Below are 228,623 nucleotides of genomic sequence, written 5' to 3' on the forward strand. Positions count from 1 at the left end.
TAGTTTTTTTTTATAAAACATAAACATGGATGCATTATGTATGTGTACAATGTTAAAACTTAACCTTTTTAGTGCCATATGACGTAGATTCTACGTCCTAGGTACCAAGGGACCAAAGTGCCATAGAACGTAGAATCTACGTCCTACAGCACTAACGGGTTTACAAGCGCTGCGCTCGCTTTTAAAGCGGCGCAGCGCTTGTAAAGCCTGCACAACCCCCTAGGCAACGAGCAAATGAAGACATACTCACCGATCCGGTCCCCCAGCGCCGCCGATCCGGTCCCTCAGCCAATGACAGCAGTGGACACGTATTGATGACGTGTCCACTGCTGTCCCTTTAATTGTCGCCGCCCCCGCGTCGCCTCTTCACTCCTGCTGCCACGTGAGACTGATGGAGCCCCCCTGCTGCCTTCCTGCTGCCTTCCTGCTGGATTGGTCGCCCTGATCGCCTGCCTGCATTGTGTAAGCTGAACTACAACTCTCTAACCACTGTTTATTTTGCTTATTTCTATCTCAACTGTCTAAAATTTTTTTTTTTTTTTTTCCATTTCTTCTTCTTCTATCTTTTTCATTATTACACTTTTACACACATACACACTTATTTACAACTTTCCCAAGCACACACAGACACTTACACACACACTTACATTTTTTTTTTTTTTTTTTTCTTTCTTTTCTTTCTTTCTTTGCTTTCTTTGGCAGTCTTTTTTTTTTTACTAAAACTTTATTTCTGATCTTGCTCTATAATTATCTGATTTATTTGGTTGCATTTTAGTGTTTTTTTTGCATTTTCATAATTGATTTCTGTTTTTGAATTATTCTATTGCACTGTAACTTTTTTATTGCTATTGGGTGCTGAATTTGCAGTGACGTTGGTGGATCCAGGGCTCTGACCACCGATTTCATTGCAATAATTGTTCTTCTGTTGGTTTGAGTGGTTTTTATTTGAATTTACTGATTTTATGGTGTTTTATCTTTGCATTGTTCTTTATTGTGTATTTAGTGCCCCAAAAAGGTTGCTTTTGCAGTGACATTGGTGGATCCAGGGCTCTGACCACCGATTTCATTGCAATTATTGTTCTTTGATTGCTTTTAGTGGTTTTATTCCATTTTAACTTCATTTGATTTCAGTTGTTCTAGAAAGGTCCAGAGGTGCTAAGATTGTTCTGGTAGTTTCTATTGCCAAGGGTTAGGCTGATGCCACACATGGCGTAGGGCTGATTTTTTCAGCAAGTGGAAAAACGCTTGCCGAAAATTCAGCCCTACGCCTGCTACTTGTGCCTGCACCCGAATGAATGGAATACGCTCGGGTGCAGGCACATGTAGCCGATATACGCATGAAAACGCGAGACTTTGCATTCTCACGCGTTTTCATGCGTATATCGGCTACATGTGCCTGCACCCGAGCGTATTCCATTCATTCGGGTGCAGGCAAAAAAAAAGGGGTGCATAGAGTGCAGCCCCAATATTATGCATTTTCAGGTTTGGCGGCCATGTACTTATGTGCACCCATACATATGGGGTATCGTTTTATTCAGGGGAACTTGCAGATTGATGGTTAGTAAGTTTTTGGTAGTTGCCATGGAGATTTTGGGGAGAAATCTAGGTTTGTATCTGGTTTTTCCTTGATTTCTGACCAAAGCGCTGACTTCTGCAAGGGACTGCGGCCACAATTTTCCATGTAGAAAGAGAAGAGTGGTGTCTTTGAATAGCTGAAGCTGTGCACTTTTCATAAATATATAGTTTGCGGGGGTTATTTCACTGGTAGGGGGGTGTTTAGACTAAATAACTGCAGGTAGAGCACAGACCCCCCTTATGCATTGCCCCTGTTTGGGGGCATTTGGTGGCCACGTCTTTATGTGCACCCATACATTTGGGGTATCGTTTTATTCAGGGGAACTTGCAAATTGAGGTTTAGTAAGTTTTTGGTAGTTGCCATGGAGATTTTGGGGATAAATCTAGGTTTTTTATCTGGTTTTTCCTTGATTTCTGACCAAAATCTTGGTTTGTATCTGGTTTTTCCTTGATTTCTGACCAAAGCGCTGACTTCTGCAAGGGACTGCGGCCACAATTTTCCATGTAGAAAGATATATAGTTTGTGGGGGTTATTTCACAGGTAGGGGGGGTTAACACTGAAAAACTGCAGGAAGTGCACATAGAGCGCAGCCGCCACATTTTTAGCTGTAATTGCCCTTGTGCATTGCCCCTGCTTTGGAGTGTTTGGTGCCCATGTCTTTATGTGCACCCATACATATGGGGCATCATTTTATTCAGGAGAAGTTTGTCTTTCAAATTTGCCTTTGTTAGTAAATTTTTATGAGATTTTTTTTTTGTCAAATCCACATTTGATCATGCGTCCAAGTTTACGTTTTAGGAAAAAAAAAAAAATGTCATAAAAAGTTCCAAATTTCACAATGCACTGACAAAAGGTATTTGGCTTTTGAGTGAAAACTACTTTGCACCTAGAAACCTGAAGGTCTGTAGTTTCTAAAGATACCAAACATGAGGGGATATTTTAGATTTACATATAAGTTATGCTGCATCAACTGTTACAAGCGCTTTTCCGCTTTGTTCTGGTGTGATATTGTACTAAGTATTGCTTTAGTTTGGGGGTTACTTCTGGACAGGAACTGTGGGGTACCACCACATATTTGGTATCGTTGGACTTGGGAGTATCAGGGCTTTTACAAACAATAAAAAAAAGTGTGTAAAATTAACTTTTCTATGGAAAAAAACCTCAAAATATACAGAAATTTTTCATAATTTTTTTTTTTTTTTACATATTTCACCGAAAATACACATCATATCTCCAGAAAAGTTATAAAATTTGGTATGTATGTCGAAGCCCAATTAGTGACGAAAAAAACTATATATAATTTCCCTAGTTTCATGGAGGTTTTCCTACCAAAAAACATTGTTAAAGTGAATGAGTACAAAATGCTTAAAAAACGTCTGGCACTGGGGGGAACCGAAATGACGAATTCGGCTGGCACTTAAAGGGTTAAAAGAGACTAAAACAACTATTATACTTTATGATCACCATTACAACTGACAAAAATAGCAACTTGTATTTGTAAAAGTTAAAATTTAAAGAACATGTGAACTGTAATTAGCTCCCCTCAATGAAATACATCGCTACGTTTTTCCCCAGGCCAGTGCTTCTGTAAGGAGCAAACCGCACCAGCTGTGCAGTGCAAGCATTTTACTTACCTTACTTCCAGTGTCCCAGGCATCCCTTGCAGAAATTCCTGTTCGGGCATGCTCAGTAGAACAAAACTAGTTTACTTTAGAATGCAGATTGAAGATTGCAAAAAGAACAAAGAGCTAAGGTAAGGAGATACCAGTGCAGCAGTTAGGTAGTTTTTCCATGGGCAGGTGCAGTTACTGGTCCTTTAAAGGATACTGTTGACACAAAAGCACATTTTTTTTGCCAGTAAACAATGTATATTATATACAGTAATGGAATTCTAGGCACAGTAATTTACATCTCTTCCAGAAACCGTATTATTGCTATTTCCTTTTGTGACATGCTGACTGCCTGTACACACAATTTTGGGGGAATTAGCAATGGTAGGCAGGCAGGCATGCAGAGGATCTGGAGCATAGAGACAGGGACACCATGTCTTCAGGCAAAACACAGGTTTATTTGGGTGAATTCTTCCCAACATACAGCTTAAAGGCACACAGTTCATCAACGTACAGTTCATGGATGTGATATGTCCCTTCTTCAGGGCTCTCACCTTCCAGGGTTAGTTCCACACTCTGGAACAATCAGGCTTCACATTGAGCCTTGCTGAGTCCTCTCAGCACTCAACCATCTGGTCGCTACTCCCACTGCTCCATCGCAGTGGCAGGTGGCACCCCCAGCTCCTCTGGGAGTTCCTAACACAGGCAGCCCTCCTGCTCTGAGAGTGACCTTCACACAGACAAGGATCAACCTTCAAGTCTCTCAGAAACTGATCTCCTGCTGCACACCCAGGCTCACCTTAAATGCTTCAGGGGTTCCTTAATTGGCTCTAGCATTCCCTAATTGGCTCGAGCATTCCCTAGCCATACTTCAGGGTCCTAGCCTCTCCTGCCCTGTAGATTTAAAGGAGACAGTACCTCAGCCTGGGTGTTATATATCTGCCATCCAACAGCCAAGTCTCACTGAGACAAGCCTTTTTGTCACATACCTCCCCCCTCTGTTCGAGCCCGTGGGTTCGGACACTAATTACAACCATACAGTAGGACCTTGATAATGCACCTGCATTACCTTGCAGCTGGTCTGCTCGGTGTTCCACCGTAAAGTTGAAGTTCTGCAAGGAAAGAAACCACCATGTCCTCCTTGCATTCTTCACACTTTGTATCTACCAGTTTTCTAATTGTTTTGCTTCTGCATGCTCTAGCCTAGAGTAGACCATGAAATGAGACCGCAGGTTTAAAGTTGGTCATCCTGCCTGTCTTTCAAATGTTAGAACAAGGCTCTTCTGAAGTAAACAGTACACTTACTGCTGGGACCTATTATCCAGAATGTTTGGGACCTGGGGTTTTCTGGATAAGGGGTCCATCATTTGGAGCTCGATACTTTGGACCAGATTCACAAAAGTACGAATCCAAATCACGAAATCCGATAGTTTCTGATGTTTGCAAAAGTCACAAAAATTCCGTTCATTTGAATACGAAGATTTCGTACTTACAATCCGAAATTTTTGTATTGAAACGATTGTTATGAAATTTTCATACTCGAACGATCGTAAACGGCAGGAAAACCTTTCTGACTTTGAACCTTCAGTGCATGATTTTGGAATATGATTTTGCAGAAAATACGCAAAATATTTTTCTGCGATTTTGCAGTAAATACGCAAAAAATGTATTTGGACCTGTTGTACTTTCATGAATGTGCCCCCTAATGTCTACTACATTAAAAAGACCCAATAGGATTATTTTGCCTCCAATAAGGATTGGATGATCAAGAATGGGTTTTATTATTTCAGAGAAAAATTTAAATATGTTTTAAAATGGAGCCTTTTTAAACTTAAATGCCCAAGGAATATAGAAAGGCTCTCTCAAAATGTTCTAAAAGCTTGTTGCATCCATCACAGCTGCTTCTAGCATAAGTTGGCATTTGCTTGCTGTGCCATTGTTGACTGACATGTATACAGACTGGCAAAGTTACAGCAAAGAGCAGGAATCAAATTACTGTAGGTCACTAGGGAAATTCAAGTGGTGGAGTGGGTGAGACAGGAAACTAAGCTACACAAGGACCTTGATTGAGGTTAAACACACTCAGCAGCAGAAGCTTCCATTTAAACCATCCCGCAAGTGAGCAGTGTGTAGTTTTTTGTTCCAGACTAGGATGTGCCAAATACATTTTTTTTTGTAATACAGTATTTAGGTTTTATTGGTTTTTAACAGTTTTACATTAACACAATACAATACGGGTCAGCATACAGATAAATTGTCTGGTGTGTGCTGTACAGTAACCTTATATGTCCTGATTCAGAATGAGTGGATATCTTCTCAAGGATGCCTCCCCTTGCTAAAGCCACAACACAAGTTTTACTCAGGCTGGATATTAGGTTACTTGTCACATTATGGAGTTAAATGTGCAAATTAGTTTGAAACTTGTTTTGGTTTGGAGGATAGTAACAATTTCCCTGTCTGAACAACATGTGTTGTGCTAACATGTTGCAAACTGTTCCTGGTTGCCAGGGACAGTACCTGGTAATAATTCTATGTTCTTTGTTTTTAATATTGACCAAGTGGCCAGAACAGTTTAAGGGTATATTCAGTCCCGCAGAAGCTGCAAAAAGCTACCCACAGGACAAGTTGCCTGTAAAAGGAGTGTATCTTCAAGAGCCAAACTTCTAACGCTAACAAGTGCACCAACCTATACACATTTTGAAAAAGTAAGTGGGAAGGATCGAAAAGTAAGGAGGATCAAAAAGGAGCAGCAGCCACACTGTGTGGTGGTGGTGGCGGCATCATATTTCCTATATGTAATTAAGGGCACGAAGTTTGCCCAGGTGCTATAACTAATAGCAACCAATAAGATGTGACCAGGTGACCAGTAAATGATTCCTTCTGATTTCTATGGGTTACAGCACCAGGGAAAAGTGATTTTAAAGGAGAAGGAAAGGCTAATAAAGAGTTAATCTCAAGCTATAGGCATACCTTCAGTACTCTCAATAGTGCCCTTAAGTCTCCCCATATTTCTCCAGTTCAGATAATCAGAAGCCTCATAAGGAAAAAAAAAACGCCGAGTTCAGTAAAGAAAATTCCCATAATGCCTCACTCCTGCACCAAGACACCTGTACGTGCTCAGTGTGTAAGACTATGAGGAAGCTTCCTGCTGATTGGCTCAGATCACACATTCCTAAGGGGGGGGGGTGAGCAGGAGAGGAGAGAGATGCGTGTCTCTGGCACAGGAAAACAAAGAGAAGCCAAATCCTGTTTCTTTTGACAGAGAACTCGGTTTCTGTGAGTGCTTATGGCAGTATTTACATAGACCTTTCTGATAAAGCTTACTTAGTTTTTACCTTTCCTTCTCCTTTAATACATACCCTCAAATATGCACTTTCTACTTATTTCAGATATTCTGTTAAATTGCTTGACCCCTGCCATACTGACTACCCTTGGGGGGGGGTCTAAAAAGTTTTTATAAAACTTGATGACAGGGTACATGGCCCATCACTTGGGTACTGGTTGTAATGAATTGCACTCTTTTTTTGATATAGGATGATCTTTTCCCCATTTGCATTTAATATGTGAAAGTTTTTTTTTTTCCCCTTGAAGTCAGTTTTAAGTAGCATGATCTCCCAATTCCAACATTTCAATAGAAGAAGTCAAAGGTTTCTCTGCTGACTGAAGAACACCAGTGAAGAGCATGCCTTGTATGATGTGAGCATGTTTGGCCTAAATGGGCGCCTTTTTAGTAAGGTCTAGTATGTTAAATGCTAGTGTCTGGTAGGACTTTCTAGCCTACAGCAGGAAGTAAGCCTTTTATCATAAAAGCTCCTAAAATGTCTCTCTATAGCCTTCAGAATAACATACTATTCTCCCTGCACTCATCCTATGCAGGGTTTGGACCACAAGCTGCTTAACTTCAGCTCTCTCAACTACTTCCTAGTTTAGCGTGAATTTCCGCCTCCTTTCTTTGCAGAGTTCTCCTACTCTCTCTAACTGTGAAGATGTACTGCACATGCCTGGCAGATTTCCAACATGTTGCTCACAACCCTTTTTGATATTGCTCCCAGTGACCTCAAAGTAGTAGACGGAGCTGTCTTTGCAGTTGTGAAGAAAAAACAGTTTGGCAACTAATATCGCAAACCACTTTCCCCCATATGTAATAAAAGGCACAAATGTTTGCTTTTAAACAGGTGACCAGTAAATGCTGCCTGCTGATTGATAGCTATGAGTTACTGCTCCTGGGCAAACATAGTGACTTTTATTACATAACCCCTTTAATGTAGCAAATGTATGAACCGGCACCTCCCAGCCAAAAATCATTTACATGCCAATCGGGCAGGCTTGATCTCTTCGTCAGATCAAGGGCTGCATCAGCTCATTGATGGAATCAGTGTTCCAATGGCTCTTATTCCAGTAATATCAGGAAATATTTTATGCGTTTGGCAATGAGCAAATCTTATGGCATATGGCCACTATAAGTTTACATCAGTTCATTTCTGGATTTAGATCCTTTTTAACACCGATAACTAACGCTGGCACACACATGGCGATTTTCGATCTTTCATGCAACCATCATTCCAACCCTTCATATGAATCGTCAGATATGGAGGTAGAAACAATAGGATTTCACCTCTTCTTTGCTCAGGCGCCTTCAATGGCGCTCGATCAAAATCTTTTAACCTGCCCAATCGGCAAGTTGACCGATATTAGCAGCCTTCTGCGATAATTGGTCACCTCGGCGAGTTGCAATACACACACCGAATATCGTAAGAAACGAGGTTTCGTGCGATATTATCAGTGCGTGTATGGCCAGTTTAATTCTAGTGAGGGTTTTTGAGGATGTGCTATGGGCATACAACTATGCAAAGATAGGTAACACGAGACAACAAGATACAGTATTGCAACTGGTTAATTTTTATTTGAAACCTTTTGGGGGTGGAAGAACAAGAAAGGCTTAAAGCAAAATAAACAGTGATATCAAAAAACGTACCCACAAGTCCAGAGTGGTCAGTGTACATTGTTGGCACTATAACGTTAAATGAACAAACAAAAAAAAGACCACACAAAAAAAAACAAACAAGTAGACAAGTATCATTATTGCACATCACAACTTCAGATATAAAGGTGCACATTAGTATGTATGACATTAGATTAGAACAAGAGAGTAGCAGGCTGCAATATTTGCATTAGGAGAGTCTTAATTTGACTGAAGATAATAACCCACAGTTCTAGTGAGGACATATCCTTTTAGAATATGAAATTATCCACACAAACCTCTTTATACTACAGGTATGGCATCTATTAACCAGAAAGGTCTGAAAACCAGACCAAACCATTTCCTACATTTTATTGATATTTAAAAGTAAGTATTTTAAGTGTGTAAGTGCTTATCAGCAAAACTGTATGCATGGTAAAAATTCTCTCATCTGGGCACCCATGCATTCCAGATCTCAGATCCCATACCTGTATCTAATAATCTGCAATTATAATGCTACAGGGGACGTATCATATGGAGTTGCAATGTTTTGTGATATTCACACTACTTGGTAAAGAAAAAAAAATGTTTGCCTACTTTATGGCCAGCACCATGGTTTTTGCTTACCTGCTCACCGTTGCAGGGGTTAAAGGGATATTGTTGTCAGAATTAAAATTAAAAAAAAAATGATTTCTTCAAACAAAAGAAGCATTACTTTATGGCAGGGATTCTAGATAAACACGCAGGGACACAGTCACTGTCCCCCCAAAAAAGTATGATGAATTGCTTATTAACATTTTTAATTAATGCTTGAAACCCCTATGGCTTAGCTAAGGCAACATATGCATTGAAAGATTTCATATTTAAATATATAAAATCTACAATATTATAAAAGAAATACAGAACACTATTAAAGCTTGTGTACAAAATTAAGTGGTGTTAAATAAGGGGGCTAATTATGTCATGGCAACTTCATCCAGCTATGGGGCGAAAAGCAAGGCATTATTTGTAATGCTGTATGTTTTGTAAATAGAAATTTAGTGATATATGTTACCATATATGTAAGAATATGCATTACAGATGATACATCCCCTTTAATAGTTAATATCTCCTTGTTGGCACCACATTTGGTAGAACTTGGGCACTGGAACCTTCACTACTATGATAACATAGCTTTGAATATATTTGCAGTAATGATCAGTAACCATCCATAATGTAAAAAAAAAAAGTTTAAACAATTTTTGAACTTCCAGAAATGTTTTTAAGTTTAGAGAGTGTTTATGCAGCTTTTTACATAACCCCATTTTAAACGGGTGTATATGAAATTCACATGCTCTTTTGTGTGTGTTTCTTTAGGGCTCTGGCACACGGGGAGATTAGTCGCCCGCGTCAAATCTCCCCGGATTGCCATCCCACCGGTGAAAATGTAAGTCCCCGGTGGGATGGTAGTTCGGGGAGATTAGTCGCCCGTGACGAGGGAGATTTGTCGCAGGCGACTAATCTTCCCGTGTGCCAGAGCCCTTAGGGTGACACTGACTACTGTAATCAGTTTTTGGAGTACTCAACTTGGGGATGGAAGGGGCTAAGACTTCTAGCCAGAATAAGAACATATACAGGCCAACAAAACTGGTGCTCAACCTGTGATTCCCACCTCCTTTAGGGAACAAACTGTCACACTGTCAAAACTAGACAAATTTTGCCTAAAATATGTTTTTAAAAAAACATGCTCAGTGTGCTCTGGTTGCTTAGTATTCCTCAGAAATCCTCAAATCTATAACAGAAAATGAAGTTAGATCTATCATAGGATCTGATGCTAAAGATGATAATACAGAATGAACTGGTTGATATGATGCCAGGTTATAGAAATCTGAATTAAATATTAATCAGCCACATACTGTGTATATAGGGCTATGACCTTGGGCTGGCACAAAAGAGCAAAACATAAGGTTCGACATTTTTAACAGATTCTTTGTTCTGCCTTAGTTTTCCTTTAACCTTTAAAAATAGCACAGAAAAACTAATGAACAATAAACATATATTATAAAGAGGCTTGTTATGCTATAGAATAGCAAAGCCAGCACACCCTTTTTCTGACTATAGACCCCCCTTCACTTGTATCATCCCCCTTACAGTCAAAAGAAGTTGTAATTCAATAACTGTTAAGGAATGCTTGGATGTGTAATTTATATAATGCTTTGGGGGGGGGGGGGATCCTGCTTGCTAATCATTCCTAACAATACTGCTAAGGGGGTATAATCCCCAGGTGTCTTAGGGGTGTAAGTTGAGATCCCCGGGCCCCCCTGCCACCCACACCCATGGACCCCAGATATCTTGTTTCAAAGAGAAGCTTCAGAAACGCAGAAAGGATTTAACTATTCCATGAAAGCCCCACAAGACATTTTCTAAAAAGAAATGAAACTTGTATTATCTATATAGCAACACAGCATTGGCAGAAGTAGACCGCAGAAAAAGAGCACGTGCATCAGCAATAACAAAGTAACCCTCTCATCCGCTTCAGTTTGGGGGTTACAAACATGATGAAGAATGAATTGTTATTACAGAAAATAGTGCATCAGACATAAATTAAAAAAAATACTATTAATTGTAACAAAAAACATTTTGAGACCTTTATGACCATTGCATTCTCTAGGACTGTATATATAAATATATGGTAACAGCATTTATTAAGTCCTGCAATTAGCACCATAATTTTAAATCACGCAAATGCGCACGCATGCACGCACGCACACACACACACCATAAAACTATGCGTTTGTCAACAGAAACACGTACATACCAAACAGTTAAGTCTTGCAGGGCAAAGAATGTCTTATGCATGTACACACTGTGTTTTTCTAAAGCTTTGTGTGCGTATTTACAATTCAACTTTGTGTCGCTTGTACACTCAATGCATTCATCAAAGACAGGAAGATTTAACACCATCACCCAAAGGGCTTGTCTGCATCACTATATAAGAACTTGATAAGGTGAAGGCCTAGGAAAACCATACAGAATCCAAACAAATATATTCTCACCGATCTTTCCGAAAGAGTGGGTGACATTTCAGATGCGGTCACCTAGAATTATCATAAAGCATAACCTAGGTTATCATAAAGCACACAATATAAAAAGACACATTATTCTTATTTTCATCTATATTAGGAGACTCCTCTGTTTCATACAAACATGACACTATGGGGCTGATTTACTAACCCACGAATCCGACCCGAATTGGAAAAGTTCCGACTTGAAAACGAACATTTTGCGACTTTTTCGTATGTTTTGCGATTTTTTCGGATTCTGTACGAATTTTTCGTTACCAATACGATTTTTGCGTAAAAACGCGAGTTTTTCGTATCCATTACGAAAGTTGCGTAAAAAGTTGCGCATTTTTCGTAGCGTTAAAACTTACGCGAAAAGTTGCGCATTTTTCGTAGCGTTAAAACTTAACGCTACGAAAAATGCGCAACTTTTCGCGTAAGTTTTAACGCTACGCAAAATGCGCAACTTTTTACGCAACTTTCGTAATGGATAGGAAAACTCGCGTTTTTACGCAAAAATCATATTGGATCCGAAAAATTCGTAAAGAATCCGAAAAAATCGCAAAACATACGAAAAAATCGCAAAGTACCGATCATTACGAAAAAAACGCAATCGGACTCCATTCGACCCGTTCGTGGGTAAGTAAATCAGCCCCTATATGTAGATACAAATAATTCAAGATCGCAACTCTTCCAACCTGTAACAGCATACAGGCAATACACTATGGCATTTACTATTTACAAGCCTTGAGTAATAGGAAAAAGCAGCCCTTTATTTGCCATATAAAAAATTGAGAAGCACTGGTTTTTCATCCCTTCTAGACAAAGGAATGTCTGTATAACTACACATTCAAACATATTCCTGTCTCAGCACAGCAGATGGAAGGAAAAAAGCAACTGTCTGTAGTTCATTAAGATGAAATAGGTAAGAAAGGTAACAGGCATAAAAACCCATTAAGGACTATTAATTGTCCTGATTTGCTATTAAGACTAACAGTTTACATTTTTAATAAAACGGGATAATGTGCAGAACAGAGGACATGTAAAACAAAGACTTCCATTGCAGCTTTAGAACCCTTTATAGGGATGGCTGAGTGATGGCACTGTATGACTTCATGTAGACACAAACATTTTAACCTCAGTACTGAAAGAGGAGCCTGCACCTCTGACAGTAAATTGGTTAAATCATAGTACCTGCTTCAACAGGGAAGTCAAACCAATAGCCTTACAACTGGGAAAATACAACACCCAGAATCCTTAGCTATGCATGTTGTAGTTTAGCAGCAGAAGGGCTGAAGATCTAACATCTCAGTGCTAATAAGAGCTTTACTGTACATTTGATGATTTTGTTTCACTAAACATATCTATTACAGCAACATATTTCCTGTAATGCACTTTTAGATCTTTTTGCCACATGTTTTTTTTTTTTTGGATATATAGCTTTTCACTCGCAATACTTTTTTCACATTTTTTGAATCACTCTCTATAATTTTTTTAATGTTAGCCTTAATGTTAGAAAACCTGCAAAGCCTACTGAATGTTCTTTTCATGCCCACTCCCAGTAATCTCTGCAAATGTGTAACATATTCAGATTTCTCATTTTTCATAGAGATTCCCCATTGTATTTGCTGTAGCATCATGCTTTCTCGCTGACTAGAAATCGACGATTGTGGATGACCGACTGTTTCTTCACACTGCATGAAGGCTGACTTCAGTCTGTAGGAACATGTGTCATGTTTGTAGGATAGGTTCCATCTTGTTGTTCCTACTGCAGCAACCAGCTCAGAAAGCTTTGGACATCCTTTCATGCAGAAATATATCATACATGATTTGCTTGTGTCTTCATCAAAGGGCAGTAAGACCAAAATTACATCGAGAATATGCCATTCCTGCTACGTCCTGCCATGTGTCTGAGATTGGGTCATATTTTTGAACATAATTTAGATAAGATGACCCTGAGTGACCCCCAACTACATAGAGGTAGTTATCGACAACAGCGGCACCAACTCCTGTTGAGATGAAGGGGGAGTTTTTAATCAAAATACCATATTTTACATAAGATAAAAGCAGTGTGATCTGCACACTATAAGTAAATATTGTGTGCTCTGGTCGGGTAATGAAATTTAATAATAGAAACGGTTTAGGGATTTCCTTCCTGTGAGCTTTTAAAAGCCCCATCCTATTGATCCCCTAAAAGTTAAAGGAACAGTAACACCAAAAAATGAAAGTGTATAAAAGTAACTAAAATATAATGTGCTGCTGCCCTGCACTGGTAAAAGTTGTATGTTTACTTCAGAAAGTCTACTATAATTTATATAAATAAGCTGCTCTGTAGCCATGGGGGCAGCCATTCAAAGGAGAAAAGGCACAGGCACATAGCAGATAACAGATAAAACACTATTGTATTCTACAGAACTTATCTGTTATCTGCTATGTAACCTGTGCCTTTCCTCCTTTTTTCCAGCTTGAATGGCTGCCCCCATGGCTACACAGCAGCCTATTATATAAATTATATAGTAGTGTTACTGTAGCAAATACACCAATTTTACCAGTGCAGGGCAACAGTGCATTATATTTTTATTACTTTAAAGCTTTTATTTTTTGGTGTTACTGTTCCTTTAAGAGTAAATTATGCTTCCTAAAACTTCTGTTTGGTTTTACTTACACTGCATAATACCCCCTTCCCATCACCATTCACAAACACTGCATAATACAGGTATGGGACCTGTTATCCAGACAGCTTCTGACCTGCAGTTTTCTGGATATGGAGTTTTTCAGTACTTTGGATCTCCATAACTTAAGTCTACTAAAAAAAATGATTTAAACATTAAATGAACCAAACAGAATTGTTTTTCCTCCAACAAGGATTAATTATATTTTAGTTGGGATCAAGTACAAGGTACTGCTTTATTATCACAGAGAAAAGGCAAATCATCTTTAAAAAATTTAAATATTTCATTCAAATTGGGTCTATGGAAGATGGCCCAAATGTAATCCAGAGCTTTCTGGATAACAGGTTTTTGGATAACCATTCACAAACGGTTAACCCTATTTGTGCCACATGTGCCCACACTGTATGGTCTATGTTTTCAGTCAGCTCTTTATGATGCATTTTTATGTACGTTACCATATTGCACAGATCAAAAAGTTGACTGCTGGCACAGAAACGGGTTAACAATACAATTTGTCATTCATTACGTAGATATCTAATAAGTATTTTGTATAATGAAAAGGAAAGGGGGTAAAAGCTCCGCTGCAACCTATTTTATCACATTAAAATGTCCTAGAAAAAAAGGATAAAATGTGTTGAACATATGTTATACAAGTTACCTTGTAAGCTAACCTTGGTAACTAGAAAGAAATGAAATAAAAAACATTTCAACAGCAGTCACTAACTAAAAATGGCAAAATGATACATATCATATATACATATTAAATAATGATATATGTAAAGCAAACAGATACTGAAATATCACTAACAATCTGTTATAGCTATGCAGCAGTTGGAATGGAAGGCCTATATAGGCCCCAAGAGATTCATTGTTTCATCATGCTATCCAATTTTAGACTAATTTCCCACTGCCAGGAGACCAATTTAATGTAAGAAGTTAGTAACTGATGGTTACAAAGCTATTACACCAAGAAGTAAATACGACATGGATTGTGAGAGCCATCTGGGAAGACATGAAAAATGCAAAACAAAACACAAGTGCACAATACATAAAATAATAAAGTGCCCACTGGTGTTATCATTATTCCACAACTTTACTTGTTTCTTACCTGTTCTGGGTTCCTTCATGGGCCTACAAACAGTCCACTGATTTTGATGGGGATCATATCTTTCGATGCTTGACAGATGAGCTACCCCATTGTGCCCTCCAACTACAAAAATAAAGCCCAGCATAACACTGACTCCAAAATTGATTCTCTTATCTTCCATTGAGGCAACCATCTCCCAGGAGTCTCTACTGGGATCATAGCGCTCCACACTATACAAAAAAAAAGTAAATTTTTTTTTTTTTTGTAAAGGACTTGGCATACTTAAGAAGTTGAGGACAATGTGCAGTGAATAATTAAAGGTTACTGGGCGTCACAGTGTTTTTGTTTCCCTTATACCTCATATACCTTGAAAACGCACATAAGTCAGAATACCATTGAGCCGTAATACTCCCAACCATGATGCCCTAATACTCCCAACCATGATGCAAGCGCAATCGAGGATCACCTGTGACCTCCCCCATCTGTCCCCACTACTTAATACCTGCATTGAGCAGACACGTGACCACAGGGGCTTGATCTGATGCTATATAAATGGTGCTCTAAGGGTTTTACATGTACATGCAAGTCTTTGTGATACATGAATGTGTTACAAGGATTTGTGTCTGCAAGCAGTAAAACAAAAAAAAAAAAAAAATCAATCTGCAGTTTGGGGAAAAAACAATAAGCCCAATAGTATAATTTAATTAATCTGGCAATGTTAAAGCATAAATTAAAAAAAAAAAAAAGTGTTGTTTTAAATTCCCTTTAAAAACTTGTAATTACAATTTCCCATACCAGCTGCTTATTTTTAGTGCCTATCTGAAAAGAAAGCCCATGTTGTTACTACCTAGAGACTTTTAGCGCTTCATAGCATCATTATGCTAATAAACATGGCACTGTAACCCAATATACTTATCAGCAGACATATGGCATACCTGTTCATGTGGGCTGGACCATAGCCACCAATTGCGTATATCATGCCATCCAATACAGCACCAGCAAAGCAACTTCTTGTTTTAATCATTGGTGCCACAGGATGCCATTCCTTGGCTTTTGGTATGTACTTTTCCACTGACTGCAAACACGACTGTCCATCATAACCACCCAAGGCATACATTTCACCTGCTAAAACCACTGCTCCAAGGGTACTTCTACACTCAATCATTCTTTCAATTGATGTCCATTTATTTGTGACAGGATCCCAGCATTCCACAGAGTTCTCATGCTTTCTGTAATTGATTCCTTGCCGCATATGAGTTGCAATCCCTCCCACAACATACACTTTCTGATCCAGGGTGCACAGTCCAAACTCGTATCGTGGGGATCCTAGAGGGGCCAACCCTATCCATGAATCATCCTGAGGAAAATACATCTCCATACTGAAAAAAAATAAAATAAAATATGAATTAGAAAAAAATCAAAGCTGATAATGTGGCTGTGCAAATCTTTTTATCAATGTATGTAAATGTCTAACTGCATTGATTAAATAGTTGTGGACCCAAAACCTTGCAATAAGAATAAAGGCAGCCTATGGTTCTGCAAAAAAAATGTTATGTAAAATATGCGTACAAATAACTTCCTTTTTTAAGAACCGTCTACTAAGGAACAGCTAATAAAGTGGATACTGCCATTCCTTATAGCATAATTAGGTGTTTTCTTCAGACAAAACCAAGCAGTGGGATAAGCCAGATGTTACACTGTAGATGTTATTTTCGATGCATTAGAACTTTAAATGGACAGTATACACCTGAAAGCACCTTTGTTAAAAATCTTGATGAAATGTATGCTGAATAAGGGTTTGTGTGTGTGTGTATGCTGTTTGCAGATTTAAATGTATCTGATTATCTATCAGAGGAAAAATGGCCACCGGGTGAAAGCTGCTATTTGCTTTAGGAAAATTTGATGGTGCTGGCAAACGGAGGGGATATATGCAGTACAAATTATGCCATTTGGGTGGGGGAGACATGCCCAACTGATATAGATTGTAGGTTAATGTAGGCTTTACATGTCCTTTAAGATATTTTATTGTTTTACCTGTATTAGCAAAACACCAGACCTCTGACATTAAAGGTGAAGTCCACCTTTAAATTAACTTTAAGCATGAGGTAGAGCAGTGATCCCCAACACTGGTTTGTCAGAAACAAAATAGTTAGATCATGCTTTATGGCAGATATTTTAGATATATGTGGAAGGAACACTATGGCAAATCTGGTCAAAATACTATTGAGGGCTGAAATTGTGATTGGACTACCAGAAGGTTGAGTGTCAAAAAAACCTGGTCAAACTGGTCTAATAGGCTGAAAGATTATTGGACTGCAAGATAAAAAAACTCTGTACTGAAGGAAATAAACCTAGACTGTGCACTGTAAAGAATGATAGCATAACAAAAACTGTGGACACCTAGGGCCAGATTCACTAAGGTACAAATCCGAATCATGAAATCCGATCATTTCTTATGATCGCAAATGTCACGAAAATTCTTTTTTTTTTTTTTAATACGAAAATTTTGTACTTAAGATACGAAATTTTCGTATTGAAACGTATTGAAATTTGCGTCGCGAAAACCTTTCTGACTTATAACCTTCAGTTATGATTTTGGAAGCCTCCCATAGGTCTCAATGGCCAAGGAAAGTTGCAATACCGAAGCTTGAATGAATCCGAACCTTTCGACAAATACGATTTTGTCCCGCAAATTGATGCAAAGTACGGAAAGTCACTCAAATAAACAAAAAAAAAAATCGAAAAAACACGCACTGTTCGAAAACTTTCAATTTTTTTGTATTCGGACTCAATCGTACTTGATGAATGTGCCCCAAAAGGTGCCATTTATGAAGACCCTGGACATAAGCGCAAGAGTAATAAGGGGCACAAGATTTGCTATTTTGTACCAGTCTGTTTACCATAGCAACCTATTACATACTTACTTTCATTTTCTAACTATTAGTAGTCTGTTTAACTCTATTTCCGGATTGGTTGCTGCTGTCAACTGCACTGCTGTAATTTAACACCCATGTTTGTAAATCAGCCCTACATTGTCAAGACAGATGAGAAAGTTGAAAAGCAAAATGATAAACAAAATAGAATTTGAAAGTTACTAAAACTAAAAGTGTACGAATGGTAAATGAAGTTAACAGACAATTTGAAAAACGTAAAAAAAAAGTATAAACAGGTCTGTCAATTACCAAAGTAATCGACAGGAATGAAAATTCATACTGTGGGGTATAATTATTAACATTGGAGATAAAGATCACTGGTGATGTTGCCTATAGCAACCAATCAGATTATTGCTTTTGCTTTCTAACTTGTAGGTGAAGGTAAAAATCGAATTGCTGATTGGTCGCTATGGGCAACATTAATGGCGATCTTTGACTCCAGTGTTAATAAATACACCCCATTGTGTGAATTCAACCTTGTGTCAGTAGGAAATAATAATGCTTAAAGGAACAGTAACTCCAAAAAATGAAAGTGTTTTAAAGCAATTAAAATATAATTTACTGTTGCCCTGCACTGGTACAGCTGGGGTGTTTGCTACAGAAACCCTACTATAGTTTATATAAGTAAGCTGCTGTGTAGCCATGGGGCAGCCATTCAAGCTGGAAAAAAGGAGAAAAGGCACAGGTTATATAGCAGATAACAGATAAGAAACCATTGTATTCTACAGTGTTCATCTGTTATCTGCTATGTGACTTGTGACTTTTCTCCTTTTGAATGGCTGCCCCCATGGCTACACACCAGTGTTTTTATATAAACTATAGTAGGGTTTCTGAATCAAACACACAACTTTTACCAGTGTAGAGTAGCCCTACATTATAGTTTAATTTCTTTAATATATTTTCATTTTTTGGTGTTACTGTTCCTTTAAACCATGAGGTTAATCATACAAACATATACTCAGGCATACTTAGGACCCTCACCTTTCCAGGCATGCAAACAGTCCTGCTTTCCCTCCCACGGCACAAAGTACTTTGGGAGCACACCGAGGCTGTGTTTTTAGCACCGTCTGATGGGAGAGTCTGTGTTCAGGCATAAAATGGTATTTCAGAGCTTCATTCAGCAAATGTTTACATGTGTGGTCATCGCGTATAAGATGATTTGCTTCGTATAACCTGGTAAGAAATTTGACACTCAGAAGCGGCAATCGGACACAGTGCAATAACTGAGCCAAATACTTTTGCCTCTCCTGCACATCATACTTTATCCATGATTCGAGTGCATAAAAGACAGTCTCTTCGTTAACGACATTCAAACAGTCATTGGAAACTATTTCATGTAGCTCTGAATTGGACAGTTCAAAGAATTCTTCTGTCTGGCAAACATCCTCAAAGTTCTGGCAAATATACTTGTTAGCAGCCAGATAGAGTTCATGGCAACCATAAGTCTCAGCAAAACGAGAAATCCCTATACAATTGCCCACATCGAGCTGGCTCTCCAGGAATGCACAGCATTCCTTCAGCACCAGTTTGATCTGGAGTAGGTTTGCTGCTGGAAGAAGAGATTCCACTGTCTCTTGGGAGATGAAAACAGTCCCTGTGTAAGCATATTCAATAATGGCCTGAAGTGCTGCTTCATCAACACTCTGAAATTCCACTTGTGAGTTCTCTTTCTCAGAAAGGTTTCCGGTAAACATGGCTTTGAAGTATGGGCTGATGCTGGCAAGCACCACTTTGTGTGCGTGGATCTTGACATCGCCGACCTGGAGGACAATGTCGCAGAGCTCGTGGTGCTGGCGGAGGAGATTTAAGCCCTGCAGAAGTTGCTCCGAATGAAGATGGGTTAAATTGGCAAGCATGTAGGATTGGGAGGACTGGTCCATCTGCATACTGCCCAACAGCCCCGCTTTCCGCGGGACACTCCCGATTTGCCTGACACAGCCCGCAGTCCCGGACCGCTACGCGTCCCGCAAAGGTGTTAATCGCAAGCGCCGTGCCTCCTGTCTCACACAAATTCCCGATACCTCAAGTCTCATCACGCGAGACTGTGGCGTCACGACTGTAGCGCAGTGACTGTATGCGCAGTGACGCATCACGTAGCCGCCTTGTGGGAGTGACGCGCAGAGACGGCGTAACACAGCGTGACACAATTGGAAGCTGCTAGTAAGTGGCGGTAGGTCTGCTCCTAATGTGCTTTTCCTCTTCTCACATCTCCTATTTTTGTTAAAGAACAAAAAAAAAAGTAACAAAAAAAAAACTTTTCTTTCCTGTTGTTTGCCTGACTGCCTTGCTCTCCGCCACGTCAGCTCCCAATATTTTGTTTAGAATTCATTTATATTTTCTACTCAGAGCTCTGACTGCCAGGCAATTTGAAAAACACATTTTGTGGTTGCTCAGTGTCTGCTGCCTTCAGGGCCTCTTCTCTTAAGTTGACGAAAAAGAAAAATCTTTTTGCACACCGGGGCTGGGTAAAATTAGGACTTTGACACATTGAGCTACTTGTATCCAGCTACTTACAGTGGCAATAACAGGCCTGAAAATACCCTGCCGTACACAATACTGTGAGTTGTCTATGCTAGGACAGGTAGAGACAGTTATCAGAATTGTCTATTTTGCAGCTGTCACAAGTAGCTGAAGGTGCCAGTGGTTTACAGTGGCTTGCAAAAGTATTCGTTTATGCACACCCCACTTTGCAGTTGTTTACTTGTAAAAAATGTTTGGAATCATGTATGATTTTCATTCCACTTCTCACGTGTACCCCACTTTGTATTGGTCTTTCACGTGGAATTCCAATAAAATTGATTCATGTTTGTGGCTGTAATGTGACAAAATGTGGAAAAGTTCAAGGGGGCCGAATACTTTTGCAAGCCACTGTATGTAAACAAAGGTCACGTTTTTCACACAATGGCTAATTTAGGAGAAGGCAATGGGTGAAATTCACCAAAAGTAATCATGGGTTTTTATCAACCCTTGGCATCAAAGGGTCCCAGTATTTTTGTGCATTCAAGTGGCAGAGGTTTCTCAATTCAGCAACAGAACAGTTCAGAGGAGACGATGGGTAATATCGACTAAAAGTAATCTTTTACTCTAATTTTCTTCTGGTTTTAACTCTGATGTGTGCAGGTTCCATGTTGGTTCTCGCAGCATAAATTTACCTGGCCGCAAAAGAGCATTCATGAGGACTGGTGTTTCCCTGTTTCATGGAAGAGTTAGACACCCACAGTTACCCACAAGCAGACTTTCTGTTATTTCAAGTTATGGTCCATTGTTTTATGTGAACACTAAGACAATATTTTTTGCAAACATATAGGCTACTTTAGAAGACTTTAATAGATACCCACAGTAATCTTTAGTTTTTAGCATTTTTTTAAAGGTGTTGCTGGAGGCAACCAAAATAAAAAGTGTTTTTGAAAATTAGAGTAAGGTGAAATTAAGTAATTAAGGCTCCTTTGGGCATGTAGAGATGGATAGTTGACCCTGGGTTTAGCTGCTAATGGCTGTCCATTAATATGATACACATCCTTGAACTCTGGCCTTGGGGGCAACACACCTTCCTCAGAAGAATGATGGGAATAAAGTTTCTGTAAAGAAAAAAAAGTTTATTAAAACTTTGAACAAAGGGCCCAACACCCTTCAAGCAAATGAATGAAATTAAATACCTCCCAAGCCCACTTTTGCCAGGACAACCCTAATTTTTGGCCACTAGCCATTTGTCCCAGATAGGTAGCCCCTTAAAAGTACTATTTTCTTTCTGGCCCATTGCACTTTAGTGAGATGAGACCGCAACGTCAGTCCCCATACTATATAAAATATGGCTGCATGGAGAGAAGGGGAAACGTGGATTGCAGTGCAATGCTTTAGAAGCCACTGCTCTGTCATGAAATGCTTTGGGGGCTCACAAGTGTGTCTGTTGTTCAGTTATGTTAAAGAGATATGTTTTTCTTAACTGGGCTTGGTGTTTTTAGGGTGTGACTACATAGTTGCATGGCTAAAATGTTTTCTGCTACAGCATACACAGCATTTAATCATGTCGCTCTTTCAGTTTTTCAGATGTTAGGAGTTATTTTAATATACCGAGCTACTCATTGGCCTGGATCTCTGATTACCAACAAAAACATTGGGGAAAAAAAACACAGATAACATAGACATTATTCCTCTAATATACAGTTTTACAATACTATAGTCACAGTTCTCAAACAGAGCGGTTCCATTAATGGTTGCATCTGGAAATCACACATTGGGGCACATTCATCAAAGTACGATTGCTTAAAATCGTTTTCATACTGTGCATATTTTTTTGCTACTTTTTTGTTAATTTGCACAACTTTTTCGTGACAATTTGCGCAACAAAATCGTATTTGTCGCAACAAGTACGAAAGTTTCGGATTCATTAAAGCTTCGTTATTGTGACTTTCCTTGGGCCAGGTTGGAGCTGCAGAGTGTCATTGAGTCCTATGGGAGGCTTCCAAAAACATGCACAGAAGGATCAAAGTCAGAAAGGTTTTCCCGCTGTTTACGATACGAAAATTTTGTGACTTTCGGATTGGCAATACAATATTATCGTGACTATTACGATTTTTTCGTAAGAATCTTTGTGACATTTCCGATCATTTCGAAATTATCATATCTAATCCGAATTCTACCCATTTCGGGATTCAAACTTGTACTTTGATTAATATGCCCCATCGCGTTTCATTTTGGAATCCACAAGATATGTGCATACGTTGGCCCTCTGAATTTGTGGCAGCGGCACGTGTGTATAGCAAAATGTACCATTCATGTGTATATTAACACATACTCAAATTACATTAGGTGCCTCTAGTATAAATAAATCTAAAGCAACTGGACTTGTTAAAGGAAAAGTAACACTAAAATTTTTTAAGTGAAAAAGCTATTCTACCCTGCACCAATTACTGCCCTATCCTGCAAACCCCTTAGTATTTTGAATGCTTTAAAAGAAAATACCTGTTAAAACTTGGCTTCCTGTTAATTGAACTAAGGCGATACGGCGAAGCAAGGAGCAGCAATTACTATGCCACGATCGATTGATCGAGTCTAGCCTTCCTTCTGTATTGGAAGGAGTCAGGCTAGACTCGATCGATCGTCGCATAGTTGTTGCCTGCTCCTTCCTTCGCCGTATCTCCTTAGTTCAATTGACAGGAAGCCAAGTTTTAACAGGTATTTTCGTTTAAAGCATTAAAAATACTAAGGGGTTTGCAGGATAGGGCAGTTATTGGTGCAGGGTAGAATAGCTTTTTCACTTAAAAAATGTTAGTGTTACTTTTCCTTTAAGTAATCATTGAAGACATTTTACTACTTATCCGAGCAGCTTCTTCAGTTCAACTGACTGGTATCGGAAGTCCTCAGCATATGTACTCTTCCACTTATCCAGTCACAATTGCACTTTGTAACTCTTCAGAGAGGTGACATCTCAAACTCACAGAGGTGTGAATGCTGTGGAGTTACTTTGAAAGGATTACCAAAGTATCATGCAACTCATCGATACAGGTGTTACTTGTTAGAGTTGCATGAATGGATGTGTGAAGAGTATACCAGTCAGTTGAACTGAAGAAGCTGCTCAGATGAGTAGTGAAATGATTACTTAACAAGTCCAGTTGCTTTAGACTTATTTATACTAGACCATTTGGTGCCTTTTGACCAAAACAAGTATGGCTGCTGCACATTTAGGAAACAGTAGGATAAAGTTCTGCGGCACTTGCCTGCTGTCAGTTGTAGAGCAAATCAAGTTACTAATAAAGTTTTATTTGCAGGATTAAAAAAAAAAATAAAGTAACATGACTGCAGCCAGTGAACCTGCACGAGAATGGAGTAATGAACAGCTGCACAGTGATGATCTGCCCAAGAAAGACATCATAAAATTCCTACAGGATAATGGCTCGGACTCGGTATATCCCTAGTTTGTCTTGATTAAACAGCTCCTCTGTTAGCCTCATCTTAGAATAGTGTATGAAGATCCTGTGTGTATAAATTATAAACAACATGCACATTTAACCTGCTTGTCTATGTCCCAACCTAGGGAACAATGGAAATGTGTGAGATGTATTGTACTGAATTAATAGTAGACACTAATATACTAAGCTGTATTTAAGTAAATCCTGGTGTGATCAGGAATAACCTCACTAAATAGAACATTCATAGTTGCTTTGAGAATCAGTATTTTTTTGGGTAATTGTCCTGAATATTCATGGTTATTTTTGTATGCCCTCCAAGACCCCAAGGCAAAAAGCTTGTTTTGGAGAGAAGAGCAAGGCCATAATAACAAAGCAAATTTGAAAGAAAGCATATATAATAGTGTGTTCTAGGATGAAGACTGTACTTAATAATTAGTGCTCTACCCTGACGGTGGTACAGCTCAATCAGGGCTTCATGATTAAAGTTATGTGGTATTTATATTACTCCAAGGAACTGCATTCCTTCTTTTTCTAAAATAATAGTGATAATATAATGCTGTAGGGGATGAAGCCACATTATTCTGTAGCTCCTAAACCCAGGGGTAGGAAAAAAAATAGACTTCCACTAACCTAACTGTTTGTAGGAAACACCCCTTATATGATTTTTTCCAATAGAAAATCAAATTTAGTTAATTATTTAAAAGCAATGTACTGGTGTTCTGCCATGATAACAGATACATTGCTTAGACTTCACACTACATAGTTGTAGTACTGCTCTTAGCTATTGACAGGGCTCAAAATTAATTCATGGGTCTCTACAATGACAGGATAAAAACCTCTTTCCTATTAAATTTGACTGTTGTGCACAAGGAATTTTTGCCTTGCAGATGTTGGACAGACAAATGTCTTTAAAATTAAAATGATCTTTACTTTTGGCTGGAACTGACACTTTAAAGACAAGAAAAAAAATGTTTTAAAATATTCCAGCTTAACAAAGCAAAGGATCTGCCATTTCCATGGGTGCTGTATTTAAAGGTTATTGCAGATAAAATCACTGATGACGTTTCCTGAATAAATGCCTTATGGCCATTAATTAATGGAAGCAAGCTCAGCACCAGCTTTTAAAGCTAAATGGTGACATGCACAGGTAGATTTGGTTGGGATGTTTGGCCGATTTCTAACACTGAGTACAACATGGCACCTGTGTACTCCGTTTCAGCAGATCATAACTAGCTTTCTCAATCACTTGGATACCTTCCTGAATGTGAACTAAACAGTGGCTCAGAGGGTTACAATTCTGCTTTGCAGCACTGGGTCCTGAGTTCAGTACCACCCAGGGCAGTATCTGCAAGGAGTTTGTATATTCTCCCCATGATTGTGTAGGTGCCCTGTATTGTAAACTCATCCAGGGCAGGGACTAATAAATAATCTGTAAAGCACTGCAGAAATGTGAAGGTGCTTTCTAAATAACAGGAAATAAATAAAGATAAGTTCTAGCCCATCCTTACCCACCCAAGCTCCTTCCTTGCAGCATCTATTCTGTTCAAAAGTTTCCCTGTGAGCCGACCTGCCAAAAATCTGCAGAGTTGCACAGGGGAGTTCAAAGGCACCATTTTCTCCTGTCTTTAGATCCTCTTCTGCTAGTTGTCAAAACAGATCTTGCAGGAGCATGTAAAGTTGAATATACATCCTAAATCATCTTTGACTGTGCATGCTCTGCAAAATCTATGTTGGGCAAACTGACCGACAAGGATGAAGATTGCCCCTTTGAACTGAGCTGCATAACTTTTCAGTTTTATGGGCAGGCCAGCACACAGGTAATTATTTAAACAGAGCAGATGTTGCTTGGAGGGGGCCATAAGATGGGGTAGGGTTTAGTTTAACTGTTTTTATGGCCCAGCTGCTATTTGCCTGTGTGGTCCAGATCTAATGCTTAAATTCCTTACTGTACTCACTAAAAGGTTTATTAAAGACATTTGATTTTTGCCCATTCAGTTACCAAGTACAGGTATGGGATCCGTTATCCGGAAATCCATTACCAGGAAAGCTCTAAATTACTAAGTCTTTAGTAGACTTAAGGTATAGAGATCCAAATTACTGAACAACCCCTTATCAGGAATACCCTTGGTTCCGAGCATTTTGGATAAAGGGTCCTATACCTATATTTGGTATTTGTTTCCTTACTATAATTTGCACACCTCTTTCCTTTTTTACTGTTTACTTTATTTAGGTGATTTAGTACTAAAAACATATGAGCAGTAAAATTATTACTTTATATATACATGCATGTTTTGTCAATGCTAATTTTAAGCCATTTATAGTTTCTTGCAGAATATAAATTACTTGGAAATGTTAAGAATGTAGCTAAAACTGCTAAAAAAGAGCAACTGGCCACTGCCTACAATAAGCTTTTTGAGACCAAGGTGAGTAAGGAATTTTTAAAATTAATCTAAACATTTAAAGGTATTCTGACTCCTTTTGTAATAAATAAATTACTGCTCTGACTGATTCTGCTTCATAAAAGGGCTACATCTCAAATCTCTGGGAATTCTACCTACAGTCCAGGTATTAGGGTGCATAAATAGCAGAGCAGACCTCTGTTAACTGAAAACCAGTGTTATTTTTAAATTTTGCACTGTTTAGAGCAAGAAATAACACAAACCATAGATACTTTTTATTTAAAGATGAGGCAAAAAGTATGTTATGTTGCTTTATAAATACAATTGTGTTTTGTTTGCTGGTGTTATGCACAAGTTTTAGTAGGTATTATTAATTTTGTTACTTTGCCATTTTTACTGATGTCATGCTTTGATTTTACCCTTTCAGCGCTTTAAAGGGAGTGATAGTGTTGAGACGGTGACAAAAGATGTAAAAGATGTGAAGATAAATGATGGAAAACCCAAAGAAACTAAGCTGGAAGAGACAGTTGATGAGGTATGTTGTGGTATATTTATTAGAGCATGTGTTCAAGAACATTTGTTGATATGTTAATCTTCTATGGCTTATAGAGACTTACTGTTATGCTAAGATTTTCATCAGTTTTGTAAGACAAAGGTTAGGACTTAAGTCATACATGTATCAAAAATGTAAGCATTATTCCACATGACAAACCCTTCAGAGGAAAATAAATGACTAGTTTTTAAGCACTTGGAAAGTAGCTTTTTTTTTTTTTTTTTGTATATACAAAAATGAAATGTTGGCAATAAATCTGTACTAGGATTGTTCGTTGTAGTTGCATTCATGTACAGGTACCAGAGGTATCTTGTCTTTGCACACATATCACACATATCTGTCCGTATACTTGCTGTGTTGGTTGATTATTGTACTTTGTTTTTGTTTTCCAGGGCCCACCAAAATACACAAAGAATATCCTAAAGAAGGGAGACAAGACTAATTTCCCAAAGAAAGGAGACACGGTACACTGCTGGTATATGGGAACATTGGAGGATGGAACTGTGTTTGACTCTAACATCCAGACTAGTAAGGATCTTGCATTTGCTCTGCCTGCATAGTGTATCTTAAAACTGCCTTTCAATATACCACTGTGTTAATATAAAGATGCGCTATAACTGTACATTTTGGCTGCTACTTAGTCTTTTCTTTTGACAGGTGCAAAGAAGAAAAAAGCTGCCAAACCCTTAAGTTTTAAAGTTGGTGTTGGGAAAGTCATAAGGGGGGTAAGTTGATAAAAAAAGGAGAAAACTGCTCATCCTAACTGCGGATTCTGTGGCTTCTTCCCATTGTTCCTCAGTTATAGTGGGGATAGATTGATGCCATCTAGCGAAAATTAAGATAAACTATTAGACAAACATCTGTCTTAAGTTTATTTTTATGGGTATAAAAGTATGCTTTCTACTTTGCAGTGGGATGAAGCTCTCCTCACTATGAGCAAAGGCGAGAAGGCCAAACTGGAAATTGAGCCAGAATGGGCCTATGGGAGAAAAGGCCTGCCAGATGCCAAGTATCCTTTATAATTTTTATGTCTCCATTCTTCAAATACCTCAATGGGGTTGATGTGCATTTTGGCAGGCAGGCACTTGTTATATTATTATTCCTCAGGGCGGGCAACCTCACAGTAAGGCAAATCTCTAACCTTATGGTCATGGTTGGATTGTATGTTCCATAAAAATTGCACCAGTTTATGTTAATTTCTTATAGGGCACCACATCACATGTTTTAATCCATTAAGTATCCAATGTAGCTCTCTGGGCTGGCCCATGCACAGTATAGTACTTTAATGAAGTTTACTAAGCTGTGCATATGCCTGCCCAGGACAGCACAACATGGGAATGAAGCATGGCAGTGTGTTAGAAGAAAGTTCCCCTCAGGCTGGTGTGTTTTTTTTTCAATAGAACATGTGAACCAGCACAGACCACAAGGTTTGCAGCACCTCCAACTGTTTAAACTTTTAGTTCTCCTTTAAGCAGAAATAATAGTATACTTTTTCTTAAACTAAGTAGCCTACCAACTATTCTTAATAAGCAAGTTCATCATTACTTGTCAGACTTTTTTTCTTAGAAAATAAGTAAACCTTCATTATTTTTTGTTCATGCATCTGGAGGCCTTTTTAATCAAGGACATCCCTGCAGTTTTCTTACTAGGCTAGAATATTATATTTCACTTTATTAACCGTTAGGTTTTCATCTAAGTGTGTGCAGATGCTTCCGTTTTCTTGATGTTATTATTGTATGGTTATACTTATACCTCATATAAAGATTATCAATATTTTCCTTAATTTAACAACACAGAATCCCACCAAACGCTAAATTGTTTTTCGAAGTGGAGCTGGTGGACATCGATTGAGAAATTAGACAGACAAAAACTTTTATTAGAATTGTTTCCAGCATCTGTAAATTGTAAATAAAATTCACTCTAACATGTAAAAAAGATATCTTGTGGTTAATGAAAGATCTAAATTTTTTATGTTTCGGGGAACAGGCCAGATGGGGAGGGCAGGCAGTGTATAAACAAATCAAGCAAATAGGCAATGGTCAGGATGGGGAATAACCTGATGGAACAAGGTATAGTTGCCATGTCTCAATAAAGGTAATATTAATTAAGCTGATGCAGGCCTGAATGCATTTTTTGTAAATTGCCAGCTACAGTAGAGGCAGGTAATGGTACAATTAGCATCTGAGTGTAACATGGACATTTATATATGTGATCAGACTGCACAATACACAGGTTATATGCCAGGGCTTGAACATCATTGATCCTTCTTCCCTCTCTGCTTGCACTGAGCAAGCCACCCTAATGCTGAGCTTGGTGCAGCTGTTTGGAGACATTGGTTCTTCAGCCTATTGGGTCAAAACAATAAATGTATTACGGCCCAGGATACTCTCAACAGGGCAAGATTATTAATCAAATAACCCATTTAAAAAGCAAGCACCTTTAACCTTTTCACTGCCAGACAATTTGGTACCTCTGGTACTTTTATTGCCAGACAGTTTTTGAACATTTTGTGCCCTTTCAGTTTAGTGGCCTTAATAGGGTGACATATAGTTTACCTAGAATTTTTGGTTTTATATGTGATAAAAGCTGCAAAGTGTTCTGACCCTGAAACCCATATATTTTTTGGAAAGAACACATTCTGACGATTTCAAAATGGGCGAATATATCTTTCTACTCGAAACTATCACAACGCAAAGCTTTGCTAAAGTTACTGGTTTCAATGAATTTTCTAAAAATTGCCTCAGAGGTTCCATTTTACAGCATGTTCTCTTCTACAAATCTTTATGCATCAAGGTCAAACATCCTAAAAATGAAAGGCAGGGGACTTCTAAGCTGTTTGACGCCCAACGTGTGTAGGTTTACCTAGTTATGTGGAATGGAGAGCCCCTAAAATAAAAATTGTGCGTATGAAATTTCATGGTTCAACAATTTGGTTGTTGCAAAATAAGCATCCTACGTGCATTTATTGTTCCATAAGAGCTCCTAAGAATAAGAAGACCCTTAAAAACCATATATTTTTGGAAAGTACACATTCCAGTGAATCCAAAATGGGTAAAGATGCCTTTTTTTTACTCAAAACTACCAAACTGCAAAGCTTTGCAGCAGTTTTTTTGCTTTATGAAAAATGCCTAAAAATATTGATTTCTTATATACAAAGTGAAAACACCCTAAATATGAACACCAAGGGTCTTAATAACAGTTGATGCCTAATACAGTCATGGCCAAAATTGTTGGCACCCCAGAAATTTTTCCAGAAAGTATTTCTCACAGAAAAGTATTGCAGTAACATGTTTTGCTATACACATGTTTATTCCCTTTGTGTGTATTGGAACAGAACAGAAAAGGGATGAAAAAAAGCAAATTGGAGATAATGTCACACAAAACTCCAAAAATGGAATTTTTCTGTGAGAAATACTTGATTTTCTGGAAAAATTTCTGCGGTGCCAACAATTTTGGCCATGACTGTATGCATAGATTTAGTATGTGGAATGAAAATTGTGTGTATGAATATAAAATTGTGTGAAAATTGTGTATATGAATTTTCTCGGCTGCCAATTCACCTATGAACAAAGCCCCTATCTGTGTACTAAGACCCTCTGAAAAGCAATGGTCAAACATTGGTTAACCCCATGCCTCATGGAAGAAAAGGTAATAAAACTCATGAAAAAAAATCCTCCCTCATACCCTTCACATGTTTTACCCCTCCCCTTAAACCGTGTTCCAGAAAGCCTAGGTTATGGGGCACTGTCACACGGGCAGAGAAAAGTTGATGCACAGGCCTGTTGAAAAAACATTGGTCAAAGCACATTTGTCTTTCAAAACTACTAAGTTTATTTAAAGGGGAAGAAAATATGAACCTCATTAATGCGGAATTGAGGGAGCTATGGAGAACCATTGCAGGCAAGGTAATGACCTATGCTGAGTTAAGGAGCTATTTAGGAGAGAAGCCAGGTGGATCCCTCATCTGGAAACATTAAGGGTGAAGACACACAGAGCTACTAGTAGTAGCTACTCGTCACGGCTACTAAAATAGACAATGCTGATTACTTAATGATAATAGTCTTTACGTGTTTTAGCAGAGGCAATTCTCTACAGCAGGGTATTTTCTGGTGTTTAGTAGCCGTAACAAGTTGCTGCTACTAAGTAGCCCTGTGTGTCTTCACCGTAACACTTAACGGTGCGGAATAGGGAATACGATCTACAGGCCATTCTTCAAGTGAGTTCAGCTTTTAATGGTGATTTTATCCATTTTTAATATTTTACAGATCACCCAATTTTTTCCTTTGGACTTGTTGAGAGTATAAAGTGCAATTGTTTGTATAACAAGATTTTATGTAAGTATTCAGTGTTAAGATACATTGTTATATGGGATAAAATTTCTCTTATGTTGCATTGTTGCATGTGATTATACTTTGTGACTGAGAGATGGCGCTGTCACATAGTCTATAAAAAGAAAGTGTAATTAATGTGTCGGTGATCTTGAAAAAAGGCTGGTTGGGGCCTGAAATGTTGCTTGTACAATCCAGGATTTGGCCATGATGGAATAATGGTCTTCTATTATTCAAAGAAAAACTCTTTTTTGGTGCTGCTCAATACAGATTTGACGAATATTGTAACACGTGATTAATAAAAAAAAACTTGCACCAGACGAAAGAAAACATTTTTAGTGAAGTAGTGTGCTGTTTTGTTTTATTTGAACGACCTATGCTAATATCAGACCTGATATAATGACACCAGTGGAGAAATAACAGCCCATTCCAGTAGTAAGTCTAATGCGACCCTCCTGTCACTACTATAGCCCAAAAAAAATCACATTTTTTAAATAAAAACCACCTGTAACAGCAGCAGCAGGCAGTTACAAATCAAAGAAATGACAAGGAGCACTAGTGGTTTCAAGGATTTTACTACCATTTTAAACACACCATCTTAATCCAGATTATTAAACTGGAGAAAGTATATATAGACATGCAACATAACTGGTAAGGGGATACATTTTAACTGGTTTAAATTTTAAACCAATATGTGGGGACAGTCCCAATTTTCAGGGCACAGCCCACTGTCTTGGATTTCTTGCCCTGACCCTACAAACGGGGCTTCTGGAACTACATTACCCAACATTCCATAGAGCTACTAACAGTTCCAGACCAACAGATGAGTTGTATTTTAAGTACCTGCTCTGCTCTTTTTGGGTAAACCAAGAGGCAGGAGGAGAAAGGAGTCGCTGCACTTTGCAGAGGCTGAGTACATATGGGCATTGACTGAACTACAAGGTATTCAATCATTTCTTCCTTCCCCAAACAATTTTAAAACTAAGTGGGTCCGTTCAAGTCTCATTTCTGTTGTGATGCAGAGTCTCATGTTGTTATGCTTCTAAAGTTTTCTAAGGCTAAGAACCCACCGAGTGGTTCAGTTGCCCGCAAAAGATCTCTGATATCGCGGACTCCTATCGTTGCTGGTGGAAATTTTGGAGTGGTTAGTTGCCCACGATAGCAAAGATCTATCACAGTCTGATTCACTCTGTGGGTCCTTAGCCTAACACTCCCTGGTTATCTGGAGCAGGCATGAAGCCTGCCAAGACTTTGCCTAATGACAAAAGAACATTAAAAAACTCATATCAGTCTTTCATTTAACTGCATAGTCTGCCCTGAACAACCAGAGAGAAACAGTATTAACAGTTAATGTGTGATTTGTATGTCAGTATACACTGAACTGAAGCAGAGTTATCTGTACATTGTTCAGGAGAATGGTGCTGAGAATTTCTCCAACTAGGCAAAAAAAAACAACAATTAAACATATGCAGCAGGACAGCGAATAAGAGGCAAAAAGCAGGGCTCCCTCAGGAGCAGAGGGAGAGATAATATATGTATTTGTATATTACAACTATGTAATGCAAAACTCAACTATGTTTGTAACCCCCCCTCTTTTTTCTGTATATCCCTGTTATATACAAAATCAATAAAAAGAAAAACATATATATATATATATATATATATATATATATATATATATATATATAGAAGAATAGATTATAGTATGCAAAGATAAAAAAAAAAAAAACTAGGAAAATATAGAGACTGACTAAGAAGTGTCCTCATACTATGGCCCACTCCCCCCTATGTCCTCCAGCTCCCCCCAGCGTCCTCCAGCTCCCCCCACAGCGTCCTCCCCAGCATCCTCCAGCTCCCCCAGCATCCTCCAACTCTCCCCCACAGCATCCTCCAGCTCCCCCACCATCCTGCAACTCTCCCCCCCAGCATCCTCCAGCTCCCCCCACAGCATCCTCCAGCTCCCCCAGCATCCTCCAAATCTCCACCCCCAGCATCCTTCAACTCCCTCCACAGCGTCATCCCCAGCATCCTCCAACTCTCCACCCCCAGCATTCTTCAACTCCCCCCACAGTGTCCTACCGAGCATCCTCCAGCTCCCCCACCCCCAGCATCCTCCAACTCTCCCCCCCCCCCAGCATCCTCCAGCTCCCCCACCCCCAGCATCCTCCAACTCTCCCCCCAAGGGTCCCCCTGCTCCTTTCTCTGGCTCCCCACTGCATCGTCAGCTTGCGTCCTCAGGCTCCCCGCTGCACCCTCATTCTTAAAAGTTGCGCCCCGTGCATACTGACCTCACACATACGCACGGGGCGCGACCAATGAAATTACCCACTGACCACCAATGAAAGGGCCCGTCATTTTTAAAGGGGGCCCGGGCTAAAAAACTGTATAACGGCCGGGTCCCCTTTAAATCCCCAGGCCCCCCTGATTGCGGCCCTGGGGATTAAGTTGCAGATGAAAAGATCACTAGCCGCCATTGTCCAGAGCAAGCAACGTCCAAGAATCAATTAGCACTTTTCCTCCATTTGATTCTACCGCTCAATAACTAAGCCTCTGTATGGTGGCCACATGGTAGGGTCATGTGATCATGATGTCACAGGGTCCTGTAAGAGAATAGGAACTGGACGCTAACTATAGACAGAAGGCAAGAAGCCTGCAATTAATAAGTTTGCGAGACGAGCTTGTAACGATCCGGGACTGTGGGCTGTGCGAAAGAAAGCCGGGAGTGTCCCGGGAAAAGCGGAACTGTGGGGGGAGTATGAATGATTAATACTCAGGTACTCGGGTAGGCTTAGGTCCTAGTTGCAGACCGATTTGATGTTATGAGTGGGAAACAGAAAACACTTTTCCAGACGTGGGGAAATAACCAACCCCCGGAAACCAGGAAGGCCAAGGAAACTAAGCCTAGAAAAGGTAAAACCAGCGCAGTCGGTCGAGGAAAGCAGTCAGTGCCAAGGGGGGTTCTACACAGACCGCCTGTACCAGTCAGGCAGCAACCTTCGACCTGTCAACAGGAGGTGGAAGATGATGATGATGATGTACTGCTGGTCGCTGTATACGAGGCAGAGAAAACACTTAACCAAAGCGGAATCCTAAATGCTGAAGGTCTCCAGAGCAAAGACAAGCAGAATGCCCACTCAGTACAGGGCAACCACTCAGTACAGGGCAACCACTCAGTACAGGGCAAACTATGGGATGAACTGGGGAAAACATCTTCACCTGCTGTCCTTGGTTTACCTGGAATTGCATGCCAAATACAGGGGAACCAAAGGGGTAACAACACTGCTATCAACAGTGACTGTAGAACTTTTGGAACCTCTAGAAATGTACCTACCACTAATCAGGATATGGAAAGCAAGGATGAGGCAAAAGCCACTGATATTGAAAACCTGCCTGGCTTTGACCTGTCAGCTGGTAGTGTGTGGATCTATCCAACTAATTATCCTATACGAGACTATCAGTTTAACATATCTTACACAGCTTTGCTGCAAAACACCCTTGTATGTCTGCCCACTGGACTGGGTAAAACATTCATAGCTGCTGTGGTGATGTACAACTTCTACCGCTGGTATCCTTCAGGCAAGATTGTCTTTATGGCCCCTACCAAGCCCCTGGTGGCCCAACAGATCGAGGCCTGCTTTAGAGTCATGGGAATTCCACAGGACCATATGGCAGAAATGACAGGTACATGTATTGCATCACATGTTGTTTTTCTTTACAACTGTTTGATATTTGTTGTTCAGTAGAGGGATGTTTTAATTGCCTGTGTACTGGGGTATAAATACATTTTCCACGCACCATGTTCCTTATTCGTTTCTAACTAATTGGAATGTTTTCTTTTCTCTTCAGGAAGTACCCAGGCTCAAAATCGTAAAGACATGTGGGAAAAGCACAGAGTCTTTTTTCTTACTCCCCAGGTCATGGTGAATGATCTTACACGTGGTGCTTGTCCTGCTTCGGAAATAAAATGTCTGGTTATTGATGAAGCACATAAAGCTCTTGGTAACCATGCCTATTGTCAGGTAAATTTGTATTTATACTGGGAGAGAGGATTTTGTGTAAATGTAAGTTATAACTAGTTTAGGGTATACAGGTATGGTGTCCGTTATCTGGAAACCCATTATCCAGAAAGGCCATCTCCCATAGACTCAATTTTAATCAAATAATTCAGATTTTTAAAAGTGTTTCCTTTTTGTAATAACAAATAGTACTTTGTACTCGATCACAACTAAGATATAATTAATCCTTAGTGGAGGAAAAACAATCCTATTTGGTTTATTTAATGTTTAAAAAATATCTTAGTAGACTTAAGGTATGGAGATCCAAATTACGGAAAACCCCAGGTCCCGAGCATACTGGATAACAGGTCCCATACCTGTGTCAGATAAGAAGTAGGTGAGTTGTTCACAAGGATTAAAATATGCCTAAAAATAAAAAGAGACACATGTCTTTTCTGTTGAAAATATTATTTTTATTTAATTTTATTATTCATATTTAATGATTATAGTCGCCTATATGATGGTTTCTTTTTTTTTTTTAATTACTTAAAATTTCCTACTGCTGTTTTTTTTTTTTAATATTATAATTCTAATGGTTTTCTTTTGATACAGGTTGTAAGAGAATTGACCAACTACACAAACCAGTTTCGTATTCTTGCTCTGAGTGCCACACCAGGGGGTGATACTAAGGTGAGCAGTGATCTAGAATAACTTTGCTAAAGACTGTGTTGAACTCCCTCTCTGAAAAGTATGTGTATTTATCTTAAATATTGCACACGGGGGAGAAAATACATGTATTTCCCTCTCTAGCCTACCCACATATATTACATGCAAGCTGCACATCCATATATAAAACTGTAATTTACACAATGTCGCTGTTGAACTTGACTCAATAGACCAACTTAATTGTCAGAAAAATACACTTCTAATGACAGCATGTATGAAGCATTATTAAGGGAACAGCTAATTCAAAAACAGTTTGACAGTAACTGATATATATTTGATAAAGCATAATAATATTACTTGAGATATGCAGAGTGTAGATCACACTCACATTCTCTTATATGCATACTCTTTTACTAACTTGCTCCTACCTTTGCATTCAAATATTTTTACTCTTATATACACCTATAGTCTCTCAGTTTCATAAGTAGTCATATTCATATACTCATGTTCCCGATCAGGCACCTATATTAGCATTCTGACATCTTGTGAGTAATGGTACAGTAAGCAATTTCTATCACATTGTCACCCCACAATTTTCTTCTTACAGTTTATCAGTCTCTTAAGGGTTCAAACGAAGGTTTATTGGTACACGAGAGTCTTTTGGGCAACGAAAGTTTATTGGCACATTACATAGAGAAAGAGAATACTTACCTCTGGAACTACGCCGCATATTGAATCAGACATAGGAGATTGTTTGATTTTTACGCTTGGTGATTTTCTGTCCCTTAGAGTTGCACCGAAACACTTGAGCAACATTGTAGCAAACACTTATATCTCCCTGAAGAGAATTATAACTGTAGCGTTTTTGTTTCTTGCCAGCTTAAGAGTTGTTATAGTAGCTAACAACCTCTGTGATTAGCCCAACTAACAGAGATCTGGTTTTAACTTACCTTCTTACTTTTGTCTCAAGTTTTTAACAAAAAGGTTTTTAAGCGATGAAATAAAGATATAATAATTTTATTGTGGTATACAGGTGTGCCAGAAAAGTGTCCCGTGTGCCTTTCCCTCTTAGGAATTTTCTATGATCATGACGATTATCACACACTGCGCACCCTGAAACTATAGTGCAGGGCCAATTTGTTTTTGTTTGGAGGTCCTATCTAGTGTCAAGCAAAATCCCAGTGATATGCACTTGCTACTTGACAATACGTGGTGAAGATTATTCACTATTCCCTGGAACAACAAAAAGCCATTACCTTTAATATTTCACTTTTAAAGTCACAAATGCAGTCTACCTTTTGCACTTGCTTTTTTTTTTTTCTCCTCAAAATCAAAAATACAGATTTCACATACACCCAATTTCACCATAAAGCGTTTGTCTTACAGTCACACACATGCATATTTACATTGACACACATTCTTACTCACTGCTACTGACTCTAAAGCTGCCCATACACGGGCAGATCCGCTCGCTTAGCGATGTCGCCAAGCGAGCGGATCTTTACCCGATATCCCCACCTACGGGTGGGCGATATCGGGTAACATGTAGGCGAATTCGATCGTTTGGCCCTGGGGCCAAACGATCAAATTCTAACTGCAGCAATGGGGCAGTCGGTTTTGGGACCGCATCAACGCGCCGATGCGGTCCCCGATCCGACTGAATTTTCTAACCTGACCGATCGATATCTGACCAATTTCAGGCCAGATATCGGTCGGCCAGGCCCCTCGTTTCTGCCCCTACACGGGCTGATAAGCTGCCGAGTCGGTCCAAGGGACCGATATCTGCAGCTTCTATCGGCCCGTGTATGGGGGCCTTTACAGTCGCTACACATGCACTTAATCAATTGCAGTCCCTTAATCATTTACAATGACACTGTCAGATATTTGCACAAATACGCCTGCAAAACACTTCAGGTTTAATTTACAAAGCAAGTGCTAAATGCATGATTATTATTCAAGTCTTCATGTTTTTTGCAGAAAATACAGCATTTCCCTATATACATTTAGCGTTATTGTGGGTACTCTCTAGTAGTGCCCAAAACAGCTTGTGCTCAGTCCACTCATTTGTTGTAAATTCTTACCTGCTTTTTATTCACATTCACACTTCTTGTGTGCTATTAAGTTTGGTGTCAGTAATGATATAAGCATCCAGTTCCCTTGTTACAAATTGGTGCCTTTTTGGCTGGTTTAGGCTGATGATAATTCCTGTGTTCCATGGCTTCTATACAGGCAATATCATGCATTTTGTCAGAGCACGTTGAACAGGTCCATTGGGGTTTGTCACAAGCACCTTTGTGAATAGCATCACTAAAGGATATATATGTTATAAATGTTATAGTTCAAATAACCCTTAAAAAACCCAATTTATATAGTGCTGATGTTAAAACATTGTAGAACTTATTTCAAGTGAATTACCACAGTTGGAAGTTAATGGGAGATCATAAGTAAGTTTGTGGCTAGCAAGCTTGAGACAAGGGTGCATTAGGCATCACTGAAACTGCAACCTGAGCTAGAAACACCTTCATCTTTTCAGCATAATGTCAATAGACTAGTTAAGTGCCTCATTAAACCTTTGTTTTTTTCTGCTGGTTACTTTAGTGGAAATAGATGGCCACACAGACAATGTTTTTGCTTAATTATGCATAATAAAATAATATTACATAGATTTTTGATGATGGTTCCACAATTTTTTTTGCATTTATTAGGGGGCTTTTATTTGTATATGCGAATATTATATGCCCTTTATACAAACTGTTACAGTAATATTCTCTATTTATATGCCATTTTAGATGTTATACATAAAAGGTGGATTTTACTTTTTTACGGGCAGTGTGGGTATTCTTTACCATTTTTTCTACTGTTTAGGGAAAAATCTAGGGTTTAGATTCTGCACTTGTGCTTGATGGGATTTTGGACCACTTTTTTGAATATGTGAGCATCACCCCTTTTCTTCTTCCTTTTTTCTCTAGTTATCTGTAACTTATTGCTGATCTAAAAAAAAGCCTGCAGTGTCAATTAAGGCCTTAGCTTGGAGTTTTAGTCCAACAACAGTGACAGCTGTAGAAAGCTGCTATAAGGAACAAGTTTATATTCAATCTTCCTCACTATATATCCCTTAGTAGACTATTTATTATTTGTATTCTAGTCAGTGCAACAGGTGGTGTCCAACTTGTTGATCTCACAAATAGAACTCAGGTCAGAGGATTCTCCTGATATCCAACCCTACAGCCATGAAAGGCAGCTTGAGAAGTTTGTTGTGCCACTTGGTGAGGAACTCGAGTCTGTGCAGAAAACCTACCTACAGGTAAGACCTCTTTTTAGCAGAAATACATGACATCTGCAGTGATCTTTTAATTCTTAAAGGGGAAAGCATTTTATTTTACTTTTCATCTACACAGAGGTTAAAACCCAGTTGAAGTGCTTCTCCATTTGTGTTTTCATTTCCTCCAGTATTTTAATAATGAGCTGGTATCTGGAGTGACAGAGTAGAATCACCTAGCCCAGTGCAGTGCTCACCGATCTTGAATATTTCCTGTGCCAGACAATATCATGTCATATACGTAGGTTATGTATTTTAGTGTATTGATAAGTCTGTATAAGTATGTGTATGTATGTGCACCGGGATTCATTTGGAGGGGTTGAACTTTATCAACTTTGGTCTTTTTTCAACCCAACTTGCTTATGTAATTATGTCCTGTCATTGATTCAGTGTGGAAACAATATCTCTTGATACATCATAATTTTTTTTTTCATAACATTACCCTTATAGCAAGTCAATAAATGGGCCCTGGAGCAGTAAGGTGTGACTAATTTGGCCAAGTACCCTGCATTTATTTGCAGGAATAGGACTCCTTAGTGTTCAGCTGAAGTGAATAAACAGTTAGGGCTAATGACACACAAGGCTTTTTCAGTAGGATCTAACTCAGCTGTCAGAGAAGTGCCAAAAACTTCACTTAAGAAATTTCATTAAAATGAGAGATGACTGACACTACTAGTAACGGCACTTGGCTCAATGCTCAAGTGCGGATATTCAGCTGCTTCCAATTCAGTGAAGTAGTTGTGTAGTTTCAGTATATATCAGACTCCAGAGAAGATGCATTACAGCCACAAGCCTAACATTGTACACTGTAGAACCAAGGCAATTATAAGTATTTTTGAAATTTGGTTACATTTTGATATGCAGACTAGCATTGTATATTCCTTAGAAAAGTCTGTGAACTTGTGTATTGCCAACACCAGCCCTTTCTTTAAGGATGCAACAACTGTCACATTTGCACATTGTGCAATAAATATAAATTAGAAACAAAATCAAGAAAAGATTTTGTAAAGGACTTAAACAAAACTATATTTTTAAATAAGAAAACATGTAAAGAATGTAAATAAACTGTATATTTTATGTATATTTTACATTCACACCTCCAGTTATTACCACTTTTGTGCTACTTTTAAAGTTTAGGCATGTGTTTGTCATGTGTATCCATTGTTATTCCATCTCACATTAAATATTCTAGTTTGGCAGTAAAGATACCTGCCCTTAAGGAAATATGAGTTCTTTGTTTGTTGTAAATGTAGATTATATAGTAACAACTTGATATCCTTGCAGTGACTACACCTGTGGTTTGCTGATCAAGCAGGTCTAACTGTTAAGTATATATGTGTGTTTACTATGCCAAAAATAGGTGCAAGAAAATTATGCCAGAAAATTTATTTATAAACTTTTGCTTAGATTGTAATCCCTATGAAATGTGGTTTCTACTTCCTTCTCAGCTCTATGCATGTGTTCAGTCCTGGGCTTTATTTATATACTATATGTTTTGAAAGGACATTGTGCTCTTCAGAAAAAAAATGTCTGGGCAGTGAGAAAAAATGATTTTTTTTAAAAAAAATTTTTAAATTTTTTTTTTTTTTTAAAGTTCACCTATTTGTTTCCTCACTGTGCTTGCCATAATAGAACAGGTTTTACAGAAACCATTAGAACTTCTGTAAATACACCATGTGGTCCTACTGGCTTCTGTTTTTAATTAGAGTGAGTTAGGTGTGGGAAGGAGAGGAGCAGGGCAGCCACAAACCGTACTGGCCAGCGTATCAGCAAAAATGCACTAGGAAGAACTATAAAGGACAAGGGAACCCTAATTCTGGGGGGTGTTTATATGTTAGGCACCCACCAGTGAATTAAATGAATAATTTTATATTGTACATACATGCATCTAAGTCTGAGAGATGCACGCCTGGGAAAGGTAAGTACAATTTCCGGTGCTGCACTTCATTTTTGCCTAGATTGGTACATTTTTTAACTTAGTATGCTATATAATGTCCTTTTGTTAGCAACTTTTCAGTTACTCTGCATATTTTATTATTTTTCAAATAGTTTTTTAAAATTATTTGGAGACTTCTTCTGCCTCTTTACAGCTTTCAACTGGAGGTCACTGACCCCAGCAGCCAACAGAAACTATTGTCCTGTGAGGCTACAAAATGTGTTAGTAATGTGTTAGTAATTGTCTTTCTATTCAGGCCCTGGTGGAACCAATCTGATTTTCATTATAGGCTGAGTATCTTATAAAGAAGCTAACCTTAGATGTTTTCATAAACCTTTTAAAAGATCATTAGATGTGGTAATTTGTAACCCCTAGCGAACAGTCCGTTCCAAAACTCATATGATTTAATTACAAAATCATTCAAGATATAGAAATTTGCCTTCATGTATGTTTTTTGCTATATGAAGTAAATGAGATGATGTGGTCTTTTAGATAGTATTACCTGAAAATTGCTTTCTATAGAGTGTAGAGGCAACTATATCTCCCAAGGCAGTAACAGTGAGATCTTAAAAATGTAGTGTCACTATAACATTCTTTTGTGGATCACAAGTTAAACAATTATTGTGCAGGTATTCAAGAAAAGTGTCAAAAGCACAGGTCATCGAAATATCTACCATAGTAGAATATTGACTGCCTGTGTTGGTTTTGTGCTAAAGGTAAGTGTGCTCCCACCAGCTCATGCACTAATTGGCATAGTGAATATTAGTTAGATTTAAGCAAAAAACGTTTTAACGAATAAAAATAAGCGTTTTATTAATCCAGGTGATATGATATAGCATGTAGGCCAAATGAGGTATACATGAGTATAATGAGGAAACATCTGCTGTAACCCAGCTCTTGGTATTTTTCTGTGTAAACGATTTCATGATGTCTATAACATGACTACTATCCTTAATGAAACTTGGTAAAACTGAAGGGAGCCTATACCTGCCACTATAGGGTGCCTCAAGGCTGGCCTATTCTCTTTATGTACTTTGGGTAGATAAGGGAAATTGGCAGTCTGTGGAGTTTGTGGGATTACTCCTACTCTTGTCTGCATTATGGATCATTATACTGGGATCAGACTTTCTTTTTAGTAGGGACAAGTCATCCTTATGACATATCTTGGGAGGTATTCTATTATAATTTGATTATTTCTCTCTCTGCTTCATTCTGGAATAAATTAATAGTGAAAGTTCTAAGATGTGTGGAGTATTATTTATACTTGGGCTTTGGTTTAGTTTTCTGTGATTTTATAGATACTCTGTTTTCAGAGTCCCCACTTTCATTTTGTAGAGATTAACAGAGTACAGGCATCTTAAAAAGGCAAACAAGCTATTAGATGCTATTAGACAACATATGTTGTGAGTTGTGGGCGAGGGGAGTCATTATCCATAAGCCTGTTTCAGCAGATAATTCCTACCAAAATTTTTCACATCAACAACAGTTGAAATAAGTTCAACTTATCTATAGGAGAAAAAGAAAGTCTTTTTTTTTTTTTTTTTCCAAAAGAGAATTCAGAATTCAAAAGGGTTCTACTGGACCGATTTAATATAATTTTCTCCTTAGATTGCACATTTGGCTTTTAGCTCCTCATCTCCTGATATGTCTGATATATTTGTCTGATAAGTCTGTCTTGACCATTTATTTTTTTTAAATTGCTTGTCCGCATATTCCTTCAGTGCCCTATTCTCTCTTGTTGTCTGTAAAGAAAAAAGAGGAGGATGAACTGACAGCAGCACTTATATCTTTATCACTCCCACTAGAGTCAAACTCACCACCAAAAAAACTCACTTCTGTAGTTACCTAGATAGAACCATTATTAAATCTTGACCAATTATATTCTCTATTCTCCTCGGAATCCTTTTTATCACTTAAAAACCAATGTTTTTTTCATCTACAGTTTCAATTTCTAGCTTTTCTGCTCTCTTATATATCTCCACATTCAGATGTAGAACTTTGGACATTCTCAATTTCAGATTTTAAATCCAGGTACAGGTATGGGATTTGTTATATGTAAAAATATTATCCAGAGAGCTCCAAATTGCAGGAAGCCCATCTCACACATGTATTTTAATGAAATACTTCAAATTTGCATAAATAGTTTTCTTTTTTTCTCTATAGTAATAAAACAGTACATTGTATGTAATCCTAACCAAGGTATAATTAATCCTTCAAAAAAAAAGAAAATCCTCCAATCCTATTGGGTTTAATTCATGTTTAAATTCTTTTTAGCAGACTTAAGGTATGGAGATCCAAATTAAGGAAAGACCCCATATCTGAAAAACCTCATGTTCTGAGCATTCTGGATAACAGGTGTCATACCTGTATATGAACTCTTCCTCCCCTTTCTTTTATTAATTCCATTTAAAAGTGGAGCTAACACCTGATTCCAAGGGAACATAAAAAATGAATCCTCATTTAATGCATCAGTATAATTCTTTATGCGTTAACCCCAGGAACCATCTCCAAACGGGTATATTTCTCAAAGCTTGATTTCCTACCATGTGTACAGTTCCTTTACTGATAATCTGTCATATCTTTGAAAAAGATCCTTAGAGGTAATTAATTTAGTGGGGCTAACCTGTTTTAAACTCTGTCCAAAGTCTATTGCCATGTGCAGTACCAGACTTAATAAATGGAAAAAGCAAAAAGGTATTTAAAAGTTTTCAAGCTAATTTCAATGAAGCCTATTACCAAAATGGTCAGTACCAGAATCAAAAAGTGAAGTACAAAACTTCCAAAAAAGAATAAAGGAAAAATTAGCAATAAACAATATATTGAAGATAAGGAACTGCAGGCCCTAATCAAAAATTAACAGCGAGAAACACATGACTGGATAAAGTCAGTTCATAAAAGTGAGCATAATTCATCCAATAGATGATTAGCTAAACCTATTAACCAGTATTAATCATCAGTAAATTTCATTTAATTTAGCCCCATAAAGAGACAATACAATAGCAAATGTAGCTATGAGTTTATAATTCTTAATTATAATGTTATAAATATTAAGTGCCATATGTGCCTGTTAAAAAGGTAAACAACGCCATCTAGTGTTTGAACAAGCTAAGTAAGCACACTGCAATACAGAGGGGAAAAGCCCTTGAGAGTAGTGATGTGCGGATCAGGAAGTCTCAACCTGCACCAGACCCTTACCTGTATAATGTTGTTATTGTAGGACCCACACTCAACCCATACCCAAAAATTTCTACCGTGTGCTACTTCTGCATGTGCCTTCGGTTCTAGGACTGGGAAATTTAAGGACCAGAGGAAGAGTGAACTTCCCCAGCCTAACCCGCACCCAACCGTAACCCTCCTGACCTATAGGGTACACCCGCAGGCCAATCACATCACTACTTCATTAATCTTTGCATGCAAAATTTTCAGATAGATACCTTTTAAAGGAGAAGGAAAGGCAAAGTCACTTGGGGGTGCCAAAATGTTAGGCACCCCCAAGTGACTTGACACGCTTACCTTGTACCCCGGGCTGGTGCCCCTGTACAGAGAGAAAAGCACCTGCCCGGGGTACCTGCGATCGCTTCCTTCTTCCTGCTTTGCGAGCGCACGCATGCACAGTAGAGTGAAAAGCCGAACTTTATCAGAGAAGTCGGCTTTTTACTCTACTGCACATGTGCCTATGTGTAAGTCTTAGCGAAATGCAGGCGGAAGGAGGAAGTGCGTCGCTCCAGGTACCCCGGGCTGGTGCTGTTTTCTCCTAACAGGGGCACCAGCCCAGGGTACGAGGTAAGCGATTAAAGTCACTTGGGGGTGCTTAACATTTTAGCACCCCCAAGTGACTTAGCCTTTCCTTCTCCTTTAAGGCGCGCCTACCCCTAAATCCCATGAGCAGCAGCTCATCTCAGAATATGCTTATAGTTTAGGCCTACTTTTTATCAGTGTGGTTTCTGTGTTCCATAGTTCACTCTGCACTGTGTGCTGCACAGCATTTGCAGTACATGTGCTTTCTGAAACATTGAAGTGTGCACCTGATATGAGAAAAGCAGAGAAGCACGTTCCTTGTGTAGGTGGAGATGACTGACCTGATTGGACAGATTTGTTGTAGGAAGTGTGAATAGATGAAGCATTTATTTTGAAGCGCTCAGGTGTGGTATTGATATAACTCTTCAAGTATTATTATGAAAATGATGACAGTTCCCCTTTGAAGTAATTATTAAATCTTATATAATGTGCTATGTGCACAGCAGCCCTTTTGCATTTAAGGTGGCCATACACGTAGCAATTTCGATCTTTCGTGCGACCATCGGTCACATGACAGATCGTTCCCACCCTCCACTGACGTTCAGGGCCGAATCGTCAGATATGAGGTAGATACAATAGGATTTCTTCCTCCTTCTGCCGATTCAGCCCTGAACATAGATTTTGCTCGGGCGCCTTCAGTGGCGCCCGATCAAAATCTTTTAACCTGCCCGATCACCGAGTCGACGGATATCCGCAGCCTTTTGTGATATCGGTCGCCTCGTGGAGCCGCCATACACACACTGAATATCATATGAAACAAGGTTTCGTACAATATCATTGGTGTGTGTATGGCCAGCTTTTATCACTGAGATTTTACTGTGGATATCACCTCTGCAGCTTGATTAGACCTGAAAATAATTTTTCACCTGTGTGATCTTATCAAAGTTTTAGTACCACAATACTGAATATAAACTGCTCTTGCTTTGTACCATAAGAATTCCTTAGGGATGATGTGCACTGGAACTGCGTTAATGGGATATTATTAAATATGAAATTTAAATAATGTTGTGCTAATTCTTCCTTTTAGATTTATTATTTTTCATTAAAGAAAGGGTCCTTCTATAAGGAGAAATTCTTGCAGTCATCTGGTTGCTTATTACCCATATAGACTGACTTTGTAGCCTGGGGTTGCAACTGACCTTTGTACATCATCCCATGATATAAGGTTTCTTAAACTGCTGGGAATTCTGTTACCCTGTTGTATTATGTGATGAATTGCACCCAGCTTAACCAGTTGCAGCTGGGGGCTGTTGGTTATACCTAATATTATTTTTCCATGAGAGACAATTATATCAAACTTCAATTTTCAGACCTGGGAGGCAGATTTATCAAAATTCAAAATTTGTAGTTATTTGAATTTGAAAAAAGTTGAAAACTTGATAAACTCGATTGTGAATTTTTAAATATAAAATACTCAAAACTCAAAAACTATCTCTTAAATATACACGGAAAAAAATAACTCCACCATGACTTCTACATGAACTACATAACCAGCCTTTAGATGACAAGTAGTGATGAGCGAATTGGTAATTGGTAAAATGCAGTTAACGCACAACTTTTTTGACGTGTGCAACTTTTTTTTTTACGTCCTCTCAAAATTTCGTCAATAACGATATGCGGAATTTCCCTGCAAATTCGTGCCTGGCAAACAAATTTAGTCATCGCTAATGACAAACCTTTTTACTTAATAAATATCACAAATGTGATTTTTGGATACTAGAATAAAAATTCATATTTTTTGCCATGAAATGGCAGTTAAAAGTTACATTGAAATGTTTTATTCCTGCCCCTTTGAGGTTTGTTGGAGGGGAGCCAAGTAATATTGGTACACCCTTATACTGAGTGAAGGCTGTATATAGTCATATATTTTCATATAATTTTAACCAGTTTTACATAAAACCTCAAAAAAGCATTGCCAGAACGATAATTTTGTTGCTAATGAAAGGTCATTTTAACTGAAAGAATAGGGACTAAAAAGAGGCAGAGAGCCCAAAGTACCATGCTAGCTTTATAGCTTACAGTATATAGAAAATGTCAAGAATCAGCCTCCCGATCAGAATTCATGACTGCATTTCCTATGCATCAGAAGTGATGACTTCTAGCAGATTCCCAGCAGAACAACAAAGATTTACCTGCACAAAAGAAGTTGTATAATATACATTTTAATTTGTCTGGCCAGATTAGGTATACTTGCAGCAAATGTCTATCGCTGCGTTAGGGAGTAAATATTTCCTTCTATAAGCATGTTTAATCTGTGTCATAAAATATTTTTTATGCGGACAAGCTAAACCTGGGTCACATGGCCAAAGTTGCATTATATATAATAAGCTGGATAATAGTGTGGGATCACCACTTGTAATCATGATACTGCTATTTCTGAAACTGCAGTTTCTAAGGACCCCCTTATGAGGGGCTACAATGTGTCACCTGAGCATTGGGCACTGCAAACAAGTAGAATGAGTATATTTACATGTTTTAGGGCCCTTCTCCGCCATTGGGGTTCTCACTGCTGCACCAGCAGTACCTCTAATGCCTGTGGCTGCATTGTGCTGCTCCAAATGACTGGACTAAAGCCATTTGATTGAAGTGCAGGCACATGCAGCCATGTATGTCTGGGTTAGGGCGTACAGGATTGAGTCTTTAGCTCTGATGTTCTACTTGGACCTTTTTAGGGTGACACATATATACCAACATTCTGGTGTGGTATCTATGAGACTGCACAAAAATAAAAATAAATCTGTGCTTGTGTGTCCAGCATCAATTTGTTGCTGACCCATAATTAAACAGCTAGCCAGAATCCCCCCTCCCTTGAATGTATAGCATGATTTGACCACTAGCACTCTGAGTAGTGTGCAAAATCACATTTATTTGAAGCAGACAGGCTGTAGACATGAAAATATAAATAGCAAATATATTCCAAAAATACAAACCTAACAGTTTAAACTACTCTTTTGTCAATCATCTGCAAAATGACAATAAACTAATATATTTTTAAGCTTTAATCTTATATACAGTGTATCTAAAGCACAAACACCTAAAAATATATGTGCTGTTGAATTTTAGTATTTCACCTGCTTCATTTCTTTACACATCACTAAGACAAAGGTTTCACAATAATGATGCCATTCATTGCAGAAAACTACAGTAGTTATATACTGAAAGGGTTACAGTTTGCCACAGAATGCCCATGGTTTTAATTAATCATCTTTTTCCATTGTTACTTTCTGCTGGACATAGTTGCATTTGGGAGCACCTTTAAGTGTGTTGGAAATGACCTATAGGAAACCCTGAGCAGTACAAGTAACTACTGTAAACATATAATGTGATTTTTTTTTTTAGCAAGGCTGTATTTCTGCCACATTAAAACACTTTTTATAATACAGGTATGGGATCACTTATTTGGAAACCCATTCTCCAGAAAGCTCTACAACTTTGCATACAACTTTGCACATCCATCTTTATTTTTTTCACTGGAGGTGCAGCCTGATCACCATCAGGCAGTAAGTAGCGGGGAGATTGGGTTGCAATGCTGCAGAAAAGCAGCAGGTAGGATGTTATAATAGTGGCTTTGGCAATTATAGGTGTGTGATACCGTTAATTCAAGATTTTATTTTACACATTAGAAAGCCATACTGAAAGGTTCCAGTTTAACCTATTTGTAACTTTTTGGGAGCAGCAGAACTTTGGTTCACTATCTCACCCTTCTAAGCAGACACTGAACTTTGTATTTAGGTATAGTTACATAGTGCTTCAAAAGGCCACACATACAGGAAAGCCATATTGCAGTGATCTGCACAGTTTTTCATATTCTCTTTGTTGTAGGATTTATATTTATTTCTGAAGCAAAGGCTACAAATACCACAAGCTTTTCTTAGTGTGTAGTGATTTTTTTTTCTAAAGTTCTCCAGGTGTGATTGAGAACAAAAAGGATTAAGCCTGTGTTAATTACCAGTTTGAATTTGCCAATTACCAGGATGAATTTAACTCACTCAGGGGTATGTACAATGTGACTAAAGGGTTCATTCTGCATCTTGATACGGTATATAGTAACTGTAGTTGCTTTTGGTGGTTTCAAGGCAGCCATGGTTTGCTAGAAAGAACAGGTATACTTTCTGCCCTTCTTCCTCAAGCAAAGCCTACATTCTTCTGGTTCAAAAAAATTTAATGGAAAAGTATCTGTGGAGATGTACTCAAGTATACTGCTTTGGGAGTTGTAAAAGAAGACAGATTAAATAAAAGTGATGCGTTGGGCTTAGATCAGGGATCCCCAACCTTTCTTACTTGTGAGCCACAATCAAATGTAAAAAGACTTGGAGAGCAACACAGGCATTATAATAGTTCATGGAGGTTCCAAGTAAGGGCTCAGATTGGCAGCCTCTATGCACACTATACGCTTACAGGAGGCTTTATTGGGTAGTAAATCTTGTTTTTATTCAACCAAAACCTGCCCCCAAGTCAGGAATTCAAAAATAGTTACCTGGTTTGGGGGCACAGAGGACAACATCCAAGGGGTTGGGGAGCAACATGTCACCGCTGAGCCTCTGGTTGGGGATCACTGGCTTAGATCATCTGTTCTGGTGCTAACTCATTCAAATTCTTATCTTCTTTTCGTCTTTCTGGTAAGGAAACTGTGTATGCTGGAGTATTTTGCTGTCTTGGGGCCAAATTTGAAGGCACTAAGCATTTTGAGAAACGTGAAAACATTTTGTAGGTATGTAGGCATCGTTCTCATGGTTAAAACTGTATCATATCTAATTAATACTCATGGGACTTTCTAGCAATGCAACATGTAATCTATTATTCATTGTGTATGTAGTACACTCTGTTCCTGAGAGTACAGCAAAGGTTTGACATAAAAGGATGCTAAGCACTATTCCATTTGATTGTCTCTGAGCACATGGCTAATATGCAGTGTGTTTCTATGGGTTGACTGACATTTTGGCTTGTTGCTGACAACAATGAATTTGCTCTGTCTTGTTTGATTTCATGGTCTCTGTAGGAACCAAATTTCATTTTGTCTGTTGGTTGCAGCTGGATTTGTGTATCCTGCCACAATAAATGTGTCTTGTAGACACAGCTCTGGAGATTCCAGGAGCTCCGCCAGTAAATGGATTTCACGCATTATAGATTCTTCATTGGTTGGTCCACCAAAAGACCTGTAGCAAGCAACACAAAATGGGAGAAATAAGCTTAATTGTTAACTTTATTGTCGACAAAATGCACTGTTGCACAGTCAGTGTACCAACTACCCTTAACTGGGAGTAAGGAACATTGGAAAGCTAAACTGTACATTGTAATAAAGGAAGTCAATTAATACATATGATGGCACATATCAGAACTTCCCACTGAAGCAGAGGTATAGCTTTCCAATATATTTAGATGGCTATCCAAGTGAGGTTTTATTTTGTACACATGCTTATTATCGAATAACATCTGTATCTTATTATAAAGCAGAGAAGGTTTGAGGAGCATTTGTCAACACATGTCGGTATCCTCAGTAAAATTCCCGATGGCTTTAGTTTTTCCCCTCTAATTGCATGTAGAAATGCATGTTCTCACTAAGACTAGCTAGTGTTAAAGCAGTTTCTTCCAACTGCATTTCAGTTATGAGGACTTTTCTGTGTGCATGCTGTATTGTGTTCATATTCCCTGTGGATGAATGGCCTTGAACATCAATAGATGTTAAACCAGAATAGCTGAGAATGCCAGCATTTTCCAAATTCCTTAGTCTGCATGAGGTAGTCAGCTGATTTATACTTCTTTGTTGCCTCTATCCTACAGAGATCTGGCCTGCTTAGCCTTCTAATAAACTGCGTGACCATATAAACTGCTTGCCCTTTTATTGCTGAATGTGGTTTCCTTTGATTCTCTGTACTTTCGGTTCTCCCAGCTTAGAGCCTGATGAAAAAGCCAGGGTTGACTGAACGGGCACCAATCCATTATTAAAGTAACAGTTACACAAAGAAACAAATGATTTATACAGTCTGTTTCGTTAAAATACATTAAGGGGCAGATTTATTATGCAGTGTAAACAATGGCGGCAAAATTCACCATAAAAACTGGGTAATTTTTTTTTTTTCTTTACATGTTTCTTCACACGCCAGAATTTACATAAAGAAATTGGCTATATGTATTGTGCCTTCAAATTTGAAATTCAGATTTTCTATTCTTACTGTTTTTATGCATATGTGTAGCACAAACATATTTTTGGAGGCCTTTACAGAGATTATTTATCAGCAGAGGATACTGAATTTAAAACCAAGCAGTTTCAATAAATAATCATACTAGCTAGGCCATTTTGTGAATCTGAGAAGCTTGCATTTGAATTGTTTGCCACAGCAAGGAGAATTTATGGATGCATCTTCTTATGAGCCTAGTCTTTTACACTAGACTTCAAATACATTGATTAGCTTTATAAGTAAGCCACATTGTCATTGGCAGCATAAACGCAAAGCCAATACATGGGCTTAGCATAGTGACAACAAAAATTCATCTAAAACAGGATGGTTTGTTGTGCCTCCCACTCAAACTATAGGACCTCACACATACTCGCTTTTTGCCTTTATCATGTTATTACCGTGCCACTGCTATTATTGCAGTATCACTCTGGCTTTTTATCAGTAGTTATTGGTATAACAGGGACTGTTCAGTGTTTTGTCATTGGAACATTGGAACCAGCACATCTTACTGTATTATGAATGGAAACCACAATATAACCCTGCACTGCAGCTGCCCAAGAAAAAGAGGGAACTCTGTACAGCATTGTTATAGGTTGCTCAATGTAACGATGCTTTATAACTTGCAATTTGAAAATACATTATACATGTATGGAACATGTTCCCTTAGAATGCTCGGGACCTGGGGTTTTCTGGATAAGCAATCTTTCTGCAATTTGCATCTCCATACGTTGAGTCTACTTAAAGGGAAAAGAAAGTCAAAGTCACTTGGGGGTGCCAAAATGTTAGTCACCCCCAAGTGACTTTGACCACCTACCTTTTACCCCGGGCTGGTGCCCCTGTGAGGAGGGAACAGCACCAGCCCGGGGTAGCTGCAGGCGCTTCCTTCCTCTTGTTTCGCTGCGCGCGCATGCGCAGTAGAGAGAAAAGCCGAACTTAAACATTAAAGTCGGCTTTTCACTCTACTGCGCATGCGCCCACCGCTGGCATTCAGGAAGAGGAAGCCAGAACACGGAAGCGCTGCGCTCCAGGTGCCCCGGGCTGGTGCTGTTTTCTCCCAACAGGGGCACCAGCCCGGGGTACGAGGTAAGCGGTTAAAGTCACTTGGGGGTGCCTAACATTTTGGCACCCCCAAGTGACTTTACCTTTCGTTTCCCTTTAAAAATAATTTTAACATTATTTAAACCCAATAGGATTGTTTTGCCTCTAATAAAAATTAATTACATCTTAGTTGGGATCAAGGACAAAATACTATTTTACTATTACAGAGAAAAAGGAAATAATTTTAAAATATCTGAATTATGATGGTCGTCCCATAATCTGGAGCTTTTTGGATAACAGGTTTGATATTAAAACAGAGGTTAAAACAGTTAAAACATAAATTCTCAGTTACAAACAAATATTTTCAAGCTTTCTTTGCCTATAATAACTTGTATCCTCAACTTCAAATGCATTTACTTAAAATTCATAGTAAATAGGATGCTACCTAGTGAAAACCACAGTGGGAGGCCATTCTTCAATTATTATGTCTTGGTCTGTTGGCTGAGGTGGGTGCTCTTGCAGATGGTTTGGGACATAATAAGCCACAGTGACAGAGCGAGTAAGTTCCGACTGAGATTCATCTGTGCGTACCACTGTTAGAATTGGGATAGTCATTCCGAGATACAAACCTAGAAGAAAACATAGCAAATGGGGCTCAGTATCCCAGCATTCCAGCACTGTATTTGTAAAGAAACCTTTATATAAGATTTGTTTTCTTTAAGTAAAATGTGTAATAAAAGTTGATACATTTTCACTTTAAATCTGCTGATGTATTATGCCTTGATATTCTTAACAAAACAAGCAATTTCCCCAAAGATAGTCCTTTTAGAGCTTTGATGCAATAGAAGAACATAACTGGGGTAAATGTGTGTGTGAGTGTGTAGTGTGGTTGTTCATTTAGCAAGCATTGATACAAATACAATACTTATCTGATGTATATAAAACATAGTATAAAATGCAATATAGATACAGCAATTTTTTTTTCTTTTGTTAAAATATATTTAAATGTTTCAGTTCACCTTAAATGGGAAGTTAGCCTTTATTTTCTGTTGCTTTTAAATTAGATTCAGATTTTTTAGTTATGCAAATGTCAAGCTTAGTTTTAACTTCTTTCTGGCACCCTAGAAACCAGTATAGAAATAGAAATGAGACATTTTTGTCTTTGGGTTGCTGGGGTCAGTAATGGTGGTGGCCAGATAGCATTTTTAGTTTCAGACCAGAAAGATGAGGAATATAAAAGAAAATAAGCTGAAACAATAAAAGGTGAAGACCAAATGAAAAGTTGCTTATATTTGACTAACTTCCCTATCAAGTAAATCAAAACAAAAAAATTGCAGTGTATGTGTGTTTATATAGGTGTTTCTTTTGCAAATTGATATCACCTGAAGAATTTTGTTCACAGATGTATCTCATAAGCTTCATGAAGCCCAAGCATATGCTCTGTTCATATTGCTCTTCTTGCATTTTAATACAAGCCCATTTTGCTTGCCCATATTGTCTTTTTTCGTACAGCACTTCACCACACTACGGAGACATGAATAACATTAAAATCCATTATACACAAAATAGGTTGGAAACCAGAATTTGGGCTTCTAGACCCCTTTACTTTTTTGAATCAAGAAATATTACAAAATGTTATTGTTTGTACAAGTATGGGATCTGTTATCCAGAAAGCTTTAACTTACGGGAAGGCCATCTCCCATAGAGTCCATTTTAATCAAATCATTCAAATATTTTAAAATTATTTGCATTTTATCTGTAACAGTGAAGCAGTAGGTTGTACTTGATCTCAACTAAGATATAATTAATCCTTACTGAAAGCAAAACAATACTATTGCATTTAATCAATGTTTAAATGATTTTTAGCAATTTTAAGGTATAAGATCCACATTATGGAAAGTCCACTTATCCAGAAAGCTCCAGGCCCCACGTGTTCTGGATAACAGGTCCCATACCTTTATATTTTTAAGTAAGTATCTGCAATATACACTGCTCAAAAAAATGACATCCTAGATCTGAATGAATGAAATATTCTTATGAAATACTTCGTTCTTTACATAGTTGAATGTGCTGACAACAAAATCACACAAAAATTACCAATGGAAATCAAATTTATCAACCCATGGAGGTCTGGATTTGGAGTCACACTCAAAATTAAAGTGGAAAAAAAAACACTACAGGCTGATCCAACTTTGAGGTAATGTCCTTAAAACAAGTCAAAATGAGGCTCAGTAGTGTGTGTGTGTGGCCTCCACGTGCCTGTATGACCTCCCTACAACGCCTGGGCATGCTCCTGATGAGGTGGTGGGATGATCTCCTGAGGGATCTCCTTCCAGACCTGGACTAAAGCATCCACCAACTCCTGGACAGTCTGTGGTGCAACGTGGTGGTGGATGGAGCGAGACATGATGTCCCAGGTGTACTCAGTTTGATTCAGGTCTGGGGAATGGGTGGGCCAGTCCATAGCATCAATGCCTTCGTCTTGCAGGAACTGCTGACACACTCCAGCCACATGAGGTCTAGAATTGTCTTGCATTAGGAGGAACCCAGGGCCAACCACATCAGCATATGGTCTCACAGGGGGTCTGAGGATCTCATCTCGGTACCTAATGGCAGTCAGGCTACCTCTTGCGAGCACATGGAGGGCTGTGCGGCCCCCCAAAGAAATGCCACCCCACACCATTACTGACCCACCGTGAAAGGTGGATGTTGCAGGCAGCAGAACGTTCTCCACGGCGTCTCCAGACTGTCACGTCATGTGCTCAGTGTAAACCTGCTTTCATCTTTGAAGAGCACAGGGCACCAGTGGCGAATTAGCCAATCTTGGTGTTCTCTGGCAAATGCCAAACATCCTGCACAGACGGGGCTGTAAGCACAACCCCCACCTGTGGACGTCGGGCCTTCATACCACCCTCATGGAGTCTGTTTCTGACCGGTTGAGCAGACACATGCACATTTGTGGCCCGCTGGAGGTCATTTTGCAAGGCTCTGGCAGTGCTTCTCCTGTTCCTCCTTGCACAAAGGCATTGTTGCCTTCCTACAGCCTCCTCGACGTCTCCTGATGTACTGGCCTGTCTCCAGGTAGCGCCTCCATGCTCTGGACACTAAGCTGACAGACACAGCAAACCTTGCCACAGCTTGCACTGATGTGCCATCCTGGATGAGCTGCACTACCTGAGCCATTTGTGTGGGTTGTAGTCTCATGCTACCACTAGAGTGAAAGCACCACCAGCATTCAAAAGTGACCAAAACATCAGCCAGGAAGCATAGGAACTGAGAAGTGGTCTGTGGTCACCACTAATTGCCTATAATTTCCAACTGTTGTCTATTCCATTTGCACAAAATCATGTGAAATTGATTGTCAATCAGTGTTGCTACCTAAGTGGACAGTTTGATTTCACAGAAGTGTGATTGACTTGGAGTTACATTGTGTTGTTTAGGTGTTCCCTTTAGTTTTTTGAGCAGTGTATAGATTATACATTGCCAAAAGTACATTTTTGGGCCAAGGTTATTCTGACACATAAGCAACACTTAGGCTATTCACACCAAATTTTGCCTATTTTTATGCATTACCCCTATTTTATATTATGAAGACCTGTTTTTTGGCATGTGGAATGTGGATGTGTCGCAACAGGCTTACCATAGACTAAGAGGTAGTTAAAATCATAGCAGTCTACTTATGACTTTTCACCATTTCTAGGTTATCTCTTGGAAGGGTTTTATTAAGTATGACCTCTTGTATCTGTTTTAGGAGTACTGGGGGAGATATGGGACTGTTTTGGCATATATCTCCCAGACACAAGTGCACACTACTCTTGACTCCAAGCGGTCCCCCTTCTGCAATTAAGGGAGAGGCCACTCCCATGTATTTCATATGAAAACAAAGTAATGCCAGTGCACAGGATTTTTGCAAGACCGGGACAATCCCCTTTGTTTTGTTTGTCAATCACAGAAAACGCATCTTGTAAAAATCCTGTGTGCCGACAATGCTTTGAGTGTGTTGGCAAGCAGTACATGCCTTAGGGTTATGGCATATGTGGCATCTGACAATCAAAATGAAAGCTTGCCACATCAGATTGCTAACTATTGACATGAATGGGAATTATCCCTTGAAAGCTTTTGTATGGGTGATCAGTATTGCTTCTATTCAGGCCAGTGGGAAGCTTTTTCTGCTGGTGGATTCCATTTTGAGTGAATCTTGATGTAGCCCTTACTGGATTAAAAAGAAAAAAATGTGAAGTTTAAAAAGTCTGTCTTTTCCATTGTAAAGTGATATATCTGCATACTTGGTAATTTAATTGCCACTCAAGAATGTTGGCTTTAAAAAAAACTGCTACTGTAGGCTTTCCAATGCATTAACTATTAAAGCAATTCAGGGGATGCTGTGCAGTTCTTTAAACTGTGCCCCTTTTTTGTACAAATCCCACAGACTGCAGCTTCCTTTTTAGTAGAGGCATCTACTTAATGTGCAAATAGCAGCTGTGCTGGTTTTGTGCTCTAAATGTTTGAAGTGACTAAACTGGTACCCTCCCGGTGACGAAATGGTTGCATTTGCTGTGTGCTGAACTGTACCTTCTGAATAACTCTTGGAGATCCAACAAAAGTCTGTTCATTCTGAAAGGGTTAAAGGTCCAGATGTACTTGCAAACTATCCACAAAAGTTCCTTTCTCTGAGGTGCACACAAAGTGCAATGGCTCTGGGTATAGGTACATCAACAAGCTTTTAAGAGCGTAGGGGCTGATACTGCGTATTATTAGCAGGGCTAGAATCCGCCACATGTGGCAGGAGCCGAAGCATTTTGTGACTAGATACACAACTGACTTGCACCTAGTAAATTGCACAGTAATGATTCTGTGCACCAGAAAAGCAGATGCTAATTTGTATTCAAACTGGAACACTTGCACTTAGCTGGAATTCTGGGGCAATCCTGCATTGTGAGTAAAAACATAGTGATTTGCATCCATTTTAGCACTTTGCGCATTGCTCTTGCATTCATAAATGAGCCTTACCATATTTATGAAAGTCTTGTGATCTGTGATTAGTGCCAAAATGAAATAACAAAAGTTACATTGTTAGAAATCTTCAAAACAGAAATATACTGTAGTTCTTTGTTTGAGAGGGAATTATGGTTTTTGTGTTTATCGCTGCAGCTTAAATTAGTTTAAACGCATTGAAACATAAAGATTGGTAAAAAAAAAATCTAAATAATTTGAAAATATGTACTATATCAAACCTGAATTAAACGGATTTTTCAAGCGTTGGCTGAAATACGCCAGTATTTGCAAAGCAAGCTATTCCTATGTATACACAAAGGCAGCTGCCAGACCTAGCTGAAATACGCGGCGTTTTTTTACTATTTTGCACTATTAGCACCATGGAAACGGGATTTGCTACGTCAACAGTACTAGGCTAAAAAACGCCATACTCAGGGGCTGTGTGGTTTGTGTGGCGTTTTTAGGCTGAGAAAAAACACAGCGTAAAACCGCCACGTGTGGCATCAGCCTTAACCCCAAAAAAACCAAAACATTTTTTTAATACAGGTATGGGATCCATTATCTGGAAACCTGTAATTTAGAAAGTTCATAATTACAGGAAGGCCATCTCCTATAGACTTCAATGTAATATTAAAACATTACCTTGTAATTGATCGCAACTGAGATATAATGAATCCTTATTAGAGGCAAAATAAACTTATTGGGTTTAAGATTTCTTAGTAGACTTAGGGACCCATTCATTAAAGTACGAATCCAAATGACAAAATACAATTCTTTTTCGTTTCAATCCATAAACTTCCGAATTTTTGAAGTCATTACGATTTTGTCACAAAGCACAAAAAATACGATTGTCACACGAATTGCCACAAAGCACGAAAAATACGATTTTGTCAGACAAACTGACATACAAAAATACGATTTTGTTGCACAAATTGTACGAAAAAGTTGCAAAAAATACACACAGTACAAAAACTTCGAAAAAATATAACATTTTTGCATTCGGAAACAATCGTCCTTTGATAAATGTGCCCCTTAATGTTTATGATTTCTTAGTAGGCTTAAGGGTTGGAGAAAACCCTGGTCCCCAGTATTCTGGGTAACAGGTCCCATACCTGTAAAAGATAACATAATTCTAAGCAACACAGCTTAAAAACCATTACAAATTTGTAATGAATGTATATTGCAATCTGTATATATTGCTATTAAAAGCCGTATTTGTCTCCGTTTCTATTCTCTATCCTGGTGTCTGACTTTTGATATAATTTAACACTAGCCAGCTAATTAAGTGATTACCTTTCCTGGCTGGAAGAGACTGGCTTTTGCAACATTGTTTAAAAAGTCATAACCAGAAGTTAAGCAAATACTGCTTTCAATAGCAATTACAAATAACAAAATTACAGTTAACTTTTAAAGAACTACAATTTTGAATTTGTTAAAAAAATATATTGGAAAGTTGCTTAGAATTTTGTTTTCTATTATAAGTCAAATAATAATTTTTTGAGTTGACATGTCCTTTAAGGGCAGTGCAGACTGCCCCTCCACTAACATTCAGATCACCACCTGCTATAAATCTCCTCTACCCTAGGCAACTAATGCAAAAAGCAAAAAGCAAATGCTTTCCCACAGGCTTTAAAGTAAATCGTCACATCTGCAGAACTGAATTTTTTGAAGTTGGCCTGAAATGCTGCGTACGTTTTCCCACTGGAGAGTTACTTTATTGCCAATGGGAAGGCATACACAGCACTTCATTTTCCAAAGTTGCCTAAAGTTTCCAGCACGGGAAACTTTTGCCGATTTCATAAAATGAAGTGGCGTATATGCCTTTCCACCAGCGATTCACTTTATTGCCTGTGTATGTATATCTTTACAAAGCGCTACTTATGTACGTAGTGCTGTACAGTAGAGTGGGAAGGCAGGGGGTTGCCTGCAATATTTAACCGTGGGTGAGTAATCTCCATGTGTGCCATTGCCCTAATAGTTTGCTAGTATTGGAAGACTATTTTGACTTGGGTATTAGATTTACAAGATAAGAGGATTTGTGTTATATCATGATCCTGCTTTAGTCTGTGCTCATGTTATCATGAGTCCTTACCTTTTCTTTGCTACTCAGCACCAAGAAAGGGACCCTCTGTCTCTCTTCTGTGCTGTTGTTCCTCGTTAGCTGCTGTATTGGTTCGGCCATTTCTGAAATAAAAATAACAAATATACATACATATACTCTCAGCATGAGAATCTAGCGTAATTGCACATAGAGAATCATTGCGATGTTATAAAAACTGCTAGGCATGAGCTACAGTATAACAGAGCCAAATGATTACTGAGTTTGCTACTGCTTGATTTCAAATGACAAACTGTGCCATTTTATAAATAATCCACTTACTCTTCAATATCACCCTCTCAGTAATCTGTCTGATACTGAATTTATCTGATTATGTTTAGAGCTTTTCTTATTTCCATAAGACATTATATTAAATGTTAAAATATTTTACAATAGTTCTTATTTAAAATAATGGGTATTATGTTGGTGTGTGCAGTGACTCCTACAAGAATCTACTGTTAGTTTTCAGTCAGTCATTTTTGGAGATAATGGGCCCCGCTGTAATTACATCAGTTAGCATTTAGAAAATATATATTTATTATATATTATATGCATTGCAGATTTTACAGATAAATGTAATTTTCCAAGAGAGAAAAATTGCTTTAGCTCTTTGTAGTAATATTTTTTTTTTTTTTTTTAGAAAATAGATTACACAACCAACAAAGTAATTATTTTGCCTCTAGGCACTGCCAGGGACATCTAAGATTCAAAGCTGCTTATCTCATTGGGATATTTAGGTCATGTTGGCATTAAATGCTACCCAATAACAAACTTGCTTTATTTCTGCTTTAAATTGAGGATTTGAAGTAAAGTATGGGGGCATAGCATACTGCACACATTATGTTCTCTGTAGATACTAATATTAAAGGGGACATATTTGAACGTTACTTGAATTTTTATTTTTTGTATAGCTTTTCAGAAATTGTACAGTGGTATTGCTGTGCTACCATACTGGAGAGTAATTGATCATCAGAATGTCACTTTATTAAGAACCCAGTCTGCATATATAACTTTCTTCCTGCCACAAAAAATGTAAATTACAAAAGTACTCCGAAGGGCACCTTCCTGACCTTCTTGAGGCTATGTCTCATGGGCATCTAGACAACAACTGCCATGAGAAATTAATTACTTAAAACACATTTAGCAGTGACAGACAGACTTCCAATTTGAAATGCTTTTTTTTGGTATTTTTAGAATGCAAGCCAGCCTGTCACTGCTGATTTCTATGACTGTGAAGCAGCGATGGTCAGTAGGGTCATGTACAAATGGCCTTAAGATTTGTGTGATTGTACTCTTTCATAGAGAATGTCTCAGCTAAGGCAAGCAATATGACTGTTCTTGTATATCAGTACAAATAAGCTCAGTGCATTTGACTGCACCTGCCTCTGTCATAAAGCTAATCAAAGCTCTAAGTGACAGACAAGCCAGAAATTACAAATCAAGCCTTTTACATCGAAGGTCCAACTATCCTCATTATATGTATGCAACACACAGATGAAACATTTGTTTGGCCCTGTAATTAACTTGCTAAGAAAAATTTTTGACAGGTAAAGTGTGGGATTAAGCATTTGAAAGCAACATATCTTGTAAAGCTTGGTGTATTAAAACAAATTCTTGCCTGGTGCTAGGGGGTGTATATGGAATTTCTAAAGGAAGGCTAGAATGACTAAACACATTTTAAGCATCATGATGCAACTGTGTTTTCCCACCTTCTGTATTACTCGCTCTTATAACCTCAACCTTTGATATCACAAAGTCAATCACTGAATCAATCATGAATATCAATCAGTCTGTCACTGATAAAGATGAAAATCATCATTATATGCTATTTTTTAGTCTGTTAAAGGAGAATTAATCCCTAAAAATGAATATGGCTAGAAATGCCATTCTAAACTGACTACGCTAGCTAAATGTTTCAGCATCTCTACAGATGCTCAGCCTTAGACTGTTACATTTATATTCTATATATTTAGTATATTGCCTGTCGGTGCTTAAGCTCAGTAAGTGGCAGCAACACAGAGCATGTGCAGGGAATCCTCAGAAAAGAAGATGGGGAGCTAGTGGGGGCACAGATCTTCCTTGCTAAATGGCTGTGGTTGCCTTAGGCTGGTACAGAAGCCCAAAACATAATGTACAACATTTCTAGCTTACTTATTTAGTGAAGCTTTAGTTCTCCTTTAAGAATACAGGCAGTAATTTGTTTCTCTGCGCATTGTACCATTGGTGCCCTTTATAGGAATGTAGTTTTGTATCACTTGGCTGACTCAGAGGCCGCCTTATCCGTACATAACTTCAGTGGAGCAGATTTATGAGTAATTTATGGTTCTAAACTACACCAGCAGAGTTACCCATAGAAAATGAAATGAAAGGTCTGATTGCTTGCTAACTTGTAGATTGTGTAAAGCAGATTATGATTGGTTGCTATTGGCAACTGTACTTCTGCAATTTAACACCCATGAACTCTACTGTCTTGTCAAATTGTGTAGCAACTTGAGATGTAGCTTTTACGCTGGCTCAATACATATATGATGTCTGCACCACACATATACATTGTTTATACCTAGTGCATGAAGTAGCTTTCTACATATGATCCAAAGATATCCGGAACGGAATCCTTCTGTATTATATTAATTTAATATATATATTTTAAGCTAAACTGTGCACAATTTAATCTCTGGTGAGCAATCTACTACATATAATGATGAATAATAATAGGGTAGAAAAAGATAACAGGACTATTTAATACATCCGTTGGTCCACACTGTAACCTAAGGGCAAGGGCACACAAAGCGTATTCTGGTTAATATTCACAGGCAGAGAAAAGCATATGCGCGCTAATCAGTGGTTTCCTGTATCTACACTGAAAAGTATACCTTCCACCTGTGTGTGCCTACATGGAGTGGAATTTGTAGGTTGAGAAACTGCCCAGTGTCCTTTTGCCCTAAGGTGAATGCCACAATACCAGATAAATGGACCATGGCGCTAGGGTATGTGCATGCACACTGAGTGGATTTCAGTGTGTAACTACTCACATATGCAGTTTTGCACCAAATTACACTTTGTGTGTATGCACTTGGGCCAAAAAAATGGCTCTGGGTGCAGGCACGTGAATAAGCATTTTTGAGTGCAGTGGTAGATTCTCGGCCATGCATTTATCCACAGGTCGAGAATTCACACCATGTGGCACTGGTCTAAAGCAGGGACCCCAAAGTAATTTACAGGGCTGTGGAGTCGGAGTTTAGGAGTCGGAGGCAATTTTGGGTACCTGGAGTCGGAGTCGGCAAAAAATGAACCGACTCCTACTAAATTTAAATGGGAATAAAAAAAAAAAAAATAAAGCAAGTTTAAATGTCCCAATTCACAAACAGTCATAATTAATTACTTCTCTGCTATAAGAATAAAGCCCAATGCACGCAGTGCATAAACAAACACGTTGAGTGACCATGAAGCATGCTTTTCATTAACTGTATGCTTCACTATATGGGACGTAACGCCCAGTTAAGGTGCGGCAGCTCCACTGCGTCGTGTTCCTCTGTTACAGGGAACACAATGCCCACTGTGAACCTAGCCTAACTCTCACTCATAACTAATTAAGTAAAAACAAAATTGCAGGACTAGAAATACTTGTATACGTGAAGGGAATGGATAGTCAATAGTTTAAGACTGAAGCTTTAAAACATTTGAAAAACTGCTGTAATTCAGCTCTAATGTTAGCTTAAACTTTAAACATGACTATGAGATTCTAGGGAAATCATTAGGAGTAGGAGTATAGATAGACAATTTTATCAGTTTATTATCAGTTCAGTTGTGTTTTAAGTGCCCCTTCCCCCCTGCCCCTTCCTGGATGTATAAAATACATTAGCATATTAAAAACAGAGGAGTCGGAGTCGTGAAGTCGGAGTCAGAAGTATCAGAAACTGAGGAGTCAGAGTCGGAGAATTTATCTACCGACTCCACAGCCCTGGTAATTTATGTCTCAGACTGCTCATCTGTGATTGCACCAAAGTAGGGTGCACAACCCTTAGCACTTTCACTCTCATACTCTTTTTACGAGATCCTCTTTTAATAGCTTGGTACTTTCCATTAGAAAGTTGAGCTAAACTTTTTATGTGATGTAGCTGTGTCTCTGTTCACAGTTTTTGTATAAATGAATGATTTTTTTTCTCTGCTCTATGTATTGTATATAGGAACATTTGAATTCTTTGAGTGTTGGCTTGAAACTAGCATAACCTGTTGTACAGAATTTGCACAACTTGATTTGCTAGGAGGAGTGTGAATAATATGTAGGCTAAATACCTTCACGTCACATGGGCACAAGGATCAAAGCAGCGTATAATACACTCCCCTCCTCAGATCAGTGTTATCTAGAAAGAGCGTAAGATGTGAACACAATTGACTGATCAAATTGCCCCAACTGTATAGGAATGTGGTATGGACCATGGACAGTAAGCTTCACTGGGGCAGGGACTGATGTGAATATTGTACTATTTTGTAAAGTGATGTGTAAGTGTGTTGGTGATATGCAGGATGACCCAAGACCTGTGTGCTTCCAACCCTTACCCGTCCCGAAGTGGCAAGTTGCTGTTTAATATATACTCATGCTGAAACTTTTCACTCTCCGACATCACTGAAGTAGACATGGCAGGCATGAGTAATACATGCATGTTGACCTCATAGGCAGGGAGGGATGTGCGAAAAGTTTGACCCTTGTCCCGCCCTTGGCATAGATACAGTGATATTAGAATATTCATTTTCAAGTTGAAAGTCCAATATGGAAAATGTGGTGTATTGGTTTCCTTAGCTGCGGGCAGCAATAGAACCCTACCATCTACAGTTATGGCCATTTGATGTGCTTTTGTTCCTGTTTGTGTTGATGTTTCCAGGTTGGCTTTGTCTGAGACTAGTAATATGACCTCTCCTATTCAGGTTTCATTTTGAAAGTGCAGGACTCACCTATGTTCTATATAAGGTGTGAGTTGAATCTGCTATGACTATACTTTTAATTAGAAAAGTGTCCACTTATTTAAATGGTGGAGAGTAATTTACACCCACCTTCTCAGGATACACATGGATAATAATATCAACATTTCTGTCTCTGCTTTCATTGCACTAAATAAGTAGATTATTGTGCTTTTAAAATAACCATGGGTATATAATTAACATTCACCTTATGCCGTTTTTAATACAGCAAATAAAAATCTTTGGATGGATTTGTAAATGTAAAACAGTTTCCTTATCGTTTACTTTACTAATACATATAACAATGACAATATGAATTATTCATTTATTAACTATCATCAGCATTGATAATTCTGCTTTTTCAAAAACCAATTAGAGACTAAAGATATTCAAATTCTGCTGTTTTGCAAGCACTTTGAAACCGTTATGTTTATGTTACAATTCACAAAAAAAAGTATAGCGAAAGGCTGTTAAATAAGTATATTAAAGTTACATGCTTTCATATGAAGTGCCTGAAGTAAGAAATGTGAGGTCTTTTTGTGTATGCTATTTATGCTAGGACCTACTTGACAGCAAATTGGTGATCAAAAATTCTCGTGCATCATGGCCCGTAAAGGGACATTTTTATCTTTATAGACCATTTAAGTTTCTATGAGGCCAATAGTATTTCCTGGACAGTATTTTCAGAAATTTGTGGTACCTTAGAGCTGCTTTTGTAAGTATCACCCAGGACTTTTAGCAGATGAACAAACTGCTTTTGGGATATTTGACATCAGTAAGGCTGCCAGTCTCCTTTCTTTCGGTATGATCTAGTATTTTCCTTCCTGTATCATAAGAAGATAGCAACTCAGCAAGCATTACAACATAAAACGGTAGATATTGAAAAAGCAGATATTTTCATCTTCATCCTTTACACCCTGTATATATACTCCTTAAAGAGAAATAGGAGTTGCTTTGTTCCAGATTGTTCTAAACTATACATGGCATATGTCTCAAGTCTTGTACTATAAAAGGCAATGTTGGCCTGTGTGCATAGCTGCTGAAGTATTTGGGAGTTGCAGTTGCAAGATCTGTTTCTCACTACAATGATCTTCTTTCTCCTACTGAGGTTATTATATGCAATATATTTTGACCCCTGTTCATCATTAGCTTCTTATAAGATCTATACCAAGATTCAGTGTATAATAACAGCCTTTACAGTGCTGCCTTTGCTGGAGCAAAATGACAGCAGGATTGTAATGTCCAGCATCTTGTGTTTGCTGATCACATGCTGGTTACTGCAGGCTATAAATGGGATAGCCCACAAGCATGCTACATGGCATTATATAAACCAGTGCTGTCCAACTGGCGGCCCGCGGCCCCCCCCTCTGTGTGGCCCCCCACCTGTCTGGCTGCTTTGATGGCTTACCTTTGTGTAAACTTTAAATAGTATCAGTACTGAGATTAACTGGCCTCCTGCATGGTTCTCACCTCAGATTCAGGCTGTAATCCTTCTGTATTGTTTAAACATGTAATTCCCTGTGTTTTTCACACCTTTTAGTTTCTGCATTGTTCACCCCCTGCAGTGTTCACACCTCAGTTTTAGGCTGTAATCATCCACATTGTTCACCTGTTCACACCTCAGACATTGTATGTAGTGCCTGGACTATGCTGCCTGTGTATATGGCACACACAGACAGCATAGGGTTGGCAAAGTATGGCACATAGGCAGTATAGGGCAGGGAGGGTATGGAACACACGGGCAGAATAGGGTAGGCATAGTATGGCACATAGGCAGTATAGGGCAGGGAGGGTATGGAACACACAGCATAGGGCAGGCATAGTATGGCACATAGGCAGTATAGGGCAGGGAGGGTATGGAACACACAGCATAGGGCAGGCATAGTATGACACACAGGCAGCATAGGGCAGGCAGAGTATGGCACACACAGGCAGCATAAGGGAGGCAGAGTGCTGCTTGTGTGTGCCATACTCTGCCTGCCCTATGCTGCCTGTGAGAGGTGAACCTGGCAGGGGTTTGTTCTGGGAGTTTGTTAGTATTTGGAAAAAACCATTAAATGGTCCCTAAGGTGTGTAATGATGTTGCTGGGGGTTGCTGTGCTATCCACAGGGGAGGAGAGGGCATATGGATTTAAGGGTGTGTCTTAATATGACATAATATAATTCTTTCATATATGAATAACTGTTGATATCCCCGCAGTGAGGACCAAGCATTTGGGTTTTTGCTGCACTACCACCATTGTGATAAAATGGGTGTGGTTTGAAGTGGGTGTGGTTCAAAAAAGGGGAGTGGCCAAACTGGCTTCCATTAGCGGCCCTCCACCATGTATGCTAGAGAAATTCCGGCCCTCGGCACCGCAGAAGTTGGACAGCACTGATATAAACCAACAGTGTGTCCATCAAATCAGCTCTTATCTTCAGTATTCAGTTCAAAGCAAAGAAGAAATCAAGATTTCTGCATCACATTGAGGGTGAGGGCGTTTAAACAAGTCCCCATGTAATGGCTCAGTGCTTGTATGCAGAATGCCTGTTTATTGTGGTTACATTAAAGCTTGATGCTTCATTTGCTTTTCTTCAGATCGCTGTCATTTTTAGAGAGCTACTGTAGCATGTGGTTATTAGCACTGACATTTGAACATTTTCCCTCTTTTTTTTTTTTTTTTTATCGGCTTGACATATTCCTGGGCATAAATGCTAGAAAGGTGACTCATGTGGCATAATATAGAAGTAGCTATTTTATTAGTTACCATTGCACAGCATTAATTCCTACCCTGAAAAGCCTAGCTTCTCCTAGATTAGGTGGGTATTGATGTCTTTTCATAAAGGGCATGTGTGACGTGCTCTTTTAAAGACAAAAAATGTGAAATTAATTGAGATTCCATATAGTTTCTTCTGCTGTTTTACTATATGTTGTAGTGCTTGCCAAGCCATATTGTTGCACCGTATTTTCTGACATTATTTTTATTTTTTTTTTATTATTATTATTTTTCATGGTTGGGAATCTGAATGTCTTGTGAGCAACTTGTGGTTTTGTATTAATGGCATCTCTGTGCTATAAGCATGGAACTACCTATAACTTAAACAGTTCTGTATTAGAAAATTACCCTAGCCCTTATGGACTGTGAGAGCAGAACTGAGATCTTTTTATTGTAGCACAACCAAAGGATCTAATAATTTTATTTTTGAATTACAGGTATGGAATCCCTTATCTGGAAACCGGTTATCCAGAAAGTTCTGTATTATAGAAATGCCATCTCACATAGTCAATTTTAAGCAAATAATTCATTTTTTTATGGAAAGATCCTCATTTTAAAACCCAGGTCTCAAGCATTCTATATAATAGATCTTATACCTATACCAACTGCTCTAGTGCCTGTTTTTTTAGGAACAGTGCTATCCACAACTGTAACACCTCTTCACTGTACAGTTTGTATCATCAACAGTTCTGCAATATCTTTAGCTTTTTATTATATGAACAGCCCAGCCAACAGCACTACTTAAGGAGCTTTTGCTTGTGGGTTTTCCACACCAACAGGTCTGGTAGCTCTGAGTTGTATTAAGAGATTTAGCTGCAGCTTTATTTTAGAAACAGCAAAGCCAAAGATTCTGCCCCCACTACATAAAAGAAAAAGCATCTCCAGAGCACATAACATACAGGGGTTGATTCACTAAAGGTCGATAATGCTTATCGCGTGCTTTTTTGCATTAAAAAGCATGCGATAATTAAGTCCCGATTCATCAAAGTCATTTTGCATGCGTTAAGACGCATATCGCATGTGCAAAAAAGTTTTGTTGTTGTTTGCTTCATGTTTTTATAAGCCCATTTAGGTAACTTGCAGGCCAATGAAATGTAACTTAATACAGCATATATTTGTGGTGTAGAATGTGTATTGCTACAGCCAGATTCATAATACATGTACTGATATTAGCATGCCTTTAATCCACTCAACAAACCAACCGATATTCAAGGTACAAAGATATAAATTGGGTTTCCCCTTGAGCAAGTCATCCCGTACCCCATGCACAAAATCCTATGTTTTAGCTCTGTGGGAAAGTTAGTGCGCTGTGCTTAAAATATTAATGTATATTGAATAATTGTTGGATTGTTTTTTCTAGAGAAAAAGCACTTGCAAGGGGACAGTTACTCTTAACCAGTACATTAGAGGGGATGATAGAAAGATCTGTAAATGCACCAGAGGCCACCCCTTTGGAGGTGGTTCTTTACAGTACAGACAATGAGGTTGTGGGATGCTCTGCTGGGTGATGTTAGGATGGCAACTAAGTGACTTAGTTGATTTCTTTAACAAGCATAATATCCAAGGCTGTTGTGATACTAAAATCTACCATTAGTGTATTAGTGTGTATATATATATATATATATATATATATTGACTTGGCAAAAAAATGATAAGTTTATTTAAGCAAAGAAATCCTCTTTGCTTAAATAAACTTATCATTTTTTTGCCAAGTCCTGGTGTGTGCAGCTCACTGTCTTGCTTTATATATAATATGTGAGTGTATAGGTAGGTCTGTATAATGTGTAGATATGTGCACTGGGGTTCATTTGGAGCGGTTGAACTTGATGGGTCTTTTTTTAAACCCAACTTAACTATGTAACTATAGATCAGCAGCAAGCAGGCCTTTTGCAGTGCACTCATAATTCCATGTTCCTATGCTAAAATGTATGTAATTGCTCTGCAACTATATTGTTAAATGGATTGATATAGGTTTTAGCCCCTTTTTTTTATAAAGGAAGATGACCACTTGTCTCACAGGTTTATTGATCTGACTAACACTGGAGTTTGTGGGTCACATCCCTGTAGTGTGGCACCTTGTGACCTTGGAACAAAGATTTAATCCCCTGGCATCCCTATAAAATAGTGTAGCCTAAGATGTCAGCTTTGACTGCTGTAAAGCTTCTTTAGCTGCAGCATGGATAGAACTCAATAAATCTCCCTATTATTATAATATTGTGGTTGGGAAACAAACTGAGCTGGTTGCAAAACTGGCTATAAAATGGGGAGATTTTTTTTTAACCTTTGTTTCAAAACAAACAGTAATTGCTTCTTTGTCTTTACACCACATCCATAAATTTCACTTTTTACTTAAATGGAGGGAATTTTTATTTTTTTTGCAGTGACAAATAGAAATTGAATACAATGATGTTACAGTGAGTGTTTAATGTTTATTTTATATCATTGGAAATATCAAACTAAGTTCTGCTTAATAATAACTGGACAATTCAGATTTACAGGTGCTGCTCATTTTGTGCATGGATAAAGGATTTATTTCTTGCATTCTTCAAATCCGCTTATTGCAAAGCTTTAAAAGGGAGCTGCTGTGGCTCAGAGTGTATGCAGGGGTGGGATGTGATCTACGTGGTAACAGTGTACAAGGTCAGCTTCTGTAACAATGCCACTGTGGATGCTGTCAGTGCCTATAGCCTACATGTTATCTGCTCTCTTGTTGCACAATGTGCTTCATAAGAAGCCACAGATGTTAACACTTTGGGTGTCATTCAGTCAGCATTCTAATAGTTATAGAAACCATACCTCTGAAATTAATGTAACACCAATTACACATTAAAACAGTTCTCATATAAAACAGTCTCATATAAATAGAGCAAATGCAAAATATATGTTTCCATTAGTTTGTGGCAGTGGATATTCTCATATTGAACACTGCCATTTTCATTAATAAAGTCTGTCCCTCTCATATACGACACTCACACATAAACAAGGGCACACATACCACATACATACTAGGTAACATCAGCCAGTGAAGGACAGAGCTTTGTCTTTTACTAACATACTTCTTGTTGCCATTAGAATCTGCATTTGTAGCACACTAGATTAAATATGGTTTTGCAAATAAGTAGTTAATGTTTCGCTGACATTATTGTTTGCTCTTGGCTTTTTCTGCACGTGCCCTTGTATTCTATTGATAGGTCATTAGGTTCACTCTGTTATCCTGTAAATCGAAAGAGCAGCTTACCAGCATAATCCATGGAATCCTTGACTGTGCTCTGTTTAAAGAGACACGATGCCAAAGTAAATCTAACACCCATGCTAAAGAGAATCTTCAGATATTTACACAAACTGTCAGAAGTGACATGAAAAACAACTAGAGATTCTTTTTATATGGTTGGTGGGATTTTCTTTACTGGACTTATTTTGTGTACATATTTACAACCTCCTGGAAGGAAGTGAGTTGGTTTGCTTCCCTCAGTCACAAATGTGCTTCTAATTTAGCAAGGTGAAATTATTTTTAAACCTATGTTTTGAAAGAATAACACCTTTATCTGTAAATTATATGTAAAACAAGTGGTATATAGAACATATACCAATACTCAGCGCTCTCGGTGGGATGTCTTGTACAAAATCTTCAGTGCAGTTAAGGTGTTCGAATATGCAGCTTCCTCTTAAACAACCCCTTTGATTGGGTCTCAGAAATGTGTACGGATGCAATGTTGGAAGCATGTAAACCTTTCTAATCTGTTATTGCTCAGACGCCAGATCACCATTACAGTTGTGTTCTAAAGTGTTTTCCTGGTTTAAAGGCATCTGATGAAAAGGCACACAAGTGAATTAATGTTTTTATTTTAATACACAACAAGCAAGAGCCTTAATGCTGATAAGTCAGTGATGCAACTTGTTTAGCAGATGGTCCAGTTAAAGATATTATTGGGCACACCCATGACTGTCACATGGCCGGCTCAGCCTAATACTAAATACTAAATGAATGGCTCATAATTAACATACCCCTTTGACAATTATACTACAGGTACAGTTTAAAGGAAAATCTACCTTATTGTATAGTAGTTGGCAGGGCCCTCTTTACCTCCTAAATTGGTCACTAGTTGTTATTATGCAGTGCTCCGGAATATGTTGTTTTGTAAATACTAATGATTTGCTCCTTTGCCTTTCTATTCCTCTGTATACAACCTGAGCATTATTACATGCCATCTGGTTTTTAGACTTTAAATTTCAGATTCAACAACTGTGGAATGAAAAGAATTATCTAAAAAAAAGACCAATTAGAATTCAGGAAGGTAGGGTGTGGGCTGGAATATATTGCATTGTTATCTTCCAGGCCATATTTGTTTATGATTTTTCATTTTTTCTAAGATCTAACTACCGGTTTGTAGTATACTAGAAAAGATGTGTACTGATAGACATGCTTTGCATATACATTTATGCAGTGCATGTTCATTTTGGCGAAATTACCAAATCAGTAGAGCATTTATAGCTTAATGCTGGTGAACTATACACTTTCTGATAAACTGACCCTTTCAGAAAACTGGAAATTAATGAATAAATCAGTCAATTGGTTAAAAACTTTCTTGACACTCTTGACCAAGTGTGATTAAAATTCAACTAATAAATTGTTTGTTTTTTTTGTAAATATTTGATTTTAATGAATTTCCCTCTTTGTGACTTGCAGGCTTTTTGAGTTCCAAGCTACTGTGTATCCAAAAAAGCCACACAAGAGAAATATGTGTTTGCATCTTTACATTACTTAACCCAAGTCATTTATGTCTTTATCGTCTCCCTGAAACACTCAATGGCACTGTGCTACAATTACAGTTTTGTTATGCTTGTAGTGACTACCCCATTTATTTTCTACAGTGCATGGTATATTATAATATAAAAATGTCTTGAGAAGGGTTAAAAGGGGGAATTCCACTGCTCTTGATGGGTAAAGGACATTCATAAATCACATACAATCTGTCAAGTAGCTTCTATCTATCAAGGTCCCTTATGATTTAAGTAATACAGTAATTATTGCAGTTAATTGTTTGACAGCATCCTATTATTATCTTAAGGAAACATTCTAATGTACATTTAAAGACAATAATTGCTGCTGCCACTTTAATAAATGCTTTCATAAAACCTTGTCTGCCTTCCACGTGTCCCTGGGGACTGATTTCTGGCCAGAGTGACGCATAAACACATTCATGCATTGATATAAAGGAAATCTTTAAATGCTTCTGTAAGTATATCAGCGCTGTAGCGTATTAGTAACCCATCAGATCAATGGGTTGTGAAAGCAAGAAAAAATACAAAGAAATTTTAATAAATTAACATGAAATGCTTAAGCTAAATCCACAAATGTATTATCTCAGTGCACTAATTTTATATACACTCGCTCACGTTATACATATGGACATGTATTATGCACATACGCATGTTTTCAAGACACAAGAACGTAAAAAATGTCACTAAATTTTATTAGAAATGGGTTAAGAGGATAACTGGAGAGTGCTGATTAGTAATGTACCAAATACTTAGTTTTTGGATTTAAGTGACCACTCCACAAAAAATGTGTTCAAATTGGACCCCTAATTTGCATATTTAAATAAACAATTGTCACAAAAAGTTTTTCAGTGTCACATGATTTTACGGTTCAGACTAAGCCTTCATTTGAATCCTGCAGAAAGTGCCCAGATTCATCTGAACCCCACACAGATTGCTGAATTTATTGCATCCCTTGTATTTATTCACTTGTAACAATTAATTGAAGGATACTTAGCAGAAATAATGGGAGCTGGTTTAGTAGTTTCTTACTTTTAGCAGAGACCACAAATGGTTATTACTATCCTAGAAGACAACCTATTGGTCATTTAATGCCTTGGCGTTCTGTTTTGCATATTTAGAAAGTGTACATTAAACTGTGCAGGGTTTTTGTGTAATTCTTTAGACACAGTCAGATGCATATATTAAGAAAGATTTATAATATACACTAATATAAACATGCATCTAAAATGGTTGGTTCCATGCTTTACTTTCCCTTTAATGCCCTGCAGTTTGTTTGAGACAGCCATGACATCAGCAGGCTGACGGAACTTTTTTCTTCCGCAAGTGACAGTTCTCACTGTGTGTTCTGAGTAAACAATACACTCGTTGAGGAAGTACACTTTTAGCTTATAGGCAACTGACAATGATCTAAAAAAAATACAAAAAGTTTCTTACCGTTTGGTACCTCAACTTGATGTCCTCTTCCTATAGTTTGCCAGTAATTAAGCAGGCGGTCTTGTTCTCCATCCTCCATGGGCTCTGCTTCCTCCTCTATACTCCCATTGCTGTTGTATGCAGAGTCTGACCCCAGCTCATCAGTCATGTTATCCAAATCATCCAAAGTTATCATGCCTGCTCCAGCTGGCTCCTGCACCCCTCCGCTCATCCTACATCCTTCACGCTGCATTGCTTAACTAGAACTCAAAGTTTGCCTCCCTTACTGGAATCTAGATCTGTGTCAGGAATGAAGTGCTTCAGCCAAACATCAAACCTCTGCTTTTTAGCACATACTGCCTAGATACTGATCAGAACTGGCAGGGGGAAAATATTCAGCTCCTAAATGAGTAATAATGCCTTAACTATAACTGAATTTCAGTAAAATACTGAAAGAATGTTCTACTGAAATCTTTTGCTGAATCTAGTGTTTAAAATATCAGTCAAACTGTAAACCTGCCAACTTACCCAGAAATCAGATGATAAGAAAATGCAATCTAAGTCTCCAGGGTGCAAAACTAAAGATGCATGAACCCTAACAAGAAGTGGTTTAACAGTGGTTATAGTATTTCTGTCTACCCCCAACTGAGTCCGCCTTTAATATCACTCTGTTTTCTCGGCAGCTGCTTTTAAAAGCTCATGTCGGAGGAGGGAAACCTTGAGGGGGTGGGAGAGGCAAATATACATACAAACACATGCTCTCTTAATCTGGATAGGAGGGTGGAGATGTAGGCAGGGACTGGGGGAGGAGAGCCCTGCAAACTGCTCTTTAACTCCTACAGTACTGCAGGTGTGTGAGGAGAAAACAGAGTGCTCTAGCACATTCCTGTTGGTCCTTCACATGGAAAAGAAATAGACCGTGTGATTTTATTTTCTCCTCTGCACAGCAAGAAGTCACTGAGTTCAGCCAGATCCCTTCTAAGGCTATTCCATCTTACAGAGCACAGTATAGATATTGACTTACAGCAAACTAAATTGCTATATTGGGCAATATTTGTCTATACTTTTATTATGGTAGTACTGTTAAAGTATAACCACTGCTGTATCAGTTTTTTTTTAATTTTATATGTATAGTGCCTAGCATTAAGGCACTACTTGTATACTTTGTATACAAGTCATACACTGGAATCCTGTTATCTGTAATATTTTTATCTTAAAATCGAATAAAATTATTGGATTGAGTCAGAATTTTATTGTCTTGTGTATGGGGCCCTTCAGTGTGCCTGCCTGGCCAATATCTGGCTAAAAGTTGGGAAGATTTCGATTGCTCTTGTTTAAAAATCTTGTTGGGGCAAGGACTGACCTCACCCTGGCAGCCTGCTTTGAATGGTGGTTATATTAGGGAACTATCTACTTGTTTGGAGACCTTTACGTGTATGGGTGACTTTAGTTTTTAAGCAAATTGAAATGCAGCACAACAACATACTTCACTGCAGGTATAAGAGATTTTCACCTTGATGCTCGTCACGTTAATTACTGTTTTTTATTCACGTGATTCTCACACATCATTGGGCATTCTAATCACAAGTTGGTGTGTGCAAAGGGATCTAAAAAAAGACATTTTCCTGTTTCACATGTTAATTAAATAACTGAGAAATGTGATTTAAAAAAAAACTGAATGTGTGCAAATTGTATGTTACCCTTTAAAACTATTGTGAAAGGACAGAGGTGCAAACCAACAAGATTTGTATTGTTACATACATTTCTACTGAGCTGCATCTTATCCTGCAGTGTTCTAAATAAAATTATAAAACTACAAGTGACATACAAACAAACAGATAAGAGGTAGGAAAGGCTTGATTTGTAATGGAATACATTCATATGTGTAAGTGGGTCACAGATAACTTCAGCATTCCTGCAACTTGAACAAATCAGCCTGCTTTATTATTTCAGCTTCTGAATAATTCCAGCTTCCAGCTTTTAGAGCCATCCACTGGCCTTGATGGAAGCTTGTCCAGGAGCTCCGCAGACAACAAAATGATTTTCTACACACAAATATCCATACCATCTGTTGACAGCCTGGTTAGCTGTTGGCATCAGTAAATAGTTAATTCTCCTCTTTAGTGATTTGGTCACCACTGCAAGTAGTGAATTAGTGCTGCTTGCCTCCTGTTGATAGAAACTAGAAGGGATCTGTGGCAATCAACGTTGGACTGGGAACCCAGGGGCCAACAAAAAAAACATAGACAATAGGCCCGCTTTCTAAACAATTTTTCCTCCTTTCCTCAGTCAACCTCTTTATTCACCTAGTTTATTTTATTTACATGCTAGCATCTATTCTACCATCTATTTCTCCTCTTTCTTCCCATTCTGGAATAGGGAATGACCATGAAACAGGCCGAATGGTCAGGAGCAGGAGGGCCCACTTACACCTGGGCCCACTGGGAGTTTTCCTGGAATCCTGGTCCGACACTGGTGGCAATCCAGTGCCATAACCCTCTGAAGATTTTTTTCTTGTATTCATCTGGATCAGTATTTGAGGCTGAAATTCATAAATATATGTATCTTCTCAACTGCTGCAACATTACATTTTATTTTGGTCTAAAATTGAAACAGGGCAATATTGTGAGGTAATGTCAAATTCACAACAGTATAAAATCCCATAGGAAATATGGAGATTGTGCTAACTGTGCTTTTCTAGGGATTCACCAATGTCAACAATATGCTTGACTGAGAATGGCTTTCATTTTACACTTGTTGCTACCTCCTAAAGACTTGTGAGTCAGAATGGATGAAAAAGAATGTGATTTATTCTTTTTGCATTATAAATAAATCCCCTTTTTTAATGTGTAAATTGTTGCATATTTATTTATTTTGCCAGAGAGAATGGGTAGCATATGGGGGTGGGGGGTTATTACTCGTTAAGAAGGGGTAAAAATACATTTTAGTTTTATTAAAAAGCAAAAAATAGAAGAAATCATTATAATAAGACCAGGGGATCTCTAGTTTCTCATAAGCACTGAGCAAGTTGCAAGTAATGTTTGCTTTAAGCCATGCTCTTCAGTGTTTCTACTTGTAATGGTGCCATAAACCTCTTTAGGCTGCATATTAAATGAGAAGGTGGATTTATCTCTAAAACATTTGTGCATTTGTTTCCTTTCACAAAACATGATGGAGGCTTTTTAGCTCCAATCTCTGTAGTTCTGTGTTGTGTGTTCATTCCTGCAATGTAACTTTTTTTCTTAGTAATGAGTATGACCAAACAGTTTACAAATTACAAATGAGATTTTTTGTATGCTGGCTGTATTTTGGATCCCCCAAATTCAGTTTTATTACAATGTATCCGTAAAACGTTTTTGAATGGTTTAAAACTGATGTACTTGTTGTTTTTCAGCATTTCTTAAAAGATTACTAGGAAGGGTCCTTTACTTAGTGGAGAGCTAGGGCTGCCTATTGTTCTGATAGATGCTGAGGCACTCTGAGGCCTTTTGCCCCATTATGTAAGATGGTCTGACTGCTTTCTGCTTTTTTTATGTTCACTTGTGGTAGGGAAGGCCAAGCTCTAAAGATTAACAAGTTGCAGTCATTCCACCAAGCATATCGCCATAAAACGACAGTGCTATACTTATGGGTTTATTGATTAGTTCTTCGAGTTTGTGAATTCGAGATTGTTTATCTTATTTGAATAAACTTGCATTTCAAATGCTTGCTTATTTATACATAAGGAAAATTTGTTTTAATAAAAAAATCCTTGTATTTTCAAGTTATAATAAAACTTGAAAAACTCAAACTTGCCTAGGACAACGCCAACTGATTTCTATATAAACTTTCAAGCTTTTGTTTAGGTGGCAAAGTTTTAAATTTGAGTTTTCCAGTTTTTTGCACTTAATAAATACCAGAAATTTTAGCACTAAACTTGAATTGTGAAAAAAATCAAACTTAAATTCTGGCAAATCTCCCCCTTATTTGCGCTTTTTGAGGTGTTGGGTGCAAGGCAGTATTCCCCTCTGCGCAGGGTCAGTACTCAAGGACAAATGTTTTAGCAGCATTTCAAAATGGTGAATCAAAAGTGAATTTATTCGTGCAAATGGTGGCAATAAATCACTTTTGATTCACCATTTTAAAATGCTGCTAAAACATTTACTCAATCCAATCAGAGAGACATAAGCTTTAGTCAAGAATTTGTGTATATTGTATGCCACCTTAAAACATTTGTTTAGCTCAGATATGGAGGATTGCCCAAACCATTATGTTTCTGCTGCTGCTGACCTTTAGTTTTGAGCTTCACTCACTGCCAGGCAGCTGGGCGGCAGTTGGAATATCCCTAACATAAAGGCTCTTAATGCTATACTTCTGTTGAGTGTGTATGATTTTGAGTACATTGTAAAGGATTTATTTTTATGACTGTTAAAGATTGTGATGGTCTATTCTCTATTATTATCTATAGTTGCATGAAAGGCTTTTATCAATAATTCAGTGGAAAGATTGGCCCTTCTGGGTTTTTTTTTTATTATTATTATTGTATAATTAGGCATTCTCTGGGGTAAGAGAGAAGCCTGGTAACAAATATCAAATTCATTAAAAGGCCATATCGGAGAATTTATGTCTATTATTTTGATCCCCCTCCCCCCCGCCTTCCCCAAGAACACCTGTTTCCATTACTGTGTTGTGCTTAAATCTGCCATAAAGTATCAAATGCAAGTAGATTAGCATTCTTTTAAGTAGGTTATGTTTTCAGGCCCCAATAGATTGAGTTACCCATCCACAGGTGGATGTATCTTGCTGCTTTCATAACTCACCTATTTTTTTGTTGAGTACTGGATCAGGTTTTCCTTGCCTTCTATGTGCTGATTTGATGCTTGTCTCAGTAAAGCACATAATAAAATGAAACTCTGTTCTTGCCAGTGATAAGAATGAAAGACCATGCTTAACTATAAACATGGGACTTTAGTTTTCATATGTGCAATTGTATCAAAGTAAATAAATCAAAAAGCATGTTTATATAATATTTAAAACTCAAGCCTCATTGCATGATGTGTGTGTTTTAAAGCATTAATAATGGCTCATACTTTTGTAGGATGCAGATTATAATAGATTAGAGAAAACAGGTTTACCCAAATTTGTGACCTCTCTATAAATTCCCTACCACAGGGCAGGAACTAAGTGCAGAGCACCATTGCAGCCTACATCTGTCACCTCTATTGGTGAATGACGCATGGGATGGGTGGCCACGTATATGCCTTCTTCCCTATGTTCACCCCCTCATGAATTCAGCACTTCCAAAAGTTGTGCGAGTAGAAGGAACAGGATTTTAGGCCACCAGTACATTTTGGCCCAAAACTGCCATTTACATCCCTGTACCACTGGCCAAGCCCCAAGTTATATCATACTATTCAAGTTCAATATTGAATGCAAATTGCCATGTTTTTTACCCATAAATCAGAGGTTTTATCCCCACAGTTGTGTCCAATGCACAAAAATGTTTTTTTTTATGTAAATTTTGCATCTAAAATTTTCAGTTCAAAATGTACACACGTTCAGGGAAGGGGCTTGGGTGTGCCCCAAGGGCCCTGCAGAGGCCAGGCTGACCCTGGCGGCAGCTTCCAGGTTTACCTCAGTGTCAATTTGTACAGTTGTGCACTATTCATCCAAAGAGGCAGGATGCACGGATTGGCAATATTCACTCCGAGTTGTGTCCATTTTACAGCACCTGCACTAGCGGCTGTATTCCTAAATGATCCCTTTATATTGCACTTTTAATATATCCATTAAGGAAACCCATAGGTTTTTTTATGGTTGCCTTTGGAGCTGCAGGTATGTTATAGTTTTGGAACTAAACCCAAGACTTCTTTGTTAACAGTTTTAAGGCACCCTTAGTTCTCCAGAGCGCACAAATAGACATCTCACATTTTTTAAAATTCTACTACAGTGCCAGATCACAAATTAAAAAAAAATGATCCAGGACTATTAATAAATGCAACCTAAGTGTTAACATTTTTCCTAGTAGTTGTTACCTCACAAAACTAGCCTTAAAGGAGATTCAGAAATGTGTCTGACTTTTTTCAACTCTATTCCACCTAGATTTCAGTCGGTGATTTGGGTTTTTTTTTTTAATTCTGTCTATTCTACCTTCATAGCCTGTTGACAGGCTAAATAATTTTGCCTTTTCCTGTAGAATATCTGTTATATCTGTTTGTCACCACAATTCACATTCATTCTAGCATCACCATACACCTTGGCTATTTTGGCTATTTTATATTCCCATCATTTGGCTATTCCTACTCCACTTTTTAGTTATCTTTATCGCTGCAGAGCTTCTCTGTTATTTATTTTTTTTACACACCCTAGCATTTTTATGTGGTCTCTTAAATTTCATGTGTGCAACCTTAGATTCTTCTTATTCTGAATGTTGAAAGAGTGTAGAGCCTTTTAGGGTTTGGTTTGTTATAGCTGTAATGGTTTAAACATGATAAAATAGTAAATAGATTATACATAGTTGCTGCTTTGCTTCTCCTGCTATTGTTTTTGCTGTTTACAAGGGTAAAAAAGTAGGCATTGGCAGGCCGGTATAATTTCTACAAAGGTGCAATGGATGTATAGATATTGTAGCTGCATCATGTCACTACTTAGTTGTTCAACCATAACAGGTGGGTCTGAATAATTTGCCTGTTTTTTTTTTCTTGCTTTTGTAGGTGCTGGAGACATTTGCTGGACGTCTTCTAAAAAACAATGTGCTGTCAAGGAGAGATATTCCAAATCTAACAAAATATCAGATCATTCTGTCTCGAGATCAGTTCAGGAAGAATCCTCCAGCAAACGTAATTGTAGGTGTTTCCATTTTCCTTTTCTCTGTGTTTTGGTTGAGCAGGTTCTGTGTGTTTATGCTTTGTGCAGACAATAGGTGAAAATACAAGGTCCTGGACACCCTTCTTCCAGTGGGAAGTTCTTGACTATGGGCTAGGCTTAGCTCTTCTCAATTGTTCTAATTGTCCTCTATACCTTTTTATGAAGAAGGTCAAACAAACACTGCATGGGATATGGCACATGCTAATTTGACTATTGAGGGAGATTGAGGTGAGGCCAGTGTTTACCTCATATGACTACATTTAGTTTTGCATAGTTGCTTGCGTATTCTCACCAATACAATGTGCCAGGGAGTATAAAGCCATTCTGTTATTAAAGGTGAACTTAACTGCAGCATAGAAGTAGGAAGGCAGAGGAAACAGAATCTGTACACCCAGGTTTAAACCTTGACACCACCTCCATTTCTACTATATATACTATGTCCATAATAAAATATTTTGCTGCAGTGGCAAAAGAATGCTGCAAACAACGTGCTTCTATCTGTTTTGAAATGTTTACTTCAATTGCCTTTTCTGAGGCATAGAGTAAAGTAATGTAGCATTATATGCTTATGAAGTCTAAAGAGAAATAATTTACTGGTGCAAGCAAGATGTAATCTTCCTTTTACATATATAAATGCAGATATGGAGTGCTCTCTCATTTAGCAAATCTCATTATTTGTCTATTTCAGAGAGGAAATAGGTCATATCATTACTTACAGTGGCCATGCACCAGCCAAAAGTTATCTGAACCATCGAAAAACTGAATGGATGATATGTAATTTGAAAGGCCAAGCACCATTGTTCCATTTGTTTGGTCTTGTGCAAGATCTATGCCAATTTCAGTAAATCTTGCTTTGGTAGTGGAGGTGTAACAAAAAAAAACCAGCAACATTTCAATGCTTTTGTAGCCTAAGGAGTATTCTAATTGCAGTTTAAGAAAGAGGAAAGAACAACTCATTGTTTTGCCACAAACTCTTTTCCCTTGTAGGGAGACAGGCAGCTGTGCTTGCTGGCAAATTGTCTCTGAATCATATCATATAGAAAACCCCTTTTGCAACAGTTTGGTAAATGTGGTATAAGCAGCTGGCTATATAATGCATCATAATATTGCATATGGCACATTGTAGTCATGGTTAAAGATAATCCAAAAAAATTGTAAGTTGTCAGTACCCATTAGGAGTATTCCTATGTTAAAATTTACTAATAAGTGATTTTAGCATCTACAGATATTTAGAACAGACAAAACCAAATGGTTAATTCGTAGCACAATTTTTAACGAACAACTTTCGCTATTCCCTGTTGTGCTGAATTACATTGATCAGAATCTACTAGATGATGGTGAATGCTATCCTCATAATTAATATTGTAGAATACAGAAAGTAGAAATACATGCATATTTGAAATGACTCTTTTCTTAATACGATACATGAATTATAAAGTATTTTTGCCCCCCCCACCCCCTTTCAAAAGGGAGAGAGAGAGATAACATTTAACTTTGTTTTTTATTTACAGCATAATTTCCTGTGTCTTTCTCATAAGAATGATTAAATGCCCGCTTGACATATAAAGTGATAAAACATTTTTATTTAATGTGTATATGTGTCTATTTTAGGGAGCTCAGCAAGGGGTGATAGAAGGAGATTTTGCTCTCTGTATAAGTTTATACCATGGTTACGAACTTCTCTTACAAATGGGAACTCGGTCTTTATACTCCTATCTTCATGGAATTATGGATGGCTCCAAAGGTATGTGCTTTACACAAATCCAAAATTGAGATCTGTAGTTGATATGGTTTAACTGTGGCACAAAAATTGTGTTTAATTTGTAGAATTTATTAAACATGTTAAAGACTTTCACTACAAATGCCCACTTTCTTTCTGATTATAAAATATTGTTCGGTAATGTGTGCTGGACACTGCCAGGTAGCTTAAAGGGGATCTAAAACCATAATCTGATTTGATGTAAACTTATTCAGAGTGGTCCCTTGAGCCATTTTCCATTAATTTTCTATTTAAAATGATTTGTGAGACAAAAAAAGAAATCCTGTTTTAGAGTTCAGCTTTTCTGTGAGTGCTTATGGCTGTATTTACACAGAATTTTCTGATAAAGCTTACTTAGTTTTTACTTTTCCTTCTCCTTTAAATATAGAAAATGAATATGAGTAGCAAAAATGCTTAGATATGCATCCACTTCATGTTTTGGGTTTAATCCCCTTTAAGAGGAATAGCAGTATGCAAAAGGAGGCACGTGGATTAGTTTTTTTTTTGTGTTCTACTCTTACAGATCTCAGGCTGTGTAAGCACATCCTATGAGGTGTGGTGTGGCGCAGTAATCTTTACAACTGACCAGTTGAATCTATTTTGAGAAGTGTTTGGTGCAATATATGTTTCATTATTAGCAATCACATTCTGTAGTGGTGTAGTTGATGTTCTTCAGTACCCAATCATACAATATGCAACTCCCCTCAGCTTAGTTGCTCCAGCTGTGTGTAAATATCACAGTTATATGTCTGCTTATTTTGCATAATTTTGTTCACCACTAAACCTATTTTGTCTCTCAAAGGTATGACCCGTGCACGGAATGAGCTCAGTCGCAATGGAGACTTCATGGAACTCTATCAGCAGCTGGAGAACATGTTTTCTGACCTTAATGTTACAGAAGGAAATGGAAGTCTTCTTTTTAACACAAGTCTAAGTTGGTTACTTTTACAGTATATATTTTAGTACCTAATAGCTTGGATTTCCTCTACTGTCCTGCATTTTACACCTTGGAAACTTTCTTAAAGGAAAAGTAACACCAAAAAATGAAAGAGTATAAAAGTTATTGTAATATAATGCACTGTTGCCCTCCACTGTACAACTGGTGAGTTTGCTAGAGAAACCCTACTTTAGTTTAGTTATATAAACAAAGCTGCTGTATAGCCACAGGGGCAGCCATTCAAGCTGTAAAAAAAGAGAAAAGGCACGGGTTACTTAGCAGATAACAGGTAAACCCCCATTTCATTCTACAGAGCTTATCTGTTAACTTCTATGTACCCTGTGCCTTTTTTCCCTTTATATGGCTGCCCCCAAGACTACACAGCAAGGTATTTATATAAACTATAGTAGCATTTCTGTAGAAAACACACCAGTTTTACCAGTGCAGAGCAACAGTATATTATATTTTAATTACTTTAATAACTTTCAATTTTTGGTGTTACTGTTCCGTTAATACCATCTTCTTTTAGTTAGGATTATTCCTTGGAATGATCAGAACTACAGCTTTCAGATGTAGTGGTATAAATCAAGGATGCTATTACATAGCTTTTCTTTTGTTGTTGTTGCTGGAAGACCACACAGTGGTCTCTCCTGATGTTTTGCAGCCAGTTTGGCTGCCCTCAGCTAGCTTCATGAAGTTGCTCATTGTATAGTTCTGTTGGTTTTGTTGAATGCCACACTATTTATTTAAGAGTACTGCAAAAGATTTTGTTATAGGTACTTAATTTTTTCATTGCCATCATCATCATCATCATCATCATCATCATCATCATCATCATCATCATCATCATCAAGTATGCAAAGTAAATACATTTTTGTTTATATGCAGAATTTTCCTTTTTAAATATATTGTAGGGGTAGAGAAAGCAATGTTAAGCAGCTCCTTAAAGTTGAAATTGTATGGATAAGTGCATTTGGTAACCTGTTCTGTTTGTAGATGTGTTGTTTCTGACAAATGCATCACCAGAGATGACTTGAGCCATTCCTAAAGCAGTTTTTCTTTACCTTAAGATGTCATTAAATTTTGGATTGGTTTCAGTCAGACAGATTGGTTGATGAACCCAGTACTTAACAATAACCATTTAGCTACTTGCTCATGTTTTTTGAATGTAAAAATAATTAAGAAAACAATGGCAAAACTTTATATGCTTTTGCGTGTGTTTTTTTAACTTGTTTGTCTGCGTTTAGTTATATTTGACATTCTGACTTGATACCCTTTCCTTGTTAATAATAATGTTAGCTGTCTAATCGGCTGTTGCTTGGTTTGGAAGTTCTTGGAATATTGAAGGCTAAGCTCTTCCTGTTCTCCTGAGGCCAGGATTTTACATTTCATAAGGGTTTTTATGTTGAGTTTTCTCTGATACACATGTAGCCCTCTCCAATGACACAGATCCATTGTGTGGTGTCAGGTTATTACTAATTAGAAAACATTTAAGGTTCATGAGAAAGCTGCCAGTTCATTTCAGTCTGAATGTGCAGGTTTTTTATACATATTGCTAAGTACCATAACCACAGAAAAAAAATAAATGAAGTATTCTAAGCAAAATTTTTCTATTGCATTTTTTTAGCATGATCAATATCTATGAATATAGTTATGGTTATATTCCACGACTGCCTGTTTGCCTCTGAGAAATAAAGTATATTTTGCTGCCAACAATACCACTGAATAATACTAAACCAGCAGTCCCCCAGAGTTTTGCGTTTGTGTGGATAAATTGATGTAAACACCAATGTAGGACGCTCATTTGAGTAAATGGACCCTTGGAGAGTGGTAGTGTTCCCAGTGAATGCCTGTCTGCACGTTTGTCTGTTTTAGCCCACATAAGTATACAGGGCCACAATGACAGCAAGACCACTGTTTACTCCCTGATTTTTAAAGAAGCAGGTCACAAATGGTGGTTAGACTTATGATGATGATGATTATTAATAACATGTACAGGTATAGGATGCGTTATCCAGAAACCCGTTATCCAGAAAGTTCCGAATTACAGAAAGGCCATCTCCCATAGACTCCATTGTAAACAAATGATTTTAATTTTTAGAAATTATTTCCTTTTTCACTATAATAATAATAAAACAATACCTTGTACTTAATCCCAACTACGATATAATAAATCCTTATGGGAGGCAAAACAATCCCATCGGGTTTATTTAATTTTTTTTAGTAAACTTAAAGCATGGAGATCCAAACTACGGAACTACGGTCGCAAGCATTCTGGATAACAGACCCCATACCTGTATTTATAAAGCAGCAACATATTCCATAATGCTATACGATAAATGGACGTACAGATTTACATGCAAAGGAGCTTATAAGCGATACAAGAGGGGAAGAGGGCTCTGCTCAAAAGAGCTCACAGTCTAAAAATTTAGAATACTCTTGAGAAATAAATACTGTTATATTATTTTAAGTTTAAACTTTATTATAATAAGTTCAAACTTAATGTGTGTATGTGATGTGGGTAGCAGATAAATATAATGATTTCTCCATGTAAACAGTTGTATCATAATCTATAACCTTCTAAACCCTGAACATTCCCATTCTTCTCTGCTACTGTTTATTAACCACAATTACTCTGAAAGGCTTTCTTTACTTTTATGCCTAGGTTATAAAACAATGTTAAATCTTAATCTAATATTTTTGTTCATGGTGTCTTTAGGAGCAGATGCCAAAAAGCCATTTGTGTATAGCCACCCAAAGTTAAAAAAACTAGAAGATGTTGTTATTCAGCATTTTAAATCTTGGAATAAAAACGGAGGTAAGTTATTCTTATTAGGCTATTTGCTATTGTTTTTTCTGTTTGTCTCTTTAAAAATTTACACTAACTAACTGCCCTTACATTGAACATCAAGTAAAACCATAAAGGAAAAATGTTTAATTTAAAGAAATATTTTTTTCAGGTATTGGACAAATAGCTAAACACATGTCTTTCTTGCAACAGTTTATATCCTGTTGGAGTGTAGGGACCCATAAATAGTATGTGATCAATATTTATCTGCACTTAGGTATTTTCTTGTTTTCTAAACAGTTTATGTGATAGCTTTTATACAGTGTAGACCCTACTATACAATTGGAAGTTGAATAGCTGACCGATAACCACAAAGTATGGATATTTATATAAATATGATAGTTTCTGATGCAACTTCACAACTTTGGAGATGATGTTGTCCACTCACTAATTACCTTCAGGATATCATAGGATATGATGTCCAGAAGTACCTGCAAATTCTTCCATACTAATAGGAGTGGGCAAGACATTCAAATCTAAAAACATGAGGAGGGTAACATATTGCTCTTCCCAAATAAGCTGCACAATGTATTTCTTTAAATATAATAAGTGTTATTGTTGACTTTAGTTACATCATGATTTTGTTATTAATTTAAAATATTATATTTAAGGATTCAATTAAGCAAGCAGCAGATTCTATACATTAACTCATCCTAGTTTGTCCTAGACGCCCATCCCTAACACTATCAATCAACATCATTATTTACAATTCTTTACATGATATGCAGGTGGTAATCATGAAGCTTTGAGCCATTCCTGGGTTTGACCATTGAATGCAAACTTTTGGTGTTTGCTTGTCATTATCAATTCATGTTGGTAACAAGCTGAGTGTACACAGTAGCAGTTCACAGTACTTCCTGGTATAAAGCAATCCCTAAGTAATAGGTATTAAGTAGGCAGTAGTTATTTATAAACTGATCATCGTGCATAAAAGTTTACAGACTGTTGCATAAAGCAAATAAATCAATACTACTGCCTTGTACCTTGAAGTGAAGTTTAGTTGTAGTAGAACTGTTTTTTTTATTTTCTTGCTTGAAGTGTATGAATTGTGAAATGTGTTGTACTGTAGTCAAACAATGAAGAAATATTCTGTAAAGTTTAAAATATAATTTGCACCCTCTCAGTTTTGAAACATTCTCTTTTTATTGTATTGAACTTGTACAATTATTTTACAAGAAAAACACTTTCACTCCTGGATGATGTCTGTGATGATTATTGAGCTATGACTTGTTATGTAGGCCAGCTCACAGCGTCTAATTTCATGTGGCTAAAATAACAAGAAAATCAATTCCTATGATTTGTTTATTTTGCCTTTAGGGACAATTATTGTACAGAATTGCACTCATTCTAGTCTCTAATCAATGGCTTATCACTGGGAGTCAGGATGAAGTAATTAGCATTTTGTTAATTGAGGTGTTTTCACTAAACTAGATAAATTAAATCTCATCATCAGTGTACCTTGAAGATGATAATTATTGATGCACCAGTTAAATGGTTAAAATGTGTCCTTAGTTTATCCTAAAATAATTTCCTCACTGTCAAATGCGGATGTCCACATCACCAGCTCTAATAACTTGTTAAATAACCACATTGCCAAAAGCAACATCAGGCAACATTGTAATCACATGAGGCCCTATCTTTTTATCAATATCATTACAAACTCTGCATCTGTTCACTACTAATATAAAGACCGCCCTCTTTGCCTCGAAACGTTGCATGTTTTTTCCGCAATAAAGAATTTTAAGGGCTAGTCCCGCTTGAAGCTCTTGAGTGCCACTGCTATTTGTTTGGAGTCTGTGGAGGGGGTGCCGATCCCCCTGGGCATTGTGCACCAGGCGGTAAGTGTTTTTTTGGAGAGCTAAGGGTGTGCGGGTTAAGGTTCAATTTGCCCTATCTAATGCAACCAGTGTAGGAGTATGGTAACTAGGATGGCAAGTGTGTTAGTAAGGCAGGATTTTCCCATAAATGCCACGAGGACATGTCTTGCATCACTCATCAAGTCCAATCTGCAGTTTTACCAGTCAACCATAGTACTTGATGACACTGCCTGCTCATGTTCTGGATTTATATTAGTAGTGAACAGATGCAGAGTTTGTAATGATATTGATAAAAATGATGGCATTAGTAATGAAATTGTCACATTTAATGGTATGCACCTTGACCAACAGTTTACTCTGATTGACAGTATCTCAGCCTTCCATTCCACCCAATAGCCACACTGTTCTTTATAACATCAGCAAAACTAAATCTAGCTTATCCAAATGTGCCCTATATTTAGTCCTTTCTCATTTTCCACTATGTGTGGGTTTACATAAAAAAGGTAATTGCTTAATTAATTCAGGCAACCAGGTCTTATGGATGCACCTGTTTTTGTGATGCTTTGCTTAAGTGCTTTTTTATAGCCCATGCAATAATTAGCTCTTAAAGGGAGTCATCTGTTAAACCCTTTAAACACTTAATTACAGGACTGCTTATGAAAGGAATTGCCGTTAGTGCAATAGAGATAATCAGTTTCATTATGTCATTATGAGACATCACTATATATATATATATATATATATATATATATATATATATACAGTATATGGACAGAGAGCCGCACACACAAGGACTTAGCAATAAAGTGAAAAAATGTATTAAAAAAAAATCCAACGTTTCGAGTACTGACTGTACTCTTCCTCAGGTTTGTCCCTGAGGAAGAGTACAGTCAGTACTCGAAACGTTGAATTTTTTTTTAATACATTTTTTCACTTTATTGCTAAGTCCTTGTGTGTGCGGCTCTCTGTCCTGAAAAAATACAATTGCTGATTGGTTGCTATGGGTTACTGCCCATGGGCAAATTTGCCCTAAATGAGCCCCAGTGTATAGATTAAATGTTGCCATACACAGGCAGATTTCAGCTGCCAATTTGAGTCCTTTAGACAGATTCAGCAGCTTATCCGCCAAAATTGGCCAGGTTTCAGTCAGGCAGGTTTGATTTTATTTTTAGTCAGATGGGGGATTGCTTCAGCTCATTTGAATTTTTGGATCTCCTACATTATAATGTGATCTTTGGACCTAGGAGATATCAGAAAAAATATTTGTTTGGTGACCTCGCCAAAAAAGTGGATCTTACCATGTATGGCTGCCGTAACAATTTAGTAGACAACTCCTGGTTTTCAGTGAGTTACTTGTCCTAGTATTATAAAATAATGCATATATTGGAGCATTTAATTACTTAATTATTCCATAAAAAAATGTATCTAAAAACAGGATTTTAATTGCAGTGTAATTTGTTCTGAATTTAAACATGCATACTTGTTTCCTGCCTTGCAGATCAAAATACTTCCAACCAGATTCCTGGAGACACTCGGATCATGATTTTCTCTTCATTTCGAGACAGTGTTCAGGAGATTGCGGAGATGCTTAACCAACACCACCCTACTGTAAGGGTAATGACCTTTGTAGGCCATTCGTCCGCTGGCAAAGGAGTCAAAGGTTTCACACAAAAAGAGCAGCTTGAGGTGATTGTTAGACAAAAGAGGCATTGTAAATATTTACTACTGTTTGAAATTTTTAAAAAGCAAATCAAGAAAAAAACATTCAGAGAACAAAATTTGTTCTAAACTGGATTAATAAGGGTTATGCTACTGTGTCTGATAAAACTATGGCTTATTAAAAAACCTATTGGTTGCAGAAGGCATAAAACAGTTAACTTTTTAATAGATATTAAGCAGTTTGTTTTTTGATGATTTACAACTGTTTCAAATCTTGAACTTATCCCAAAGTTTTTCAATAAATGTATAAGCATAGTAAACCTGGATACTGATGCTTTTTACTGTAGAAACCAGGAAAGCAGTAGTCATCATAGTTAGTTCTGCATGGCGAACAATGCTCTGGCAATTATTTTTAGAAAAACAGTAAAAATTAATGTTCATATTGATACACCATACGTTGCATATAATTCTTTCCATGGTGGAATCTTCCAAGCCAAAAAGCTCAAACAGGACCCGTTATCCAGAAAGTTCTGTATTACGGAAAGGCCATCTCCCATAGATTCCATTTTAAGGAAATAATTCACATTTTTAAAAAATATTTCCTTTTTCTTTGTAATAATTAAACGATACCTTGTACTTGATCCTAACTAAGATATAATTAATCCTTATTGGTGGCCAAACAATCCCAGTGGGTTTATTTAATGTTTAAATTGCTATGGATCCACCATACAGTTTTGTTTTGTTTTTTATTATTTTTTCATGTTATTATTTTTATTATTTATCAATATGGCTGGAAAGAAAAGTTTTTGAACCCTAGTTATGGCATATTGTGCAGGAGTGTTTCTTAAATATGTGCCTTTGTTTTCTTCTGCAGGTTGTAAAACGGTTTCGTGAGGGTGGTTTTAACACGCTGGTTTCAACATGTGTAGGGGAAGAAGGTCTTGATATAGGGGAAGTGGATCTTATCATATGTTTCGATGCCCAGAAGAGTCCAATTCGTCTTGTTCAAAGAATGGGCCGAACTGGCAGGAAACGTCAAGGCCGGATTGTTGTAATACTTTGTCAGGGACGGGAGGAAAGGGTATGCTGATTGAAAGAATATCGTGATCAAGTCATTACTTTGAAAAGTAAACCTATACATCTGCCTAAAAAGTTTCTTTTTCAGACAGCCAGAGACACAATGGCCAAACATTGACTAAAGCAAAATATGTAGAAGTTACTGCTACATGTAGTTTGCTTGTAGCAATTCTAGCCAACGTTCATAGCAAACAATGCAACCTATTTCTAGTTGGCTACAAGTATCTGTTATTAATCCTTCTGTGTAACATACAGTATACTTATGTGCTAAACCAGTTGTCTGGTGTCCAATATGTTATAGAAGAGAATGTCTAAATAGTGTTTTTTCTTTTTAATGTTCACACTTTAAACATTCTCTAAATAATTAAGCACACAAGTATACTGGATGTCTAATTATGATAACATTATGAAGATAAGTAGATGACAGCACATATCCATTATTTTCAACTGAAAGACATACTATCATCTGTATTTTATGGCTAAATCTATTTACTCCCTGCACCCCTCCAAACAGCTTCAGAAGGAGAGTACCTCATGCTGTATTTAACAATTGCTGAGACTCAGGCTGTGATCCTTGACCATCATTAGGAGTGCTGACATGATCTAAATGGAAATCCACAACCTTTTGTGCATGAAAGCCACTTTGAATGTAGAAAATGTGGATTATGAAAAAATGTAGAAATTGGATTATGAAAAAAATCAATCCTGTGGGTTGCTAAGTAAATGATTCATTATTTAACCTCATGGGCACTACCAACCTGTAGAAGCCTCAATTGGTTTTATTTGTGAATTGCATTTAGATATCCTGGAACTAGAGCACCTGTCAGGCTCCTCTGAACAATACCATAGGGGGTGGAGAGCAACATTTTTTTTACAAATGTGGTTAGAGAGCACTGATCTTGGAAATTAGTAGAGTGTACCATTAGTACTAAAGTGCACATTTAAATCTTTTAAAGATTAAGAAAACAACGATTCATGAAAGATATTAGACCATTTCTTATAAAATGAAGATGCATTATCCTATATATATATATATATATATATATATATATATATATATATATATAATATATATTATATGCTTACATTAGGCTAATGCCCAACGGAGAGATAAGTTGCCCGTGATAAATCCCTGCTACTGCGGGTTACTAACCTCTCCGAAATCTACAGATGTAGATAGGTTGCAAATATTGGGTTTTGGAATTGTCACTTTATAAATCTGTATCATTTGTTTTAACAGTTCTTTATATACTTACCAATTTATTTCCTAACATTTTTCCAGCGGCAACCAATGCAGTCATGCTGTTAGTCACTGACAAATACCACCTGCTTAAACTGGTTGATGCCAACAATAGTCAGCAATCCACAATGCATTACTGGCAGACAGCAGGAAAAAAATGTTACATTAAGAAAACATAATTATAATTTTAGGGGAAAAGCTATAATAAAATATTTGTTTCATGTGGAAAAAAAATAATTTAGGGCTCACTATTGTTTGGGTGCATGGTAATATTAATGGCAGGCTTTTATAAATACATCTGCAGAACTGAAAACAGTTGGTGCATAGTTATTGTATAAATCCCGTCTGTCCACAGGATAGAGTAGAAACCCAGACCCAAAAGGGAAGCGGTAGATCATGAATTTAGAGCTTTTATTGCAGCTTCACATTTCTTTAAATTGGTTTGTGTTCAAAGCAGAATTATTTCTGGCTACCACTTATTGTGCAGTGAGTTTTTCCCCACTGAGTCTCTATTCACCTTGTGCCTCTTTAACAGCTAGATACTTCAAATGGCAAAAAGAAAAATGCTGCCGTGCTGACTCTAATCAAGGAAGACAGTTCTGCTGAACAATAAAAAAAAAGCATAGAAAGCAAGCCATGTAACTGCTGCACTTAATAGGCTGACTAATACGAAAAATAAAAACTCCCAGACCATGAAACCCTACATATCCTTCATTAATCAATTTAGCTTTTGCATGCAAATCTTTGATTGCGAGTGCCACTTCAGCCACTTCTTAACAATACATTTTAGGTTTAGATCATTTTGGGAAATACATTCCCCTTTGATAAACTACATTTCTATGTACAGTACTCATAGAATGTGAGCAAATACATTGGTCAGAGAGTGAAGTTAAATGGAATTAACCTGTATTTTTATGTATTCCTCTTTGCTTTATGAATTTTATGTTGCTTAGCAGGTGCTATAGATATTGTTAACATTTACGTTTTTTTCGTAACAGACTTATAACCAGAGCCAGAGCAATAAACGGAGCATCTACAAAGCTATTTTAGGCAATAACAAAATGTTACATCTCAATCCTCAAAGCCCTCGCATGGTTCCAGAAGGTTTGAACCCAAAAGTGCACAAGATGTTCATCACACAGGGGAATTATGAAGCCAAAGAGAGCATTCGGCCAAAGCACAAAGACAGGCGCTCAAGTACAAAGCATTGTAATTCCTCTCTGTTCCTTAATGCATCTGGTATGTTTTGGTTATCATGGTACATTACTTACCTAATGGTTCATAAGAGAAGTGTACCCTCAAAAAGTATCCTGTTTTATCTTTTATTGTGAAAAATAACAATATGAGGTCAGAATGTAGTCTTGTAAGGGTCTGCTAAAGCCAGAGAAAAGCAAAATTCCAAGGCAGCAATATCTGTGCTGACGTACAGCAGCACTGCGAGAGTTCATACCTCCAAACTGGTCCTACAAGACTTTGGATGTGAGGTTTTCTACAGCCTTTCTGTGCATCAGAGTTACATACAGGGCAGTCACAGTTGCCTTGTAGTGCATGCAGTCAATAGGATCATGTAAGCAGCTACAAATGTTTCATAAGGGACGTGCATTTTAGATCTGCAATATTTTCATTGTGGGAAGGAATAGTCTAGCTGACAAATGATCTACCTTATATCAAGAAGGCATCAGAAACATGGCAAGTAGAGATGGTCTTGTCTCTGGCTTAGGCTGCTGTCACGTAGGGGGTGTTTTCTTGTCCTGCGTGAAAGTGCAGGCCAAGAACTGCCCCTCCACTCTGATCTGCTTTATGGTTTGTCTGCATCCAGTGGTACTGTGTTGGCCAGGGTGCAGACACAAGGAGAGGATTTTAGCAGCAAAATGCTTAGGTATGCGTTTTCGAGCCGAAATCCACTTTGTGTGTCTGTACCCTGGCCAATGCAGCATCTCTGGGTGCAGACACAAGCATATCGGAACAGAGGGGCAGTTTCTGGGCCTGGATTTAGAAAACGTGTTGTGTTGCAGTAGCCTTAGATGTGCTCAATAATGCAACCTACCTTGATACTTTTCTTTTCTTTACTTTTCTTTTATTCATTTATTTCAATAAATTACTCCAAAGTGCCCTCTTCTGCTTTAGACTTAGTGATGAGGTCTTATGAGGAAAAGAAGGAAAAAAGAAAAAAAGAGAGGGAAAAAAAAGATATAGTGTAATACTGTTATTACTTCACAATGTGCACTCTCATGTGCTTTTTAACACCAGTGATGACTTATATTACCCTTTTGTGCCCAGTTGTGATATCCCTTACCGATTGCCAATCTACTTACAGACCCCCTTGGGTTTATATGGCATCCAATTGGTTGCACAGAAGGGGAAGGGAAGCGGAAAGGTCGTGGAATTAACCTAAAGTTGCTAAAGTTGGAAATTTATGTGAAGTGGTTCCTAACACTGCCTGAAATTAAGAGGTGGGAAAGCAGAGAGTCGTGAGCTACAAGCGAACCAATTGGATGCCATATAAACGCAAGGGGGTCTGAAGGTAGATTGGCAATCGGAAAGGGATATCACAACTGGGCACAAAAGGGTTTTTTTTTCCTCTCTTTTTTCTTTTTTCTTTTCTTTTTTTCTTCTTTTCCTCATAAGACCTCATCGCTAAGTCTAAAGCAGGAGAGGGCACTTTGGAGTAATTTATTGAACTTTATTTGACCTGAGACACAAGGTATCTGAAGTGAGGAGCATACACTGAAAATTGCACTTATTTATATTTGTAAAATTAATTTATTTAGCAGATACTTTAAAAGAGGAGTGGGATCTGACACATGCTGAATTTGAGACCTGGAACAGACTGTACCGGCTGCAGGAGTCTGATGGAATAATGGATGTAAGACTGCCGAAATCTCAGTTTGAGTACTTTAGAGATGCAGAACCAAACAAGGTATGTCCTTTTTTCTATCTTTCTCCCTTTTTTTTATTGTAAACCTATAACTGAATTCACATTTACTAAGGACATGCCATGCATTTTTTGTATAGTATGCTTCTAATGTTGACAAGCTGTGATTATTACATTTTGATTGGAGGCCTGGTTGCACTAACATGGCTTAATGACATAGGTTTGCGCTGCTCAAATTATGCTTTATTAATTTATTTTAAAGTTCTCAGAGGTCTTAAAGTAACAGCCCCAGTGTAACTAGACTCTTTTATGTCAGTAATCCAGCTGCCAATATTAACCTAATTAACCTATTAAAGGGATATTGTGAGTTGTTGTGGGTAGTTCATCTTTAAAATAACTTTTAGTATGATGTAGACAGTAACATTCTGAGACAATTTAGGTTTTTGAAGTAAAGGTAGAGGATCCCTTATCTGGAAACACATTATCCAGAAAGCTCAGAATTATAGGCAGGGCATATCCCACAGAACTCATTTTAAAGGAGAAGGAAAGCTTCAGTCACTGGAAGGGTGCTGAACGTTAGTCACCCCCACCCCCCCAGTGATTGTAATCTCTTCCCTGATACCCCAAGCCAGTGCTCCTGTTGGCAAAAAACTGTACCGTCCCAGGGTACTCTTCTTCCACATTTTGCTTTTCACTGTATTGTGCATGGGCACCCACGCAAATAAAAAAAAGAGCAGGAAGAAGATCACTCGCACAGAATTACCCCGGGCCAGTGCAGTTTTATGCTAACAAGAGCACCAGCTTGGGGTATCAGGTAAGTGATTACAATCACTGGGGGTGCCTAACACAGCGATTAAAGCTTTCCTTCTCATTTAAGCAAATAATTGTAATTTTGAAAAATTATTATTTTCTTCTTCTTTAATATTAATATTAGAAGACCTTAGGTGAGATCCAAATTGCAAAACTTTTTTGTTCTGCAGCTACAATATGGGATTTCAGCAGCTAGGATCCAAAGTACCTTACAAACTAGGAAGTGGTTTTAAAAGTATTTGGAAAGTTAAATTAAAAAGGGTCTAAATAGAAAGATATTTAATACAAAGTAATAGTAGCAATAAAATTTGTAGCCTCACATACTGTCCAGACTTGAAATCTTTGTAAATCTATGTAACAGCCCATAGACAGTCACCAATTAATTTGGCTGGTTTGGGACTTTTGGGGCCCTCAGTATTTGAAATACCAGGGCCTTTTTGAATCCCACTCTGGACCTGTGGTCACATAGCAGGTTTCTAAACTACTGCTGTTAGTGACCATTTGAAAAAAGCAGCTTATGAAAGAAAGAAAAGACAAACTGAAAAGTAGGTAAGGATAGGATATTCAATATACTAAATTATAAACCAACCCCTTTAAAAATCAGCACAAAGACTAAAGGTTTGCGATCCCCTTTCTGTTGATTTCTTAAGCTTGGTGGTATATCTGCTTGTTCTCAGCCATATAACCCTCCAGCAACTGTGAAAGGGTTAAATACCCTTTGGGCACCAGTGTAATACCAATGTAAACGACACCTTATAAAATATTTACAGCATGTAAAATATAACTGTTAAAATTCTATCTGTTTGGGAATATACAAAATTAATACAATTACACTAAACAGATGGGTTGCCTTTAACCTGCTATTATTAACCTACTATTTTTATTCCCCAATTACAATAAATCAGGAACGGCCATCTGGAAATATACACAAGCTCTCCTTAACTGAATGGAGAGTCTGGCAAAACCGACCCTTCCCTACCGACTCAGTTGATCACTCAGACAGATGCAAGAATTTCATACATGTCATGGAGATGATTGAGCTGATGAGACTGGAGGAGGTAAGAGCTTCATATTTATTAATCACAGTGCTTTTGTAGGAGCATATGTTTATAGTTTTGAGTATAAAAACAACTCTTAGGGTGCCATCCTTATTGGATAGGGAGAGGTTTGTATATGAGTAGTCTCTGCACAGGTGTTAACTGCATACTATAAATTAATTTACTTAGTGGTTATGCTGGTAACTTGGAGCAAAATGCAATCCAAAAAGGCCAAATGGTGCACCCCACTAACATAGTCTTTACCTAGGTGCCTGAGCAGTAGGATCATAATAGTGCAACAAGTGCACTTGGGATTATTTTAAAGAAACATTTTTTTTTTTTAATTTAAAGCATGTCTCAGAGTTTCAGCGGCAGTACTTATTAGTGACTATATATACTAATAGATGGATAACTATTAATAATACAAATTCTATCATCTCTTTCACATCTATGTTGTTTGGTTGGATTAAATAGATTGTTGACTAATGGACATCCTACCTAAACACTAGGGAATGGGTGGTTATTAGGTTTCAGCTCAAACTGAGCTTGCGGCTAGCTGAACAAGGCTAATAACTAATTGGTTAGGTGCAAATTTGTCTTTACTAGTAAATGACTCCCAGGGAGGACTATAATAAAATCTAATGAACTCTCCTCACCAAGGCCAAATAAACCCATTTTTTTTTTTTTGTGAAAGAATTTCTTGGCACTGAGTTTTCTACCGCTCTGATCTAATTCTTGTATATATTTTATATGGGCTGTGGCTAATGATCTTTCATACTTTCAGCCTACTAAAATAGAGTGGTCCATTACTACAAATGCTTGTAGCCTGACAATATTGTTTTTGGCTTGCGGTTATGGTTTTGCCTGTAGTTGGATACAACTTAGTGATCTTTGCCGAAAAAAATTATCGTGAGATTCCAAATCTGGTATATGCAATATACTCACAGCTATGAGCCCAGATAGTAATCCTTTGCTCACTGCCCTGTTTTTTACTGTACAAAAACAAGATAATTCCCTTACAAATAGAGCTTTTTGAAGCAGGCTTTTATATGGGCCATTGCAGAAAACCTTCTAAGCTTCATTTTACTTAAAACCAATTTGTCATTGTCTATAAATTACTATCTTATTAAATAAAAATAATGATTTCCTTTGCTCTCTGGATTTTCATAACTGACTGTGATAATGTGGCAGGTCAATAGCTTTTACTTATAATGCCAAATTAGTCTGTTTTTTTCTTCTGGATTTTGTCATAGCTAATAATAGATGAATACACCCTGCTTTATGCTGTATGACTGGTAATGGTTTTTTTTTTGAGAGCAGTCTTTTTAAGAGCTTCTTTATAATACAGAGCAGCCCTTGTGTGAGTGTATGTAGCCAGAGAAAGGCACTGTGAATGTAACTGTATTAATAGAACACAAGGATTGTGTTAACCCTTTGGTTCATGAAAGAGTTTGTACTTTTATCAGCTATCTATATAATGTGACTTATAGTTTTGCATTGATTACTGTTCCCAATATTTATTTATATTCAGTTGTGAAATTTAACTAGATATGCATGCTAAATCCAGGACTAAAATTGCTTCTGGTAGATTATTATTGGAAAGGAAGAGCTCGCAACAAAAATGATTTCATTTCTTATATGAGCAAATGAGTTGAAGAGCAGTTTATCCTTAAATTCCTAGAGGATTAATCTTATTGCAGAGTGACTGCAACGTGCACAAATATTTCACCCGAACAAATAACTTCAACATCAAAATAAGACAAAAGGTTTATGGCCCTTGGATTTTACTGATATTATCAATAAACGTAATGTGGCGGGTGCAAATATTACTGAATGAGTGCAAAACAGATCCTTAGGGGCAGACTTATCAAAATGTGAGATTAGGGCTCACCACAGAAAAAAATCATCCACTTTCTATTCATTCCTATGGGATTTTTAGAAGCTTATTTATCAAAAGTGTTACACAGGACTGGGTATGTGGCATGGTACTCCCAGCTGAGTCTACTAGAATAGGTTCAACACCTAGGCAACTAAGAAAATTGCTTAGGTTGAAGTTGGTCAAGAATATTTCAGTACGGCAAGCATTTGGAGAGTATAATGCAGCCTTATTTTTTGTATTGTATTAAATTGGTAAATACTAGAAAAGTTAGAGCTCTTCTCATTTTTTACTAATAACCTAAGCTGTAATGATTAGTAATAATTAATTACATACTAGCCTCCTTGGGCACACCTTCTGGGAGAATCTGCCTCTGTAAACCTGAAGAAGAGACCAAATGCAGCCTGAACTGTTGTCATACAAGTCTGCTCATAAATGTAATACCTTGATCAAACTAGCAAATGTAGGTAGATCAGCACCCAGAGCAGGCATATTGCAGAAAAGCCATGCACAAAAACAAATATAAATACCTGGCAATGCAACGACTAAAATGAAATTATATTTTATAAACCCTCCCACCACTGACCTCTATATTCACAACACTGCTGTGCAAGGAGAGGCTGCTAAGGGTGCCCGTGGCTAACTAGGAACTGGTCTCTATAGCAGTTACAGCATTGAAAAAAAACCTTATTCCCATTGTATGTATGCTACATTTTGGTAACTTACCTTCATTGTATTCAGAGCTACACATGGATAAAAAACATGACTGCACTTGACTAGCAGAGGAAAACTTCCCCAGTGGTCCAGATAGAAGCTGATCATGACTTACTCCCTTGTAGCACTCTCTAAAAATCTTGATGACTTGGATAGCTTGAAACAAATAGTAAATATATCCTATTTATAAGCAGGCTTTATCTCACTTGTATAGTGCTTTGAACGCACACTAAAGTACGATGCTCAACCTACAACTTTTTGTATGGGAAATAATAAAAGTTGTAGATCATAATATTCCATTAATCAAACTAGATACTTGGCATACCTGACACTGTGTATTCACTGCGTATATGAGCAGGATCTGCCATATTTGTTTGACTGGAAACATGCAAAACTTAGAGCAGTGCTGTCCAACTGGCGGCCCGCGACCCCCCTCTGTGTGGCCCCCCACCTGTCTGGCTGCTTTGATGGCTTACCTTTGAGTAAGCATTAAATGGTATCAGTACTGAGATTAACTGGCCCCCTGCATGGTTCTCACCTCAGATTCAGGCTGTAATCCACCTGTATTGTTTAAACATGTAATCCCCTGTGTTTTTCACACCTTTTAATACCTGCATTGTTCACCCCCTGCAGTGTTCACACCTCAGGCTCAGACTGTAATCACTCCCATTGTTCACTTCTTCACACCTCAGACATAAGTACTGTAGGCAGAGTATGGCACATATAGCCAGCATAGGGCAGGTAGAGTATGGCACACACAGGCAGCATAGGTCAGGGAGGGTATGGCACACACAGGAAGGGTAGGGCAGGCAGAGTATGGCACACACAGGCAGGGTAGGGCAGGCAGAGTATGGCACACACAGACAGCATAGGACAGGCAGAGTGCTGCCTGTGTGTGCCATACTCTGCTTGCCCTATGCTGCTTGTGGGAGGTGAACCTGGCAGGGGTTTGTTGTGGGAATTTGTTAGCAGTTGGAAATAGCCATTAAATGGTCCATAAGGTATGTAATTATGTACTGGGGGTTGCTCTGCTATCCACAGGGGAGGAGGAGGCATATGGAATTTAAGGGTATATCTTAATATGACATAATTCTTTCACATATGAATGATGGTTGATATCCCCACAGTAAGGACCAAGCATTTGGGATTTTGCTGTGCTACCACCATTGTGATAAAATAGGTGTGGTTTGAAGTGGGTGTGGTTTCAAAAAGGGGAGTGGTCAAAACTGCCTTCCATTAGCGGCCCTCCACCATGTATGCTAGAGAAATTCCGGCCCTCTGCACCGTAGAAGTTGGACAGCACTGACTTAGAGTATAGTGCTTAAAAGACAGTTGTATCCAGCAGATGCTTAACTAATGTGTATGTAACTTTCGGACGTAACTATGTTTGTGAATTTTAAGATAAACAGAATCTTTCTTACATTATAAGTCTGCTCAGAGAGCTGACCAGAAGGAAAACAAAATATTCAAATGGTTATGTGGATTTCTCGCAAGTAAAGGCTGCATTCATTAGCAGAGTTCAGCCTTGACCTCTTTCAGGCTTAGTGTATAAATCCCCTAAGCTGCTAGTCAAAGAGTGATCAGCTGAAATGTACCTAGGCTTGCATGAAATCCCTTGGTATGTTGAGCTAGAATAAGGCATTAGCTGGGCAAATAACATTCAGAATGACTGAGTGGATCCAGTGTCTCCAGATGTGGAGAGTGGGACCAGATTGTTTTTAGAGTGGGATTGACCTACTTTTCCAGTCAGCTGGCATTTCTGTTGGCAAGGAGTTGGTTTCTCAAGCATCACAGTTTATTGTAGTTTAAGAACACTGTTATGTGAATGCTATGTTTCCCTCATTTAGACTGTAATGATATTTGGAATAGATTTAATGTATTTTTTGGTTGCATATGTTTTGCTACTGATATATATTGTTATACAATTTTGCAAAATAGAATATCAGTTCAGGGTCAGTGTTCAAATGGAGCTAATTCTTTTGTGGCATAGCCATAACACCCATAGTTACAAAATAGATTAACTCACTGTAACTGTGGGTTTTGTGACTATCCCACAAAAGCATTAGCTCCATTTGAACATAGATCCTGAAATAATATACTAATTTGTATATTTGTGTTTTGAGATTCTTTTTACAGTCCTTTGTGCATTAACCTTTATTACACATAAAAATCATCTACAATGTGCCTAATTAAATTACAGTGTTCAGAGAAAGGCAGGGATAAAAAAAACCTTTGTCAAGGATACACCGACACAGCTAATAAATGCACTGGGGGTGTTATATGAGACTAATGAACAACTAACTGTATATAATCTGAAACAGCTTTCTTTTCTACATAGACATTGTGCTAAATTGTATGTAAATTATAAGTGTAGCCATTTACTTGTTTGGAATATTTTTACCTCCTGACCATGTTATGATAAAGGCACAGAGGGTAAAGTATTGACCTATTTTACCAAGTTTCATTGAAGCAAGCCCTATTCTAAAGCCCTTTGGCTCAGATCCTGCCCAGTTTTTGCCACAGTTTGCTCCCAGGAATAAGTGTAGTTTTGTAGTGTTCCATCACTTGTAACAGAGGATGTGCCCATTATAAATGTAATTGCATCTGCCCTGACATGAAAGGTACCATGCTTTTAGGCCATACTGCATGGGTTTCCAGTAATTCAAGTATGTCTCTTATTATGCATGTAAATATCCCCAAGAAATAATATGAAGAAATACTACTACTAATCTAATATGATGAGTACAAAGCATGTGCTATATTGGTTCTGTAGTTGAAATGTGGATTTATCATGGAGAATGAGTTTTCTGAATGTAAAGCTCACCAATCTGATGCTAGAACACTTAAGCGAGTGTTTTGGTGCAGAGGTCCTTTTTCTCACCACTCTTTACATTCAAGAGGACATAGGGCCTAGCAGTGAAATGCCCTATGGGCCATTGCCCATAAGCTAAGGTAAAGAATCACTTGAAAAATAAGCTAATAAATGCAAGTTGGTAAATGCGCTGATTGCAAACTGATTACATTTAAATTAAATGCAATGCAATTATTGCAGTTTTTGTAGCTTAATTTTTTTAGATGTGATATGATCTGCCAACATTTCATGAGATGATTTAATATAAAGCAGTAATTTATTACATTTGTTTAGCTTCAATACAAATAAGAGAATCCACAGTTCTTGTACAGATCTTACATCTGCAACTCTCTTTTCCTGCGATTCATTAGGGTGATTGCAACTATGATTTGGAAATGATGTCTTACTTGAACAAAGAAGATGTTGACCCAACAGCCACAAACACAAGAGCTATCAATGTTCTGGATAATAATTCAAAAGTTGCTGAAAAATCAACTCATCCTAAAAAAGGAAAAACCTATAAAAATACACCTTTATCTTTAGTTCTTGAGCCTGATGAGGATTTTATGTCCTCATGTAAGAAGATCACAAAATCACATTCCACAGACTTTGTAGCAGTAGATTCAAAGGTCCATGCTCAAGGAACAGAAGAAGGTGGCAGTACAGAGTTAGAACGTGTGGTTGGTTTAAATGAGGATGATCATGGTAAAGAAAGTGTTTTTAGTGCAAATGTCACTAAATACAAAGACTCTAGGTCTAATGCTGTAACCAGTAATCAATCTGATTCAGACCACATGTTGTTAATAAGTGATACTGAAGATGCAGTTGCTAAATCTCAGAGTAATGTAGATGCCAAAGCTGATTCTGGATACCATAGTTTTAATGAAGATCCTTCCTCCAATTTATCCAACTTGTTTTATACTCCTCAGTCATTTATTAATCATGGTGTGTTTACAGAATTTGTAGACAATAAAATCTGCGAGCTGAAGAAAATGTTATTACATATAAAAAGATTCTTGTCACATTCTCCTCCTCCAATAAATGAACTTGATTGTTTGGACGATTTTCAGAAATATGAAAACTTTTCCCATCACTCTTGCCTTTCTGACCCTGTAAAAGATAAGACTCAAGAAGATTTATTACTACAGCCACTAACACAGCAGCCTCTAACACCTGTACCTGTAACAATCAATTCAAAAGAAATGCAGGCTGAACTTAATCACAAGAAACAGACTGACCGTGTAGCCGGCACACTGTTACCAGCTACTGAAGTAAAAAAAGATGATGTACTTTTTGGGGAGGATCGTTTAAAACCCAGAGATGTTATACAGACAGTAGGTGGTAAAGCAGCATGTTCAGAAAAAAATGTTGGATTTTACAGTGAAGATTCTTCGAAACCAAGCAGCTCCAAAGATTTACATGATGTTAGGACAGAAAATGATGATCATTGGGATGAATTGTTTGATTATGAAAGCCAAGATAAAGAAAATGAAAACTTCACTTTTCAAGTTAACATGCCAGTGTTAGAAGGTGGTGACACTGAAGGTTCATCTGCAGAGAATGAGAACCACAATATTGATTCCGTGCCTACTTTCTTGGAGGACAGCTTTGATTTATTTGAAGAGGATGGATTTTCTGATAATGCCAACTATGGGCAGTTACATTCTAAACATGAAAGCACAGATAAGCCACATGAAAATGCTAAGACAACTGTAACGTTTAACATGTTTGATCCATCTTCTTTGCTTCAAGAGCAAGTACAAACTGAAGATGAACCAGAAACAAAGGATGATATTTGGTCTCAAGAGAATTTAGAAGAACTTGATTGCTCTGAGGAACTCTATTCTGTCAATTTTGATCTAGGGTTTTCTATTGAAGATGATGAACTTTCAGAAAGTGATGGTAAAAATGAGACCCCTTCCAAGGATTCCAAAGATGATGAACTTTCAGAAATTGATAGTAAAAATGAGACCCCTTCCAAGGATTCCAAAGATGATAATCTTTCAGATAGTAAAAATGTGACCCCTTCCAAGGATTTCAAAGTCCCAAACCCCCTCAAAAGGAATGACATGAATGCCATTGGAGGTAATGCAGTTTCAACGCCTGTGGTGTCTTCTAATATTTGCTCTACATTTTCAGAGGTAGCTGAAAAACAAATTCATTTATTTTCACCACTTGAACCAGTTAGAGGAAAAATCTCATTAACTCCTGAAAAGTCATTGTGCTCTTCATCATTTTTTACACCAATTGGTGAAAAGTTCAGAAGTCCCCAAACGCCTTTAGGTAATCTGTGTGACTCTGAGGCTGGTGAACTACAATCCTCCAAAGCAGGAGAAAAAAGCATACACTCTACAACTAATTTCAGTGTTCATGACGGCAGAGTTGTCCAAGCAGAAAGAAGACAGACAAATTCATGTTCAGAGCACTCATTGATAGGTATGTTTTTTATTTATTTATTAGCTATGTTTAAGGGTATACGATTTTAATGTATTCTGTAAATGGAATGCAGTTTGAGAAAAATTTCTGTAATGATCCTGTATTTTTTCCTGTTCCATTTTATCTATGTACCTCTAAATGTTTGTTTCAGTTGACAGACAAAAGTGCTTCTTTTGATGTGTATTCTTCCTGTACAGCATTACATTGGTGACAAGAGGCTCCTGAACAGTTCCAGGCCGGGCTGTATGAGTTTTCTCCATTGCATTTCAGTTTGCCTTCAGCAGAACAATTCACTTAACCCAAAAGCAGTGCCCAGACTGGCCATATGTAGATTCTGGCCAATGCCAGACAGTCATCTATAAATGGGCCTGTGGGTCTATTTTAAATTGAAATAATTTAATTAAAATGGAGTCTATGAGAGATAATCTTCCTGAAATTCAGAGATCTCTGGATAACGGGTTTCCAGATAACGGATCCCATAATTAATAAGTACATTTTGGTATAAATCTCCCTGTTCGCGGGCGACTAATCTCCCCGAAATGCCATCCCACCGGCGAAAATGTAAATCGCCGGTGGGATGCATACGCGGTGGCGCGATTTCAGTGAAATCGCGAAAGTTGCCTTGAGAGGGATTTGTCACGGGCGGCTAATCTCCCCGTGTGCCAGAGCCCTTAAATCTCTTTATCCTGCAAGATTGAATAAAGATTATGATTTATTTTTGATCCGTTACATTTTGGTTTATTTTGTTATACTCATTGTTGTATATAAATGTACATTATGGTTGTGAACATATAATTTTGCTATGCTAATATCACTTTGGTTACCATGAGCAACACTTATGATGTAACTTCTTGTATATGCCTTTAAATGCAACTTCTGTGTCATCATATTTTTAACTAATAAAATCCACAAAAAATTTTGTTAACATTAAAAGAAATGCAGTATTTAAGAGTGCATTGGTTTAATCTCCTATGTGTCTGTACAAGTAGCTGGAGTCTTTTTGGCAGAGTAAAGTTTACATTTGTCTGCTTGTTTTCAATGCTAGGAAACACTGTTACCTGCTGTGTGAAATTGCTTTTTATTTCTGTGTCTTGATTAGTTCCCACTGCTTTTGACAGAAGCTTATGCCTGCTCTTGTTATACAACCAATAAAGTGTAAAAGCTTAGAGGAGAGAATTTCCATTATGTTGGAGTGCTAGTACTCGTTCTGAATAACAACCATTATTGCAATCCTGTAAAATAATTGCTGCCCACAAGCCTTGTCCTGGCACATATTTGGTTTTTGTATTACTGGCTGTATGAGCCCATCATTTGCTTTGTACTTAATTGCAATGCCTTGCTGTCAGGGTTTTCTTGGCATATTATGTGTAATTGTTTTGCCTCTTTTGTTTGCCACTTTCAACAGAGAGCAGCCCAGAAAGTGAGGACGACGTTGTTATCTGTCGGAAAAGAAAATTGACAAAGGCCAATGTCCTTATGTCACCACAGGTAAGTTAGAGAAATGCAGCTGTAAAACAAAATTTCAGTTGTATAGGAAACAAAGAATTCACTTCTCATTTTCCGATTCTTTTGTTTTCAAGACTGCAAGCAGCGACTGTGATTTTGACTCACCAATTCCCACTGCTAAGAAGCGCAGACACGTGTTAAAAACAGTAAGTTGGATGGCTACGCTTTATATATAATATTAGTATTAGGGTTTGAGATATGAGGTTATATTATACATTCCACATTTTGTACTGGATCAAAGCAACTTAACCTCTCCATCCTATAGGAAGCCCAGCTTCTAAGTTGAAATTAGGAAGGGACTTTTGCTGTACGGTTGGCAGAGCTTTAAGTGTAATATGTAATATATAAACCTTTTGTGCAGAATAATTTGACAGTTAATCTTATAAATTACCCAATATTTTAATAGGATCCAGGAGGCACCCATATTAAGGTATCAGATAATATGCTCCATCATTCATTGATACCAGGGGGAAAGTGTTATTACCCAGCTGGATCAAGGGTTTTAGCACACAAAGCAATCCGGTTTGAAACCCATTAAACACTGCTTCTCATTCATATGAATGGGATGGCCCACACATCGCCAGATAGTTACTACACATGGGGGCATTTTGACTACCCTCACATTAATTGGCAATGAAAATACCACATATGCTATAGCTGTAAGAAAGATTGCTTAGGTTATTCAAGCAAGACAATGTATCTCCTGTTTAGTAACACTACCATTTTTAGTGTACAAGGCACAGTAGGAAAGTAGATATCACCCCTTGAAACACCGCAGCGTATCCAACACAATTGTCATGTTTAATCATGGGAAGGAAAAATATTCAGTATGTACTTCAGGAGACTTTTATGTATATTCAGTTCCCTCTACAATATAACACATTAATACCTTAACTAGCATGCACTGCTGCTGATTTTAGTATAGTATGGCACCATGACAAGACACATTGAATTTTGAGACTGCTGCTGGTGTTCATAATTGTAGAAGTATAGAATCCAGTTTCATTTTAACAACTATTTGTTCAAACAGAAAGTGGTAAACACTTAGCTGTAGAAGGAATGGAAACTAAACATGGCAGAAGAGTGGTTATTGTAACTGTGATATGCAAAAAGCTCACAAGCATTGCATTGGCTGGGTAAAGGTAAAGAGTTATTTGACAGATGACAGTAGCTGTAGTACTCAGAGGTGTCTCTGTTTATATTTATGCTTTTTTGCTTGGTAACTTTCCATCAGTATTGGAATACCCATTTTACTCTGACTTTGAAAAATAAGCCAGTGAATACATCAGAATATTACCCAGGCGACAGCCAAGCAAAAGAGAGTCTCAGATAAATGAAAACATGAGCCACACATAGTGGTTATTTAAACACATAATCAAATGATTTTGCATAATGATTTTAATGCATATGTATGCGCTAATATGTTATAATGCCATTTTTGGCTCTGTGTTGCTCCTTTAGAACATGTTGCAAATGATATTCATCATAAAATACAAACTCCTATTCCAGCCAGCATTTCTCAGTGCCCCTGAGCCTAAAGATATGAATCGTGTGTGAGTGATACAGTTTGCTTATTGGTAGTGAAGGGTCACTTAATTGCAATGTGTAAATATGGTGCCACAAACACTGCCTGATTGAAGGCAGAGCTGAAGAGGATTTTAAAAAAAGGCATAAAGTAAAGAACTTTTATGAACAAGTAGATGGCATGATGACGAAAGGCAGAATGTTACTAGGCAACCAGTTGGTACAATTCTGATTAAAAGGCAAGTCTTTTCTTCTCTCCTGTCTGTGTCCTTGCAACTGTCCCACTCAGATGACCTGCTCATTGTATTGTTGTCAAGTTGCTCTCACACAAAGCTTCTAACCAACCATATCCAGCTCAAGAGCTGCAGCTACAGCTCCCCATTCCTGTCTGCTCCTTTTTTGCACGCAGACATTTTTTTTTTTTAAGATTTTATTTTGCATTTTCAAAACAAGTATTACAAACAATTAAAGAGAAAAAGGGAGAGAGAGAAAGAAAAGATAAGGAGGAAAACTAAAGTGAGGCAAGTGCACTTTAAGCACTTAGGCAGAAGGATTTACATGCAGTCAAGTATTCTGTATGTTTAACCATGTTCCCCATATAGCGTCAAATTTTTCTGGACAGCTTCTTGCTAAATATGTAAGTTTCTGACGTGGGAGTGAGCCATCTACTTGTTTTCGCCAAAATTGTATCGAGGGGGGATCAAGAGATTTCCAGTGCATCAAAATAGCCTTTTTGACATAGTATAGCAACTGTAAGTAGCATATCCTAGAATAGGACCGGATCTGTAGTGCTCCAGTTATTCCCAATAAGCATAGTTCAGGGGAGCATATAGTTGGGAGAGCGAGTTTCTCATTGATAAATTGAAGAACCTCACTCCAGATCTTGGTCCAAAACCCCATCATCAAAATGGGTGATAAGGAGTTAGATATGCCCTGTTTAAAAGTTTTATTTGTACACATCTGTCCCTCATAGATATGGACAATTCTAGAACTAATTTAAGAGCATCAGACCACATTTCTTCATCTAGATCTGGTCTGATATCTCTTTGCCCTTTGTTCCTGGTCTTCTCTAGGGGTGATTGGCCTGATGAAAAGGGATATTATTATCCTTGTACACCCAGAAATTTGTATAGGGATACTTTATGTTCTGTTAAATGCCTCAAACAACTGCAACAAGGTTGAAAACATGCTGCAATAAGATACAGCAGTGATCCCCAACCAGTGGCTCGTGAACAGACAGAGAAAATGCATAGAGCCCCATGTCACAGCTGATATAAAAGCCCAGTGAGTACATTTACAGCTTCACATGCCTAGAAAAAATATGAATGACCTGGAAGGAGCAGGGCATCCCTTCTCTTTGCTATAGAAAAACTTACAGAAGTAAGTGATTTCTCCTGCAAAACATTTTCCTACCAGGCTAGGTGCCTCTTTGCTCAATAAGACATGACTAAAGGAGGGGCTGATAAAGAACACATCCTATTATATTTAATAGGAATTACATTGAGTATAGCACACAAGCAAACAACTCCTGAAATTTTGTAGGATGCATGCCATAGTTGCCACAGTTTTGTTATTCTGAAAATGCATGGCAAAATAGTATTAAATCTTACACCTGTAATATTTCTATCATGAGAGAAGGATGTGGCCTAGTTGAGTGTTTCAGGGGTGGTGTGACATTGGACGCTATGGGTGGCACAAACTGGTGGAGTTTAAAGAAACTAAATGCATGTGGTTTGCTATGGGATTGGGCTCCTTCTCTTAGCAAGTTCTCTGCCACCATTACTATTTTTTCTTTTTTAATCCACTTAGATATTGTCCTCTGCCTGTGTCCTGACTTAATATATTTCCAGTGATTTTCTCACTGTAATTACACAGAATGAAATCTTTAATTTATATTAGTAACTCATTTCTCTTTTTTTCAGCTGCATGTCTGGTAGTGAATGTCTGAGATATATGTGATAGAAGTGCAGACATTCTTCTGGCTCATGTGTAACTGTCTTTTACTTTATACATTAGCCTGACTCAGATGAGGAGGAAGAAGAAGACAATTTCAAGTCAACACATTCCACTGCTCGGGATAAATCTGCTGGCCATTCTAGAAAATCATATCAACACAGAGCAATAGCAGTATCAAAAAAGAGAAAGCGCTGTAAGGTCAGTGGGTCAGTTTTGGGCACCTTCTGCATGCATTGCAGCTCTGTACAAATTACTTTTTTCATAATTACAAGTAAATAAGCATTATGTATTCTACAGCACAAAATAGTTAATGTTAAACAAACCAAAAGAGTTCCACTTGCATATTGTTATCCTGAACATAGTTTTATAATATGTATGCTTTTACTTGCCTATTACTGCCTATTACTGAACCACCTTGTTCTCCCTCACACTCCTCTCCCCTCTCCCTGTATAAAAGTATATAGGAGAAACATAAGGAGAATAAGAGGAATGGAGATTTCAACTCAAGTAGCCAATCATGACACACAATAAAAAATTCAAGATGCTCAATTGCTCTTGCGCTTTTGGATTTTTTCTCTCCCTTTTATACACTTTTAAACAGCTGGTTCACTCCTTCCTATACAAATTATCCATATTCTCCATAAACATTGTGACTGGTTATATTACTAATACAAGCTTTACTTACTTCCTCCTGACATTATAGCAGTGTATATATTTGTGCTATGCAGAGCTGATGCCAAGCCTCATTTTTTCCTGTAGCTCTTTAAATGTAGCCGCTGAAGGCAGGTGGTGTTCAACCAATAGCCCTAATGCACTGGCACAGTAACAGTAGGGTGAGTGCAGCTATTGTTACAACATGCCATTTATAAACATCGGATTTTCAGTAAGGTGCCCTGAAAAATTACCATACTGTAGATCAGTGATCCCCAACCAGTGGCTTGTGAGCAACATGTTGCTCTCCAACCCCTTTAATGTTGCTCCCAGGGGCCTTAAAGCAGGTGCTTATTTTTAAATTCTTGGCTTGGAGGCAAGTTTTGTTTGCATACAACCAGATGTACTTCTAAACAGAGTCTCCTGTATGCTGCAGGTCCACATAGAGGCTACCACATAGCCAATAACAGACCTTATTTGGCACCCCCAAGAACATATTTTATGCTTATGTTGCTCCCCAAGTCTTTTTACATTTTAATGTGGCTCACGGGTAAAAAAGGTTGGGGATCCCTGCTGTAGATTATGCAGTGAATAATGTACCCCTCACTGTAAATATAAGAATATTATATAAAGTAACTGAAGAGGTCATGACCATAAAAAGTATGAGGGCAAACACCAAGTGCTCTTATACAGGTCACCTATTATAACTAATGAAATCACTATGCACTGTTTATAAGGATATCATTTACAAGATATTCATGGCTCTTGTGTATTATAAAACATATATTACTGATGCTGCTCTGTACCTCCACTTAAACTTGTTGAGGACAGTTGTCCATTTGAGGGGCAGACCAGGTAGTTCGTACTGTGCACAATAATGTCTCTTACCACAGATTGGCCACTAAAGGTGCACTTCAGGACAAGTCTTTCTATAAATATTATGGGGGGATGGGACCAAATTGCTTGCTTAATGTTACACTTTTTGAGGTCACAAACTGCTTCTAAAGAGTTACATTTGTGAACACTGCATTTTTTATATGTGTCTCTGACACACTATGAAATCTTATGTATAATAAGGAATTGTGCAACTCATGCTCCCTAATAAATAAGGAAATTAGAAGCTAATTTAGATTTTGTGATCTTTATATGGTTATTGTTTGATTATTGTCTATATTTAACAGCGGATAGGCATCATCATGCCCCTCTGAGCAGGGTGGGGTGATATTAGCGTGTTTTACCTTACTTTGTCACAGTGGTTTTTGTATAAACTGTAAAATGATGGAATGGCTGTCTACGCAGGATGCCTTATCTAAAGCAAGGACTATGCCAGCTCTATTTCCTACATAACAAAAATAGCTGTTCAGAACACACATTAAGATATTACCCATAACTTCTAGTTTAGATAAGTTGTTTTGATGATTATTAAAAGCATGTTAAATGTGTATAAACACTGTGTGGGTTATTTATCAAATTTGCACCTGGGCTGTAACCCATGACAACCAATCAGATGTTTGCTTTCATTGTACTACCTTTAGCTGGCTAAAATGTGCTAATCGCTGATTGGCTGCTAGAGGTTACTGACCAGGGGCAAATTTGCCCAGTTTTTATAAATGAGCCACACTGTGTTCCCTTTAAAGTTCACATCCTTTTGGTGCATATTGATGTGTATGTTGGCAGCTCATTGGTCCCTATCTTAAGATTGTGCCCTGTGAAAAAAATTGATTCTGTATTAACTGAGTCCGACAGCACGGTGATCTAATGAAACCCTTTTACCAGTGACAACACTGTCAAAATAAATACAGTACATGTATGGTATACTGAGAATGTAGCCTCTATGTTCATACCCTGTCACTCCCAATCAGTGAACTGTATCATAGTCATAGAATGGGAGAGGGACTTCAACTCCAACTGTATAATGAGTTCAACAAACGTCAATTCTAAGGTTTTTTTTCTAGTTGGTTTGCATAAGAGGTTATTACCAAAAAGTGGATGACTAATTATTCTAATATAAAATTAGTTATTGTATGTAGAGCTTTATACAGACTTTTCAGGCTTGACAAGTCAATGACCCATAGTGATTGCATTATTATTTATTTGTGTGGTGCAAGAGAAGTATTATTGTTGTATAAAGACTAGGGATGCACTGAATCCACTTTTTTGGATTGTACAGACACGGTTGGCTAATTTGCTTTTATTTGGAAGTATTAAAAAGTATATTATATGTATTATTCACAAAAGGTACTGGTTGCCCCTATTATGGTTACCATTCGTCCCCGTATGACTGGAATCGACCCCGTTTTAGAGTTGCTGTCCCTGTGGCAATTGTCCCCGTTTGCCATCCATGAGGGGCACGGCAAACGGACAGTACATCTTTTTTTGGTACACAAATGTACATACAAATAATAAATTAAAAAACAAAATAGAATATGACAAAGGCAACAGTTTTTTTTACATAGAATCATAAATATAAGCATGTATATAAAGACAAAGTGCAGAATACAGTGTATAAATAAGAGTATAAAACAGGACTATAGAATGGACTAAACAATGGGTAAGAAAGCATCCAGAAAGGAATACATGCAAGACACAAAAACACATCAAATTGGAATCCATGTCCAAAGGCATTTGAGTACTTAAATTGAAAGTCCAAAAAAACTTGATGCTTATGAATATTACTGAGTATGTCCCTGCTCCTATCCCCAAGATAAACCCTCTCTATCCCCTGGACACTGACATGGGATAAATTTGCTTGTGTGCACAACACAAATGCAGAGAGCAATTTGCTTTTTTCTGAATTTTTTGTCAGTTACATGCTTCCTTATCTGCTCCTTTAGACATTTGACCCCATATTGCATGTTACATAAGATGCATGTAATCAGATATATTACATTCTTGCTATTACAGTTAAAAGTTAATTCATCACCAAACAAAGTTAGGAACATGTTACACACCACTTCACCCTACATCTAACGGTGGCCATACACTGATATTATTGTATGAAATGAATTACTTTGCAGAAAGGGCATATTTCCAATTCAGAATGGGAATCAACACCACTTAAGTGATTTAAGTATAAGAGCAATCTAGGTCATTCACTGTTGCACACAAAGAATGGACTCTATTTGTTGCTTTTACATATTTCATTAATATACATGTGTTATTCTTTATTTATTTTTTTTTGAGTTTCTCAACTTTTTTCTTGGAAAAAAACAACCATGTAGTGAGTCACAGATCGGCCAAAGGCTAAAAAGTAGGGCTGAGTTGCAGGAACAAAGCTAGGTAGATTTTCTATACATCTGCAGTTTGTGAGCATGTTGATTACTATGACTGTGAAACTTAAACACCTACACACTTTGCTCATTTCATGTATATAAATGCTCTGGGCTAAACTTGCATTTCCCACACACAACACTGAGACATTTCTTTCTGAGTGCTTAATCAACTCTCTTCCTTTTGGATAAATCATCACTTAGTATTGGGTGTAGCTCTGTCCAAGTACTTTGCCCACAGTGCAGGGAACATAGTAACAGAGCAGATAAACAGAGACAATATAAAGGCTATAACTTCATTTGCTCAATGTGGTACAAGGTACAACAACTGCCTGCATTCCTACACCATAAATACGTTCTGTAATAGTTTAAATGCCTTCTAGAACCTATTGTCAGGGTCCTGAGCATTCACTAATAATATGCACGTATTTCATTAATGGAATACTGTCATGGGAAAACATGTTTTTTTCAAAACACATCAGTTAATAGAGCTTTTCCAGCAGAATCCTGCAATGAAATCCGTTTTTTAAAAGCACAAACAGATTTTTATTTAATTTTGACATTTCACATGGGGCTAGCAATATTCTTTATTTCCCAGGGTGCCACAACTCCCCCCCCCCCCAGCAGCCGATCAGCAGAACAATGGGAAGGTAGCAAGGTAGCAGCGCCCTGGCACCTGTATTGGCAGATATGATTAAAGCACTCAACAGTAAAATATCCAAGTTCGGCTTGGGACTCCAGTTACATGGGAGTAGGAGAGACAATAGGTTACCTGAAACAGTTCTAATGTGTAGTGCTGGCTCCTTTTGAAAGCTCAGACTCAGGCACAATGCACTGAGATGGCTGCCTACACACCAATATTACAAAAAAAAAAATACATTTGTTTGTAAGTAGCCTGTATTCCCTTGAGTGACCATATGGTTTTACCTAATGTCTTCCCTTTAGCAAAGAGCAAGGCAGTTTCTAGATGAAGAAGCAGAACTTTCCTCAGAAGGAGCAGAGTTTGTGTCTTCCGATGAGGATATGAATTCTGATAATGAGCAGGACACTTCGCTTGTGGAGTTTTTAAATGATGACCCTCAGCTTTCCCAGGCCCTGAATGGTGGGTAGAAAAATGCACATTTATTGTTGTGTTTCTTAAAAGATGAGTGTGAACCTTTTCTATCCGTTATACTGCAAATTGTTAATTTCAAAGAAAGCAACAGCCCAGAGTTTGGCCGACTGCACGTTTCTTATGCTGCAAAGTCTGTGTATAAGCAGCTAAACCGCTCTAAATGTTATATATTGTGGTACATTATACCTAGCAACTCATTACCCGGGGTATCCCAAATTGTAGTTACAGTAGAATGAAACTCCTTTATACCACTTTGGTTCTCTGCAGAGGCCTCCCTCCCACCTCAGAAACACACCACCAACATACCCACTAGGCCCTCACACCCCTATCTAAACCTAATGATTTAAGAACAGCGGGGTTGGCTATTGCTGTCTTTTTCACCTTAAATTCCCCCTCTTTGGCTCTTTGGTGGCCAGCAACAATTCATATGGATTCTAAGTTTTTCCTATAAAATAAACACATTTACTATATTATAAGCATTGAGGAAAACCTACAGGTATTTCTATTCCAGAATAACATTACCAAACACAAAGTAAATAATGCACAAAACTGCTTAAAAAAAAATCTCTTTCATGCAGCTAGTAAGCTTTTTCCAGTATATTCCCACCATGTTTTACATTTATGGTGAGCTGATCCTGTTGTCATTGATTCTTAGACTCAGAGATGCATGGCGTATACCTGAAGTCTGTGCGTAGCCCAGCTTTTGGTGGACGTTTTAAAATGGCGCCCCAGAGGAGGAGACATAACATGTCTGTTTTTTCACAGGTATGTAGTGAACTCTTTTTTATTTAGAGATGGTGGTAACCATCCCTAGTAACGCTAGTAATGGATAAGCTGTGTAGTTTCCCATTAAATTCTGCAGAGTGTATCTGTTATCTGCTATGTAACCTGTGCCTTTTTTCATATTTTCCAGCTTTCAGCCCAGTGGCTATACAGCAGCTTATTGTTAAACACTATAGTAGGATTTCTGACTCAAACAGTACATTTATATTTTAATTACTTTCAAAAATGTTCATTTTTTGGTGTTACAGTTTGTTTTCTTAGTATACTACTGGCTTTCCATACTCCTTTGCCTTTGTTTCTAGATAATGTTTACTCCACAGCTATTTTCATATTTTCTGAAGGCCATTGTAGTTAATACAACATTTCTCATCTTTCTACAAGTAACTATGAGTAACTTTTTATGGCTGCACCAATTATTATACAGAGATGATTGAGAAATTAATGATTACTATATCATAAGTTAATTGCTAGTGTAAATAAATAGAAAATTAGTCCCTCCTGGTAAATAGTATTTTGGATTAATACATTTGACAGGTTTTGTCGTAACCTAGACAAGCACAGATATGGCTGATACAGTGAGTGCAATTTAAAAAATGACCCTAAATTTCTCTGTTAAGGTGCTCATAGACTTTTGGCTTGTCCTAGATACCAGAGCAAGATGAGAGCTACATGGAAGACAGTTTTTGTGTTCAAGAAGAAGATGATGAAGAAGAGGCAGACAACTTGGGATCTAGTGAGGAAGAAGTGGAAATTAACTTTGACCTCCTAAAAGATGTCAGCATTGTTGGTGGTAAAAAACAGTATTGTACAAGGAGGCGGCTGAAGCTCAAGGAAGCTCAGTCAAGGCAACGTAACGATACACATCCTGTCAAAAAGAAAACAAGGCTTATTATTCAGGATGACTCTAGTGAGGAAGAAGAGACAGAGGCAAAATCCAGGCTGAAGGATACTTCTCCTCCTCAAAAGACATTGCCTTCCTCTAAACCATCTCTGGGTAACACGTCATGTCAGAACCAAAGTGCTCCCACGCTGATTAACAATGAACTTGATATACCACTCAGGGACCGATGCCAAGCAAGGATTAATATCAAGGCCTCAATTTCTGATGAGCTAGATTTTCAGCCAGAAAGTAAATGTAGTAGTGGCAGTAAATCAAGAACGTTGAGCGAAGTTGTCCACTCTAAAGGAAAGGTATCCTATGATCCTTAAATTATCTGATACTAGCTATCACTGTTAGTAACACCTGATACAATATAATAATACAAATAGTAGGCTATATGACACAGGAAATGTTTATTTTGTGCACAATACAATCATAAATTTATCATCATACAGCTAAGCCAATTTTCAAATCAGAATTTCTGCTCACCTAGTGGTACAGCCCCCTCTGATGCAAAAAACCTAAGCGTAGAGGGGTGGCATTCGCAAGGCTGCCCGCAGGGCGGCACTGGGGGCCAAAATGCCCCATTTCTAAGATGAAGCAAAACCATTGTTCTTTGTTGTGTTATTGCAGTTTAAGTGATAATGACATCTTTGTCATAAAACCTAGAATCCATAACCCACATGAAAAGTCCAAAATGGTGGCACCATAGATTTTTTGATTTTTACTGCATGATTTGTTTATATGGTGTTTAATCAGTACAGTGAGGTTAAAGGAACAGTAACATCAAAAAATTAAAGTGATTTAAAGTAATTCAAATATAATGTGCTGTTGCTCTGCAAAAAAATTGTGTTTTTGCTACAGAAAAGCTGCTATATAAATAAGGTGCTGTGTAGCCATGGGGGCAGCCATTCAAGCTGGAAAAAAGGAGAAAAGGCACAGGTTACATAGCAGATAACTAGTAGATAAGCCCCATATAATGAGGGTTTATCTGTTATCTGCTATGTAACCTGTGCCTTTTCTCCTTTTAATGGCTGCCCCCATGGCTACACAGCAGCTTATTTATATAAACTATAGTAGTCTTTCTGAGGCAAACACACCAGTTGTAGCAATGCAGGGCAACAGTACATTATATTGTAATTACTTTTATACACTTTCATTTTTTGGTGTTACTGTTCCTTTAAGACTCGGGATGCACCAAATCCAGGATTTGGTTTGGTATTCGGCCTTTTTCGGCAGGGTTCAGATTCGGCCGAATCCACAGTCCTGGCCGAACTAAATCCTCACAAATTAGCATATGTTAATTAGGATTTGGAAGGGTTAAATGTTAGAGATTTTTTTTTCTGCCTTCCGAATCCTAATTAGCATATGCTAATTCGGCCGAATCCCTTGGGATGGATTTAGGGGTTCAGCCGAATTAGCCTGTGATAATTAGGATTCGGAAGGCAGAAAACAACTGACTATTGGCAGCCACTGGATTGCCTAAAATTTGGAATGAATTGAATTTCATTGATATCACCCCTAGTTTAACCAAACTGAAAATTGTATGATCTCCTCTCTCTTCTGTGTTTCCTTAGTCTCTGGCTAATTAAGCAGCACTGTTTTTTGTCCTCTGTCTGTGGGAGGACTCGGCCGTTACACACTGGCAGTGTAGCTGTGTTTCTATAGCAATTCTTTGTCAGGTACAAGTAGTAAGCATAGACACCACCAACGTGAAAACCCTCCTCCACAATGAGAGACTATAGAGCTACATAAGAATCTGTTAGGTCTGTTAGCTTTGCACAAGCTGGGCGTACTCGCCATTAGCTTACAGTTTAGTACAGTAGATTCTGGGAAAACATAAAATCCAGGAAAGAGAAAATTGCAGTTTGCCTTTCTAAGGCTGTGCGAAAAACTGCGGCGTAAACTCCCAGGGCATAAAATCAGGGTTGTCCTGTGTTACTATTATGGGAATTCATGGGACTAGTGAGTTGTTGAAACCAAGTGGGTTCCTTTAACATTTTTGCAGCAGTATAAGTCTGAGAAGCAAGTTTCCTAGAATAATCATTCCGAGAGTCCAATGCCACAGCATGTGCTTTCCTCTGGTATCCATAGAAAAACTTGCACCTCCCTACCTCGTTGAGTGAACATATTTTTATGCATATAGTTTTAATTAAGAAATTAGGGTTTTTTCTTGCATGAAAGAGTGCAAAAAGGGAAATTGAAAGCACGTTAATCGTCCATCTTCCTAGTCTTTCTGAGTAGCGGGCAGCTTCCTGATCTCCTACTCCTGATCTCCTACTTACCTGTAAGCCTGAGACACTGCTGTATACAGTATTAGGGACAGAAGTGTTTTTTTATACCAAAATCATCATCTCTATTTAAACACTCCCCTGATTAATGGGGGAAGGTGGGTTAGTAAAACGAAAAGATAATTATGTAGTTGTGCTTAGTAATACAGAAACAAAGGGATAATCAAAGTGAAAGTCCTTAAGTTAAACTGTTCATTTTGCTTATGTTGAACCCAGGCGTATGTGTGTGTATTGTCCCATTAAGACATATACTGTAAGATCCAGCTAACAGAAAGTAATTGGCTACTGGAGCCTTGGTGTAGAACACTGCCTTTCAGGACTTAAATGTAACCATCTCTTTCTCTTTTCTGCCTCTCTTTTTAGGAAGAAGTCAGTATTGGAAGAGTCAACTTTGATTTGACCATGGATAGTTCAGCTGTAGCAAATCTCTCCTTCCCAGGGACTGTGGGGGTATCTGCTCTTGCAGGAATCAGAACTCTATGCATTCTTGCTGACAGCCGGGAAATCTCCTCTGGGCCTGAGGTCATCTCCTACCTAAAGATGTCTCTTGGGGTGAAAGTGGAGGTGTGCTCCCTTGGTGGATGTGATTACATTGTCAGTAGTCGCTTAGCAGTGGAGCGCAAGTCACAGTCCGAATTTGCAAACAGTGCAAACAGGAGCAAACTGGTGGATCGGATCCAGCACTTGCAACATTTATTTGATAGAGTTTGTCTCATTATAGAGAAGGACCGAATCAAACAAGGTGAGCCCTTAGTAACAAAGTCACAGCTACATTACAGTGAACTATTGGATGTTACTAATGTTTCTAAAATAAAATTGCTGCTTATTTACCAACACTATGCAAATTTTCTCCTAGGCACTAACCCAAAACAACCAAACAGTGGTTAGCATTTTTCAACATGTTGCAATAAAAGTAAAAATGTTATTTGTTGTCATGGGTTACTGCCCAGGAGCGACTTTGCCCATTGTTGAAAAATGACCCTTATGACTCTCTCCACATTTCTGAGTTGCTTGTACTGAGTGATGCTTTGTTGAAAGTTTTCTGTTTGCTACAATAGGAACTATGAAACTGTGGAATAGTTATTGGAAATATTTTGCCCCATGTGCTGTGATTGTGAGTGTTGCACGGATGTCATCGTTTTGGGGCTGAATGGATAAATGTCCTTAATGTGCCTTCCAGGTGAAACGTCAAGGACATTTCAGAGAACAAGATATTACGACAGCACATTGTCTGCGTTAATCAGTGCTGGTGTCCAGGTTCTGTTCAGCTCTAGCCAGGAGGAGACAGCGGGTTTGCTAAAGGAGCTGGGATTATTAGAGCAGAGAAAGAACACTGGCATTGATGTCCCAACAGAGGTGAAAGGGCACAAACAGGAAGTGATGCAGTTCTATCTGTCCATACCAAACATCAGCTACATCACTGCACTAAACTTGTGTCAGCGCTTTGACTCCATCAGACAAATGGCCAACAGGTATATCAGCATTGCCACTATCAATTTGTTTCCTCTCTTGTCTTATTACCAATAATGCAATCACCTTACATAATAAAGAAATGCCAACCTACTGTCTGACTGGTCCCACTCACCAAAATCTCATTCCTTTTTTTCATTTTCCTTTCTCTGCTGTGAATTCCTGTTTTAGCTCTGTGCAAGTGATCTCTGCCCGTGCCCATGTGAGTGCTCAGAAAGCAGAGGAACTCTATCGCTATGTACATTACATGTTTGAAGCAGAGATGGTGGCATCCGAAAACCCCGCTAAGCGAAGCAGAGTCTCCTAACACAAAGCTGGAACAGACTTTACTACTGAATATTCCAGGCCACTTTACAGAAAATGCACTTTATTTGTCATGTCTTTTGCTGTAAAATATGTAAATAAATGTTTATTCTAAAAAAGGGCTAATATCATAAGCCTTGTTATCGCTAAACATTTGCATTGAAATGAAGTTTGTAGTTTAACATCATTAAACATATTATATCCAGAACATGGTAACCAAGATCATGTCCAGTCTACATGGAATATGTATCTAAAGGTGGCCACACATATGGCGATGTCGCACGAAACATCGTCAGATCCGCCACACACCGTTCAGGGCTGAAACAGCAGATAAGGAGGTAGAAACAATAGGATTTCTACCTCCTTCTGCCGATTCAGCCCTGACGGCAGATTTTGGTCAGGCACCTTCTATGGCGCCCGATCAAAATTTTCTAACCTGGCCGATCGGCGAGTCGACTGATTTCAGCAGCTTCCTGCGATATCGGTCGACTTGCCGACATGCCATACACGCACCGAATATCGAACGAAACGAGGTTTTGTGCGATATTATCGGTGCGTGTATGGCCAGCTTAAGTCAGCTCCAACATAGCACACCACCCATCTGGGGGCCTGGCCTATTTACACTCTGCTTGCCTGGAGCCCCTAGGTGGTGGGCCTTACCACCTATGTACGTAGAATGGGGCCATGATCCACCTACTTGCCCCAAGACTTGCTCCTTGTAGCCCATGAATAAGACCACGGTAGTAGTAGAAAGTGGCCAGTGGTTTGAAAACACCCCCACCTTGATTCTGTAGAGAAATCGTTGTGCTTAATGGATGATAGAAGAGAATAAGCCAGAGATTGTCTTCTCAGGCTATAAAACAATAGCTAGAAATTTAGATAATTAATGACCACTTAACACACCGAATAATCTGCTCTACATGATAGGATGACAGTAGAATGCAATATATTATCACATTTTTTAAAACACAATTGCAAAACTTTTTGGATGAGCGTGTTCCTAAGAATGACCAATAATACTAGAAAATAACATTGTTGCATCAACAACATCATCTGCAATGCTCATTGAAGGGTTAGTGTTAGCGCTAAAGCCATGATTACTGGAAAGTGTTTCCTTATCCGGTTGTAGGGGGGGGGGGGGGGCTAGTGTGTAATTCAACTTGTTCTAAAATGTCATCAATATCATTATCCTTTAGCCAAATAGTCCTTATGTGTAGTGAATATTATAATAAAATCCCCTTTGTTTCCCAAATTGAATGGAGCTGAAATCACAGGAAGCTGGTTAGTACAGGTATAGGACCCATTATCCAGAATGCTCAGGACCAAGGGTATTCCGGATAAGGGGTCTTTCCGTAATTTGGATCTCCATACCTTAAGTCTGCTAAAAATCAGTAAAATATTAACCCCAACAGGATTGTTTTGCATCCAATAAGGATTATTTACATCTAAGTTGGGATCAAGTACAAGGTACTGTTTTATTATTACAGAGAAAAAGGAAATCAGTTTTAAAATTCTGAATTATTTGATTAAAATGGAGTCTATGGGAGATGGGCTTTCCGTAATTAGGAGCTTTCTGGATAATGGGTTTCTGGATAAGGGGTCCAATACCTGTAGCAGGAAGTAAGTTTTTATAAATGGCAATAAAGTGGTGCTAACACCTTTAAAGGAGCAGTGGGTTCCTGACACTGCGGTTCCTCTTGTTCTGTACTTGTAGGGGGACATAGCTCTGGCAGGAGGTATTGCTTTGTTTAGGTAGCACTTTTTCCTTTAAAGGGGAACTAACCCAAAATTGAAAATATAAGCTTCAGCTCACTTGAAATAAGCTTTCTAAATATAATGCTTTAAAATGCTGTACTATTGCTGTAATAATCTTCCCTAGATTCCATTCTGTATCTGTCTCTCTTCATGCAGAAGTCAGAGCCAGACTTTTCTCTAATACATCTGGTAGAAGAAATGATTCCCCCCCCCAAAAAGCTGCATTAGACCTAAATGTCAATTAAAATCTGACCCTGACTCCTGCATGAAGAAAAGCAGATTGCCGAGAGGGAGATAATGAATATATCAGGAATAGCAACATTTTTGATTATATTTCAAAAGTTTATTTTCATGAGATGAACCTTATATTAAGTTTACATAATATAGTTTACCTTTAGTTTCTGCACTTAATAAGGTGTTGTAACCTGTTGAAACTTATTCATTGTTTACAAACCATGGGTACGTGTAAATTAGCAATCCGCATGGATGGGCAAATACCATTGATCTATTGCTATTGAAGATATCACACAGCACTTGGCAGACTGTTCTCAGCAAGTTTTTAGGAATGCACCATGGCGCCTCCATACTGTCACAGCCTAAAAGTGGCAGTTGCCCCTGAATGCTGACACTTTTACTAAACTTTCAGCATTTATGACCTTTCCCACCGAGACCCACAAGCTGGACTAGGATAAGTATATATAGTGACGCCCTTGGGTGCTCAGTTGAGGTTCCCATGGTAGGTGACCCACCACAAAGCCTTTGTTTGACAACTGTGGAAATGTTAGTGTGTTTAGAACTCAGCAGATGCATCACTCGACTCAAAATTGGTGCATGTTTTTAACTCAATGCTATAATTCATTTAGAATCTACTTTAATAAGGCCATCATTCTGCACGTTACACAGTGTTGAATGAAATTTTACCCAGTGAAACTAGACATAACTGTTCAGGTAGTTTGCATTTGAATCTGACCTGCATGCTTGTTATTTTTCAATTCCTGACTTGGTGGCAAGTTTTGGTTGAATAAAAACAAGATTTACTACCAAATAAAGCCCCCTGTAAGCTGATAGTGTGCATAGAGGCTGCCTAATAGCCAATCTTAGCCCTTATTTGGCACCTCCATGAACTTTTATGATGCTTGTGTTGCTCTGCAAGTCTTTTTACATTTGACTGTGGCTCAAGAGTAAGAAAGGTTGGGGACCCCTGATATTATGGGATAACCTTAACCAACAGTATATATGAATAAATAAAATACACTTTTATTTAAAAAAGGGAAAAAAAAAAAACAGAAGCTTAAAGAAATTGCTGATATGTGCATAGATAAATATATTTAGACAAAAGGTGCAGGAAACTGGGGATTAAGGGTAAGTAAAACAATGAACAAATGACTATGCACACTTTAAAATGTATAATTTTTTTTTTATATACAGGGAACAGAAGTTCATTCCATAGCTGCCAATTTATTCAACAATTATTCCTAAAACATACACTGTTAGATAAATCCCAGCTGAACATTTTACATGTGTACAATGGTTGCTGCTTTTAAAAGGATAGAACATTTTTTTGTAGCTACTGAAATCAACAGTGTTCCAGTAGGCAGGATCAGCAATAAAATGCAGTTTGTTCCTGACAAGAAAAGTAGGGTTCAAATTGTCACTGTGCCTATGGAGAGTTAGAAAAATAAAAGTCGTCCTCTTCATCATCATCATCTGATACTGTTGGTTCATCTGTTCTAAAGAGTTTTCCAATGACTGATGTATCTTTGCAGCCTTTGTCTGATAGGGACAAAAATAAGCACATAATCATGAAGCATAAACACAGCCTTATTAACACACTGTGCACCCTAGGATGAATCTCTGCACCAATATAACAAATCTTTACGTACCTTTGCTCACTGTTGTTGCCCGTCGAGAAACTGGAGTGGCATATGAAGTACCAGCCTGAATATGGGGAAAAATGTAAAGTTTAGATCAGGGATCCCCAACCTTTTTTTACCTATGAGCCACATTCAAATGTAAAAAGAGTTGGAGAGCAACGCAAGCATGAAACATGTTCCTGGGGTTACAAATAGGGGTTCTGATTAGCCATTGGCAGCCTACATAAGGCTCTGTTTGGCAGTACAACTATGCAACCAAGACTTGCCCAAAAGCCAGGAATTCAAAAATAAGCACCTGTTTTGAGCAACATCCAAGGGACTGGTGAGCAACATGTTGCTCTCGAGCCACTGGTTTAGATTAAATAAAAAGTATTGCTAACCTCGCTCCTTGGTCTTGCACTCCTAAAAAATGCACGGCCTAAGGTAAGTTCTGCAGAGTTCAGAGACACTATTTTATCTATTATTCCCAGGGAAAGCCTGTGCCATGCTTGGCAGCACATGAGCAATACAAAGCCTTTTTAGCAACTTCTGTACCGCGCACACCTTCGTTCAACATGTGGAATCTCTAGAAAGAAGAACTGAAACAGGTGTCATTGTGTTCTAATAGGTCTAGAGACCAGGGGTATGCATGCACTTTTTATTATGCCAACAAGTGAGGATAATTTTCCCACACCAGACATGCCGGTTTGTGATATACTCCTAGTAATGATGTCTGTGCCACCTACATCCCCCAAACACATTTCATGCTAATGATAGGTCCAAAGGGGGCCAGCACCACAGGCTTACCGTACCTTAAGTGTGGGAGGCAGAACATTTATCATCTCACCCAGAAGAACACTAAAACTTAAGGGAACATGTAAACACTTACAGGTCTTTTATTTAATTTTCCCCATCCTGATAATGCACCTCCTTTGGTGTTTTTCTGCATTCTGTACACATATTTGTCATTGTTTGACCTGTATAAAGAACACAAAACATGAGAAAATGATTCAGTGGTTTGGGAGAGTGTGAATCTCATGTGAAGGTAGATGGAATCTAAAAGCTTACCTGTTTATGGACCCCAGCATTCCTGGGCTAATGTGCTCACACTGGGGGGTGTAAGCCAAGGGAAAAATACTTGAAGAAGGTGTTGTTGGGTCAGTGTTGGTCAGCTGGAAGACATCGTCTTCATGACTTGCTCTAAATGTTGGCAACTGTGTGTAAAAAGTACATAATGCAGAGTCAGCAATAGATGATTTATGGGAAGAACATTTCTTGTTGCTGAACTATATCTTTGGTAATCAAATGCTGCATAGGCTGCGGCATCACAAGTTATAGAGCGTGGGGACTTAAGGGGAAAAAAATGTGTTTTCTAGTACAGGTATGGGATCCCTTATGCGGAAACCAGTTATCCAGAAAGCTCTGAATTACGGAAAGCCCGTCTCCCATAGACTCCATTTTAATCAAATAATTCAGAATTTTAAAACTGATTTCCTTTTTCTATGTAATAATAAAACAGAACCTTGTAATTGATCCCAACTAAGATATAAATAATCCTTATTGGATGCAAAACAATCCTATTGGGTTTAATTAATGTTTTATTGATTTTTTAGTAGACTTAAGGTATGAAGATCCAAATTATGGAAAGACCCCATATCCGGAATACCCTTGGTCCCGAGCATTCTGGATAATGGGTCCTATACCTGTACTTACAAAAGTTTGCAAGAACCTGCAGCCCTGTCATTTTGATAGCAATGCTTCAAATGGTTGGAAGCAGATCACTGGCAGTAATAAAGTGTTTACAATAAGATTTTTTTCAAAATAAATAAATAAAAAGCCCAGCACCTAAAACCTGCTGAGCTTTTTATTTTATTTTTTTTAAAAATCTGCTCGGGGGAAGAAAAAAATGATCATCAGGCAGCTGAGATATTTGAATACATAAACTACACGTGTTCAGGAACTCGCATGTGGTTACAGTAATTGATTGCTTGAACATTAATAAATCTACCCTAAATAAGCACAACAATGCTGCTTTGTTATTGTAGTCCATCAATCTTTCTACAATCAGAGTCTGTACAATCAATAACTTACTAAGTGCCATTGTCCTTTGACCTGTTATAAGGAATAAGGCTAATTAGCAAAAGTGTGTTTCCCTTACCTTCACTCTCTTGGTCTGGAATGGTGTAGCAGTGAAAATGTCATCATGGTCATCCTTTGGAATTTGTTCCAGAAATTCTCTCATTTGCTGCTTCCTTTTGAGAGTTCCCACCTTGGCTGTTATTTTCACTAGCTTCTCCTCTGAGCCACTCCCTGCTACAGACAAAAGGCATCTTAAAGTGACTGAATGCTAAGTACCAGGCTGAGTGCCTACTGGGTAGGCAATGGGTATGGCTAAAATAGGCAATTCCACTAATTAGAAGGGGGGTCCAGATACTGACAAACCTTACAAAGCTTTCTCATGACTAGTAAACCAAACCAGATTATTGTTCTACTGGCCTATTCCTACTGCCTACTCAGACTGTAAGCTCTACGGGGCAGGGACCTCCTTCCTACTGTGTCTCATACCACATGGCACTTTATATATATATATATATATATATATATATATATATATATATATATATATATATATATATATATATATATTTATTGTATTTATTTATTATATCATTTGTCCTCCCCGTGTGTAATTTTGTATTCTGTAAGACTGTACAGCGATGCGTATCCTTGTGGCACTTTATAAATAGTTATACATACATACTGCCTTCAGATAGAAGAAACTGCACACTGCCCTCTACTGGACGTTGCACAGAAATTACTTGACAAAAAATTATTAGCACAAACTATATTTTATTAAACCATGGTGGGCTTTGTCTATGACTATTTTTTTTTTTATATTGTTTAATCATTTCTTTATATGCTATATTTTGCAAAGCAAGTGCATCGGTGCATGTTTATAAGTTCAATGAGAGCTCACCACAGTCCGTCATAGGGAAATTTACTGCTCTCTATTATGGAATATTTAAAGTAAAGTTGGCCATACACTGAAAGATTCACCTTGAGGTGGGCCATACTGGATTGATCTGATCGATCAGCCCTCAGGCCAAATGATTAGATCACAATGATGGGATGAAGGCCATCAGGGCGAGGACTGCATCAATGAGCAAATGTGCCCCTGCCCCAACAGGATTATTAAACCTGTCTGATGAACATCTGCCCAATCTTCAGCTGGATATCGGTCAGACAGGCCCATCTGACGGTCCCATACATGGGCTGATAAACTGCCAACTCTGTCTGTTGGCAGCTTTTATAAGTAAGATTAAGAGTTCACTATTTGATAAAAACACCTCAAAAATCCCTTTGAAATTAAGTGTGTGAAGAACTATGGCAAGACAGTTTTACTCTTTGATAAAATATACCCCAAATATGTCAAAGTCAGACCCAAAGAACAGAAAAGGATAAACAAAAACCTGCTTTCAACTTGACTACATTTACAAATCAGTTTACCATGAAAAATCTAAATTAATGCATATTTTTGGTTTTTGATTAGACAAAAATCATCTATTCTGCAGACGACTTCTTAAGTATTCTAGTATACCCAGACAGCTACCTTGAATTATGGGTGTGCAATACAATACAATACATGATATCTCTTTAATTATATGCAATATATACATATATATACTGCTCATAATACTGAAATATTATTTTATTACCCTTTGGTTCTTTTTTTCTGGACCCGGACTTCTTTTTAGATTGAGCTTTAGATCCCTTTGACTGTTGCTTCTCTAGGTACTTCTCCTGACACTCCTCTGCAGATCGGCTGCCTACAGACATAGCCACTTCCACCCAGAATCCATTTTTATGCTTTGGTAGAGAAGATATTGCCCTGGAAAAAGGTGATCAAAGGATTAAATATCAAATGCAGATTAATACAACCACTAATAGGAAGAGTTTATTTTTTGGAAGTGTAGGCATAGGTATACATTTTAAGAATGAAGATTAACAATGACACATATAATAAAGGTAATGCAATAATCTTTACCGTTACAATGGTTATCGATAGTAGGGTTTTCTATTTCCCCTTAAATTTATTGACAGGACCCAAAGGAGCAAATCTGCAGATGTATTCCACCACCCATCTGAATCTAATATATGGTGAAGATTTCAAAGCTTACACCAAGGCAAAACCTGCAGACTCCCCCTCTAGAGGGAGTGAAATATTGAAGGACAAGGAAAGACTAATTCACTTGGGGACAGGGTGCCAACATTTTAGCCACTCATACTTTTTTTCCCCGCTTAAAGGAGCACCAGCCCAGGGAAAAGAAGAGATTGCCATACCACCATCTATAACCATTAAAATAATAAACCAGTTCTTATTACTTACTTGTAAAGACGCTCAACTTCCTTTTCTGTCCAGTCCTCACCATGATTCATTTTTGGAAGCGGCACAGTAGAACCTTGTTTCCTGGGTAAACTCCTTGTCCTTTTACTTAAAGCAAATTGTAAAGTAGGAGTACTTATGGAGCCCAAAGAACTTCTAGCTGTGGGATTCTTTGGCCTCTGCTGACCATTATCTGAGCTGTATGTTTCTTCTGAGCCCTCAAGGTCAAACCTACAAGCACGCAGTGCTTGCTTTTGAGATCCCAGATTGTTCAGGACACAAGATTTTCTTGCGTTGGGTCGTTTTTCCTTATCAGAGTCGGCAGAGCTTGTAAGATCACTGCTTTTTAGTGCAGTTTTATATCCCCTACTACTTTTATGGTGTGGGCTTTTTTGTTTTAGGGGCTCTTTTTGAGAACTTTGCAAATTATTTAGAAATTCCAAAGAGCAATATTTATTTCCCTCAGCGTGCAAGTCTTGGTTACATTTCTTTATGTCCTTTTGTGACAAAGTCTTTGGCTTCCTTTTAACAGAAATATGGGTAGATTTACCCTCCTCACTGGAAGATTCAGTCTCAGACAATTTATTCCCCAGAACGACAGGGGCAATGCGTGGTTTCTGCAAAGGCGATTTAGAAATCCGGTCCCCATTGCAATTTTTCTCTACTAACGGCTGTGTTTCAATTTCACTTTCAAAAACACTTGTGTCTGTTTCACTCTTATTTGAGCTTTCGTAGTGCACATTGTGTTTAATGCACTTTTTCCGTAACTGACTTTTTGAATGAATTGGCGTAAGCACCACCACAGGGGATTTTGTGCTAGGATTTTGTGGAAGTTCCTCATTATCGCTCTCCTCTGTCTGTGACGGGGTTGGGTCTTCCGAGCAAGCCTTCCCTACTGAAATAGAATCCTCTTTCCAACTCTCTTTTCCAAGCTGTGATGCTGTAAACAACGGAGGAATAAGATCACAGCATTAAAATGTTTAAGTCAATAAACAGTGTGTCGCGTACGTACGCATTCATGCCGCACTTCTGCATTCCCAGGTTTTCCGGTCAATTGCGGCCGAAAAAAGTCTCGCCACCTGTGCCTCAGTCCGTAAGTCCCTTAGCACATATCAAAGTATTTTTCAGAGGCCACTGGGACACTAATTTATTACAGATCACTGCATCTGGCCAAGCAGGCCCCCAATTTTATTTTTGCTAATAAGTAGCTCAGCTGGTTACAACCCATTCAATTGCATGCAGTTGTTCATACTCATTGCTCAGTGGCTGTGATCTCTCCTTTTTTAATCTTAGGGTATTCATTGTACATTTTTAATCAAATCTTGGAAGTGCTGACACTTTTGTTAATAGTTTTACACTATTTTGGCTCTGGCACCCAGGTTTTACTTCTGGAAATGTTATGCACCATTGACTACTTTGTGTAAGAAAGCCTTACCTGATCTTTGTTGCCTCTCCATGTTGGAAGTGCCTTCGCTAAGCCTAAGGGAATGTTTGCCTAACTCCTTGGGAGTAGGTGGCTGCTTGCATTTAATTTCAGACTTTCTTTTAACCAGACTCTATAAAAAAAAAAACAGCAGAGTTCGAATAGTTATACAATTTCGGGAAATCGCGGCGTCGCGTATGCCAACCCACCGGCGATTTACATTTTTGCCGGTGGGATGGCATTTCGGGGAGATTTGTCACGGGCGACTAATCTCCCTGTGTGCCAGAGCCCTAAAGGAGAAGGAAAGGTAAAAATCAGAAAGGTCTATGTAAATACAGCCATAAGCACTCACAGAGTTCTTTGTCAAAAGAAACAGGATTTCTTATCTTTGTTTTCCTGTGCCAGAGACGCGCAGCTCTCTCCTGCTCCCCCCTCCCTCAAGAATGTTAAGAACTCCCTCCCCCCCCTTAGGAATGTGTGATCTGAGCCAATCAGCAGGAAGCTTCCTTACTAACTGAGCATGTACTCTGGTCTTGGTGCAGGAGCGTGGCATTATGGGAACATTCTTTACAGAGCTCAGCGTTTGTTTTTTTCTTATGAGGCTTCTGATCATCAGAACAGGAGAAATATGGGGAGACTTAAGGGCACTATTGAGAGTACTGAAGGTATGCCTGCATCTTGAGATTAACTCTTTACTAGCCTTTCCTTCTCATTTAAAGCTGCTGCATTTCTAAAAACCCTTGCCCGTCTAACAATACTAAATAATAATACAACCAGAAAATAATACCAACAAAATAATAATAAATAATAATGATAACAATAAATCTGCAATTGTTTCTATTACAAACACTCCCTTAAAGGAATACTGTCATGGGAAACCATGTTTTTTTTCAAAACGCATCAATTAATTCAGCTTCTCCAGAAAAATCCTGCATTAAAATACATTTTTCAAAAATGCAAACAGATTTTTTTTAATTTTGAAATTTCTCACAGGGCTAGTCATATTCTTCATTTCCCAGGCTGCCACAGCCATGTGACCTGTGCTGATAAACTTCAGTCACACTTTACTGCTGAGCTGCAAGTTGGATTGATATCACCCCCCTTCCCTTTCCCCCCAGCAGCCAATCAGCAGAACAATGGGAAGGTAGCAAGATAGCAGCTCCCAGTAGATATCAGAATAGCACTCAATAGTAAGAAATCCAAATCCGGCTTGAGACTCCTCTAGTTACATGGGAGTAGGAAGAACAATAGGTTATCTGAAAGCAGTTCTAATGCATAACATCATGACAGAATCCCTTTAAACATATCCAATAAAGAAAAGCTTGGAATGAATTGTCATTTCCCTCTGATGTTATAAATTACAATGAAAAAAACCGCCAGCCTGGATAATACTGCCTAAGAGACCTCTTTACATTTAGGTGTCTATTTTAAAAATTGGCTTTGATGCAGATAGGAAAAAAGGGCAATTAATTTTCTACTTTTAAATATACCAGTTATGTTTTAATTTACTTGCGTTTAATTAACTGGAGTCCCAGCACACAGGAAGCTATCTACAATAGCTGTCTTGTTTCCTGTGAATCTCTTGATAAACACTGAAGGTAGAGGCTGAATACTGCAGTCTCATTGTATTCTGAAGTGATAGTAAAAAGAGCACAACCTCTGAAGGAAACACTGTGTAATCCAAACAAGTATCTATTTCTTTAGTGTGAAAACACCTTACTCCAAAAACACATGAATTCAAGTTTCAGGCAAAGATGCTTACTGTCTCTAAATAATTTGTTGTTCCTTCATCAATTACAAAATTTAAGTTACTGTCAGTCACCACTCGTTCTCCACACCAGTATTTTAGAAGAGGTTTAATAACTCGTCCACTGCGGCTCACGGTGGCATCACGATTCAACTGCTGTGCAGGTGGGGTGTTTTTCTCATTCTCCACTAAAAAATTAGAAATGATACGGTTGAACAGAAAATATACCCATCATATCATCTTAAAGGCTTCAGGTAGTGCCCAAACTTTAGTAGACTTGCCCTGAAACAGATACAAAAGTCTTTAGAAATTGACCCTTAAAGGAGAATGCAAGTCAAAATTTAAAAAGCATACTGCCCAATAGTCCTCCTATTGTTTAGTAAAAACGCCACACTTTTGGCTCATCTAATCAAATATTTACTCAGTCACACTTACTTCACATTTTCTAGAACAGGCAGCCATCTCTAAAAAGGTATTCTCCCTTCCTTTCCCTCCTTGCTTCATACTGCACATGTGTTTCATTCCCTCCCCCCTCCCCTCTGCCAGATCCGCTTCTGATTGGCTGGTGGGCATGTGTAGCTCAGAACAGGAGACAGGATCAAGTTACACACATACTCAGAGAACAGGAAGGCTGCCGCTGGCAGCCTACAGGAAGGACAGAGAGATTTCAGTGATGTCACTGTAGGCTTCACACTGCTGTAGGCTGCCAGCACCATATCTCAGAGAAGAAAGCAGGGATCTGGGAATTTAGATATGCAGTAAGTACTTCAAAAGAATGCCTTTAGACTTACTTTTAATTTATATTAACCTTTCATTGTCCTTTAAGGTGGCCATACAAGCACAAAATGTCTGCCCAATGTGGGCATTTATGGTAGCCTTAACAGGCCAAAACCTGTGCTTAATTCAACATAGAATAGATACAAGCAACAGGATATTCAGTTTGATTTTTAAATAGATATAAAACAGAAAGTTACATAAAACAGATCTGGTTGTTACATAAACAAAGCACAAAAGACATACCGCTTTGCTTTCCACTTGCTGAATATCTAGTGGTGCCTCTAGTGGTGCGTGAATGGATGACAACATCACTCTCAGAGGGAGACAAATCATATGTTGAATTTTTTGCTTGAGCAGGAGTGTTTTTTGTGTTGTTGGAGAAAGGTTTAGGTAGGGTTGATGAGTGCAATTCCTCTGATTGCTTAGTCTGTCGGCCTGTAACTGAATTTTTGCTCTTACCCAGTGCTGGCCTTCCTTTTGGAACAGTGGGTGATACGTGGTCTTGCGATTCTTCAGATGACAAACCATATACAGAATTGCTACTACGGCCAGTATTGGTTCTGGCATCCCTTGTGGAAAGGCTATCAGGTAACTTGGATTTTTGTTTCTTTGATACTTTTTTCCTTCTTCTAGTTCTTTTACTGTCTGTATCAGAGTCACTGGAATCCCAGCTGTATGTCATTTCATGTTGAACAGTCTTTGATTCCTTGCCTTTTTTGCAAGCCCTGGTTTTTCTCTGGGCAATATCACGAAGGTAGAATCTGGTGCCCATGGAGGGAGAGCTAGGTAGGAGCTTTGCAAGTTCTCTTGTTAAATCATGCCGTCGTTTGACTGACTTATTTTCTGTGTCCGTGCTACTGGAATAGCAATGTTTTGTCCTTTCTTGTTGAATGCCCTTCAGTCTCTTTTGTTCAATATCCTCATTCTTCCTAGTGTTAACATTTTTTCCTTCTACTTTAATCCTGTCAAAAATAGACGGTTTTAACATAAATTTTGCATACTAAATTTGAAAATTGACTCAATAGATGTAAATCAAGGTGCAGATGTAATAAGACATGGAAAAGGAGCCATAATAAACATGAACCGTGCATTTTTCCCCAGTAAACCTGTTTTTACTCCCCAAGTACAATACACAGGGCAATAAAAGGTATTGTCTCCAGGCACATCAGAGCAAGTTGGCAGCTTATCTGCATGAGCATGGGACCCTCAGCAGAAGCCCATCGATCAATATCTGGTTAAAAACTGGACAGATATCGACTAGGCAATTTTGAAAATTATGTAGGGTGAAGATTGCATCAGCAAATTGATGGAGTTTTCTCAAGACAAGTCTCTAGGCCCCATTATGATCCAATTGTTGGGCCCGGTGCCAGACAATCAAGTCATCCTGACCATGTTGGTGGCTAAAATGGGTTAAAATGCACTCGGTTGAGACACTGCTAAGCAAGCAGATCTTACTATGCGAGATCCATGTAAGTTGATTACTTTCTAATAAACCCTATTTAAACCCCTAATAAGGTTTGCTAGGCATTTATATAGATGCTTATTCACAAACAAATCATAAGGGTTGAGGAGACTGCCTCATACAGATACAAATAAATAAAAGGAATTCTGGGAATGAATTCTAAAACAGCTCTAAGAAAATCCTCCGAGTTTATCCTATAGGCTAAAACTTACCCACTGGGTTTTTAAAGCAGAAGACCAAGCTACAGACCTGTTTCGCCCTTCTTGGGGCTCCATCAGTGTAGTGCAGGGTTTTCTGATCAGCTTAGATAGAGCCAAGAGTGTGGATTTACAAACAAATCATTAGGGTTGAGTAGACTGCCTCATATAGATGCTTAGAAATTCTGATAAAAAGCTTGCAGAAGTAAATAAATTTGTGGCACTGCTGCAGTTTATAAATCATTAACATTTATATAGTAAACGCTAAAACTGTATTAAAGTCTGCATACTTTTCCTATATAAAAACAGAGTGATTGATTAGTTTTGTAATGCCTAAAAAACAGTTACAGAATGTTATAAACAAGAGACATTATTAGCCTGTAAATAATCCTTAAAAACTGTGCTAAGTGATTTACTTAGTGTTTAAATCAGTGTTTAGTAATGTAATATGCATCACGACTCTGTCTTGTGTATTATAATAATGCCGCCTTTGTAAAATGAGGCTGTTAGACAATACCTTTGAGTTGCATGACCCATACTCAACCACTCTGCATCTCGTGCCTTTATATGGTTATGAAATGCCTTACTCTAACTTCTAATATCCTATTATTTTACAATAGGTGATTATTATTATTAATTAATTATTATTATTATTAATGACAGACCTGTGTCTTTCCTTCAGAACACGATCCACATGAGCCTTCCAATCTTCTGGAAAGCCTGATGCAAACTTTTGCACAAACCATGAGGGAAATCCTAAAATCATGCAAAAAAAAACAAACCTTAGATAATTTTGGTGGGTAGAAAATGAAGTTTGCTTTTTTACTGACTGACATCAGTTGTTCATTTCTAAGACATAGATTATTACTGGAGCAGCATCTTGGACTCTCTGAAATACAATACCGGTGCATAAACCCAACACTCCAAGTTGGATAATCGTTACCTTTTAGAAAAAACTAATGTTCTTTTCCTCTTTCTGTCTGGGACCCCAATAATTAATGAGCCTTCACATGTGATCATATTCAAGGTTCAATGGCAGCCCCATGACTACATACTATCATATTCATATAAACTATATTACCGCAGGGTTAGCAGTACTGTACATTATATTTCAAAGCATGTGAAACCCTCTCATTTTCTAGTGTTACTAGCCCTTTAAACTCCATGTATTTTTATAAGAAACAGTCACAGGGATTTTAATTTTGTTGGAAAAACAGTGTAAAGAAAAGAAAACAATTATATCACCACCTATTTTACCTTCCAACTGCATAGTGGCTGTATCAGCCTTCCCTTTCAATTTATAGACACGACCAGAAAAAGTCTTCACTTTATCACTTTGGATTCGTTCCACTATAACATTACTGTGCCAATACAGCCCCGAGGCATCCCTGGAGGAAAGAAGTATATTTACAAAGTTGTCAGTACTATAAGGAATTATAAAACCATTGATATCCTAAACAGTTTTTTAGTCAGTCTAACGCAAAGCATTTTCCACATTGGATTTTGATCACTAAAAGGGCACCTATCATGCAAAAATTAGCCTCAGCTAACTCATGTGCATGTGTTTGTACCAACATGGTCACTCCTACCAGGAGCTTCAACTAACTATGAACTATAAGCACTGGTTAAGATTCATGCAGGCAATCACTGATAAAAAATATAAGAACTGCACCGGGCAGATCTTAAGTGTTTCCCTCACCAATGAGCCTACAAAATGCTGTTGTGAAAAACAAGCTCCAAATAGCCTTGTACAACTGTTCCATTACCCTAAAGGACCTTATCAACAGATCCCTAAAAGAGGCAATGGTCAGCCAATTCAGAAGCAACATAACCAAACTGACACTGTAGCTGCATGTTCCTTTGTCTAAGTCTTAGGCTAATGTCACAGAGTGTATTCCCTGCAAGCCAAGAAACGCCAGCCGAGATTACATACCACTATTGTAAAATCCTCCTACCTGTGCCGGTGCAGACACGTGCAGACAGCATTTTTGGCAGATATCAGCTACATATGCCTGCACCTGAGTGCATTCGATGCTTTTAGTTGCAGACACAGGTAGGAGGATTTTACAGTATCGGTGTGTATTCTTGGCTTGCCGAGAATACGCTTCATGTGACATTAGCCTTAGGGTAGTGACACACGGGGAGATTAGTAGCCGCACGACAAATCTTCGTTGTCACGGTCGACTAATCTCCCCGCAATGCAACCCCACCGCCTAGAATATATATGTCAAACACAAAGCCAGGGGGCCAAATCCGGCCCGCCTGGCTGTTTTATGTGGCCCTTGGTGAGTGTGTCTGACTATCCAGCCTGATCAATTTCCATTTTCCTCACATAGTAACTAAGACTAAGGGGTATATTTATCATGCTGTGTAAAAAGTGGAGTGAAGCAGTACCAGTAATGTTGCCCAAGCCAAGCAATCAGATTTCAACAGTAGCAAAGCATCTATTGGCTGCTATGAGCAACATCACCGGTAATGTTTTACTCCACTTTTTACACATTGTGATAAATATACCCCTTAGTATCTTACTAAGTATATTAATAAAAAATTTGGCCCGCAACTTGGCCTGTGTTTTAGATTTCGCCCCCCTTATGTGATTGAGTTTGACCCCTGGCCTAGAATGTAAATCACCGGTGGGATGGCATATGTGGCACCACGATTTGCCGAAGTCGCCCGAAGTTTCCTTTTAAGGCCCGCGACAACGAAGATTTGTCACGCACCGACTAAGCTCCCTGTGTGCCACTGCCCTTAGAGCTTTGTTTGTAAATTTATGAAGGAGCAAAAATTAGCGGAAATACACACAAATACTTACACCCGTTTCCCCTCTAAGCAAACACCAGCTTTACCAGAAAATGTTATAATCCATTCAGTCAAGAGAATGTTTTCCTGTGTCAAAATGAAAAAGTTCAGTCAGATTTCAGAAGACATTTAGGGAAATATCAGGCAAGATGGTTTCATCACTGTCAAGAAAGACCCACCTCTGCCCGTGCAGCCTTCCATTTACTATAAGAACCTACCAGAGCTAGACTCCTGAAATCAGGGCCACCATCTGAGGGAGACAGGGGGAAATCCAGTAAAGGCCCCTGTGGAGGGGAGCACCAAGAGGTGCAAAGTGGGTGCTAACTGGGTTACAAATGGGTTGAAGACTTGTGGGGGTTTGGTGGACCATGAGTGAGATTTTAGCAAAAAAGAAATCAGAGATAATAAGCGGACATTATACCTAGAAATAAATATTCAAACAGTGCAACATACTAAAATACTAATTAATATAATCACTGTATAACTGTCAATATAAAGAAAGAGTACACAAAGAACTAGCCTAATGTTTGTGCCATTTCTAACAAATCTTAAAAAAAAAAAAAAAGGTTTTGAGGGCTGGCTATCCTGCAAACTTAGAAAAGCATTGGCAGCTTGGTAGTTTAAGAAGTAGCAGTGAAGGGGTCAAACAAGTATAATACTTCTAGTTTTACTAGTTTACAGTTACCACTCAGGTTGAAAGAGTATGCCAAATCAAAAGAGCAAACAACTTCTTTGCAATTAGGAATGAATATGCAAATTTGAGAAAACAAATCTAGTGACCGACTCATAGGGGCACATTTACAAAGGCACGAATGCTCGGAGCGTTCATTTGAGCGCTCCGAGCCTATTTTCGGCGAATTTTTCACGATTTTGTCGTACGGCGCACAACTTTTCGTACGCTTGCACGAAAAAATCGGAAAGGTTTTACCGCTGTTTACAATTGTACAGTACAAAAATTTCGTGACTTTCGGATCACCAATATGATATTATCGTGACTAATATGATTTTTTCGTAAGCATTTTCATGATATTTGCTATCTTCAGAAATTTTCGTTTCCAAACCAAATTTTTCCCATTCGGGATTCGAACTCGTGATTTGATAAATCTGCCCCTTAATGTTACTACATTGAATTTGCCCATATAAATATACCCACAACATTTTGTTAGGTCTGCAGTTGCAAAAAATAAAAACTTTTTTAGTGCATTTTCCTACCTCTTCTTTTGGATTACTTCTGGTTGTATCAGGGCAATGAACTGTAGCTGGCACTTCTCTGGACTTTCTTGGAATATGAATTTTAGGGGATATTAGTAAAATATCACACATATCAGGGCATAAGGTGGAACCTTTAATGCCAAGGTTTTTGAATTCCTTAGTTCCTGACATAAGCTTTGACCCGGCCATAAAACCTCTATTATTATTATTCAAGTGTTCACTTGCTGTTTTCATGTTCTCCCTGCTTTTCCTTGGACTTATGAGTTTACAGATTTCGGGAGTCAACGTTTCATTCTGCAATAAACTTAGGTGGCTTCGTTGAGACATTTCATCATCGCCTTCGTTTCCTTTTTCACCCAGTGCTATGTCTGGGCTGGGATTTGTGCTGCTCACAATGCATTCTTCGCTGCCATTCAGGAAGGCCCCATGCTTTGCCGGTTTCTCAGGCTTATCAGGAGCAAAGACAAAGTTTGAGCCAGTGTTTGATGTATTAATATCTACTGTAAATGAAAAGGCAAAAACCTTTTAAGATTTAAGTTAACAAAAACTTGCTTGGTACAGACTATCACACAATATCAGAGATATTGCTCTCCAGTTTTCACTGATATTAAGGATGCACCAAATCTACTTTTTCGGATTTGGCCACACCCCTGAATCCTTTGTAAAGTATTCAGCTGCATAACAAATCAAGTTCAAATCCTAATTAGCGTATGCTAATTAGATTCTGGAAGGGTTAAATGTTGCCACACGCAGCAGAAAATTTTCAACTTCCATGTTTACATGACAAAAAGTCATTTTCCGATTTGGTTTGGCCAGGAGCGTGGATTTGTCTGAAACTGAATCCTGCTGAAAAAGGCTAAATCTTCGCCAAATCCCAAATCCTGTATATATATATTATATATATATATATGTATATATATATATATATATATATATATATATAATATATATATATATATATATATATATAATATATATATATATATATATATAATATATATATATATATATATATATATATATATATATAAATCAAGATTCTTTATTTAAATCATTTTAAAAATGTATCAGGCCAATGTTTCGGTCTCCTCTTAAGACCATTGTCAAGACGGAGGAGACCGAAACGTTGGCCTGATTGGATAACCCTGTTGATTATCTGGTCTGTTGGTGTGCTGAAAACCTATGGATTGGATATGGATTGGATATGTATACGTATATATATATCGTAAGCAGCACACCATAAGTCTGAGATAATGCCTGGGTGCTCGTGCGGTAATTGTAAATGTATTTCATACGAGTGACGGCACTCACAGGAACTTTGTACACATGTCCAAAATTAAAGAAAAAACTTTAGGTTTATAAGATCCATCCAAACCTAAAGTTTTTTTTTCTTTAATTTTGGACATGTGTACAAAGTTCCTGTGAGTGCCGTCACTCGTATGAAATATATATATATATATATATAATATAACCCATAACAACCAATCAGTTTAAATTTGCCCAGTGTTTATAAATGACTCCCAATATATTTAATACATTGATAAGACAAAACAGAGGCGCCAAAAGGATAAAATTAGCTAAAAACACTTAAAAACCCAATGGGTAATTCAGAGGAAGTAGTAGTAAGCTTACCTCCTCCAGGCAGACACCAACAAAAGTGGTCATTTTCAGTAATAGTTTATTCACAACAATATTGCAACGCGTTTCGCAGGCATTTCCTGCTTCATCAGGCAATGTAGAATAAGCACAAAAAAAAACAGTGTCTTTGTATATACACACCAGGAGCCTCTGCAGAGGCTCCTGGTGTGTATATACAAAGACACTGTTTTTTTTTTTTTTGTGCTTATTCTACATTGCCTGATGAAGCAGGAAATGCCTGCGAAAAGCGTTGCAATATTGTTGTGAATAAACTATTACTGAAAATTACCACTTTTGTTGGTGTCTGCCTGGAGGAGGTAAGCTTACTACTACTTCCTCTGAATTACCCATTGGGTTTTTAAGTGTTTTTAGCTAATTTTATCCTTTTGGCGCCTCTGTTTTGTCTTATCACTATACCGAGTCCACCCCGAGTGGAGGGGTGTCATCCCCATTTTTCTTCCTTCTACAGAGAGCGACTTCTTATTCCTGAGTGGGGTCAGGACAATCTCCCCACCTGCCTATACAGTGGTTGCCTATTGGTAACCCTGGCTTGTGAGTATTTATTTGTTTATTCTACCATTACTCCTTGTAAAAACATATTACACTATTGGGGCTCTTGGTGTTCCTTTTTGTCTTCATATTTAATACATTGACTGAAAATGATAGTTTCAGCTTATTTTTAAGTGTAAAAGAAATGCAACTACAGACTGTTCTCAGGCTACAAAAGCTGGAACATCACTTGTAAACGATTTTTCACATGACCCAATAGGAAACAATGGGATCAATTGTTGGAAATTTGGGGCATTTTATGAAGAAACATATTGGGTACCATGCAAGATAAGCAACCTACCTCCCTTGGGAATCTGACTGTGTGTGACATCTTTATGAATTAATTGTTGCCGCTCCAAAGCCTTCTGTTTCATTAGGAGGAATACTTTTGCTGGAGATGCAATTAGGATGTCTTTAGGTATTTCTGGGTCTAAATGGGTAGGAAAAGTAAGACATTAACTGGCATTTATAGATATAATTTAAAACCTTTTTAATTAAGAGTGCCCAACTATGCAAATGACAATACAACTGACTTATTTAGAAATGATCCAGTAAAACATCTCACATTAGTGGTGTAACTATTAAAGAGGACCTGTCACAGAGACATAAAAAGCTGTATACCGCATATACTCGAGTATAAGCAGAGTTATTCAGCACCAAAAATGTGCTGTAAAATGTAGAGCAGCCAAGTTCTATTCCCCCCCTGGTCTTCTGCACGCATATGAATGCCAGCAGCAAGGGTCTGCCCCCCAAGCAGGAGGGCTCATCCTAGCCAGCAGAAGACCAGGGGGGAATGGAACTTGGCTGCTCTACATTTTACAGGTACAAAGGACGGTGGGTGCGCGACCGTTTCCAAAACAAGCGAAGATTCCAGGCAGTGTCACTACCCCTCCCAGGGCGACTCTGTACATGGAGGGTAAATGATCAGGCATATTGCAGATGTTCTAACATACACCTTGTAATGACTTGGCTAACCCCCATAATTTCTCCTTGGTGTAAAATGAAATAAAATACAAGCCCGATAAGCTGGTAAATGAAAACACTAGTTGCGAAGTAGGCAAAAGCCCAAAAAAATGGAATGACAAAGCAAATAAACACTTTCATGTTTATGGACTGCAGACGCATGCACGTCCACGGGGGGTGGGGGGTGCGTGCATATGAATGCCAGGAAGACAAACTTTTTTATTCTTGCAGGGTAAATCAGCAGGCAAGCTAGGAAACTAGTCCCTGCAGGCTGAATAAGTCTCTATTCATAACTTATAAATTAAGGCTCAAAGGCACCTAATGTACGAGACTCTGGCACATACCAACACCTTCTCTCTCTCTTTTCTTTTTTTTATCAGCAGTGTTGTAACTCTTCAAGGCAGGAGGGTAAAAGGGTCCTCCATCCACCTTTCCCTAATCACCTTTCCCTAGTCTGCAGCTGCCAACATGTTATATTTATGAAGAGTTAACAGGGGGTCACGCTGAGTATCCTTTTATTATTTATTTGATTATTGAAACTTAGCAGTAGTGCCTACATTTCCCACCCTAGGCTTATACTCGAGTCAATACATTTTTCCAGTTTTTTTTTTTAGGTAAAATTAGGTACCTCGGCTTATATTCGGATCGGCTTATACTCGAGTATATACAGTAATAAAAGTCAAATTAAACATGAAACCCAAATTCATTTTTATATTAACACATCCAAACCCATTATAAAGGCTTTAAAAAATCCCACCTGTCAATCATATATTGTTTGCCCCGCCTCTATGCCTTAGGCATAGAAGGCATAGAGGTGGGGCAGACAATAACTTTAGCTTTCCATTCAGCACTACCTAGATGTCACTGCACATCTCACTTTTCCTCTCCCTCCTCCTTATCTAACTGCGTAGCCAGTGCATGTGCATGGGTATCTGGTCCCCCATTCTGGCACATAAAAAAGATTTTGGCATGATACAAAGCTTGCCTTCATAACAGTGTCAAAAAAATGGTGCCTGCCTGCTTGCTTTGATTGAGTAATTCCAAGACGGAAGGAAACAAGATTTATATTTATATAGAGTAAGTAAAGTTTATTTTGCTCAACAAACAATATAGAAAAAAATTTGGAGTTATTTCTTAGGGTGACAGATCCCCTTTAAAGCAAGCAGAACCCATGCCCTCAGGGGAAACCGGGGCAAGAGGAGCCACAACCAGTGAGACACAAGAAACCATAGGTGCCCCCCAATTTTGTATTTGGGGGGAGCATGGGCTCTTCAAGTTATCCCACTTTCTGACGTGACTGGCATGATTTAAAGGAGAAGGAAAATTCAAGTCACTTGGGGGTGCCAAAATGTTAGGCACCCCCAAGTGACTTAAATCGCCTACCTTTTACCCCGGACTGGTGCCCTTGTTCGGAGAGAAAAGCACCAGCGCGGGGTAGCTGCAGCGCTTCCTCCTTCCTGTTCGCTCGCACGCCTGCGCAGTAGAGTGAAAAAGCTGAACTTTAACAGAGAAGTCGGCTTTTCACTCGACTGCGCAAGCGCCTGTCATGGGGTCCCAGCAAAATGAAGCTGGAAGGAGGAATCGCTCGCTCGCAGGTAACCTGAGCTGGTGCTGTTTTCTCCTAACAGGGGCACCAGCCTGCGGTACAAGGTAAGCGATTAAAGTCACTTGGGGGTGCCTAACATTTTGGCACCCCCAAGTGACTTAGCCTTTCCTTGTCCTTTAAGTTAGCACTAACAATGCAAAGGAAAAGTAGTCGGCAGTATCCATGAGGCTACAGGATGTTTACATCAGGAGAAGTTATTTGGGGATTTCAATTAAAGCTACTTCAATTGCAGTTTACATTTTTTTGTTTAAATAGAGTTGGTACTCCAGCGGAATCCAAAAGCTATGCTTTTTGCCCTTTCAAAGCAGATTTAGGCCGCTGATTCAAGTCCTTCAGACCGATTCGGCAGTTCATCTGCCCATGTATGGGGCCCTCCAACAGGCCTCCTCCCTGACCGATATCTGTTTGTTTTTTTTTGTTTTTTAAGATGAACCATTTCTAAGCAGATTTTTAACTGGTCTTTATTATTTATTTTGTGAGGTTTCAAACATGATTAGCATTCCAATTTTGCTTATTTTTAGTAAACAAAATACATATTCAAATATGAGCGTTTAATACAATTATTATTACTTGTTTATATTCCTTGTTAGACCCTCTCCTATTGATTTTTCTGACTTCCAAGCTGATGCCTGGTTGCTAGAGTTATATTAAAACCAGTTAAAATTCCAGGTAACAGAGTACGAAACCACAAGATATAAAAAAAATAAAGGCTCACTGCAAATAGTCTTAGAATACAGATATGATACAAAAAGTTAATTTTAAGGTGAACTACACCTTTAAATTAGGCACATATGTATTAAAGCAAAATTCCTTACATTGAATAACTGGCCCTTTTGCATTAAATGTCCAGAATAAATACCAGTTAACCTACCAAAAATAAATAAATATTAACCCACCTGAATACATGTTGCTACAGATAGGCTTCTCATCAATATTCACGGTTTGCTTATGGAACAGTCGGCTTTCCCGCTCTCTGCTATAAACTGCTAGATTTGTAATAGGTGTCAATATCATGTCACGTTGGCAGTTTATAATATCAGAGAGTCTTTGATTTTTAATGGGTGTTTTAAGTTGTTTCTCTTGAGCTGCGAATGTCTTCATCCTTTCAAAAACTTTGGCTGGAGATTCCAAAACAAAATCAGGCTCAGAGAATGGGGAGTAACCCCTTATTTCAAGTGGTGCTGGATCCTTCCCATATAATTTATTTCCTTGTGCACCACTTGGCTTTATTACACTGAGATTAGGAAACTCAAGAGGGCAATTTCCATCTTGAATCAGCGTCGACTGAAGAGCTGTCGTGGAAACCAATTTCTTGGGCTTTTTGGCTGGAGTCCCTGATGAACATGGCTCTTCCATGCATAGTTTCTCAAGATCTTTGATTGGAGTCAAAGTATTTGCTGGGATTTTGTCCAGTGGAATGGACTTCAGATGCATTCCTCCATTGCTGAAAGCTGGTGGATCATTGTGCTGAGCATTTGAAGCTATGAACATTTTATCTCAGATGATTTACCTTTCCTGTAGTGGAATACCAGACAAAACAGTGCAGGCTTCTCATAGGCATTCATTGCATGCTCACTTCATGTCTTCATTACTGTCAGGGAAAAAACATTGGGGTGAAAGGGGGGATGTGTTAGCAAAGCCAAGAACATCACTAAAATGTTTAATCTTATGGAAAAGCAAGTAATCAACTACATATATTAGGCAATCAAGGAACAGAAAAATGCACAAACATAACACAGCTGATGGACAAGTAGCTGTAGCTAAGCCAACTGTTCTACATCCTGTGTGGATGAAATTACTTGGGACATTCTGAGAAAGCCATACAGTCATAAATAGAACTATAAGCACTGATTTAAACCACGTACTGGTATTGCAATCTGGATGTTTTCAGCACCAACAATGGCCATGCTATTTGTTTTGGGTGAGTTGGGTTGTATTAGCTTGACCATAGGACCCACCAACACAACCTGGTTTTCAAGACAGCTACACAAGTATCCATACTTGCGTGTGTGTATCCTGAAAACCTGCAGTTGCTCATGCAATTTTTTGATTAACTGTAATGACTGAAAAAAAGTACAGACTATATTCATTAAATGCCACATTTAAACAGCATTAACAGTGTGTGAGTGTAGAGTCTGGTGTAAAAAGTGTTTACTTTTCTCACCCTCCTTATGATTAGAAGGATGACCTGAATAAGGTTTTGTTACTGAAGCACAGCAGCCCTGTGTGGGTTTTAAGCACATTGCAGAGGCTGTTTTGCAGTTTGCATATTCATTAAGAACTGGAATTACATCTCAAATCAGATATAGTTACAAATGAGCAGTTAAGAAAGGTGTTGTTCACCTTTAAATTAACTTTTGGAATGATGCATAACTTGATATTTAGAGACAATTTGCAATTGGTCTTTATTCTTTATTAGTTGTGTTTTTTTTGTTTTTTGCTTTTTTTTTTTTTTAATTATTTCACTTTTTGTGACTGATACATTTATAGGGGAGGACCTATTTAGAAAAATAAGTAATAATAGCAATAATATTGTAGCCTGACAGAGCAGTGGTGTTTTGGCTGCTGGGGTCAGTGACCCCCATTTGAAAGTTGGAAAGAGTCAGAAGAAGGTGGTACATAAATCAAAAACTACAAATAAATAAATAAAGACCAGTTGAAAAGTTTCTTTTAATTGGCCATACTATAACATACTAACAGTTAACTTAAAGGTAAACCCCCTCTTTAAACTACACATGGCATGGAAAATGCAGCACTGACATTGATAGAGTCCTTTAGGTACGTCCCTCAGGGACCGGGATCCTTTGGCACTGGAAACTTGCCACACTACCAGCATTTATCCAGTTGGCAGAGGGTTCCATTAGGAGACAGCATGCCCTATTCTACACTCGCACTGCAGCTGGAAAGAATGGGAGACACAGCAGTAGCAGAGCAGTTCTATTTGTTTTAGTTTGCCCGGCATAACTTAGCCGCTCTTGGGAAGTGCAGCAAAGAAAACAGAATAGAGCTGGGCTCCTCTGTTAGAGAAGAAACAGTGTTACTGAGACAACGTTCCCAAGAATTCTCCCTTCCCACACCCCGCTATCCCCGCAGCTCTCACCACTCTTGCGCTGCCGCCACTTTTTTGGAACGTCGGTTAATACAATTTCAAGCTCTGATCTCTTACCCACTGATTGGCTGCCAGCGCCCTAACGTCATGTCCTGCGGAAATGCGAGAGGGGAATCGACAGATCTTCGTAAAATCCGGTCTGTAAGAACCGCGGCCATATTCGAAGATGGCAGGAAAGTGATGTAGTTTCTGCTGCTCGGGTAACGTTGTTTCCTGTACAATTGAAACCTATAGGTGTTTGCTGCGTATTAGAGGATGTTTAGCTTGAACAAGGTAGATCCTTAAGTTGTCTTTTGGGTTTCCGGGTGTGTGGGTATTTGTGCCCCAAACCAACATGGCCGACTCCTGTTCTTTTGGTTCTGTTTCTGCAAGTAATAAGCTGTATAGACCCGCTGTAAAAGCAGAATAATAGAAAAACAGCGAAAGGTGAATAAACTGATGGACGGTGTCGCAGTCCCGCATCAGCTCAATCACGGTAAATATCGAGGCGATCGGGTTATTTCCCTATTGTGTTTAGAACAATAATACCTTTGGATCTGCAGAGAACATTTAGCAAGCAGGCCGGCACATTTTCCGTACAGCGATTCAAATGTACCCCGCAGGCCAAGCATACTGTTGTATCTGTCCTGTATTTTGCATGACACAAACCTAAAAAATTCTGATGGTACCGATCTTTAATCGCACTTCCTTTCAGCCTCCTAGTTCTGTGCTGCTGCGGCCAGAAATGGCAGCATTCATGCTAAAACAACTGCATTTAAAGTTTTTGTTCAGCTCATGAAATCCAATGTTGAAGGGCATAAGTGGTTAATGCACATGTATGTTTTATTTTACATACATTAAACCATAAGAACAAAGTAAATAGTAATTGTGGCATGTGCAAGGTTTTAGACACCCTGGTACAGTGGTTCTCAACCTTCCTAATGCCGCGACCCTTTAATACAGTTCCTCATGTTGTGGTGACCCCCAACCATAAAATTATTCCTAAGACTGTCGGAAATATGTGTTTTGCTATGGTCTTAGGCGACCCCTGTAAAAGGGTTGTTCAACCCCCAAAGGGGTCCTGACCCACAGGTTGAGAACCGCTGCCCTAGTATCTGTCCTCTTTGGCGCACATCGCAGCTTGTAAAAAGCATTGTATTCTGACTTGGTGATGCCCTCAGTCCCTAACTGACGCTTGCACAAAACCGTAGATTGTTCTGCCGATTTAAATGGCTGAGGCATAAGGTACCTCTCAGCATAGCTGTTAGATTTGACCATTAAATATCCTGTGGTAGCCTGAGGAGAATTTTTCACACATAATTATAGGCACCCAGGGCCACCCTCTAAAGCAGTGATCCCCAACCAGTGGCTCATGAGCAACATGTTGCTCATCAACCCCTTGGGTGTTGCTCCCAGGGGCCTCAAAGCAGGTAGTTATTTTTGAATTTCTGGCTTGGAGGCAAGTGTTGATTGCATTAAACCCAGTGTAAAGCCAAACAGAGCCTTCTATAGGCTTCCAGTCCACATAGGGGCTAACAAATAGCCAATTATAGCTCTTATATGCACCCCCAGGAACTGTTTCCATGCTTGTGTTGCTCCCCAACACTTTTTTTCATTTGAATGTTGCTCACAGGTATAAAAGATTGGGGATCCCTGCTCTAAAGCTTCCACCCTAGGCGTGTTTGCCTAATAAAAGAAAACATGATTCTAAGCAACTTTCCAGTATGATTTTTTTTAGTGCTTTAAAAGTTTTTTGTATTGAAAGAAGCATTTGCTGAACATGTTACAAAGGACAGTCTCCTCCCTCAAGACAGGTCTGTCAGTCTGCTGGTTTGTGTTACTTTGTTTCAAAAGTCAAAGCCACCAGGGCAAAGAATAGAAAAGGACAGACAAAACTGTTTCTAATGGCAATTATATATACAAATAACTCCCAAACCAATATACATTTGTAATGCATGTATATTGCAAAGTTAAAAACTAAAGCAAAGGTCCAAGAACAAAACTTAATTTGAATTTGTGAAGACTAAATAGAGTAGTATTATTACAAACCCCCTAGCGATCAAAAGAGGGTAATGCATATAAATATTAAAGACTCCATTACTACTATTAAATTTATTTTATTCCATTAAAAGCATCAACAACCCCAAATGGAGAGCCCAACGCATTTCATGCCTACCCAGCACCCAATCAAATATCAATGTATAATTTTGTAAAGGGCGCCCAAACTTGCTGTCAACTGTATGCTTATAGGTGCCCAGTCATGCATACCCTGCTGATTATGGGTCTGTTATTACTCTGATGCTTCATTCTGTATGCTATAGCTTTTAGTGTTGTAACTTGAGTAGTTTGTCTTTTTAACCAAACAGAATATATTAAATAAATACATAAAAACATAGTGTCTGGCAGCCAAGACCCATTATACCCAGCTAACAGACTTATGTACCGTATATACTCGAGTATAAGCCGATCCGAATATAAGCCGAGGTACCTAATTTTTTAAAGAAAACTGGAAAAACTTATTGACTCGAGTATAAGCCTAGGGTGGGAAATGCAGCAGCTACTGCTAAGTTTTAATAATCAAAATAAATACCAATAAAATTACATTAATTGAGGCATCAGTGGGGTATATGTTTTTCAATATTTATTTCAAAGAAAAACAGTAAACTAGCTCTGTAAGCGAGAAGAGGGTCAACAAAAACAATATGAGTACTACCCCACGCTCATTGCACATTGGCAAACTGGCAGCAGACCCAGTCCCGGAGGGATGTAAGGGGAAATGAGTATTGCTAGTGGGAGCCTAGGCCAGGGCACTGGAGGGTCTGGTTGCAGGTGGCCTAATTTGCACACAAAGGAGAGAGGGTGCTAGTCTAGAGGGACCCATGGCACCCGACTCGAGGGTGATTTTTTTTCAGCACATTTTGGGTGCTGAAAAACTAGGCTTATACTCGAGTATATACAGTAATACATTTTAAGTAACTGCACCTAGTGCATAGGCTTTAAGCACAAAGAGGGTTACATATGGGTTTTTTTTTCCTTTGCTCTTAAGTTTTGACTATGTTTATGATATCAGATCATACTTTTAAGGGCTCTGGCACACAGGGAGATTAGTCGCCCGCGACAAAACTCCCTGTTCGCGGGTGACTAATCTCCCCGGATTGCCATCCCACCGGCGAAAATGTAAATCGCCGGTAGGATGGCATACGCGGCGGCGCGATATCAGTGAAATCGCGCCACCGCGTATGCCATCCCACCGGCGATTTACATTTTCGCCGGTGGGATGGCAATCAGGGGAGATTAGTCGCCCGAGACACGGGAGATTTGTCGCGGGTGACTAATCTCCCCGTGTGCCAGAGCCCTAAAGGGTGACTATTCCACCTTTCTAACATTAGTTTACAAAATACTTGTATTAATTTGGTTTTTTAATTTTTTTCCAATTTCTTCTACTAAACAAGGCAAAATCTTTTATTGAACTTAAAGGAATAATATCATGGGAAAAAGTTTTAGTTTCAGTTAATAGAGCCTCTCCAGCAGAATCCTGCATTGAAATTAGTTTTTCAAAAACACAGATTTTTTTCACATGGGGCAATGTTCTTTATTTCCAAGGGTGCCACAGCCACAGCCACATGACCTGTGCACTGATAAATTTCAGTTACACTTTACTGCTGAGCTGCAAGTTGGAGTGATATCATGACCCCCCCTTTCCCAGTAGCCGATCAGCAGAAGAATGGGAAGGTAGCAAGATAGCAGCTCCCAGTAGATATCAGAATAGTACTCAATAGTAAGAAACAAAGGAGATTTGTTGCAGTTACATTCCAGTTTGTAGGAGCAGAATATCAGATGTTGGCCTGTCTAGTACAGAAAATACTGTTTGCATATTGTTTTAACTGAATTAATGTTGGAAAAAGGGGCTATACTTAACTGTTGCATAACAGTGCTAGTCTTAGGTTTGTTTCAAGCTAGGACACTGTCTGGAAGGATTTTCTATTATCTGCCCATTCTTGCATAGGTTTCATGGGTTCCAAAAACAGCACGGTTAATTCGTTTCTGATGAAATTACCCTAGTGAATGAATATGTAGGGACCGTAGGTTTAAGTTCCATTGGGGCAGGTAATTATATTGATGGTCATGTATAATTTCTGTATTGCACTGCAAATGATGTCACCACAATATAAATAATAATATACTGGCCTTTAATGGTCCATATATTACTATAAACACCTTGCTAATATCGCCCATGTTCCAGCAACACTGAAATGCATGACATCTTTCTCATGCTATAATAACATCTGCAGAATAATGGAAAGACTTGCAAATGTAATGTGTATACAACATCCATCTTCTAATATTATTTTACACATCTGCAATGCTAAATTTTAATTTGCTTTTAATTGGTCACTATAGAGAAACTGGCCAAAAACCAAAAAGAGAGATTCTTGTTTCACATTTCCCTTTTAATAATCTAACGTTTCTTATTGATTTTGTGTTTTAGGTTTGTGACAAAGTTATGTACTTGAAATGTCGCACAATTCCTTAAAAATGCCAATTATTCAATGGCTTCAGCTTCCTCAGGAGATCCTTTTGCACATTTTTACGTACCTTTCACCATCAGAAAAGGCAAATGTTCGGGCCACATGCACTTATTTACGGACTCTGGTTGACCATCCATCTTTATGGAAAAACAGTACTATTCTTTTTAGGAGTATAGGAATTTTCAATGCTAAATTCTGGGACACACTTCAGAGCCGAAAGATCTGCTCAGTGGAGGTGACTAAAGTAACTCTGAAGCAGTTTAAGAAGATGACCCTTTCATTGCCTGATCTTTCCACTGTCAGAATGGACTCCTGTTTGAAAGGAGAGATCCTTCAAGGGCTAAGACCACTTGTGAATCTAAAACAGTTGCATTTAACAGACTGTTCCCATGTGTCAGACCATGATATATTTTCAGAAATTGTTAATTTTCAGCAACTTACACATTTATCTTTATGTAAAGTGTTTTTCTCAAATGCTCTCCCACTGACTAGCATTGTTTTACTTCAAAACCTCTATTCCCTGTCTCTTCATTCAAAAGATGGTACTGTGCCTGAAAGGGCTCTACAGTATATCCTTTTTAGACTTCCAAAACTTCAAGAGCTTTCCCTGGCAGTTGGCAATATGAATAAATGGAAGCTGTCTCTGTGCTTTAATAGGCCAGACCATTTTATATTAGCAGCTGATGGTAAGTTGTTATCTGGTAGTATATAAATGATATTTGAGAAAGTTGAATGTCTTGTTTGATGTTACAGTAAAGTCGGAAAGATGTTTTCTACATATATTTTGCATGTTTATTGCTAAAAGCATGCATATTAAGCAGCTCTTTGGTGAAAAGTACCCTTTATTTAAATATATGTCAGAATACAAATTGTTTATATTTGCCTAAAAGCAAAGTATAGTGTATACGTACCTGTATAGTTATATGATTATAGGTGAGGGATGTTTACTTCTGATGATGATGATGATGATGGACAGACACAATAATTGTCACTTTTTCAATGCAATAGGGAAAGTTTTTTCACCCCTTTTTCTGCTTGAGATAATGGTGGACTGTAATAACATAATAATTCTGACTTATTTTATTTTGTTTAAATGTAGAAATACCTTGTATCCCAAGACTGCAACTCCAGAAACTGGAACTGCTAAATTCAAGCTGTGCAAGTCTCTCAGCCAATGCATTTGATCAGCTGTCTACCCTAACCTCTGTTTGTCTGCGGCATTACAAATACTTGCAGCATGAAGATTTCATTGAAGCTATCTTTATGAAGCTCCCTAACCTGATTGAGCTAAAGATTGAATGTAAGACTTTGTCTCCTCATTTAAGATCCACAATAACCGACATAAGTCGCATAAAACCAACTTTTAAAAAAATTTAAGTGCAACATTTTTTCTCCTTTCCCTGTCACTTATCTGACCTTTCCGCCACTATGTCTTCTCATATCCTCCCTGTGCCTCCAGGGTTGGAACCTTCTATTACCTTGTCCATGGCGTGAGATCCAGATTTTCCCTGGAACCTCAATGGCTGTTAAAGCTTGGCAAGGGGAAAGTATTCCCAGTTGGCTTCACTCCCCCTCTTTCCTATCAGGTGCGGGACTTTTTTTTTTTTTTTGCTATTGCATGTTTGCATACCACAATTATATTAGGGGTGGGCTCACATGCTTTGGCTTTAGGCCCATGTTGGCTGCTGTAGATTACATTTAAAGATGTTTATTTCGATCCCAACTGAAAAATGCATTTAACACAGGGAAGTAAGCAGCTGTCTTCTTAACTAACATGTACTGTTTTAATTTTTTTACCAGGGGCTGCTCCCTTTGAACCATTTTTGGGACCCATCACTTCCAAGTTAGAAAAATTGAGTGTTGTGGGAACAAAGATCTGTAATGCAACTCTAAAGTGCATCTCCCAGAGTACCAGTGAATTAAAGTGCCTGAACTTGAGTTTTTCACATGGATATGATGAAGAGATCATTAAACGTTTCCCTTGTTTATTTCCAAAACTGCAAAGTCTCTACCTCAGGTATGTGGTAAAATGTATACATATGGTTTTAACAGAAATCAGTACAGGTATGGGACCCATTATCCAGAATGCTTGGGACCTGGGGTTTTCCAGATAAGGGGTCTTTCCGTAATTCAGATCTCCTACCTAAAGTCTGCTAAAAACATTATTTAAACAGTAATTAAACCGAGTAGGATTGTTCTGCCCCCAATAAGGGTTAATCATATCTTAGTTGGGATCAAGTACAAGGTACTATTTTATTACCACAGAGAAAAAGGAAATCATTTTTAAAAATGTGAATTATTTGATTAAAATGGAGTCTATGGGAGATGGCCTTTCCGTAATTTGGAACTTTCTGGATAATGGGTTTCCGGATAAGGGGTCCGATACCTGAAGTATGTTTTGCATTCCTGATGGATTAAGGTCCATTTTGTCACTTAGGTCAGCCCTGTTTACAGATAATTTAAAAAAATGGTCAGTCTAATTGTGGGTTACATTCCATTACCAATAGTGGAAGTGTTTTGAGTACCCCTCTGCAGGAGTCATGGAAAACATACAGTTGCAAATGTATTACTAAGGGATCTTCTCAGTGGTCAGTAGTATATGACCCATGGTAATTAAATACCTGTATGCCATTACGTTTAATGCTTAAGCTATACTGTATGTAGAGCCAGGCACCCCTTAATGCTTCTTACACAAAATCTGTTTTGCCTATTGAAAAGAAAATGTAATTTAAACAATTTACCATTATACATTAATTTAAAAATATTTTTAGTGGCTTTAAAGTTATTTGTAGAGAATGAAAAATCCTAAACAAATTCTGCTTTCAGTTTCAATTACACTGACAATTTTTAAATCCATTTTATAAATAAGCAAATGTGGAAAAGTTGTTTAGAATTACTTTTGCTGACATCAGTTTTTGGTTGGAGATTGAGGGGTGCTGGAGAAGAGGGGGACCCCACCCCCTAAAATGTTCTTCACCAAATGTACCTAGTATCACACACTACAGCTTTACTATCTGAATATCTGGCTGGTCCCACCCTTTCACCTGTGGAGGAGAGAGATAACCTTCGGCTCTCCTGCCTAATTTAGAAATAAATATCAAGCTGGGGGATTTTTATAGACTCTAGGGCTGCTCCCCTAGGCACATTTCCATGGGTGTCTTTATAGAAAATATGGTCATATATGTATACAATATATACAGTATATAGATAAATGAAGGTTTCTGTGCAAGACCACTTTTTTGTTTTGTGACATTTATGTATTTTATTATTATTAGCACCCAGAAATATTTACAAAGTTATTATTTAGCTTTTTGCTAAGAATATTAAAGTTATATAATGAAAGTGCAGAGTGTCAGATTTAACCTTAGGGGGTGCTTAAAAACAATTTGGGTTAATGGTTTAGGTATTTAAGAATTTTTATATGCAGTCTCCGCCTTTTCAAGGAACCAAAAGTAATTGGACAATTGACTGACAAAAGCTGTTCCTTGGCCAGGTCTGGGCAGCTTCATCATTATTTTATTATAATGATTTATAATAAAATAATTAAAATAATTTTATAAAAAAAATCTGAAGTTGATTCCAAGTGTGGAATTTGCACTAGGAAATTTGTGAAATTTCACATGGGGATAGCCATGGTTTTTATTTCCCAAGGTGCCACAGCCATGTGACCTGTGCTCTGATAAACTTCAGTCACACTTTACTGCTGAGCTGCAAGTTGGAGTGATATCACCCCTCCCAGCAGCTCCCAGAAAAGGGAGCAAGATAGCAGCTCCCAGTAGGTATCAGAATAGCACTCAATAGTAAGAAATCCAAGTCCGGCTTGAGACTCCTCTAGTTACAAGTGAGTAGGAGAAGCAATAGGTTACCTGAAAGCAGTTCTAACCTGTAGCACTGACTCTTTTTGAAATTCTTTCTCAGACTCGGGCACAATGCACTGAGATGGCTGCCTACACACCAGTATTACAACTAAAAATAAATATGTTTGTTGGTTCAAAAATAGAATGTTAAATGGTAAAGTGAATTATTTGCTATGTAAACAGTGTAATTTAGAAATAAAATGTATGCCACTAAAAATCATGACAGAATCCCTTTAAATAACAGATGAGCACTGTAAAACAGAGCTTATCTGCTGTATAAGCTGACCTTTTTAAACTGAATCGCTACTCCCATGGCTACACATCAGCTTGTTTCTAAACTATAGTAGGGTTTCCGAAGAAAACATACAACTTTTAACAGTGCAGGGCAACGGTATATTATATTTGAATTACTTTAAAGCTGTTTCATTTTGGTGTTACTGTTTCTTTAAAAGAGGTGCACTGATGAGCTCAAAACACAAAAAGGCCTGTATGGCCACAGTGCCCAACTGTCCATATCAGCAGGCAAGAGAAGACTTTATAAAAATAAATACAGAGTGTTTACCAGAAGATGCAATCCATAGATTAGCCTCGAGAACAGGAAGGCTAGCTTAGTCTTTGCCAGGAAACTTTTTTTTTTTTTTGAAACAGTATTCCTTGGACAGATGAAAGTAAGAACGTGTACCAGAATGATGGAAAGAAAATAGTATAGAGAAGGGAAGGATTTTTTCATGATCCAAAGCACACCACTTTTTCTGTAAAACATAGTGGAAGCAGTGTTGTGGTATAGGCATATATGGCTGCCACTTGAACTGGGCCACCAGTATTTGTTGATTTTTGGAAGCAGCAGGATGAATTCTTAATTTTAGGTCTATACTATGTACTTTGGTTCAGCCAATTGCTGCAAAAATGATAGAATGGCACTACAGAGGAAGAGAAAAAACTTTTTGAAGGAAAACTATATTGTTCAATGTCCGAGTCAGTCATCTGACCTTAATCCACTTTTTGCTTGCTGAAGACAAATATGAAGGCATAAAGAGCAACGAACAAACATCAACTGAAGATTGCCACAGTGAAGGCCTAGCAAGGGAGGTAACCCAGCCTATGGTAATGCCCATGGGTTCTAGACTTTAAGCTGGATTTTGAACTAATGCATTGCAAATGATCAAAATTGAGGGCCATACAGAGCCAAATTGGGGAAAATGGTGTCACTGCCCAAATATGGATGGACCTAACTATATATAGAGCACTACATGCACTGCACATTTGCATAATAAAGGTTTCCCATCCTTGTCTGTGGTGTGCACAAAAAATTTGGAGATCTAACAAAACTTGACTTACGTAATGCTATTGACAATTGAAAAGCTTTTTAGAGTATGACAATGTAAGTCAAAGGTAACGCAACAATGATGTTCAGACCCAGTCTGAAAGTCAGTTAGGTTGATGGATGGGGTATTTTTTTAATTTGCTGTCCTGAAAAAAGTAAGAAAAAAACAAAACCTGGCTAACCCTAACACACAGTTTGCTGTGATGTAAGTAATTAGGAAAATAAATTGCTTACCAACGTTGTTCCCATTTGTTGTGTTTTAGTTATTTTCAAATATTTGCTTTGTCGTTTCAGTAATGCCAGGCTGACGGAAGAAGCATTAGTGGTGCTGGCCAACCTGTACTCTTTGCGAGTTCTTGATATTTCAAACAATCAGCATTTGACTCCAGAAGCTATACTTGCTTTTAAAAAGATTACATGCAACAGAGTTTCTTTAATACTCAACAGGCCAAGTGAGAATGCACAATACTGCTGCTGGTGATGGAGAAATTTTCCTTACAGTTGGGATTCCTTGTCTATCAGCTTTACAAACCACTTCAGACTGCTAACAAACTATACCTATGAAAATTATTTATAAAGAATTCAAATCTGTTTTTATTTATTTTGTAATCTTATGCAATAGCCAAAATCAACAGGACAAAGACCTGGATTTATTATAATTTTAAAAAAAAATCTTTATTTTTTCATGATTTATAAAATTAGAATTTGAGTATAAAACAGGGTCACTGTATGCAATCTGCTAAGAGCAATAAAGTGCTACAACAAGTGGGTGGTGTCGCTGGTGTGTTTCTAAAGGCAGTTCTGGTGCAGTGGTTGTCAAAGGAAGTATTTGCTGCTTATTAACTATTTGTTGCTGAGCTCTCTCAGCTTATTAAATGAAGGGGTATACTTAATTCAGAGGTTTAATACAAGGGCCGTTCCATTTCAATATCAGTGTGTTTACCTGCAGCAAAAATGCCGTTGGTTCTGTTCTTTTGTTGTCTTATGAAAGAAGTTATCAGGTTTAAAATGGTACTGCAACAACTATTCTTGAAACCTCTTTTTAAATCACTTTGTGAAATGCAGACCTTGTTTTAGTTTGCTTAGACACCTCTACAACACACATAGTTTGACAAACAAATGATAATGTTTGACGTAAGGCTTTGTATCAGTCTCTAAGAGCTGTGTAATTCTGTTATTTACATATTGCTGGCATGTATACTCAATGCTTTCCAGACACTGTTTCCCATTCACCTTGGCCCCTGCCCAGTGGCGTTCCAATCGAAGGTCCCCATAACGCTCACACACAATAGGATGAGTTTTTTAACAGGAGCAAATTAACCTTTATGCTAATGCCACATGGATAAATCTGGCCAAGAATCTGCCAGGCACAAAATACTTGTGTGGTTCAGAGCTGTATTCTGCTCCATGTGCCTGCACCTTGGCCAACAAAATGGCTCAGGATGCAGACAGAGAAGAGTGCTGATTCAAACATAGGAGCGGACTCTCACCCTGGGAATCTGGCACATGTGGCCTTAGAGTGTGTGGGCAAACTGGTGGGTAAACCCACACAGACACTGAGAGAATATACACACCCCTTTCAGACATTGCACAGGCTGAAATTGAACTCAGAATCCCATTGATGCATGGCAGAGGCGCTAAATGTGTACACAACTAAAAACAAATTCTAAAGATAAAGCTTTTTATTTGTATTGGCTTTTAAAAACAGAGGTTATGTGCACTGCATATTCAGACTGGTGTTGTATAGACACTTCTATTTAATTCTAAATTTGTATTACTGGTGCAATCACAAAAGATTTTAATTGAGAACATAATTGATGTGGAAAATTTTTTATTGTATAAAGCAGCAGGGATGCACCAAATAAATCATTTTAGGATTCAGCCACATTTCAAGCTGCATCTGAATTTTAAGTTGCATATTCAAGTTAAAGCAAATTCACAATAAAAATTTTATTTTCTTAAAAAAGTGTTGTCTTTAGTTGTGGAGAGGCTTAAATTCACTTGACTTAAGGGCAAAGACACACAGGGAGATTAGTTTCCGCAGCGTAAATCAGCTCACAATTAGTCGTGGTGACTTGTACATTAGTCTGTGGCGGTTAAATTGCTCCATGTGTCTTCGCCCTAAAGGGTTCAGATTCAGCTTAACTAAGCACTAAGGAGAGACCAAATCCTGGCAAAAAATAAACTGTAACAGATGACACTCCAATCAAGCAGATGTGCTAATAACATTCTTGTTTATTGAGATCTCTGCACACAAATCCTGGCAAAATTGCTGGTATTTGCTCAAATCCTGAAGCAAATACTGTATTTCATGCATCCTTTAGCATAGAATTAAAGGAGACATATTGGATAAATGGGAAAAACCCTAATTTCAATTATGAATAATATATGGTGCTGGTTTCACTTTGTGCTAAAAATGAATCCTCTCTGTAAAAATGGCCCCTTTATTGGAACTCCCTATAAATCATATCACTTCATCCAGTGTGAAATGAAGAGTGGGTGTGTCCTAACGGTCCCTGCCAGAAGCACAGTAGGAGGGGGATAGCCAATCACAGCCCTGCAGTCACACAAGCAGAGACAGGCTTCAGTTTCCTATCAGGTCAGCCTAGCTGCTGATTGGTTCCTATCCTACAGTGCAGTGTACAGAGGGCCCCAGCTCAATCAGAGAATTCAGCCAGCAGGAAATGGCACAGATAGGTGGGACTAGTGGGGTTTTTGTGGAATTTCTCAATAAATCAGTCAGAAACAACTTTTTTTAAGCACAATCCTTCTATAGAGTAGTATAATTCTCTGGTACATACATAATTTTTATAGGATATGTCTCCTTTAATGCTAAAAAAAATATGTAAGCTACAGATCCTGCTTATTATGTTTTGGGATTTTTTTTACCAACCCAAGTCAGTCACAGCCCTTTAGGATTGAAGATCTGCAAAATCACTTTTAAAAGCAGAATTATTTGATTAAAATGGAGTCTATGGGTAAGGGCCTTTCTGTAATTTGTAACATTCTGGATAATGGATTTCTGGATAATGGATCCCATATTGTAGTAACAGCAGGACAATGAGGCTGTTAGAGCATTCTCTATATTGGTAGATGATACTTTTCTGCTTCTCCCTTTAGTTTTTTTTTAATTTTTCTTTTGTATTTCCTTTTCAATCGTGATATGGTTGGTTGGTGCATCACATTGTGCAATAAAAAAAGACATGGGGATGGTTCTGATTCACAGGTACAATGTAACTGGTTTATATAATAATCAGGTGTCTAATATCTATTTTATTCTGTAACAACTTCCTGACCACACAATAAACAGCACTAACATGCTTGATAAACCTACATTTGTGGGTATTTGAGTTTACAGTACAATACGTTTTAAAGCATTCCACAGTATATGAATTGAGCTTTTTCCATATTTGAGATAAATATTACTCTTAATGTATATATGTATATCTTTCCAGGACTCCCATATTACTGAGTTCATTCCACAGCAGCAGATGGAAGGGAATTGTATAAATAATGTAACCTCAGCCATGTTCTCTGGTCAAGCAAACTTTCTGTACCTTCACAGTACTATTATTTGTGGTTTTATAATTATTTTACTTTTTGTTCTCTGGTTTGGAATTTCAGCAGTTATCTGGTTGCTAGGGTCCTAATTACCTTAGCAACATAATTACCTTGAATAAGACACTGGAATATGAATAGGAGAGGACATGAGAGAAAGATATATAATAAAAGATAAAATAATAAGTAATGAAAAGTAGCAATACCAATACAATTGTAGCCTCACAGAGCAATAGTTTTGGAATGTAATTGCAGATGACACAGACTGGAAAAAAACCCTTTTGCAGCTACAAAAGGCCCAAATATTCACAGCTGTTAGTGACTTGTATTAATAATGAATGCTAATACAAACCTTTTCCACTATTAATATGCAGGTATCCAGCATTTCTTTCAGTTCTTTTCTGTTTGTGCTCGTATATATGAGTGATATATGTTGCAGCACTCGGTAATGGATTTAGGGTTAGGCCATCCTGTTTAGAGATGGAAGCCATATTATACACTATCTTATGAGTTTATATAAACATTATGCAGTGCAGCTGTCGGTGGTTAGACTTAGGCTATCTTTAATAAAAAGCTTCTTAAGCCGTGCTGCAATAAACAGGCGTAGCCAGAGAGCCAATCCCACTCAAGCATGCACATCCAGTTAGTACCAGTCACACAAGAAAGATTGATTTGGGTTTTGCTGAGCAGTGGAGCAAAGCCAAATAGAGTTTTTGCAATCAGCAGGCAGCCCCCACGGTAATAAATGCCCTGGCAGCAGGATCATAATTTAGGCAACAGTTGCAAACACATCAATCACTTCTCTCCAAGATGTTAGAATTGTAAGGGCAGTCCCCACTGCTTTTAAACATAGGATAGGCAAACTATTTCTGCTTTAGATGTGTGCCAAGTTAGCAAAATGCTTTGGATTTTAGATGTGTTCCTATCTAAAGTATTCTAATATAGCATATCTGTCACTCTGTGCCAATCAGAAAACTCCCAGGAGCCACACCATTCAAATCCTGTTCCAGTAAATTGGGCAAATATACAGCAATATTCTGCAAAAAATGGGAATTAATTATGCACAAAATGAACCAAGATTCAAAACCTGTTTTAACGGTACCTCTTCTTCTTTTTAAGTGAGCGACTAAAAAAAAACCCAAAATGCTAAAACAAAGAAGAAATTAAAGTATTTTGTGTGCCTGTACTCTAGTAGTAAAATATTTAATCTAATATCCAGCTGTGCAATAAGTGTCATAATAATGAAGAAAAAATCATATACTGTTAAAATGAAAAGATAGCTATATATATATATATATATATATATATATATATATATATATATATATATATATGTATATATATAGATTGAAAAAAAGACCAGCAACACCGGATTTATTGCAAAAAATTAATTGTGTATTAAAAAATGTATGAACAGTCAACGTTACGGTTACTTGGTTAGATATATATATATATACAGTATATCCCGCAAACCCTTTAACCCACTACTAGCGCAGTATTGATCAATGTTTAGACCTTTAGAATTCCACACACAATATATCTGTGGCTCTACACACTTGCACCATTGACCAAGTATTAGATTATTATCTTGCAACATCTCTGTCAAACTCAGGAAATAAAACTTGTTCACCAAGAAACAAAACGTGTTCTGCTTACAGCTGGTACTTGTGTGGGCAGCCACCCCAAAATAAATTTGGGGTGGGTCACTGACCTAAATCTGAAGATTACATCTGTGCACATCAATATGTAGTTTATGGAATCTGCATTTATATCTCTTAACAAAAAGCAGTGATTGCACATTAAAAATCCAACCATATTAATAGACTCTTCTTTTCCATGGCCAAATGGGCATAAGAGACTAGCATCTGTATCTGAAGTAGATTCAGGACAAATTCCATGTTTCATTTAACATTTAAACATCAAATCAACCCAATAGGATTGTTTTGCCACCATTATTGATTCATGTAGCTTGGTCACCCTGAAGTACAAGCTTCTGTTTTATTATTACAGAGATAAATCAAATCATTTATAATATTTTTTTTTTCTTGAAATGGACTCTGGGAGATGGCCATCCAGTAATGTTTCAGCTCTCTGGATAGTGGGTTTCCAGATAAGGGATCCTATACCTACCGGCGATTGCCACTTGCAGTATTTTGATCATTTTCAGTACAAGAGGGTCTGCCTGTTCCATGGCCACATGAAGGAAACTACTGAAAATTAGGGAAATTAATTCTACCTTGTTTCTAAACTACTTACAGTACTTACAAGCTAGGTGGATGAACTGAAATAATGCTCTGTATGCTGCTGTCAGTCTGCAGAAAGATCTCTAGCACTTTAAAACCAGAGATTTCTTTGCACTGTGGATTCCAGCAAGGAGAGTAAAGCAGTGTGCAAATGCATCCAGGTATATTTGTATTTAAATAGCACTAATTAGTTCAATTAATACAATTAATCTGTTTCAGGAAAGCAGAGACTGTGTGGCACAGTAAAAATGTATATCCTTTACTAATTACTCCCCACCCTACCACCCAACATGTAAGTGAGTTTCCCAGGATTACAGGTAATGCATATTTTCTGGTAAAAGGACATTCTTAATAAATTAAATATCTGTATGTTTCACAGGTTTGTAAAAATCCAGATTATAGAGGTGCCTTTAATGCAGCAGTTAGATGACAATAATTTCTCCTTCCTTTGTAGGTAGGATAGCAAATGTAACTGTTTGAAATAAGCCTAGCTTATACCAACTGCACAACATGGCAGTGGAGGTGATGCAAGTCTGTGTGCTACAGTACTAGCTATATGCATCAGATGCTGTGAAATGTGCTTTTTCTAGATTTCAGGAATGGCCCATACTTTTAGATGCACGTGGTATACACATTCAAGGCACCAAACAGAATATGGAAATGACATTTTAGACATGTTAGCTTTTATTAAAAGGTTACACATACAAAGCACCATTAGTATATATTAGTATATCTTGGGCAACTAAAGGAAATATTTCCAGTTTCACAAACAAATGCAGAAGCTTGCAATCCAACTTGCTGAAGGGAATGACATATTACTATGCTGCATATTATATTACATTAATTGAATTACTATAGTGGATTCACACAGCATTTTCTTCCAGGATATGACTAGCATATTACATGTCCTTTCCCTAGAGCACTGCTGATTCTGGAAATCACTCCATTCTACCATTATACCAGCCACAGTAATTTTACAAACCCAGTGGGGATCATTGTTCGTGCTGTTGGCAGTTTGAGAACTTTCCTCTCCAAGGCAAACAATGTTAGTGCAACCCTGCACCTTATATAAGTCTGCTTTGATATTAATTAATGCAACACATACAGTGGTGTGAAAAACTATTTGCCCCCTTCCTGATTTCTTATTCTTTTGCATGTTTGTCACACTTAAATGTTTCTGCTCATCAAAAACCGTTAACTATTAGTCAAAGATAACATAATTGAACACAAAATGCAGTTTTTAAATGAAGGTTTACGTTATTAAGGGAGAAAAAAAACTCCAAATCTACATGGCCCTGTGTGAAAAAGTGATTGCCCCCCTTGTTAAAAAATAACTTAACTGTGGTTTATCACATCTGAGTTCAATTTCTGTAGTCACCCCCAGGCCTGATTACTGCCACACCTGTTTCAATCAAGAAATCACTTAAATAGGAGCTACCTGACACAGAGAAGTAGACCAAAAGCACCTCAAAAGCTAGACATCATGCCAAGATCCAAAGAAATTCAGGAACAGATGAGAACAAAAGTAATTGAGATCTATCAGTCTGGTAAAGGTTATAAAGCCATTTCTAAAGCTTTGGGACTCCAGCGAACCACAGTGAGAGCCATTATCCACAAATGGCAAAAACATGGAACAGTGGTGAACCTTCCCAGGAGTGGCCGGCCGGCCGACCAAAATTACCCCAAGAGCGCAGAGACAACTCATCCGAGAGGCCACAAAAGACCCCAGGACAACATCTAAAGAACTGCAGGCCTCACTTGCCTCAATTAAGGTCAGTGTTCACGACTCCACCATAAGAAAGAGACTGGGCAAAAACGGCCTGCATGGCAGATTTCCAAGGCGCAAACCACTTTTAAGCAAAAAGAACATTAAGGCTCGTTTCAGTTTTGCTAAAAAGCATCTCAATGATTGCCAAGACTTTTGGGAAAATACCTTGTGGACCGACGAGACAAAAGTTGAACTTTTTGGAAGGTGCGTGTCCCGTTACATCTGGCGTAAAAGTAACACAGCATTTCAGAAAAAGAACATCATACCAACAGTAAAATATGGTGGTGGTAGTGTGATGGTCTGGGGTTGTTTTGCTGCTTCAGGACGTGGAAGGCTTGCTGTGATAGATGGAACCATGAATTCTACTGTCTACCAAAAAATCCTGAAGGAGAATGTCCGGCCATCTGTTCATCAACTCAAGCTGAAGCGATCTTGGGTGCTGCAGCAGGACAATGACCCAAAACACACCAGCAAATCCACCTCTGAATGGCTTAAGAAAAACAAAATGAAGACTTTGGAGTGGCCTAGTCAAAGTCCTGACCTGAATCCTATTGAGATGTTGTGGCATGACCTTAAAAAGGCGGTTCATGCTAGAAAACCCTCAAATAAAGCTGAATTACAACAATTCTGCAAAGATGAGTGGGCCAAAATTCCTCCAGAGCGCTGTAAAAGACTCGTTGCAAGTTATCGCAAACGCTTGATTGCAGTTATTGCTGCTAAGGGTGGCCCAACCAGTTATTAGGTTCAGGGGGCAATTACTTTTTCACACATGGCCATGTAGGTTTGGATTTTTTTTCTCCCTAAATAATAAAAACCCTCATTTAAAAACTGCATTTTGTGTTTACTTGTGTTATCTTTGACTAATAGTTAAATGTGTTTGATGATAAGAAACATTTTGTGTGACAAACATGCAAAAGAATAAGAAATCAGGAAGGGAGCAAATAGTTTTTCACACCACTGTATACTGTATTTACACAGCATGTTGGCACCTGATGGTTTTCTTTCTCTAGCACTTGTTCCCTGATCTACTTTCTAGTCCTGAAATGTCCTAAATAGCATATAAACAAACTCATATTTGAAAGTACCCTGACCCAGAGTAGGACTTCCTTAGTCCAAGTGTTTATGCTATATTATCAACGCAGGTATGTGCCACACCAGTATGTCCTTAGTGGTGTAGGCTGAAAAATATATATTTATTCATTTCTTTTAAGCAGATTATATTGAGCTTCACTGCACAGCACATATCTAGTCATGCAGTACATACCCTTTATACCCAGATATGCTAATCACTGCTGAAATATTTACACAGCTCTGTTCTGAAATACATTACATTATAGCTATGATGGGCTATTGTTTGCAATGCATTAGTGGGGAAGTGTGTGTTTTCTTTCTTACCCGGCTTATTTGTTGGAGAAAGAGAGGAGCGCTTAATGCTTGGTAAACATTTTAGTAGTACCATCTTACTGCATATATTAGCATTAAAGCTAAAATATATCCTAGTTATTTAGGTATGTATATTTTTTATATTTTTACATGCAGAAAGGGGCCTTTCATAGTGCATTCAGTTCAACACAGTGTAATATGGCACACCCTAATTTTTCTTGAGGTTTACGGTATCTATACCACCAAAAGTACCAGAAATGTGCCAGTGTTGTAGATTGCTACACCTCTTGGCTTCTTTTTGTTTTGTAGGGGACTGAATGTTTAGTTGCCCTTTATGTAGGCACTCCCCTAAGGTTTAGAAAACTAAGTGGAGGTCTTAATGTACAGTTGAGAGGGAAAGCTGTATCCTTTTCCTGGGTTAGAGTATTTTACTGGCAATTCAGTAACTGGCAAGTAGATTACATTGTTCTGTTCTATAAAAGGGGAAGCCAATGTGCGTGCTGGCTTTTTCTTTAGAATCCTCCTTCCTGGAAGGCTGGTACAGGTTAGGGCCTGGGTAGAAGAAGGCCCAGTAGATGAAGATAGTGTCATAATAGATAGTGTTTTATAATAGCTAGGCCCAGAAGTGAGAGATAGGATAAGGTAAGCTAGTGAGCAGCCTGAAGCTCCACTGAGGAGAAGTAGAAATATTAGAGTCCTGGGTGCAGGGTCAGATTGGGGGGTGCAGGGCCCACTGGGGCTGCCACCCCAGGGGCCCCCACACACCCCAAAGGGGCCTCCGCTGCCAGCCCATCCCCTTCCCCATATAATATAGTTACTTTCATGTGCGGCGGGGAGGGATAACAGCAGCCGTCGGGAGCTCCAGGAATCAGGTCTGGGCTGAATAACTGCACTGCATCTATCTGTGACTGTGCTCCAAGTGATTGTTCTACATTCTCTCAATAAGGAGTTATTATTTGTTTTAAACAACCACTGGCCCCCATCATCAACCCTGAGTTGTAGTCTACAACTCTCATGGTAGAACACCCTTCCTTCATTAAATCTGCAAGGGCCCTTTCCCAAAGAATCACGTTTATTGATTTTTATGGTGAGCAGAGGGTTTTCTGGAGCACACAGCTTTTAACTATCGCTTTACAGATCTATGCTGTATCACATGTTAACTGACAGCAAGTGGCAAGTTCCTTCATTTTACTAATCTGCCAGGCAGACAGGTCTCTATATAATTTCTCAGCATGTAGCAGCCCATGTATATTAAGGTGTTCTGTCTTGTATGCAATGTTTTGGTGCTTTCCTAAATGTTAATATACATTTATTTGTTAATATTTGTAATTGACAGCTTTAGCCTGCTGTATACATTAGCTTAGCTGGGGGTAGCTTGCAGCTGTTTTTTAATAGTATGATTATTACTAATCACTTGATGAGTTTTTAGTTTTTACACACACATGCTCCAGGAATTGCACTAGTTAAAAAAAACCATATATGTTACGGTTCATTTATAAAATCCTTTCACAGGGGTAAGTGCACCAATATGTGCTCTTTAAACCTGTGGTAAACAGCAAATTGCTAGATTGCACCTGCTTTGATGCATATGGCCTATAGTACATAGGCACAAGTTAGCCTGGGATAGCCCTGGCATTACTGCCTGCCTTGATCCTGTTCTAATATTATCATAAGACAATTAGTTCAGATAAATAAAAAGCATCATATTAGATTCAGGTAAAATAAAGAAGTCAGGATGAACAAGGGTAAATTTGTTACTTATTCTGTCTTTTTTAGTGCACACCTTTTCCCCCCCTTTATTACATTTAGCTATGATTTTTATTCAAGAAGACACACAGACGGTTTAAAAGCAGAAACACACCATCTACCACACCACACCATCTACCACACCACACCATCTACATAGGGACAAACCATGGGAGGAGCAGTTATTAATCTAAAGAGGGAGTGTTGGAGAGACAGCAGCTCTGGAGAGAGACACGGTTAGTTTGAATACAAAGTATGCACTCAGTCTTGGGATCTACAGGGAAATCCCCTTAAATGAAACAAAAGGAAATCTGTTCATAGGGGAAGGAGATGCGTGCAAAGCTTAAGGAAAATCTGTGGCAGTACAGGAGAATTGACGGAGGTGTGTGGACAGGCTGAGCTGTCAGTGTGTCGTGTGAAGAGATGCAAGCATGTCTGTGGGCAGAAGCTGAGATTTGCACTCTGAGGAGTGGCTACTCTTGCTGATGACAGTCAGAATATCTAAGGTTTGTAAAAAAAAAAATTCCATCTCTTATTTTTATAAAAGCTTCTGCACAGGGACTTTTTTGTGCCTGTAGCACAAGATGATGGGTGCTATCTTCCATACTGATTGCCTGTGTTCAAGAAGGCTCAGTAGACTACAAAATGTATTCTTGTTACACTGGTTATGGCAGCATGCTTAATTAGGTGTGTTATGTAAAAATAAAATCTACTAAACAGTGTATATTGTGCTTTAAAGCCATAGTTTTAGGGAAAAGAAAAGGTGGATACGTCGAGGATTGTATGTTTTTTCACATGCTGTCTTTCCCCCGACTTACTTAATGTGAGCAACAGTTCATGTAATGCAGCCCACAGCCAACTCAGCCTATGCAGTTACAGAAAGAAACACTGACAGGTATGTTGTGAATGCATGGGTCATCTTGTTATTCTTGTTATCTACATATTTGCTGATAAAACCATCCTGTTACACACAAGGTTTATGTTTTTATGGGCAACATTCACAATGATTCACAAAGAACAAAGTAGCTGCCAAATTCACTTTACAAAAAAAACCTGCCCTTCACAGAATTTATAGATTTTGAGCTGGCACCAAAATTTGTAACATGAAACATTTAGAACATTGCCAAACTTGGTAAATGTCATAAAATATCCCCCCAAACTTTTCTTAGTTATATTTTGCCTGGAGTGCTAACCCATAGTAGTCAATCCAAATTTTGGTTGCTGGTTGAAGTTGTAGTTCAACAAAAGCTGAATAAGGCATTTTCTACACATATTCCCCCACAGTCACAGCCAGACAGTTTTTGGGCATTTTGTAGAATAGTAGGGGCACTACATTTTAGTGCCACAGGATAGACAGTGAAATAAGCCATGTTAACTGACATGCTAATATTTCCATCATCTAGTATTTATATAAAAGCTAAACTTCCACTCTCATTTTTCCTATATGGGTAGAGCTGTTGATTGGATCCAGTAATGTTACCAACAAAAGCATTTACTAAGGTACACAAATAACAAATGCAGTGTGCAGTGCTATATTAGCTGCACCTCAAATTTGTGCCCTGCTTGTTGGTAACCCTCTTGTTGGTAATCTATGCATCTTCTCTAGCAGCCATTGTGTACATATACATGGTCACTCTTTACCTTGCCCTCACCATCTTCTTCTTGGGGCAGACATATAAATGCAGCAATATATCACTTTGCAGTTATTTTTGTGTTTTTTTTCAGTAATCTGCTTGTTTCGTATTAACCATGTTGTCTTTTAATTTGTTTTAATTTGCATTGTCCATAAAAGTGCTATTAAGTCTGGAACCTAACACCAGTACCTGCAGGGGCTGCAATCACACAGTGGAGCCTAATGGGGCACCCATGAACACACTAAATTTGTTGCTTTACTACAGATAATTTGAAGGGGTTAAAACATAAGGCACACATGCAATGGTTGAGCAATAGAGGGGGCGGAATTACAGAGATGTTAGTTTTTAAAGACATAGTTGTATGTGATAACAAGGAGGGATTCTGTACCAAATTTTGCAACACACAACAGATTATAGATTAAAATCATTCCTATTTATGGAAAGGGGGAAACAGGGCATTGTTCATTCATATTCATGGATATGAAGAGCCAGACATATGCCTGACTCTTCCTGTCCAGGCATATGTCTAATTATTTTAATTGCACTTACAAATTTGTTTTCATCTGTTGTAGCCAAATGCAATATGTGAGTATTTAATGCATGCATTCCAAACCCAGATTTCTAGGCAAGATTATATGTGGGCCATCTAATTCTAATCTTTCTTTTTGTAATCCTTATTTGTTCATTTATTGGAAGTACGCGGTTGTTATGCAGTACTTTGCAACAGTTTTATAACATCAGTTGATCTGACTACAATTCCAAAAGGCTAATGAGCTGATGGTATACCTTACAAACAAAATATTAATGTGTTGTCTGCCACATTCATTCATTAACATTTGCAGTGTAGAAGCATTTTCCTGTTGGAGCCATTTAATATTTTATGTCCAAAACACTGCCCTGTTTCCATTTCTCGTAAACTCTTCAAAGCAGAAACACTTATTACAAAGTCCAAGGCATCAGGGAGACATGGTTACAGTTATGTTCATCTTTTGCTAAATAGTTATATTCAACAAGGTTTTAAAGGTTATCTAATAGAACTGTTTCTGTAACGGAGCCGCACACACAAACATATGCAGTCGGGGAGCTTACCCCATTTATTATGACCACCTTGATCAACATTTCGTGGGGGATACACCCTCCCTTCGTCAGGATACAATTCCAAATGCACACCATACACTTATAGCAAAAGACAATCCCACCTCCCTTTTCCCAGTGTACAATTAGTCCAATAAAAAATCAGTCCAATAGAAAACCAAGGTCAAGCAGTGTACCTGAAAAAAAAGGATTTCAAAGTGCACATTTCTTAAACCCCTTTACACAGTACACTGTATATTTAATAACACTCCTCTGTTAAATCACAAAAAAGGGGAAAGGGGAGAGTGGAAGTGATTAGAAAACAAGTGTGTTTGTTATCTAATAGCACATGCTGCATAGGTGAGTTTGTGTGTTTCTGAATTATACAAAATGCAGTGTGTCAGTTCTATTAATTTATATTAGATATTGCACATGAATGACTCCTCCATCAACAGTCTGTCTCAGACAGAGCTGCCTGCGATACATCATCTTCAGGCCCTGCTGTATCTAGCTTATTGCTGTCGAATCCCTGGGCTGGCAAGGCTTTATGCTATCACTGTGTGCGAACTGTGAGTTGATTTAGGGGGACTGTTTTTGCTGCAGTGTTCAGCTGGCCATGTACCAATAATGCGGGGCCGTCAAGTGGTTAGGTCATTCTCATTCCTAGCCGGAAAGTCAAACACAGAGAACATTAATTGGGGTAAGTAACAATTGAATATAAGCTAAACAAAACAGTTTAAGGAAATAATTATATTTATAATGTTTCTATTAGACAATTACATAGGTAAAATATGAATAGAGGTACAGTGGCTTTATAAGGTTTGCCCATTATTATTTTAAGTATCATACTGGTAGGCAGCTAACTGCTCGGTGAAGCTTGTTGGTGGTCACTGTAGCAGTAAGCATGTATTTAAGTAAGCAGAAGGCCTGGTTTGGGCGCATAAGTTTAAGTTTAAATCATGGCTATTATACTGAGCCTCAGTTAGACTATATTTATGACTAATATTTATGACTAATGAAAGTTCCAGAATACTAGGTTTGGTTGAAATCCAGAGAAAGAAGAACAGACCCAACACTATTCAGATGTTTTACCCTGGTACACTCATGGAAAACACTTATCCCATACTGCTCCAGTAAAGGGATCCAAAAAGATGCTCCACTTGCAGATTGGTACACCACACCTAATGCCTTGTACTCAGGGCACAAATCGTAAATAGGTCTTAGAATATCTGCTGCACACAGCCATGGCATCAAAGAAATAGCTTGGCATGGCAGGACAAATAATGCTTTGTAGCACTGAAACATTGATGTCTGGTCAGATTTGATGCTATGCTAAGGGCCATGGCCCACGGGGAGATTATGTAACCTGCAGTAGCCAAGATTTAACTGTGGGTGACTATTCTCCCTTATAAACATTAACTCAAGAACAGTCAAAGTAAGCAAAGATCATTCATCATACATAATATTAATATTATGTATTCTTGATTGCAGCACTACTTATCTGGTTCCCTCTGCTGCACACTTTAATAAAAAACAAATCTCTGTAGAAGAGTGCAAAATGAATATTACAGTGCAGCCAATCCAGTTGGGCCCTGCATGAACTATTATTATTATTATAATATAATTATATATTATATTATTATATAGAAATTAAGCATGTAAGCCTTATGCAGCATAATATTTTCCATTGCAATGCATAGTTAAAGGACAAGGCAAGGGTTAATTGTTAGCCCAGAATATTACTGTAGAAGCACTACATCACTAAATTGGGGTGGGGAGAACAGAGCTATCAGGGGTGGGGCTAGATGCATGGCCTATGATTGGGCAAAATGCATTCCAATGAGGACAAAGCCTGAGTTTTAGAATTCTGAAATCTGGACAGGAAGTTTTGAACTGGATAGCCTAGGTCTGGTTTAAAACCAGGCAGGTCACAACCCTAAAACCTGGCCCAGGGGACACAGAGAGGTCCTTATGGTCCTCATGGTCCTCCTACAGCAGTACCCTAGGCCAGTGCGGTTTGTAGCAAACAGCAGCACTGGCCTGGGGATCAGGTAAACAATCAGAATCACCCTGTGTTTATGCCTTTCTTTCTGCTTTAATTATTGCATAAATCTGGCTAAATAGGCTAAATAAGGGGTCTTCCATTCCTAGGGGTGCTAAAATCATCATGCTTATGAAATGGAAGATGGATGGCACCACTGTCTTGGTAGGCCCTGGGCAAACAGCCCTTTTCCTTGTTTATTAAAGGGCAATGCATCTGTAACATTTGCTCTATGGGGGAGATTTATTAAGACACAAGCGCTCGGAGCGTTCATTCGAACGCTCCGAGCGTATTTTCACCAATTTTTTTGCGCTTGCGCGACTTCTTCATACTCCCACACAAAATTCTGAAAGGTTTTGCCACTGTTTACAATCGCTCAGTATGAAAATTTTGTGACTTTCGTATCGCCAATACGATATTATCGTGACTAATACGATTTTTTTGTAAGCAATTTTGTGTATAGAGAGGCCAGAGAATGCATACCATTTCTATTACTCACCTCTCACAGCAGGTTGTATTTCAGTAGTTAACAATTAAAACAACAATTTTTAGATTCTTGTGCTACAGAGCTGCTGTCATCAAAAGTGCTTAGTTGCTGCCAATATTGACTGCAGATACTTTACAAATGTAGTGCAGTTATTCATTACAAATGTTTAATGGTGCACTAGAGAATTAGCTGACACACGCAAGGCTGTCCCCAATTCAAACTATGGCTAATTGAAAATAAATCTCTTGCTTGTTAAATGCTGGATCTATATCTTTTTGGCATAAATAGCTTCTGCTTAATATGGCACAAGGTTGTAGCAAATGTTCATAATAAATCTTTATGTTTAAGGGATAGTAATAAGAAACTGAATATGCTTCTTACAGTGGTAGCAGTTACCATTTTATTATCCTGCCATAAAATGGACATTGTCCCCTGCTGGATTCAGAACAAAAAGTACATAGGAGATAACAGTAAAGTCTAGCTCCCCACAAAATCATTTCCTCATATTTCCTCCCTGAATATGAAAATTTCTTGGGGGTGCTTGTTGCAAGAACAGTGAGCAACATCCATATAGATATTTTCATTATAACATCTAGCTATCAATTTATATTATCTATTTATTTTTATCTAAAATATACCTACTAGTTCATTTTGTCAGTGCATTGATATTTCAGTTCAGTGCAATAAGGAACCTATAAATGAGCTGGTATCTGTAACTAGAACTGTCACTACGTGTGCTATGGTGTAAACAAATAATGATGTGAAGACTGTTACCATGAAAATGATTGGAATGGTGCTAATTCCCATGGAAACTTTGGTGAAAGTTTGCACCAAAAACACTATGACTTTTTGTATGGACATAGTGACAGATAGTGATAGTTTACATATAAGTTGTTGCAATGGTGACAGCATCCATAGCGACCTTTGCCATAGTGATAAAAATGAAGGAAACAATGTTTACTGTCATTAAAGGAACAGTAACACCAAAAAATGAAAGTGTATAAAAGTAACTAAAATATAATGTGCTGCTGCCCTGCGCTGGTAAAAGTTGTGTGTTTACTTCAGAAAGTCTACTATAATTTATATAAATAAGCTGCTATGTAGCCATGGAGGCAGCCATTCAAAGGAGAAAAGGCACAGGCACATAGCAGATAACAGATAAAACACTATTGTATTCTACAGAACTTATCTGTTACCTGCTGTGTAACCTGTGCCTTTTCTCCTTTTTTCCAGCTTGAATGGCTGCCCCCATGGCTACACAGCAGCTTATTATATAAATTATAGTAGTGTCACTGTAGCAAACACACCAGTTTTACCAGTGCAGGGCAACATTGCATTATATTTTTATTACTTTAAAGCTCTTTCATTTTTTGGTGTTACTGTTCCTTTAAAGAGAACATTGTAACATGTGGATGAACTGGTGCTGTTTGCATGGACACCATTGGTGACACATGCTTCCGTAAGGCTGCCATAGAGACATTAATTATGAAGCCAATGGCGGTAGTTTCAATGAAAATTATAACAATGGACAAAGTAGGAAAATGGAGGTAAATAATAGACTGGCCTGCATTTGGAATGTACTGTAGTGAGGTCTACTTTGGCTTACAGTAACTTTACTGCAGGGAATCAATCAGATCTAATTGCTGTTTGACAGCTATGGGTTAATACACCAGTCCAAGACTGCACTTTGAATTTTGCTCACTTAATTAATGTTATATATAGCTGGAAATTTCACACTTGGCACATAGTAAGCTGACTGGATGGATAATTGATACAAATCCTAATTCTAGAGGGAGCTTCTCTGTATCCTAGATTTATTCTGTAACCCTTGTTTGTTAAATTATTGTAAGTCCCCTGTTTGTTAGAAATGAATGTGTAACTGGCTTGCAATATATAAATAAATTATGATAATGTATCCTTTATTTAGCTTTATTTAGCAGTTGTTTTATTTAGTTGTTGGAAATTGAAAAACAAATTAGGAATATTAAATTCTAAACAAAATTTACAAAATGGGCATAGCTTATTTCAGTTTAGTGGTAAGGATGTTGTCATTAATATTTGGAGTAAAAGCAGACATTAAAGAGATACTGACACCAGAAATTAAACTTTTTTTAGATCTATCATAACATTGACTTAGCATGAGTTTTATAATTTTGCCAAAAAAGTATTTCCTGATGCTTTTCCATTCCTTATCTGATCCCCCGTGTTCTTCTATGAGGGGGCCGCCATATTTGTGCAGTAGGAGTCCGTTAGCATTAGAAGCTATACCTGACAGGCTAAGAAGGGACAGTCAGGTTGGCAAAACAGTCAGGTTTAGGAACTTCAAGCAACAATTACATACAAAACCAGCCCTAACAGTGAAAAAAGATCAACGTGACGTATAGGCAACTTTTTATGTAGATTCATAATTTGAAAAGTCATTTTTTCGTGTCAGTATCACTTTAAGAAATGTATGTAGGAAATGGGTACTGTCTGGTAACGATTTTCATGAGAATCCAGCATTGCTGCAGGTTACAAATACACCCTCACAATACGCACTCTAAAAGATTTGTGTCAGTAAAGCAGACACGTAGACATTTTTCTAAAGAAAGTTTAAGAGATGTTTTTAAAAGATATTTTATTATGCTGTCGCTTGTAAAGTGTGGTCACTTGCTCAACAATTTTGCTATAATCATATGTAGGAGTAGTGGCTATAAGCTCCCAAGCATTGTCACATAATCCCTGTTGTGTACAATAACCTTTTAAAATGTAGGGCCCTGCTTATATGAAAAAACAGAAAACTGTGTTTCTAGGTCTAAAAAACATGACATGAAAAAAAAAACCATGAAACTTCAAGTGAAGACCATTATATTGAAGCAATGTAATGTATCTGGTGTGACTGTCAGGGGGACTGGCTAGGACATGTGAATATTAGAACACACTACACCTCAGTCAGGCTATCACTGTCAACAGAAGGAGTTGCTAACTTCAATGGCTGGATAATTTCTGTGTTACCCAACTCTTGTTGTTAGCACATTTACTAAAACTCTAACATTTCTCTTTTTTTATTTTAAAATTCAACTAAACTTGTTTCCACAAATGTCTTAAATTTACTGAAAAGTCTGAACTGGGCAAGTCTGTGCGAGAAAATTTGCAGAAAATTTTGAATTTTTCTTTATGTTGCACAAAAACTGTGACTTTTTCAAACTGTCTCACAAAAAAAAACCAGTCTCAACAATCCAAAACCTATCTACCATGACATCTATGATTTCCATGATCTCTACATGATCTCAGAAAATTTTATCTGGTAAATTTTAGATTCAGATTTTTAGCCATTTTGACACATAGTAAATCGAAAAGTTGCAAATTTTTTTTCTGCGACTTTTAACACTACAAATCTGAATCAGAAAAAGAAAAATAAATCCGACAATGGTAAATGGCCTCCTTAGTGTGAAGCAGAGTATACGTAGTAATCAGCTCTGGTTTTCTGATCCAGACACCCCGAGGCCACCCCCATTCTGCACCCCCCCTCCCCGTGCCTCCTCCCTGCGCATGCGCGTTTGCGATAAAACCCCCCTGCAAGTGCGCGCAGGCGCACCTTTAAACTCATACGGAGCAGTGGGGAGAAGTCCCCATTGCTCCTTATGGGAGCAAAATTTTGGTGCAGCTAAATTTTTGCCGCCCTAGGCCCAGACCTTTGTGCCCTCGCCACAAATCCGGCCTGGTAGTAATTACATACTGTAGATATCTCTATGTGTTACTACATTTCTTCCACTGTCTAGACCCTAACAACTCTGTTTAGTGAGAGAATATACGAGGGATGTACAATAGGAATTTCATTGTTTTTTTTCTAAATCTGTAGGGTGAATATGCATTTAGAAAAAAGTGACAAAAGATAAAAAGTTGTTTGTATTAGTTTTGCTTAATATTTACATTTTTCCATTGTCCAGCAACAATTATTTGTCAACAAGCATTCAAGGTATTGCTACACATTATATATACACATTAAATATATTATAATATTATAGGTAAGATACCCTATCATTTCAATAAACACTTTCTGATACTAGATTGTATAATTTATTTAGTGAATAAAATACTGCCTATTTAAAAATATAAGGAGTTTCCTGTCCATATAAAAGTATGAGGCCAAGGTGACTTCTAATATCCTTTAATTTTTTTTACAGGTGGCTCTATATTATATGGTCATGGAACGCCTCCCAGACTTATAATATCCTTATATCTTACAATAGGGTCTACATAATTCACAAAATAATTTTCAAATTATCAAAAGGAAATATCTTTATAAAGCATATTTGAAAATATCACAAACAGCACAATGTTGCACATATATTAGAGCACATTTAAATACATATAATACATACCACCAAATAAGCACAAGAAGAATAAACCAGCAAGGAAGCGAAAAACCCTGGCAAAAATAAGAATGCCCCAACATTTCGGCAAAAAGTCTTTTTCAAGGGGAATTCTTAATACTGATAGTATGACTTTAAATTACTGACTTGCAGACTAGTGATATGCGGGCCTGCCTGAAACCTGGGTGTCACAGTAGTGCATTGTGCCCCTATTAAATTGTTACTATTGTGCACAGTAAATGATGAACAAAAATATTTCTAACATTTAGGTTTTGTCAGAATGAGAGATTTGAGATGAATCAGAGGAAGAAACTTCATTTTTTTTTCATTGTTTCAAACAGAGGATGTAAGTCATTTTATTATAAGTTGGGTGCGGTGCCTTGCTATTCAGGGTAGGAAATTTCTTAAGTTTGAAATGGAAAAAAATGATCAGTTAGGAGAAACAGAATAACAGAAACAATTTCCAGACTTGTAGCAAAGTGCCATTGAAAGAAGTGATAAATCTGTTCACTGTCAAAATGTTCTGTTTTACAGAAAGTCTGTAAAGTTACTGATGAAATGTGAGGGCTTTCTGAGAAATCAAGACTCGTGGTTTTAAAATTGCTGCCTGGTATGTCTCTAACTTTAATCTTTGCACATAGTAGCCTTGAGTATACAGTATCTATAAAAGGCAATAATATTGTCTTGTAAATGACTATTTCCTTATTTAAACAATACATCCTTCCTTCATATATCAGCTTGTCGCCATCAACACATACTATGCTTAACTGTATACTATCCATATACTATTTCCACTGTTCCTATTAGTTGTTTTTTCTTTATTTTTTAATAAATATTACATAAAATATTAAAGTACGTATACATAAATATTAAAGTACATATATATTTTTTAGTGTGATGTGCTTATAATAAAGCCATTAAGTTTTAATAAGGGTGTGCCTGTCTGAAAATTTGTATTCAATTGATTTGACTGAGCACCCTGCCTCGTGCAATTTTTTGAGTGCAGACACCAGAAAAACTCCTATATATATAGGGAGAGAGATAGAAAGAGAGAATTATACAACATGTTCTGACATGTTCTTAAACTACTATTCTCAACAAGGTTGGATGAATGAAGACATCAAACTTTGGGAAATGAGAAAGAAGGGAAATGAGGAGAACGGAAAAAAGAACAGGTAAGAGAAGAGAAAGAAGGGAGTAATAAGAAAACAGAGGGAATAACAAAATTAAAAAGAAAAACAAGAGAAGAAACTGAAGGAAGTAGAAGAGAGGAATGTGCAAAAGATACAGAAGTGAAATAAAAAATAACAGAGAAAGGCAAATTCAGTGATGAGAGGAGTGAAAATAGGAGAAATAATCTGTTTTAGTTGATTCCTGGCCTTAAAATATTCCATTTAGCCCTCAACTAGTTAGTGTAAACAGCAGTGTTAAAAACAGACTTTTCTATTAAGAACAAAAGTTGTTTGTTCAAGATAGATAATTTGAAATTGCATCCACATAACAGCCTTCCTTATGGCACCAAACACTGCAATCATGAATAGACATTTGTACATGGGAATACCCATGTAGAAATACCCAAAAGCTAAAAGTTCCTACATTACAGCCAGGAATATGCACATTTCAGTGGTTCCAGAGGTATTCCTAATACAATATTAAATCAGCTACAGTTAGAATAAGTAAATTAACATAACCACCCCAAAGTACTTTTAACTTTACTTCTGTAACAAGATATAGGCTTCTAAATGTCATAAAGATAAAATCATATTTTCTTTAATAAAAACACATATACCAGAAACAAAATTATTTTATGCATAAAAATACAACTGATTTGGAAAGTCCCATGTATTCTGACCCTGCCAATAACAAATATGTATAGATTTCCCACTTGTATAGGTGAAAAACTCCAGTATACTATCAAATTTCCAAAGCATTGCTTTAGATTTCAAGGCCAAAAATTCCATAAACAATAGGGTTGCCTTAGCAAGCCATACATTTTTGGAAAGAAGAGATTCTGATAAATTCACAATAGGTAAATATTTCTCTCTACTACAAAGTACCAAGTTGCAATGTATTTCTAAATGTATCAGTTTTTATAAAAAAATTTAAACATTTTTGAAAAATAACCTCAAAGCTTTCAATTTACAGTAGCTTATCTCCTACAGGTCATTAGGTACAAAGATAAAACACAAAAATATAAATGTTCGGGATCTACTGAACAGTTTGATACTCAATGTGCCTTGGTTTTCCTAAGTAAGGCCCCAAGATGAACACAACCCGTGTGATCTATCAGCAAAGCTTTCCTAGAGTTAGCAGTTTTTATGATATTTCGGAAAATCACCTAAACTCGCCTAATTAATGTTGTAACTTGCTGCGTTTATCTCACACAGTTTCTTACATACAAAGATAAATAACTCTCTGAATTCGAGAGGTCTGCTGAACAGTTTGAAGCCTATATATTTTTGGAAAGTACAAAAAGTCGAACTAGTGAGTATATATTTCTTTCTACTTCAAAGTACAAAACTGCAAAGCTATACTAAAGAACCATAATGAACAATAATGCAAGACTAAAATTGAAAAAAAATAAAATAAATCAAAGAGAATTATGCAAATCCGTAACAAAATAACTGATTCAACAGTGTGATCAATGGCCAAAATACCTGATCCAATAGTTATGCTGTCAAATAAACAATAGGTAAAAAAAGGTAAAAAATAAAAAAGATAAAGTGGTAAAATATAAATAGAAAAAAACCTGTTTGTGAGTGTTTGTGTACACTTCTAAAAATTGTGTGACAGCGTGTGTGTGTATACAAGTGTAAGGGGCTGATTTACTTACCCACGAATCCGACCCGAATTGGAAAAGTTCCGACTTGAAAACGAATATTTTGCGACTTTTTCGTATGTTTTGCGATTTTTTCGGATTCTGTACGAATTTTTCGGATCCAATACGATTTTTGCGTAAAAACGCGAGTTTTTCGTATCCATTACGAAAGTTGCGTAAAAAGTTGCGCATTTTGCGTAGCGTTAAAACTTACGCGAAAAGTTGCGCATTTTTCGTAGCGTTAAAACTTAACGCTACGAAAAATGCGCAACTTTTCGCGTAAGTTTTAACGCTACGCAAAATGCGCAACTTTTTACGCAACTTTCGTAATGGATAGGAAAACTCGCGTTTTTACGCAAAAATCGTATTGGATCCGAAAAATTCGTAAAGAATCCGAAAAAATCGCAAAACATACGAAAAAATCGCAAAGTACCGATCATTACGAAAAAAACGCAATCGGACTCCATTCGACCCGTTCGTGGGTAAGTAAATCAGCCCCTAAGTGTGCAAAACTTTACAAAAGTGTGTTGGGTGTGTGTAAATGTGTTTAAATGTATAATTAATATTTGCTGTTTCTGGAGAAGGGGTCCATGAAGACCTTCATCAGCAGAGTCTTCACAGCAGGAATTGGAAGGGTCGGTTTTAAGGGTAGCTGCAGTAGAGGCCCATACGGCAAGACAGCTTGTGTGCTATTTGGGGGTTGGTCCAACAACGATTTGCAACGCATGAATGACATGACAGCCCCCTTGGCTCATTGCAAGTTAAGCAGAATTTAACATTCTATATGTATTTATCCAGTGGCACATACTTTTAGAAAAGTATACATTTATGAAGAGATTTTATTTATATAAAAGTGTTTTACATATGGGCTGTTTTATGGGATCAACTGTAAAAACCTGTAATGTTCATAAGTATAGTTCTCTCAGGTATATTTTAATGTCTTCTTTTATGCCTGTCCTGTAATGTCTGATACACTGATTGGCTTCTGTTTCTACTAATAATTCTCTGATAATACTACAATATAATATCAATGTTAAAGCATAGTAGTGAACCTGATAATATAGCTTCACTTTTGATATTGCTTTATATTAATCTAATACAAATATTAGGAGATGAAAATATGTCAATGAATGTATTACTGAGTGTAGATATTTTGAGGTTTGTTTAGGTTCTCACTGCTCATTGGTTCTCTGGCCACAATCTTCCTTATTTCCCCCTATAGATGTACAGTATTTCCCTAATACCCTTACAAGAAGTTAGTGGCACAAATACAGCATCCAAATGAATGTGGTCTAATTTTTGCCAGTTGAAAATACCCAGCAATGGGTTCATATAAGCACAGCTCAAGTCCCCTTACTTTACTGATTGCTCATAACCCTTACTAAGATGTACCATACAACGTTAGTACATGTACTGTACTGATTATAGTTCTGCAGGATGGTCTAAGTCAAAGCCAAATTACACAGGCTCTGTTATTCAGGATAACCAGATAATCTGTACATTAACAATTTTTATGTACGATAGCTAACTATTTAAGCAGCCACATGAGTTGGAACATCTGAGAGTTGTAATGCCAAACCAGCTGGAGAGCATGTGTAGGTTGTTTTGCAAGAATGGAGTTAATAACAAAATTTTCAGAGCTGACTCATTTTTAAAAAAAATGTTTTGTTAACAGGGCTTCTAATGGTTGCGAAGAACTGGGAGTAACCAGGCTAAGCTCAAAGAAACAAAATGGCAGCGGCAGGATATGGAAATTCTACACTTGTTATGAGCACCATGCCAAACAGTACAACTGAAGAAAATTGTACACTGGACCACACAATTCACCAAACCCTATTCCCCGTGGTCTATATTACTGTGTTAGTTGTTGGTCTTCCTGCAAACTGCTTGTCATTGTACTATGGCTATTTACAAATCAAGGCAAAAAATGAACTTGGAATATACCTGTGCAACCTAACAGTTGCTGACCTCCTCTATATCTTCTCACTGCCTTTCTGGATCCAGTATGTGTTGCAGCATGATAATTGGACCTACAATGAAATGATGTGCAAGATCTGTGGTATCCTGTTGTATGAAAACATCTACATTAGTATTGCATTTCTCTGCTGTATCTCAGTTGACCGCTACCTTGCCTTGGTGCACCCATTTAGGTTCTACAAGCTAAGGACAATGAAGACTGCTCTTTTGATCAGTGTAGTTATTTGGCTGAAGGAATTAATGACCAGTTACTTCTTTTTCTCACATGGAGAATTCACCAAAGATCCTGAAAGCCATATTATCTGCTTTGAACATTATCCTATGAAACCCTGGGAACACAGCATTAACTACTATCGCTTCTTTGTTGGTTTCCTTTTTCCAATCTTTTTGCTCGGGTTTTCCTATTGCTGTATATTTAAAGTAGTGCGTCAAAGTCAAGGAACACAGAGAAAGTTAAAGATTCAGATCAAACAACTTGTTTTAAGCACTGTTATAATTTTCCTTGTGTGCTTTGGACCATACCATGTCTTGGTGGTCATTCGTAGTGTGTTTGAGACAAACTGTGTGTTTGCTGCTAGAATATTTAATATCTATCACTTCTCTTTGTTGTTAACCAGCTTTAACTGTGTAGCAGACCCAGTTCTGTATTGTTTTGCCAGTGAAAACACCTACAGAGACTTCTTAAAGATGAAAGATACTTGCATGACATGCACAAGATATCTTGAGATTGGAAAAAAGGCAAATAAACAGCCAGTAAACAGTCTAGAAGGGACTGCTATCAACATAAAACAGATCACTTCAGAGAATGAGGCTGTTGTATTGTATGAACAGAGGGTTTCTAGCATTACTTGTGCTGAAAATGGAGTGGACGAGTCCCTTAACTGCAGTCTGTAGCACATTTAGAAATATGTGCCTGTTCTCTTAAATGAGGATGGGAACCTGGCATATTTGTATCCAGATTATTCTGTTGTGCTATGCTCAGGGGATTACATTGTCACAAATGAAAAGAGTATATTTAATATTGCCAAACCACTGGAAAATTCTTTTTGTATGTGTTTTTTTTGTTAAATCTATTTGAAAAAACATATATTTTTTTTACAATGTAGTTTGGCGTTTACATGATGCTAACGCAAGGAAACCCAGCTGCTGGTACTTTGGGGGCAATGGGGCATTTGGGGGGATTTTCTTAGGCAAACCTGCTTAGTATCCCCCATATGTAAGGAAAGGCACAAAGTTTGCCCAGGTGCAGTAACCCATGGCAACCAATTAGCTGTTTCCTTTTAAACAAGTGACCCGTAAATGCTTCCAGCTGTTTATATATCAGGGCCTGTTGGTCATGTCACTTCTGATCCCAGTCTTCCAATGTACAGGACATGTTCCTGCTCATGCTCTTACTTGTGGAGCCTGGGGCAGGCTAGTGACAAGGGCAAACATGGCAGCTACCAAAATATCAATCCATTTTTCTTTGATTCAGAAAAAACGGATATGATATATTATTACCAAACATTTCAGTGATAATCTCAAGGAAAACAATGTCAAGGTTCTCTAAGCAGGTAAGGAAAAATGCTGAAGAAGAAATATTCTGGAACATCTCCATTCAAAATGGGTTTTATAAATAGGATACAGTACAAAACATCTTACCATTTCAACCACCTTAACATTTTATAAAATTTCCTCTTGAAAAGGTGCATGAAATGAATGGACATGTTGGAGATCACAGAAACAAAATGTCTGCCACAATAAGAGATTGATTTTTAACCTTATTGAAATTGGACACTGCGTAATTATTAATAAATATATGTAAAGCTGAATGGAGGTTGCACCTTTAGCTTTTATCAAAACCAGAGAGTGATAGCAAAATCAGTTGTGCAATAAAGTTTGGAATTCAAATTTACTAACCCAGTTCCACATGAAAAAAGTTAGCATTTGAAAAGCTTATAGGCACATTTGATGACCTGTTATTCCCTGCTTTAATTCTTTGCTCTATGTTCTTAGATAATGTTAAGATATGTTCTTTGATAATCATATGATTGTAACATATGGATTAGGTTGCAATATGCACATATGCACCTTTGTTATTATTGCATTATTGAAAAACATTGCTGATCTATGTAGAGCCTTATAATATCCCAATTCCTTATTGCCCCTAAAAAGAGCACCATGCTCTATTGTGTTAGCAAACGTTTAGGACCAATGCTATGTAGCCAAAATTAAAAGCAGATAAGCAGAAACATGCCTGAGAGGACATGTTCATTACAGATATGGGTATTGTCTCACTGGAAAAACTGAAAAGCCTTTCCAGTACTAATTTCTGACAAGCGGCAAGGTTAGACTATGCAATTACACTACATGGGCGAAAGCATTCAGACACCTGCATGACCAATAGCACATCAACATCATAAATCAAGGTTATTAATATCAAATTGGTCTTCCCTTTGCTGCTTTACCAAATGTTACTCTTGTGCTAAGGCTTTTTACTAGATAACTGTCTCTTAAACTTGAGTCCACAGAGTCAGCTGCTGGACATGAATTCTTCAACATTCAACATGAGAGTAAAAGCATTCTGGGAGTTGTAGTGCAACAGCATCTGGGGACCCAAGGTTAAAAAGCAGGGAACAATTTTGCAACATTGTTGGCATTTTCTTCTATTGAGCCACAAAAGTGTTAGTCAGGCTAGGCACTAATGTTGGATGCCCAGGCCTGGCTCACAGACAAAATTCAGGGTCATTCCACAGGTGTACAGTTGGTCAGGGCTCTGTGTATGCCAGCTAAGTCATTCCATTACAAACTCAGCAAAGGGCCTTTTTCCAGACAGCTGCCACAAAGTAGGGATCATGGTAAGTAAGAAGTCAAGAGCTGGTAGAAATTTAGAGTGCACTCAGGAATTAAGAAACTAAAACCCACAACTGAGGTACAGAACCCGGGTCTGTTTTCAGTCACAATGCTGCAGGTAGCATCTTGTCACCATGTCACAGCTATTTACAAATCAGCGTGAACTTGGTTAATGTTATTTATAACACACTACAAACCTACAGTGTAAAAAGCTCTCTCATATAAATTAGGAGTTTATTCCCAAGTAATAGTATATTTATAGGTGGGCAATGAACAGATACAAACTTTTTTTTACATTACTTATCTTTTACATTTCTTCCTACAATATTTAGATAAATTGCATAGACAGTTAAAACCTTTTCTTGAGTCATGAAGCTGAGTACCAGACTTAGAGGGGGAATACAGGAGACTGAAGTAAAAAATTGGAGTGAGAAATAGTATTGAAATTAAACTGTACTTAAAAGAACACCACATTCACATAAGTCTTAATCCATTTAATCAATACAACTTTATTTTTTTTTAGAATTTGGAATTAAATTGACTTTCCAGAAAATGCCAGTTTAGTGATTTTGAAGTACTAACTTTATCTAGTATCTGGAGTATATAAATTAGACAATTTTAAATTTGTTGTAAAATGTTTGTAAATTAATATTATACTCCAATTTACAGGCACTTTTGTCAATTCCCTACTGATCTGGATCTCCAGATAAGAACGTAAATATTGTACTTTGTACATTAGATGTACAATTTATAGTGTTCTTCTTAAAGGGCACCTATCACCTCCATATTGTTTCCCCCCACCAAAAGTACGGGCTAATACAGCCCACACTCCAGTTGGGGGAAACAATAGTTTTAAAAAAATAACAAAAGACAAAAAAAAGCCCCTGCCTGCACTAGCCTGCCAGCACCAGGAGGGAGCTCCTACTGTAGGCAACCGTGTTGTGTCACACACATTATGCATATAATGAGTGAGTGCCACAACTTGTTCATTATGTACATGTGTGTGACAGAAGAGGGTGAGTAGCATCTACAGCTCCTATGTCATGCGTGTAATGAGCAACCTGGGTGAGCTGGCAGGGCTATTGTTTCCCCTAACCGGAATGTGGGCTCTATTAGCCCACACCTTTGGTGTCTACCAGAGTTCCAAATTACAAAAAGTCCCCTTATCCAGAAAACACCAGGTCTCGAGCATTCTGGATAACAGGTCCTATACTTGTATATATAGTACAGAAAGCAGTAGCCCTACTCCTAAATAGGACCACTAGATGTCAGTCTTGCTACATCTTTGAAAGCAGAGACAACGGTATTGCCTCTACCTCTGGAAGTAAAGAAATCTGGGTCTGTTCGAGAATAAGTTATAATGTGTATGGTTCTAGTATGTTCTGGATAGCTATAACTTATCAGGAAAAGTTATTATTATGGAGTATTTATCGCTTAATATACTGTATGATGAATAGTTTAAAAGTGATTTGGAGTTTCATTGTTAACTCATGAATGCTTCTAGATGCTGACAGCTAGACATTTATTAAAGACAGTTATTAAAGTGATTAAACCGTTAAATTAGATATATGTCACACAAGGGAGAAGTTGATGCTTTGATATGATTATTAAGATGCTAGCTATAGGAACATGCAGGGGAGAAGATGCTTTAACATCTAATTGTGTCTTTGATATGTAAATAAATAAAAAAATATAAAGCAAAAGGTAACAAAAAAGTGTATGGCTTAGTGTTATAGTTGTGCTGTGTATAGAGCTGTGTATATAGGACCCTGCAGTTGGTTGCGGGCTGTTATCTTCTTATTCTCTCTGAGCATATGGTTTCATGTTTAGATGCATTTATAGTGAGCATAAGCCCCCTTACCTCTTTTCAATTCACCACAAGGGTAAATAAGCATAAGGCAGCTATACACAAGGCCCTCAGTGGGGAAATTAACTTCCCACTTTGTACCCTGCTCTACTACAGCTCTGCGTGCATTCAGCAGCACTCTAGTCATGAGGGGTGAGTGTGTGGAGGCATGTATGCATTCCCCCTATATAGAGTTCAAGTGTGAAAATCCCCTAAAGAGCCAAATAGATTATTAGAATTTGTGACTACCCTTCAGAATCTACTAGGATGTTTGAAAAATTAGTGCCACAGATGCTGTGAGCATTGCCCTCATATTTTTCAAAATTGTGAATTAATTTATCTTCTTATGTAACCTGTGCCTTTTCTCCTTTTTTCAATTTAAATGGCTGCCCCAGTGGCTACACAACAGCTATTTCTATTAACTACAGTAGTCTTTCTGAAGCAAACACACAACTTTTACCAGTGCAGGGCAACAGTACATTATATTTTAATTATTTTAAAACATTTTAATTTTTTAGGGTTACTGTTCCTTTAAGGAAAATCTCAGATGGGCACTACTATGGGAGGACCCTTCCCCCTTTTAAAGAACATTTAACAAACAACAATTTCCAGGTTCTGGCATGTAGTTATATATATTTCCAACAGTTTTCTTAGTTTTTTCCAAAATGAAAGAATATGAAATTCTCAGGGGGTGCTATTACCTGTGTATATTACATTTTCTTCTTCAACGTGAAATGTTTGTACAAGGTGCCTATCAGGAGACAGATAAAGACAGAAAACGAAAGTTAATTTAGGACTCTGTGATAGGGTCTGGGAAAAGACAAATGCCAAATATATTGCCCCAGATAAGCAAAAGAATACAGGGAGTAAGCTAATTATTGATTAATTGATATTCCTCCCCCAAGATGCTAATGATATTCCTCCCCCAAGATGTCTACCTGACAACCCAGAAGAAGGGTGTAATTACCAACATACCTCTAAAACTGACATAATTCTTTGTTTGGAAGATTTGTGAAAAAACAAAGATATTACAATCAAACCAGCTGATAAAGGCAGTGCTATACTAATCCTTATCAAGAAGGATTACATGAAAGAAATATACACAATGGTAGGCCAAGCTTATGCAGAAGGGATCTTAAATAAAAAGACAAGGAATTTTATCAATATAAAATTGCCAAAGATCCCTGTTCTATACATTCTCCCAAAAATCCATAAAAACCTAGAAAATCCCCAAGCCAATTGATTATATCAGGGGTGGGCTCCATTGGAAGCAATATTGAAAATGATGTTGATATCATACATTTGCTAAAAACTGTGACATGGCAACTGCACTTTTATTTAGTGACAGTGGATGTATGCTCACTGTACACTATTATACAATATAACATAGGCTTAGAACTTTCTAAATTAGGAAACAGGAATACCAGAAGCCCAGAAACATGTTAAACAGGAAAGTATAAAATGTATAAATGAAGAAATGTAGCTTAAGTATAAAGCAGGGTTCACCTTTAGTAAGAACCGTGTAGCATGCAAAACAACTAGCTGCATAAGAACAGTTAAAAAGGAGTTTATGGCATCATCTAGTGGGAGAATTACACAGTAAAACATCCATTGAATAGTAACATGAGAAATATAGCTTACCCCCTACAATATTCTTGTGGAAAACAATATGTGGGGAGAACCAAAAAGGCAAGACTGGGGGAGCATATACGAAATATAAAAAAGGGGTATATGAAACATTACCTAAACAAACATTTTGCTAGGGTACACAATGAAGACTCCACTGGCCTTATACAGTATATTGAAAAGGAGGAGACTTAAAAAAGAGGCTTTTGCAGAGGACATTGGTACCTCAGGGGACAATCTGAGTAGGATCCTTAACCTATAATACCAGTAGAGGGTGGTAAAGGTGCAAAGCCTCTGATGAAGTGAATTGTATACAATGAACGAGTTAGGATAGTTCTCAGGATTTTACATGTAAGTTTGGATATGTAAGCTTGTGTCAAATTGATTACAATTCTCATCAGTATATTGTGGTTCTTGAGCTACTTGAGTGATTGTTTGGGAGTGCTGTGAGTGGAGGCAGGAGAGCATTAGGACCTGGCAGGCACCAGGAGGGAAAGTCGGAAGGGAAGTTGGGAGGAATGTAAGAAGTCTGATATACTATAAACCCTGTCTGATTTTGTTTTGGAGGGAGTACAAGTGGAGGAACAGAACTTACTTATACAGTACATAACTGCACTTGGACTTCGGATCATCCGGAAGTGAATGCTAACAGACTGTGTATATCACTCACTTAGAAACTTTACGTTTTTTGAGAACTGTAAACATCTACCAAATAAATATTTATATGTGGAGTTTTCAAGGATTTGTTAGGAGCGCTGTGTACTTCTCCTTTCCGTGTACCTCTCATGCGCTGCTGCTGCTGCTACCTACAGTAACATCGAGCTGGATGCAGGAGCAGAACCCAGTGCTCTGACTGGTTACTCACTCAAGGGGGCGGGGTCTATAGTTGCTATGGGCACTAAGAGCAGGCCCGGTGTCCAGAAGGGAGAGTGCAGTCAGTGTTGGGGCTGAAAGCGAACAGGTGGAAGGTATTTGGGAAACACAGGAGCCAGAGTGTTGTGACCCTCCGGCATCACAGCAAGATCCAGGTAACTGTACTGAGAGTGCACCCTTTCCTGCTGCCTCTGAATGCTGACTGGCAGGGCCGTGCTTTCATTCATATAGAGTGCTCCTAGTCCGACTGTGCCTAGCTCTAATGTGTTCCATGCTTTCTGTTGGGGATGGGGGGGTTATGTATTGCAGTCTCTTACATTTCAGTTTGTAAAAGTAACCGCATAGGAAAGCATTCTTTTTCTGTCCCTTTCTGCACTGCTGGTGGTACTGTATGCCATGAAGCAATGCAGCACAAGTCAGCTCTTCACCTCCTTCACAGGGCTATAAATCAGCTGGCTTCTGCTGCATTGTTTCTTATGCAGGGGGGAAGACTATGTCAGCCCAGCAGCAGCATCCCAGTAACAGCCTTATCTCACCAGTCTGCAAGGTTGTAAAACAACAATTAGAGAACTACATAAAATCGTAACATACCTATTACATAGAATAAATATATATTCATGCCAGTTGCTCTGTGCTGGTGTCACATGTGGCATTGTTTGCTCCAGCGTATTGATGCCTCCATGTGTGACACCAGTCGTACCAATAGCTAGGAGTCTGGGACTAAAAAATACTTAGAATGGAAATTTTTCTGTTGTTGTCATCACTATTCCAACTGGCATAATCTTACCCACAGTTATCAGGTGTAAATGTTTTACAGACAAGTGACCCTTTAACCATGTACGTATGCCAAGTACACCATAATGTTATAGTTCTATTATTGTTATTAGTGCAAATAGTGACAACTTTGTTGTGTGTACAGAATTCCCCCATACAGCTTTATTTTGTGGTGCTGATATTATCAGTCATCAGTTTCATGTCATTCCCAGGTGTTGCCATGGATAACTGAAGTGATATATTTTAGCCCCAATGTTAGTAAATACATTCCAGTATGCTTCTTGCTGATCTGTTGCTGTTTATTTAAGTGAGGTTGGGGATTTTTATTGATTTCATTATTTGTTTAATACTTGTTAAATATTCTTGTATTAAGTTTGTAAGGATGGACCTCTTCACATAAATCTTATCCTAGTTGTCAGTGGGGCTCAGTTGATGTCTGATTAGAAACTTTTGTTATTATATTTATAATATTTGTATGCAGGGGACGCGAGACAAGTAAACAGTGCCATATCATGTGGTTCTACATAAGCCCATTATGCTGAGTACAACACATTATTATTACAGAAGATACAATTAACTGACCAATAACATTTAAAGGGGTTGTTCACCTTTGAGTTAACTTTTAGCATGATGTAGAGAGTAATATACTAAGACAGTCTGCAGTTGGTCTTAATTTTTATTTGTAGTTTCATTGTTTTAATCTTTATTTAGCAGCTATCCAGTTTAGAGTTTCAGCAGCTATCTGGTATCTAGGGTCCAGGGAGTAGTTTGAATGAGAGACTGGAATATGAATAGGAGAGGACCTAAATAGAAACATAAGTAATAAAAAGTAACAATAACAATAAAACTGTAGCCCCACTGAACAATAGTTTTCTAGCTGCCAGGGTCAGTGATCCCCATTTGAAAGATGCATGGAATTAGATGAAAACAGCAAACAATTAAAAAATTATAACACATAAATAATGGAGACCAATTGAAAAGTTTCTTAGAATTTGCCATTCTATAACATACTAAAAGTTAACTTAAAGGTGAACCACTACTTTAATGAAATAGTATAATGGCTGTTCAGTGGTAGGCACGGAGTCCAGATCTATCCTAAAAGGGATTTACATTGGCCCTGATCCAATGGGACCTGGGGTTTTCCAGATAAGGGATCTGTCTGCAATTTGGCTCACCATAACTTATATCTGCTAAAAAATTATGCTGAATAAACTAAATAAGATTTTTTTTTGCTACCAGTATGGATTCATGCAGCTTGGTTAGGCTCAAGCACAAGATACCACATTATTATTACTACAGAAAAAAAGAATGCATTTTTAAAAAATAAAATTATTTGATTATAATAGACTCTATGGGTGATGACCATCCTATAATTCTGAGCTTTCTGGATAAGAATTTTTCAGATAACCCACCGTATGAAAAATCTTGGACAGCAGGTTCAGTATCTGATCAGACTGAAAACAGTCGGGGATATTTATTTGAGCAATGAGCATAAAGCTTCAGGTTGCTAATTCCTGTATCGTGCTCATGCCCTTTGTAAAGATCGTAGTACAGTGATAGATTCAGCTGACTAATCTTATTTAACAGATCTACGCACAGCAGCAATGTAAGATTTGTCAGATAAAGCACTGCAGTTTCTTCCCAATGCTAATCATTGCTTTCTCTGCCATCGCATTTGGGTGGTGTAACACTGGCTCCAAGAACGGACTTGTTGACAGGTGCTTTTGAGAGACTGTGAGCACTAGGTCACTTGAAATCACTTCTTGGCAGGTATTGTAGGTTATTCATTGGCTTCAAATCTTCCCCCTGAGTGAATCAAAAGTGTGTACTGATCAGAGGTTAAAGCCATTCTATTTATAAGAGTTACTATTTGTTAACAAAATATTAACCAGTTTAAAGACAGTAAAAGTGGCCATACACATTACAATTAGGATCTTTAGCATGACCACAACGGTCTTTCCCATAAGAACCTGAATATGCAGATAAAAACAAAGGAATTCTTTACCCCATCTGACAATTCAGCATTAACGTTATGATGTTCGGGCACCTTCAAAGGTGTCTGATCAAAAATTTCAGTCGAACAATACAACTGATATCCAAGGCTTTTACCGATATTGCCTACCTCATTTCCCACCATACATGCACCGATTATCATACAAAATGTTCGTACCATAACATTGGTGTGTGTATGGCCACCTTTAGTGGATAGTGAGAGAACTTTGTGCATTAGCAGTGCACAATTGCCCTACCTCTTGTTTTTATAATAGTTCAGAAGTATCCAGGATGCTGTTACTTTGCACTGAAGTAAACAGGATGCTAGAAGTATCACCTTGCCTAGAGCAGTGTTTCTTACACAAATCTCACACAAATCTTTGGAGCAATAATATAGGAAACTGAATGGGGGTCATTTATAAACCCTGGGCAATTTATCCATGGGCAGTAAGTATAGCACACAACCAGAGATTGGCTTTTTTCAACCATCTGCAGGTTGAACAATGAAATCACCCATTTGGTGCAAATGTGCCTTTACTGGGGCTACTAGTCGTGTACTAGTAGTGTTTTTAGAGGACACAGTGGTGTTCAAACTGAGGAACATTTTTAATATATCTTTCTAAAACTGGTCCAGGAATATTTTGATACGCTCTTGGCAGTCGCTGCATCTCTTAAAGGTGGCCATACACGCACCGATATTATCGTACGAAACCTCGTTTCGTACGATAATCGGTGCGTGTATGGCATGTCAGCGAGCCGACCGATATCGCAGGAAGCTGCTGATATCGGTCGACTCGCCGATCGGCCAGGTTAGAAAATTTTGATCGGGCGCCATAGAAGGCGCCTGACCAAAATTCTCCCTTCAGAGCTGAATCGGCAGAAGGAGGTAGAAATCCTATTGTTTCTACCTCCTTACCTGCCGATTCAGCCCTGAATGGTGTGTGGCGGATCTGACGATGTTTCGTGCGACCGACGGTCGTACGAAACATCGTGAGATCGCCACGTGTATGGCCAGCTTTAGTTCTTGCTATGAACTGTTTGCAAATATATGTACCTATGAGAAGAAAAGCACCCACCAGTGTATTATTATACACTGATAAACACAGGTCACCAGAGGTCCCTTGCTCTTTATTCACTGCTAAAGTATAGTTTGGGACATATATCAAAGGGTAAAAGTCATAGTCCACTCTTACATATTTCACTAAACATTCCATACAGAGTAAGAGTGACCAGTGGAATTTCCCTCTGACACCTGTGGCAAGCTTTGTTTCACCTTTCCAGAAATATGTCCCATGATAATAGTCTGAGCAGTAATGTAGATGTAGTGAATATGATTTTAAATTGTTTAGATTGTGGTACGGTGCCTGCTGTAAGTGACAAAAAAACAGAGACCATATTTATGTTTTTTGTGAGTTAGCAGGCACAGCCTCTTAAATTTTTCTCCCAGACTATTCTGGGACTGGCATATCCTTTCTCCCAGACTAGGCATGGCACAGGTGAGCAAAATGTAGCCGTAAAAGAAAAAAATATTGTATAAGAACCTGGCTTTTCAACCTAGCTTTATTTTCAAATGATTTGAGAGAATTATGTTAAAAATCCACCATCTTGGATTTCTCCAAATTCAAGTTTTTGAGATTTATGAATTAAAAAAAAAATCTTTAAATTTAGAAAAAACAAGCAGACAAAACCTGTTTAGCTTTCATAAAAGTCAATGGGAGGTGTATTTCTAACATCCAATTAATTTTACTTTGAAATTCTTTTCAAACAATTTTACACTGTCATTGAATATGGAAAAAAACAGTGCAATTTTTTCTTTTTACGACCAGGTATTTTTACCACATCTAAATGTGTTTTACTTTTTTTTACGATTAGAATGTTCTCATAAATATCGAAAACAAAATGATTTCAATCACAATTGATAATTTGGCCTTCCCCTGTCTAGCTGCCTGAGCTGCTCTTACCACTGTCAGGGGTAACTACAATGGTCAAGCAAATGTAGTACGAATAAAATCATAATTGTATGAAAAAGGTGGACTTCTTAATATATACTAATTTTTAGCCAGTTCGAGGAATACGGTTTACAGGAGGGTAGGGTCATTTTCCCTCTCTACATTGCACTGGAAAGGTACCATCTAGAAAATGCAGTGCAGTTTTGGTCTCAAATTTTTCAAAAGGATATCAATTAAGAGCAAGTCCAAAGAAAAGGTACTGTTGATAATTGGTATTCAGATGGGGTATTTTTGCTTTCCTCTGGATCAACTAGCACAGGAGTGGGCAAACAGATACCTATTATTAGAAGTAATTAGTATTTGATTGGTGTTCCTTTAAAGGAGTGGTTGGGTCTCCTTTATATTTAGCATGAAACACAATAATCTATATTTCTGTGATGCAGTTATTACCTATTCTTACAGTGAAGCTATAAAAGCACATGGAGTACACACGCGAGGAAACACAATTCAGCTTTACTGGGCAGAAAAATAAAGAAAACAAAACCAGAAAGTGAGAGAGGAAATTAGAACCCCATTGTACAAAGGCAGACAGTATCAACTCACCAATGTTGGAGCATCTTATGTCATTTCTGGAGCCTGATGGTCTACAATTTGCATCAGTCCCACAGCCTCTCTTTGTTCAGAAGCATTAAATTACACCTCAACTTCACACTCTGAAAATGAGCCAGGAACCCAGGGAAAAGCGTATTACTTTATGCTCTCCCAGAGTTACAGCAGTGAAAGCAGCCATGTAGTTCAGACTCAGTAATAAGCTCCATTGCTAACCTTTAAATAATCCTAATAATTGTTGTTACAGTGTCACAAACAAGTATAATTTTTAACAAAAGAGAGTTAATTATGATTTGCAAAATTAAACCAAGCTATTGGTTGGTTAGTTGGCTATATATAGACACCTTGTAACTAGAAACTCTCTACTCGGTGTAACGGTTCTGCACATGTACATCCACGTGTATGTTTTGTATAAGTGTGATGGTTTGTTCTGAGTGTATAATATGAACACATCCATTATTAATTTTAGAAATCACAGCTGGGCTATGTGTTAAAAATAGCAATTCATAATTAAAAGGGAAATACCCTGTTTATGTAAGCAAGATTTGGCTTTTGTTTATCTTGAAACATGCTACTATTAACAGTGATCCTTTGCGTTCCAGTTTGATTCTAGGGCCGCTTTTATTATTTTTCTCTTGTATAAAATACTCATGCCTTATAATTTCTTATCCCTTGGTGCCCTGCTGCCTGACAGATTTCTTTCAGGGCTGGCATTCTTCAGTGAGGCGGCAATGGTTACTGCTAGTCTGTGGAAATTTCCTTATACAGGTATAGGACCCATTATCCAGAATGCTCGGGACCAAGGGTAATCCGGATAAGGGGTCTTTCCGTAATTTAGATCTCCATCCCTTAAGTCTACTAAAAGATCAATAAAACATGAATTAAACCCAATAGGATTGTTTTGCATCCAATAAGGATTATTTATATCTTAGTTGGGATCAATTACAAGGTACTGTTGTAGTATTACAGAGAAAAATAAAATCAGTTTTAAAATTCTGAATTATTTGATTAAAATGGAGTCTATGGGAGACAGGCTTTCCGTAATTTGGAGCTTTCTGGATAATGGGTTTCCGGATAAGGGATCCCATACCTGTATATGGCTTTTTGCATGTGTAAATTTGCTGAAGTCCTAAAATGTGAACAGGGTGGGAATGTTAGTGCACAACTTCTGCTGCATATATACTGTATATATGCTTTAATATTGGTGAAGGTTGTTTTTAACTGTTTATGTTATAATGCATTGTGATTTACCTACCTCCACTGTATGCTACTTATTGTTCACTACCTTGTTCACTAACATTTAAATTACAAAAAGAGAAATGAGCATTGGCACAAATAATTAGTTGTATGTACTTCTCTTCACAGTTATTTAAAAAGTTCCATCTTATTCCCAACATATTTTATAAAACTTGATTATTAACACACGTGCTATTGAATTCAGTGGCACGTGTTTTCAGCACACAGTTTGTATTTTGTGCCCCCCAGTTACTTATCAATCTAGGCCACAACCAGTTACCAATCTAGGCCACAACCACCACCTAATAACCATATTTACCCATGTACGCCGGCCAATTTTTGAAAATATATACTGCTAGAAAATGAATGTCTCCAAAGGTTGTTTGAATTGTACTGCAAGCCAGAATGCAAGCCATATATATGGAAAGTTTCAGATATGGGTGCTTCCAGTCACTATACACCTTTAATTTGAAGCTTGAATAACTTTGTATATTAGTTTGCCTTTCTTACAAGCTTGCTGAATGTCAAGTCATTGTTGTGGCTGATATTGTCTGCATCAGTATGTGTATTTAAGCAGGTTTATAAGAGGCTGGAATATATTAGAGTTTTCGCTTTTAAAACAGGTTGGAATTTTACCTGTGAATGTTTACACACATAATGAAATCATTGTTTCTAAGACACAAATAATATAATTACACGCCTTAAGAATATGTGAGTTCTGCATGGCTGGACACAAGGCATGTAAGATCTAGAGTTTGATACTACTGCCTCATAAAGGAAATTACCTGGACTCACAACATTTGTAAAGGTTTACAAATGTACTCAAGGGGTTGTACTATGTACTCAAGGGGTTAACATATCTTGTAAATTAATGACGCCTTATATTTTCCATGCTGTGGACCAATTAAACACTATTCAACATGTTCTAATAATTATAAAAGTGATGTCAAATGAGGGGGCTCTTTGGAGACCTTGGGCGTGCTAGGGCCCATAAATATGTCTTGTAGGACCACTTCTGTCTCACAGGCCTGCAGTTGGATAACCTTGTTGTAAATAATTGCCTTTATTATAGCAGTAATTATGGTCCTTGATTTTCTGAATTCCCATGTTTCTTTCTAACATTCTGTTCAGTGCATCATATATTTTTCATCTGAAGCTTTACTTCCTCATGTTTGCCTCATATTTTCCTTTGCTGAAATTTATTTTTACAGTCTTTAATTTTCAAATTGCACTATTATTCTTTCATGTTTCTTTATTATAATAATACCCAGAGTCTTGATATTTGGTTTCATTGTTTCATTATATTGTAGAGAGTACCAGCCCCCCTCTGCTCCATACTTATACATTCCTATAAGGCCTCTCCACCCAGTAAGAAACATAAATTATCCCCTGATATCATGTTTCCATGTGCCTCTCTATTGGGTGTACTTCATCTACTTACTGAATCTTTTGTCTTTTGGTAGGTTCTTCCTATGGAACAAATTGTCTTCTTTGAAAAAAAAGCTGCTTTTACCAGTTCTACTTCTCATGCTCCAGCTAAGAAGATTTTTTTAAAGGCCTGTCACCAGTAAATTTTTTGAGGACAATTTAGAAGGGCTGGAAACTATGGAAAAGTATGAAAAGATAGGCAAAATAGGTGAAGGCTCATATGGTGTGGTCTTTAAATGCAGAAACAGGGACACTGGACAGATAGTGGCAATCAAGAAGTTCCTTGAGTCAGAAGATGATCCTGTGATCAAGAAGATTGCTTTGCGTGAAATTCGCATGCTAAAGGTACTTTTGTTTGTTGAATTAATAGAAAATTCTTGGTAGGCTAAAGGCATACGCGGCGCTGCGATTTGCCGACGTCGAGGAAGTTTCCTCTCAAGGCAACTTCTGCGATGTCGGCAAATCACGGCGCCGCATATGCCATCCCACCAGCGATTTACAGTCTAGCCGGTGGGATGGCATTTCGGGGAGATAAGTCGCCTGCGACAAGGTACCCTAAAAGGGTAACTCTATGGCAGCGGTATGTTTCATAATTGGGCTACTAGTAGCAGCTCCTTTTTCAGGGCTACTAAACTCCAGAAAATACCCTGCCATAGACAATACTAAGAATTGCCTCTGCTAAAACACATGTAGAGACAAATATCAGTAAATGATCAACATTGTCTTTCTGTAGCCATGACAAGTAGTTGCTACTAGTTGCTCCATGTGTCTTCACCCTAAGGGACACACCACTTGCTTTGTGCAGTAATCATTCTTCTGCTAACCCTAATCTATCAGAGTTTACATTCCACAACTTGCAGATATGATGAGAGGCAGGCAAAAGTTTGTGAAATATGCGTGAATGCTTAAAATGTTTCATGTCAGAGATAAGCCCTGCCTGGCACAACTCTTACAGAAATATATCTACTATACTTTATTATATATATATATTGTATTGTATTTGTATTTATTTTTTATTTATATACATATCCAGAAACTCTCATTGGTCCTCAATATATCTACTGTATTTGTTTGTCTGCATGTCAGTTGTTATAGACACAGCTGCTGAATATGTTGGCAATTTATAAATGTTATAAAAATATATACTGATACTAATGTAATCTAATCAACTTTTTTCTTTGAGTTGCAAGCAGGAACTACATAGTACAGCAAACTAAATACTGCTGCCAATCAGTTCTTGGAGAACTGCAGGTCTTTGGGCTTGTGATTAGATTCCCAAAGTTTCAGACTAACATTTGCTTAGGTGCAGTGGGTTAAGCTGGGGTCCATCGTTTCCCTTATTACCTTAATATTTAGGATTGAATTTTTTTTAACAAAATCCAACAGCTACATTCAGTGACATTGCATTTCATTTTCTCACCCAACTTATTCATTCTGAGATCTCAGGGCCATGTATAGGGCAGCACTCCATATCAAGGCACAGACTCTTGAGTAAATTAGGCATAACGTCGTAAGATAGGCACAAATTACAAAACCAGTATTTTGGCTCCAATATAAAAATATGTTTTGAGTTCAAGTTTCTTCTCATGAAAGTGTCATGGAAAGATGCTCTAAGGTGGTGGTGTGCTAATCAGGTGAGAAGTATTATTTTCCATGAGAGATGCTGATACATAGATTAATTGCTGTAAGCAAGCCTCTGTTCTCTGCAAACCTTCGTTACCTTGAGGGAAGCCATTCATGGTTCTGCACAAGCACAAAACCCCAGCATCATGCTTGGTGAAACCTAATCTGCAAGCCTAAAGGTTAAGAGTGAATATTTCATTAAACATGCTGACACCGCCAACCCAAAACATTACAAGCATGCATCCTGCAGCACACACTTAAATACTAAAAGATTGGTGGAAGTTATTGTACGAGGACATCTGAGGCTTTATTAATTTCATACTTATTTATTTTCATTAGTTTTGTATAGAACGATATTGTGTTGTATTTTAGTTAAAATCTGCTTTGATTTTATGTAAAAATGTATACTTATTGTGTCCATAATTTTTGAAAGCACAGTGCTGCCTATTGAACAGAGAGCTTTAAATCCTGCAGGAATCAGAGTATTGGCAGAGCGCTGCCATTTTTGCCATGAGGCAAGGTGAGAACAAAGAGGCAGCACTTTTCTAAACATTTTGACAAAACTGATGTTTTGTAGCAACTCTGTGCCCCTTACACCAGTGGTGGCAAAAAGCTGTCCCTGGTCACATTCTTGCCAGTGGGAAGGCATTTCGGGGAGATTAGTCACCCGCCGTAACAAAGATTTAAGATATATAGCAGATGTCTAATTTCCCTGTGTGCCACCAGTCTGAGGAGACAAATTCATTTTTTTCCTCAAATGTTAAGAGCCATTCTCCCTGGGGTGAATACCACCAGGTCCTGAACCTTTGTTTACTTTCAAATGCTCTAGTCTCTTCTGAACTTCGTCCTAAGGAGGAAGCATACTTAGCTAGTATTATTGGGGAAGAAGGGTTAGGTTGCTGGGCATAGCAATAGTGCAAGTCTTAAGCTGGCCATACACGTTTCGATCTCACGATGTTTCGTACGACCGTCGGTCGCACGAAACATCGTCAGATCCGCCACACACCATTCAGGGCTGAATCGGCAGGTAAGGAGGTAGAAACAATAGGATTTCTACCTCCTTCTGCCGATTCAGCTCTGAAGGGAGAATTTTGGTCAGGCGCCTTCTATGGCGCCCGATCAAAATTTTCTAACCTGGCCGATCGGCGAGTCGACCGATATCAGCAGCTTCCTGCGATATCGGTCGGCTCGCTGACATGCCATACACGCACCGATTATCGTACGAAACGAGGTTTCGTACGATAATATCGGTGCGTGTATGGCCACCTTTACCCCTATCTACCTAATATGGTAGTAACAGGGCTCCCTGCAGCAGTCTACACAAACAGCCAAAATGTGGGGTCATGTTGTGAATGTGTACCCTGTGCTCCTTTAAAAAAAATCAGCCCAATTTTGTAGGTCTTCATTTTTATATATATATATATATATATATATATATATATATATATATATATATATATATATATATATATATCAGTCCTGATGGTGTCTGCACTCCAAGGCTTTAGTATTCTGTGGGGTGCACAGCCAAAATCTGAGTATTTAGCATGAAATAATCCATGGCAGGCACACCCTTAAAATTTCCATTGTCTACTCCATTTTTTATAAAAAAATATTTGTTCTCTTCCTGTCTACTGAAGTTAAGTTTTGTTTAGTAGTGTTCAGTAAGGCAGAGTGTTGAATGCATATAAACAATTTTTGTAGTGTAGAAAGAGAAAGGGTGAGAAAGACAGAAACCTGATAAGGTCAAAAAAGAAAATGTGCAAAGGTTACAAACAATGGTGATCCTGTGACAAAAGGCATTAGGTCTGTCTCCACTGAAAGGGAAATAATCACAGTACAAAGAACACAGTGCACCCTAACATGTATATACATTCAATTATAAGTGTAACTGAGGGTGAACGTAGAAATTATAGTAAAATTGCCATTGGAGTTTAACATTATTGTCCCAGGAGGATGCTTCCCATAGGAAAAGAGGCATCTATGGGCTGCACAACATTGCAATAATCAGTTAAGTAATAATGCATTTGGTATATAATTTCCTGCATAGCTAGAATATGAAATCCATATAAGGCCTTTTATAGTTCAGGTGACTTTTAGTTTTAAAGAAGAAATATACCCCTGAACATTGGTCTCTATAAAATTATATAACTTAAAAGAGACCATTTTCAAAACCATGTCCAATAAAAATAAAGCCTTTGAAGAAAATATATTTTTTTTCTCATAGTATGTGCCATATGATAATCCTAAACTGGCTCGTAGTGACGCTGTTAGTGGTGTATCATATAGCCTAGGGTACAGGGGAGCCGCAAGGGTTGCAGGGTCTGTTGTATGGTTTCTTTTCCCTATCCACCGCGTGCCAGAGGATAAGAGCCGGGCCTTGTACACAAACCAATACCTGCTTTGATGCATTAGTAAATGATATCTGTGTTCATGCCAATTTGAGATTCAAGATTCTTTTAATAGGTCACACAATAGGATATAAAGTATCTGTTGGTTTAGTTTTTATTAAGAACATTTAGTTCTATTTTTAATAATTATGTAGCGCACTGGCCATTTCCTGTATAATGTTTCACACACAATGCATTTCATAGAGGACCATATGAATGTCCAGTGTGTGCAGAGTTTATATAACTTCATATTGTGCTGATATTCTACAGATTTAACCCATATGTTTGTGTGTTTTATGGAAGTAAAATCCCTATGAGAGAAGACATAGAGACCTTTAAAGGAACAGTAACACTAAAAAATGAAAGTGTATAAAAGTAACTAAAATATAATGTGCTGCTGCCCTGCACTGGTAAAAGTTTTGTGTTTACTTCAGAAAGTCTACTAAAATTTATATAAATAAGCTGCTATGTAGCCATGTAGGCAGCCATTCAAAGGAGAAAAGGCACAGGCACTTAGCAGATAACAGATAAAACACTATTGTATTCTACAGAACTTATCTGTTATCTGCTATGTAACCTGTGCCTTTTCTCCTTTTTTCTAGCTTGAATGGCTGCCCCCATGGCTACACAGCAGCTTATTATATAAATTATAGTAGTGTAACTGTAACAAACACACCAGTTTTACCAGTGCAGGGCAACAGTGCATTATATTTTTATTACTTTAAAGCTCTTTTATTTTTTGGTGTTACTGTTCCTTTAATACAGCTTGCAAACTTGACATTTTGTAATGATAATATCAAATCAATTAAAACTTTAATATTTGTTAATGTCCTGAGCTGTTACCACCCGTGCCATAGGTGTAATGTTTGCATATCCTTTAGTAGTGTGTTTCTTTACTAGCACAGCAACACCTATGTGTGTAATGTTGGTTGCACTTGAGAGTTAAATCATTAAAATGGTAGGTTTAGGTCTCTCTTTCTTCAGTATCATGTTTTCCTTTAAGCGTAAATGCTAAGCTAAAAATAGTGGTCACTTAGGAATGCTTTTATCTCTATTGATTTAACATGTGTAGACCTGCTTGAAGACTGTTTTTTTATTCTTTGCAAATAGTAACAAACTCTGTTTATTGATCATGCGAACACCAGTGACTATCTAGCGCAAGTGTTTGTGTTGTTAAGCTGGTGTTTTGCAAATATAAATCCTTTCCTTTACAGTTCTGCTTTAAAGCTAATATTTATTGAATGCTGGTTTGCAACGGACACAAAATAAGATTTTGCCAGGATGCAGTGAATCCTTTTTACTACTTACAGCAAATAGTTAGGGAAGCTAGACCTCTTAAAGCTTTTGTCTCGTATTTTTGATGGGCCAAGTATTAGTCTGTGCACAGTCTTTGTTTCTATGACAGAACACATAAAAACATCTACACACTTCATACTACAAAAAAGGTAATAGCTCCAACAATTTAAGTTGGAGGTGCTTTTTTTGGTGGGGTAGAATAAATAATATACGGGCAACTTTTTTTGCTATTGTTTAAAATTCTGTAGAAATCACTGGATGTAACTGTAGCAATATAACCACTTGCCTCCAGTCTAGTCTACAGAAGCTGCAGTGTTAACAAACTCTTTGGCAGCTTATTATTAGCAGTTTAGGCAGATGGCATCATTTAGAGCCAAGAACAATGTTAGCTGAGAAACCAATTCCAGTCTTTTGTTAATGTGGTGATTTTAGGCTCAGCAGGTGAGCAACAAAATGCTAGAAACTGTAGCTCTTTCATTTCATTGGTAATCACCTGGACCTACTGGTGCACTCTTGGGACGACTGTCACTTGAAAATGTCACAATTGAGCCAATGTGTGGCCAATCAGTGGCAAATTACTATTCTGCTATGTATTCAATTTATACATTACAGGACTGCAAAGTTTCTGAGCTATTTCTTAAAATATGTTAGTGACTAAAATGTTTTAGCAATTATTTGTATGAAAGCTATAGCCATTTTTAGCTTTCAGTGGCTCTTGCTGTGCAGTTTGAAAACTGCTCCAAAGGAAATGATAAAAACTGTGTATGTGACTTTTTAACTCGCATTGGCCTATTTTAACTGATTTTGGTCTATATATGTCTGTGTGTTACACAGTTTTAGGGCAGACGTGTTTACCGTACTATGAAAGGCACCCCTTTGTCAAAAAAAATCCACACCTTCAGAATGCTTTGAAAGCAACTGAGATTTGAGACAATTGCAGATAGATAAACAAAAATGTATTTATATAAAAAGCGTACATTCTGCAACAACTAGAGTAAAATTGTTGTGATGGCATGATTTACATTTACCGTATGTGTTTATTTTGCAGCAATTAAAGCATCCCAATCTTGTAAATCTTCTTGAAGTATTCAGAAGGAAGAGGAAGTTGCACCTAGTGTTTGAGTACTGCGACCACACAGTCCTCCATGAACTGGACAAGTACCCACGTGGGTAAGTCAGAGGGAACTAAACTTTCACAAGTCTTTTTATGAAGGAGAGTAAAAATTCAAATGGGTATTGTGACATTGTAGGCATTAAGATTTGAAATGAAAGGTCCTATTTGTAAATGATAAGGTAGTTATAATACAGTTGAGCCAACAAGGTTTTATTAATAGTGGCCCAGTATTGATTGTCACAGTATTGATGTCCCTTAATAAGACGCAGCCACATTAAAATGTTACTGAGACTTCCTATGTAATAAAAGTGCCCAAAGTTTTCCCAGGTGCAGCAGCCAATAGCAAACTTGCTTGTGTAGTTATTTTGTGTAATTTTTTAGTTATTTAACTATTTGTTTAGCAAATCTCCAGTTTGGAATTTCACAGCCATTTGGTTTATATGGTGAACCTAGACAACCAGGCAGTGGTCTGGAGGACTAGAGCATGAATAGTAGAGGGCCTGAACAGAGAGAGAAATAGATTAAAAAAAAAATGTGCTGAAAAAGTCACCCTCGGCTTATACTCGAGTCGGGTGCCATGGGTCCCTCTAGGCTAGCACCCTCTGTCTTTTGTGTGCAAATTAGGCCACCTGCAACCAGACCCTCCAGTGCCCTGGCCCACTCCCAGTCGCAATACTTATTCCCCCTTACGTGTCCTCTGGGACTGGGTCTGCTGCCAGTTTGCCAATGCGCAATGAGCGTGGGGTAGTACTCATATTGTTTTTGTTGACCCTCTTCTCCACTTACAGAGCTAGTTTACGGTTTTTCTTTTAAATAAATATTTAAAAACATATACCCCACTGATGTCTCAATTTATGTAATTTACTGGTTTTTATTTTTATTATTGAAACTTAGCAGTAGCTGCTGCATTTCCCACCCTAGGCTTATACTCGAGTTAATAAGTTTTTCCAGTTTTCTTAGGTTAAATTAGGTACCTCGGCTTATATTTGGATCGGCTTATACTCGATATATATGTGTACATGGGTTTAATCAAAGGCAATATTGTAGCAAATTATACTTTACAAATTATACTGAATTGCCGTTCATGGATATTTCTTACTTGGTAGACAAAATATTTTAACTTCATGTAGTAACAGTGGAGAAGTTTTTATGAATGTTATTTGATCTGTCCTTATTTATGTATTCAATTTTAGCATTTTCATTTCCAGATATTATTGTGAGAGATTTGATATGAAATATGACTAATGCAATGATACATATATCTTGCATGTTTCATTTCAAAGGGCCAGTATAACTTTTAATATAGGTTTGCCTAATGGAAATAATAAAAATGAAATATATTTTCCATTTTGCTTTATATCTTTTAAAATTCTGTGAATTGTAATACTGATTTAACTTGCTATTGTAGCCTTGCCTAAGCAGCCATTATCTCTGTGCAGACTGGCCACAAGCTACTCAAACTTTATACCTCCCATAATACCATTATAGAGAAAGCCAATTGGGAGCATGGTATGACAACACTGGACTATGGGCAGACAAATGGGCTGTAAATCAATTTTCATACAGGGACAACTCCTGGAGTTTTATATGCCTGTATAGAGATAAACCTGTACAAAGAGGGACCATAAACCTTTATTAGCTTAGATATACTGTACTAATCACAATCCTTTTAGAAAATGTAAGGGCTCTGGCACATGAGGGAGTTTAGTCGGGCAACTAATCTCCCCGATATGACATCCCACCACGATTTGCGGAAATCGGAGATCGCGCCGCCGCGTATGCCATCCCACCAGCGATTTACATTTTCGCAGGTGGGATGTCATATCGGGGAGATTAGTCGCACACAACAAGGGAGATTTGTCGCGGGCGACTAATGTCCCCGTGTACCAGAGCCCTAAAATGCATTGTTTTAAAGTGTTTTCAACAGGAGTCTAGTCTGTTCCCAGTACCCATGGTCAGATGGTGGGTCTCAACTATTATTATTATTATTTATTATTAACAAATTTATAAAACTCCAGCATATTCTGCTGTGCTGTGCAATAAATGGGTTTATATATTGTACATACAGATTTACGTACAAAGCAACTAATAACTGATATAAGAGGTGAAGAACTTGCAATCTATATGACATTTGCATTTACATTGTTCACTGATATTGTAGCTTCCGAAATTACAAGTTGCAGTACCTCCTGCTTTTAAAAAATAAATAAATAAAGTAGCTGTTATGGCTATAGGTACTGGAAGTTGCACATGAAACCTTGAAGACACAGCCATGGCATCCCAGGTCTAGAGCTACTTCTGTAAACAATGTACCTAACCTGTCAGCTGAGACCCAAAAATGGTGGGTCTCCACAACCTTTTTGACATGAGCTTATTAAGTGCAGAAACACTGTCCGAACTACAATAAATATAATAAAATAAGTGCAAAATGTGTTGATTTTTTATACACAAACATATCTGATTCGACAGACTGAAAGGAAGCTATGATAGTCTTTCTCTGTGCCTGCTGGGACCACACCCAGCTTACAGAAGTCACAGCTGCTAATGACACAAAAGATGCTAAATTGGCAAATAAAGTAAATAAATATAACGAGGATATGGAGCATGGGTTAGGAGTACATCTGCTATAATTCCACACATCCGTTCAGTTTCCATTAAGGCATTCAAAGGTGGGATGCTAGTGCTCTTTTGAATGTTTCTGCCATTTCTGTTTTTCTTACTGCACAGTGCAAACAGCACTTAGGACTGATTTATTGGCCACAGTGCTTCTGAGCAACTAGATGCCATGGAAATGTTTGATAGATGCTCTGGGCAGCTTGTGTATTAGGATGAATGATTTGTATGGTAGGAAATGATTGTGGCTACCAGTAAACATTAAGCTGTCTGTGTGTTGACATACAGTATCAGTGCAGTAACTGGACATGTTTGACAGGGTTTGAGGAGTGTCCCTTGCTCAGCACCTCCTGCTGGTGCCACATAAAAATAATTGTTTTTGCTCTTTACTAGATGGCCATTTGCTCTAATTGTGTTTGCAGGTTAATCCATTCTGCCTTTCTAATTATACAAATCACTGACCAAGGCTCCCTCTTTAGCGGTGAATTCCTCACACAATACCAAGGAAACCATATCATAAACAACCCTGTCCCCGATCTGCCCCTTTCTTTGTCCAAAAGTCTGTGGACTTTTTCCAAGGATATAAAAGCCCAACGTTTGGATTCTGGAGGCATGAGGCAAGGGTGGTATGTACAAGGAAGAACCTTTTCTTATAAAGTTCCAAACAAATCGTCCAATATGATGCAGAATTATCAGGTAGAACTACAAGGCCTATGAACAAGTATGTTTTATCTTTTGAAGTAAACCTTTGTTGGAGGTTATGTATAAAATCCTTGCAGTAAGGATATGCAAACCACTGTAATGTATCTTTCTCGTGAATAAAGGTGAGGGAATAAGCGGCACTTGCTCTCCTGTCAGACCTTATGGCTTAACTGCACAGATGCATGATCACTTTCTGGAGTACCTACAGTTCTTGTTATAGCTTTGGTGATATTTTCTAGCTGGATGGACCCAATGCATATTATACACTAGTATTTATTTTAAAAAGTAACTTAAATATCTGACAAATTGGTTCCTTTACTAGGGGCATGCTGCAGTGGCAGAGAGGAGTTGCCCAGTTACTATGAGATTGGGGAAAATGTATATATGCTCTCCTAGATACATCAGAAAACCCACCGTAGAAAAGAGATTTGGGGTAAAAATTGAACTGATCTTGGAGACCAGAGATTGGATTATACTGCAGGTCTATGGGGACCTGCCAGGCTAGCATCATGTGGCATCAACATGCCAGTCTTTTCCTTGCCCTGTGGAATTTTCAGACCTACCTGATTTATGCCCTTCCATACAAGGGCAAATAAGCTTTTGACTTGCCAGCTTTTATCAGTGCCTATATGCAGTGGCGTAGCGTGGGCTTTCGTCGCCTGGGGCCGACCGGAAATTTGCCGCCCCTCTATTGTAATAATAATCAGATCATCTGATTATTATTACACTATCATCAACCATCACTTGAGACATATACAATAGGGAAACACTACTCAATGAGAACACTCACCTGTTTTAGCCCGGATTCTCACTTTTAATACACTTTGAAAATTCACTTAGGTAGGTTTTATCGTCACTAGATACTGTCGTAGATTGACTCTACAATGCGCTGTAAAAACGTTCACCTGCCACCCTTTCCGCACCCGCGCGGTCTGCTTGGCTTGAATCAGCGCGGGCGCGATTTGCAGTTTCAAATATACCAATATGTTTTTTTAAATTTAAATATCATGGTGATTGCCGCCGCCCCTTTTGATACGCCGCCCGGGGCCATGGCCCCCTCGGCACCCCCCTCGCTACGCCACTGCCTATATGGCTACTTTTATTTTCTGTCTTAGATACTTGTTGAACCATGGCTAAATGGTGGTTACACCAGTGTTTTCCAATTTCCGTAACATTGTTATGGGTTAAGTGCATGAGCTGCTCTATTAAAGTCAATGGCAACATGCATTTAAGCTTATTCTTATTCTGACCAAAATTCCAAGTCACTGCTCTTAACTGGTGGTTGCCCACATGTTTTCTGACAGACCAAACGCCTGGCATGCCATGGGCCTTAGAATTTTGAATTACTTTATATCATAAATACTAGTTCATAGTTTGTATAAGGTCTGTCCATCTGCAATGCCTGGTGTGCCATGAGCCTAAAGAGCCTCCTGTGAGTCTGGGACTATTCACACCACAGCAAGTAAGCACGTAGCTCATGTATTGCAATGTTATTAGTGGTCATACTATGACTATCCTTGCTTCAGACATCCATATTTTTGCAGTTGACCTCTACTACTACATTGTATCTTGTTGATGAAGAGTTATTAAAGTAAATGTAGCTTTTTATTTTTTGCTGGGAACAGTTATTTGTTCATCATAAATCACAGGTTCCCAGAATGTGAAGAGATACAACAAGAAGGATATTCACACATATTTGCCCACAGCAGACGTCAAGCTCTTTACAAACAACAGTTTATCTCCAGGAAAGCAATTCTAATGAGATTATATGATTCAGACACATTAAAGTTTGTAATGCTACTTAAATCCGAGAAGACAATTTGCCATTTAATATGCATACATCCTTTTGATCTGTAGCCGGCTTAGTGCCAGGTAATTGCTTGTAGCAAGCGTCAGTAAACTTAAGAAGGAAATAAAAAATGGAACGGTAGCCAAAACAAACTCATGTATTCAAGGCTAGAGATAATTCACTGGAATATTCAGATCAACAACTCTGAAGTTTAAACAGATCTAACAATTGCGACATAGAATTAATGCTAAAATGCTTTTGCTTTTTTTAATATGTAATATTAATTCATTTTTTGTTTGTTTTGTTTAAATTGTTCAAATAGGTTTCATTTGAGTGGTTTTGTTCTAATAGAAATGTGTTTTTGTATTAAGATCCTTTATGTCCTGGGTGCACTTTATATAACTGCAGTTTCCCTATTGAATGCGTTTGTATCCGTATGCTGCATCCAGTGATAACATAGCGCCTTCAGGCAAAAACAAATGTGTTACAAATATTTGCTGCACATTTAGTCAATGTTATTGTACCCAGACAGTGAACATAGAAAAAATTAGCATAGTGAAAACATTCTTCCTTTCCTGCAGCCATCTGCCATTTACTTGAATGGATATGCCTTGCCTTTGGTAGATGCTGGTGCTGACAGACTGGCTGGGATCACTTAGGGTCATGAATGAAAGTATGCCCAAACGATTCTCTTCTGACAGGGTGCACAAATTCGTACAAAGATCCAACCCTGATGAGCCCAGTCACCTCGTCTACCAAGCAGTTCTTATTACATTTATATAGACACTAAATTAGATACAGATTTAAGTTAACTGAATGGATATATATTTTTAAAGCAACTTTTGTGCTGCTTAGTGATTCTCCAGTATTTTGTTATTGGTCAGATAAGTAGGTGGACCCAGCTGAAACCAAGCAAACAAATGAACAGCATAACCATGTTCAGCGCCTTTGAAAACCCGTATGTATATGTTTCCTCCTTTGCACTTAAAGGAAAAGTAACACTAAAAAATTTTAACTAAAAAATCTATTCTACCCTCCACCAATAATTGCCCTATCCTGAAAACCATTTGTTATTTTGAATGCTTTAGAAGAAAATACCTGTAAAAAAACAAAGGCGATACGGCGATGCCGGGGAAAGTATCAGGAGATGCATCAACTATGCGGTGATCGATTGATCGAGCCTAGCCTGACTCCTTCCTATACAGAAGTCAGGCTAGGCTCGATCAATCGATCGCCGCATAGTTGATACATTTCCTGATAGAAGAGCAAATTCGTTGGTCAGTTGGGTAGTCTGAAGAAGAGCAAATTCGTTGGTCAGTTGGGCAGGTGTATGATTCTTTAGGTAAATGGATGGCAGCTTGAAGCTCAGCTGTTGCATTTGATTCTGCCCTATGGAATGCTGAAAACTAATTGGCCAGATAGACTAGTGGACCATTGTAGGCGAGAAACTAAAGTCTGGTTGACCCAGTATAAGAAAGAGTCTCTGAAAAGTTTTGCTGCTTGTAGTAACATGAAAAAAGCATGCGGTTTGGGAATCTCCTACTCATTACACAAGGGGCCTGTTTTGTTTTCATAAGTTGACCCTTTCTTGGGTGATGTCTGAGAAGTTGTTGCATATAAATATATGTTCAAATGTACATATATTTAAATTACTCTTACACACATTGATCTGACCATGTATTCTGGTAACATTAGCATTCTAGATGCTTGGACAAATCGCTGATCTGAAATGTCTGTGTTTCTGCCATAACAGGATTAAAATGAGAAACAGAAAGCAAGAACAAGCTTATGTAGCTTATGTTTCTTTTTATTGGCATTTTTTGTTCTTTTAAGACAAAGTTACCAATGACCCCTTAAGTGCCATCTAAGACCAGCTGCTGTCTCCTCTTTACTGGCTCCTGCTCTTTACTGCCCATTCAAAATATCGCCATCTGCAGCTGCTTTACATATATTTTTTATACCAATAGCAAACAGGTATAAGAGCTCTTATTTGCAAATCTCCAAAATATGGCAAAACTTACCATAGTATTTGATTTTTTGCAATAATAATAGTAATTAGTAATCATAGTAGCTAAGCTAGCATAGATCTTTGTTGATGACAAACTACATTTTTAGTGACCTTAAGGAATGGTACTCAATTTTATGGAAATACCCCTTCTCCAGGAAAACCAATCCCAATCATTTTGCATATTTCTAATACCTGCACTGTCTATGTAAAACAGAGACATTATATTTTTCTTATGTGATATTTATTATAGTTTTCAGAAGAACAAAATGCCTTTGAGTATTACAATTAATATAAAATAATAACTATTTAGGTCTGTAAATGTAACGGAATATTTATGTAAAGACAATGCAAATTTAGGGTAACTGTTCATGTAAAAAGGGGACTTTATTGCTAAGGGCTGTGACATTTCATGGAGGGATTACTGCACAGTATGCTCTAGATTTTATGAGTCAGATTTCCATTCACTGGCATTTACTAGGCCTGTGTGCAGTTTTACGGTTTTATTACGGGAAAGGAATTCATCACATGGCTTGCTTTTGTCAGTTGCCATAGCAACTTAGTGCATTGAGGGACCCAAGGGTAAAAAGGGGCCGGAAGTATTCTTTGCAGTGTGATGTTTTTGGGCTGGTGCACACACAGTTTATTCAAAGAAATTATAAGAAATATAGGTTATCTAATTAGAACCATAAAGTTTTTTTTTCAGGAAATATTATTTATGAATTAGATAGGTCACAGGATTCAAATCAGGTGGTTACCGGTTAGGGTTTTCTAATATAACAAATACTGATTTTGCAGGATTTTTGCTAGTTAAATATATGATATCGCTTTGAAACAATCCTTTGAAACAATCCAATGGATCTCAAAATTGCCACAAGTTGTGGATTTCTGAGGTTAAGATTACTGTTTTTCCTTTATTTGATTGCACTTATTGCACCTGTAAAGTGGTTACATAAACTGCAAGTCTGTTTCCAACAGTCCAAACATGGGTTTTACGTGCTGTCACACTAAGTCAGATTGCTGAATGGTTTCTTACAAAAACAGTAAGAAATGGATGCAGATCCTTATTAGACAGACCCATGCAAGTGCATTGGTGGTTACAACCCTCCTTGAAACCGGATGAGCAGACTCTCCCAAAAATTTGTAGAGAAACTTTATCTCAAGCTGATCGTTATCTAAAAATTGCCCCCTATCTCCTATCATTGGTAACCCCAATTTTATTCCAGGTATGACAAAAGGGACATTCCTGGGAAAAAAATACCATGAGAACTTTACTTGTATTGAGGTAGTAAAAAAGAAAAAACTACTACCGGTACTTCTAACAGTGAAATGTCCTGATGAAACAGAATCTTTTTTGAATCAACTGAAATATTTACATTTAAAACATTGGATCTTAGATCCTCTTAATAAATCACTGCTTGAGACCCCGCCTACGGCATTTGAGGAATTATGCATACAAACAATACCCAGTAGACATTTGATTTCCAAACTATATAAAATATCAGACCCTAAAGAGAAATTCTTGTTACCTAAATACGCAGAAAAGTGGAAAAAATCTTTACAAACCAAATGCTCAGATAAGCAATGGCAAATTTGCTTTTACCTTACGCATACATTTTTCATGGTGTGTAAAGCACAGTAAAACCAACTATAAAATAATTTCTAGATGGTATCAATGCCCCGAAATTTTACATAAAATATATCCAAATGTCTTGAATATCTGCTGAAGATGTAGACAAGAAGTTTAACAAGAAATATTTAAGATAATCCATACACTCACGGGATTAAACCTTACACTCGACCCCAAGACAGGTTTACTCCCAATGCTCCCTGGCTCTGCCCCTAAGTATAAGAGATCGCTAAAAGGGGCAGCCAGAACAGTTATTCTCAGACACTGGAAAACATCTGTAATACCTAAAATAACTAAATGGGAAACAAGATTTATTTGTACAAACGTGGTCATCATGGTAATGTTTCTAGAGTCTCAACATGGTTTATGGCATGGCACGGACAAGGAGTGATATTTTATATGTAACATGGGTTTCCAATTTTTTCCTTACTCATTTTGACATAACAAGCATGGACAGGACTTCATAACGCAAAAAAGATAACCCTTATATTATGACCTCTTGCATGAAAAACTGTATCCAAGATTAGCTTTTCAAGTAATGATGAACAGTCAAAACGGAAGTGATACTATCCATTTGGGTCATACTGATAAAATTCAACTTATCAAAGCATAGATGGCCCTTGTTAATGTTACAAATGTTAGCCTGACCCACGTAAAATGTCATATGAGTTTTGTTTTTCGATACTTTTCTATTCTGTACAATTAAAAGGAAAAGAAATGTTTGTTCTAGAAAAAAAGAATATATAAAAAAAGGCCTGGGAATATAATAGAGACTCTCGTTGAACTCCTTGTGACCCCAGACAAGTCACTTAATCCCCTGATGTCCCAGCTTACTTAGTGCGCCTATAGTGGCTGCCTTGCTTGCTTTAAAAAATGCTTTGAGTCTTGTGGAAAAAAAGTGCTATAAAAAAAAAATCATTTTCTTCTCTCTGGATCAGAATCTGTATTTACATAACCCTCTTTCTGTTCCCTATTCAGGTAAAATCTACTTCACTGAGTATAAAGACATGTAGATGTCATGTAAATTTATGACATGTAGTGTGTCAATATTTCTCATAGAGCATTTTGAGGGCTGTAAATGACAATGTCATACAGTGAAGTCTCTGGTGGTTTTTAGCAGACTGGGGCCTATGAAAATCCTTTGGAGGGCCACATCTGGCCCACAGGCCTTCAGTTGGACAGCCCTGATGTAATCTATACACAAATCACTACTGAAATGTACAAACTTTTATTTGTTTAACTTAGTCAGTCTTTTATTCCTACAGGGTCCCTGAGCATTTAGTGAAGAGCATCACCTGGCAAACGTTACAAGCTGTTAATTTCTGCCATAAACATCATGTAAGTATATCAGGGATATCTCCCAATGTCTGTGCTTTTCCTGCAACCCTGTAAGTTTCGCTCCTCCTGGTATATCCTCTGTGGCTGTTTGGTAACTCTGCCTCTCTCTTACTACTTCATCTCTGTTCCTGTAGTGCACTTACATCTTGGGTACATTGTTTAGTTCAGCACTGACATTCCTCTAGGGCTCTCACTCTTAAAATATTAATGGTTACTTTAGGCAGTTTTCTTTCTATCTCATTGCACTGTTTGCCTCAAAAAGTCATATTTATATTACCCTAAATCACGGTAGGTCAATGATTGTGTATGAAGGTACTGATGGCATAAATATGTATATCTGTCATGTTCTAAATGAGTTAAGAAACTTGCTAGAATGGTATCACTTTTCTGCTAATGCGGTAAAAATGTATAGTAACAGTATAGGTTTTTGAGCTTCTCATGTAGAAATATTCATGTGTTTGCTGTCATAACCCATCTATATGTTCTCGACAAGGCTAATTCTTTAAAAACAGCGTTTTCATTTGTCTATTCTACACAGATTTTACTTTCATATGTACTGTGGAGGCTTTTAGGCTTTAGTTGTATTGGTGCTACAATTTGTTTGGCCTGCTGCTGGGAAAAAAAGGTTACAGCTTGCAATATGAAATATCAGAAAGATCAAAGTGTGAGTGGGGTCCTAATAAAAAGTATTTGACAACTATTTTATTAAGATATTTCACTATACAATAGAACCCCTTGTTTTGTGTTCTTTAGGGGACCAGAAAAATGGTTTAAAGTTAAGGAAACTGTAAATTCTGGGAGATTAATTATATGTTACATATTGGTTACAGCACAGAAAATGGTATAGAGTGAGGGGGAAAAATCAGGGGATGTAAAATTGAGGTTTCACTGTATTACAAGTCCCTTTTTGGGAAGTGGCAGCTTCAGAGGGTATTGCATGAGAGCCTATACAAAAAAAAAAATTATTTTGCACCCTAACCCATTCCCAGAAATTTGCAGAGGATCTGATGGTTCTGTCCCTCTTCTACTGGTTCAGAGCATTTGCAGTACATAGCATACACTGATACAGCAACAGAGTACAGTGCAATGCCCTAAAAGACCACTGTGTATAGTATTTGATGGATTTAAGGGTGCATAGTTACAAGATATATTCTGTTATGATGGGGTTGTCCAATAGGCTGTTGCTATATATTTTCCTTCTTTTCCACTCCTGCAAGTCCGTTGTCCTGGGAGCTCTGCTCGGCATTACCTTCTCAGCCATTAGGTGGCCAAATATAGCCGCAATTAGCATTTCTAGATAGATTACACTACACTCCTGCTTCTCATCTTCCACTAATCCCCCTCCCATGTTATCTTGTCTCACACTTTGATCATTTCAATTGCAGGCTTTCTGTTTTGCTAATTGGTTTTGTGTCCTTTAGTTTCTTCACCTAGCAGAAATAATAAAAAAAAAAACACAAATACAAGACTATTGTAGAAATTATACCTATATTGGCTACCAATAAAAATACATTGCAAGCTTGCGGAGCTTCATCAGGCAAAATACAAATGAGAACTGGAATGGCACAACATTTATACTGTTAGGGCTCTGGCACACGGGGAGATTAGTCGCCCGCGACAAATCTCGCTTGTCACGGGCGACTAATCTCCCCGAACTACCATCCCACTGGCGAAAATGTAAGTTGCCGGTGGGATGGCACACACTGCGCAGGCGATTTCGGCAAATTGGCGAAAATGCCTCGCGAGGCAACTTCGGCGATTTGCCGAAATCTACTGCGCAGCGTGTGCCATCCCACCGGCGATTTACATTTTCGCCGGTGGGATGGTAGTTCGGGGAGATTAGTCGCCCGTGACAAGGGAGATTTGTCGTGGGCGACTAATCTCCCCGTGTGCCAGAGCCCTTAGATCAGAGAGAAGTGTTTACAAGCAATACATTAGGAAGTTACACATAGAGATAACTTGTGAAGATAAGAAAGTAATTAATGTTTATTAGGGTGGGTTGTAAATAGTCCCGGGGTCTGGATTCAGTCAGGTCAGATAGTGTGACATGAAACCTGACCCTCTGTCTTAAGGCCCTGTCTTAATGTGTTGAATAACTACATACATTTCATAGATCTAACTTTCTCGTTCAGTTCCAAAGTTCCCAAGGGAACTGCATAGCACTCCTTTTTTGGTGTAGCAGACTTTTGTTGGTGCAAGTGACAAATATGGTCAAGGATCAGAAAGACAAATGAAAAGAGATATCTCTGTAGCAAATCCAGCTGTTAAAGGTTTTTTTTACTGTATGTTATTATTGTTAATGAATTGCCATTTATGGAATGTGTAGCATGTGGTATAAGGCTGTTGACATTTGCACGTGAATCATTTTCTGTGTCTGGAAATAGAAATGATATAATCATTGTATAATCTATTCTTTACCCAAATATCTGTTTTATGGTATCATGTCCCATCCTTAGCAAATTGTATCTGAAACCTATATACCTATACCTATAACCTATACATTTGTTGTTTCCATGTGGCACCATAGAACATTCACAGGGAACTTGCATTTTAGCTGTTATTTTAGATTTTGAAGTGTGCTGTAAATGTTAGACTTTTTAAAGTTTATTATCTCATTAGCATTAGTCTGCCACATTAGTACTACTCTGTTAGTAAGCTCACTCTATCATGTGGCTACTGGGTTTTTAAGTCATATATACTATATCTAGCACTAGCTCAGCTAAACAAAGCTGGATTTATTGCATTTTATTAATAATCCCAAACTCTTGCTACAAAATGTATGGCTGGACCACTTGACTAATCTAGATTGTTAATTTTACCAATTTATTGAGTTGATTGCTGTGTTTTTTCGCCAGTGTATTCACCGTGATGTCAAGCCAGAGAATATCCTCATCACCAGGCATTCTGTTATTAAGCTGTGTGACTTCGGATTTGCCAGGTTACTGAGTGAGTACTGAGATAAGAATGACAATGCAATCACAAGGCAGTAGCCAGTCAGCCTAGAATAGCATGAGCACACCCTTACCCTAGCAATCTGCCCATACGCTGATACACCAGATCAGTGCATTTGGCCAGCCAAGTTTGTATAGTAAGGGCTGTGACAGACAGGGAAATTAGGCACCGCATGACAAATCTCCCTTGTCGTGGGCGACTAATCTCCCCAAAATGCCATCCCACCAGCTAGAATGTAAATCGCCGGTGGGATGGAATACGCCACAATTTGCCAAAATCGCCGAAGTTGCCTTGAGAGGAAACTTCTGCAATTTCGGCGCCGTGTATGCCATCCCACCGGCAATTTACATTTTGGGGAGAGTAGTCGCCCGCGACAAGGGAGATTTGTCACGCGGCGACTAATCTCCCTGTCTGTCACAGCCCTAAATTATTTTGGGCAGGGCTCTTTTCACCTCTTGTATCAGTTATTGATTGCTTTATATGTTACTCTGTATGTCCAATGTATGAAACCCGCTTATTGTACAGCGCTGCGGAATATGTTGGCGCTTTATAAATAAATGTTTATAATAGTAATAAATGAAGCCAGGACACTCTCATCAGCAAATTATCAGGTATAGGTGCAACAGACCGAAACCTCAAGCAATTATTAGAAACCAAAGCTCAGTAGGCCAGATCATTGGATAAGCTTTTTACTGGCAATAAAAAAATAACTACATGGCAGGGGGATGCTTGGGGCTTCCTGTGACACATTGCACTTAATGCTATGTACTTATTCCATGTGGATTAACATTTGCTGATTGCAATGAATAAAACACCTTTTCAATAATCTGGAATGCTGGCCTTATGTTATAAACAACCATTTGTGAGGGACCAAAATCCACTGATGTCTAACCAATCAACACACTGCTTGAATAGTGTGATGTGTGTGGCCAACATTATTGCTGATTTATTCAGCCTTGCTAATGGATTCAGTTCAGCCCTGCTATTGTGTTTTGTAGAGCCTCAATGTATTTTATACCGTTTCTGTTTTATACAACTGTTACCATATTAAACACATCCTCGGTGCAGTTAATATCGCAGCCGCTCCTTATTTATTAAGCTTCCGTTCTGTGTTATGGCCACTGCAATATATACAGTCACAATGCGATATTTTGTCTAGCCTTTCTGCTGGGTTTTATAGTCTACCTCCTATGTTTATCTCCTGTATTTTAGCCTTCATCTCTTTTGTATTTTATTGAGCTTCTCAGATATATTTTATGGCTTCACTATACCCTCTTTTAAAGCATTGCTGCTTAATTTATAGAGCATCCCTCCTACAGTTATATTCTGTACAGTGTATATCTTCTTTCCTGTAATTTATATTGCAACTCCTGTAGTGTTTTTTTTTTTTTACTTTTATAGAGGCTAGCAGCATCTGCCTGGAATCAGGACCTTTTATTTAGCAGGGATAGCAGATTGTTAGCACATTTTATGACTGTCAGTAGTATTAAAGAGCTGGGCAGTTGTTGGCTGAGGATAAAGTCTAGCTTTTATTTTGTTGCTGGCTCATTTTAACAAAGGGAAGTTCTAGTCTTGGTGAGACTGTTGGAATGAAAGTAGTAATAAATTACTGTTGCATTTGTAGTGTTCTATTTATTTTTTTGTAGGCCGTTTCTGTTAAATTATTGTTTAGTGTAACTTGATGGATCATGACATTCCCAGAACACCCTGGACCAACTTTAAATTACATTTTTAAATTAAACCCTTTAGATAGTAAGCCCTTGTGCGCAGGGCCCTTATTATCTAATGATTCGATTTGTTTGTTGTTTATTATGTACCCTTATGTACAGCGCTGTAGTATATGTTGACACGTAATACATTTGCCAAATCCTAATGTTTTTAATTATTTTAGCCTATCACCAAAATGTTGATAATTTTACAATATGCATCATTATATTGTAGTTTTCTTTTTATTAACAGCAAAACCAGTTTAATCATGACCTTGATTTTACAGCTGGACCTAGTGACTATTATACAGACTATGTGGCCACCAGATGGTATCGTGCACCAGAACTGCTGGTTGGAGACACACAGTATGGTCCCCCTGTGGATGTGTGGGCTATTGGCTGCGTATTTGCGGAGCTTCTGTCAGGAATTCCACTGTGGCCTGGGAAGTCAGATGTTGATCAGCTGTATTTAATAAGAAAAAGTCAGGGTTAGTAATATTTAATCAGATTTTACATTATTATGTGCTCTGCTGCTGTTTGCATATTTTCTATTAAATATGCAAAAAAAGCCTCGCGAGTCTTTTTCGGCGATTTCAGGAAATCGCGCCGCCGCGTGTGCCATCCCGCCGGCAACTTACATGTTCGCCAGTGGGATGGCGGGTCATGGCAACTCGGGGAGATTAGTCGCCTGCGAACAGGGAGTTTTGTTGCGGGCGACTAATCTCCCCGTGTGCCAGAGCCCTAAAAGGGTTATACACCTTCAAATGAATTATGTAGACATAATTCTGCTAAGATGATATGAAATTGGCATTTATATTTTTTGCTGTTTTTTAAGCATTTATATAGTCATATATATAGGCAATTATCCTTAATTATCCTAGCAATGAGGAAGAAGTTTGAAAGTCAGATTGGAATATGAACACCCATAGCAGGGTGATGGCTATGTAATGTTTATGTTTTTATATCTGTAACATCTTAAGGGAGCCTAATAATTTGTTAAGACAACAAATGGGGGAATGTAAGTCTGGGAATTCCTGCTCTAACTCTTTCTTTTTTGCTACTTAGGTGATCTTATAGCCAGACACCAGCAAGTGTTCAGCACAAACCAGTTTTTCAGTGGGGTTAGCATCCCTGATCCAGAAAACATGGTAAGGATACAACGAGTGTTAAGGTGACCATACACAGGCAGATTTAAGCTGCAGATTTGGTAGCTTACCTGCCTGTGTAAACTGGCCAGATATCAATCATGCAGGTTTGAAAATCCCACGAGGAGCCAGTCTACACTTCTGAAAGAGCTGAGCAAGCTTTGCAATGATATGCTTCCCAAAGGAATGAGCATATTTTCTGTGATGACAAGTTTCCCAAAAAATCTGAGCATGTTTTCTGTAATTAATTCTTAAAGAGCTGAAAGAGTTTAAAGTTGAGCAGGCACTAATTACATGCTTCCTAAATTGTCTGGTGTTCTCCCTGTTAAAACCTGTCGCCTAGGGGTTGGGAACACTTCTGCAATTACCTGATTCACAAAAGTGCTGGTCATTCTTTATAAGCAACTAAGCATGCTCTCTGCAATTCTATGATTCCTAAGAGCTAAGCATCATCTCTGGATTGAATGCCTACAAAAAACTCCTAGACATGTATCTTGTATTGATTGTTATTCCAAAGAGCTGGGTGTGCTTTTTCCATTTACATGCTTCCTGAATTTTGGTTATGTTTTCCCAAGGTGTAAGGCATATTAAACACTTCTTGAAGAGTAGCACAATTCTTTAATGCAACATAATGCATTCCACCTACTGTACATTCGGAGCTTACATGCGCTTTTGTCAGTACAGCTGCATAGAAAAAAATGGGCTGGTTTTGTCCTGTGCTCCCCTGCAGTGCAGGGGAGCACTCCACTGCTGGGGAATGCAGAGCAAAACATCCATCTGTACAAGCCCTAAGTAAGATTTAGGCATGCTCTCAGGAACTTTATTCTCTCTATACAATAAAAGGCATCAACAGTTAGGCATTTTATGTGTTAATACATGATTTCCAAAGTGCTGGACATGCTGATTGAGTTACATGTTGCACCTAGTCCCCAATGTGGTATGCTTTCCGTATTACAGAATTTCCATACAGCTGCCCATGCTCTGTGTAACTAATCTTCCCACAGTTGTGCATTATTTCTAAATTGCTGCCCAAATAGTTTTTTATAGTTTATCAAATTCTTGTTAGTGTTCTAATAGGTTCCCAAAAGCCACGTAGACTGACCTTATTGGCACACAGCACTGAGAATGGATATAGGAGCTAACCTACCACTTCAGTTTAGTCTCTATAGTTTGGGGGGGGGGGGGGGGGTGGCGGTTACTGGATTATTAAAAACTTTACCTCAAACAAAATTGCACTGGATGTAATAAATATCTTGCAGAGTACCTTAAGTTACTGAACAGTGTTTTCCTATAGATTTTTATCTAGAAGGATTACTGTTCACAAAATTACATGTGAGTGCCAAGACATTTAAAAACTTGCTTACAGCTAGTATCTAACTCTAATATTGCCATTTTTCCCCTAAACAAAATTAGCTTTAATTACACCCAATCCTGACAATACTGCTCCTACCACTAGTATGTATGAATGGTAAAAAGTCCTTATATTCTTTAACTGCAAGACAGGTAAGCAATTTGCATTTACTTCTCATTTACTGTAATAAAACACAGTTAGGTAATAATAGGTTAAAAAAACAAAATATGTATATATGTATATTTAAATGGTTGATGAATATTCTGCTTTGTTTTTAATAAATTATGAAATATACTTTTTTTCTGCAGGAACCTCTGGAATTGCGGTTCCCAAACATCTCATCTCAAGCACTGGGACTCATGAAGGTAATATTTTAATCAAATATAATGTCCTAATACAAGGAGTGGGGGCAGGGGCTGCACCATTATCAAATAGACAAACACTAATACAATCAAATCTGAATCTTCTCACTTTTAGTCATAGTAATAAAGATATTAATAAGTGAAGCATATGCAGTCTTGGCTTGGTAAAGCTTGCACTGCTAGGGGCAGTCTAAATGGGACAGATTAGTATTAATAATCTATATATATATTTGACAAATATATAATACAATATATAATCAGTGATGGAACAAATAATTATACTTTAATGTTGCTAATCTGAACACCTTGAATGTAAAGTAAGTTAATTTCAATTAAAAAGCACCCTGGTCTTGGAATTTTAGTTACTGGATTCCACCTGTCTTTGCAATCACAGGGCTGTTTGCACATGGATCCTGCTAAAAGGCTGGCATGCCAACAGCTGCTCGACCATCCTTATTTTGATAGCATTCGGGATGAAGGTGATGGGGTGACAGATTCTGAAAGATTGAGTCGGAAACAGACAAGGCTGCACAGAAAGTATATTCCCGGGGTAGGTTTACTCATTGCTGAATGGAATGGTATTCTTCATCAAACATATACAATGATGGAAATTCTAGATAACATAGAGCAGAAAAATGCCGGGTCTGTTAAATATCTTGTTTTATGCTCGCGTGCACTACAATGGTGTTATAATCAATGGAAGTGCTGCTGTACTGTCTAGATGCTCACCTAAATATAAGGTCTCTTGTACAGCACCTATTTATTCATTGCTCTGGAGCAAAAATGTGTCACTGGGTGCTGCTTAGTTTAAATTAGACCGCCATCTAAGGAAATAAAATATTACACATATTTAAGTTAACAATGTGTGCATTGTTTTTACATAGGCATACAGTATAGTTTAACTTCTGGTATATTTCACCAAGTATATTACAGCCACAACAGAGGAAAGATGTTGCTTTTTTAATGCATACAAATTCAGTAAACAATATGTATTCTATATAATAAGTTCAGTCATTGTATGTAGACCCTTGTAAATTAACCTAGCAATGTTGCAAAAATGTATTTTCCCTTTTAATAAATAATAGAATAGATTTTTGTTCTAGTAGGCTTCTACATGCCAAACCTCTTCCATTTACAGAACCATCTCACTGAATCCCTGCTTTGTTTCCTTATCTCCAGCTCCAGCACCTTCCGCAGTTAACAAGCAGTAATATTTTACCCGCTTTGGAGAGCAAGAAGTGTTATGCTAACACCAGAAAATTCAACTACCGTTTCCCTAACATCTAAGAAGTGGGAGAAAGGGACTAGTTAAATATTTATTGTCCTCAGAGCAAAGCGGCAGCAACTTGTTAGCAGAAAATGAGATGAGGCACGTACTCTAGCTAAACAGTGTCCTTTGAATGTAGTTATATAATTCAACAGTTGAGTTGCTAGTTAATTCTGCAGTAGTATATTGTAAAATGAAGGTTGCTGCTGTGCTTTTATTTTCTTATTTGGAGCCTTTATATATACACACTCCTGGCTTAGACACCAGTCTTGGCATTGTCTAGTTGACATGATTTGCCATTAGTTGTACCAAGCATCCAGATGTTGGCCCAATCACATCTGCTTACCTCCAGCAACCACATGGTCAGCACTTCGTATTCTTCAGATTTCTCTCTGTGCTGGTGTAAAACTGGTTAACTGGCAAGAGGTTATGCAATTGGACTGCAGTAAGAGTCCTAAGGCCCTCAGTCTACAAGTCAATTCATAGCACCCACTGCATTTCAGTTATATTCAGTGATATATTTTTGTATGAATACATTTATATATGGTTAGCATTTATGGTATACTACAATTATAGTCAAAGTAAATCATACAAATACCTCAACTTGTACATATTATGCACATCCAGTCAGCATCTGTATAAATATTGTTTTGGTTCATAGTTGCATAGCCTAAATATCTACAAACATGGGTGTTACTATAGAAGAAGCTGGTCCTGTGATTGACCTAGGAGGTATAGGGGGCCTGGTGAAGCACAGATCCAAAAGCAGCTTCAATATATGTTTATAAAATATGTTATTCCCAAAGACTGGTGGGCCCTAAAATATTTTTTGTATGGGGTCCAATGACATCTATTTACCCCACTGCTTATGAAGGAATGTGTTATCCTGCATCTATTACTCTATGCAATATCATATGTGAGTTCATTTAAACAACCAAATGGCAGATATGTGTGGCTGCAACATCTCTTGAATATTCCACAATGCATTGATGATAATTTATTTAAACTTTTTTTTCAATCTGCTTCTATGTAAAAGTTTATATTTTCATCTTGTATCTTCAACTGTTGTTGGAAGCCAAAGGCCATAATTCAGTAGAAATCTCTGAGCAGCATTTGGGAGCACTTAACCTTATCAGAATGAAGTTACAGGCTGGGAGAGGGTGCAATACCCCATAAAAGGATCTTCTGCAAGTGCACAGCTGGGAAAGAGAGGTGTATCATTTATAGAAGTAGAGAAATATGCATGGATAGTGTATATGCACAGAAGAAAACAGGATCCTAGGTCCAGAATCCTAAATTATATGTGTTCTGGACACCTGACAGAATATTCTTTGTTCCCCAAGCTTGGCCCCTGTACACCATGTGGAGAGGGAGACTATCTTGATGCCAAAAAAGAGAGAGTGCAAAATTAGACTTATGTTAAGCCTTTCGATAACCAGATAAAGCATAGTATATTCAGTGTAACACATCCTTTGTGTATTTCCCTGGCTGTATGGGAGATTTGCCCATATTATAAAGCTTTGTGAAAAGTGCTGCACAGTTACAGTTTACATCACCCCTTTGTAAGCTTACGTGCAAAATTACACATAGTTAAAAAAAATGACATTCTGTTGTGACTGATGTGATTAAAAAAAGCCTATGTAAGAAAAGGAGCCACATTCCAAATACTTGCTTAAACTGTTTATTTTTAAATTTGTTTAGTACATCCCCAGAATGTAGTGTGTTTGTTCTTGTGCTTCCCTTTAGTGGAACGCAGGAGAGCGCAGGAACAAATGCTCATCAGTACGAACCCTAAGACTTTTATGAATCTGACATATTCATAACTCCAGTTTAAAGGAAAAGTAACAAATCTATTCTACCCTGCCCCAATAATTGCCCTATCCTGCACACCATTTATTATTTTAAATGCTTTATTAGAAAATACCTGCTAAAACTTGGCTTCCGGTCATTTGAAATAGGGCCATACGGCGATGCAGAGCAGAATCCAGTATGCAACGATTGATCGACTGATCCTAGCCTTCCTTCTGTATCTGATAATGAGAGGGAGCATTAATGTATTTGATTCATGTTGATGTAATTAACATTCCAGTGCAAATATGTACAAAGCAACCAACTAGACCTTCACTTTCATGATTCTAACAGTAGGACAATTAAAGCTAATTGCTGACTTTTGTGCTGATTAAAGGTGTGCTGGGCTAATTAGTACATTTTGGTAAAGGTGTTCTAACAACTAGACTGGACAGGACTGCCTAACTGCAGGCAGACAGGCCAAATAAGGTTATTCAGGCATTTTTGTCTAAGTAAAACCTTCCTACATGCTAATGCTTATGGCTTTTAGAGATTTTCCACTTTCTGGTTACATGGGACACATGATGCATGATTCTAGCCACCAGATAGCTTTTTAAATTCCAGTTTGTAGAGAGGCAGATAATTCAAAAATAATAAACCTCTGGAAAGTGGCTTAGTTTGGCTTGGAATGTGGCTTCATAGCACAAAAGGGGCACATAATTCATCTATCTGCTGATGTTGGGAGTACATGGCAGCTTTCAAAGTCTTGGAATTCAATTTTATAACAGCTGGAAGGCAGTGGTTTTCACATCCGTGAACTATTGCTATTTTCAAGGTGCCCGTAAAAGATTGTTCCAGTGATGGATGATTTACCCGTGTTTATAGTGCAACGATAAATATTTGGTTTGTATTTAGTAAGCCAGCATCAATTAATTTGTTAATAAGCTACTGCTTCACTTAAACATTTACCTCAAACAACAACCTGTTTCCCTCTTATTCCCGTGGGTGACTGAAATACTGCTACAAAAACACATGGTGCACTTTTGCAGTAACTTGTAAGAACCCATAAGCTCTAGTTTGGGTACAGTAAGTAAAGTAAATGCCCAATGGCTATAGGACAGTGCATTGCAGGAACCTTGTGTTCCTTTAAAACATCAGACAAATAACTAGGTCCCCTTTACTGTCCCCTCACTAAATGCATCAACATAACTTCCAAAAAGTGGCCTCTTCCCCTTTGTACCTGATGCACTAGCAGAGCTAAGAAGTGGGTTTGGTTTCTAATCCTAGGCCAGCAATTGCTGACCAGTAGCATGGCCATTGGAAATTCAACTGGTCCTGGTTTCCACATGTTCCTGGTCAGCAAATCACCACAGTGCAGCCTGGGACCATAAGTGATGTGGCCTAACATGGTGGCTACCAACCTTACTGTATGTATCAAAAATGGAGGACCTGGACACTTTTTGTAGTTGCATTGATGGGTTGGGAAGGGCGCAAAGACCCTGTGCATGAGCCATAGTGGTTAAGAACAAATGGTGGGGGGGGGGATGTTAGTCCTTTAAGCAAAATGAGCCAAGTTGTTTGCTTTTGTGCGCTGGATTTTTACGTGTTCAGCTGCATGGCAACACACGTGTTTGTTCATTTCACTATATCCATGGGAGTGTTAAAATTCAAAGGGATTTATTAATAACCTTCTACATGCTTTTGTCACCCTGTAGTAACTGTTCTGGGCTTAATTCTGCTTAATATTGAGCTTTAGGCTACATGCCAATAGGTAGTGCCTATGGTGCATCTTCAAATGCAGGAACTATAGACAAAAGTGCCACTGGATTATGGACACATCTTAAATCATTTTTTTGCATCTAATGTAATTCAAATACAATATGTTGTGTTTATAACATTTAAGCTGGCTTTGTATTCAGGCGTTGGCTACCTTCTGGTTTCTGTTCCCTCACCATTTAAATTGAAGACTTACATGTTAATTGCACTTTAAAGTTAAGGGGCAGCAACTAATAGGACCTGTTTTGCCTATTGTTTTAATCATAAAAAGATCTATGGTTTTGTTCATATGCTAAACAGGGAGACTGAAGCTACTCCATGTTTTGTCATGTAGATAATTAAATTCATTATTATCAACAATTGTTTGCAATTTAAACTATAGGTAAAAAGTATTTTCAGTGTGCCCCTTTAAAAAGATCACTCCCAGTCATTCTTGTAGGTGAGAACACTACATGGGAGGGTTAATTCAGTTTATGGGAAGATGCGTTATGTTGTAGCATGGTTTTTTTTTTAACAAAAGAGCCACCTTTTTGTCTAAAGTGCCAAAACGATGATATTGTTTGTAATTTAACCCTTAAAGGAAGATTAAGATTATTTTATTTGCTATATGGAAGAGCAAGACTCGGCAGCCGATAGTATAGCCATACTTTGTGGGTGTGTAATTGCATTGGTTGTTTTGTTTCTTTTTTGATGATGATGATGATGGAAGTTTCAAGCCTGTAAACTGCACAAGAAAATTACAGGAACAGATTTGGTTTAGCAATGAAATGTTTAGGGGACGTCTGATATTGTGTTAAAGGGGTTGTTCATCGTTAAGTTAACTTTTAGTATGTTGTTAAGAGTGCCATTCTGAAACAATTTGCAATTAGTCTTTATTTTGTATTATTTATGTTTTATTAATGATTTAGCTTTATATTCAGCAACTCTCCAGTTTACAATTTTAGCAGCTATATGGTTGCTAGGGTCCAAGTTACCATAGCAACCAGTGTTTCATATGAGAGACTGGAATATAAATGGGAAAGGGTCTGAATAGAAAGATAATTAATAACAAGTAACAATGACTATGAAATTGTACCCTCAAAGAGAAATCAAATTTTGGCTCCCAGGGTCAGTGACCCCCTTTTGAAAGCTGAAGAGTTAGAAGAGGAAATAATTAAAAAACAAAAAATGAAGACCAGATTACTAAGAAGTTACTAATTAGACATTCTAGAACATACTTTAACTTAAAGGTGAACCACCCCAATCAGGCCAGGCAAAGCTCTAATAATAAAAGTCAGGTAGGCACTAAATGCATTTACACATAATCTTAGCAGCCTGCAAATCTGAAAACCTCTGTCCAGACTCTTCAAAGAAAATTGCTTGTATAGTATAGAAAGCAATGGTGTGTCAATCAATTGTTATTGGCCCTTGAGTGCAGTAATGAAGAACAGCAACCAGTATCTCTCAGATATTGCTGAACTAAACTCCCAGCATTATTGTTACCCTGCATTTCTTATATATGAACAAGGTGAGAAAATATTTTATGTACGAAATGATGTATTATTGAAACCTTACAGTATGTGTGAGGATACCTGTTAACTGACTACAGATATGTCCTGCAGTGAACGTCAAGTGAAAAAAAACACATTGTATATGGTTACAATTTATTCTCTGCTCCATTTTACTGCTGCCATGTTTTGTTTGTTAAAGTCTTGCTGACGCGTGCATTGATTTTTAAGCTCTGCAAAAAGGGGGACTGTTAAAGTGAAAAATCTGCTGAACTGTAATTGCAAAGAAGTCACTCGAGTTTCAGTGTGGCTGTAATGGACTAAAGGTCCCCATACACTGGCCGATTCTAGCTGACGATATCGGTCCCTTAGAGCGATTCGGCAGCTAATCGGCCCGTGTATGGGCACTACCGACGGGCCTGCCCGACCGATATCTGGCCTGAAATCGGCCAGATATCGATTGGGCAGGTTAAAAAAATCTAGTTGGATCGGGGACCGCGTCGGCTCGTTGATGCGGTCCCCTAACCTACTTTGCCTATACCTGTCGTTATAATTCGCCAAGCGAGCGGATCTGAAGGTGTATGGGGACCTTAAGTCAAAATTAGATAAGGATGAAGCAGCCAGGTTGTGTGATTTAACAGCATGATTGCTTGCAGCAGGAAAAATGTTAGGGAATGTGAGCACCCACAATAATTCCAGTTGCTTACCTGCTAATCTTCTGCACCAGCCTGGGTTACTTTTTGAGGATCACTGCACAGCCATCTTGTTCTAATGTCCCTGACATACCAAGGTAGCAGGCAAACCACTGAAATCACTAGCAACTTGTACCCCCCCCCCAAATGTGACTTTTCCCTTCTGCTTTAATTCATCACAGTTTGGTAAATTTTTATAACTCTGGCATTTCCCCTTTAACCACACTGATGCAGGGCTGGTCAGTGTATTAGTAACCAGTACGGTAGTCATATTATAATTGAGATTTGTTCTTTGGTGCTGTCTGGAATATGATGCATTTCCACTTTATACTCTTGTTGGCATTATGTTTAAAGGTATTATTCAGTTTTGTGTTATTATCTGGATGTATCTGTTTGATATTTCTAATAAAGTTTGACAAATGAATACTTTCTACTGTAAACAGGGTTTCTTGCATAGTTATGCTTGTTTTGGATAAATTCATAAACCTGTTACACTCATTCTAGAAACAACTGCAGAACATATTACTATACTTACTCTAATATTGTAGATATCCTATGTGCTGCTGAGCAGTAGCCAATGCAGAAACAGCCCATGGCCTGAAATGCCCCTGCAAGATATTAATGCTATAGTACAAGTATGCCAGCAGTCCTCCATTCCATTAAACTGATTACACAAGGGTGAAGACACACAGAGCTACTAGTAGCAGCTACTTGTCTTGGCTACTAAAACAGACAATGCTGAGCATTTACTGATAATTGTCTCTACATGTGTTTTAGCAGAGGCAATTCTCAGTATTGTCTATGGCAAGGTATTTTTTTGAAGCTTAGTAGCTGCTCCTAGTAGCTCAGTGTGTCTTCAGCCTAAATAAAAATAAAACGTAGCCCTATTTAATAATACATAAACGAAGTTTACAGATTATGCACTTGCCTTGGAGGCTGGGATCAGCACTATGATTAACATGTTTATGTCAGTGCAGTAGCAGGCTTTCCAATTAATTGGTTTTGAACTGGGCAGTCTGGTTTTGGCAGGTTCTGTCAAGTTCTACAGTGCATGTCCAGGTTCCAAAACAATGCAGGTAATAGACTTTGTAGCTAAATAGACTTTCAGATTATTGCAAATGTTTGGCATCCTTTGCCAAATAACATTTTGTAGATGAAAATTAGGAAACAACTACTGCAGTGAGTTAAGGAATTTAACCTTTAAACCATAGGAGGGGTGTAATAGTGGTGGTAGTCAGGCAGGCAGAGTCAGTACCAAAGAACAGCAGAATAGTTAAACTTTAGGTCAAGAACAAACCAGGGTCAGAACTAAAAACTACTTAAGGGACAAGTAGGAACCAGCAACAGGAAATTAAGCCCGTGGAACAAGCAAGCTTGACTTACATTGTGCAGTGAATGAGCACAGAGCTGGAGATTGTAATGCCAGACTGATGGCCAACTCCAAGCACCTGTGACCAGGTTAGTAACAGCTAAATTCACTAGGTCGACCTAGAAACTAAGGTGAACACAGCATAAATCCAAAAGCTTAGCGGTCTGCTCAGGTAGAGCAATGATAATGCAGCAGATCACTGGTTTGAATCCAGGCAGGATATTACACCTACATATAGGTTGGGGGTTCTGTCCTGGATACTCAATAAAGTATAGCTCTATAAATGGAGGCGGGGCCTAACGAAAAGCTAGGCCTCTACGGGGTCCTTGAATTTCAAAACCCTGATAACCAGCCAAACTGATGGATGTTGGTTTGTTGTTGGCGCAACGTCTTTGGTAGATTGTAACCCTTTTCACTAAAATTTTCTTTCTTTTTTTCGTTATATCGATGATTGCATCGGTATTTGGGATGGAGATGAAGAGTCACTGTCTAGTTTTGTCAAGATTTGTAATGGTCAAGTTGGGGGTATTTCTTTTACATTTGAGACACATCTCATTCTTTTTTGGATGTTAGTTTTTCAGTTAGTGACGGGGATATATATTGTGATCTATATAGGAAACCCATTACCCATAATACACTATTACACTCAGATAGTGCTCATCCAGCCAGTTGTCTGTGGGGCATTTCTGATTGGGCAGTTCCTCCATTTGTGGCGAATCTGCTCTACTTGGGATGCTTTTCAGCGACAGTTGATGCAATCAAGGGACCGTTTTTGGAGAGAGGATACCCCCTTGCGATAATTAGAACTGCATATGAGAGGGCAGTAGCCAGTGACAGACAAGACCTCCTTTGTAGTAGTGGTCTACGTATCCCAAACTCCATAAGAATGCCAGGGCATGCCAATCTTAGTTATGTTTTTCCACGGTATATAGTAAAGATTCTCACCTTATTCGAAAAAGCATATGTAAATATTGGGGGGTTTTGTTGCAGGACCCAGTTCTAGCTAAAGTTCTGGATGACAAACCCTCTTTTGTATACAGAAAAGGCAGAGATATTGCCTAGTGGCTATCTCCGAATCTCTGTTTCCGAAAAGGCTACTCTGCCATAGTGAAAAAGCTGCTTACTCTGTGAAGAGCAATTAATCGACAGCTTTAATGCTTTAATGAACCAGGCACGTCTAGTATATTTCCTGGAGTTTTTGCATTTAAGAGTAATTTTCTGGCTGTTTATTTATTTAAAAAAAAAATATATATTTTTCTCAATGTACTTTAATGTTTGTTTAAAC

General features: G+C 38.0%; 8 protein-coding genes across 17 annotated transcripts; 5 read left to right on the forward strand and 3 right to left on the reverse strand.

Annotated features, from left to right (window-relative positions):
- Positions 1-11,939: 11,939 nt before the first annotated feature.
- Positions 11,940-19,907, reverse strand: klhl28 (kelch like family member 28). The gene is made up of 4 exons (XM_018096716.2): positions 18,861-19,907; positions 15,882-16,325; positions 14,968-15,176; positions 11,940-13,196 (listed from the first exon to the last, which is right to left on the reverse strand). The coding sequence occupies exons 1-4, from the start codon at positions 19,763-19,765 to the stop codon at positions 13,033-13,035; spliced, it is 1,722 nt and encodes a 573-aa protein (XP_017952205.1). The 5' UTR covers positions 19,766-19,907; the 3' UTR covers positions 11,940-13,032.
- A 62-nt stretch (positions 19,908-19,969) lies between these two features.
- fkbp3 (FKBP prolyl isomerase 3) lies at positions 19,970-28,675 on the forward strand. Of its 2 annotated transcripts, none has more exons than XM_012968431.3 (8): positions 19,970-20,039; positions 23,648-23,782; positions 26,110-26,211; positions 26,615-26,722; positions 27,133-27,268; positions 27,398-27,465; positions 27,652-27,749; positions 28,537-28,675. In XM_012968431.3, the coding sequence occupies exons 2-8, from the start codon at positions 23,672-23,674 to the stop codon at positions 28,589-28,591; spliced, it is 678 nt and encodes a 225-aa protein (XP_012823885.1). In that variant the 5' UTR covers positions 19,970-20,039; positions 23,648-23,671; the 3' UTR covers positions 28,592-28,675.
- A 4,795-nt stretch (positions 28,676-33,470) lies between these two features.
- Positions 33,471-119,736, forward strand: fancm (FA complementation group M). Of its 3 annotated transcripts, none has more exons than XM_012969053.3 (23): positions 33,473-34,749; positions 34,915-35,087; positions 35,676-35,753; positions 38,875-39,033; positions 79,695-79,826; positions 81,460-81,592; positions 82,410-82,541; positions 85,264-85,362; positions 88,708-88,895; positions 89,743-89,949; positions 92,184-92,424; positions 93,957-94,105; positions 95,776-95,928; positions 101,720-103,784; positions 105,190-105,272; positions 105,365-105,436; positions 108,831-108,968; positions 113,636-113,792; positions 114,460-114,569; positions 115,233-115,778; positions 118,122-118,500; positions 118,939-119,230; positions 119,400-119,736. In XM_012969053.3, exons 1-23 carry the CDS (start codon positions 33,888-33,890, stop codon positions 119,533-119,535), a joined length of 6,684 nt encoding a protein of 2,227 aa, XP_012824507.2. In that variant the 5' UTR covers positions 33,473-33,887; the 3' UTR covers positions 119,536-119,736. The 3 variants fall into 3 exon arrangements, 2 of the variants coding, with proteins under 2 accessions (XP_012824507.2, XP_004917200.2); XM_004917143.4 differs by having other exon boundaries at positions 93,960-94,105; XR_004219876.1 differs by lacking the exons at positions 101,720-103,784; positions 113,636-113,792; positions 114,460-114,569; ... (2 more) ...; positions 118,939-119,230; positions 119,400-119,736 and having other exon boundaries at positions 33,471-34,749; positions 108,831-108,952.
- Positions 47,629-73,699, reverse strand: LOC100493841 (heme-binding protein 2). The gene is made up of 5 exons (XM_004917142.4): positions 73,024-73,699; positions 59,087-59,178; positions 53,382-53,523; positions 52,445-52,628; positions 47,629-49,938 (listed from the first exon to the last, which is right to left on the reverse strand). Exons 1-5 carry the CDS (start codon positions 73,253-73,255, stop codon positions 49,767-49,769), a joined length of 822 nt encoding a protein of 273 aa, XP_004917199.1. The 5' UTR covers positions 73,256-73,699; the 3' UTR covers positions 47,629-49,766.
- Positions 119,737-122,521: 2,785 nt separating the features above from the next.
- On the reverse strand, positions 122,522-145,149 carry mis18bp1 (MIS18 binding protein 1). 4 transcript variants are annotated; one of them, XM_031890684.1, is made up of 17 exons: positions 145,063-145,149; positions 142,793-143,487; positions 139,629-139,757; positions 137,141-137,640; positions 135,942-136,015; positions 134,387-134,517; positions 133,795-133,885; positions 131,714-132,432; positions 130,709-130,881; positions 128,959-129,079; positions 127,527-128,463; positions 126,856-127,028; positions 125,298-125,452; positions 124,208-124,353; positions 124,029-124,116; positions 123,170-123,224; positions 122,522-123,059 (listed from the first exon to the last, which is right to left on the reverse strand). In XM_031890684.1, exons 2-17 carry the CDS (start codon positions 143,385-143,387, stop codon positions 122,947-122,949), a joined length of 4,200 nt encoding a protein of 1,399 aa, XP_031746544.1. In that variant the 5' UTR covers positions 143,388-143,487; positions 145,063-145,149; the 3' UTR covers positions 122,522-122,946. The 4 variants fall into 4 exon arrangements, with proteins under 4 accessions (XP_031746544.1, XP_031746545.1, XP_031746542.1 ...); XM_031890685.1 differs by having other exon boundaries at positions 125,298-125,449; positions 144,997-145,076; XM_031890682.1 differs by having other exon boundaries at positions 144,997-145,076.
- On the forward strand, positions 145,118-155,462 carry LOC100145161 (uncharacterized loc100145161). Of its 4 annotated transcripts, none has more exons than XM_012967997.3 (5): positions 145,118-145,205; positions 149,474-150,199; positions 150,613-150,813; positions 151,314-151,530; positions 154,989-155,462. In XM_012967997.3, exons 2-5 carry the CDS (start codon positions 149,500-149,502, stop codon positions 155,173-155,175), a joined length of 1,305 nt encoding a protein of 434 aa, XP_012823451.1. In that variant the 5' UTR covers positions 145,118-145,205; positions 149,474-149,499; the 3' UTR covers positions 155,176-155,462.
- Positions 155,463-165,536: 10,074 nt separating this feature from the next.
- LOC101733637 (ovarian cancer G-protein coupled receptor 1) lies at positions 165,537-184,307 on the forward strand. Its single transcript, XM_031890686.1, has 5 exons — positions 165,537-165,898; positions 175,518-175,593; positions 176,086-176,158; positions 177,371-177,467; positions 179,477-184,307. The coding sequence occupies exon 5, from the start codon at positions 179,533-179,535 to the stop codon at positions 180,670-180,672; it is 1,140 nt and encodes a 379-aa protein (XP_031746546.1). The 5' UTR covers positions 165,537-165,898; positions 175,518-175,593; positions 176,086-176,158; positions 177,371-177,467; positions 179,477-179,532; the 3' UTR covers positions 180,673-184,307.
- Positions 184,308-186,994: 2,687 nt separating this feature from the next.
- On the forward strand, positions 186,995-226,395 carry cdkl1 (cyclin dependent kinase like 1). The gene is made up of 10 exons (XM_012969555.3): positions 186,995-187,110; positions 194,979-195,288; positions 201,301-201,422; positions 211,371-211,443; positions 214,299-214,389; positions 216,389-216,589; positions 217,167-217,249; positions 218,906-218,962; positions 219,354-219,509; positions 220,139-226,395. The coding sequence occupies exons 2-10, from the start codon at positions 195,121-195,123 to the stop codon at positions 220,244-220,246; spliced, it is 1,059 nt and encodes a 352-aa protein (XP_012825009.1). The 5' UTR covers positions 186,995-187,110; positions 194,979-195,120; the 3' UTR covers positions 220,247-226,395.
- The last annotated feature ends 2,228 nt before the right edge of the window (positions 226,396-228,623 follow it).

This window comes from Xenopus tropicalis, chromosome 8 (genome assembly GCF_000004195.4).
Source record: "Xenopus tropicalis strain Nigerian chromosome 8, UCB_Xtro_10.0, whole genome shotgun sequence".
NCBI lineage: Eukaryota > Metazoa > Chordata > Amphibia > Anura > Pipidae > Xenopus > Xenopus tropicalis.

Excerpts from the sequence above, each read along its gene's own strand:
- klhl28 (XM_018096716.2), bottom strand. The coding sequence starts at position 19,765 with ATGCAGATGGACCAGTCCTCCCAATCCTACATGCTTGCCAATTTAACC. Across the intron at positions 15,177-15,881 it reads GGTCCAGCCCACATGAACAG|TGTGGAGCGCTATGATCCCA; the intron begins GTATGCCATATG and ends TTTTTTGTATAG. Across the intron at positions 13,197-14,967 it reads CATGAAGGAACCCAGAACAG|GAGTTGGTGCCGCTGTTGTC; the intron begins GTAAGAAACAAG and ends TCATCTCAACAG.
- fkbp3 (XM_012968431.3), top strand. The coding sequence starts at position 23,672 with ATGACTGCAGCCAGTGAACCTGCACGAGAATGGAGTAATGAACAGCTG. Across the intron at positions 26,212-26,614 it reads ATAAGCTTTTTGAGACCAAG|CGCTTTAAAGGGAGTGATAG; the intron begins GTGAGTAAGGAA and ends TTACCCTTTCAG. Across the intron at positions 26,723-27,132 it reads TGGAAGAGACAGTTGATGAG|GGCCCACCAAAATACACAAA; the intron begins GTATGTTGTGGT and ends TTTGTTTTCCAG.
- fancm (XM_012969053.3), top strand. The coding sequence starts at position 33,888 with ATGAGTGGGAAACAGAAAACACTTTTCCAGACGTGGGGAAATAACCAA. Across the intron at positions 108,969-113,635 it reads AAAAGAGAAAGCGCTGTAAG|CAAAGAGCAAGGCAGTTTCT; the intron begins GTCAGTGGGTCA and ends TCTTCCCTTTAG. Across the intron at positions 118,501-118,938 it reads GAAGGACCGAATCAAACAAG|GTGAAACGTCAAGGACATTT; the intron begins GTGAGCCCTTAG and ends TGTGCCTTCCAG.
- LOC100493841 (XM_004917142.4), bottom strand. The coding sequence starts at position 73,255 with ATGCAGCGTGAAGGATGTAGGATGAGCGGAGGGGTGCAGGAGCCAGCT. Across the intron at positions 59,179-73,023 it reads TCAAGTTGAGGTACCAAACG|AAATGGCCGAACCAATACAG; the intron begins GTAAGAAACTTT and ends TTTTTATTTCAG. Across the intron at positions 52,629-53,381 it reads CTGTGAACAAAATTCTTCAG|GTTTGTATCTCGGAATGACT; the intron begins GTGATATCAATT and ends GTTTTCTTCTAG.
- mis18bp1 (XM_031890684.1), bottom strand. The coding sequence starts at position 143,387 with ATGTTCATAGCTTCAAATGCTCAGCACAATGATCCACCAGCTTTCAGC. Across the intron at positions 124,354-125,297 it reads TCCAGACCAAGAGAGTGAAG|TTGCCAACATTTAGAGCAAG; the intron begins GTAAGGGAAACA and ends TTTTACACACAG. Across the intron at positions 123,060-123,169 it reads GGCAACAACAGTGAGCAAAG|ACAAAGGCTGCAAAGATACA; the intron begins GTACGTAAAGAT and ends TGTCCCTATCAG.
- LOC100145161 (XM_012967997.3), top strand. The coding sequence starts at position 149,500 with ATGTCGCACAATTCCTTAAAAATGCCAATTATTCAATGGCTTCAGCTT. Across the intron at positions 150,814-151,313 it reads GATTGAGCTAAAGATTGAAT|GGGCTGCTCCCTTTGAACCA; the intron begins GTAAGACTTTGT and ends TTTTTTTACCAG. Across the intron at positions 151,531-154,988 it reads CTGCAAAGTCTCTACCTCAG|TAATGCCAGGCTGACGGAAG; the intron begins GTATGTGGTAAA and ends TTGTCGTTTCAG.
- LOC101733637 (XM_031890686.1), top strand. The coding sequence starts at position 179,533 with ATGGCAGCGGCAGGATATGGAAATTCTACACTTGTTATGAGCACCATG.
- cdkl1 (XM_012969555.3), top strand. The coding sequence starts at position 195,121 with ATGGAAAAGTATGAAAAGATAGGCAAAATAGGTGAAGGCTCATATGGT. Across the intron at positions 201,423-211,370 it reads CTGGACAAGTACCCACGTGG|GGTCCCTGAGCATTTAGTGA; the intron begins GTAAGTCAGAGG and ends TTATTCCTACAG. Across the intron at positions 217,250-218,905 it reads TCCCTGATCCAGAAAACATG|GAACCTCTGGAATTGCGGTT; the intron begins GTAAGGATACAA and ends TTTTTTCTGCAG.